We start from the raw sequence: 288358 nt of genomic DNA, 5'->3' as shown, positions 1-288358 counted from the left end.
AATTGATTTTTCAATCATGCTTGCTGTTTCAAGAGGGCGTCACATGTTCTAATGACCTCATCCCTCTTGTAGTGATGTGAGTTATTTCACACCGGGCCATTTTAAACTAAGAGGAGTAAGGTGGGTGTGTGGGTGTGGGTGGAGGTGGAGGTAGGTGGGGGGGGTTGGGGTGGAGGGTGGAGGCGGGGGGGGTTAGTGCTGCCGCTAAGTAGGGCTCAAAGCGGTGAGGGGTGGTAAAGAGGAGAGGTGGGGTGGGCTAAGGGAATGGTTAACAGGGTCATTTAGATTGGATGGGAGATCGATACTGAGAGGTAGAGAGGAGGTGCATCTCTGTCACTGTGATGTGTGGCTTCTGTGTGATTGTTCTGCAGATTACGTACAAGGGAGGGGAAAAAGAAAAGGGAAGTGCTGTCTGTCTTCCCTCGCTCTCTCTGCGTGCGTGCATGCGTGCGTGCGTGTGTGTGTGCTGTGAACAATCATGTCACCGTCCTCCAGTGATTTAAAACACATTTCATGTTTTTTGTTTGATATTCCATCCCCGCAGAGGAGGAAATGAAATGCAATGTGCAGTGAATGTTAAGCTTATCGGTTTTTCTTTAAAGATTTATCTCTTCTTTTTTTGGGGGGGGGGGGGTGAAAAAAGTCAGTGACACTGAGATGATTACATGTGACCAATCTACTCATTCATCTAAAGGAGATACGATGATAAGATGCTAATTAAATCATGCTTTTGGAAAGTGCATATGTCATTAGACGTGACAAGTCGGCAGAGGAGCCGTCTCCTGACTGCGGGGGGGTCGCCGGTCCAAAGCCTGAGTTAGACAGAGTGGGAAAAATGCTCCTTCTGCGCTGTAAACTCTGCAGTGGCGCTCCTTGAGCAAAATATTTGAACCTCCCAAGCTCTGACAGAAGTGTACAAGAAAAAAAGAGTGGTTAAATGTGTAACAGATCTGCAGTGTGCAGCAGTAGGAACTCTCAGGTGTGAATGTGTGCGAGCATGTTAAGCAGGCAATAAGAGTGTCTGGAAATCTTGGGAGTCTCTGATTTTGTGCTCACGTATTTATTAACACATTTTCTCATCAACATGTTTGTGTGTTTGTGTGTGTGTGTGTGTGTGTGTGTCTGTGTGTGTGCGTGACTTCTTGTTGAACGTAGCAGTTTGTGCTCCGGTGATGCCTGCAGCCTTTCCTGCAGTGTCCTGCGGCCTTCTGGCAAACATGCAAGGCCTGGAGGTAAAGCTGTTCACACAACATCAGCAGAAGGGGGAAAAAAGAAGATAACATGAGAAGATCATACCAGCAGGAACATTTTTCATGACGTAAAAAAGCTCAAATTTAGCCCGTTAGTGAAAAGCACCAGTGCTGATTAGCAATCTTAAAATAGCATCATAAAAAGACTTTAAGAGTAAAACTTGAAAAAGGTTTTATGTCATTTCTGCCACTAGGGGTCTCTAAATCAGAACAAAACAAAAGACGTAAGTAGCGTGGGATCATGGTATTTGTCATGTGTTTCACATCAACTTTTCTACAGTGTTTGTCATTTCATGTTTCAGACTGTCCTCATCAGAGAAACGACCGTATAGGTAAGAGATGAAAGCAGCTTATTACGAGTGATATTTTCCTTACGTTTGTTGTCCAACAGTGACCTCTAGTGGTTGTAATTATTACTACAGCTCCAAAGGAAGAAGTAAGGAGATGCAGGTTAAAGAGCAAAACTGTCTGAATATTGAGAAGGCCGGGGTTGGACGGTTGGATTAAACAAGAGGACTTTCACTCACTAGACCACTGTTCATGTCCAGTGAGAAACCAGAAGCCAGCGGTGAGAGATTTTAACAAAATAACATAGTGAAGTTACGTCACGTACGTAAGTTACATACATAAACATAGTTATGTTATGATGTGTTCTGTATTATGTCACGTGGCTATCGTGGATGTAACTGTGAAATTATTATTTGATGAATATGATTGGTGTCTAATAAGCCCATGAGGGCTGGGCACCAACCATGGTGTATGACACTTAAATAAACCAATCAATCAATCAAAAAAAAAAAAAATTATGTAACGTAGGTGCGTTTGTAAGAAGTTAACTTAGTGATTTTAACCCAACCTACAATGTTTTCCTGAACCTGACCAAGTAGATTTATTGCCTTAACCTTATGGTGAATTTGCGTATACGTAGCGCAACTGCGACAATATGACGAAAGTCCAGCACACCTGTCGCTGCTATGCTGCAATGGGCATGTTGCCCCGGGAACAGTGATGCATGTTGTTTTTGGAGTCTCTGGCATTCGACATATCAAGTTGTTTTGATATGAGGACCTGTTGCATGTTCACAGGAGCTGACCCTCTGTTGGGAAGTGGAGGCGTTGGTGGCGGTGTTAGCTAGCCCAGATGGCTGCCGGGCTAGATTACTGTTCTAGACAGCATTTAACATTCGTTAGCGTGAAAAGCCGAACCGCTGGATACCACTTGATAATTTCATGCCAAGTTTGCGGCCAAACAACCAGGTAAGCCAAGCCATGATCATTTCCTAAGCCTAAACCTAACCAGACACCACACCACACAAGTAAACCTAAAGAAACATAAAGTTGCAACCTATAGAGATGTTTCAACATACATAAAGTCAAGTCTCTTTACTGCCCACTTAATTTGCACTGGAATTATTTATTTTATACTCTCATCTGTTGGCAGCTACAGCCGAGCAATGAATTACTGTTTGACTATATCCAGCAGCAGTCATTGATTAGCATATAGAAAGAAGATCAGATTGCAATTAGCATCCTTCTTCAATTTAAGCGCCACAGGCGTAATGTTCAGGCTCTGTCCGACTACGAACTCTGAGGCTAGTTTCAATGATCAAAAAGCAAAAAGAAAGAAACAGCAACAGTGATATCATGTAGTACCTCGCTGATCCCTGAAGGAACACTGTGTGTTCTTCGGGCCTCACGGAGGTCAGGGGTCAGGGTCAGCAGCAGAACAGCTTGTAGGGACTCAGTGTGTTGATCAAAGACCCCTCTGCAGGCAGGATGCTTGCTGACACAGCTGCTTAGATCCAGTCTGAAGGACACTCTCTGTAAACACACAGAAAGGAGGAAAACACGACTCGCTCACTGACACTAATGTTTTGGTATTTGTTCTAATTTGTTTGGTGCGGCCTCTGCTTTATCGTAGAAAAAGAGTGTCTCGGAATATTTGTCTGTTCCCGTGAAGGAAAAAAAAAAGAAAAAGAGCTTAAACATTGAATACATTGCCGTCACTCCAAGCGGGATAGAGAAATAAATATATGCCACAGGATGACGTTATTTTCGGGGTGTAATGCCGTCAATTCTTTGCATAACCAGCTAAATTTGTCCGGTTTATCCCCGGGTCACAAAGGAAAATCTAGATTAACTGTGGAACAGCGATGGGCATGTGAACTTATGTGAAATGTGTTTTACTGGATGTGATCATAGAGCATCTCCTCTAACAACAGCCATGTGGCTAAAGGCTTAATCTCTTGGTAGGCCTTGTTATTTTCCTCTCAGCCCCCCCATATCTCTACTAAAGTGGCTCGGCTCTTAAATCAAAATAGAGGGAGGAGGAGGAGGGGGAAGGGGAGGAGGAGTGGGGGTAACAGGAAACGCAGCTCTCATCTCTTACACTCCCATCCCTGTTTTGAGGCCTGGGATGTGACATATTTCTGTTTTTTTTTTGTTTTTTTCTCTCTCATTGTCCTTCTGCCTGTGCTGGGATGTGGGAGGCGGATCAGATATCATTGCCTTGGGCGTTCGCCAGCGCCGCTCGTTCATCACACTGCCCTCCCTCCCTCCGGGGGCTTCTGGGAAGCGATGGACGGAGGGATGTACGGCCAGGGACGACAGGTGTTCATCTTCCAAAAAACACACCAATCAGGTGCTCACATGTTCAGCCCCATCACGATCTAGCCTTGTGTAATTCGATATCTCTTCACGCAGCTCATTAGTAAATCTGGATCCAAATGCTTCCCCATCTCTGTTATTTTTACAATGAAAGTGTGTTCTGGCATTAGTTGACCATTTGTTTTCGTTTTTTGCCGCATTTGTGGCTTTGAATTCCACCATGTTTGTCTGTACATAAACCCAACCCTGTGTTCTGTTATAATGAGGCTGTTTTGGGACTAAACTTTTAGGGACTCCGCAGGGACTCTGGCAAAGTCTCTGTATTGGATATCATTTGCAGCTGAAACTTTGTGACCTGCCCATATCAGTCAAATTTCTGTGGACTGACACAGTATAATTTATTGTCTCGTCAGTTATGTGCAGTCACGTCAAATCATTATCACTTTAAAGGGAAGATTGGCCCCAAATGTCACCTGACAGTCGCCTGCATATTAAGTTGTTCTTTCACTCTCGCTTTTACTCCGAGGTGAAAAATCAACTCAATTATTTCCATGTTTCATCCCAACTCGTCAAATTTTAGTAGCTTGGTCAGTGGCCTTAAGCTTCAAACTATGACGCTTTAACTACCCCGCTTCCTTCAGTTCTGCAGGTGTATGGCTCTGCGGTCAAATTAGCGCCAATACGTTACATGCAACATCTGCTGATACTTTCAAAATAAAGGCTCAGCCATCAAATTAGCAACAACACGTACTATACATGGTCCAGTTTGAGTTTCAAAATAAATTGTGCTGACAAATGGTTCACATTGTATGACATACTATGACTTTTGGACTGTTGTAAACATTGTCAGACAGTCGTGGTTTGATTAGGTTTAGGCAAAAAAAGGATTTAGTTAGATTTAGGTTTAAGCAGTAAAACTACTTTATTAGATTTAGGCAAGAAAATACTATGTGGTTAGGTTTAGAGGAAATAAACTACTTTGCTAGTTTAAGGAAAAATAAACTACTTGGTTAGATTAAGGAGAAAAAAACTACTTTGCTAGTTTTAGGCTAAATAAACCACTTGGTTTTGGGTTAGGCTAAAGAAAACTTGGTTAGGGTTAGGAAAAGAGCATACTGTGGGTTAAAATAACTAATGTAAGTGAGGTTAGTGACATAAAATCACATAACGTATGTGACATAATGTACGTAAAATCAGTTACATGATTTAAATACGTTCACTTACTTTTCATAAGTTGAAACACAAATAACTATTGATTTCACAAACTGAATGCAAACCCTTTTTTCAAGAGGCAAAGTTCTGTGAACGACCGAGCCCACCACCCCAGCTACCCTCTTACTCAGAGTAGATCTTTTTCTATACTACATCACTAGAGGGGCACTTCAAGAAGTGACGCTACAGGGGCATGTACCGTGTCAAACTTTGAGGCGTCGTGCCACTTACCAGGATGCCACTATTTGATGTATTGGCAGTGAGAACGGGCTGATTATTTCATATCCAGATATCAAGGCAACTGTCTCAATAGATAAATAAATGATTAAAGAGAGACAAACACGTCACGGTGAACCAGTCAGTCGCTTTCGACAGCCGTGATTGACAGTTTTCAAAACGGCTCTTCAGACATGTGAGGGAAATCTGGAAGCGTGTGTTTCATACTCGATGAGGTAACACGCTGAAACGTCTGCAAACTCCTTTAGAACATCTCTGAGAAACATGATGGAATGTGATGAACTCGTCTCAAGTTTGACACGGGGTCAAACTCTGTTTAACACACAGAGAAACTGGTGATTTCTTAGCTGACACAACGCGTGAATCGCCCACATGACGCGCTGACAGTGAGTGACACTCGCTCTCTTGCCTCCGACCGGCGGGGCTTTAATGGAAGTGTGCGTGCGCGCCGCGAAAATCTCGATGTTGCAGGGCAGCGGCTCTCCTCACATGTCACTGTCACTCATTTCTCCGGCTTATTTTTACACACCGAGATGACATCAGCGAGGCATCAGGTAATTGCACTGTAATTAATTCATAGTCCAAGTGGTTCCTTAAAAAAGTCTGTTATGAAAAGTACAATGTGAAGTGTTGTGATGGCTGTCACCGCGCCGCGGGCGTACGTGACAGCTCCGAGTGATGTGAACGCTGAGCAGCTGCTGGGAAAGCGAGTAAAACAGCGAAACGGAGCTGTGTTTGTCACGACTTGACGCGTAATTTTGGTATTCGTTTCCCGACTAAACGTGACTTTCTCTGGTCTCTTTCGGAAAAACTCGGTAGCTCAGACTGCCTAAAAACGTCGGCGTCAAGCCGGACTTTTGAGGACAAATAGCGGCGTTTACTGTACGCCCCCTCCCCTCCCCCCACTGCTTTATTTGAGCTTATTTAATTTCTTTCTCAAGGGTGGGAAAACTAGCTGCCTCTTCAAACTTTCAGAGTATGTAATTTGGTGTAAAACAGTAGCACTTTAGGCGTTCTCCACCAGTGAAATTAAATGGGACCCTGCGGGGTTGTGTTGTAGGGTATTAAGTAATGTTTATTGATGTTTATTCTCCGAGGGAGCCGCGCGAAAAAAAAATCACTCTTCAGCTTTGATTAATTTCCCCCCCTTGCTCCACGTAAACGATGAAGCTGAAGCAAAATCGCTCTTTAGCCATGACTAAGAGAGACTACAAGTGGAGCATCTCTCTTTAAAAACCCCTCATGCTGTTTTATGTAAAAAATGGACTGTGACCGTGAGGACTTTTTTTTTTTTTTTTTTTTTTTTTGAAAAATGATGGCTCGAAGCCTGCAGCACGATTCATCACCTATGAATTTGAGCAGCTGCTATGTCTTCTTTTTTTTTTTTTTTTTTGCTGCTGCTGCTGCTCCGTGGATGGAGAGCACATCCAACACGACGGCGGCTTCAGTCAGAAGACGAAAAAAAAAATCCAATCTTGTTTTTGTCATTAAAGCGGAGGGCAAAGATCAAACGAAATGACGCGGTTTTAAAATTGTTTTTCTACGATTACGTTTCCCGATTTGGAATCTTTTGATAGCACGTTATAACAGATTCAGGAATGATTAAGTCACTAGTTAATTAGCCCCCCCCCCCCCCCCAAAAAAAAATATGCAAGTGAACACAACGCACAATTGTGTGTGTTTTTCCACAGGATAATAAAACCGCCTTTTATTCACTTCCTCCAGGTCTCGTATATATATCTGAAGTGGAGCCTCTGTTTGTTTCTTCTCTGAATCACCTTTTCCTAAGTGTTCCTGTGTGTTTCTGCTTGGCTGGCTGCAGGACTGACACCTCTCCCCAGATCCGAGCATGTTCAGTCGCCGTCCTGCTTGCCCCCTGTGCCAGCCTGTCATCTTGCCTAACCCATCACTCTCTCACGGCACAACAAGTCCCCACCTGTCACACACACACACACACACAAACACACACACACACACACACACGCGCACAGAAAGTAACTTCTCCTCTTCACTCAATGATAAAATAAAATGAAAGGCATAAAGAAAAACAACGACAGTGTTGCTATGACAACCTCAGGCTGAAAGCCACACATTTCCATCCCCTTTTTTTTTATCTCCTCTGCTCTTTAACTCGAATCGGTGTTCTGATAAACCTTTGAACTCGCTCGCAACATAAAGGGAATGCGCGGATACAAAGTTAAGAGCTGCTTGTGAGACAAACACACTGTAACCTTGCTGTAAATATATACATACCCACCACTCCATATCGCTCCTTGTTTGCGCTAAAAGGTCCTATTTGATGTAAGCTATAAGCGATGAGAGGCGGTGCTTTACAGTGAATTTAGAGCGGCTGAGAGGCACTGTAAGGCGTGATGCGAAGCACAGTTAAAGCCTCTGAGCCGCTCTAAAATCACTGTGAAGCACTGCATTGAGTGGCTTATTGCTTTTATGAAATGACATTATTCTAATGTTATTCTTCACTTGGATAGTCCATGACAGGGTTAGCCTGATTCATTATTACAGCTTTATTGGGCCTCTTATTAAAAAAATCTGATCTGGATCTCTTCAGTGGCGTGCACCTCCGACGACACTGATGTAATGCAGATTGATGACACATTTTCTGTCACTCACTTAATTCGAATAAAATCATCATCGCTATTTTTATTATTATTATTATCAGACTTTAGAATCAGATGTAAAACCCAATCGCAATCAAAAAATAGGCGAAACGGTTTCTTCATGGTGATTTTCAGTGCGCTGCATAAATCAAGATCATTCAGAGCTGTGGACCGATGTGTCACCACTAAACCAGATACATTTTTTTTTACATTTTCTTTTCACGTTTTAGAAAGACGAACACTGATTAATGATTGGTTGTTAACATTGTACTTTATGCATGTGTCATCGTTCAAAGCTACGACAGGGAACTTCTGTATTTTGTCGATTTTGGAGGCCCCTGTGGACAAAAGTGCTCATGTCTCCAATATTGAAACTTAAACATATAAACAAAATACATAAATTATCATGCATTATGTAAATAGTTCATCCTCTGGCTGATGATCTTGTTCGCTTATGTAGTCCATGTTCATGTCAAGTATTAAATTCAGACTGTTTCAACCAGTTACAGTTCCTTGTAGTGGCTTTAATGTTAATCTGCCTCACTAATGTGAGCAAAATTCAGTTTATAAAGGCATTGAAATTGTATAATAGTAATCTTAATGTGTTTTTCTTATGCTTCCATGTATTATTTAAATTTGTATCGTAATAATGTTCTTTTATATGTTTGAAATATTGGCATAGTTTTGAAACAGCCTGCTCTCGATGACCTTCCCTGTTGTTCATGTCCACATTTTCCCATGTTTGTATTCTTCCCCTCTCCCCTCTTTAGTTTGAGACTCAACAATCAACCGTCATCTTTCTCCAGAATCACTTTTATCACCTTTAAAGAGAGCAGCTTAAGAGCACTGGCACGTTTATAGCACTATATTGATTAATGTGCTCCGTCTTTAAAATAAATAAAGTGACACCTCCATGACATGTGTGTTCGACCACGAGCCTGCTGAGGTTGGAACCCTGCAGCAGATGCTCCCCTCCTAAGTCCCAAACACACCCACACAAAAAAACACAAACACACACACTCACACACAGAAACCGGAAGGCCTTACAATAAGAGACAGCTGTGGTTGCGAGAGGCCAAATCTGCTAATGACCCCCTGTCCCATTCATTAGGGAGCCTCATCAGTGTCTGCATGGCTGCAGTGATTGTCAGGCAGTTTACCTCCTGTCGCTAGCATCTGAAAGCCGCTTACACCTGTGCTCCTGGCTACAGGTGTTTAAATGCTGGGCCGGATTATTTTCCCTCAAAAAAACAAGATGGGAACATTTGTTCCTCTCCTCTGTGTCTTGCATTTGAACATCCAGGTGGGTTTCAACAGCTTTTTTACTTTGAAAGGTTCCATTTTCATTAATTCCATAAAGAAACAGCAGAAAGTGGGATTTTATTTCACGCATAAACATAATTTTACGATTTAGGTAGCTAAATAAGAGCTGACTGATATAGATTAGGAACCAACATTGTTTCTAAAATTGTTGTGATGCCTACGGACCTTGCATTAACACATTGCACCATCTGCAAGTGGATGCTGGAGCACAGCAATGCATGTAGTGCAAATACAGAGGGGACTGACCCTGAACAGACCCTGTCCTCCTATAACCTACACCAGTTCGGTTAAGTAACCTGCGTTACATCACACAACGAAGCAAACTATGTAAACAGCAGCTGAGCAACTAGCAAACACACACACAGTACCCGCTGCGAGTCGAACTGCACCACACCACGCTCAAAGAGAAGCTCAGCTCCAAACTTTATTCATTTTGGACAGGAAGAGAAAAGTGCTAGTTGACACTTTATTTCGAGCAGGAGCGAGTTGCATCAGTCCTCTCGACTCTGACTGAAGTCAGTAAGCGCCATGTTGCCTCATACTGTCCCTTCCCCCCCCTTACCCTCAGCACACTGCATTGTGGGATATCCTGTTGGTTTGTCTTCCTCTGCTGCTTGTCTGGTGGCTGTCTGAGCCGTGTCCATGTTCTGTTCTGCTCCTTCTCTCTCTGCCCCTAAAAGAATGACGGGGCTTTGAAAGGCCTGGCTGTCACGATCCTTCAATAGCAGCCGGCTAATTGCTGACCCTAACAGGCCCAATTAGCACTTACAAGCTTGGCGCAGGGGCCCATGGGAGCCGTCTGCGCAGACATGGGGATGAGACGTGGCCACCGCCACAGCGTCTCAGGCACAAAGAGCAGCCGCACGGCCCCGCTCCTCTTCTTTCTATCTGCCTCTCTCGGCTTTATTACCACTGCTGCCTCTCTCTCCATCTTTCTCCATCTCTTTCCATCTTTCACCCATCCTTTAGTCTCCGCCTGCCCAGCCGGGCTCTTTGCTGAGGCCCCTCAGAGCCCTCCTCAGAGAGATCTCTTGAAGTGCAGAGAATCAGAGGCAGAGGAGCGCTCTGGGAAAGCTGGCTGAGCGAGAAAAAAGGGGGCTCCGACGCTCAAGCTGGTATCACGACAGCAACAAGCGTGTAATCAGCCCCTCTTTTAAAGTGGCTTCTCAAAGAGCACGAGGGCTAATGTGCACAACTTAGACTGATATTTTCGATAAAGCCCCACATTTAGCAACTGGCAAATATATCAGGCTGGCTGTTCCCCCTTTGAGTGTGAAATGTGATAAAGACATACATCTCCCCGCTGATAAGGAAAATGTGGGGAGGAGCTGGAGTGGTTGGCACACAAAAGAGGTCTGTCAAGACATTGGGACTTTGGTGATTTTACAAGCCATAATTCTCCTGCTAAAAAAGAGGAGGAAAAAAAGGAACGGGAAAGAAAAAAAAAAAAAACTGCAGAGAGGAAGATGATTAACGTGGGCCGGACCGCTCGTCCCTCATCTATTCTGTTATCTTCATTATTTGGAAGGCATTAAAAGAGGCCAGGGATGGCAGCTCGGGGAGAGGGGCTCAGGAGGTGGGGGAAGTTCTATGTGCTGGGATACTAATTACAGTGTCCACTAATAGCGCCTCAAGTAAACCAGGCCAATGCATCTTGCTTGATGAGAACATGCATCAACCAGCTTAATTGAGAGTAAAATGAGGCAGGCGTGCCACAGGACCTATTAATCAACATTGATGAATGAAAGTGTAATTAGATGTGGAAATACAAAAAAAAAAAAAAGAGTGGGGGGGGGAGAGGAAAAGCAATCGGTTAACTTAAAGTTAAGGCTACAGTTGTTAACTAACACGTTGCAATATTGTGCACATTAGGCTCTGTCTCTGCTCCGCCTGCGCAACTTTTTATTTTTTTTTTTCCCTTTTTTGTCTTCGCGGAAAAATGTGCAGGTAAGGGCCCGTTTGCTGAGGCATCGTTTTGATTACGTAGATATTGTCCTTCCCCGCGCATTAACGGTGAGTATCGCTGCACCTGCAGTACAGACTGCACCTGCTGCAGAATGCACACTCCGGTCCTAATTAGTTTATTCGAAGCACCTCCATCAACCACAGCGCCGGATGCGTCTCCTCCATCCAGGCCGCGGTGATCGGCGCTAATCCGGTCCACTCCCCGTTTCGCCGCCGCTGCTCCTTCCAGGACTGGATTAAGCAGGTGTGACACCAGACTTCGTCGACACTCTCCGCATAAATAACGCTCGTCTGCCGCAGCCCTACTCCGGGCTAACAACCATCATCGTTTTTAACGTGATCATGTCAACACTTTCAAGGGTTACTTAATGTCATGAGACTTGGGATCGGCGCGTGATGTAGCGTGACATATTCAGCCTTAATCTGTGTTTATTGTTCATCATATTTATCTTGTGTTGCAGCGTTTTCGCTCCCTGACATTGACATTCATTGCCGGTCCTGCGCAGCCCCATGAGCTATGTGAATAAACACAGCAAACACAACACCCTTGAAACGCCATAATCCCTTTTGTTTTGGTGGAGGCTCTTTTCGCTGTGTATGCAAGTGGGAAAGCCTCTCAGTCTCTTTCTCTCTCTCTCTCTACACACACACACACACACACACACACACACGTGCATACACATGGAGACATACAAACAAACTCACAGGCACGGATTGCGCGCACACTCGCACACACTCCCCTCTCCGTGCTCACTTTCCCTTTCAAAAGCTCTTATCTATTTATAGACTTTGATATGTAAACCTATGAAATCTTACCTCAGGCGAGACAATCAGGCCTGTTCTTCTTCAATCCGCCGGAATCAAAAGACAGAAAGGGGAACAAAAAAAACAGATGAGAAAAGCGAAACACAAAAGAGACACAATGTGAGAAGAGAGCGGCAGAGGCCCGCTTCTACTATGGAGTTGATAATTACAGCCAAAGACAAGGCAGATTAGGACGACGGGTTTTTTTTTTTTCGCCAAATGCTTTCCTGAAGAGGAGACTGACAGAGGAGGCGACGCGTTTTATTTTTGAACCAAACGCTCACATCGCCTCCCATCGCTTTGCATTAAAAAGAGCAGGGACGGCGCTGGTGGAGGAGGAAAGGAGGGCCCGGCCATCTGTCATGGGACGGTGCACCCGATATCTGAGGCGCGCCGTAATGAAGTGGACATTGGGGGGAAATAAATGCGGCAGATTTACCAAATTTGGTGTGCGGCGAATCTAACGCGGCATAGCAGCACGGGGCGTGAGAGGTCAGCTCCATTTTCTCCCCGCGCCCACTGACATCATCTAAAATGGCCTGGCTGAAATTAGCCTAACCCCCGGAATGACATATCTCTCCGCATAAGCCGTGTGGACGCGACGGGCGGCTGAACGTGAAATCCAAATCAACACATTGTTTTTGCGTTGTCAGAAGCAGCCAGGGAATGACCATCACTCTCTGGCTCGGGGATATTTGTTGTCAAAACGGTAGCTCTGCAAACTGTTTGAAATAATCTAATCCAGCGAATCTTGACTCGTTAGGGTCATTATGCAGGCTTGACCTCGTTCTGTAGGGATGGATCTCAGCACAGCGAAGGGGAAGCGCAGGCGGACAGGGGCTGTCTGCAGGAACACGTGGAGCCTCCTCCGTCAATAAGTGTGACGCATGTTGGCTTCAGAGACGGGTGGCTGCCTGGTGGAAGAAGCACGACACCCGTTGACTTCAGAGCCCTTTACGCCCCCGGCGCCAAACAAGACAACACAAATACAGTCAATTTGAGCAAGGGAGAAACACACATCGGAGGGCTTAAGAGCAGTGAACTATTGTTCTGTGGAAAGAGGGGCCCTGCCTCGCCGCGCACAAAATGTCCTGTCGACCAATTATAGATAACACAAGACATTAACATATAGATGCTGCATGTAGCGCTCCGTGCTTATTGATCTGCACCTATACTCGCATGCTCCGATATTCTGATACTCCATGCATGCATTTTGCAATACCGTTTAGTATTGCATATTTAAAAGGCCTTCTAACAAAAATGTTGCATTTTTAGAAAATTACACTAGTGGAAACTTACCACTGAACTTGAGTGCACGTTTTCACTTCTTATGCTTTTGGTATTGAGCATTTTCTTTTTTTGCTAGTTTATATTTTTACACCACATACATTTATTTCACAACTATAATATATTTTCTTCTTTTACCCACAAAACAAATGATCAGTGTTTAAAATAGGCCCCATTTCAAAGATTTAACCCATAAATAAATAATAATCCTGCAACAGAATAATATAACATTGATTGCGGCTGTTCTGCTAAATATATATATATATATATATATATATATATATATATATATATATATAGTATTTTGATGCTAAAGTATATATTGTGGCTGTCTATTTTAGGTTCCAGTGTGTAGGATTTCTGGGATAATGGACAGAAATGTAGTACACTATTCACAATAATCAATGATTCAGAATAACAAGAATTATGTTTCGTTACCTTAGATTAAGCCTTTTATGTTTTTTTGTCATATGAAGGGCGAAAAGGTTTCAATTCCTGTGTGTAAAATTATCCAGATCTCCCATGTCACTTCCACAACGTGCGGGTCACAGAGTGTACGTTGTAGTTTCTTTTTTTCACCAGCAGAGCAATGGTTTAGCCCCCTGCTAACTTTAATAGGAATAAAACAATTTAATGCTAGCACTCTTTCGAGACTTTCCAAATGTTTTTGGATCAAGTGGCTGTTATCCCGGGTTGTGACGCAGCCACTTCTTAAACAATGTAAGCTTATGGGTAAGCTCCGCCATGTTGCACTGACATTTTTCTCAGTATAGACAAACCAAAGGTGGGATCTGCACTTTTTTTTCATATTTTTTTGCGAATGAGGAGAGTGAGACGAGGGGTGTTCAGTTGGTTACAATCTGCTAGAGCTAACTAAATCCTGCATACTGGACCATTAGGTCAAATTTCATAAAATGAGCTTTTACTTTAGTATTTTTATGATAGATAATTTACCTAATCTACTTTCTGGACTAAAATGTAATCTATTCTAATTCCTCATGATACAAAATTCATGCTAAACCAAGCATGAATTTTTTTTTTTGGTTTCCATCACCTTTGTAACTTCATTTTGATAAAACATCTTAATGGCATACAGCATATTAAATGCCAGCAGACAAAATGTGAATCCAATGAAGATGTGAGTTAACGCAGACTTACAGTAGGTACCTCTCCGCCCCAGACTGCTGATAAACTGTTGATTTCCCCATCATCTCCATCACTGTACCCTTCCGTGGCCAATGGAAGAGGCAATCCTCTTTGCTGTCTCCTTGTGTCTCAGAAATAATAAATACACTTTTTTTTAATGGCTGACTTTATGTTGCTTTTGCAGCAGAGCTGTCGCTTGGGTAGTAACACTAAAGATGCAATCACGGCAGTCGGCGGGTGGAAGATGGACGAGTGAGCGGGACAGGTGGACAGGTGAGATAAGGAGGTTTTGTGAGAGGCAGTCAGGCCTGGATTTGTGAGGCTGTCCGCTGCCGGACGCTTAATAGCTGATGGCAAGCTGTGATTGTGATGAACATTTTAAATCTCTGGTCCGGTTTACCTTGACCTTTTTCCTTCTTCTCTTCTGTTGTATCACACTGCTGGTAGCTCATCTGTTGTGGAATATTAGTGTCTGTGTTTCACTGTGGTCGTCACTTGGATCTTAACTGTGAGATTTATGTAATAGCAGGGCTATTTTTACAGAAAAAAAAGTATGACTTATTTTACAATCTGGCCTGTTCCTTTTACAGGAAGTCTCGCTATACTGGAGAGTTTCAGCTGCAGGTTCAGTCCATCAGAACTGATTTTGCCACCTGTCTTTATCGGTATGTAAATACATCTTTTTTATATGTCCAGGGATGAAGATGTCTGACTCTTATACCTCTTTTACACTGGGCACTTTACCCTGACTCCCATTGAAATCTGCCTTTTGTCTTCTATGTGAATGCGCACAATAATGTTAATACTTTTCCATCAATCTCTGCTCAAGCTACACTTGTCCATTGTTCGGTCAGCGCTGAACAAGTTTTAACGTCTTCTGGATGTAGTCCGATGAGGTTTGTGATCTGAACAGTTTTTCCAGCACGTTCATGGTGACAAACAAAGAAAAGAAAGAAAGGAAAACTCGTCCACTGTCCTGTTAAAAAAAAGGAAAAAAAAAAACAGAGCCTCTCCTCCTCAGGAAATATAACCATACAAGCAGCTTATTACAACCCATATTTGCTGTTAGGTGGCGACCTCTAGTGGTAGTAGTTATTATCATAGCTGTAAAGGAGGAAGTGAGGTAGTACAGAAATCCAAACAGGGAGGAGTTTGGGGAGTTCACTGTTCACGTCCAGCATGACAAAAGGTCAACAGTGAGTTCTTTTAACTTACTAATGTAGTGAAGTAACGTCACGTAGCGTAACACATGTTAACATAGGTATGTTTGTAGTAACATGGTGAATTAGTATTTGTCTTGCTAAAACCTGGAAAAAAAGTGGATTTTGGTTGTGGTGTCAAAAACATTGAAATGTAATGTGTAGCAGGTATATCAGTTTCTGCTTTTCTAAACTATCAATTATCTCACGACCACTCAGATCCATCACGCTACCCACTGAGGGGTCCCAATCCTCCGGTTGGGAACCAGTGACCTGGATAACCGATGTGGTTTCAACAGTCCTCATGATGACTATTTCTTCAAAAGAAACCAGTGCCAATGAGTCAGCAACAATCTGTAAACAGCAGTGAAATAAGCCAGCTTCCCTCCCGTCAATCACCGAATTAATCAATCAGTCCACAATCCAGTACATGAAAGCTTTTACATTTCCCGTGATAAATGCCTGCTGTCAATTTCCTCGGAAAAAAAAAATCTCCAGTGCAGAGGAGGTTTTCTGTTTTACATTTATGGAAGTATCATCTGTGGTTTGTAATAGAGGAGGACAGACCAGAAACAGAGGAGGAGCTGGGTTAGAAAGCAGCTACAGCAGCTGTGGCTGATCAGATAATGGAACGAGCTCCACCAACAAAAACACAAACTTTGTCCACAGAAAATCCCAGAAAGAAGACATCACAGCGTTGGACCCGGGCCACGCTGCTTGACTGAAGTGATCTCTTTGAAGTGCAGCGAATAATATATTACATTATCTCATAAATGATGATTGGAAACAAACAACCGGAAACAACACAAATCTTACACAGTGTTTAGCCGCATGTAAAACAACTGCCACAAGTGGTGCACGTAAGTGGTTTAAAGCCAATCTTAAAAATGCATAACGAGTCCGTACATTTGCTCTCCGCACCACTCAGCCGCTCGCTGTTTAGCCTCTCCGAGAGTGATCGATGCTCTCTGGCCCGCTCTGTGATGAGAGAGTCGTCCTTTTGTTTTCCATCGCTGGCGGATTTGAGCGAAGTTTGATGGATGTGGGTGGACTTGTCACACGTGGGTGTTATCTCTTTGTTGTGTGAAATGGAGACAAAAGAAGAGGAGTGGATGAGAAGACTGTGATTTTTATCTCTGAAGTGCAAAAATGTTTCTCGGCGCAACACGGGAGGGAGTGGGAGAGAGATTAGAGCTGTTGAGGAACAAAAATAGATTGATCAGATAGCACGATAAGAATAACGAAGGCCTTTGTTTGTTAATTCTCATTGCGTTTTTTTTTTTTTTTTTTCCTTCTATGTTGTGTTTAACATCTCCCTGATCCTCCCCCTTTTGTTTTACCTTACATCCTGCCATTTCATGAGTGGTAAATATGGAAACGTCTGTATTTACACCTTGTAGTAATTAGGCTCCTTGCCTCCATAGATTAAAAAATAACCTAATTAGGAATATTATTGTTTTGCTTGGCTCCACACCTGCGCTGCAGCCTGCATGTGTGTCTGAGTCTGTATGGGTGGTTTGTGTGTGTCCTGGCCTCCAGGGTGGCGGTCCGTCTGCCTGGTGTGTGCTCCCAGCTCCAGGGCCTCCGTGACTCACTAAGGGGAGTCAGACGAGGCCTCCCAGGCTGTCGGGGCCGAGCAGGGAACACGCCCCGGATTTACCTGCACTTAATCCCCATAGAGAGATCAGGTCTCTGTTCTTTCGAAAACTCCTCCCTCGTGTGGACGCAAACACCTGCGATCCATTTACTTCTGAGAACCAATGTTCTTAAAGAGGCCCCGCGGGAGCCCAAAAACATGTGTGGGGGGAGAAACTGTTTGTTTGTGTTTGTCTATATTTATAATAAAAGAACGGGCTGGGCCATATGTGCGTGCACATGACGGTACATTTCAGCAGCAGAGAAAGAGAGACTTGACGAATCGCAGCAGACAGATCAAATTACTTTCATGACTTTACTCTATCATCCTGAATTTGCCTGCGCGAGTCTTCTTCTCTCCTCGAACCGTGTAACCTTTTACTCAAATCTGACAGATGTGCAAGTAATGATGCCTTCTACAAGCGAGGCCTCGCAGTCTGCAGACCCGCGTCTCCAAAGGCGCTAACACTACCTCAGGGCTCTGATAGAGATGATTTCAATTCTTCTCAGCCGCTTAATGATGGATGAACCTGCAGCTGCAGGAACATTTGACAAGCCGCTGTCAGCTGTGACAACCGGGACTGAGTGAATGAAGGAAGGAAGGTAGGAAGGAGCAGACGCACACTTGTGCCGACAGACCACGGATGATGGCAGATGGAGTGAAGGGGGGATTGTAAAAAAGATCGCCGTTCAATCTGCGGCATTGACAATATGGTGTCAGCCCCTCGCTGGGGAGATGTGACAGGCTGGCAGGTGGGCTGTTGCTGCCTGTGTCACTGACTGGGAGATCAGGGCCGACATGCAGAGACTCCCGCAACCCAGACTCCAGGTTCTGAGGCTTATGATTTCAGCAGAGGCCGCGGTGACACATGAACCCACAGTGGCACACACACGCTTGCGCACGCACACACTCTGCGGGTGTAAAGTTACATCGCCTATCGCTAATTACCGCCACAGAGCCGGCATTCGGAGCCGGGGCTCCAAATTACACGGCTCAACCACAACAAGGGCGATGTGCCCAGGAGTCATTTGTCAGACTAATTATTTGTCTTGGGCTTGTAATTGCAGTGAGAACAGGTACTCAGGTAATTGTGTGGTAAGCTGCAATGTTAAGTGATGCTTTCCCTCCATTTTCAGGCGAGATGAAAGGAGCAAAGACTGCAGCAGCTGAAATACGTTGTTCAATCCGGCCTCCCAGTCAGACGTCGAGTCTAAAAATATATGCCACAGATGAGTCTCAGCCTTTTGGAGTGGAGGAGAGGGGCACCTTGATGTTAGGATCATCAGCATGGGTAATGGCTCTTTCCATTAGACTGGCCACTTCCTGAATATATGTAAATAATCAAGTCCCTGGTGTATGCTGCATAATAAGTTCATTAATCACAATGCACAGTCAATGAAGGTAGAATACTGTGGCTGTACAAAGGAGAATAGTTAAAATCAGTCCGAGTCTCATATCTGTGAGGAATAGTTGTGGTAATTCAAAGGAGCACATTTCCACTTTGTGCAGTATTGTGCAGCTGCGTACAAATATAAACACACAGGCCACTGTCATTTGCGATGATGTTTGGCTCACTAGCACTGTCACCTATCATCATAATTATGACTGCGCACTCTGTTATTCTTATTTTTAAATGTGTATCCCATGATTCCTCACAGGGGTTACGCAGGGCCGACTGGACATGATGTCAGGTTGAATATTATAATGAGCCAAAAATAAATAACTCATCGAGAAGTATAAACAGAGGAATTTTTGTATTTGCCCTGAATCCAATAGCGGCCCTCCCGCTGTCTGTGAGACTTGTCTGATCTGGACAATGGTCACCCGAGTCCTCCGTGTCTCCTCCTGACGAGCAAATCAGTCTCACCACGCGACCGTCTCCGGCCATCTTGTAATGCTGCTCCTGTGCAAAACATCGCCCAGGGGCCTCCTCGTTCTTTTGTGTCAGGGAACACGCAAGCTCCTGAAGAGGATCCATAACTATCAGCGACAGCCGGGGCCGAGCGCGGCCGGCCTCGTGCAGGAAAGGCCACTTCTACATGAAAAGGTAGAGACGTAGCGGAGTCCTCTACCTTCCCTTACCTTGCTCTAATGCGGTGCGTGGCCCGGTCATGTCTTTTTCATGTGCGCTGGGGCAAGAAATGCCGGCTCTATCATTAGTATCAACAGGCGCGCCGACAGTCCCTCCTGATAAACAAAATGTTCTCTCTCATGAACAGAATGTGTTTGGGTGTCCGTCAGTATTCAGACACCACCTTTAGCTTCCACTCCAGGATTAAGTGTTTTTGCAGCTCAACACAGTCACCGTCTGTGTAATGTGCATGATCAGTGTGTCTGTGGAGGATGAGAATAAGGAGTAGGCGTGTGTTTTTTTCTCTTTCTTTCTCCTTTTCTCTCTCTCCTTCTCTCTTTCTTTCCCTCCACACGGAGGAGACACCACGGTGCCATCTGCTTTGCATTTGTTTAACAAAGATTTATTGTGCAGCAAGACACTAATCCAAAACACACACACACACTCACACAGACACACACACTCTCTCTCACACACGCACACATCTCGCCTTCTTCTCGTCACAGGCCGCGAAAGGGAAAAAAAAAAGTGAGGGATGTGGGATTGGAAACGCTTGGCGCTCTCTTTGTCAACTCTCACTCTGACGAGAGGAGAGAGAGCCGGCTGGCACACAGAGGTAGGAATGCCAATTATGGCCTCCTCTGCCTCCATGTGGCACACACCAACACGCCGATTTGGAGCTACAATTATAAACTTGTCATACACGTGTTTATGGTGAGGTGGAAGCATAAAAGTGCACGACTTTGAGCAAAAGAATATAAAAGATGCAATCAAAGCGGGGAAGAAATGGCTCGTCTGAAGCGCCGCGGTGACAGGATCCGTTTTGTAATGTGGCGCAGAAGGTGTTACACACTTCAGCATCAAACGGGTTTCAGTAGGCACGGATTATCTTCTCCTCATAAAGGCAAAACAGGTCAAAGTGGCTCGCAGGAACAGCTCTTATCATGTCAGCTTGGGAGGCAGGGCGATGTAGCTTGGCGTGTAACTCCTCTCCGTCCTGTCCGGGTGAACCCTCGCATCCGCTGACTCCCCCTGCCCTCTTTGTCACCTGTTTGCCAGGTAGAGAAGCAGGGTCCCGGAGGGCAGAGGCTGTACGCCCCTTCTGCTGGAAAAGGCCAACGCTGAGGGTTGGTAGGGCCCCTCAGAGACGACAGAGGGGTTAGAGGGCCCCTAGGATGAGGTGGTGTAGAGCCTGTCGAGCCTCTTCTGAAACACTCGCCAGCATGTTACCCCACTCCACGAAAGGGCCGGGGGTCCCCATCTGCCAACTGGTACTACCAGGGCGTTCATCATTTAGGGGCTAAACACCGAGAGGCACAGCCATACACACAACGGAGCCGCATATGAGCATGTGTTCTTATGTATATGAGCTTGTACAATCAAACAAACACACCCACTTACAAAAGTACACACACACACACACGCGTGCACGCGTTCAGTCAGGATGTATCCCTGAACCCCTATCCTGTGCCAGTGTTCAGTGCTGAGCCCTCCAACCTCGGGGTGAAGCCCCTGCCAGTTCACCTGCCAGGGCTGGACAAGCAGAGCACTTAGCGCCCCAGAAAGGCCACCCTCACCCCCACCCATCCACACCCACTGTGTTACTCAGGGTCAAGGAGGCTTCACCCACGCTCCCGTTCCCTCTCTGCCAAGCATCGCCCGGTGTCACCCGCGCACCAGCTCGACAGCCCACGTTCTTTAAGCTGCTCGGTTTTTAAACTGCTACATTTGTGAGAGGTTACTTCCTGCAGCTTCCCATCTCATCCGCAGTGTTCTACTCTTTTGCAGTGGATTTTTATGTTGCACAGCGGCACAATAGATACATCAACGTCTTTAGATTTTCGTTTCAAGTCAACATCCTGAAGTCATTAAAATCTTAGAGGATCAAAACGCAACAAGCACAAGAAAAATATTGTGGCTTTATGTTTTGGTTACTATGTGTGTGTTTTACTGTATTCAAAAAAAAAAAGTAATCAAATTTATCTGTTTGTGTGGTAATCCGAGCCAGAATTCATCACGTTAACGGCGGTATTTATTTCCTCGAGAAAGAATTCCTCCACTTCTCCCTCTGCGCTAAATTAGCCTGTTGTTGCTGTGCACTGCATGCTGTGCAGCACCGCATTGCTGAGGAGAAGAAGGCCCGCCGCTGAAAAGAAGAGACATGAATGGGGACCAGGACCGAGATGAAAAGACAGATATCCACCCTGGGAATGCAAGCAAACAAGAGGATGTGGCCAGTTTTTCTCATGACCCCTTTATTTGAAAAAAAAAAAGGAAAAAAAAAAAGTGAAGTGAAGAAACACACTCTGTTTTTCTTCTCGTCTCGGTAATAGCTGCAGCTTTGTGGATTTCATTTCCCATCAAAATTGCAATCAATCACTTTGAGCAAGCAGGATGGTTTCATGAGGAATTTGACCTGGTTAATTGGCGCTGTGTATTACAAGGCAGTTACACAAAACTGAGACTGACGAGTGCTGTTGTAAGGCAACTTGCGTATGGTGTACTTGTGTGTATTATTGTGCTAAATCATGAAGAGTAAATGGATAAGTCGGATAAATATGTTCTCATGTAGAATTCATACACTCTGTAGGGGGATGTTTTGACTTGAAACATTTATTTTACTTGACAAACTCTTACTCTGTGTGTTTTGCTTTGTCTGACTGTGTTCCCTCTTTTTCCTAGAAGGCTTTGCATTTTCTTCCCTCCTTTTTACATCCTGTGCTTTTACAATGTCCCGTTCATTGTAATCAAGCGCAGAGCGAATCTACTCATTTTTTTTTTTTTTTACATTTTAAAGCTCATTTTTATACGTATCTGCATTTTACTGTTAATTTTTAGCACTTAAACATTTAGGGAAATATGCATACTTGTTTTTTGTAGAGAGTTTGATAAGAAAATTGATACCGTTCTCAAGTCGGTGTTGTCACTATGAAGATGACGCTGAGTGTTTGCTGCATAATAAGCAGCATACACTTTAGCTTAACTGGAAACAATGGTAGTCGGTGCTATCATCACAGTGGGTTGGCCAGGCCACCAGAAGATACGCAAGGAAGTTGCTGTGCCCAGAAAAACAAAACAACAACATAATTTTTCAACCCGTTCTGACATCCCACATGTCAAATACAGCTTGGTCAGCGGCCCTAGGCTTAGTTCTCTCCATAGTGTCACTACTTGAATAGTATTTTTAACCCATTCTTTGTTTTTAAGTATGTAAGTATGATCTTTATCAAACCCTTACCAAGTCCTGACATAAATAACATCACTACAATAAACATAATTATGTAAACTGTTTGTCAGCATGCTTTACTTTGAAAGTCCAGCCAGATGTTGTATACTTTATGTTGTTGATAACCTAACCATGGACCTTTTATTTTGAAAGTCTAATGTTGCAAATGATTAATTTTTACACTTTCATTTTTTCTACAAATCACAGTATGTAGATAAAGGTGATATAGACTACTTGGTTAACTAGTGAGTTTTAAATGTGCTGGTAGGTGGATGTTGTTACTTTCTTGGTTTCCAGTCTTTACGCTAAAAGAAGCTAACCAGCCGCTCGCCGTAGCTTCATATTTATGGTACAAAAATGAAATGAGTATTGATTCTCTCATCTAACTCTTGGCAACAAAGAAATCAAGTATGTACTTGCCAAAATGCCAAAGCAAAACTTCTGTGTAGCTTGCGATGCTTAAATGAAGCCCATTATTGTGACCATGTTAGCTAGCATGGAGAATTTTGTGAATTTTGTAACATAGTGTGAAACAGGCACAGAGAGCCTTTACGCGGGAGAGAACTTGTTCATTCAGGGACCTTTTGCTGGTGCCTTGCTGAAAGAAGAAAGAGTACTAGGAGATATCCTTGCCCCCCATACAAAACATCAGTGGCTTTGATTCACTACACAAAAGAAATACCATTAACATCGAAAAAAACATAAAAACACAAGTTTGGTGAGAGTCTTGGAGTAGTATCAGATTTGCGAGGCCAACCTGGATGGATAAAAAAGCAAATGTAAAAGAGTGAATGCATCCAAAACAAATCTCAAGTCTCCATCAAAAATGTGAACCTTTCATCTCTTACTTATGCAGTTGGGTCAGGTACCATGTGTAGACTTGTTAGCTTCAGTGTGGGATTGCCGTCGGGAAGTAACTGTTGTTGTGGCAGGTGGTGCTGCACTGATGCACCACAACTGTCTTCCAGAGGATAAGATGTCAAATAGGTGCTTGTCTGGCTGGAGAGGGCCCAGCAGCCATCTTTTCTTTGTCCTTCTCTTTTATCTGCCATCCTACAGTTCTTTGATGGAGTGTGGGCAGCACACCAACCTCTCAACTCCTCAACAGACATCCTGCAGTGTTGACGAAAGGCAGATGCGTTATAGTTGATGTAGTTAGACCACACGCAGCAGTGACATGTTGACATGTTAGCCGAAGTAGACGTAGGAAGAACATCCTGTGTTGGGTCTTGTTAATTACATTGGAGATGTTTGCATCCTATTTAATGGTGTTGCAGATGGAAGTCCCCCAGGAACTTGAATGACTCCACTGTGCTCACAGTAGCTCCATTTGGGCCTGTGGGTTCTTGTGGATGTCAGTCCTCACCTCCACCATCTGGATGGTATTAAGCTTAAGATTGCTGATTGCACAACAACATGGCATTCTGGCCCCCGCCGTGTGTGTTTAGGCTTACTAATTTAGAATCATTATGAAACTGAAGGAGCTTGAATGAGAAGATGAAAGGGACAGCACTGACTACTTTTGTGCAAGATTACCCTTGACTTAAACCAAGGGTTTTTTTGTTCTGCTTCAATGAAAGTTAAAAATGTCATGGCCCTTTTCCATGGATCGCACACCAGTTGAATGATTGACAATTCTGTTGTTTACCCTGTCTTACGTCCTGGTGGCAGCATGGATCTCTTCATTTCTGGATAAAATCTCTCAGTGAACGTCTATACACTACCTGTACTCAATTTTGAAAAAGAATGAGCTGCATCCACCCCTAGGGAATGCTTCTTGTGTCTGTGATCTCTCCATTGACATTGGAAACTGTGGTGTCCCCTGGTCGGATTGCAAGAAACCTGGGTGTGACCTTCAACCACCAGCTGTCCTGTGCTGCCAACATCGTTGCAACAGCATGTGCCGATTTATTCGCAACAACATCCGGCAGATACGGCCATTCCTCACCTAGAAGGTTCCCTTCCAGGCTCATTTCACCTCGCGCCTAGAGGACATCTTGCATCTTGCTCCTGGCTGGTATGTCTGCATGTGCCAACCTTTGTGGCTCATCCAGAATGAAGCAGCTTGACTGGTCTTACCCACATTCTTTCCCTCTCTCTTCACTGCAACTTCTCCAAACCCTGCCCTTGATACTGGTGGCTGTTCGAATCAGCGTCAAGCCACTCGTACTTACCAATTGTCCGTCAAATGTCTCAGGCCCATGCTATGTTCAGGGCATGGTCAAGCCATGCAGCCCAACCCATCCCCTCAGCTCTTCTACTACCAAACAGCCTGCTACTACCTCTCTACGAAGAGTGCTTAACTACTTTGGATCAAAATCAGGATTTTTCGCTGTCCTGGCTCCATAATGGTGGAACAAATTCCTGATTCATATCAAGACAGCAGAAACTCTACACATGATTCAGGGCAGATTTAAAACTCTGTTCAGAATGTCTTAACCAATGATTACCACAAATATGTGAGGTAATGCAATTGGCAGGTGAGTACACCTTTGTCTCTCAGTAGATGCTGAGCTACCTCTCAAATTACATGTTGAGGAACTCATGAAATAACAAATGTCAAACTTTCTGTACAGCGACAAAGCATTTTTTTCAGATGGGCAACAATAATTCAGTCTAAAATCTTTCCCATCCTGGATAATAGTCATCATTTATATAAAAGCTGCTCCGGATTATGAAATTAAAAACACAGCTTGGTGAAGAGGGCTTTAAATGTCCACTAGTAGCAATGTTTCTGTATTTATATGCAGATTTTGAAGTACCATATTGAAAAGTTTGATGGAAGCAAAACTTCAAACGCTTCTTCAAAAAGATTTAATGAATAGAAAAGAAAAAGCTCTGACATGGCAAACATTAAACTTACATAGCTGTTATTGAGAGAAGAAACAATTTTCGCTGTAGGATTTTTCCCAGATATTCCCGTATCGGCAAAAACATGGCTAAATGTGCGGGCTGATGAGGGCACCGAATTATTTCTCTAGGACGGCCAAGGTGATTTCTTTTGTTTCTGTTGTTTCTTCTTCGAGTAAAATTGGCGGTTGGCAAACAATTGGTATTGTTTCTGGTTCTTGACGTCTACTTTGCCTCCTCTGTTTGTTACAACATGCATAATGTAGCCTTAACCGCCAACTTCTGATGAATCTGTCTTTTGGGTATTGTAGTTTATTTGCTCCAAATCATTTGATGGATACAAGCGGAATTCACTTGTTTTTCTTTATGTGAAATTATAAATATGGTAGTATGGTGACTGTTCCTGGAGCTACGAAGGTTACATCAGGGTGATATCTGTAGATATTGAAGGTTAACTTGACCTTCTCTACCAATCTGGGGACTTTGCAGTTCACAGTGAGCACCCTATCCCCAATCATTCAGTCTGAAACATTCAAATTAGGGTTGCGTCTTTGTAAAAGATCTTTCACTGAGAAAACAAACAGGATCCAAAGTGGAAAGCTTCCCGTTTCCATTGCTTTGGCATACAGTGGGTTTCTTTTATCACTATTGTCTACAGGATTGTTGTTTTACAATAATTTATGTTTAAAAACTTTAAACTGTGAAACTAAATGAAACACCAATTAAAAAGCTATCATACAAAAGCATACAGAAAAAAAAAAATATGAAGACAAACGCTGAGAGAAGGTGCTATTCTCTTTGGTCCACTGTCACAATAGACTTTGCTACTAAACTGCTTTGAATTTGCCAGCAAAAACATTATCCCTCTGTCTTTCTTTTACATGCCGTTTTTCTAACACAATCCAAGCCCCAGGGACAACTGAAATTGCACCAGCCTCATTTACATGACACGTATTGGTAAATCCTGAACAAAAAAACTGCCTGTTTTATTTGTTCGGAAAGTAATCCCCCTCCTGTCTGTGTGGTAACTCTGTTTTTTAACACTTAGAGGACATATTGCATTTCGGGGTGAATCAAAATATTGTTAAGTCTCCTCTTTGTACAACATCAGGATATCTGGAAAATGCATGCTAACGTTGGCTGGGTGTTAGAGACGCACAGGGGAACTCTCATTACATCTCTCCCCTCATCCATCTCACCTGAAACAATCTTTCATAAGTACACACATGGTCATATATGCTACACACACACACACACACACACACACACACACACTCCTCAGAGCTAATTAAAACAACAGCAATATGGTATAGAGGAGAGAACGGGTCCAAAGGGAGACGGCCTGCAAAACATGCAGTTTCACCCACATTGTTGTTCATCATATTCACATCCATTGTTCCCACACTGCTCCTTCCTCTCGTTGTCTGCGCCCGCAAGTTCTCCATCTTCTGTTCCGAGATTAACTTTCCAATCCTTTTCCCGTCTCTCCCTTCGGCTCTCCCCCTCCGCTAATTTACCCTCCAACCCGCTGCTTTTGCCGTGTACAATTACAAAGGGGAGTGCTAGTTAATGCGCACTAATAATGTTCAAGCTGAGAAGGTTTGTCGGTAATAATTACTTCCTGCAGAATGAGTTATAGCAGTCACAAGATGTGTATAAGTACCTACTGTTGCTCTGCCTAATTTTCAATTTCCAATGCAATGTGATTGTCTCCTGGTGAAGTAAATCATTTTGTTTTGCGTGTGGAATCTGCCACAGGTGACAATGAGGAGAGGGAAAACAAAAACATTATTGCAGGTATGTGTCATCTCAGATTTACGCTAGAATTTAAATCGGCCGTTGAATTCCACATTCGTAATGACTCTTACTTAATCACGTTGTTTCGAGTTTTACAACAATTACTGAGTCGTCGAGTCTCATCACAGGTACACAAGTAAAAAATACCCTTAAAAAGGGAAAGAAAGGGGGGGGGTGAAGGCTCGTCCCTTCAAAGTGGATCAAATTCCAATCTTAGATTGCCTCCTTGGATAATGTGGAAATATTAGAGAAGCCTTGATCTAAAATGGAGCATGGAAATGAAGTGGCAGAGGGAGCCCTGAGGACAGGCAGCAGACACAGCGCTGGGCCAGCCATACATACCTCTGGGAGGCTGCAAGCACAGCCTGCCTCTCCTATGTAAATGTCCCATTCCACACATTAGTCATACTGCCTTCACCGTGCACTAAAGTGTGCCTCGCCCATCAAACCCTGCCTGCCTCCATGAAGATCCCTCGAATGTTCCACAGATAAAACCCCAGAGGCCCATCCTACCCCTCTGCCACCCCCACCTTCAGGACCACAGAGCGGCTGATTGGTTAGATACCCCAGGTAAATGGTGGAAACTCTAATGGGACGCTTGAATGCTGATGTCAGGGTTTTTTCTGATATGGGCAAATTGATAATATCTGTGATCAAAATACCTCTACATGAGGACGCTTGTCTTTTGGCTCCCATCTAAATTTACTTAAAATGTTTTTATCATAAAGTTTCCCATAAAAAAAATCACCGACTGTATGAAACAGTGTCATAAAAAGTGACAGATATATGAGCGAACAGCAGATTGGGAAATCAGGAATCAAAATGTACCCTTGAACCTCTCTCTATTGATCACCATAACTATTGACTTTCCTGTGAGTGCTGATTCACAGTCACAGTGCCTTAAATTACAAGTTATGGACCAACTGAGCCAGGAGCAACACACCAGTCCCATTACCCTCCCGAAGCCTTATGTGCTCCACCTTATGGCTCTCAGCCCTGGCCCTTCCCACACCATAAGTCCCGGCGTCTCCCTGCTCTGTTTCTATTGTTGACTGCCGAGGTCTAAGCCAAACTGGCTAATTTATTCCACGATTAATTGGTCTCGGGCTGTATGGCTGATTAAAACCTGTAATCGCTTACAGGGGGAAAGAAGGAGACGGGGGTTGGGGGTACTGCTGCTAACCAAATGACTCTATTAGACTGTCCGGCCAGATCTCGGAGATGAGGTGAGGCTTTCAATCTTTATTTTTTCATCTGTTGATAGACGGCAAATGTTATACTGTTATTGGCTGTTCATTGTGGGCAGGGATACCAGAAAATGTCTTGTACTGCATGAGCAGGGGGAGGAGAGTTACTGACCACTCTGTAACAGTGATTACTGTTGGATAGTGTTGGAATAAATAACTCTTATTTTAATACAAATATATTACTTACAGCAGCTTTAATGTTTTTGGATGTTTTCTTGAATAGTAGGTCGGAGCGCACTCCTTCCTAGCTTAATGTATCAACTGTGGACTGACTGATGAATTAACCGAAATAATTCGACACACATGCTTGGATACAACTCAAACAGGTAATTTTTTTTTACCGCACAACTCAAAATCAATGCTTGCATATTAATGCTAACAACTTTTTTCAGATGCTATGTCATTGTTGTGTTTACAGATTGTTTCTGCTGCCCCCAAGTGGCCAAAAATGTCTTAACGCAGCTTTAAAATTTGTGAATTCATGATTTACATGACATTACATACATACATGTACATGATAATGTACATGTATGTCAAAGTTTCCCGTGAAAGTCATCAGTCATGATGCAGGATAATGGGATTACAGATTGACGATAATTACTACTCTCACTGACTCTCGGACCTCAAGTAGCTTAGTCTGAGTTGTCTTGCCCATTTTGAAGCTCTGAGCCGGTTGGCCCTCTGACCTCAGCTTGATCGGTGTCTTTCTGTCCAGGGAGAAAGAAGAAGAGTCGAGTCAAATATCACAGAGAGAAATGTGTTGGCGGCATGATAGAGGTCTTTCTTTATCGTCATTAACATGGCCACTTTAATCACGCTTCCTCTGAGAAACACAGCAGGCATTCAAACGTCAGACCCCTCAACAGGATGCGGTTGGTCGATCCCTCCCGAGGTCACTGACAGCCATGCGCCTTGCTTACCATCTCCTCCTTAATGGTCAGGTTGCTGGTTGTGTTGGGCAGACAGAAGTAAGGTGATTCAGCCTGATTGCTATTCTAATCAGGCTTTATATATGCTGGACTCTTGGCTCCGAACCTCCCAACCAAGTTAATGTCATTAAATAAATAATGAAAGATATGTATTATCTATCACTCCATCCAACATGGGATCATCTATGTATTATGCATTACCTTCTCTAATTTATTCATTAAGACAAAACGAAAGTCTTGTTAGCCTCATTTCTTAGACATGAGCCCAAGCCATGCTCCACCTCGCGCTGATACACCCCTATTTATACACAGCCACACAGGACTACAAGGCTGTTTGCAGCGTGAGCGACAAGTCCACCGGTGATTAATGGAAATATGTGAATAAAAAAAAGCGGTAATTAATTTATTTGGCGACGCTCTTTTTTTAATTTAAGGCACGGTTGTATTTTTTACAGTCAGGAAAGACGAGCACGAGGAATAACAAAGGCTAGTTAACTGTAACATTGGCAGGTTTGGAGAAGCACTTTTTTAATTTTTAAAATGTACTTAATGAGTGAATATATATTTACTGCTAAGCATTCAGAACCTATAATGTTATACATGCATACATATTCATGTTATTGGTGTTATGTTGTATTCTTCACACCCTTTGAGAGTTGTTGTGCAGCTGAGGTAGGTAGTTAAGGTTGCGTACAGGGTCAGTCTGCAGCCCACCTGATACTGGATCTTTGATATGTTGGCCCATATTCTGATATACACAGAATACACATAAGCACACATTTTTTCTACAATAATCTCTCAAATGATATTTTGTAAAATGCAATTAAATTTGGTTATTAAAAACTTAAAATGACACGTTTAATGTTTAGCATCATGTTCAATTAGAAAATATATATGTTTATCCGCACATATCGAACAACACAGTCCGATACAGATATATCTGTGATAGGCCAGTATCGTTAGTATATCGCTAGTGGAAAGTAACTGCATTCATTTATGTAATTATTGTATATCAGTGCATCATTTTGAGGTATTTGTACTTTGAGCATGTTGATTCTGCAGTAACAATCCAATTCTTTATGTTGTATGTTTTAGGTCTATAACGGCCTAAAAGAGCACTTTTTTATCTTTAATGCACATTTATTGCTGATATTTGGATACTCTAAAAGACAAATTTTTTACAGATTTTTTACTTATGAGGTTTTTACTTGAGGCTATAATAGATAACGCCTCAGCCTTAAATGTCTTTAAAATGACATCTGTCAATGTTGAGTTGTGTTCTCATCTCAACCCAGAGAAACCTGTAATTTCATTCATGGTAATGGTGCGTTTTATCCGGTCACCTGTTGCTATAACTTCCAGGGAAACACTAGATGATGTGAGATGTCTCAGAGTGAGGAAGGAAGCTGGCGAACGTGAGATATGGCCACCTGTCAAATTTGTAAAATGGGGCAGCATATCACCAGCGTAACCGCTAACAACTGCTAATAGCCAAAGAATGTTCATACCGCAATGGGCTGCTGCTAGACGGATGGCATGCTAACTTCAGAAGATATCGCAGCAACACAATAAATAGACATCTTATGTCAAAACTTGTATTCCTTCACATTCTGCTGATGATTTTTATAAACATTTTGAATGTTTTTAGCCAAAATTCATGCATAGTGCACCTTTAACAATGAAGACATGATCATGTGCTACCTCAAAACATCACTAACCTCCGTCTTTTGTTGTCATCGTTTTGATTTGCAGAACTGACATGCCGTGCATTAAATTAAAGATCTGAGTTCTTCTTCCACCACTGTTGGATTCAATTCATTCATTATGGTACAGCTAGAAGACAGTGCAGGCGCCGGTGATGCTGGTTGTGTGTGTGTACAACTGTTTCTATAGAAGTGGGAGGCATCGTCTTCCTTTTTTTTCTACATAAGCTGTGTTTGTGCGCGAGCCCCCCACAACCCACACCACCTACACGCACTCCTGTTCCCACACTCCCGCTCCACAGTGCGCAAATGTCAATAAAATCCATCGCAGGTTAATCTCCCACCAATGGAAACATGAACACTTTATCCAAAGCCGCGTATGTTTCACACCCGGGGTCGATTTACTGTATGTCAGGGGCGATATTAGCATTCATATTAGCCGCTCTGCCCATGTATGATATTCGTCATTGCCAGCCCTTTAGCGCACCAACACAGTTCAGGGATGCTTATCTCATGAGCCATAAATTAGGGGATGAATTCCCTCCGAAACATCGAAGGCGAAGGATGGAGGATGGAGTCATTGTGCTTGTGTGGTGTTTTGACACCGTAATGACACATGTTTTACAATCACCCCCGTCCCCTTTTCATTCGGAGGAGTGGACCTGTCCACTCCTGCTGGAGAGAAATGGGCCTCTCGGACATTACCACCTCCTCCCAGGGGACACATAAATGAGCGAGTGGCAATAGGAGGAGACTATCGGAAAAGAAGAAGAAGAAGAAGAAGAAGAAGGAGAAGAAGGTAGAACTGGAGTGTGTCCAAACACCGGAGGAGGGAGGGATTTATATATACACGTGTGTGTGTGTGTGTGTGTGTTTGGGGGGAGTTGATGGGGTGATGCAGAAAGGGGAAGAGAGAGAAAGAGAAAGGGTGTTTGTTTTTAATTGCAACCGGGGCTGCTGCACAAGCACAAAGGTGCATCATTACTTACCTGACAGAGCGCCACAATCACAGGCCCTTCCTAATAAATACTCGTTACTAAAAACTCCAATATAAATAAAGTGAAGGTCACATCTGAGGGAGGCGTGATCTAGTCCAGAGGTAGGTGTCTTACCCATCAACCCAACCTCCCTTCCTTCCTTCCTCCCTCTCTCTCCCTCTCTCTCCTCTCCCGTTACTCCGTCTCCCTTTCTTGCTCTTTCTCTCGCGCGCTCATTACAGGAGAAGCCATGCAGCGCTGGTTAGGAGAACGTGTGATGAGCCTTGGGAGATATATCCACTGGGAGGGGAGAGAGGTAGAGAGAGACTGAAGGGGAAGGGGAATAGATAAAAAAATGCTGACTTGTCTTCAAAGGAGGCAAAAATAATTGAAATGGGGTGTGTGTGTGTGTGTGTGTGTGTGCGCGCGTGGAGGGAGGGGTTGGGTGAGGTGGGGTGAGGTGGCGGGAGTTGGGGGGGTGTGGAGGGGGAGAGATTGAGTGGCTCCATGTTCGAGTTGGTCATTAATTGAGGAGGAATGTGAAACACTGTGTGGTCCTCCGCCGACACCCTCGCTGACACACAAGGAGAGATTGATAGAGGAAACGGCGTGATAAAGATATGAAAGGGGGGGGGGGGAAGAGATAGAGAGAGAAAGAGAGAGAGGGAGGGAGAGAGGAAGTGAACGGCGAAAAACATAATAAAGTGGAGGGAACATTGTTGGGCCCCGGCTGAAACGCGGAGGAGGGAGAGAGAGGAGAGAGTTCAAAGTGTGCCTAGACTGAGTCCTGTCCTCGCCGTGTCCTTCCTCGAGCCCCGAGTCACGCATCGCTCATCTTGTCACATTGAACTCCAGATGCTCCTACCCTGGAGAACGCTCCGGCCGTGGCCATTTTTCTTCATTCTCGCTAACAATTTGGTAATGAAATATTGATTTTTAGTTAGATTCATATTGATGCCATTAGCTTTGCATTGATAAATCACGTTTGGCTGCTTGTCTAGCGTGGCAGAGCAAGAGCCAGGGCGGAGAGATTACAATCAAAGCCACTGATGTGTTAATTTGATGGATATTTCCCCTCCACCACCTCTCTCTCTCTCTCTCTCCCTCTCTCTCTCTCTCTCTCACACACACACACACACACACACCCCTCTCCTTCCTTCTTTCCTTCTTTCTTTATGTTTCACTGCGTTTCATAACATTGTGTTTTTTTTTTTCTCCCCCCTTTTATTACAAAGCACCCCGTGAGGATATTTATGTCCATGTCCATTTCTCCTGAAATAGCCTTTCAGCTGGTCTGCCTGTGGCAACACTGCACAGTCTTAAAGTCATTTTCATCTCTTACGGACAAGACAAGTATATGAGGGACTGTTTCACACCCATCCAGTCAAATGAGGGAAAACAAGAGAGGGCACGACTATTCCTGCGCTTTGGAAGAGACTCACAATTTATGAGAGGCCCCCTTTTTTTTTTTCTCTCCACGCGATAACCGTAATCTACGAGGGGGGAAGAGATATGGATTTTTATTCAGTTTTTTCAATATTTATCGTCAAAAATATTGGCAATATATGTGAAAGCAGGCAAAAGCAGCTCTCAGGGTGCATTTTTTAAAGCCGAGACTCGTTTAAAACGCCTGAGAAACGTTACGGCTCTCTTAAGCGCCTCACATGCTAGGTTGGGAGGATATAACATTTGAGAAACATTAGAATCATTTTCCAGATTAGGGCGGTTTTTAAATGAGTCTCCTGCCGCAGCGTCGCCTTCCAACTGCAATATGTGTCTGCACACAGTCATCTTAATGAAAGGAAATGATGGCATTCACTTTAATGACGTGGAGTTCAAGGACTGCTTATTGTTCCAGAGAAAAGCCATCTTTTTTCACGGTAATATGAGTCTTTCTTTTCCTTTTCTTTTTTTTTTTTTTCTTTCTTTCTTTTTTTCTTTTTTCTCACAGCGCAATTTCATTTTGAGAAACAGACACCGAAGGTTAAATGTGCTATATAGGTTGTCAAAATATGAGAAAGGATTCGCAACGTGAAACAGATATATTGATAACGTCCCCCCTCGCGCAGTTATCATTGTTTTGATAATGCTTCATCTCAATTTTTTTTTTTTTTTTATCTTTCTGGGCGATTATGCAAAACAGAATATAGTCCTAATTATCGCAGACACACGAGCAGCTCTGTTTCACTCTAGTTATGAAGCAATCTCACCGCCGATGATCAACACGTCTCCCCTTAACATCCAGCGCACATTTCCTCTGCCTTCCCTGCTTTTTAAAAAGAAATGAACCAATGACAATCCAATTTACAGCATGTTTACTGTGTGTGTCATAAAACAGATCCCCGTTTACATTTGTGCTCTAATTTACTGCGCTGCGTGGAGCGAATCTCCCACATGCTACTTCTCCAAATATTTTGGTCTAAATGTGATTTTGTTTGATAGAATGACAATAACTGGTATTAAAGGGAGGCGGATGATTCCCAGACGTCTGGGGTGCTCTGACATTTACTCGAAACACAATTAAACCCCAGAGTTATGGCTTCTTTAGGGTTCCACGCTTTCCCTTTGATCCCGTAGTGCCCCCGTCTCCTGTCGTGGATTATAGGGCCAAACGGGCTATTTGGGGAAAGGCCAGTCGGGTCCAAATGGGGCTGGTGGAGGAACACAGGCACCACTGGCCTCGGGGAGGGCTTCGATATGACTGCAACAAATCTAACAGTTGAACTGGCTGCCCTCCAGTTTGGCTCCAGCCCTTTTGACGCTCAGCGTCAGTCTCTGAAATAATGTTGAAAATAATACAATGTACTCGGAGCTAATGATGACCTACAAGGAGACATTTCTGTTTTGAAACTAAAGTTCTGTTTTGGCTTCGCACAAGTGTCATCCTGTCCGTTATGATGGTCGCCATAATTCGGCCCTGGCCCGATTCCCATCGCTCCAAACTTCCATCAAGTCCAAGATGCTGTCTGCGCTCCTCATTGATTTGGCTTAGAGTCCCCACCTCTCTGGAGAAATACCCCCAGCTCAGGAGGATTTACTATTGATCCCCACTTCCTGCGGGGTGATATACCTTCAGCCGCGCACGCATTTGAGTCCCGGGCTCACCGACAAGGTGTGCGGCGCAGATACACAGAGAATATTATGACAGAGCAGATAGACTGTGAGAGAAAAGTTTCTCCCTGAGAGGCCACTCTGGGAGAGCTGACCCCTCATTCAACTAAGAGTGAGACACCTCAATTTAGATTCCGCATGCGCTGATCGATGAGTCTTTATGTTGCACTGCCCTTTACAGTAGTGTACTACCAAGCTCTTTATTACTTTAATGCCTTTCCAGTGATGTCATCCTGAGGTCATGCTCAGACACTGGGGCTGTCAGTGGCGTTTTTGATTGGCAGAGGCACCGACGGGGCTCAGCCAATGGCGGCGCGCTGTGGCAGCTGGTTGTCATGAGAATGGGTAGGCAGGGGAGGGGCTTCGTTAGCGCCTCAGCCATGCAATGGAATCGATATCGAGCCCCCGAGGCATCGCTGTGCTCCCTCGGCCAGCCGGCAGAGAGGAGAGGGGAAGACAGCAATGCTCACACTCACTCCACAGCTCCAATACTACAGCTCACAGCCGCTAAATGAGTGGGAGAGGGAGGGAGGGAGGGAGGGAGGCGGGAGGGGGGGGTGAGGGGGTCTGAGGAGAGAAGACAGAGCAGTCAAACATTTCAGGGCCCGCCATTCCAGAGTAATGAAGCATAGCAAGAGAATATACCTCTGCAACATTTGATAAAGATGGGCTGACACACCAGTCCAAATAGGTTCCTCTGTACGCCGGCACATGTCTATCCATCACCGCTCCGCATTACAGACAGGAAGAAAGGAGAGGAAGGAGGGGGGGCAGCGGAGGGGAGGGGGGTGCAAATAGACAGCAAAAGGAGAGTAAAAATTGACTGACAGTGGGAGAACAGGTGGGGAGGCAAAGGGTGGATAGAGAGAGGTAGGGCGAGGGAGCCGGCGTATCCTTGGCAGCTGGTGGATCCTATCAAGGCCGATTGGTTGGTGAATGAGGCTCGGGAGGCCCGTGTCCTTGTACCCACCGGTTTGTTTTCCTGCTCTCTCCCTCACTCCGCTCCTGCAGCGAAAGACAATAAAGAAGCAAATGAGTAAACGTTGCACATTTTACGTCCTCATCATCCCTGCACTCTGTCTCTCCATCTGTTACTCCCTCACCAGCGCCGTAAAAAAAAAAAAAAAAAAAAAAAAGAAGACGAGAGGACCAGAAAGGAAAAGAAAGAGATGGGAAAGATGTTGTGTGCCTGCAGTCGTGTGTCGGTAAAACTTTCAGTCGGATTAACCTTTAAACCTTCGAATCCCCGCCATTAGCTCTCGTTGCGGGAGGGCCAAGCATCTCCGCTTTGATCTGCGGCGTGTTTTCTAATACGGGGGGAGCGCAAGAACAGAAGCACTGTTTGTGAAAATGTTGTTTTTTTACGAAATGAAGTCCATGTGTGAGTCTGGCCTTGGTCAGGCAACAGCACAATGTGAAACTTTAATATGGGAGCAGCCAAAATTCACCCAGGGTGGCTCTCTGGTGACTCCTGAGTTCAGTCAGGCTGATCTGAAAGCAAACACACACAGAGACACTCAGTGCGTCTGTTGCTTGCTAGCTGTGCAGTCGGTACATTGGCTGGTTTGGAGTTAATAGACACAGATTGCACAAACGAGTCCAGCAGTCAGACTTGTGTGAAAGGTGCTAATAAGATGGTTAAATGTGACACATACAGCTAATCAGGGCTAAGACAGCCAAGCTAGCAGCTCTGCGAGGCTTTACTGTGGCACAGTGGCGCTTCGAGCTGAATGCTAATGTGAGGACGCTAACATGCTAACAATGACAACGTTAAATCGCTGATGTTTAGCGGGTACAACAGAGTGTTAACACTCTTAGTTCCGTGCGTTAGCTCGCTGACATTTGCTAATCACCACTCAACACAAAGTAGCTGAGGCTGATGCTCATTATTTCTCCAGGTATTTGGTAAACTTGGCAGGATACGCTTCAAGACATGCTTTAGCATCAGAATATTTCAAAACAACCTAAACCTCTATCATATAGGTTTTGTTCATTTGAGTACTTACATTATCCCGAATGGTTCCTTTAGCGGGAACACATAAGTAGGTACGTCAAAAAGTGAGGAAGGGAAGCAAAAAATCAGCAAAAAACGACTAAACGTGACGTAAGTAAAACGTTAATACAATACCTCGTCTGTTAAGATTTAATACAGATATATTTTCGTTAGCATTAGTGGTTGTTTAACAGTGAAGACAGTAGCTCCCAAAATCAATCATCAATCATATCAATTTTATAGTAATAATAGTAGATATGCACTCTAAACCATAAAGGACAACTTCTTTGTGATGCTCGTTAAAATGTCAGACTTACCACCTACACATACATCGTCTGGAGAGCATAAAATGTCTGTACAAAATGTCATGGCAAATCATTCAATACACCACTTTCTCAGCCCGGACCACTGCTGGGGAGCCAACCACTTGACTGACATCGCCGCACAGCTGGCAGGACTAACAGAATGCAAAGAAGTAAGAAAAAAACATGTCTCAACATGTTTGCATGTGTACGGTAAAGGGGAAGAAATGCTGAGGAGGAGTGTGCCTATTTTACTCAAATGGGGTTGACCCCTGACCCCTACAAGGCGGCAACCACAGGGAGCTAAAACATGAACTAAAAGCATCATTATGTAACTTTTTGACCTTGAACACGGGGTGAATGGTGTCTCTGTCTCAGCCACTCATCCCCCCCCCCCCCCCCCCCCCCTACTTGTTTCTGCACTGAAGTAACAGTGAGAGGGTAATATCACAGCGTTACATAAATGTTTACTTCAACATACAAACTTTCCAACACGTAACATTGTTACAATAGGATGAGTTGTGTTTGTGGTTAGCACCTACATTACGTGTGACTAATTGTTACAGACCTGGAATTTGTATTTAGGACGGTGGCGCCAAATCGCACACAATGCCGATTTTGACATAACGTTGCTTTAAACGCTGATAGAACTAATGTCCCAACACTTGAATCTGTGTTAAAACACAAGCTCCATCCTTCCTGCTTTATATTAGACACAGTCCTGCACACAGATCTGTATACAGTATGAGCAAAAAAAAGGAGACGCGAACACTTTCAAGAAACTTCACAAACCCAGATACCATTCCCAGTTTGCCTACTCCTTTATCATTTTCCCACTTACAATGAAAACACACACTTCATAAAGACGCTACATCATTATAAACCTATGAGTTGATTGGCCAATTAGGTAAAATAATTATGACCTGTTGCCTTCAGCCCCACGGGGACCTCCCCTACAGCCCCATGTTTTCGCAGCGGAGACACTCACGGCGAGCACTTAAGGTATAAATCCGATTGAATTGAATAAAGAGGAGGTGAAATCTTAAGGCACCTTTTTATTTTTAGCATCAGCTTGACCTCTTTTTTTTTACTTTTCAAACCAAAATGTGCTGCAGCTCCAGTCACCTACTTGTAGCGCTCTCCTCCGTCACTGCACAGTTATAAATAAAGCTTTTTGAAAGCCAGAAATCTCAACACCTGGCCAAATAATTGTCGAGTCAGTTCGTATTGATCAACAGCCGTAACAAGCCCCGCTGACATATCACGGTTACTTTGTGCTTTTGGACAATAAGAAAAACTTTTTCTTTTTTGCTCCTTTCAGCAGATTCATTCTTTTTCGGGGGGGGGAAGCTGTGCTACTCGGAGCCGTAAACAGCGAGACAGAGAGAAAGAAGAGAGACAAATACAACAAATAAGCCTTGCCATAACACGACGCAACATGGCTGCGCGTCATCCCCCAGGAGGTTGTATACGGAGGCCCGCTGCCTGCTGGCCGGCCAGGTACGCCGCTTTGCTCTCAAGTCTTGGGGTGATTAATGAAATCTTAACGGCAGGCCAGACACAAATATTCATCACCTGGCTGCCCCTATTGTAATGCATGTGGAGAAGCCGGAGCGTGACAGAGGAGAGGGGAGACGAGAGCCGGCCCAGAGACAAAACACAACATGGGGCACAGGGATTATTACCAGGCCCACGGAAGCAACGCTTTTTGTTCTCCTCAACAAAATGGAGGCATGTGATTTATGGACAGCCAGCATCTGTTTGGAGCAAGGGGAGACACAGATTCATGTCTGCTATTATGGGCTGTCCATGTTACCGGGGTGAGAATTTGAAAGAGGGGGTTGTTGGTTGGGTTGGATGTTGGGGGGGGGGGGGGGGGGCTGCAGCCGTTAAGAGCAAGACCTTCTGGGAAAGTACACTGTGTTGATTCCTTGTCGTACCGTGAATCTGTGACATTGCAGCGTGTGGGTGAGGTGTTGTATTACATTGTATATCACAAACAGATGTAGGCCTACCAGCCGCCCGGGGGTGTTTTTGTTTTGTTTTTTTGGAAGGAGTCAAGTGTTTGGTGGGTGGGACCGAGAGCCAGACTCGCACACATGAAAAAGAGAAAAAGTTTGATACACCAGCTGATGGTGTGTTACCACATAGAGCATGAGGGAGGACGGAATCCATTGTATCATCACTCCTCGCTATAAATAAGGGCTTTGTGCGCAAGACTGATATGATCGCTTTTGATTTATGACATGCACGCAAGAACTTCCAGGAATCCCTGAGACTGCGTGCACGCGGGGTTATGTGTGTGTATTTTAGTGTCTCCGAGAGGAGCTGAGGCAGAGGGGACAAAGAGACATACAAAAATACAGAGAGAGGGAACGAAATAGCCGAGCAGCGGAAGTGAGACAGAGTGCAGTCGACAGTGAGGGAGATTGTGTGTCGGTGTGTGCAGTGTAGCATTGACTCCTGCATGCTCCCAGTGATAGATAGTGTCAGGTTAGGCTGCTCAGTGGCAGGTCTCACACTGTCAATGCTATGGCTGTGGGGAGAGCAGGGGCCTGAAATGTTTTAACACCCATCGCTGATCCCTGTCAACATACACACTAACACACATGACATCAGGCGGCGCCGAGCTCGCGCGCGCCGTGTACACGTGTGTGCTCTCATGTGTGCACGGCCCTCGGCGCGTTTTTTTGCGCAAGGGCGCACTCGAGCCCTTTTGTGCGGAGCATCATCGCGTCTCGTCCCCGGAAAAAATAAAAAAAAACTACTTAACATCTCCGAATCACAGCCTTAGAAAACAATTATACCAGCCCTTTTTTTTTTTTTTGTTTTGTAAGGATTTTTTTTGCTTTCTTTTTCTTTTCTTCTTTCTTTTTTTTTACCTCCAGGCAGCAACAGAGAAAGAGAGAAAAAAAAGGCCCTCATTGTTCCATTGTTCACATTGTGTCATTCTTTGCCTTGGAACAGCGATTGTTTGCTGCACAGTTAGGAGCACAATGGTGTTCACATAAAAATGAGCCACTTAGCTCTCGCACTAAATTGCAAATTGCATAGCACTGCAGAGGAGAGTCAGAGGCTTTCCAAATTCGCTTATTCACATTTTCCGCTCCTTACCGGCCCTATAAAACCAGCCGCTTCTGCTGAGGTGGACAGAAAACGGTGACAGCCGCAGCCTACACTCTATCTGTATCCTGTGTTTTGATAGAGTAAGAAAAGAGATATTCAATTATGCGAGGAGAATTGTATTATCACCCGCCATAATCGCTCGGAATCAAAATCGATAGCCTGTTGCAAATAATATCTAACATCAAAATATAGGGATTAACCAACGAGACGCATGCAGACTGTGCAGCGCAGCTCGTGAAGTGCGCAGGGGGGAAGAAGAGGTGTGATGAGTTTGACACATATGCCTCCAGTGGGAAATCCCCCTCCGTTTCCATGAGAGTCCTATGCTAGCTTTTACTGTAAATCTAAGAGAGAGAAAAAAAAAAACACAAGCGTGCGTTTGCTCCCGCTCGCATAGCAAACGGCGGCACGTTGCACCGCTGCAGCTTTAAATCTGAAAAGTGGTCGCGAGGTGCTCCCAGTGACGAGCGACTGGAAAGTATTGTGTCATCTGTAAAGAAGAAGAAAAAAAAATGGTGCAGAGGAGTGGGTGATTTTTCCAGGCGCTGTTAAAAAATAGTTTTGCATGGGTGCCTTTGCTCTCCTGTTAGTAAAACACGTCTCGGAGCCCTCCTGCTGCCGTGACCAAGAATGAAGTACTCTCCTGGGCCAGACAAAATCAATTCCTCACTCGGGCAAATTTCCTCCTTCCCTGCCTTTTTTTTTTTTTTTTTTCAGTCCAGCTATTTGTTTTTAATGCTGGCATAGACTTATGGCCCGGGGAAGGCAGTTATGCCAAACAGTATAAACTACACCTCCTGACAAACATTCGGAACGCCATTGAACTTTCATTCATTTCTGGTGGTGTCAGCCTCAACTTTCCAAGGCTTTGTTATGAAGAAGTAGTGTTGTGGATCCCACACTTCCTCAAAACCGACACACCTTTTTTTTTTCCCTTCCCTTCCAGAACACACATCTGTCTATGTCTGTTCCAAAGCCTGCATTTATCATTGAGATCAGTTGATTTGAATGATCCCCTGGATGAATTACCTAAGCTGCTACATGCACAGCATTTACAAGAGATAGAAGATTTTTCCTGTGGGAAATCAGAGTCACTGACTCAGTACCCAACATCCCCATTAAGTCGAGTATAATCCCATGTTTACCGCCTAACACTTACCCACAAGTACGACTCTTGTGTCATTAATTGATGTTGCTCACTCAATCATGATGTACATGTTTTTTGGCAAGACTGATTCTCACACTTTCCCTGGCCCTTGCTGTAATTCTATAGATTGATTCATGACTCAGAGCTGATTTAAATGTCTTTCCATCAAGTTCTACGCAGGACGCTCCCTATCGCAACGACCCCAAATGCCAATTTATAAGCTATACATTTGAAATATGGACGAGCACGTTGGCGCAAGAGATGGGCCATTGTACTAAGCACAATCCCCCTTTTTGATAACATAAAAAATCCCCTTGTGAGCAATCATCTTTGTGTGTTTGGCCGGAGCCGGTTTCACACGCTTCCTCGGCTCCGCCTCCTCCCTTTCTGCGTCGACCCGGGGGTAATTTCCATGAGAATCAACGTGGCGATTAATCACAGCGTTCCTCCACTCCCAGATGTCATTCAGGGCCTTTTAAAGACATCAGCGCTCCGTGATGTTTATGGGAGGAGAGAGATATGAGCTTGGCAGCCCAGCCCGAAGACCCTTGTGCAATCTCCCTGTGGGACGCTCATACAGTCAGGCAGCTACTACTGTCCTGGATCGTCCCAAGCACCGGAGACAGACGCAATAAAAGCCAGAGCTGACTGACAGCTGTGATTTCTGATTGATCCTGACTGTGAAAGGAGGTCAGGACACACACACACACACACACACACACAGGTTCTGCTGTGCGTTTGTACTTTTCTATTCAACCGTGTGGTTAATTTACTGTACAAACAGTTTAAACTAGACTCACTGGTGTGATTGAGATGCTTTCAGAAATAGATAGATCTGAATTATAGTAATTTAGCAGTTCAGCCTCAGTTGTGGGGAAAAGAATTGTGCTGAATGGAAAAAAAAAAACTTTTTACAGACTTAAGTTCACTCGCTCATCGAAGCCCTCCATCACACCTTTAACTGAACCTTAAGTCGGTGCATTTTAAAAAATTATAATCACAAACTTTAAATACTGGAGGCAACAGAAGGTGTTCCGACTCTCTCGCACACCTCCCAGCGATAAATATTTCAGTTTCATACATGTTGTAATAGCCGATGACGCGTTTGTGCTGAAGGAGACGATGAGCTGCGCTGGGTGAAAAGTTCAGCTCCCCATGAGAAACAAAGTGTTGGTGGGAGCGACTCGACAAAGACAAGGGTCACATAGATTTGACTAATTAACTTAACGTCATCATAAGTCGTTAAGGGGGGAAACATGTGCATGTTGCAATACGCAACAACCCAACAAACAAACCCCCATACATTCATTTTTGATTGATACTGTACGTTATCCTGCAAAACGCGGAGCGATTGAACCCTTCACTTAAAGGTGCATTACGTAGTTTTGGGGAAGAAATTCTAATCGGAATCAAAGGATTTTTCATGGCTAAACAAACTGAACAAACAAACTCATACTGTTTGACCTTGTTTATATTTGGCGGACCCTGCCACCTTTATTAGCTTCAAACAGTGTTCTGGGGACCTTTTTGTCCTCTGAGAACAGCTTGTTTATTCACTTATGGAAACAAAATAAATATTTCCTATAGTTAGTCCAAAGTATTATCGCCCCATTATACTTGTAAATATCAAAATTCTGAGTTTGAATTTCTTCTCGAAAACGACATGGTGCCCCTTTGATAACAATAATTACAAAGTGTTAAGACAATATGCTAAAAATATTTGACGTGGTGGCTCTGTTCTATGCTCTGTGGAAAAAGTTGCCTCTGCCTTACAACCTGCTGCTGGGCCTGCTATTTTCTCCTCATTCAATACAGCGAAGACACGGCTGCCTCCGCAGGAAGTAGAGGCAGGAATGAGGACAACAAAAGCAAGTGAAGGGAAATTCCCTGACATGAACTGAGCTAAAAGGTTAAGAATCCCGAGCTCTAACAGGTCCCCGATAATGAAAGGGAAAGCGCAGGCTCCAAGTGACGTCTGAGTGAAGGTGGTGGGTGGAGGGGTGAGCTCGACTTAAAGAGTCTAGTGAAGTCAAAGACGTGTTAATAAACAGTTATGGAGAGCCCCGGGGGTGGGGGTTGCTCGGGGGGTCGTGAGGATGGAAAGGAAGCGAGAAAAGGGTGAAGGGTTTGGGGAGGGCGAGAGGGGAGAGGGTGCGCTCGATTGGGTGGTGGTGGGGGGTGGGGGTCAGGATCATGGTAGTCAAACCGCTGTTTCCTCCTGGGGAGAAGAAAGGAGTTAATGACACCCTAGAGCTTCCCACCCCCACCCGCCGCTCCTCCCTCTCCTTTATGGAGGGTGAGCGACACACACAGCCCTTTCGGAGGTGAGGAGGCCAGGGAGACAGCCATGCCGTCCCACCGCCCCGCAAGCGGGAGGCTCTAACAAAAAGGAAGGAGGAGGAGGAGGCGCGATAACTGTGATTATTATTACTAAATATAATATAAAACAGTCAGTGCGGGGGCACGGGGGATGGGATCCACCCATCCGCCCACATGCCTCACTGTTGAAAACTCTGTTGAAGATGCGGGGACAGGTTTAAAGACAGCGCCTTTTCAATGCCAGGGCAATGGGGAGGGGTTAATGAGGGGCTTGGTGAAGGAGCTTATGGCAGGGTGAGGGGTGAGGGAGCGGGGAGAGGGGTAGCGGGAAAAAGGGATGCCTGGCTGCCATGGTGTCAGCGGAGGAGACGGCGGAAGCAGACCTGGAGACAAAGCTGAGACGAGGCGACAGTGAGCGCGTTGGCTCCCCCACAAATGAGGGACAATCAGTAACAAACATGTCACTGTGTTTTGAGCTGTAATTGTAGCTTCCCTCCTTTTTGGCCAGGAAGTGTAGTTTTTGAAAAGGTGAGACGCATCATTTCTCCAGGTTTTTTTTTTTTTTTTGTCAAAATGGGACACAGAGGTGTCTGAGGAAATCACATGTGATGGAGAGCGTAACAAAGTGGCTTGGCACGCCGTGCCATTTTGAAAATACCAGAATGCCGTCGATGTGGGATGATGTTTTTTTTTCTTCTCTCCTGTCTGTGATTTATCATTCCCCAAAGTTTTTCATGGAAAGTGGAACAGTGGTGACAAACCAGTGAACAAACAAATAAACTGACACCGAGCCCGTTCTTTGATACGTGGATGAAAGAATGAGTTAACCTGATTTTCCAGTGTCTCTCTCTCCGCGACGACATGACAGCGGCATCCTGACAGCACACAGGAGAGGTGTTGACCAGCGGAAAGTCAAGTTGAGACAACAGCGGTGCGAGTCAAGGTCACGGGGAAATGAGGAGAAAGACAGCAGTTAAGTGCTGATGTGCTGTGGCAGCAGCCCTGAGCGGAGGGGCACTAAGTATGGGACGGTCCAGGCTGGAGTCCCAGGGCTATAAATCCCTCCTCTCCCTGTCCAAAATTCATTAATGGCCACACAAAGTGGCCGGTGAAACCAGATGGAGGGAGAAATGAGAGGGGGAATAGGCGGTGTTGGGTGGGTGGGTGGGTTGAGGGGGGGGACGCAGCGGGTCCTGGGATAGGGGATAACTGGTTCCACTCCAGTGTTGTGTGAAATTATAAAGCGTTACCTGCTTTAATTTTCCAAATACAAATTAAATCCTCAGTAAGCTGACTTTAAATCAATAGTTTCATTTAAGGGGGCCGCGTGATTTAACAAAAATGAAAACTAGCTGGTCTGGTCAATGGAGCCGGGTCATAAATCACAGGGCTTTGGGAGGCAAAAAGCCGATTTGACTTGTATATGGAGCGGTTGGTGGCCAGGGGGGAGCGCAGCGGGGAAATGAACTCACGCTTTATTAGGACTCATATTGACCTGCCTCTCCTCCAGCAGCGACCACCTCCACCCTCGCAGGCCATGTCACGCTGCAAACCCCCCCCCCCCCCACGTCGAAAAAAAAACGAGAGGCGTTCGACTGGAAAACATTTATTCCTAAAGTCATGTGAGCGAATTTTTCTGCTTTTTTTCGCTCCTCAATTCCGGCGACTTTCTGGTTCGAGAGGGAACACAGGAAGAGATGAAAAACAATCCAAACTTTTAAAAAGGGGGGAAAAGGTAAACTTGAATCGAATCTGGAAACAGCAGAAACAACAAATGTATTGTCAAAATACAAGAAGAAGGAGAAGAAAAAAACACGTCTCACCGGTGAGGTTTTTATTTGTACATCAGTTGTGCATGCCAACATCAAACATTTAATGTCAGCATTCTTCAGAGACACAGACGAAAGGAAGAGAGATGCAAGGCTCACATTGTCATCACACAATCAAACAGTCATCCGCTTCTCCAAACAGCTTGCAGCTCAGCTCAGCTGGCACCAGACACTCACATTACAATAAACATTCCCCTCCTAATGTTGTGCTTACACCACGGCATGCTTACACAGACACAATGCACACAGACATAAAAAAAATAATAATAATACTCTGCTTAATAGGTCGGCCTGACAGCTGGAAAATGAAAGTCGGAAGACGCGGCGCACAAGACGGCACGACACGCGAAAGATCGGCACTAGTCGGAGTCGCGCTCGCCGCCGCCACCGCTGCTTCGCCGGAGGACTACTGGGGGGAGGAAGGCCGTGAACATTATGCTTGATTGTGAATGAATGGTTCAGAGCGCCACAATAAATCCATTATCAAGTTGTTATGTCATACTTAAATTCTCCCCCAAAGTGTTCCCATATATCTTGTCAGTGGTTCATTAGCCGTTTGGACAGGTAAAGCTTTCTGAGTTCGGCCCACAGCTGACCCCACATTCTGCCTCTGTGTTCCACTTAAAAATAATGGACATCCCCTGTCCCGCATCCATCAATCACGGGACGAGGATCCCCGGGAAAAATAGTTTCGAGGGTTAGGAATTACAGTTACAGCTACAGGCTTTTCTGACTGGGGATAGATTAGCCGGGCATTAGCAGTGTTTCATTAACCTTGCGTTAAGTGACATCCTCACATGATTAATGGACATTATTAACAAAAGGGAGATTGTATTTCCGCAAAATGAACCTTTTGTGAAATGTCTGCTGCATTGTTAATAGGTTTGTTTATTAATCATTCATAGCAGAGGGCCTTCATTTCTGAGGTAGTGATACATAGAATGGCTACGAAGGAGACTGACAGCAGCGCTGAGCGTTCGTCTGCTGATGCACACCGTTTGCATTTGAAGTCATTTTTAACAGTTTCACCCAAGCATACCCAGTGGTGGAGTGTAACTAAGTACTTAAAGTCCCCCTCCACGCACTTATATGTTTCTCTTCTTGATCCTACAGTTGAATGTTTGAGCTTCTCTGTGCAGAGTGATGTAGGTGCAGAGTTTCACATTCATTCCTGAAATGTATATCTTGTCTTTGCACACGGAAAATCTGATTTCAAGAGGCGGGGCCTATGAGCATGGTTTGTGACATCACAGAGTTCTGAAGCCGATCCCGGTGCAATATTGAGCAAACACAAGTGTGATGATGAAACTTAAAGTGACAAATAGTAGGAGACATAAACTTGCGTTGACATTTTTACATATTCTCTGTTTTTTAATAGGGGACAGGAGGTAGGCGCCATTTTAACAATTTTAATGTGGTTATTCTACTTTTTATTTTCCTGCAAAACCTTGACAGACTCGCACAAGAGAATGCCAGTGATGGGATCTCACTAAGTACATTTTATTAAGCACTGTACTTAAATACAATATCGAGGTACTAGTTCCATTTTCTGGGACCCTATACTCCACTCCACCACATTTTTGGAGGCAAATATTCTACTTTTCACTCACTACATTAATAACTTTAGCTAGTAGTTATTTATCATACTACATACTGCATCAGAGCCAATTCAGTGCAAGTTTGAATTAACTAATTATATCGACAATCAGATAAAAAAAAAAAACACTGACTGAATATCAGATCTGATAATTGGTCAGACCGATAATCGATCGACCCTTAGTGCACAGTACATGCATCCATGCAAATATATGTATAATTTACTTGTACTTTTGATGCTTTAAGTACACTTAATGTGAGATACTTTTAGACTATTACTGAAGTACTATTTGTATAGGTGACTTTTACTTTTACCAAAGTGACACTATATAACACAATACCTTTGTCAGTCTTGGTTTGGGTTTTGGGTACACGATGCTGGACAATTCTTTGGACGATAAAATGTGTTTGTTGAGAGGATCTTTTCATACAATTCCAAAGTATTTGTATTTTTTTCAGCATTTCTAGTATTCTAGCCTCACTATTATTACTAATTTATGTTTATTTATACCCCTTACAGAGGAGGAATATTACTAATAGTACCTCTTTCTCCAATACATTCCTCTGTCATCTAGAGTTATTTCTAAGATGCGTTCTCGCATTTAAAAACGTGTGATAAGCATAATACAATACAATGCATTATTAAAAATGAAACCAGTTGTTCCCAACAGTTTTGGCTTATCACCCCTCACAGAAGGATGTCAGATGTCTGTGAGCTGTTCTCCCAAGAATTCCCAGTTTTTCGCAAAAACAATCAAAGATGCACGGTAACATCTGAAAGTGAATACAGATTTGTGTAGCATAACTTTTTGTTTTTGAGTGTTTCTTTTTTTTTTTTTGTATTTACTTCTATTTACCACAACTACATTATCATCTCGTCTACCAGGAGAATTGTCTTGACCCTTCGGATGCGGCCCGACCTCCATAGGAATCAATGGACTGAACTCGCCAAATGTTTGCAAAGTAGTCAAAACAACTTAACCAAGTTTTTCAGAAGTCACAATCTAATGATGTGAGGGCAATTTGACTGCGAAATAAAAACTTTAACTTTTGATATTTTATCTGTACTTTTATTGGAGTGAAGGATGTGAAGGAATGTTCATTTCACGTCCGCCAGTCACTAATATAACACCGTACTGAATCAATTTCACCTATTACAAAGGCTTTGGCATTTGCTCTTCTGTAAACCAAGCGTGGGGCGCGCAGGATGTGACGCATTTGACATTTCAAATTAAATAAATAGAAAGAAAGAGTGTAAGTGTGAGCGGCGGTACCCACTGTGGCTCAGCAGACAAAGTCAGGAGCACTACCTATAGAAGCATAAACGCTGTCAGAAGCAGAGGAAAGACCCCACAGACGCGCCTTGATTGACAGAGCAGAGGCATCGCGGCGACGTACAGAGACAAACGTGAGCATTTTGAGGATTACCACCGCAACTCTGCTTCCACTTCTGTTGCCTTATGTCACAGCGAGCTGCCTGTCCATGACGTCGGCCAGGAGAGGACGAGAGTTCACACCAGAGACGGCCTGTCCATCACCTCTCATCCTGCCGGGCCCTTCTGAGGGTTGCTGTCCTGCACGGTGAGAGGAGGTGGGTGAGGCTGGAGGTGAGGCCGGGGGGGGGGGGGGAAGGAGGGGCGAGCGAGAAGAGGCGAGGGGGCATGAGGTGCTGCTGTCCAGGCCTCCTGTCCTGCTGTCTGGAAACTCTCCAGGCCACATGGGAGCTCACGGGGCTGTCTGCGCTGTCGGACGACCTGACAAACCGAACCGCCGTCACATCTTCTTGTGTGTGTGTGTGTGTGTGTGTGTGTGTGTTTGTTTGTGGGATGTATGAAGTGCAGGCTTGCTTTGGAGTGCACACCTGTGTTTGTGCGTCCTTGACTGTCATGAGTGTTTGTTATCTGCGCTCCTTCTGGGGTGACATATTGCGCCCTCCCGCAGCTTAGCCTGAAAAATATAGAAAGCGGCATGAAAATGGAATAAAAATGCAAGTCTAGCCGTCAGGTCTGACGGGACAAGCAGCTCAATCACCAACTTGCCAGCTGTCAAATCCCCCAAGCCAGACACAAACACACACTCATGCACACACACACAGTACACACAGGCATAATGCAAGAGGCTGGAGAGCCACTGGAGGCTCTTTGGACCAGCTGAAAAAACAGGCCTCACCCTCTCTTTTTTAAAAGTGTGACTGTGTGAATGTCTGAGCGCGGTGCCGCTGTCACCTCCTTACATGTCTGCATGTTACAAAAAGAAATCAAATCCAGGACACACGATACGTTCCCATGTTTCTTGTAAAACGCAGGACCCTCTCTCACCACCTCCTGCTCAGCCTATGGTGGAGGTCTTGCTCCCCCTCCTCCTCCTCTTCCTCCCCCCCCCCTTCTTCTCCTCCGTCCCACAGCCTGCTGCTGGGCTGGAGGATGACTGACGCTGTCATAACGTCTGGCAGTCAAACAGACCCGCTCCTGACGGGTGGCGGCAAACGCAATGTGACACAGCCAGCAGTATCTGGTTTCTCCTGCACCGACTACATTTCATATGGCTCAGAGGGGCTTAGAGCGGCCATGGGGAGGGTGTCTCTCTCTCTCCCTCTCTCTCAGTGTGTGTGTGTGTGTGTGTGTGTGTGTGTGTGTGTGTGTGTGGCTGTAGGAGGTAATCGAGCAGATGTCAGGAGAGAGTCTGAGAGGGGATGTGTACACTGAGGGACGACTGAAACCTGTCACATTGATTTTCAGTGGTCTCGTAGCATGGGCGTACGTGTGTGTGTGTGTGTAAGTGTGTGTTTGTGGAGTGTGTATTGTGTAGGAGCATGTCCATGTTCAAAGAAGAGGGGGGGGGATGTTAAGTGTTTGTGTGGTAACAGAGCAAATGAGGAACACAGCGTCACAGTGTTAATACCCGGCTGCACGCACGGGCGAAAGAACAGTTGAAAAAACGAATACAAAAACATGAAACGCATTTGATATCTGAGCAATCCATACCGGCAAATCGTAGTATAGGCAGTTCATGAATCATAATCCATTCCGAGGAAGCAAATTTCCCACATGTTCCACATGTTGTAATTTTTTTCGGCGATGATGATAATGTGATGATTCCCAATTAACCCTCCCCCCCCCCAAAAAAAATGGGGACAATCCAATCACTCATGTCTGCCGAAAAAAAAAACAGAAAGAAAGACAGACAGAAAGAAATTGTTTGGTTCAGATTTTAAAACCGTCTCTGCGAGCGCCGGCGTGAGGAAAAAAGAATGATTAAAAGAAATCAGCTACACCCATAAAAAGACAATTTCGCCGGGATTAATGAGCACGCTTCATGACAAATTTGTTTAAAAAGTGATGCATGAACGGGCCCTTTCTCATTCCCCTCTCATTTGTTTCAGGAACCCGAAAATATTAACCTGCACAATACGTCCCACCTGCTTAGTTAGTGCATTTATTTCCAGCGCGAGACGTTTAAAGAACACAAATCATCAGGGCGGCCATTATTTTCCCCTCACGTTGCACTGTAACTCCACATGTTTCTGCAGACAAAAATGAACCGTGGTGGGGTGGTGGGTTGTGGGAGAGGGGTTCTCGCTCAGATGAAATGTCACAGCCATATATCCTCAGGCTCATTTTGGTGTAAAAGAAGAAAAAAAGAAAGGCGTCCGCAGACGGGCCCGTTGAGCTACGCGAGCAGAGGCATGACACCCGTGCACCCCATACCTGGCTCCTTCTTCTCCCTCCTCCTCCTCCTCCTCCTCCTGCATGAATCCTAGAAGATTCCCAGCAGAGGGGACACAGACGCTCTCCAGGTTCTAGGTTAAATACAGACACCACAGCCCGCCACAACGCTCGGCGCCCCGTCTTCTTCCCGCCATACATAGTGTGCCATCTTTTGGCCGCTCGCAGAACTGCTCCCCCCTTTGCTTTTCCCTCGCCTCTCCTCTCCCCTTCTTTGCTTTTTCTCTTTGCAGGGAAAAAGGATCATAAAAATCAGTGAAATAAAGTGAAATGGTTGTCTGGGGATGGATATGTCCCTTGCAACGTGAAGTGGAACTTGAGGAAATCGACGGATCTCCTGCAGCTTTCGCAGAGGACTGTTGCTGCGGGGCCTCTTCTTCTTTTTTTTTTTTTCTCCGAACCCCCTTACAATTTATGCAGGCTCTCCAGCCGTAAAAACACACATTTCTGCCTTCTGATGTCTCACACGCTCGCTCCTGATGAGAGGACTGGATGAATGAATGAGCCGAGAGCTGAAAGTAATTATGGCGGTTAAAAACAATTAGACATAAATATTACAACTTGGTATAAAAAAAATGAAAAAAAAAAAAAAATCACGAGGACTTGTGTACGCACACGTGTGTGTGTGTGTGTGTGTGTGTGAATGGCATGCATGCATACACACAGCAGAAAAAGAAAAGAAAAAAACAGAGAGAGGGAGAGAGATAGAGATATTCACCTTCGAAGGGTCACTCTCCTCTTCCTGGCTCATTAAAAACAGCCCCATTAGCAGTGTTCCTTCAGAGCCTGACTGCCGACAGATATGCGTGTGCGAGTGTGTGAGAGTGCATGTGAGTGTGTGAGGGTGCATGTGTGTGTGTGTGCGTGCGTGTGTGTACACTGGATGGCGAAGACATGCAGCGTTTTGGAGGCCTCTGGGCTGCCGAAGAATACATTAAACAGCAAAGAGCCCCTCTCCTCTTCCTGACTGACTCCTGCTGGGACTACTTAGCATTTCTGGGGTGAAAACTTCTCCAGCAAGGTTGTCAAACACTATATACAAATTACAGCCGAGCTAAATTGCTCCTGTATATAGTTATTTAACTTTTGTGGCGGCCCGCGTGTGTGTGTTTTCCTGAGCGCGCGTGTTTGTCTTGGCCTGATGAAGGCTGTATTCCCTCGGCACACTGACGGGCAATGTCGCCGGGAGGGGGGGGTGAGCGCGCGGATTTGTAAAAATTGCAAAAGCGACGTTCAAAGCTGCAAATCCCACAAGAGTCCAAAACAACTTCAACAATCGTTTGCTCATGAAAATTCGAGCAGTTTTAATGTGTTTTTGGGTCACAGATGGTGAGAGACAGTAAAAATATCTCATTTCTTTGCGCTCGTTGTATCACGATCCGGAGAGGATTAAGATGAAAAATTAAAAATTTAATTAAATGCTAATCACAGTCAGTTCACAGGCAAGTTTGTCCTTGTTGACCCATTAAGTTAATGGCGGAGGTCTGATTGGCAAAGGCCTGATCTCAGATCAGCACTGAACGTCTCCGAGCTACCCTTCTTCATCCGATCTGTCCTGGAGGTGCAATCAGAGGTATTAAGGTGTCTCCGCTCTACAATGTGAGGGCGACTGTGTGACTTTGGATTTTTCAGTGGTAGAAGAAGTACTTCAGTGTTTTGCTCGAGTAAGAGTAGAAATGAAACAATGTGAGGAAAAGTTACAGTCTGCATTCTAAATTAAGACAACTGAAAGTCATATGAGCCGCGATAACTTTAAGTGTCAAACTTGTCATGACGCAGAGAAATGGCCCCCATGAGTGAAGTAATAGTTAATACTAATGTGCCAATGTGTAACAGTCATTTTTACAGCTGTAAATGGTCATGGAGCCACCTTTGATTATTTTAGTTAGCAGTTGAATCCAGTGTTCAAATTAGAGGTGGGACCCCCTTCAGAGGGTCACAGGGTAACTCCTAAACGGTTCTGAAATGATCAACAGGCAGGAAAGACAAAGAAACTCAGAATTACAACGCGAGCTTTGTGTTAATTTGGGATTTTATTCCAATCTTCTGGTCGCTATTAGTGAAATATCGGATATTTTCATGAAAATATTCAAAAATTAACTCACATAAAGGATTGAATGTTAATGATTTTTATTCAGTTATTGTTTTTTTGTTTTTGGAATAACGTCTAATAGTGAATCGTAATACATTACTCTGCATTTTCTCTCATTAGCATTTCAAGTTTGATTTGTGCACTGCAAATTTTAGAAGTTGACTTTAGTTGAAAAGGGTTAACTCAGAGTGACAAAGTACAGTGGAATAATAATTATGAGTTGTTAAAAGTATTTAGCTTGCACAAGTTTATTTTACTTGGTCAATCTGAGTTCTTGATTGTTTTTAAGTCACTGTGTCAGATTTCACAGTGTACAAACAGAGATCAGGCATTAATAAAGTACAACTACAGCCAAAAACTACTGTACACTTGTATCATCTGACTGGTGCTCGTTTCCCTCCTGCTCTTTTTGTGAATGAAAGTCAATTGAACAAAACAGCTTCGGTCAAGTACACTCAGAACTCCGGGACACTTTTACACAAAAACCCGACGTTGTGTCACTTTGTCAAAGTTTAGTTACGACGATTACATTTGATATTGATTATTATTACACCAATTAAATTTTGTTAAAAAATGTCAGCATTTATTGTTATTGTAATTAGCATCATTAATGAGCAGTGAAATGCTTTATAAACCATTTATTAAGTAAAGGTTTATAAACATCAGTCGCAACTTTACACTAGAACATTGCTGAATAAATGGTTTGTAAAGCATTTGTATTGCTTGCTAACAGTGAAGTAACTAGCAATTGATTGTGAATTCACCATTCAATAATGATGCTCATTATGATGTGCTCTGTGTAGTGTAGAGAGTAACTCTCAGGGTTACACTTACTGCACTTTTTAATGGAATTCCAGATTGAAACCCTTCGTCGACACTGCAGGTTAGAGGAGGGATAGCGGGTGGTGAACCGTACAGCAGCGCGGGTGAAACAACAGGGGATGAAATGTCTTCGGTGTCAGGACAGTAACGCCAACGAGTGTGCACGCGTGTGAGTGTGTGCACGTTGGACGTGTCTTGTAAGAGTGATAACGGATCGCCTTCGCCACTCACCAGCACCGGTCATCCATTAAAGCTGAACCAGGATTCAAATACCCGACCCATCAGAGGTGCCAATAACGAGCAGCGCCATAGAAAATTACAGGGGAATTTAAGTATGCTGCCTAATGGCATTGGCACCGACACTTTGCCAATACACATTTAGCGGTGTGGTGGTGCGGCTGGCCCGGGGCGCCGGTGGAGACTGACACATCTCTCTTGAGTCTGTCCAGGCGGGAGATTGGCCTGTCTGTCAGCGGCCAGGTCCCTGCCATTACCCATGATCACCCCCAGCTCCTCTTACCCTTTTAACCCCCCACCCCTGCACTAAAACACCCTCTCTTCTCCCCTTCGTCCACAACAGTCCACCTTGTTTCCCTCCGTTGCAGCCACCTCTGTCCTCCATACTTGTGTTACAGCCGTGTTGTAAACAAAGGAAGGTGTTTAAACTCTGCCCTCCAGTCGATGATCCTAATGAGACAAAACAACCAACTAAATAAAAATCAGATAAACATGAAGAAAGGGATTAATTAATGGGCCTTTTGCCTTTTTGAAGACGCTTCCTCATGAGACTTTAATTGCTCGAACAACATTTAACACCGTTTCTTTGGGTTTACATGTAACGTTTAGATGTTTCAATTCTGGTCGCAAATGACACGGCTAATGGGGCAACATTGAGCTGCTCCCCTGGGTCATTCCAAAGTTGAATGAATCATTTCATGTTAACATGTTAAACAAATACCTGTCTGTTTTTTTTTTGGTAAATATGCTACCTGCCAATGCTAACTGTTTACATCAGTTTGATTCAGTTTATTGAGTTGGTCAAAATGGGGAAAACGTTTGAATAAACGTATGTACATCAACTCAATTACTAATTTTTTTGTTTCAAGTTTTACTTTACATTAGTTACAGTAAACTCAGTAGGCTTTAACATGATGCAAAACCCACACATATTAGTGAGTTTCTCCAAAATGAAAAGAAGTTCAAGCTCACTTCACTATTAATCAGACTTTTGGCCAAGTACGTGTGCCCATACAAGGAATACGACTTTGCTTTTACATTGCTGTCAGTGTCAGTGTATTTCTACATAAAGAGGCATACAGCAATAAACAAGGACGCCGGGTACTGAACAAATAAGTGACAGGTCATACTAAAGCATGCTGCGTGGTTCAGGACTTATTGTATACTAACATGCAAAGAAAGTAGGTCCAAATATAGCATGTTAAAAACACTGTAAAAGTATGCACCATATGTCTTCATAGAAGTCAAATGTTCTGCAAGAAGTAAAGAATAAATAATGGATGCACATGTGTGCATAGTGTGGATGGAATATGTACATTATATGCACATATATGTCTCTGTAGTCTGGTGGGAAGAAAAAAAACATGCACGATACAGAATCAATGCAAAGTCAAAACCAAACAAACCCTGAAAACAAATGTCACAGAAAAATGCTGCTTATCCGCTCAGAGCTGCTCCAGGCCTGTAGGGGGAGTGCTCTCCGCCCGCTGCGAGAACCAGGGCTTTAAAGGGACACAGATCATGTTCCAAAAACAGCAGGACTGTTGCAGCTTACCAGCGACACACGCACACACTTCCGGTCACAGTTTGGTAATGTTTAGGCAAAGAAATAATAATTAGTTAGGTTTAGGGTAATATTGGAGCTCTTGGGTTGCTTCTATAACTTCTGTTGCAAATGGATCTACTTTACTTAAGTGACTTACCCTGAGTTATATACGTAACTTCACCCGGTATAATTACTACAGTCACTAGAGGTCACCGCCTAAAAAAAAAACAAAACATTCAATATAGGTCGTAATGACCTTCTTGAATTTTAGACCTATTGTTCCACAAAATGGTCTGTAATGGATATAAGTGGGTTTTTTTGGTGTTAGAGGCTTATTGACATTCTACGACGGATTCAACTGCTCATCTCATCAGAGCGATGGTCTGAGGGGAGTCATATCACACTAATAGTTTTTACAGTGCATATACAAATTCAGCCCATAAAGGTAAAGGTGATGTAACATGAGTTTATGACGTTAACACTCATCACACCCCTCCATTTGTCCCATTTCACCCTCAAATGTAATTTTTGCCAATAAATCACTCGTTTTGAAACCACCTTCATCGCACGCCCGCCATAGGATCAGTTGACCTCCCCGTAGAAACACATGGGAAAAGCCCGCCGCCCTTGAACAAGGTTGGGGGCCGTCGCTAATTACCAGCGAGGAGGGCGGAAGCCTGGCGGAGGCCGTCGTTTGATAGGAACACAATGCCCATTTTTCCTGCAATAATCTCCCTCCATGTACAGATCTAAGCAAAGCGATGATAATACAAAATGCCAGCATTTCTTCAGAGCCCGTTATCCTCCGTGATTTGGCTTTGCTGGAGGAAAACTATAGAGATTCAGGCGTCTGAGGGGAGAAGAAGAGATGAAGGGTATCGGACAGCATTTGTTTCAACAATTGGGGCTGAGGGTGATAGAGCAGGCGTTGAGCCAGAGAAGAGATGACCCCCCCCACACACACTTTTTCTTAATCTGCCGCGATGCTCGTGTCAATTGGTAAAGAGGGCGTGACCGATAGAATAGATTCCCAACTTAAAGGCTTTATAGCACAGCACCCTTCACCCACCACCCCTCCCTCCCCTGCTTTAAATCTCCTTCCTTGTTGTCTTCTCGCAAAGGAGCAGAAAAAAGTAAAGTGTAAAAAAGGGCGACTGAAAGATTTCTGCCAAAAGTGTAACGTGAAATTTAAGCTGCACGCAGCAGCCACCAGCATTAGCTGGTTAAGTATCAGCAGCAGAGGAGAGGTAATGAATGTAGAAAGGGAGACATATGAAATGTCATTAATGTTAATTCTAATCACTTTTTGGCTATTAAGCACAAATTAGTGAAGGCGATGTTAAATGTCATGGTCTGTCCTGGGATTCATATAAGAGAGGGTGGGGGCCACAGAATAGGTTCTCATTTACATACTTAAGATCCAACTTAATTCTCACAAGGGGTGATGGAAAATGGAGCCGAAGCCGTAAACCGACGCCGATGACACGCAGGCGCGGGCAAAAACACAAACCTTTTCTGGCGGCTGATTCTTCATTGTTCGCGCTCAAGGTTATGTTCTTGAGCTTGTCGTCGAACGTCATTCCCTTGAATAATTCCGCTCAGGCTTTTCCTCCCTCTGGCCTTTTAAGGTTTGCGCTATTTAAGACCAATCATGTCAATGTGGAAAAGGATTAATCCTGCTTAGAAAATATATTACACGACTGGAATGTATGTTAACATCCCCCCCGATTCTGTCTCTGGATATAGACTTTAGTTTGTCGGAGCAGGAGATAGTTGAGGTAAATAATCATGCGGGCGAGATATCAAGAGGAGTTCATTGTCAAGTTCACTTAGATACTAACTGGGGCTTGTTTTCGTGTAGGTACTCTGTATCTGTCACGAGCTCCGATCGTGGAAAAAAATAAATAAAAAAATCAAGGCAGCGAACAATGTGGCAGTTTAGAAGCAAGTCGAGCCAAAGCCCCACAAAAACCATGTCATGTAATTCATTGCGATAGATAGATTAACCTCAGTGCACCGCAGAGGCCTCTGCATTCTTGTCCACATTGTTCTAATGGCAGCCCACGGTCTTTGGGAATATCCTGCTTTTTTCTTTTTTCTTTTTTTTTTTGCTGCTCTCTCTTTCTTTCCTCTGTGGCTACAGTTGACTGTGGGAGAGTAAATAACATTTGATATGCATAAACAGCCCCTTCCTATTCATTACTGTCAGAGCGTTGGAGTGCAGGAGGCGGAGGTCAGCATGTGAAGGTCCTCCTCAGGCAGGAGAAACGCCTGTGGTAGCTGTCACTCCTCCACCACCACCCCACCCCTCCTCTACCACTGCCACAACTCAACCCCCAGCCCTCCCTCCATCACCTCCTCTTCCTCTCCCCCCCCCCTCCCTCACTCCCCTATTAGCACAGGCTCCGGGTCATAACCTTTTCGTGGCATTTTGCGATTCCACAACCCTTTGATTAGTGCAATATTTACATATTCCACAGTGGAGAGGGCGTTCTTGTGTCGCAGACACTTGAAGTGTTGTAAATGCGTTTGGCCTTTTGCCTGGGAAATGCGGAGGAGTCGGACTCTCTGGTGGTAACTGTAGTCAAGGCTGCCGCGCTGATATGCGCCGTAGTGTGTTTTAAGTATATTTACCCCCTCCGCCGCCCACACTGCCGCAGCCGTTGCACATGTACAAGTGCCATTTGGTCTGTGATTTGGCCCTTGTCCTCCTGAGGAAGGCCGTTTAGCAGCCATTAGAGAGGGATAGTGCTCCCTAGTGGCAGATATAGATCATGCCCTCTGACTCGGACGCCACACAGCAGAGCTACAGAGGGGCGCGAGCAAAGAGGAACAGAGGAAGATACTCCAGAGGGATGGCTACAGTTCAGTCTTCCAGGCAGGAATAGAGCAAGAAATAGCAGAGAAACATGAAAGAAAGACACGGTTCAGAGCCGCACTTTACAGTGTTGTGTAGTGGGGGTAAAATGACTCAGGTGGATATTTTCTGTCCAATTATGTCGATGGCTCAAAGGTGCATTCCGAAGTTTTGGGAAAACATTTTTAAGAGAAGCGAAAAGAGAGAAAAGGGGAATCAAAACAGCAATCATGGGGGCCTGCCATTCTTGAAACTAATAAGCTTTCAAATTATGCAGCAACAGGTTTCAAACAACTGGATGTCAGCCAGACAGTTTTACTGACTTATTATTATTCGTTTGTTGATGAAAAGTGTGAGGAGAGAAAATGTATTTGGTGTAAATGGACCAATTTTTAGTCTTGCTAGCGGTGTTAATTGGTCAGTCCACCACTTTGGCCGAGGCTCAAATATTTCTGCTTTCATAAGATCAATTGGCATGACATTGTTAGACATGAAAAAGAAAGAAAGAAAGAAAGAAAGAAACACAGAAAGAAACAAAGAAAGAAAGAAGGAAACTCCCATCGGTTTCGGTTGTACGTCTGGTTGTTTTGTGCTAATTAGCATGAATAGCATGTGAACAAGCAGAGCTAAGATGGTGAACATTGTAGCCACACATTATACGTGCTTAACATCTTCATGTTGGGGTTGCTTCTATGAGCCTGTTAGCATGCTGCTGTTGGTATTTAGCTTAAAGCACTGCTGTGCCTCAGTACAGCTTCACAGAATAGTTAGCATAGCGATAGGCTCTTATTCTAAACCTCACACTGTCTCTAATGTTTCTACAGTAGCCTAGAATGGACAAACACTGGCTCTAGAGAGGGCCTTTAAAAAATGTTTTGGCTTTTTAGCAGGCACCACAGGGGAGGGTCAAATGAGGGGTGTTCAGTTGGTTGCAATCTGAAATCCACTAGATGCGACTAATTCCAACACACTGGAACTTTAAAGAGCCGCTGACCCCGCCGAACTCGCCAAACATTCCTGCCTGCTGACCTGACCTGTGATCCCAAAGCATTAGTATTCAATGAGTTTGGCATGAAACTCAAACATCAACTTTTCATGCAAATTGGACTTTTATTTGAAAAGGTCATGCAAAATGTTGTGCAGCTACACCTAAACACAGGACGGCCCCATTCAAAGGCGAGGTGAAAAGCAGTCATAGAAACTCGGTCGAGACACATCAGTTATTAAAACGGACATAACGGTTCAAATTTTTGCACAGTCTCTCCGTGAGTAACTCTTGCGTGCTGCACTGATTTGAACAACATGAGAAGTGATGAAAGTATCTGCGCAAAGAATAAAGAGAGCGGCGCTGGAGAGTTTAAATGCTGCCTGCTTCCTCACCTCAGTGCTGCGGGAAGTGGGCTCGCTTGTCAGATTCGGTTTTGTTAAGTTGCGAAAATTGTCAGACGTAAGGCCCCTCGGTTCCAGCGTCAAAAGCTGTTCGACAATTAAAAAAAGTGTTTCTTTTGAAGCCCACTGATGAATTTATTGTTCCACGGAAGTATAAATGTTGCGTCAGACGTTCAAACCCTGTTAAGAATACGGTTCTGAGTGAAACACCTCATCAGAATCATTAGAATGGTCACAAAGTTCTGTCTCCAAGACTTGTGTTGACTTGGCAGCCGCACATAGATGAGCTTTAAACATGCATTCAGAAAGGTAAAACACTACAAATTCTCAGTGCAATTGTAAAAAAAAAAATTAAAAAAGTCATCTGTAGACCCCCCGTGGTAACACCTCTGTCAAAGACATCCGAAGAGAACAACAACAGCTTTCCATTGCGGCATAAAGTCGTGAAATAAAAAAAAAAGATATTATACTGTGTTCTCCACCGCACCTATCCATCAAATGTGAGTCAGCCTGACATTCAGCGTATTTTCCACCTCAGTCAGTCATTCAGTCAGTCAGTCAGCTTCTCCGCTGTGTGACAGAAAGAAGAGATGTCAGCGAACAGGTTTTTCAGGGAGCTCAGGGCCGTCACGTCTGCCTTCGCAGTGACTGATGAGGTTGGGAAGAGTGACGGGCAGCTGCAGTCTTTTCTCAGCCCGCGGGCCTGCCTGGCATTAACGTTATGTGCCATGTTCTCAGAGGGAACCTGTCACTCAGCCGTCGCTCAAGCCGACAGACAGATGGTGCACATAGACACGGAACATGAAAGAGACTGGCAAAGTAGCAACGAATCCCTAGGTGGTCCCTCGCAGTTGAAGGGTGAGGGTTTCTCATCACCGTTGCTTGGCAGCTCGACTTCAACCGCACGGCCACACATGGACATCAAGGTGCCAACGGGCCCGGACCGACATCAAAGACGCTATCCATCAAACATGTCACATGCTATGAAAGAGAACAGCTTGCGGTGTGGCTTAGGTCTGATCTGTTTTCACCTCATCTCCATGAATCATGACCACATTCTCTTTCTTCTCCAGGTAATGGAGCCGAATCAGAGCCGCCGACGTCTTACAAAATAGACGCCACCACAAACAGCAGACTGTAATCAAAAAAGGTTAGGGCCGGAGAGTTCTGTCGAGCAGTGTGGGTCGGATCGTTTGCAGCAAATTTGACTGCGAGAGAGAAAAAAGTGTGCGAGATTCTCGTTATGTGAGTGAAGTAGAAGATATGACTTCATCTGTGGTCTGAGAAGAGAAAAGCACTGATGGCAACTATGTTGTTAGGGTGGAAATACTTCCCGGGGAGCCTGTGCAACATAATGAGAGACTAAAACGGCAGATAGGGGAAATATATTAGAGTGAACGGCGCCCAAAGTGCGATCACACCCACCGTTTCATTCATCCCACTGAGCTGATGCGAGTCCGAGCATACTTTATTGTAAAGGAATCCTGGAGACTGGATATGCTCATCATACCAGTTAGATTGAGTGCATGTGACATGCGGGTTTCGTGCAATTGATACACTACAACACACAATGGGACAATGTTAAAGGGGTCGCTCGTGGTGATGATCCGAGAAGTTATCACCTAATCGGCAGCTCCACTCGGCTTTGCAGAGTTTTATAGCACATTTCAGTTGTTGGGCCCATGGTATAATTTTTAAGCAACTATGCTGGCAAAACAGTCCTGACCCGTTGAGGCATGGACAGAAGACCTCTGGGGTTTCCTGAGGTGTCTGGCATGGGGGTATTGGCAGTGGTTCCTTTAGGTCCTGTGGGTTGCTGGATGGGGTCTCTGTGGATTGGACTTGCCCCAGCACACCCCGCAGATCCTGATCGGATTTTGACCTGGGGAATTTGGATGCCAGGTCAATACACTGAGCCCTTTCTCACGTTCCTTGGGCCATTCCTGGATGTTTCTTGTGGTGTGGCAGGGTGGAGGGGAGTTTGCCTGTGACAGTGTTTGGATAGGCGCTACCCTATGAATGCCAGGGCCCAAGGCTGCCCAGTAGAACACTGCATGTTACACACTTCACCTGTTAGCCACTCTAATGTCGTGGCTCACAGTTTACTGAAAATATTTGCCAATATGTTCACCACATCAGCTCAAACGGTGATGAAATGCCAATGCCGTGTTCTTCACTGTTTCAACTGCCCCAAGGAGTCCCAAAGATCAGTTATTCTTCAAGTACCCAAAACATCTTAAAATGATAACTATGTGTGTTGGAATCCAAAAGACAACTAGGCTGCTAGAGGGTAAACAAACTAAGCTTCTGTAACTCTGGTGGATGGTCACCATAGGTTAAGCTGATACTTACTAACCACCTGACTGTGGTTTGTCATACTTGGGCTCACACAGTAATTCATAATTTTGAATTGAAATAGGAAAAGCGCATGTGGTATAAAAAAAAACAAACCTAACTCAGACTATCTGTAACGCCAGATCATATTTAAAGCATCCATCAGTGTTTATACCAGCGCTGCGCAAAGTGCCCGGGGTAACAAAGTTGGCCTAATATAAGGTAACAGTTGGCCCTCCCGGGGATAAAGTTTGGGCACCCGTGGTTTATACTAATTTTGTTATCACCTCCAGATAAGTCAAAAGTTACACAGAGAATGTAAATGAGGTTGTTTTATTGCAGAATGTTCTTCTTTTGTTGAAGTAATTTACGCTGTACTTCCTGTAATTCCTACTAGGTGCCATTATTGTGTCGCCAAGATTAGATTTTGTTTGCACTCCAAACTTTGCATCCAAGCTAGCCATAGGTCAGCATCAGGGTTAAAATCCCAGATGAATTTGAAATCTAAATTATAACGGGGTTCCTGTATACAGTAGCTGTGATCAGGAAGGCAGTAAATGCACTACTGACCGGCCCTGTTCATTATTTAGGAGTCGTATACAGTAGAGTCAGTAACATCTGATGACAGTAGGCGTCCACGGCAAGAAAAGGTCACGTGAGCGACACAAAGTAATCCAAAATACGCTCAGTTTTTTTGATCCCGTCAATAATCAGAGACAGCGTCCCTGCGTGGCTCTTTGAAAATTTCACACCAGCAGTTTGAGTCACAAGCAAAAAGGAACATTTGAAAAACTGTGAATGTGTGAAGCTTTTTCATCTAAACTCGGACGTGTTCAGACGCAGACGCCGAGGAAAAATTTAAAACAAACAGGCAGAAGAGAAAAAAACCACAGATGAAACGGCGCCAACAGGTGCCATTTTGTGTGTCTTTATTGTGGACATGACATTACATCTTTTTGAAATGATGTACAAAAGTGTAACAGAACTGAGAATGGCTCAGACGAGGTAGAGCTTTCACATCGGCTTGCTGGCATGAAAACTACACAGTATAAAAACAAAAACAACCCAGAAAAAAAAAAAAAAAAAATTCAAATTAAACAAACGCTCCTGTCTGCCTCTGTCCTCTTATCCTTTTTGAAGTGATAATAAATACAGATATCAACCAAATACATTTGGAATAATAATGTCTTCTAAGGTAAATTAATCATGAAGTTCAGAACGAGAAAAAAAATAAAAATAATAATAAAAATACGGACACAAATAATACAACTTAAGAGGCATGATAGAAACCCAACCAAAGAGAGAAAAAAAAACACCTGCCAGCCCCTCTGGGAGGGCAGCCGCGACTAGCTACTGAACAAATCCTACAGTTTAGCAAAGAGAAGGACTAAAAACACACTTTTACATCTTTATGAAAAAAAAAAAAAAGCACTGCTGCACCTAGCATTATCAAACTTTCCGTGAGGAAAAAACACAGCCGCCACAGAACAAATCATTTGTCATTTAAAAAAAAAAACCTATGGAATTACGCTAACAGAAAGAAAAAAAAGCCTCTAAACCAAAGCTGACATTGAAGTGTGTTAGCCGGCACCATTAAAAAGACATTCTCAAAGAAACCTTAGCTAGAACTGGACAAAATGAGGACAGTTAAAGCAGTAACCTAGTCTAAGTGCACTAGTAATGCCATTTGGTTTCTACCGCTGTATATAAGGGTTTGGTAAGAGTGGATTACAGATATACACTTTATATTACATACACTCACTCCTGCTTCATAGTTGTTGTTTTTTTTTTTCTAAGTCACACTTCGGAGTACAAATTCATAACTGAGGAATTAATCTTAAAGGGAATTCTGTACAACATTGGTATTAGTACTACACTACCTCGAAGGCTAGAGTATCCGTTTCAAGTATTTTCACTACCCACACCTTCAATATACACGCTCGTGGCATATTAGGCGTATTCAAGCGCACGGTATCGTATGCAAAACTCGACAACCCACTGGCGTATCAACCATTTCATCGTCACGTCAAGAACTACTGAGGTCTCCAAACAGATGGGAAGTACAGTACTCTGAATGCTCCGTAGTCTTTAACCACTTTGGATCCTGATTTTTATGCGCACAAAAGTGTCTCCGCAAAAAAATCCACAGCCGGAGATGCTTTGAACTACCTTTTCCTTTTGTTTTTCTTCTCCCCCCCCACCCCCCCAACGTGGCTTTTTTCAATTGCAGAGAAGACAAAAAAAAAACGAGGCCAGGACACAAAGAAAACATCCCCTCCCAGCACAGAACAGTCCCTGCTTCATACCAGCCAATAAACTTCAATCAGGCTTTCATTGCAAAAAGGAGGTAGGCCGGTGCACAAAGCATCCAGAAGGAGGCCGGAGCACACAGAAGTTAGTCAACCTCTTTATGCAGTATGGAGAGGTTTTGTAACGAATGCACACAAACACGAATGAATGCACGTTCTCTCTCTCACACACACACACACACACACACCTGTGTTAAGGCTGTGACGGCTCTAAGAATTCAATAGGCTCTGAAATGTCTCCATCTCACGTATTCAGGCCTGAACTCTCTGGAAGCCTGACCTCCTGACCTCAGGCTGCTCTCTCTTTCTCTCTCTCTCTCTGACCTCCTCACCCTTCTCTCCCAGAATGCAAATCTTTCACCATCATCGTTCAAAGAATTTAGACTGACAGCATGGGAGTTTGGCTGATTAGTCTGCTTAAATGTTTTTGGAAACAAAAATTAGCTCTGCGTCTCTTATTAGTTTGTTCTCTTATGTTCGGGACGTGCGTGCTGAAATAATGTGGACATTGTTGAAACATATGTCTGTTTCAAACCTGCCAGTTTTAAAGGTTGGGAAATGTCGGCATTTAAGTTTTTCACGGGGCTAGAGCTTGCAAAAAGTTAGCTTAGCTTAGCACAAAGACCGGAAAAATGGGATAACAGCCAGCCTGGCTCTGAATTTCCCGCCAGTTTTAAAGGATCAGTTCAGGGAAATTTGGGTAATTAAGTGTAGTCGCGTTCTTCAAGAGAGTACGATGAGATGATTGATACAGCTCTTGTGTCTGTATGTTAAGCATGAAGCTACAGCTAGCAGCTTGTTAGCTTAGCTAGCCACAAAGTGTGGAAACTGGGGAAAAAACATTAACCTGGCTCCAGACACCACTTCTCAAATGGTCTAATTTGGGTAATCTTTAGAAGCTCAACAGGTTTTAACCTTTTATTTACCTAACCCGGAGATCAGCGACAAATGATCATAATAAATGATGTACTGGCAGCAGTTTCAAGGCTTTCGAAGCATTAGCTAAGTGTGCTATGCAACAATAACAGTGTTACTTGTACTTGTTCGTGAAATTTGCAGAAAGGGGTATTCGCAAATGCATGATACACCGTCCTGATGGCTCTTAAAAGGAGCATTAGCGCCCTGGTACCATGGAAAACCCTGGTTCCGGAAGTCACACCCATAATTTGCACCCCTAATGTGTGCAAGGTATCAAGGGGGCTATATAGGGGTGGATAGAAGACGTTTCTGGTAAAGAATGGTACCAACGTTTTCATCACATACTCAAAACAGTGTTGTCCTTCAGCAATATAAAGTAAGATGCATCTATGCAGGCCAACACCAGCAGTACCATATTCTCTCCTGCAGCTGAAGCTGGAGCCTCCTCTGCTGAGCGAACGCCTCTTCTGTCATTCCCACTGTTTTGGAGTCAGTCTGATTCAAAGTCAGAGGTGTAGGAAACACTCCCTAATGTGAAGGAGTTATGGAGGAAAACTGCCTCCACTCAGTCCCTTCCTCTTAAATGGACAATAATTGAATGGCCATAAAAACGGTACGCTCGTTTATATTGGCTATTAAAAACGTGCACTCTTTTTAATGAGCACTAAAGCAGACACCCCCATTAGCCGTCTCTCTCTCTCTCTCTCTCTCTCTCTCCCTCTCTTTCTCTTTTCAATCCTACCTCTCTCTCTCTCTCTCTCTCTCTCTCTCTCGCCTTCTAATCATCAGCTACACAGCCTCAGAGTGGTCACCGCACCGCTAACATCACACTCAAGAGTGGAGGGAAGTGAGTTTAGCACGCACGCACACACACACAGATGCAAGTCTTCGTCTTCGCGACCCAGAGGAAACAAACTCGCACCCTGTCAGCTGACTGTTGATGAATCGCAGAGCGTCGTCCCTCTCTCATTTCATCTCTGATGATTGGTGTCCTGAGGAATGCACAGCCTCTTATACAATAAAGCTCGAAAATAAAAAAGGGAAAGGGGGGGGGGGGGGCGACTACAGCAGCCATGCAATGCCACAGTCCTTGATTCAAACGCTAGCATTCAATTTCAGTTCATCCGCTTCTTTTCATTAAAAAAAAAAAATAACCTTTTTCTTTTTGCTTTTTTCTCGCACTAACTGCACTAGGCAACTTCACTCGTCGGTACCTCCAAAATGGCAGCAAGAGGCAACTCTTTGAATTTTGAGGGGGGGGGGGCTCCCAGATCATTTAAGGTGATGTAAACTACACGCAATCTGCCAAATGTTTTCGCCGACTCTCGTGATTGAGGAGGCAAGAGAAGCAAAAGAGCGATCGCGGGCGTCTCGCGGCCTCACTGACACCTGCGTTTCACCCGGATCTTCTCTCTATTTACACACAAGACTCTTTTCTACTGCAGCCCCCGTTACGTGATGTTAAAATTGCCTAGCACAGCTGTACTGGCAAAGAAGAAAGAAAAAAAAAACCCCAAAAAACCAACAACAACAAGAGCCTTCAACGTACAGTGTTTTTTTTCATTAAAGGATGATAGGTGGCTCAAAAGGTCGAGCGCGAGTCCTGCTCCCAGTCCTCTTGATTTGAGTTTCTTTCTTTTTTTTTCCAGGTTGTCTGATTTCCCTGACTATTCTGGTCCCGAGTCCAGATCCCGGTCTACTGTTGTTGTTGTTGTTGTTGTTGTTGTTGTTGTTGTTGTTGTTGTTGTTGTTGTGGCGTCGGCGGGTGTTTGGCAGCCAGTGCTCCTCGCTCCTCCTGGCCCAGCAACAAGCCCCTCGTGTCTGGGTACTGGCTGTTGTCAAAAGGCATATGGTGGACACTCTGGACGTGCGTCTTTAGGTTCCCTTTCTGAGAGGCTCGGTATGGGCAGAGCTGGCAGCAGAATGGCCTCTCCCCTGAGGAACACACACACACACACACACACACACACACACACACACAATACACGCGTTAAAGTTGAAAGGTCAGGCATGGGCCAGGCAGAAGGATTATGAGAGGAGAAGACGTTTTTGGAGAGTTTTGATAAAACACAATGAGACACAACGATGTAAACCAGGGACGAGACTCGCTGCGGTGGGAACGGAAAAAAAAAAGGGGGAGAAACAAGCGAACGCGGAGACAAACATAAACCAAGACACATGACGGCATTCAGCAAGAAAAAGGGGAAACATTATGCGGCATTCACGTTCAGTTTTTTACAACTAATTTCATTTAAAAAGCGAACCCTGCCTCTGACCCAGATGGACAAACTTCCCTTCATATTCATGCCATCTGCCATCCGCTGTCTGAACAGTCCTACTTTTGTCTCCATGTATTTCTCTCAATCACCCACACACACACACACACACACACACACAGACGCTCTAACACACCCCACACACACCTTACACTCTCTTCTAATTAGACTGACCTACAATGGCACACACACACACCTCGGCAAAAACGTAAAAAAAAATAATAAATAATAATAAATGAATAAATAACAGACGAATAAGCAACACACACCTGAACAAAACAAATGAGATTGCCATTTAATTGCACCTAATTATCATTTTGATAAATGGAAGAGTATCAAAGCGGGAAAACAAATGACTCCCCGCGCCCCTCCCCGCACCCGTCTCCCTAAAGAAGAAACAAGGAAATATAGCTGTTATCATACATCATCAGAAACACAACGAAGGGAAAGGAAAGGGGGGGCAGAGGAAGAGAGAGAGAGAGAGAGAGAAAGATAAAAACAAAAAAAAGGTATAATTAATCACACACACACAAAAAAATAAAACGTTAAAAAAGGACAAGGCGAAAAAAAAACAAAACAAAAAAAACAGCTGGAGAGACGTGAGAGGAAAAGCGAGGAAAGCTCCACGACACCGTCCTGCGAGGGAACATCGCTGACGGAAACCGGTGCACTACATTATACTAAAGGTTATCGTCACCGTAAAGCAGCGTCAACACTACATCTAATTGGACCCCTCCGCCTGCGCCTGCTCCCATCATTCATAGTGTGCGGTAAATCTGAGTCGGTGCGGGTGCGTGTGTGAGTGTGTGATTAATTAAGATGGAGGCGCGGCGTTGTAGAAGCCAGCTCTCTCCGAATGTCAAAGCGGAGCAGATTTACTCCTCCTGTTCCCTCTGCCTCAACGCTCGTCTCTCTGACTAACTCTGAAAAGACATTAAACAAACTACAGAGGGACGCACCGGCAATCTTTTAAGTTTGTCGTGTTTGTGTGAAAAGCCGTTTACACACCGCCACCCGAACAGGTCATTCTAAACGATCTTTTCTCGTTTGTAACAGCGACAACGTGTAATTATTTTCATTGTTGGTTAACCGGCCATTTGTTTTCAACGTTCATTGATTGATTGATGGATCTATAAAATGTCAGAAATGCCCATCACAATTTCCTAAACCACAGGATGATGTAATCAACTGTGAAGGACCAGCCGTCCAAATCACTAACATATTCAATTTATTCTAATTTACGACAAAGAAAAGCAGTAAATTCTCACATTTTTGGCATTTTTGATTAATTGCTTACTAACCTAATTGATTATGGGTAGTTCATATTTTCCAAAAATAAACAATGAATTAAACAAATGATAAACAAACCAATCTTCGAAACTGTACTCTATTTCTAGCCCAGGTTTTTGCAAACCACTGATACGTTCACATTTGTATGTGTCAAAGGCTACATACCATACTGTACACTGTACTCCACACTACATGTCCAATTACATGTGTATTACCTGACTTTCAAATTGGGTAGGAGGGGATGGTGGTGGAGTTACACCACCATCCCCTCCGCCCTCTCAGCCAATGACCTCAGTTTACATCTATGCTACTTGATTGGCTGACAGGCTGAAGAGCTTTTAATAAGTTATGAATTAGTTACAGGCTGAATCATTTGTTGTGTTACATCAATTTCCACCAGAAAGAAGAGAGTTTAATGCGGAAATGAATCAGATCAGAAAAGTGTGCTGGAAAGCCGGTCAGCCTGTATCACCTTTGAACATAAGCATAATAAACATTTGACGGCATGTATTTAAAAGTGTTCATTCAGTGCGGGTGAAGATAAAAAAAACCCCTGCAATTTGGCACAGCCAAGGGAAATCTGACGATACCAGTGTTGATTGTAAGCGTACAAAAAACCCCAAAAAAAACCAGCATGTGCTCCTGTATTTATCCAATTAGGCGTCGGCTCTCGATTAATATGGAAAGTGCCAACCCTTAAAGTGTAATTAAAACGTGTAAATAAAAGCCTTTTCGACGAGACAACTGTGATGCGTGCACTGGATACACACGCTGACGTCAGGTGTGATCCAGCAGCGTGTGAGGATGCCAGGTGTTAATGCCAGGTGCAGAGGGTGCCACGTGTGACTGTTAACACATGACAACAACCAAAAAAAAACACTCACAAAAAGAATGGGGGTGCAGGACTGACACAGACAGACAGACAAACACACACACACGTGAGGAGAGGTGAGACAACAATACGAAGAAACATGCAGAAGCGATGGGGTGGGGGGGGGGGGCCCAGTGGTTAGCCATCGTGCCACATACTTGTTTGGGAGCTTCAGAAGCGGTGGTGTGAGCGTCAGTACCTCTGTGGAGTCCGTTAAAATCAAACCCAACTGTGGGGGGAGAAGGAGGGGGGGGGGGGGGAGGGGAGGAGGAGGAGGAGGAGGAGGAAGGGAGGAGGAGGAGGAGGGCATTCGGTTAAAAGCTCTACCAGATCCACACAAGCATTTCTTTTTTTTTTCTTTTCTTTTTTTTTTTTTTCTTCCCACCACCACCCGCACACAGTAGCGTTTGCCACAAGCACCCTTTGCTAATAGAGGGGAGCTGGCAGTGATGATGATGGTGATGATGGTGGTGATGATGGTGATGGAACCTGGTGGAGGCAAGTCAGTGATTTAATATGACGCATGTTAATAGAGGCCTCGGGGTGGCTGGCCTTTTCTGCATGTGCACGTCCATGCTGAAGACAACCATCGGTGACAACATTAATTACAGCCTCGGCGAGTGTTTACAGACCCTATGCATGGGTGTGTGAGTGTGTGTTAATACACTGCGCGTGTGTGTGTATTTACAATACGGCTTGGGGGGAAGCTGAGCGCTGCATCACTTACCATTTGGCCTCTGTCACTTAGAATCACTGGCCGTGCCACATATCATTCACACTCTCTATAAAGAAGCTACTTATCTCAGTGTCTACTGCGATCACTGCCGGCCCGGGTGATGGACATGACAGGACAGGAGAGGAGAGGACAGGAGAGGAGAGGAGGGAGGAAGAGAGGGGGGCAAGGGAGAAATAAAGAGGGAGACAAATAAGAGAGAAGGCGGGGTGAAGAGGAGAGGAGAGGAGAAAGGAAAGGAGATGAAAGCAAAAGAATAGAAAGGGGAGGAAGCAAGAAGAGTGGAAAAGACAGAAGTGATCGAGGAGGCTACACGAAAGGACAGAGAACAGGGACAGTAGAAGCTGTAAGGGAAAACAAGAGAGGGAAGGAAAGAGGAAATGGTGAGGGGAGAGGGTGAGAGGAAACGCAAGAGGTAAAGTAAGAAAAAAAAGGTGGATAAGGGAAAACAAGAGGAAGAGCAGGGCAGGAAAAAGTAATATGGGTGCGAAAATAAATAATGAAATGAAAAAGGGCAGGGAGATGAGAGGAAACAGGACAGGGCAGGACAAGAAGGGAAAGGAAAGGAAAGGAAAGGAAAGAGGAAGATGGGAGAAGAGACTAGAGATCGGGGCATGCAAGGACAGAGAATAAGGAGAAACGATGAGAGAAAACAAGAAATGAAAGGAAAGAAAGGGGAAATGGGGGGACGAAGACAGGAAAATAAAGAGGAATAGGAAAAGAGATGAACCAGAAAAGGAAAGGAAAGCAGGGGGAGGAGGAAAATCTAGAGGGAACGGCAGTACGTCTAAATCAAGCTGTTTAGTGGATGGCATCAGGACGCATGCAAATGGATTCATAAGGCTGCCGTGGACAAATGCTGGTCTGCCTCATTAGAATGCGCAATTCCATCTCTCTAATTGACATGTGATTAATAATGTATACAATTTGTCACAGGTCAGTATCTGGAGCAAATCATGTTTCAGTTTAAAAAATAGAGACAGCTGTCCAGCCCAGGGCGGGGACGGACTCACAGACTGGCTGTCACACTCAGCTGAACAAGAAGATCAGTTTTGATTTATTTTGGAGAAAGCCGGAACGTGGCGGACGTATGGAGAGTCAGGCGATGAAATATCGCCGCAAAATGTGAATCCTCGTGCATATATTCTCGATAGCTCATGTGAGGGGTTATCTGGGTGAATGAATTGCTGCGAGCGTGATGGTGTGTGCGCACAGGTGGCACGAGACTGACTGACGGCTGGAGGAGTGGCCAAAAAACTGGGAACACCTCGTGATACATGAATAGAAAGTAGCTAAAAGGCCGTTTTACTTGTAATAACTATTTCCGGACACAGGCCACAATACAATAACTTTTCACTGCTGCTTCTTCTTCATCGTTCACATGTGTATTTCCCTCCTCTTCCCTTTGACTATCAACTTTAAAACTCTGAGGTATTCGGATACTGGCAGCCATATTTAATCGCACAAAAAAACGTACCTAACATTGTGGTATCACTTTACAATGAGGGTACATTAATTACCGTTAGTTAACGCAGTAATAAACAATAACTAATAGTTAATTAATGTGCTTGATTATCATCTTAACTGTAAAATGTTGAATAATGTATAAATTAATACCTCAGTCAACATGAACAGCGACACATTACTTAACAGTTAATTAACAGTTAGTTAATGTGTATTACTGCATTAACTAATGTTAACTAGTGCACCGTTATTGTAAAGTGTTACCAACGCTGTTTTATCAACTTTATACTCGGACTTCTCCTAATTTTGAACATGTGACATGTTTCATAAGTCTTCTGTTGTAACAAGGAGAATAGTAGTGATATAATGTAATGCATAACTAATCTATAAAACAGTATTTCCTTATTTGATCGGATACCAAATCATCACGCTCAATTTCATATTTTGTCAACATAATCAAATTTGCTGGCTCAGTTTGTGGTTAATAGAAGCATTGACACTTTTCTTCATATTGGGACATGATAAGTTCAGAAGAAAAGAACATTTAAAGGGAAAATTGTTAATTTTGTGATTATTGCAGTCATTTTTACACATATAGCAGCAGAGACTGTGGGACCCCAACAACAAGAAAGTAAAGCCAATTACCAGTACACAGGGGTTAAAAAGCTGATAGTCTTCAAGATTATAATTGTTATTTAGTGACTTTAAAAATGACTTTTCATTGGTCGAGCCAGTGGGAGTTACGGCTGTATTTACCTGTATGGGATCTCATATGGGTGCGCAGGTGGCTGGGCTGATTGAAACTCTTCCCGCACTCATGACAGAAATACAGTCCATGCCGCATGAGAGACCTCAGCATCGCTGATCACACACAGGAGAGAGAGACACACACAATTAGCACACACAGCGCTGAAGAGCAAAGCAACAGAACATCACAAGTTTAACGGTGGACAGACAGGGGGACAGTATCATAATTATGGGGTGTGCTGTCAGCAGATACATCTGTGTTAAAGAATAAGTTCATCCACATTCAGCCACAAGCTGACGGACAGTCAGGTGAAGTCTGGCAACATTCTCATAAACAACTGAAGTAGATGGGGACTTGTTCTGAAATGTAAAAAAACACTGTGGGGGGGGGGGGAATGGTACCATACAGCTCATTGAGCATAATCCAAGTCTCCAGAAGCCCAGTGATCCCAACTGGATTAGAAAAAATGTCATTTAAAACCCTTTTAAAGCCAAAATATTCCCTATAGCTGCAGAGCTCAAAGTGTCAGTGCACCCTGTCTGAAGATGGTGCTTGAGCTCTACCATGCGTAAAGAGTGTAAACTACTCTACTCTAGTTCAGTTGTTCAGGAGAATGCTGCAACTCTGTTTTGCTGTAAAGCTCCAGAAATGTTTTGCGGACTAAGAAAACTTTCCATTGACATGGTGGGTGAGTATATAATGACTGGATCTTTATATCGGAGTGAACTTATCCTTTAACGCAGCTCTACCTGCTCACAGTACATCGCATGATTTTGATATTGTACCCCTGCTTTTGAGGGTCATACTTGTTGAAATCATGTTTTACTGCTCAGTAGGTGAGTTGAACCAACTGTTTTCATGTCGATTCCTTGCGCAAACTTTGTACGACTTTCTGGCTGGACCAATTTCTATCATTTATACTGTTTTGTGAAACCGATCTTGAACAGGTGTTAGCTGTTTTTTTTTTTTTATTTCTGAACAACTCTCTTGAGAAAATGCAACTGAAACACGAGCACTTTTGGCATTTCATATACCAAAAGACGGTTCCCGGTTTAAAATATTTCTTGAATGTATTTAGTTACATGTTCAAAGGCCAATGTGTCCTAAAATCTAAGATGCTTTCAAATCCTATGTGAGATTACACATGTGACTTTTTCTGAGAAGAGTGGTGGAAAAGGTGGACATCAGCATCAGTTTATTCCAAGGCAGAAGACATTTCCACGTGGGAGTGTTTGCGGCGATTGAATGAAGACGTAAAGGTCAGTAACGGGCAGAGAGAGAGTAGGAGCGCATAAGCGCAGTGCGTGGCTGGAGCGGTGGAGGTAGGCAGCGTCAGTAGTGGACTCGCGCAGGCATCATTAGTATGTCTAATGTGTCATTATGAGCGGCTAGCTCCAGGGGCTGGACTGCAGCTGTCACACAGCATCATCTCAGCGGCTGACAGCCAGACACACACAGCACACACACACACCGCATAAATTACAGGCAATTAAAACGCCCCGGCTGTGATGTGCCCGCTCCGCTGCCCGTGTGTCACATGTCAGGTGTGTGTGGCTGCATGTGTGTGTGTGTGTTTCAAGAGTTGAACTTATGTGTGTTTGGTCCAAGGGAGGAAAGTGAGGCACAGGCTACATTAACACACACACACACACACACACACACACACACACACACACACACACACACACACACACACACAAACATACACAAGACATGTTCATGTCTTTACACGGCAAAAAGGAGGAACTTGTTGAATCTTGATGACTTCAAAACTCCTAAATCCTGTTAGAAGTTTTTTTTCTTAAATAGTACATCAATTTAGTAATACAACAGCTGGATTAAGTTAAACAGAATGTAATGTACAGTATTATTACACAACATTTCACTAAAGAGCCTGATATGAAAAATTGGAACTTTACATAAAAATCCTGACTCTCGTGATTTGAAAGCCACCTCATTATTCCTGGACAACACATCTTGTGCGCTTTTTTCTAATGCTATAAATATATCATAACAAGAGCATAACTGAGTTAATTGCATGTAAACAAAATTATATTAATTATTTCAAAATGTAATCTTATTGCTAGAGCTAGACCAGTCAATCAGTCAGGTCAGCACTGACAAGTTAACAGTAACTATATAAGTCAAAATGACCAAAATCCAGACTGTCTGATAAACATACATATACAGGGCTCCAGACTTACTTTTACACTTGTTGCACTGGTAAGCCTACAATAGCCTACAGTTTAATTAATTGTCATAACACATTGTGTAAATGATTGTAAACAGGATGAAAGTTGCAAAAAAATGTTCACGTTCAAATCTTCATGTAAACCACGGCACGCGCAGCAAGAAGTCGCTTATAGCCTCAGTTGTTTTAACAAAAGTTACAAAGTGCTGATGCCCCCGAAAAAAACCCTCAATGAACAAATCAAACTCAAAAACTTTTAAAACAGTCTTAAGACTTAAGTGTCTTCCAAAGTGTCTTACTTATATGTGTAGTGCTTGTAGAACTGCTTTGTCTTTTGTTGTTTTGTTTGTTAAAAAATACTTTCTGCATGTTTTTGATCTGACTTACTAAATTTAGGGTGACCAATGACAATGTTAACTCACAACTGCAAGATGTTCAGGCCCATGTGCGACCAAAACAGTTCACGTCGATCTGATCTGACAAAAAAAAAAAAAAAAAAAATCACGATCTTTATCTGTAACTGCCTCAAACACCCAATTCCAGTTGGGTTTTAATTTTCCAATGCTACATGGATTTTTATTGCGAGACCACTTTAAAAACAAAATGAAGGCCCGGCAAAACTGGGCAATTTCACACACACTTAATGAGAGTTCTAAAACTATAATGAGGCCGTATAAGAAAAATGCCACGAGGAAATTAATTGTTAAGGGACATGAAGCCCGACTGTGTCTTGGCAGTAGATGGAATGCATACCGAGTGGCCAAACGAGTGGCCTCTTAGCATAAAGAAACCTGTTGTCATATGCTGAAGTAAACTGGAATGTCATATTACATTTATTTCATTTATTTAATTTAGATCAGACCCATCAGTCACGTTGTAATCATGTTTCTCATGTCCTGGTGTGCGTGTAATGGTGTAGCAGCGAGAGGTAAAAAGCATTTAGAGATGTCTGGATCCGATGACACTTTGACCACTACACACACACACACACACACACACACACATGCACTCCTGTGACCTCTCTTGCTGACAGATAACAGGCCTGGGGGTCTGGGGGTACTTTCGTCGAGGGGGACATTTGGTGCACAAGCCCCCAGTCGACGCATCAACATGACACTGTGGCTGGTACATACCTGGGCAGTGCCCGATAGTTGTGTGTGTGTTTGTGTGTGCGTGTGGCAAATGAGGGAGCGCGGGGGGGTGGGTGTGTTGGAGGGACGTGGCAGGACAAGGAGGACAGGGAGGCGGAGGAGGTGACAGAGAGTGTCTCTGGCAGCCCGACTGCTGGCCTCTGGATACTCTACTTCTACTGTGGGCCGCCAGCCCTTCTCACTGATGCACTAATGAAAGACAAGACAGAGCTGGACGGAGAGCACAGGCAGACACACATATTACAGAGGGAAACGGGAGAAAGACTAAGTTGCTCAAAAAAGGTCACTTTATAGCATGTGACTCAAAGGGCTAAGGCAGAACGTGACGATATGCGCCTGGACGGGTGACAGCGATGTCATGCGTCTGCTCTGGGGCTGTTGTCTTTGACCCCTGGCTCCGTACAGCCCCACTTGACCTTAGAGACACAACCGAAAATGGGCAAATAATGCGGATGTTCGGTAATGACCATTTCCAAAGCAGCTGGTGGGGTAATTATTCTGTCTCATCTCTCTCTTTGCCTCTTATGTTCCCTCTCTCTCTGTTTCGCCTCGCTCCGTTCGCATCTGTGCGAGCCTCTCGTCAGGCGGAGCTGTGACCTAAACAGTTTGTGACAGCTTTCTGGGAGAGTGGAGCTGGAGACCAGGCATGCCTCGCAGACCTGAGAGTAGCAAAGGTTCTCTCACGTCTTTCACAGTAAAAAAAAGAAAAAAGAAAAACACATACACGTACACATGCACACACTCGCCTTTTGCATTTAAAAACATGAGCACATATGGACACACATGCACAGACACACACGCTGCCCCAGATACAGCCTTTTAACATATCGCACAAACACGCAACGCACGCATGCGTGTGCGCCCATTTAATGGATCCCCTCTTCATTATTCAAAACCTTGTCAGAATCATTCAGAATATGTGTCTGTCAATCATTTTCTGCCAGATGGCAAGTTAGCATGAGAGCGAGAGAGAGAGAGAGTCGGTGTATGTTAGGGAGGATAAATATGTCCACCTGACTGAATATGGTTCATAAAACCCTGATTCCATAAAATGTTAGGGCGCTGAATGTGATAATTTGATAACCTTTTTTTTTTTTATACTCAGCTGAAAACTGGACAAACACAACATATTTAATGTTCTACCTCACCTTTGTAAATATTTGTTTATTCCGCATCAATGTCAGCAACTAGTTTTAATCAATTTCGGTTAGAGGCAACAAAGACTGGGAAAGATATCAAATGCTCAAAAAAAAACAAAAAACAGCTGTTTGGACTCGACAGGCAAACAAGTTCATTGATAGGTGATAGTATCATGATTGGGTCTGAAAGGAGCATCCTTCAAAGGGTCAGGAACACTTTCTGTAAACTGTTCATTTGCAAATGTTTGCATTCTCTTGGCATTTATGTTCTCAACTTCTTTGGAATCATGATTTTACGACATGAAAGGGTTAAAATCCAAAAGTTTTACAAGTGCAGTGTGTTTACAGGGGAGTACTACTGCATATGTCAAAAAAAAGGAGTATAAAGTCTTTTTTGGCGCCAGAGGAAGCTGTATGTCCTGTTAAATTGCCTATGGTGATGTCACTTAGTGGCGAAGTTGCATTGCGAGTCAGGTTGACACTAGGTTTAAAAAACAAATGATCAAAATCGATACAACAGAACCAGATAAATCCTTTTCTGCATTCTACACATTCTTCTTCCTTTTTTGTCAACCTGGAGCCTACGTTACCCATGATGCAACATAGCCATTGAGCGACATCACTGGATGCAATGTATCAGATTATTATCAGATGTAAAACTGGTAGTTACCCTTGGATTTGTGTGACCGTGGGTGACTTTTCCCCCGGTTTAATTCAACTCATAACAGCTGAAAACACAATGCTCAGTCACCAGAAAACATTTCTCTTCAACTCCTGACATTTGGCATTTGCTCCAAAGCAAAGACCCTCTGGGCATTTTGTATGTGAGCCGATGAGGGACTTTTCCAAGAAATGGCAATAAAAGATTTAAAGTGCTTGCAGTATGTCAATCAAGGATCGCTCCCTACCTGTGGGATCCAGCATGGCATTGGCAGCACCCCAGCGGTGATAGAGGTTGGCCAGTTCATGGGGGCTGTAGTTTTTGAGGAAGCTGAGGATGTCTGATGGCATCTCCGGCGTCTCTGCGATTGGCTCCTGCTTCGCATCTCCACGGGCCTCTGAAGGCAAAGAAGAAGAGGAGGGAGGGGAATTCAGGAGAGTGCCTCCATGTGCCTGGGAGGCTCCGTAGTTGAGTCCTGCTGCGGAGCTGTGGGTGATGGCGCTGGGCCTCGAAGCGTTAGCCCGGCTCTGGCTGTGGGAGTTGGGGAGCGGCTGATGAGGGGAACCCCGAGCTCGGCTGTACTCTGCGAGGCCGTGTTTGCTGGACAGCATGAAGCCCAAGCCCTCTTGAGGCATCATGTAGCGGTCAGCGATCCGGGATGCTGTAGCAGAGCTGGGGCTTGGGGCTGAGGAACGTGAGAGGGCACTGCTCTTCTCCAAGGAGCTGGAGGAAGAGCCTCCCCGGGGGTAAATATCTGCTTTGGGTCTGAAGCGGGGCTGCTGACTCTGGTCCTCCACGGGCCTGACGCTGCTGCTGCTGCTGCTGCTGCTGGCGCTGCTGCTGGCGCCGCTGCTGGTGCTGCTGCTGCTCGGCCGGACAGGGACTCTCCCAGCTTGGTTGCCTGAGGTTGATGAAGAGCCCCTGGAGAACGACGACGAGGGAGTAGAGGAGGATGATGATGGTATGGCTGCATGGCTAGCTGGCTTGCTCTTCTTAATAACCTCGCTGGGGTAGGTCGGGGGCCGGGTGCGTTGAGCCCGCATCAGTGGAGGCAGCGGTGGACACTCCTTTCCCTCCAGAACCGGCGGGGGACCAGTGCGTCTCCTCGAGGATAACAAGCTGTCCCTGGAGCTCTTGGAGCTGTTCTTCAGGGCCCATTTAGGAGCAAGATTGGAGCTACTGCTGTTGATGCGGTGAGCCACAGTCTGGTGCATCCAGAGCACCTCTGGGTAGCGGGTGGAGTGAGAGCAAAAGGAGCACTTGTGGCTGGGGAGGCTCTTCTTGTCCAGGCTGAAGGAGGTTACACCCCTGCAGCCCTCAGATCTAACGCACAGATCAACAGGGGCCATGCTTGGATCGAGTGGGGAGGAGCAAGCCGAACGGTAAGCAGGAGGGGACGCAGAGCTGTTCAACCCTTGGAGAAGGGCTTTCTTCAGCTTGGGATAACCACTGGGGGTGCCTCTGTCTGCGCTGGAGCTGGGGCTGGGGCTGGGAATGGGACTGTGTCTATCCTCGGGGGCGGCCGGGTGTTGGACACGTACATGAGTCAAATAGGCCTTCAGCTCTGCGGTGACAAAGTCGCAAAGGCTGCAGATGTAGGGTTTGTCATCTGTGGGGAAAAGAAACGACAATATAAAGGTCAATCGCTGCCGAGAAATCATGTAGATGACACTCTTCTCTACTACCAGCTGTGAGTCTGAGCTCATTACACCTGTTCCAGATTCACATTGTTCCATCCTGATGTAGTTCTGGTGAACGGCCACCAGGCTGCAGTGTTGGGCAGCGTTTCCCACATCTCCTCTTTACATTTTACAAGCAAACGTGTCCTTTAGTACAATTATTACTTCTAATATCAAGACAAATTTAAACAATACGTGAAGGCATCATATCAGATACGGTTTCATGGAGTTGATATTTGTCCACTGGGACCCTATAATTGATAGGATTTCTCTGAAGGTTATGATGTTCAGATGTTAGATGTTTAGATGTTAAAATGATGCCAGAAGAGGTTTTGATTCATCTTTATGATAATTGTTGGGATGTGTTACAGTCCATATGATGTAAAGAAAAATGTGTTACATCACAAATTACCACAGAGATGAATGTGTAATTTACCTATACGTAAGGCTGTATATAAGTTACCTGTAAGTATAGTTGAGTATATTTAAACAAGAATACTTTTGATACCTAAGTACGTTTATCATCAGATACTTTAAGACTTAACGTGGTATGTTTTTGTAAGGCTTCTGTGCTGTGACTGCACTGAAGGCACATCTGTTAACCGTACTAAGTCAACGTTGCCGATTCCCGAAGTGCAGCTCTATAAATTCCCCACAAGGTGGCGCTCGTGACCTGTCTTTCTCTTGAAGTGAATTCCACTAATGTCACTGGAAAACACATCTTCAGTGTTCAATGTCAGGAATGTAGAAAATAAGAATACAAATTAAAATCGTAATTATGGTAGTAGCAGTAGCTGATTAAAGGCATCAAAAAGGGAAAATCCCATTACTGGAATTCATAAACCACATTAGACTCGCATGCAGTACATACACACGCTGAGGTCCAGCACATTACTTTCAGTAAGAAGCACATTATGGTTCTCTCCGCTACCCCCTCCTCTTTTTCACAATAACACCAGTAACCTGCCATCTGTTTTTCATTTGGCTTCCTGTTGGCAACACTGGCCAACACACACAGCTCAGACTCTGCCAGGGTGAAGCTTTGGGGCTGGGCAGTTCAGCAGAGAAGGTGGAAAGAATGATGTATCTTCTTTATTGGTATTTCATTAATCAATTATATGCCAGTTAGGGTCAAATGAAATGAAGAAAGTACTTGAATACCGCGACTGTCGGTAGCTTTTCATGCAGAATATTCTTATTCCCCTAAAATCGAAGGCGATTAAGACAAATGATGCCATTGCACTGACTGACTGTCACTGCAGCAAATCACGTTCTGTAAAGGAAGGCGGAGTAAACAAGATGCAAAATGTATCCTTGAAACTAACACGGCCACTATCTAAACTATCCATGAAGCCAGGCCACTGAAAACCTACAAAAGCAACCTCAATTTCACACTTGCATTGAGCTGTTGAAAAGAATGCACAGACGTCAGCTCTCACCAGGAGCGAAACTGGACTGAAAAATGCAGAGTGCGAAGCTTTAATACCAGCTGTGTGAATGTTTTTTTTATTCGTACCTATGCTTGCACAATAAAGACCACAAAGGAAAAAGCTACCAATCCCTAACTACCTACACTATATATACATTATACACCTGCCATGTTAGCATGCGCACGTAGGCTGTCACCTCTCATTTGCATTCCCAAAAAGTAGCTAAACGGCTGTAAAGGACATCGGTGTTTGCGACTAGGCTGTCCTCTGAGTGTCTCTTTCCCCACTGCCTGCATCCCTCTCCATCAGGAGGTGACTCTATAAATAACCAATCCCTCAGACATCAGGCAGCCTGGCTGGCTCAATGGTAAGAGGAGTGGATGAGAGACAGTGGGAGTGTCACAGGAGGCAACCATAGAGATTAGGAAAGAGTCAGAGGGGACCGAGAGGAAAGCTACAGAGCAAACGGATGGGTTGATGGATGGATTTAAGCCGTATGGTAAATGCTGAATCTGTAAAACAATTTGTTTTTTTAATTGGCTTTGTCAAAAATTGTAATAACATCCATCAAATATTATTGATCTTATCTATTTCAGGTTTTATATTAGGTGTATTACATACACTTGCATATAATGCATGCATAAAAGCTAAAAAGATCTCGCGTCCTGATTGCAATTCCTGAAACCAGACACCAGGATGCAAATGTTTTGGGAGAGGGTGAATACTATACAGTGCATTTAATACTCTAAAGGAAGGTAACGACACCTTAAACTGCTGGAGTACGGCCCTGTTAGGATGTTTCATAACCAACAATTACCTCTTATACAATAACAAACATGAGTGAGGAGTGAGAGGAAACATGCAGACAGATTTTCATGAGAAGGACATGAAAAGGAGAGCAAAGAACATATTCACACACAGATAAGGGGGGTGAGGGGAATTTCCTGAGACAGGAAGACCTGAAATAGCGCACAGCTCGATCAGGCCTGAAGAAATGTTGCAGCTATTTTTGAATGTCTGTACTAACAGGGAGGGATGAGAGCAATCACTACAATTCTTAGCTATCCACCATCCTAACCTGTACACATGAGTGTTTTCAGGGAGTTTGAATGGTTGAAAGACAAAGGCCAGAGAGCTGTGGAGCAGGAATCCTTCCCTTTACCATATTTCACTCATGATTATGGGTGTTTTGACCCTCGCATGGGTAGTTTTCCTTTTTTTTTTTTTTTTCTTTTTTTGCTCTGCAGTGTTTATTGGTTGTGGAGGTGAAAAAATGATAGGCATTCCAAAAATGCCCTCTCCTCTGCTGACATGCCACTGAAAAGAACAACGTTTCACTTAACGTTAGCTTTATTGCTCTGTGATACAAATTAAATGCACTCTTGTAAACAGAATTTTCAACGGCCATTAAAGTTTATTGACTATAGTTGATAGTATGTTTGTGCAACACTCCATAAAAGAGCTGCAGGCTGATGTAATTTTGCCATTTTTCCACATGGGGGCTCCAGCTCCCGCTCCAAAGAGCCTGATGAGCTGAGGAGCTGCACCTACACAAAGCACATTTCATCAACAGATGTTTACTACAGAGTGACACAGTCAGAGGCCTTCGAGTGGGTGGCTTGAAAAGGGCTACAGTCATTTCTGCCGCTAAAAATCCTTTAGAGTGTGTCTCTACTGGTGAACTTATGTGAATACTGTTCATTTACTTTAATAGCGGTTACATTTTCCTATATGCTGGAAAGTTGAGCCAGTATCGTAAAAATAGACAAGTATGATACTGAGGTGGCAATGGTGGTCACAAGCAACGCCCGAAGCAGTAACAAAGAAACACTCCATTGGTTATATGTCAATTGCATTTCGATCGCCTATTTTGATAATCTATTTATCATTTCTTACTTATATGGCAGTACAGTGAATATACATGGTCGTTGGGCAAAACAACATTTGTGGACCACCATTGTGGTTTTTGATTTTTTTTTGTTTTCACCATTTTCTGAAATTTCATGGATTAAAAATCTAAATCTATTAATCGAGAAAACAGTATACAGATGAATAGATATTTGAAAATAATCATTAGCCGCAGCCTTAATCTTTAGCTCGATGACAAACAATTGTTTGTGGTCTAAGGTTCCAATTTCTCTGATAGCTGATTGTTGAGTCTCATTTCCAACTCGACAAATACTGACACTTTGGCTTAGGCAGGCCCAACCTACCAACCCAAAGCGTCAGTATTTGACGAGCTGGGAATGAGACTCAATAATCAACCATCTTAGAAATTGGACCTTGGACCATAATCACTACAACAATTTTAACCTAATTCATGCTGAATATGCACCAGAAAGTTTCGGGATCACTAAGATTTACTACCAATCAAACTTAAGCTCATTGATTGCTCCTTTAAGTAAGGATGGTCATTTTGAATCAAAGTATAAGAAAAACACCACAAACAAGATGAAATAATTAGAAAAAGGCAGAAGTTTCCGACTTACCTGATATCTCTCCAGAGTTTGCGGTTCCCATCTCTGAGGCCTGGTCTCCAAGGGCTGAGGCTGGTGGAGAGTCTCCATACCCTGGGGTGCTGGGCCGGCTAGGGGAGACTGACTCTGGATCACTGGTCGAGGCCCATCTGTCATCTCTTGAATTTCTCTCCTTGTCTCCCACAGATGCCCTAACTCCATCCTTTCTGTGGACCCGCTGGTGGACGATCATCTGGTGACGACTGCGGAACACCTTCCCGCACTCAAAGCACTCGTTGGACTTGGAGGGAGCTTGCGACTGCGACGATCGCCGCCTGTCCTGGCGAGACGAAGGCCGGTACTCTGAGTCACTGAGGCTCTCTGGTGTCCGGTCCCCTGAAGAAGCCTGGCTTCCCAAACCTGAGCTGCTGCGTCGCCCTGAGCTGCGTTTTTCTTGACCTTGCAGAACATAACGGCTGCTCTCCTTCTCGAAAACCACAGCTGCTTCAGCAAGGGCCTCCTCCCCCATACTTCCTCCCCCATAGGAGGCCTTGTAACTTGGCTCCACTGGCTCAACAACCCTTCCTTTAGTAGCTAATTGCCAGGCCTGGTAGCTGCAAACTGGATCTAGCTCTGGGATTCTTTGCCCTAGCATCTTCTTCTCGGTCTCCTCCTCTTCGTCCAGCGTCTTTTCCCCAACAGGTTGGAGGTTTAAGTAGTCAAGGTAACGTCTCTTAGCAGCAGGTGAGTCCTCGTCATCACAGAGTCTAGATTGGTTTTGGGATTTCCTGCCAAAGCTGACGCTGTGGACTTTTTCATGGGCCCTCAGGCTGTCTCTGTTGTGGAACAGGTTCCCACATTTGGAACACATTTGATAGGTGGATGTAGGAGTGCAAGTGACAGTCTCAGGATCCTGGGCGACATCATTGATGGTGGCTGGTTGCTCAGCTGACTCTGCTTTTGATCTGGACCTGGATTTGGTGTTGTGTGTTTTCATGTGCGATTTCAGAAACCAAGCTTCGCGGAACCGTCGTCCACAGATACGACAGCAGTGGTCCAAGATCCCTGCGTGTTTCTTCATGTGTGACTTCAGGAACCAGGCCTGGGTAAAGACTTGGCCACAGGTCTCACATGGGAAGGTCCCATCACTCAACTGGGGTTGGGGGGCTTCAGCTTCGGTGACAGCCTCTTCCTTAACAGTGGTGTCATCCTCTGTGTCTGCAGTTATGTGGACCTTTTCAATGTGGCTGAGGAGCTGGTCCTCTCGCAAAGCCTCGTAACCACACAGACGGCAACAGTAAGGCCTCTGGTCAGTAAACGACTTCTCTCTCTTCATGCTCCTCCCAGGCACTTTCCTCCGACTCTCCTCACCACTGTCCCCATTGATCACCCGGTTACAGGCTGAGCTGCTCTTGGTTGGACTTGTTCCTCCATCGAGACCCTCCGAAACACTCATCTCCTCCTCCTCTGCCCCACCCTCTTCATCATCATTGGAGTGATGGCTAGAGAGAGTGCCAAGTTTGTGGCTGCGAATGTGAACTTTGAGGTTGCCCTTCTGAGATGCCCTGTGGTCACAATAGGGGCATTTGTATGGGCGTGCACCTGTGTGGCGTCTCATATGCTGCGAGAAAGAGCTGAAGAATGGGAAGCTGCGTCCACAGATGTTGCAGTCAAATGCCCCGGGGATTTTATCATCCTCACCCTCAACCTCATTTCCAGGGCTGACCTCGTCTCCAATTAGCTTTTCTTTCTGACCTACCGCCTGGGTCTCCATCATCTCCACACCGTCTCTAGGATTCATTGCACGAACAGGACTACCCGGTCTATCTGGCCTTTCGCAAGCTCAATAAAACTTGAAACTACTGCTATCTGCAGTTGCACATCTAGGGAAGTCTAGTGGGCCTTTGTTGGTCAGTTAAAATGCTATCTGTCTTCAATCATCCAGAGATCAAGCTGCTTACACAGCAGCTCATTTAGCACTCTCCAGTTACTGGGCGCAACACCATCTATCCATCTTCATCTAGCACTGTCAGTGAATAAGTGGCTCAAACTATCTGCCTGCCACTGGCACTGTAGAAAGCAATGTATGTTGCTTTAGCATTTATTTAGACACACGTAGTAAAATGTAAGCTCATTCAGGCTGAGTTTTAAGAGACTCTTGTCAAAAATGATGTGGAGGTTTACACTCAATTCCACGTCACCATAGCCTCAGTGGACAAAAGTTCAGAGTGGTCTTCTCATCAGGGTAGCTAATCTACCACACTTCTTGTCTTCATTTTACTGGCTTCTCTCCATTGTCCTCCGTTTTTTAAGCACATTAGCAGCTTCCAGGTCATATAGCGTTGGTGTCGGCCTCCATGCACTGCACACCACTCACCTGAGAATGAAGGACAGACAGGAAGTGGGGACGAGGGTGAGAAAAGAGAAAATACAAAAGGAACACGTAAGCATTTCAAAGGCACCCTTAGTTTTCAGAGACACTTGCTGTTAGCAGACACAGATAAGCCAGCTACAGAGGGTATTGTAGTAAGTGTAGGCCCATGTCATAAGGTAGCTCTGGACAATGTTTGTGTAGTAGCTGACACACAAGCAAATAGGGATAACTTCTCTGAGGTTGAATTGACCCACATCACTAAAAAATCAAGTGCAGGTGGGTTGTCATCATGTATACGGTCCATTATGTGTCTGTAGCACCACCATGTTCGTGTATGCATGTGTTGTGGTTGTGCATGAGTCGCGCAGGGCTCGGGGGGCTCTGACGCCACACTGGCTGAGTCGACACTTTACACAATCAGGGTGGGTGGTGGGAGGGGGTGGCTGGTGCCTGTGTTCACATCAGCAAGATCAGCAGTGCCACCATATTCCCTCCCCGTACGGGCCTCACGCACCCGCCTCAACTGACACTATCACATGACAGGGATCTTAAGTACACAACAGGAAGTGGCTCTTCAGACAGTTTGCTTTGCTCTATTTCTCAAACTGGAGTTGAACGGGGTCAGGGATAGAGTCAAACAGAAAGAGAAAGAGAGAGAGGGTGACAGCAAAAGAAAGATATTGACTTTCAAACAGTGTTGGCTAATTTCATACTGCAAGAAAAGGTTTCATAAATTGCACCTTTGACATATTTTGTGCTTGATTGCTGCTGTTTTGAAAATCTTAAAATCCTGCTGTACCGTGTATGCACACATTAAAATCAAAACATTTCTTTTATGACCTATTATTATATCCCGCTGAAAAGTCCAAATCTTTCAAGAATCACATCTTTATTCTTTTCTCCCCCAGTGAGCTCATTGATAACTGCATGAAAGGAGACCCCCGTCTGCTATAACTTTGTTGATCAAACTGACACAGTTTTTACTGGGGTATTAATTTCAGCAGATGCTGGAGCCTGCAAGTGTGGACTATATGAAATGTGACTGACAGCATTATTACAGGCTATTATATAAAGTGCCAGAGCCCATAAGCTGAGTTACTGCCAGCCTCTAATTATAAGTGGATAATTGATCATAATCACAAGAGGATAAGGTGGTGGAGGAGGGAAGTTAGCACAAGAACAATCATATGTCTTAAACTCTCGCCCTGAAAATGACTACCCTGCGCCAGAGCCACCTATCTATCTGCGATGATTTATGCTATTGAAATCAGTGCGGCCTCAATGGTTCCCCGTGCTTCTTTCTGGAGTGCTTACTAAGCTACAGCTTCCAGCTAACAAGCACATCACTGTTCCAGACAAAAGTGCAGCTGTGGCTGACATTATTTTGACACCAAATGTACTTTCCAGTCTATGATGTACAAGGCTTTATCAGTGTTGATCTAAAAAAAAAAATGGATCTCTATTCCTCCTTGCGTTTGATAACTCTTTCAGATTTTTTGCCATACAAGATGTGTAGATGGCAGTGACTGAAATATCTCTAAAACTACTGCATGGATTGCCTAAAGATTTTCTACATACGTTCATGTTCCCCAGTGGATTAATTCTGATAACTTTGGTGATCTTCTGACTTTTGATCTAGTGTCATAAGCAACTAAAAGTTAAGTATCTCAACATATACTTGTTGGATTGCAGAGAATTGTGTGGAGACCCGAACAGGTCCCACAGGATGACACCAAAAGCGATGCCTGGTTTATCCTCTAGCACCACTCTGAGGTTTACATTTTTCCAGTTTTAAGGGAAATATCTCTACATCTACTACATGGGTTGCCATAACATTTTCTACATACATTCTTGTTCCCCAATGGATGAACATTTATGTTGATCCCTAGATTTTTTTATTGTTGCCAGCAAGAGGCTCTAGGTTTTCATTGATTCTGTGACATTTCTTAACATCTACTTAATGGATTGGCACATAATTTGACAGGGAGATTCATAGGTCCCACAGAATGAAGCCTAAAGACTTCGGTGATGCTTGACTTATCCTGTGGTGCCTCTTCAAGGGTTCACATTTGTGGTTTTAAGTGGTTTTCTTCTCAAAACTTCAATTTGTTGCATATTTTGAAGAGCCCACTATCAGCCATGCACTGGTAACAAGCACAAGTGCTTAGTAGATTAGCTTCACTCGCCAGCCACAAAAACAACGGTAATCAACTACGTGGCTAGTCAAAAATTAACATTCACTTGTCATCTTGCCTGTGTACTAAAAGTTAATTTTGCACCCTGGTCTCCATTTGAAAGAATAAAGATAAAGGGAAGTAGTCATAAACTTGATAAAGCAATACAAAAAGGACCAACAAAGCTTCAGTCCATCCATCCTAGGTAGTTTTCCCCTCCATCTGTTCCATCTGCTCCCTGTCTCCACATCCTAATGTTACTCATTAATACAGTTCCTACAGTTCTGGCGCTAAAAACAGAGGATAATAATCTTATTTCCTATTAAATGGCCTTGCTGATTGGGGGTCAGGGGGGCTGGGGAGGGGTTGGGGCTATTCAACAGTAAGCCTGTCATCCACCAGACCGTCGCATGTGCAAATTGAAATGTAATAAGATTATCCCCCAGAAGGGAAACAATGCAGGCTCCTTGCCATTGAAGCACGGGGGGGGGGGGGGGGAGACGACAAATTGGCTTAAGGAGGGAGAAAACTGTCCAGGAGAGACCAGACGAGATTACTGATCATCGAAGTCATCAAAAAACAGAGAAGGGGCATCAAAGCACTGTTAAAGGCCAATGTGGTCATAAAAGGATGCGGTGTCATCCTGAAGCTATTGCAGGAAACAGTCCACTATGTAAGTCCTGACTGTCATTGACATCCTCCAGTTAATTAACCTCTCTTTCCAACACAAACACACACACACACACACACAAGGATTAATCAGACTGGAGATAGTGAGTAGCTATAACTGGAACTGAAATTGGTGTTTAATTTCTTAGTTTGATGTGTTTAAGTATTGTTTTCGAATTGTTTTTCGAATTGTTTTTCCCACAAAGAAAGTCTCACCCTAGCTGGGAACGTCATTAGTCTGACATTAGACATGCCACTTTAGCTCCCCTACCATGAGTCACTGGGAGTGAGTATAGGCCTACGCTCAGCTGATAATGACTGCAGTGTCAAACAAAAACCAACTGTTCTCTTTTTTTTGCCTCCTTCCCTGCACACTCAACCTCTGCTGTTCTGCTTTCTGAACGCTGAACCATAGAGGTTAAGGTCCGGCAAGAGGAGGAAATCCACTCGTATTTTCCCATCCGTTCGCAACCTCCTCAGAGCAGCCTGGCTATTTCTGTTCCCCGAGACTCCTGAGGTTCGCATCTGGAGAGAATCTCGAAACAAACAGTGTCAAACTGTGCACACAAGCCAGCTGAGAACCTGCTTACAGCTGCAAGGCTTTCTGTTTTATGTTTGTTTTCACACATTAGTACTCACAAAACGAGTTTCACTTAAATGCGACCTCTAATGCTTATTTCCTTTTTCCCTTTCTTTCGGTGTTTAATATATTTGTGCATGTAAAATATCTTAAAGGCTAAAAAGGCAGAAATCTATAACTACACATTATACTCCTCTCTCCCACATGAAAACACCGCTCCTGAAACGCCTCATCAGTAGTCCCGCGTTTAATCCCGAGAATTTGTGACATCACGCTGTGTCACCATGTCGCACATTTGCATAAATAATTCCTAAAAGCTAGTTTGGCAAACAAGAACTGATTCTATGCTGCGGATGGCGGTGCTGGCTCGGGTATGTGTGAGCTGACCAATCAGAGCTGACTGAGTATTTGGGAGAGGGGGGCCTTAAAGAGACAGGAGCTAAAATAGAGTGTTTCAGACAGAGGGAGAAAACTAATGTGTTTTTTAGCATTACAGCAGGTAAAACTATTCTAGCAGTAACCCAAACTAAAATGATGACCCTGAAAATGAACATACTATGTCTCCCTTAAAAATGTAATCTTAAATTTAATAACAATACTACCAAGATTCAATGAGTAGGCCAGGTCTGAAGAAACATTTGTTGTTTATCAGAGTTTTTTCTTACTTTTTTAATACAGCAACTCAATAGTAAAAGAAAAGAGTCCAGTTCTTAACAAAGTGTGATTTCATCTTTGCCAGTCATCACTGCAATCAGCTCAGTTGCTCCCTCTAGAGGCCACAAATCCAGCTTGCAGAACACATTTGGTACTATAAAATGCAAAAGAGTAGTCAAATTTTGTTACAAAGTTGAACTACTGCAGTCTGCTATTTAAAGGGCATAGCATTCAAGCAAGGAGTCACATCAACACAAAGGTTAAGCAGGAGGTGCTGAGCCTCACTGTGTTCCCCCTCTGTGATAGAAAACACTGTCACCCAGCCAGGAAGCACCTTCATCATAGCAATCATCTCAGAGGCAGCCATGACACAAATCTCCTGCACCCAAGGGTGCAGAGATTGGCTTTCATAACACACTGACTCACTCACACTGTCACCTTATCACTGATATAATGACTGTAGGTCGTCTTGGTGCGGGACATCCTTCAGCCGTGATGGGGTATGTTTCCCCTCCCACACGGCAGCACAGAGACAAGCATTTGAGTTTTGGAAAAAAAATACACAGTGGGGGGAAAATAAAGAGTGGACCTCTTGTTTAAATGCATACACACACACGCAGGGGGAACTGAGGAATCAAGAAGCAAAACAGAGGGGGCTTTTAATGTTGTCCACACACATCTTTTCAAAGTCTATATGTGGACACTGTGTGCTTTTAACACTGTTTCATACAGGCAGCATTGAGAGCTTAACGACCCATACAGAGAACTGCTCTCACACACACACACACACACACACAAAGACACACACACACACACTGCTTCACGGAGCATAGCATACAGAGAGCACTTTACAAAAAAACCTCGCTATCCTCTGTACAGTTGCTCATAAAGTGGAGACATTCAGTGCTCAGAGCGGGACAGAGGGGATGGTATGGAGTCTTAAACACACACACACACACACACACACACACACACACACACAAAAACACACACACAAACACACGCACAGTGCAGAGGCAGTGTATTCTCAGACCAATCAATAATCCATTATGAACAAACTGCTCTTCACCTCACACCCCGCTCTAAACCGGCAGACAAAGAGGTCTGCTGCGAGCTCCATGATGAAGAGAGGGAGAAGGGGGCGAAGCACAGCTGGATGCACACCCACACACACACCTACAGGCTGTTTGCTAAACACACACACACACACACACACGCTGGAGCTTATGGACTTTTTTTTAAGGTGACAAACGTGTCAGCTGTGGAACAAAAAAAGGAAAAAGGTTTGTGCAAACTTTGTGGTTGCTGGAGAAGGTTCTGCTTCAACTGCTGTTACTTACTGATGATTCAGTTACATCCCATAGATCAAGTACAAGAAGTCAGTTTGCAGCTGAGAGTGGGAAAAAAAGTTCTTCTCTTCTTTTAAGTGCATAAGTAATACAGTAAATATATATTCATGTACACTAAATACATTAAAATACTCTATTTCCTCAGAACTTTACTGTGTTCATGACTCCTGCATTGTCATTACTAAACTGTTAAAACATGTGTGCTTGTTCCAGGTTTCAGTTCTGTACATTACTTGCATATGACCACATCTGGCCATGCATGCACCGGTGATTGGTGCGATGGGACCAGAGAGACTGAATGCAGATGGACGTGCTGCAGCTCAGCATTTTAAGTCAGATTTGGTCCAGTTTAATAGTGAGTGCTTCCTGATTTAAGTGTATTCTGACACTCGACTGTGTCCAAAAGTGACTCACTGACAGCTCATCAAGTTGGAGTTTTGGCGCATGTTTGACCGACTGATCAAGTTTAGCTCATTGGTTCTCATTTTAGTTTTTTAAGCATACACTCACAACACGACTGAGACATCCCAATCGTGAAGATATTCATCGTAGCTTGACTGAGGTCTGGTAGTTCAACCCGAGCTGGATTGGTGAGACTCCTGTCGACTCCAATCGGACTCCCATTTAGGTCTGATCTAGGACCAATTTCGCCTCAATCTACAATCAATTTGGATGCACTTTGGGCTGAGTTGTGTTATAGTCTCGCTCTAGTTTCCCTCTAGTCGGGGTCTGTCTCTGGTCTGTCAGAGCGGGTCATGCTCATAAGCAAGAAGAGCAGTGGGGGGCTCTGTGGCATTGTTGGGGTCTCCAATTCCCATCCTATCCCTAGTTCCATCCCTGCCCCCCCATCTCTTAAACCCAGCCAGAACAATAGAGGGGGTCCACGCTGTCTGTCCCTTCTGAAACCCCCCCCCCCCCCTTCTGATAAATAGGCTGAGAGGCGATCCTGCCTGCCTACTCTATTTGCGTGAGAAGAGCTTTTGGATGAAAAAGACTCAACTGTGTGTGTGTGTGTGTGTGTGTGTGTGTGTGTGTGTGTAGGAAGTGGCGAAGTGGCAGGTGTTTGGGTCAATACTGTCATGTCACATTTCAGTGACCGGTCCATGCTAGTGGGATTACCGGACGGGTCAGGAGGAGAAGGGGCCTGTTCTCAGCCCTGTAGAGTACACTACACACTATGGATTATAATATGGAGTTAGTGATGGAAATATATATTCATATTCAGATTGGTTGGTTTTCAGTTTGACTGGTTTGCACGTGTAAAGTGACTTTTGTGCATTTTCTTGACATCCCTTTTTTTTTCTTTTTTGACTAATGAGTCTACTTGAGTAAAAAAAAAAAAAAAAACACAATCTGTGACCATTTCCAGAACCAATTAGTAATAAATTGGGACTGCTCACATTTTCCCTTTTTTGTTTTGTTTGTCTCTTAAGAAGAATGATCAACACGGAGCGATACCTGCTGCTATAATTTAGCTCTCGTTTAAAGCTAACGAGAGCTGCCTGCTCTCACGGGCCCCGACCATCTCCTCCAGCTTCCTCTGGGAATCAGTGTGCCTCTGTGTACGTGTGTGTGTGTGTGTGTGAGTGTGAGTGTGATTGTGAGTGTGAGTGTGAGTGTGTGTGTGTGTGCGAGCGGGCTTCCCTCCCCCCCTACTTCTCAAACTCGGCCTGTTTTTCTCACACCGCTCGTTAACCCCTGGGTGCTCCTGCCCATAGAGCCCACCCCTCCTCTTCTCATCCCTCCTGCACCACAGCAGCATTCCTCACACACACATACACACACTGAGATCTAGTGTCACCGTGCAGCGCAGACTAAACTATCATTACATGATCTAAACTCCCTCGGAGTTCACAGACGACATATATATGCTTACTGCAAAAGCTTCTATTGAGCACGTTTTCTGGTTTTAATCATTCATTGAAGTCCCCGAACCAAACTTTACCCTGATCTAGACCTTAACCTCACCGTGACATGTTAGTTTGGATCCAACCTAACCCTTTAAAGGTGCAAAAAGTAGATCTGAGGAAGAAACTGATTTACTTTATAATATATATGTTAACACAAACAGTGGTCTGGGGACCTTATTTCCCGCGACGACGGCTTGTTTATATGAAAATATATCAAATACCTATTTGTGGGTTTTCATTATGAACTTATTGATATTGTAAACATCTACTTTCTGAGTTTGAAGAAACTTCATAGCACACCTTTCAAACATCAAAGTCACACAATGATACAAACAAGCTAATCGATCAAGGCAGCTGTGGATTGACATCTTCTGTGTTCTACGGGACATAATTACCGTTTTTTTTTCAATGGAGTCTGGTGGCTTTTAAGAGCCTAATTTAACAGCTGCTTCTGGCTAAACCAAAAAAGGAAATTACTCTTTAAAAAGCGTCTATCTCTGTAGGAATCCTTTTCATAATACTGCCAGACAATTAGAGGAACAATCTAAGCCTGTCAGTGGCAGAAAAAAAACAAACACTTCTCGATGGGCGCAGTTGCCCCCAAGGATTACAATGCAGCCCGATTCTGATCTCCTGCACCAGGAATTATTTTGTACCTATTACTCATTTAAACACCAAAATAAGCAAAAATTGAACCCAGGTTTAAAAATATTGGAATCAACCTTTATTCCTGAAACACTCAAGTGGATGTAAGGATGATCAGAATGTGCTTATGTAACAGGTTCTTGCTCATTTCCCTGACAAGGGTTGACATTTAAGCACACTCAAACATGCACAAAAAAGTCATTTAGAAAGTTACAACTGTGCATGATCAAAGCTCAGGTGCTCCACTATCTTCTGCCTAGATCTGTGGAAATGGCTGTTGCCTTCTGCTTGTTCTCTTACTGGAACTAAAGGCACGGAGGGGCCGGAGCAGAACCAGAACATGAGGAGAGGTAAAAACCGGCCCTACAGCAACCTGTTGGTGTCACAGTTGCGAAAGCAGAAGAGGCACTCGTGGTAATAGTTTTCGATTTAAATCTAAATTGAAACTCCTCCATCCCTTTCTCGCTGCGTGCCCGGTTGTCTGCTCTTCTCACACCTCTCCCTGCCTTCTCCCTCCTCTTCCTCGGCGCTCCTCCATCCGTCTCCGCAGCCCCGGACAACCTCTGCAACTGAACCCAAATCAGTCTCTCTGAAGTGTAATTAGACCGCCGACCTCAAAGCCGGCCACCAGTCTTTCACACTGTCACACTTTCTGATACAACCCTTTCATTCTGCTGCTCGCTGTGGCAAGATGGTCCGCGCACGCACATCGTTCACGCGTGCAAACGCCGCGATGGAATGGATCTGGTGTTGCAGTATCACCTGCCAACGCGCTCTTTTCAGCGAGACGGAGCAAATCATTTCAGTCTAATCGTACCGTTTTTTGTGCAAACGGGCATCTCTGCACGCAAAACGACAGCCAAGAGTTTCATTTTGGAATTTGGCTGCCGCACAAAATGAGCATTAATAAGCGAGAGCTGATAAAATCTACCGCAGACAGTCGTCATTTCACACAGCAACACTGATCCGAGATGCCTGAGTCCAATGCTCACTCACTGCACCAGCTGGCTACCAGAAGGAATGAAGACAATCTCAACCTTTGCATCGGTTTCACGGAAAACTGAAGTGACAGTCACTCCGAGAGCACTGATATGAGAAATCACCTTCACTACATTTCTGCTGTCTGATACTTAGCCTAAGAGCTGTACCGCTGGCATGATCTCCCATGCAAGTAGCATGCAATTCAACCCAGCACTCAGAATGTGTCGGCATGGATCCGTTCTTATCGGCCAATCACCCATCATCCCATTAATAGCTAAATCGACTTGGCGTGCACGCTTTTAGGGAATAAAAGTCTAACCCGAGGTGTTGCATTGTATTGCATTAGCTTTTTTTTCTCTGTGCATGAATACATACAGCGCGTCTATTTAAATTTTCTTTGACTACTCATTTACTTCGTTCCCTGATATTTGCTGTGTGTTTTCAACCTTGAGGCGAAATCTGAAGAACACATCCTGAAAGAGTTGTCAAGGGGAGATATGAGAACATAACAGGGCAACAGATCTGCTTTTGACTCTTCCTTACCGCCTGCACACACACACACACACACACACACACACACACACACAAAAACACACAAACGCACACAAACTGGCAGGCAGGATGGGAGGGTTTCCACAGAAATCTCCTGATGGCTCTACTACAGAGAGAATGTGTGGGCTCCAACAGGCAGTTGTTGTTGTTGCGAGGTGGTTCACACACGGCTCTGAAGTACAAACACACACGCCAACAAAAAAAATAGAAAAAAAAGAAAAGAAATAGAAAGAAAAAACACATCGACATTATAAAGAAGGACAACTCCAAACAAAGTAACCTGTGGGTAAAATCAAATTCCATCCCCTGGAAAAAGTGTTATTGTGCACAGCAAGGTGTAGAGTGTTGAACCCTCTCGGTGTGTTCGTGTGTGTGTGTGTGTGTGTGTGTGTGTGTGTGTGTGAATGTGTGACAGCAGAGAGAGAGAGTGAGAGAGTGCATTATAGATTCACTCTAAATCCCTGAAGGATTATTATAGAAACATTATGGTAAAATTATTATGACAAGCGTAGAACATGATATGCTGAAGTTTGTAACAGATATGCTACGAAGTGTTAACAACAATGTTGGTAGTATTATAGTGATAATAATGTTGGCCAATATGAGGAAAATCATATCAAAATTGAGATGGTATAAACATGTGTAAATTATAAGGGATGAAACTTAACCAACGAGCAAAATCTGTCAGTTTTTCGAGACACATTGCATTGAATAATTACACTAACGTTGGCTCCATTCCATCAAGCACGCACATAACCAGTGGCCTTGTGCAGCTGGCTCATCTAAATAGAATTCAGCCATAATTTATAAATGCCAGGTGTGCTTGCCACCCTTTAACAGGTCAAAACACCTGCCATGAAAAGGATCTATTGGCTGTTTGGGGCAAATAATCATCAAGAGATCAAATTTGCGTGAATGTCGTGAGGCAAAAAATTGCATTACTTTCTGTCAAGCCACACCTTAAGACATCGTGTATAATGTTAGCCCTTAATTAAAACTACAGGAGATTTAAAAAATACATATTGTAAGGCCACCATAACTACACTTTGGTGTATCAGTGCACAAGTTCTACATTTTAGGAACGATGCTAATCCACTTTTTTGCAGGATTTGTATGAGAAGATATGCCTGTATGGTAAATTTGAGGCTACTGCTGGTAACGAATTTGGTTAGCTTAGCAAAAAGACATAGGAAATAGAGGGGTTTGGCTAGCTTTGCTCTATAAAAGTGGCCTCAAAGCAAAAAGGTTAATTCTTGAAAAAAAAGTTTCTACAACCTGGTTTAAAAAGAAAAAGAAACATGAGACTTAACATGTTAACTACGGAGTATGGTAGGTGGATTTTGTTACCTCTCGACAGAGCCAGGCTAGCTGCTTCCAGCCTCTATGCTAAGCTAAGCTAACAGGCTGCTTATTTACTGTGCAGATATGTGAGGGGTGTCGCTCTTTTCATCTGCCTTTCAGCAAGAAAGCTACGTTCACTTCCCAAAATGTCAAACTATTACATTAAAAGAGACTTATAACTAACTAACTTCAAGACATACTTCAAGTCCCCGTGGGATTTTTGCAGGCATATGAAAGCGATACAACTGGAAATAAAAAAAATACCACGCGGTTCAAGAAGGTCACCATAAACTCGTTATTGACCATCAAGAGTCCCGAAAGGAATATTCTAGGAGTGTTTTTGTTTGTATGTGTGTGCGTGCTGAAACATCTGCCCAAGACTTCATTGCCAAAAATAATAATAAAAAAAAATAGAAGCACCACACAGGAACCGGGGCTGCTAGATGAGAATAACAACCGCTGTTCGTCTTCTATACAGGGCACGGAGTTTTTCTATGGAGCACGCTGAAGCTACATGACACATTTCTTTCATACGCAGGCTGACAGGCATTACCCTGAGTGAGAGCTTATGCGGCTACGCGGCCGTGATGGATGGCTGTATAAAAAGAGCCGGAGAGCCCATCTGGGTCACGTCTTATCAGGCTGACTGATTCACATTGATGAAATCATGCCGGCTTGTTAACCCACCCAGTGGAAAAAACTCTAAACTAATACCGGGGGAAAAAAAAAAAAAAAACAAGGCCGAGGAGAGAGAGCGAGGGAGATGCATGTCAAGGAGAGCAAGGAAAAGGCAGAGCAAATAATGAGAGAGGGAGGGCAGCAGAGGGACGGTAAGTGGTAAATAGTGATGTAAAGTCACGGCGGGAGATAGATTGGGATAATAAGAGCTGACTGAGAAGGAGAGAGAGAGAGAGGTGGATGTGAGAGATCGAAGGCAGGACAGGGAGCATGGAAGAGAGAGAGAGAGAGAGAGAGAGAGAGAGAGAGAGACGCAGGCCGGGGGCTGCACACTGCTGATAATGTCCATCATACAGGAGGACTTTTGAGGACTATTGATTACCGCTGTCTGATGACAAGATGGCAACAACAAACAAATGTGTCTTTATGGTTATTAGCTTGGTCTGGTGTTTTCTCAGTACCGACTTTCCTTAAGGAGGGATGATTGAAAAAAGTCAATACCAGACTACACGGCCTGTTATGACAGATATTCTCTGCAGTGTAACCACAGGAAATTGGCCAGGATCCACTCCCTCTCTCTCTCTCTCTCTCTCTCTCTCTCTCAACAGTCGTCCAGTCGTCCTACAGAGACAATCTGCTAGTATAGTTAAACTCTAACCCCCTCAGCCCCCAGTCAACCCAAGCTGTACAGTGCAAAAGTAGGTTTGTGTGCAGAGGTATGCACAGCACATGTGTGTACTCTGGGCCTGTGGGTGGCTGTGTGTGGGAAACGGTGAGACGATTTGACTTATTTTTTCCTCTGTTTTGACAGATGTTTTGGTTTAAAGACATTAAAAGTCAAAGAAATCTCGCACTGAAGAGCTGGAAGTTTTAACAAGTGAAAAAAAGAAAAAGAAAAGAAAAACGCTAATTGTCAGTGAAAATGACTGCGTCAGAGGTTTGACTGGAAAAGCGATTTCAAGAAAAACGACTTTGGTTGCGATGTGAAACACACCTACATAGATGGCATAAAGTTCAAAATAGGAAAATATTGGTAAGCGAATAACATACAGGACAAATGGCTGACTATTATGTTTCGAGGGGTTTCAATGCAACAAAATAAGTGGCAGAAACTCTGTTGCGTAGCTGAAGCAGCCCATTTCTCTGCTTCACTCTCCTCTCTGGCGCAGGTGGGTTAAAATAAACCAGATCGCAGCATCCTGTCGGTAAACAAGCAGCATTCCTCAACCCGCCTGTTTGCAATAAATGCACTGGCACAACCTGATCTGCACCGGTTGCTGTGTTTAGACAGTAGTGGATTTACTAGATCGACATCTGGAAGCACGCAGCACCCACAGTGGCACGACTGTCAGGCTGACAACCTGCCTGGCAACGAGCTGCGTATCGTCAGTTGGGATAATAACAGTGACAGATTGCTATCAAGGGAAAACTTTGAAGTAACTTGATAAAAATTTCCGAACTTCCTGAATGTATATTTCAAATGAAGGAAACTGTTTTTCATTGGCTTTCTTTATACATTTATGACTGGCCAATTTTATGATTTTACTTCCTGAAAATAATTTAGTGCCACTGCACTGTTAGCGGTTTTGAGTGGTAAGCTTTAACAACTGTGAAATTAATTGCCATTCAATTTGTTGTCCCCCTCCGGATTAACTGTAATAACTCTGAAGATCCCTACGCTTTTCATTTAGCCACTTTCTTACCCAATTAGGCAACATGTCTGTATATCCAAAAATTCTGTGCTAATTAGCGATCATTAGAACGCTACTTAACAAATATGATGAACGTAATAAAGATATCGGCTATTATCGGCATCATACCTTATTGCGAGTGAGCACGCTAGCAAGCTCATATTAGCATCCGGCTTTTCGGCAGGGCCGTGCCTCGTTGCAGCGTTGCGGCGCATTAGCATGTAGCATGGCTGCAAAGCTCTTACAAAAAAGCTACTTCAACAGTAAGTAAAATAACAACAAAAACACAAGGTGTTTTTAGCTTGGAATAAGTATAAAAGAATTCTGCATACAGAACAAGTGAAATCTGTCTTAAACAGTTGACGTTTATCTCACTGAAATGTTCTGATCATTGATGTATTCTTTACCAGAAAATTAGACAAATGTACTTGTTTTTGTTTTTAGAGATTTTGAATGCGTGCAGTTTTTTTTCCTCTCCATCAGCTCTTACGGTGTGTAATGTCACAACATTAACCTATTGTGTGTTTTGTCCATCAATCAATCTTGTGCGAGGCTCAAAATGCAAACCATCATCTAGCCAGGGATTCCATACACGGTCCTCATTATGACATGTACAATACAGTACCAAGCCTGTGGCGGCTCTGTGTTTGTCACCGTTAGACACGAATAATCAATCGCTAATGGGACTGACCCTGATATTGAGGACAACTGTAGTGTAAAAAAGGCTGGCTGGCAGCCTCAGTCTGTAAGTCTATATGTGACACAAAGGCATCTATAGTCCCTCAACACAGGAAACAGAGTTGTGCGAGAAGTTAATACCCACAAATCAGGCCAGCTCTGGAAATATAAAATAGGCTGTCATTAAAAGTAGCAGTCGCAGTTGTTAACGCACAAGCATAACCCAGGCTGCATCATTCACAAGAGGCTTTTGCATTTGGACAGGAATTAAAGTGCGGGGTGAAATTAAAGATAATTGTAGTTAAGAGCGTCATTCCTTTTTCAAAACTGTGCAAAACATCCGAGAAACATCAGCTCCACTCCGCACACAACACCACTTTATGATGAACTATTAAATCAGCGCCGGTGACTGAGGAGAAAGCAAATGTTGCATCAAGCAGTCGTGTTTTGCGCCGCTCCCCCCGGAGAGATCAGACGCCTCTAATGGGAGTTACCTGCACCAGCCAGGCAGCAAAACAGCCATTAAGCCAGCCGACCAGCCAACTGGCCACCGCTACAAACCGGCGGGCCTGTTACACAAGGAATAAGCGACCGCAGATTATACACACACACACACACACACAGTCATTCTCTCCACATCGCACCAGTGGACAGCTTTACACAACACACACCGTGCCGAGCCCAGACTCAAAGACCACGAGATGGGTTACTAAAAATGGAGACAACTCATTCCTAGTGACACAGACATAAAGAGATGGAGTCTTCCGGTTCACTCGTTTGATTTTAGTATGAATCTAAGATAAGCCAGTCAAACAGTGCTGCGGATATGAAAGAAGGAAAACACTGATTGTACTTGATAGAGTGATGATAAAAAAAAAAATAAAAAAATGGTTTGAGATTATCAGCAGCAATGAGTGTGAGCTGAACTCGTGCCAAACGGTGCACACATGAGATTGATCGGAACAACAAGATGATAATGGCGCTTTAATGCAGATCAGACAGGGCCCACTCAATGTTATGTATCTGATACTGTTGATATCATGCAAGTCAGTTGATTACTGATGTTAGCACTAATCAAAGCCTACAGAGCTCACTCGGAGGCATTCTGAGCTGCTCCCACATTAGTAGCAGCAGAAGAGGTGGTTTCATGATGTTGTATGAAACGCTGTCTCTCGGGGATTTTCCACACTAACTGTCTGGAATTACTCAAAAATGTTTTAACATGCAAAATGGCGCTTTTTAAAAGATACTGATTGCTTGGCACCAAATTCTCTGCTGCTTCAACTAAAGACTTGGCAGTAGCCGCTCACCAAAGTCCCAATACATACTAGTATGTATCAGATCTATCTGGGACAACGATGCCTGTGGAGCCAGCTGTCCAGGTATTTAAACCTCAGCATAGCGACTGCTTGTGGGGCTCCAGCCTCAAACCTAGGCTGTGAAAATCGATATGCATTAACAAGAACTCATATCAGAGTACGTACAGCAGCCAGCTGTGGGGGTTGGGAAGTAACTGATTACATGTAACTGGGAGTATGTAAACATTTTTTAAAAATGGCAAATTTAATCAATGAGAGGTGTGTTACAGTTTTTTGTTAAAGGGATAGTTCCGTTTTTTTTTAAGTGGGGTCATATAAAGTACATATCTATAGTCGGTCTGTTTCCTACCGTAATCACCGATCAGCGCAGCCTCAGTTTGGAGAAGTAGAGAGCCGCTCCAGCCCAGACGCTCAGCTTTGTACTGCAGTGAACGGGGTCCAGCAAAAAAGCGAAATTAACCACCTAAAACAAGGCTCACCTAAATTTTTCAGAATCAGTTCAAGTGTACGTTGTATAGGTAAAATTCACACCGCTTTACATCGCCGTCAGACCGCGCTTTCTTTTAGCACTACATTTTCTCAACCACAGAACCCCCGTATCCCTACGCATGAGCGCTAATGCGGAAGGATATGGAGAGTTAAGTTTCGTCTATATCGAAAGTAAACCTTTCATCCAGCAGCTGGGCCTCGCGCTGTATTCCGCCGCTCGCAGATCAGCTGTTGCCCAGTTACGCTAGTGCATAGGGATACGGAGGTTCTGTGGTTGAGAAAATGTTGTGCCTAAAGAAAGCGCGGTCTGACGGCGATGTAAAGCGGTGTGAATTTTACCTATACAAAGTACACTTGAACTGATGTAAAAAAAATTACGTGAGCCTTGTTTTAGGTGGCTAATTTCGCTTTTTTGCTGGACCCCGTTCACTGCAGTACAAAGCGGAGCGTCTGGGCTGGAGCGGCTCTCTACTTCTCCAAACTGAGGCTGTGCTGATCGATGATTACGGTAGGAAACAGATCGACTGTAGATATGTACTTTATATGACCCCACTTCAAAAAACACGAACTATCCCTTTAATGGTAATATAATTTTACAGAATGTAAATGGAGGTTTAAAATGCATTTTTTTTGGCATTGAAAATGTTTTGAGATCATTAAAGGTGCAGTACGTAAGAACTGGCCACCTGTCAAATTCATACTCAATACAAACAGGGGGCAGCATATCACCAGAGTAACCGCTAACTGCTGCTAACTGTAGCTGCTGTTAACTAGTTAGCTCAGTTAGCGGTGCAGCTAGCAGTCTGAACCGTGAACTCAGAACACTGGGAGAGTGTTGGTGTTTACACCGTTTCGGTAGATACTTCAGTAGATATCCCTGCAAACCATACATAAATTACATCATGTCAAAACCGTTATTTCTTCACAGTCTGTTGGTAATTTTACAACATTTACAAATGTTGCCAACAAAAAAATGTACATGTTGCACCGTACAGAAACATTTTAAAAGTTCAAATGTTATGGCTGCGATACTTTTTTTACATTTAAGTGTCACTATTTTCGATGTTTGATTCTGAAGTTATCCAAAAGTAAAAATACAGGATTACATTTTTTAGAAATCCAATCATTACACATTACACAGAGTAACTTGTATTCAGTAACTGACAAGAGTTCAAAGTAATCTGACTCAGTTATGTGAAATGGCCACATTAAAAGTTGGTGCACCCACAGCATCTGCACTTTGCAAAGCACATCTCAGATTAAGATTTAGCGCAAAGCAACACATTTATTGGCATAAAAAAGCAGGAATGTTTTTTGAAGCACCCATCCTCTTGTGCTCTGCCTCTCTGCTTGAGACTAAGTGTGAGATTATGACTCCACAAATGGGTCAGATTGGTCTATGTGATTTATCGGGGCTTTGAGTTTTTAGGGAAGACAGTCTTTTGTGGCCAGACTATTAATTGGGTGATTTTGTGGGGTTGGTCAGGTATAATCTGATGGGATTAGCGGCTACGCTCTTTAAATAGAGTTCTACGGCCGGGGATTAGATGATCACAGCCAGTCGACCTCAAGAGCAACAGATTTTCATCTCTATGGTTTTAGTTTAAAGGGAAAAAACAGAAGCAGTCACTGGGATGTGATGATGCAGTAGCTCATGGTTCTTTATATAGATGTTTGTGCCTGCGTGCACGACTCAAAACCTCACGGAATATTGAAATGAAAGTCTGAAGATTAAAGTGAGATATCTCAATCATTTGTTTCCAGTCCTGAGCTGATAATACTGGAAAAAAAGCTCCAGTCTTGGGATGTGCTTAGCTGGGGATGGTGCGTTTTGAGGCTGGGGGTGGAGGAGGAGGGCACTACCAGGGGCCCCTACCTTCCCTCCCCTCAACCATCCCTCCTCACATCTGGATACAATGTGGGAAACAGGGGCACTGAGGCCAGGGGGATAGCTAAAGGGAGGGCGTGAGTGTGCTGGGGGATTCTTTACAGAACATCAAGAGCCAGTGGAAAAAAGGTGGTGGTGCTGCTGGTGGTAGATGTGGGGCTGTGGGGTTATGTGTGTTGTGGTGGTGGGATGGTGGGGAGGGCAGGAGTACTAAAAAGCTCCCTGTCTTTGGTCTCTTCTTCCCTGTGTAGTTGACTGCAAGGCCCCCGAGCAATAGACAGACAGCGAGGCAGCTGGGAACCGAGGTAGCAAAACGGCAGCCCAGGAAACACAATGTGGGAGCTGAAACCCAGACGAGGTAGAAAATCTGCTGTTTCTGCTCTTAAATATCCTGGATATAATAAGTCACCGCTCCGTGTTTAGACTGCCACGTACACTTTTTAAAACGCGGTTATCGAGTTCCACTTTTAATGTGAAACCCAGGAGTCAAAGAAACCCCAAACGCCAAAAACCCACAGATTTACAGTAAGATTGAAAAAATAAATGAATAAATAAAATTGATGCAGCAGAACCAGAGATATCATCTTTTTTGATTCCTCGTAGTCCTGTTTCTTGGCCAACACTGGCGCCAAAATCGCCCGCAATCACGGTTTCTTCAGGGTTTCCAAAAAAACGTCAAACAAAAAAAAAGGATGTAATTTCAGCCAGTAGCGGTCTCTCAATCAAAACAAAACAAAGGACGTAAGCAGCGCGGGACCGTGGGCGATGTTGTCTTCGTCGTTTGGCAACCGCCGCTGCCGATGGAAATCTGTCTACATGACTTGGGCAGAAGCGTTCACAGATGAGGTAAAAATGTGTTCACGTTAGGCTGAATCATGTCGGCCGGAGGTTTCGGGCGTTTTAAGCTAGACGCGCACGGTAGCCTCGAGCCGGCGGCCTCAAGCGATGATGAGGAGTGAGCTGCTCCCTCATTTCAGACGCGAACTCTTCGCCCCCCCGTCCGGCGTCAAGTTGTGTCACTTGAGGCAATTTAACAGACTCTGGGGTTTATACAGCTTGTTTTCACACATGCAGTAGCCGTCCTCGAGACTTGTCAACAGACTCCGACGTGTAAAATCTGCACACTTTCCCTTTAATATTATGTAATACATCCGTCTTGGGGGGGGGGTAAAAAAAAGAAAATCTCTGCGATCTGATTTCCCGACACGAACAAAGCCCCGGCTACAACAAGGGCCTCGCTTGAGTGAATAATGTTATGAACATCACTCACAGTCATAACAACGCTGAAGTGATTGAGAGGCGAGTGTTTACGCTTTTTATATCTGTGAGAGGTCTTTTCTTCGCCACTTCTCGCGTGCATATGACAGAGGTGAAGGGGGGATGAAAGGAGTGAAAAAAGGGGAGGAAGAGGAGGCGTCTGCTCGTTGCCCCTCTTTTCCTCGCGGTGCCTGCGACCTGCGCTCGCGTCCGACTCACGTTCGTCCCGCACGCATGCTTGGAGATGAACTCCACCTCTGATCCACATGTGGATTTGGGGTGAGCTCATTAGCCCCTGGGCGACCCTCCTCCCCCTCTTCCCCCCTCCTCACCTCTGTCCTCGGTGACCCTAAAGCCCGCTTCACACTGCCTAAGCTCCTCTATGCTACTCCCAGTAGCCTGTTTCCTAAAGCCCCCTCAATCCCCTTGATTGCAAAGTTAAAGGTGCACTACGTAGTTTTAATAAGAAGAGTTTAAATGTTCATAGACTGATCTTTGGTATGTCTAAACAAACTAAATAAACAACCTTCGATTTTCATACTGTTTTCCTTTGTTTATATTTGGCGGACCCTGCCACCTTTTCCAGCCTTGAACAGTGTTCTAGCACCTTCATTTCCTCTTTGAACAGCTTGTTTATTTACTTGTGGAAAATGTTATATTTCTGAGTTTGTATTAATACCTCATTAATCTTGTAAATACTTGCATTCAGTTTGAATGTCTTCTCCAAAACGACACGGTGCCCGTTTAAGTATAAAAACAAAGGTAGTAAGACCAGTGCTATCATCACAAGCATTGCCCTAATTTGGATTTCCTTGCACTAATGTGTTCACTTGCCATTCACTCTTTTGACTCCTTTAGAGGCAGCCGACAGGAGTGGTCCAACTGCCCTCTGTATTTCCATATGAGTGGGTCTGCCCTGCCCGAGCAGGATTTCTTTTCTTTCCCACAGCAAGAGAACAAAAACAACAGTGACATGCAGGCACGTCAATAACAGCCTCGTACAGAAAACCCTGCTCATTTGAAAAGCAATGAAATCGCTTTTTTACATTGCGAGTATGAGTTTGCTGTAATGACTGCTGCCTTTGTATGATCCCATAATTGTGAAAAGGAATCGTATTGTTCTCCTCTATAACGATCAGAAAAACAAACATTGACAGGATGAAGTCAAAACTTCCGTCCATCCATCCGTCCGTCCCTCTCCCACACACACACACACACTCACTCAAACGCATCGCGGCAAGGTTAGGCTGACATCAGCGACTAACGATCAGTTCCTCTGTGCGCTGAATGATTAGCTGCAGTAGCCTGGAGACATTTCCAGCTTGTTTCCCTGAGTTGGTCAGACATGCGACATCACTGGCCTTCAATCTGCACTAACTACATCCACTCTCTGCCATTCTTTGTCCCCAAAAAAAAAAAAAAAAAAGAGCAAAGAGACTTTTACAGACTAATAGATAATGAAAACGATGCAGTGAATGTGGGGCAGCTATGAGCGATGGGAAAGCAGAGAACAGCCTTATGAGTTGGAAGTTTTAAAGTTGTTTTCATACTTAAATAGAGCAGCAACGGTGGTTCCTCGAGGGCGATTAGTGAGTGAGTGTGTGTGTGTGTGTGTGTGTGTTTGTGTGTCTGTTTAAAGAGGCGGAGCAGGTAGCAGTTACATATTTGCATCAAAGTGAAACCAAAGCAACAAAGAATGGTTGCAAAACACCTTTTAAAGTTTTCTCCCGTGTACAGTTTGCGACTGTCGTATTTCTGCTTCTGAGAAACGACTTGGCAAACAAATCCTGGATTATTCTGTTCGTTCGAGCTCCTCTGGGCGACGCTCTCTTCGCTCAACTTCTTCTTCTCTTTGTTTCTAAAAAAAACGCTGCGAACAAAGACAGCACTTCCTGTACATTAGAGGAGCCAGAAGACCCTCCATTCTCTAGAATCTAAGACTGACTTTTTTCAGGGTGTGTTTATTAACTGGAACAGAATGGTGCATGCTAAAAAGGAGCCTCTCCTGCTTTAGGAAACAGTCCACCCAACCCCCACCCACCCGTAATGCCCTCTGGGCTGCTGTGAGTTTGGATTAAGTTTGGGTGCCACGTCCCCTCCCTGCCGAGCCTGGCCGTCACCCCTGCAAAACACCGGCCTGTGTGGCCCATCAAATCTGAAGAAGGCCATTAGGAAGGCCACAGTCTTGCAGGGAGATAAACAGATTAGATGGACCGGGTGGAAAGAATGCAGAGGCAAGGGGAAAAAAAAAGCTTTTTTATAAATGATGTTACAGTTCTTTATGCGTCTTTAACCGATCTATATTACGAGTCCATGGTTTGTTGCTTTATTTGACAAACGACGATGCGGGAGGTTCTTTGTGTGACGCTGGTCGAAAGACTTCTTTATACTGACACATCCATTTTGTAAAAGTGAGAAGAAAAGAACAGATCTGATAGTATCCTTTAATAAATCCCATTTTAATGCAGTCAAACAAAGGTGCGAGTGGGTGCGCATGTGTGCACGTGCATGTGTGTCTGTGCGTGTGTGTTTAAAGCAGCGGATCGATAATGGTAGTCTACTACAGTGACATCTGGGCTGGACAAAGAGTGCAGCTCCTTCCCCCGGCAGCTCTCCCCTTCTCTCCCCCCTTCTCTCTCTTTCTCTCTCCCTCCCAATCCCTGATCACAGCCACGTGGTTCTCTGGGCTATTTCTCCCGGCTAAGCTTATTTCTCTTCTTTAATCCCGCAGCAATCACGGCAACAATGCCAAAGCGTCAGTTCGCGGGCACGGGGCAGAAATCTATTAACTATGATCATCATGTCAGCTAAACCTGATAAGCGCCGCTAATGAATCCGGCACATTCAGCTCGGGCCGCTCAGCGCTCGTGAGTGTTATTTCATCGGATCATCAATAATGTGTAAGATGGAAAATCAACATGAGCGACGGTGATGGATAGCGCAGCTTGTAAAAAAAGGGCTTCTGTCTGAACCCGAAGAGGCGAGATTCCCCTCTTCTTTATGTAAAAACCGGCAGAAACATCCGATTCAACTCGCTGGTGAAATCTAGTCACTGACAAGGAGCTCTTAAAGCAGCTTGCATCACTGCAGGCCCGGCCGCAGCCAGTGTCCTCAGTTGGTACAAACGGAGCGGCGCTGATAAATCGGGTCAATAGCCAACCCTGATTATCAGATTACCAGCCACTCAGTGTGGTCCACCTCTGATTGAAGCGATGGCTTCAGCCTCTGCACAGTTGATGAAATTATCATTTATTACTGCAGCTTGTAGTAGTCACAGTCTAACCAGGCAAACTGTCAGCATGGTTATTTGCTGAATGGGAAAAAGATGTTCAAACAGCAATACACCCACAATACACGACACACATCTAGATATTGTGTGTTCTCAAATGCACAAACGCTACACTGTACATTTTTTTTTTTTCAAAGTTGACTTTAAGAAATGGTTTGTTAAACTTAAGTAAAAAAAAAAACGAGCTAAAGACAACTTCGATCTTTTAGTTTACCTTACCTGGTAACTTTAAGATAACTGGCTTCCTCCTTGACAAAGTCACTTTGTCAGAGTTTTACAGAGTAGGACCGTGCAACAAAATCAAATACCGCAATCTTTCTGACCAAACAACTCGATACTGACACTGTGACAAAATTGCTCGGATGACTAAATGTACTTTCACAAAGTGATCATCATCGATGTGGATAATTACTCAGTTGACAAAAATACGTCACTTTGCTGTAATGCAGCCTTCAACACCAGGAAACGACACACTTACGGTGAAATCCAACATCTAAGTCGATATGTATAGTCTCATATCACGATACAGATATCATATGGACACACACACCGACACACACGCACGTGTGAGATGAAGACGACCTAGGAAAACTTCAGCACAAAGACTAAAAGGTATGGCACAATTGCAGTTGTTTAATATAGCTTAAACAAGCTGTTCTCGGAGGAAAACATGGTCCGAAGAACACCGGTCGAAGCCAGAAAGGTGGCAGGGTCCGCCACATATAAACAAAGTAAAACAGTATGAAATTGCGTTGCCCTTTAAAATCAGTTTATTCAGTCATTAAAATGAAAAGAGTTTGTTCAGGCATTTAAAATCAGTCAGTGAAGATCTTTCTCTTCCTGCCCATCTCTACATGCTGCACCTTTGAGCTAGTTTTTATGTTAAACCACTTGATAAATACCTGACAACTTTACCTCACACTGGATAAAAATACACCGCCCTAACTTTAGCTCTCTAATAGCTGCACATTTCAGCGGCTGTAATCATGTTCTCTCGTCACCGAACATATTTAAGAATCGCGCCCGTCACCGGGAGTGATCTCAACGTGCGATGACTCGACATGTTTCCCGTGATCACCGCACGCCAGGTGCACGCTCCTTCAGTGTCCGCTCTCCTTTGCTCCAAATTGTTTTGTGTTTTATTTTATTATTATTATTTTTTTAATTACAATTGACTGCATTCAGCTTTAAACGTTAAACAACGGCGGTAATAACACTTCCACTGAAGCCTGCTGGAGCATATAATGAACATTTTAAAAAGAAAAAAAGAAAACTTGGAATGCAGCTCAGGCTAATTAGTGTGGGTTGTTTCCACGCCCACATTCAGCTGTTGTTACTTTGGTTAATGACAGGAGCAGTGTGAATAATGCCGTTATCCTCCTAACAGAAACCCCTGACGCAGGCAGAGTGCGCCGAAACATCAGCATGGAGCCGCGTTAAATAACTGCAGTCGACAAAATGTGTCACGTTTTTTTTCACTTTGTCGACGTGACTTGATTCACTTTCTCCTCATTTGTTCTAAAACATCGATTGTTTATGGGGGGGGGGGGGGTTTCCTTCTCAATCAAAGCACTTTGTTCTGGTCGCTCTATGATTCGGTGTGTGTCCGCGTCGCGTGGCTTTTCACTGGGAAGTTCTGGAGTCCTCGGTTGTCTCAGAGGGGTTTCCCACCAGAGCGACAATGACCTTCTATTGAAAAGCGCAATCTTTCTCATGATCGCTGCGTTTGATGATTTGCAATCTCAATGCAAAGTTTCAACTACCGGCCCTTTCAGTCAAAGAAATATCAGTATGCGCAACAGTTGAGCCCTACGCAACCCCGCCACCGTTGCCCCCCCCTCCTCAGTACCTAAAATGGCCCTGTGCCTAAATCCCCCACCCTCCCCCTGCCGGCTCTCACCCCTCTCCTATCTTAATCCTCCTGATTACTACATCATTTTCTTCAGGCCTAATTTGAACAGCTATCAGGCCTCACACTTTACAACCTGGACAGTGCCGCTTGGCTTAACGGAGACCCTATTGATCCACGGGGTGGGGATGACGGAGGTGTGACCCAAATAAAGGGATTAACTACCCACCTAAGTTTTTTAAGACGATGAGCAACCGACAATGTTTTTCGGACACATCCGCATGCGGGAAATGTGTAGTAGTAAGACAGTAGCAGGCAATGCAAATTCCTTCCAAGAGAGCAGTGCGTTTCCCATGGAGGGGCTCATTTATAATTTAATCCAGGAGCTCGGTGTTTCTAGGCTAACAACAGAGAGATTGCCCTTTCAGAGTGGAAACCCCCACCATGCAGGAGGGAATCAATGCCGTCACCACAGAACAGACACTAGACCTCATACTGAAATGATGCGAGCGTCCGGACCACCAGCAAAGAGAGCAGCGCCTTCTTTTTTTTTTATTTTCTGTTTCATACCCAACCTAAAAAGGAACGGCTGCTGAAATAGGTTTTTGCACTTGTTTGCTTTCCGTAATCCAGCCTCAATATGCCACGGAGTTATCTAAGCCGGCGCGGGGCGGATACATCTTCACTTTCATGTAGACAGGATTGATACAATCTAAAGCATAACAAGGGAGGACTTGAGAGAAAGAACAGGACGCTCAGGACTTCAGAATAACTGGCTCGGCATGGGGAAACATGCTGTCTTGTGACTTGATGTCTTCACTTTTTCTTCTTCACATTAATTCTAGTTCAAAGCCAACATCAGCTCGAGCCGTTTGGACAGAGATGAAGAAGTGGAGTCAAAGCAGGGGAGCACGCACACTCTACGGAGCAGGTGCACGTGTCGCAGAATGGATTTGATCCCTGACATATTTATGCACGTGTGCGACCCCAGACGTGAATTCCACAAAGGTGCTGGTAACCACCCACAGAGCCCTCGGCCCATGCTAACACTTGTCAGTGTTCCAGTCCAGATGTAGGCTGCTAGCAGCACCTGATAACAAGAGTAAACACCATCTTTGGTTGTAAAAGTGTCCTGCATTATGGCAACAAGATGGACTGAGTTCGTAAACCCAGTGTATCCTTCTCAAACCGGCATTAAGTAATTTTTTTGTTAGCCTCAGTAGTAACAAGCTAACAACACTGACATTATCATCACCTTTTGAGCCGATTTAAAAAACCTGCTGGCAGACTGCGGCTCATTCACACATCCAGCAGTTACGGAGCAACGTAGGCATTCATTTGGGGTCATGCTTCCCACAACCTGACAAATGTCAGTCCAGTATTTGCTCTCTTTTAGCTCTGGTGAGGTCTACATAAAAACCTGATGGAAATATCTGCTGCTAAATGCTCCAGTTTAATTAATCGCTATCTTTGTCTTGAGCTAGTTGCTCAATTGACAGCCAATTGCTCAATACAAAGTAAGCTAGTTGCCACCTTTAGTTATAGGTTTTAGGCAATCCCTGAGCAGGGAGCATTGGATTTCTAGAGCACTGACAGTTAGCGTGTGGGCCAGAAAACCAAAACAATTAGCTTAAATCGCTTTAAATTTCTGCTAAATGCTCCAATTTGTTAGTTGCTGATTTTAATTTAAGCTAGGCCTATATGTTTAATACAAATCCATTACTCCAGACAAAGTCAGATAGTTGCTAATTTTATCTTCAGAGTTTAGACTAGTTCTGAGCAGGAAGTGTGGATTTTTAGAGCGTTTTCGCAGGAATATAACACAACTGGAGTATTGAGAGTGAATCAAAACACTAAAGCTCTGGGCCAGAAAACCAAAACAATTAGCTTAAAACACTTTACAGCTCTGCTAAATGCTCCAGTCTAGGTCTACTTGCTCAAGACACGCCATCGCTCTAGACACAGTGAGCTAGCTGCTAGCTTCAGTACAAGAGTTAAGGCTAGTTCTGAGCGGGATTTTTTTAGAGGTTTTTTGCCGGACCACGATGCTATGAGAGCGAATCAAAACAGAAAAGTTGCGGAAAACAAAGACAATTAGCTAAAAATGTCTAGAAATCTCTGCAGAGCTGTAGGGAAGGGCAAAGCGGGATGACAATTCACTGTGGGTTCGTCTCTTTGAGCAACCCTTTTGTCATTGAATATAGTCATTTGACACATTCATAATAATTATGTTTTGATTATAGCCCCCTTCAGTATTAACCACTGAGTAGGGCAGCTTAATCCAATTCAATCAGCAAAAAAACAGTTAAACACAAAGGTCTGCCCCTTGAACAAACATTGATATTTCTAAGCAAAACTCTTATGACAGAGTCTTTATAGTATCGAACCCCCCACTCAGTTGGTGAAGGTAAATGACTATGTCCGTGGTGAAAAGGCACAAGGCAGTAATGAGTAATGAAAACAGCCGAGTTAGTGCTGCCATTCAGTAAAGGGCCTGCTGCTGTGGAATGTGAGGCACCATTCATTCACATGGGTTAAAAATGCATTTCTGCCACCACAAAGCCCTGCCTTGTCCTCATTGTTTTTCGCCACACCAATAAAACACTTCCACATTCTGGAGGGGACAGGACAAAAAAAATGAAATTGCTAATTTTACTCCCACAGATGCAGGGACAGGAATGGGATGGTGGGGATTCGGGGTGGGGTGGGGTGAAGGGGAGGCAGGAGGGGGGTGAACTTTTTTTTTTTTTTTTGCGAAACAGTCGAGTCTTTGGGACGAGATAAAGAGTCGCGGTGGAGTTGAAAGTTTGATCGCGATAAGCGCAGGGGACGGAAAAGTAAGCACACAGGCGGCTTACAGCAGACAAACACCCCTATTGACAAAAGCCCCGATGTATGCAGCATTTATTCAGCGTATGAAAAGAGGCACAATGGTGGAAGGCAGTCGGATACCAAAAGAGAGAGAAAAAAAAAGCTTCACTCGAGTCATGTGTGAGCACTTGAGGGATCGGTTTGTGAATATGAGGCATCTGCGACCGGCTCATCCCCCCCCGCCAAAAAAATCAAAAACACACCAAAAAAATCCCATTCTCCTCCGCAGACGGTCATACTTCAGCCACGCTGGCTCGATTCAGCATGAATCACATCTGTAATAGTCCGCTGATAGCCCCAGTGTGTCTCATTTTAAACGCAGCTCATGTTCCCCTTTTGACAGCGCTCAACAAGTGATCCCAGACGTGACAGTGTTCAGACACTGACATGACATAAGCGGCTAAGAAATAGAAAAAAAAAAACACTCACTCCCACACTGAAATCTTCAGGTTTGCGGGTTTCCCTTCAACACACACATGAACAAACAGGCATGACATAAAGTCTGCCGTCCCTGTCATTACACGGAGGACAATTAAAGTGCTCGGGGAAAAGCAATTCTTTACATTTGTCGCCGAAGCTCCGATGACTGAATGTGTTTACCTGAAAGAAACAACAAATCTATTCCTGGGTTGGAGAACAGGTGGCGCTCTTAAGGACTATTCCTTATCTTAACAGTCAATTTGGGGGAAGTCAGATCATCTATCGTTGCTGCGCCGCGGTGCCGGGGCAACGCATCCAGCGGCGCAACCGCACAGCGCGAGCTGCAGGCTGTGGAAGAAATGTTTAACATAATGTCTGAAATCTGACATGGAGGGGGAGACAATGTAATCCTGTCTGCAAAACAACACTGCGTCTCCTCCTCCCTCCCTCACCCCTCCCTCTCTTTTTGTATGTGTGTATGTGTGTGTGTGTGTGTGTGTGTGTGAGACCTGACACGGGCGGGGAGGGAGGGGGGGGGTATCTTTAAACAACTAGGGAGAAAAAGCGGTACACCACAGAAAGTCGATATCGGAGGAGGGGAGGGAGGGTGGTGGTGGTGCTGTCAAGAGGAAAAGACTCACAGCTGATGATGCCATGCATGTGAGGGAAAACAATAATAAAACACAAAGTGCGCGTCAACAAACACACTATAACGCACCACACACGAGTGACAACAGGGATATTAGAGCGTGTGTGTGCTTGTGTGTGTGTGTGTGTGTGTGTCAGCAGGTGACTATGCAAAGTCAAAATTACACCAGATGAGACAACACCTAGGTTTTTTTTTCCTTTTTTTTCCCTTCATCATTTGTATTCCCAAAACTATAAACATGGAAATGAGGCAGTGCCTCTCTCTCTCTCTCTCTCTGTGTGTGTGTGTGTGTGTGTGTGTGTGTGTACTGCAAACTATGTGCTTTTTACATAACTATCTCCTCTGATAACTACTCCAGCCTGCCCCTGAGGGAGCATGCCTATGACAATCCAATTATACTCCCATAAAAGGTAACTTGAATGTTTAATAGCAGCCATTGTTTACCTTTATGGCTTTTTTTTCTCCTTTCTTTCTCTCCTTCCTATTATCACCTGTGTCTCTGCTTACAATTCTCGCACGGAGGCTGCTGATAACTTCCCAGCTCTCTTACGCAACTTGTCACATCACTACAGATTACGATTCGAGAACTTATTTCGCCTGTTGGTCGCACAGCAGCAGCAGCAGCCTCCCCTAAACGCACCATGGGATCACGGTGGCTCTCTCTCTCTCTCGCTTATCAGCCAGGCATTCCTCAAAATGACCCCCCCGTCTCTGCTGCGGCACATGTACTACTTCAGCTGCCCGTTTTTTTCTTTTTCTTTAATCGGTCCTCTCTTCACTCTTAAAGGAAACGAAGGGGGTGCAAAAAGGAGTCTGTAATAGCCAAAGATTTCACTACTGGCAGCAGCAGCAGCAGTCGGACGAACGCACCCTCAACGCAACACAACAAACAATAACAGTGATATTCAGCTCACTTCCTTACCAGTTAAAACACCGAAGATGAAGAGCAGAAGAAGAAGAAGAAGAAGACCGGTGCAGCTCTCTCCCTCTCCCCCCCCCAAACCCCCCCCCCCCCCCAAAACAAAACAAATGTAAAGAGTCCAGGTCCAGCAGCAGAGATGAGAGGAGGACGCGCTCTGTAGCGATATCTTCCAGCGCGGCGGCTGACTATCGCGACCCGAGCCTCACCTCTGCACACTTAGTATTATCTCTGGCGAATATTTCTCTCTCCTTGTGTTGTGGAGCAGAGTACAGGTTCCTCTCTCTCTCTCTCTCTCTCTCTCTCTCTCTCTCTCTCTCCCTCTCTCTACTCGTCTCTTGTCGTTTCACTGGTGCTGCCTTCATGTGGTGTCGGAAATGCCGCGACTCAAGAGGTAAACTTGGGCAAACTTGGGCATTCCAAAGTGAATTTTGAGGCGGTAAATACCACCAGGTAGCTCACTGATGCAGCTTCCATTCCATTTTTATATGTCTTTATCTTTTTTTTTTTTTTTTTGGTACTATGTGTGTGTTCATTTATAAGGGGTCCAAGATGTGGAGCGTTGACTTGTGGGATACACCCATTAGCTGTGTTGATGTTTGGCTCATTTAAGGAACTGGTACTTCATGTTGATAACAGCGTTATCAACATTGTGCGATTACTCAACAGGTTGATAAGTCGATTGAAATAAAATGGATCAGCAATATGTTTATGATGGCTGATTCATTTGTTTTTTAACATTCGTTGATTTCAGTTTCTCTACGAGTTGTCATATATAGTACAACCATTGGTTTTGGACTGCTCATTTGACAGGACAAGAAACTAGTTTTTAACTAATATATTTTTTATCATATTCATTTGTCACCATACAAAGTTTTAAAGAGTTCACAACGAGCCGCTCGATGTATGGCCCAGGTCTGAATGTCCTGATTTTAAAACCTGGCCAAAGTGAAATTGAACTTGAACAGCCCTTGACTAATACAACATAACCTTCAGTAACAGCCCTAGTTGTTTGCTTCGACCTTAATTCATGTCACTAATAGCCTGCCGCAAACAAGCAACGCATGATCACATATGTCCTACTTGCATGACATGATTTGTTGGTGAAGTCTGATCAACTTCCACTTCAATTTCCCGTAATTCACTCATCTATAAGGACTTTCACTGGGACCCGAAAACAACCAAAACTCATAGACGGTCTTGTGATCAAACACATGAGATCATCTGACATCCCCCAGAGTTCCAGCTGTCTCTCCCACGTCCAAAATGATAAGGGATTTTTTTTTTTGATCACAATCCCGGAAATGACGGAGACTTTGGGAGCACTTGAACGCACCGTGAATGGAAAAAAAAACCCCGTGTGTGTGTGTGTGTGTGTGTGTGCGAAACACCGAGGACAAGATCGAGGGCGAAAAAAAAAGAAAAAAAAAAGGAGAAGCAGAAAAGTTTGTCCCCGCGGTGTTGTCCCTGTCACTGAAAGTCCGCACACGCATGCGCGCACACACATGTCACCGTGTCTTTTGTCTCATTTACGTCTCCATCGCTTCCTATCAGCGGGATCAGCTGGTATGTTCGTGTGTGTGTGTGTGTGTGTGTGTGTGTGTGTTTAGTCTAAAGTGTCCAGACAAGAGAAGAGGCGACAGTGAGCGGTTGTCCCCAGCGTCACATACATGTGCAATCGGCTCCGTGCGTAAAAAAAAAAAAAAAAAAAAGACAGGCAGCGTTATCAGCTTTACTGCTACCCACATGTGCCCGCATCCAGGGGGCACGTCCACCTGTGTGTGTGTGTGTGTGTACACGTCAGGAGTAACCAGGAGAGCACGTCATTAATTCGTACTGTCTGAGCCCCCCCCCCCCCCCCCCCCCCCCCCACCACCACCACCACCACCCCTGCAGCTTTTTAGTGCCATTGTGTCCCTTTACCATAACAGCGAGCTCACATCCTGTAGGTGCATCGTTATTTGAGAGGGGGGGGGGAGAGAGAGAGTTAATATGCACGGACCCCCCCCCCCCCCCCCCAACACACACACACACACACACACACACACTAGAAACACGCCACCCCTCCTCCCTCGCCACATGTTTCCGCCCCCCCCCCCTCCTCAAAAACACACACACACAGATGAGTTGTGAGAAGAGCTCTGAAGTGGCGCAGAGATTGAAAGCAGAAGAAAAAGGCGACGCAGCAGAGGTGCTCCAGCGGTTTCACATCCTCATGTCGCTGACAAGAAAAGAGCTGCTGCTGCCTGGCCGGCACCTGTGCCTTGCTCAGTGGCAGTTGTGCCCGTGTCCATTATGTAGGACACGATTTCCTAATATGGATACCCCCCCCCCCCCCTCCACACACACACACACACACACACACCCCTCCCTAAAGTCCACCTCCACCCCTGTGCGTCTTGTCCTCCGTGTGAATAAAACAGTCTTTCAAACAAAATCAGAGAGAAAAAGAGGAGAAAGTGTGCCTCCATCACCCAAATGCTTCCTGCTCTGAGCTGTCTTTAAAAAAAACACAACAACCAAAAAAAAAAAAATATTTTTTTAAATACAAATATTCAAGCGCTTTTATTGCTGCTACAAATCTGTGTGTTTGATGCTGCTGTGATTCAAGTGTGTTAAAAGAAAATGAGTCAAGGAAGAGATGAGTGTGTATGGTGGACTGGTGGAAAGTTCGCTTAACCTCAGGGATGTTGTGGGAGGACATGACTCCGGTGATTCTCAGCATATTCCTACAATTCTGTATCCGAATAACCGACTTTTTGGGCAGCTCTTTTTTTAAAAAATCATTTTTATTTATTCAATTAAAAAAAACAACAACAAAAAAAACCTGACATTACCCATGATGACTCGCAAGTATCACACAACTGCTGCAAGTTGTCGCCGTCTGTGAAAAGTGGACATTATACATTCTCTCCCTCACTTCGGGCTCTGGTTCCTTTGCGGCGATCACCGACCGCATCTGTATATATCATTATGTTTAAATCCACCACTTCACCCCTTGCCTGTAACCTAATTATAAAATTAAGATCAAGACAATCGCGTTCCACCTACAGCCCCCCGGTCAGAGCACACGGGCTGCCCCGGGACGCTCCACATGCTGAGTCAAAGAGAGGGAAAAATGAGAGATCTGCGTACCTGCGTGATCCAAAAGAATAATCCAGGGTGACTTCAAGAAGCGCAGGCAATCCTAAAGGTGAAAGCATGCTCTTTGCAGTGTGTGCTGAAGTGCATGATTGAGTAGGGCGAGTCCATTCCGTCCCGCGGGGGTGCGCAGGGATCCCTCTCCGGGAATCTTTGCGTGTCCTCGATCGGTTTGGGTTTTTTTTTTTAATCAAACATACACAGCCAGGTGTCGGATTGTTAACGCGGCGACAGCCACCATTAAAATGTCACCTCGACGGCTGTGTGTGTGTTCCGACAGTTTCCACACACCCCTCCCACGCGGGCGAATGGACCCTCCCGCATTAAATGGAACTATCTGCTATTGTCTCATCAGCGAAAAGTTGTTGATACTGCTAAGGACTCACAAAAAGAAACAAAAAAAGTGCCCGGAGAGTGTGAGAATGTCAGTGCTGTCCTGTAATTCGGAGCAGTGTGGAGATTTAGAATGATGTCAGAGGAAAGCACAGGGACACACTGATAGATATGATGTCAGTTAACTCTTTGCCAGCGGACTGTCATTGTGTTAAATGGCCAGAGAGTCATCCTGCTTGATCCACCCTGCTGCAACACCCGGACAGCTGTTGGTGAAGACAAAAATTATTATGTGGGAATGAGGAGAAAGCTTACCACACTGTAATAAAGAGAGGTCTACGAAAGTTTGTTGCGACCTTTACAATCATCGTTCTAACAAGATGTTTCCACGCTATGAAAAGATATTTACACTTTATCACAAAATACAAATGTATCACATTATATTAATAAACATTTGTTACTATAACTATATACTACTTAGCGAGTTACAATGTGATATGTGATTGTTTTAAACGTGTTCCTTGATTTTAGGTTCCCAACTTTACACCTGGCCAGGTACTACAGATAAGAAACAAATAGCCTATTGGCTAAATCTAGCATGTTTACACTACAACATAATAGTATGTACTGGCCCTGAGAAATAAACTGGATAAATATTTTAACAAAAGGGAAAAGACAATGTCATGATGTAATATGTTTTATGTTATACAATAAATGGCTTACTGTTAAAACAAGAAATGTTTTGTGAATGTTCAATACTGTGAAAATATATTGTAATCGTGTAAAGCATCTCATAAGAATTATCTCCACACGTCATATGATGACACTGATCCATTTTTCTTTTTCTGGTGTGGCAGCATGAGGCTGCCGTAGAACTCCAAGAAAAACACGACAGGATGAAACTCGGAATAACTTGATTCCCTGGTGAAGGCATGTGCCAACCCCAATTTTTGTGAGTCATGTGGAAAATTCCGGAAAGAAATGAAACTGCAAGCAAACCTGTAACATTTGTCCTACTTTCACTGGCAGAGATTCCCCCTGTCTTTGTTTTTGTTTTATGTCAACAAGATTTTAAATAACACTGAATAAGATATTTCATGTTCTGTCTTCTCCATCTTTATTATTACTATTGTTTTCTTGTCATCTGGAGGCTGTTCCAACATGTGACTGTGGTCTAATTATTTTGCTTTCAGTCAAGCAGGTTCTAAATCCTGTTCCAAACGCACTTCACAATGACAAAGAAAATAACACAGCATCGGTCTAAGGTCGAGCTATGCTCAAAAATCCACGACATAATGACTTATATCTACAAAGCAGTTACAGCAACACGCGTCTTGCTGCCGGCTGTAGCTCTAATATTACATCACTTACACCAGAAATACAGAAATTAGTGGATTAACTGGACTGTTTCGCACGAGCCAAGTAAACGGCAGACAAGAGGTTTACAATTAACTTCCTCGCAAAACTGGAAAATCTAGACGAGCATAAATGTGAAGCGGCGTGGAAAATGTCAGGACAATAGTGTTATTCAGTCCCAATCAATCAGTGTGTTTGGTGAGGGCTCCTCGCCCACAGCAGCACATATCACTCCCAAAACTTGGTGCATCTTTCCAAGACCGTGCAAACTGCTGTTTGAATGTACTTCAGATCATCGCTCGCTGAAGTCATTTGTAATAACTGTCACTTCACGGTGTGGCTGTGGGTGTTGTGCAGAGGTCAGGCTTGTTTGCTCAGCATGAGTGCAGTGAGAGGGAGCCATGTTGCTGACTGCTGATGTACCAGCGAGTTAAGACGCACAGACATCTTATCAGCCGCGAGCCCTCGAATTGTAACGGAAGGCACAGTGCAGCTCCGCGGGGGCTCGCTGAGCATGCGCACGCACACACGCGCGCACACACAGGCGGATGAGTAGCGTAAGATGTGTCGCTAAATACATGCACACACAGATGAACATGTAAGGGGCTGTTAAGTAAGTCATCGTGTCCCCGGTGAAATATGATCAGATGAAACACACACATTAAAAGACACTGATAGCCCCCTCCTGCACACACACACACACACACAAACACACACACACACGCATCTACTAAAATGCAGTGATGCATTCTTGAAATGTGAGCTACTGGCACACACAAAAAAACACACACCCACACCCATGCAAGTGGACTTCCTTACACACATGTACACCAACACACACACACACACACACACACACACACACACACACACACACACACACACACACACTAACATATATGCAACATGGCTCCCCTAACACATAAAGGGTTAGAAAAAATGCGAAAAATTTGATACTCCCAAAGGGTGCGCACACATTGTCACTGCTGACGCTCGTTATTTCACGCTTGGAAAAAAAAAAAAAAAAAAAAAAATCTCCTCACACCCATGAATGTAATGAGGAGCACACATGCATGCACATAAGTGATACATGGTTATAACACAATGAACAAAGCCTCCCTGCTCTCTCTCTCTCTCTCTCTCTCTCTCTCTCCCTGTAGTGTGTGAGTCACTGTTCAGATACTTCCTGTTATAAGAGAGCAGTCTTTAAAACAGCCTCCTCTCTCTCCATTCCTGCTTTCCAAGTCAGAGGGAATGTCAGGCCAAACACACACCAAGGTGTCCCCCCCCCCCCACCACCACCACCACCCCCCTCCTCCTCCACCGGCCCCCCCTCCACTCTCTCTCTCCCTTCTCCTCTCTCTGAACCAGAGAAGCTTCCCTGTCGAACGCCCTTCAGTGTGCTTGCAGGTCACCCACTCAGCATTTTAAAACATACCTCGGTGAACCCTCACCTTTAAAAAAAAAACAAAGGGGTTTTGAAAATCTTCCCACCGTACCCATTGGTGCGCGCAGACAACTACGCAAGCTTGCATTTGCACACCATCGCACGCGCAGCTGCTCGTGCATGCGAGGCAGACACAAACTCACACCTCGGGGCGGCTCTTATAATAGCTGCCCGTGATATCCCACATAACGATGTGCGCCGTTCGAGGCACCATCAATTCACATTACTGTATATGGTGTCCGTGCGTGTTCCGGTGACCTACAGGTTAAGCCACACTTAATAAATTAGGAAAATTAGCTGATATGAAACTGCTGTTTTGTTTTGCAGTGGAGATTAAAACAAAAAAAAAAAAATGCCACATCATCATTAAAAATCATCATTAACCAAAAATCAATGAATACAAGGTGTTTCTTGCTTGTAATCAGGACAAAAAACCAATGGGACAACTGAAAATTGTATACAAACAACTGGCATTTATCTGACGGAAATGGCACTTTGTAGGTAACATGTCTTATATTATGTCTAATGAGATATTTGTTACTAGAAATTAGGCAAATGCCCTTGTACGACTTTTAGTTTCTGCACTGTGCAGGGCTCCAGACTTGCTTTTTACACTGGCCGCACTGGTGCGCCTAGGCTTTTCATTTAGGGGCACCGACACATCATTTCTGTGCGCCTAATAATAGCTTAAGTCCTAAAACAATTTCTTGTAAACAGGAGGAAAGCTGCAGACGCATGTTTTTCTTCAATGAAATCACAGTACACGCAACAAGAAAAAGCAATAACCTCAACTGTACGAGGTGCTTGACAAACTCAAATAAACAAATCACTCGAAAAGTTTCAACTCAGTGTCAGTGCTATAATATTTTCCCATGTCTGACTTGGATACTGGCTATAACTTGTGGAATTATTTATGGATTTGCTTTGTTTTTTGGTGTTTGTTTTTACCTGACCTGCTAAATAATATATCAGCCAACCAACGAAAATGGGAACAAAAAAGTTGTACCATGGAGCCCTGTTGTGAGCACACCAACATAGCCATAAAGTAGTCCATTATCCATATTAATATTTGAGTAATATCTCTTTTTTCTTCCTTTTTTTTACACTGACTTCACCTTTGCTCATGCTGTGATCCACTTCTCTCAACTGGCTGAATAAACTCCCCCCCCCCCCCAAGTCTTAAAATGGCACTACGGTGTTTCGCTACTTGGATACGCGGCTGCACACAAGCCTTCTCCAGTGACTGACACCTTCAGCCCCCCTGTGCGCAATTAGCTTGTAGTGCATTAGCGGCCGCATGCTAATTGTCAGCTGGCAAAGGAGTGCAAGGAGAACCCTCAAGGAGATACCTCGGGGAGGGCTGTGGAGTTGGAGGGAGGGTGTGTGTGTTTGTGTGTGCATGCATTTGTTTGCCTTACCAGCCCATGAGCAAATACAGTATCTGGGAGCAGCGGGAGGAAGCCCACGTCTTGCCGTACAACGTGAAATATTCATGGAATATCGCGTTACCTCTTTTGAATAAGGCAAATAAGGGCCTTTTTTGGAGTGCGGTGCCACACCTCTCTGAGAATTCAAGCCCGAGTCGAACGTGCTTTTGAAATCTTCCCCTGGTGTTAGCTTTTGTGCACATGTTGTGTGAAATGTCTCTTTCTGTCTCTCCAGGTGACGTTTCAATAGGGACAAAGGTTTCCAGAATGACTGTGTATGCTTTAGTGTTAAGGGGTACTGGTTTTCTTTTACAGGAAGAACTGCTGCTCCCTCACTCTCACTCTCACTCTCACTCTCACTCTCACTCTCTCTCTCGCTCGCTCGCTGTCTTCTCTCTATCTTGTTGACTCAATCTGAAACAGCTTTTGGATCACATCTATTTCCTGGTTACACTCCTCCCTCTTTAAAAAATTTCACATCTCTCTCTCTCTCACTCTCTCCTCTCTCTCACTCTCTATTCCTCCTCTCCTCTTTTGACCACCTTTTCCTTTTCCATCTTATCAAATTCCATAGGGTGGGGAGGGGGGAAGTGAGGGCGGATCCACCCACATGAGTAATCGTTCGTGCTATTTTAGCGGCGTTGCTCTCAGCTGGGCTGCAAAACATCCACCTGCGAAAAAGAAAAAGAAGAAGAAGAAGAAGAAAAAAAAAAAAAAAAAGAGCTCCCAAACACAACACAAATCTTGTTGCGTCACCGGATCAACATAAAGTCAGAGAGACACTAAAAATGGCAATACATCACGGCACAAACATCGTTAAATCATGCTTATAATAGCTAATTCGCCAGCAGCAGGGAGGATAAAGATTAAGGTAAATGGCTGACTCCTGCTGTTGTTAGTTCTGGGTGTGTACCTTGTGTATGTGTGTGTGTGTGTGAGGCGGGGAGGGGCTGTTGAAAAGTCCTCTCAGTACAAAGGGAAGGTGACTGATTGAGAAGTCCCAGGTTGTGTTCTGTTGCTAATATAGTTATGTGGTGTAATCGTGCAGTAATAACATCATAATCCCATCTGGAATGAGAAACTGTGGCCTGTGTGCTACAGTGATTGAGGCCATTTCCTGTGCGTGTGTGTGAGAGAGAGCGAGGGAGAGTGAGAGTGTGTGTCTTTGTGTGTGTGTGTGTGTGTGTGTGTGTGTGTGTGTGCGTGCGTGTGTGTGTGTCTGTCTGTGGCAGTGCATTTTAAGCAGCGGTGACTGCAGGAGGCAGCCTGATGGATACAGGATCATACTGCAGCGCTTACATTGTCTTCGGTCCTCCTCCTCCTCCACCTCCTCCTCCTCCTCGTCCTCCTTCACCCTCCCCTACTGTCTAGCTGCCTCTCAGCAGAATTATCACTCTAAAAACACACACACACACACACACCGGCCCTGAACACACACAGATGCCGAAGCAAGTGCAGCCACATGCAAGCATATGCGCATTCTCTGCATGAAAAACATGACACGCGCCAAAAAAAAAAAGTGCAGCGTGTGATTGCTCCAGAACTAATGTCCCAAGAGTGCGCACAGGCAAACACACACTCAGAAGGGAGCTACATATTCCCCTCAGCAAAACTACTGTCCTCTCCTCCCCTCCTTTTACTCGCATACAGTACAAGCGCTTCACACACACACACACACACACACAAATACACACACACACACACACACACACACACACACACTCCCCACCTCATTCAAAGGCAGCCATGCGTGTTCTGAGACAAGGTGCTGTGGGAGCAGGCAATAAGACAAAAACAGCCACCGGGGATACGCCGAGAATATCACAGCATGGGATTTCATCATTTAATCTCGTGTCATTCTACGAGTGTGTTGCAGTGCTCTAACAAGGATCCCATGTCTGACTTTTTACAAAAGGCAAACAGGAAGTCGGGCAGGGAGCCTGTTGTCGTACCTCGCCACGCGCGCACGCATGGTTTGTTTTACCGGTGACAGCGTCCCTGCTTCACGCAGAGGGAGAGGAAGTACCTGCTCCTGTTGTAGCCCCTTTAATTCAAACACACACCGCCTCTGTCTGTCCTCAGGTTCAAAAGGAGATGGGGGGGTTGGCCATATGTGTGTGTGCGTGTGTGTGTGTGTGTGTGTGTGTAAGCACAGTGGGGGGGGGGGGGGGGGGGGGGGGGGGGCAGGAAAAGGTGCTTACAGCTTGCGTATGCTGTATAATTGCTGGCCTGCTTGTGTATCAACCTCGTTCTATACGTTGGCACACACTGCAATTTGAAGCCACCCGCCATTGTGCTCTACATTGTGTCAGCCATCGGCTTTGTAACCAACGCTGCCTTGCAGTCATGCATATGCGGTGTCCAATGCTGCTATCTTAAAAAAAACCAAAAAACCTTTTACTGCCTTCTCAGTGTATCACTTCCACTTTTGGTAACAGGTAAAACGAGCCTGCCAGCATTTCTTTATGCTTACACAGGATGCATGTGCGATTACTTTCCTTTTGTTTCTCTTTTATATATACTGTAGTGTGTGTTGGGATCAAGAAACATTAGAATTAGACGTGAGGTTAATAAATGCTCAATCTGATGTGTTGTGTACGAAGGTGTTAAAGGTGCACTGTGTTGTTTTGGGGAAGAAAGAACCAGAAGCGAGAAAAAAAACCTAAAAAAAAACAAACTAAAACTGACTTATTTCTCATGCATAAACAAACTAAATGAACAAAGTGTCAAACTAACATTTAAGGACAATGCAATTTCATGCATTGACTTATATTTGCCACCATTCTAGCTTCGGACAGTGTCCTGATGACCTTATTTTCCTCTAAGTATTCACTTTTCGAAAAGAAGAAATATTTCTGAGGTTTGTATCATAACCTTGCTCATATTGTGAATATCAAAATTCTGAGCTTAAATCTCTCCTCCAAAACTACGTAGTGCCCCTTTAAACTGCAGCTGAGTAGTTATGACGACTCCTCTTTGTTAATCGAGCCCAGTTGCTAGAAACACCCCCCCAATGATACCTGGTGTTGAAAGCTGTCATATCACCGCCGTGTTCGCCTGCGTGATGATGTTGTAATTAACACGCTGCCCCGGACGTGTTGCCTGTTTGACATTGTGTCTGACATTGAATCTGGCGGTAGACAACCGCTCAGAGGCATGTGATGAGTACGCCGGCTGGAGAGGCTGGTCTAGACTCCGGGCGACACACCATATGATATTGATTATCTTTTGTTTGGCTATCTCTGCAGCTCCTTGCCCTGAAGGACTTAACTAACATTATTGTCTGGCATGAGGCTCTATTACGCCAATTTAGCGAGCTCTCCGAGCGCCGCTGCCGAATGCGCTGCTGTTGAAATGCGTCGAGGTGAGATCCCATAACGAGGCGGCGGAGCATTACACTCTGTTCACTCGCGGGTTTCAGCTAAGTTTTGAGGAGAAATAATCCAAATTGATTGAGTGAAATATCAAGTGTGCCTCCTTAGTATCATGAAAACAAAAGGGTATTTGAACAGGAGATCTACGGTCAGTAATATGAATACAGAAGAGCCTTTTAGATTATAAAGATACAAATAAATGACTTCTTCTTAAACTTAACCATGCGTTGGTAATCTCTGTAGGTCAGCCGGTTTGGCAGATAACTAATAAGTAGACAAGGCAGTGAAAAGCATGTACTTTTATTGCTTCTCCTCCACTAGTATTGTTCAGTAGTCAGTATTTAGATAAGTCTTGCGGTTCTGCACTGTTTTATTTGGGCAACCGCTACAAAGTGCAACACTTGATAGTGATAAAAATAAGCACATTTTTGTTAAGTGCACATAAAAGCCGTCTGTGTGTCTGCATGTAGCTGCCTTGCTTTATATTCTTTCACTTCCCGGCCTCATCATCTCAGAATACAGTGCAAAAGTTCAACCGGGCCCATGCGCAAATCTGTTGATTCAACACAGCGGTCAATAAATGAGTGATATTCTTTATGTGTGAGTGCGTGTTTGTGTGTGTGTTTGAGATGATGACAGAGAAGGAAGTGTTACTGAGAGCAGTTGTTGTTTTTTTCATTTTTTTTCAGGTGACCCATTATGTGTGCAAGTCTCTGTATTCAGTTCACCAAAAAACATATTTTGAAGTTGTTGTGAAATTTTACACTTTTTTTTTTTTTTTAAAGGAGACCTTTTATGCTTTTTTTTCCCTTTCCTTAAGTGTTTTATATACTTCCTTGCGCATGTAAAAAGCCTTGAAAGTTCAAAAGCTCAAAGTCCACACTAACTGAACCTCCTCTCCAGAAACGCCTTGTCAGTGGCCCCGCCTTTGATTCCGTGACTTTGTGACATCACACTACATCAGTGTCAATCATTTGCATAATTTGATTCTAGTTTGTCACATAAGAATAAAATTAGCGCAAATGCTCTGTTGTTGTTAGCTGTGTTGGCTCAGGCATTTTAGAGCTAACTAGTCACAGCAGACTAGGTTTTTCGGAAGGGCTGGCCTTAAAGAGACAGGAACTAGAACAGACAGGCGGAGGGGGAATACAGTGCTGCACCACTGGAGAGTATGAGAAAACTGACGTGTTGTTTTAAGCATTAGAGGATGTAAAACTACTGTCGTGGTAACCTATTATACAATAATGAACCTGTAAATGAGCTTAATAAGTCTCCTTTTAAGAGTAGTTCCTTTCTGTTGTCACAAGTGGATTTCATTGTTTGATTGAATAAATCCAGCCAAAGCCTTAAAGTAAGCTTTGTTTAACCCCAAGACACAAAAGACAAAATTACTTTACTCTTATATACTCTATTTACCTCTTTAACAACTATTTAGCGTTTAAATTACAATTGAGGCTCTGTAACATTTTATGGCTGCATTAAACAATGTGATGAGTTCTAAGTTTTGAATATGTGAAACTACTGCAGCATCTGCTTTTCTGGTTAACATACTGTGCATTAAATAAAGATACAGTAGGGTCGAGTGAAGAAGAGCATGTGTCCCATTAAGGGCAGGATGTATTTTTTTGTTGACATTTCAAAAGCACCTGAAAAAAAGGCTTTTGAGCAAACACACTGACATGAGTAAATTTAGGTGACTCCCAGTGTCACCACTTTCCGGTTTAACGCGCGGCACTATTGAGAGCCCATGAAACATGATTAGAGCTGGAGGAGCTATAGAGTTCAGGCCCCGCATTAACTGCTTTGCAGACACTTACAAAATCTGAAATAGTACTATATCTAAAACCTGCTTACACACCCACTCACCGAACCCTCGTCTCAAACACTCTCGCTCTCTCACCATCATACCCACCCCCACACACGCTCCCTCCCAGTCAGCACTGCAAAGTTGAAATTGATATTGCCACTACAACTTGTAAGTACGACTGATGATACTGCTATCAGTACTGTTGAAACTGACAGCAGTCACACTGGGCAGACTAACTGATTTAAAGAGGTCATCAAAGGAGCTGAGGAGTAAACACTGGTGTCATTGAAACCACACACCTTGTTTGAATCACTGTCTTTCTTGTGTAAAACTCTAGTGTATAGGCACAAACTGAGATAACCTTGATTACATCACTGTGACATCATCAGGGTTATTCAGGCTTGGCACAAATTGACTAGCGCTAGTTAAGTAACTGTTACGAGTAAACTGATCTTTGTGTGTAAAACGCTGATTTTTAAAAATGTGTGAAGTGATCGCAATTGTGTTATATCCTTAAAGCTCTTAAAGCTGCTTAAATTTAGTGAAGTGTTAAATATCTCTAGATTCCAACTGTAATCACTGTCACCCACTCATGCGGCAAAAGAGAAAATACATTTTCTGGCGTCCCTGCCCTCTTTATCCAATCAGGACAGAGAGCTCCATAAAGAGGAGGTCCTGCCTGCCCGTGAGCAGGCAGAGAGTAGGAGGGAGGGGGATTGTTAACTGCAAAACGGACAGGAAGTCAGCTAAAATGACAACAATGTTTACAGCAGCTTTAAGATCAACTGTCTGCTGGTAATCATTGCACATTCTGGTTCAAAGTCAGTGAATGACATCAAAGACTGAACGGAATATAAAAAGAAAAGACAGAGATTTTTCATTATCAGTCAAATCCCCTGCTACCAAACTGGGTCCTGACTCACCAGGTTGATAAGTATCTGTGGCACAAATTTCCCCCACTGTTGCTGCTAGTCAGCCCTTGTTCCGTGGCTTTTAGGTTGACTGAGCACACTGAATCACAGGCAGAGCCTGTCAGTGAGAGAAATCACTCACTCATTCAAAACAGAAAAAGACACTTGTCTCTTTACTATTCATGATTTCACCCATGTAGCGAGGCTCCTCCTTAATTTCACCTCCACCTCTTTGCCAGTGCCTTTTGCAGCTTGTGGCTATATTAGAAAAAAGGGGTGTGAAAACACTTGGTTATCATGGTTTGTATATCTTCCTGTTTCCCTTTGTGAATAAAGATTGCCACCGCCTTGTGTTACAGAGAGATATCTCCTCCCATGCACACATGGAACGCACAAGATAGTTGTTTTTTCTGCTGTAGTGCTCGCGGTGTGTGTTCAAGTGCAGCTTTTTTGACTGAGACACAGGCATTGTTTGTCCTCCGAGGGGTTACCTTAAAAGGAATATCCTCATTCATCCCACTCGCCACTAACAAGGGAGCAAACCAAGTAAAAGCCTGTTTCATGTGTGACGCGGGGCCGAGCGTTTAGAGGCTGTCATTCAAGACTGCAGCAGGTGATTTCAGTCATCAGCTCCTCCGTGGCTGAGGGTTAGCTGCTGGTTGGACACCTGCACGCATGGCCGCGCTGCCTTACTGTTTCCACACTCCGGTGTTCAGCATCCTCGGGTGTGAGGAGCTGAGCATTGTGAACTACTATACAAATAAACATGTTGTGAGAAGCGACAACGTGCCTGTCACGTGGACAATTGCCCCAAAGTTCAACTGTGAAACCTGACAAATAGTTGTTTTGCACAAAACACACGCAGACGTCTTGAGTTGCACTCCACTTATCTTGATCTTGCTAATTATATCCGAGGTGCGTGCGTTGGTGTGTGTGTGCCTGTGTACGCAACAGTGTGTTTGACTTTCCTACTTATGCCACAGACAGCTGTTGTTTGTATTGCCCCGAGTGCTCAAACCCACTTTGTAATTAGCTCTATCTGTGTTTTACTTTACTGAAGTGATGGGTGCGTGTGTGTGAGTGTTTGACGGTGGTGGTGCGGCTCCGCGATTTCCACCCTACCCCCCAATCCCTTCCCTTCGTCCACACACACAAGCACACACACACAAGCACACACACAGCCCCAGTCAGCAACAATAGGTCCGACACAGAAGCCATGTTCAAAACAGCTGACGTTGAAAAGTGTTCGTTTGTGACCTCATTCCAAAAGCAGTGAGCGCGTACGGAGCGCACGTTCGCACGGCATCACACCAAAACAGTATTTATCAAAGTCTACCTGTTTACACACACAGAAACCTGTTGAATAGAGCAGGAAGCTCGCCGACAAATCTCCTTAAACCAACGCTAGAGTCAATAAAGTCACGTCAATTGAACTCCATTTGAGTGTTTTGATTCGTTAAGAAGATTTGAATAGGAAAGTTAAAGTTGTAAAACACAGGCCTCGTATAGGAAGGTGAGGGAGGAAATCATGGCAAGGCATGCATTTTTTTTTTTTTTTTTAAGTGAGCGGGGGGATGGGTGGCTTTTTTAGATTGTCCCTCCTCCCTCTTCCTCTGTCTTTTTTCCTCTTCCCTCTCATCTTTGTTCAAGGGCTGCCTGGCTAAAACGAGCCGCCCCTGCATGCCGAGAACAAACTCATAATAAATGAGTCGAGAGTGGTCGGTAGGGATAAAAAGACAGAAAGAGAAAAAAAAAGTCGGCAAGACATTGTCACTGACTGTTTACTTGACAAGTTGTGTATTAGTATTGTGTGGTGGTGATGGTGGTAGTAGTGGTAGTGGTGGTGGCGAAAGAGAGTGAAAGAGAATGGGTGTGTGTGTGTGTGTGTGTGTGTGTCTCCGCGCATGGGAACGAGCGAAGTTTTGGTGTCAAAGGAGTGTCAGGAAAGTGAACGTAAATGCATAATTATATGCACTTATTCCACTTTTATTTCACTCCGCTGGAATATTCACACATTTAGCTGAAGATCAACCAGCGGAACCTTTACAGGACTTCATCCTTCATTCTGTTTTTACTTCCTTTCCGGCACGAATGATAAATCACAAAAGGGACTCAGGAAGGCATTAATCGTCACCATCATCTCCCTGTTTTCCTTCGCCATACAACCGGCTCTGGCGTATCTCCTGGTTTTAATGACCGCCGATGACGCACAAACACAATTTCAAACTCCATCTATATGCTGTGGGTAGGCAGGGACACACAAAGCACCCCTCTCTCTCTCTCTCTCCCTCACAAAGCCTGCATGCCTCTCATTTGTAAATCACTTAAAAAGCATGACAAATGTGCATTGGAAAGTTTCAGAGCGTCCCCCCCCCCCCTCTCTTGAGAGAGTCCCTCATTCACACCCGCTTCTCCGTTACACAACTGTATTGTTACTGACTGCACATATAGCTTGGGCGTTAGGCGCATGCTCATTGTCGCCTAATTGCTATCAGTTGGGAGCAGAAACACTGATGGTGATATGCAGTGTGCATTAGTGTTATCTTTGTTTCACTTCGGTTTAAAGCAACGGCGGCAGGTCAGCGCGATGTGGCCGACTGCGTTTATTGTTTTTTCTCGAAGCCGCTCTGAAAGGAGTTTTTTTTTTTTTTTTTTTTTTTTTGCACTTGCGAAACGGTTTGAGAGCGCAGAGAATGTTTCGACTGAAATCCAAAACAAAGGAGTCTTGTCCACAACACTAATCCCACAGGAGCATTTCTGCCGTATACTAGGAATTACTCAGTATTTCAATCATGTGATGGGCCATCAAGCAGAGGGGTTACAGCGCTTTCCTTGTGTGTTTGGGTCTGAATATAGTCTAAGCTGATGGGCAACAGCGAGGAATTAAACATCCTCACAATGGCATTTTTGACAATTTGTGCTGCGGATGAAAAATATTGTATTTCATCTCATTTTTTCCTTTCCTGTCCCCTCAAACATGTGGGGACAGGAAAGGGAGGGGCACCGTCGGGAAGAACAGAGGGGTCACTAATAAAAAAAAAGAATGTAACCGACATTAAGTAGATTACCTCTCGCTGCAATCTCTCCCGAGGCGAACAAATGTCTCAGTCCACAGTGAAAAGTGTGTTCTTCATAGCCGCACCACTCGGCACGATGATCCAGTATCAAGAGATGGAAATGTTCCCATTGAACATTGACAACATTAGTAACAGCAGAATCAAAACAAACCTAAGCTGTTAGGGTAACTTTTTTTTTTTACCTCCTAACTCAGTGGTGGAAAGAAACTTTTCAAGTAAATGCAATTTTGAAGTAGTTATGAGACTTTATACTTCTTCTCCTCCACATTTTAGAGGGAAATATTGTACTTTTCGGCCCTAATAAATCTATTTGTTTAGCCCGACTGACATATCATATCAGTTGGTGATATTATGCCCCCCTCATCCTTATGTCATTTCAAGACCTCTCCAATTTATATAAAAACACTCGTAAAACACTTAAAAGTAAAAGTCATCCTTAGTTTGTAATTCTGAGGCTGTGTAGTTCAGTGAAGGGTCTGGGTACTTCCTCCACCACTGGTGCTCATGGTACATGACTTGCATTGACTGTGGCTTTTTTCAAAAGGTTCAACAGTTTTACTGCTGGGCTGGTAGACAAGACTCATAAATGTAATTATATGATTAAAAATATGTAACAACCACTTTCAGAACAATGCCACTTGTCAACAATGACTGAATGTATTACCGTCCGTCTAGAGACTAGACAGTTATTACAGACACGAGGCTGGATTTTGGTTCCCAGCTTCAGAGACAGCATGCTGGGCGAGTCAACCAGAGAGACAAACTCTTAAAAAAAGCCGATTTACCCTTTAAGGTTTTAGTCATAGATGCTCTTTCATCTCTGTTATGTGTTTCATTGTTACTGAGAAATGAACTTAAGTTCTTTTAAGGTCTTTAATGTCTGCCTACAGCTTATTGTCAGCGGTATTTAAAGTTGCTGCTCTCTCAGGAAGTTACACTGTAAAAATCATGCAGGACTTCAGTGGAATCTGTTCATCTTTTAAATATACAAGTTTTACTTGTTTTAAAACTTACATTGTTGTTGATTTATTAATTACCCTTTTTGTTTTCAGTTTGAAGAAAACATGATTGAAACTTGCCTTGTTTGTCTTCATCAAAATATGAAGTTTGATGAAGGTTATGAGACTGTAAACACAAAATATTTTTTTAAACATAAAGAGTTTGAAAGTACTGTCTGCGTCAAACGGACTGCATTTGAGGAGAAAATTTAGATCACTTTGTAAAGATTAAAAACAATACACTTTTCTTGTCATTGAAACCTAATTATTGTCAGCAATGTTTTTCATTATTGTAAAAACAACCATGACTTATCTCAAAATGCATTAAAGACGCACAGTTTCTTTCACTTTCCTCAACCTATGAAAAAGCAGGGTCTCAGGAGAGTTTAATCTGTCAAACATGCATGCTGGGAAGTCTGCTAACATGCTGATCATGATCTGAAAACAAAAATTATAAACTGTATTTTTGATAAACTTAAAATAAACACAACTCGTATATTTACATTAAGTTAATGAGAAAAGACCAGCTGATTCCAGTTGACTTTTTACAGCGTATTGTAATTTACTGGCAGCAGTTTCACATAATGTCTTTGTGCCAGTGCTTGAACAAAGGAGCTCCACAGGAGCAGCTGCAGCTGTTCTTTGTGTGAAATGAAGAACCGACTCTTCAAACTGTGAGAAGGTTCGAGGAAATCACGTTTGTTTACATGTGTGACAAAACAGCGGTTGATCTGACTTAATATCTTGAGGTTATTGAATGTGCTTTCTCAGTTTGAGTTGATAGTTGTTTGTTGTTTCACAGAAGAGTTACTATTCTCTCTGAATTAAACTAAACTAATTCTTAACGGTTCAACAAGTTAACCTACATTTTCAAGCAGTTTCACTTCCATTTTAAGAGTTGAAACAGTCCCAAATTCTTTACAGTGTATCATTTAGCGTCCAGCCTGCTGCTGTAAATACTTGACATTCTTGACATAGCAACCTTTACTATGGGTTTGCCAAACCCTTTTAATATCTCTGTGTTGGGTCATCTGTTTATGACCATGCAAGTTAATCATGGCTCTTGTAGTTTGTTACATTTTAAGGGATTTACAACCGCTTGAAATAATAACACAATTATCGGTTACCTAACAAACTGGCTGCCAAGCGATTGTTGCCATCCTCACACAGAAACCCCTGACAAAGGACTAACACACAGCCCATGGAGGAATCATGCTATACAGCCATTCACTGCTGCATGAACTCCCCAAGCACATGAGATGTGACGGTTACTCTCATGAGCCATAAAATACTGCCGCTGCTGACACTTCACCTCTTTTTAGTATAATCTCTGTCTTAATGAGACTTTCAAACGCGCGATGCTAATGGTTTGTGTGTAAAACGAGTCAAATTCTCCTCGACATGCAGCTTGCAGGCTGACAGGGAAACGAGGGACTGAGATCGTCTGGTCGGATCTATAAACTGTTTGAAGAGGGGCGGCACCTCTCACGCTATCACACCTGACTATTTAAACCGATGCGGCCATCAGATCTTCACAATCCGCCCATAAATATGCCGCAATGAAAATTTAATGAGGTATACTTTGTCAAAGGATCAATTATTTATCCTCGCACAAGATTTCAACACCTCCATTAAGCGTCTGGTCACTCCCCGCAGGACTGTTATCTACTCCACTTCAGCACAGCTCGCACAGTGAAAGGATTTCACAAGGCATTGAAGTTGCCAGCTCTCGTCCGCACCGCCCTTTATTTTATCCACTTTGGTATCTTTGTACCACAAAAGCGCGCACACATAATACCCATATGCACACCTCTGCAAGGCACCCACCCACCACCGCCACCCTTGTGTCTCTGTATGAGACCCCTGCCTCATCCCTATTGTCATGTTAATTACCTGTTTGCTCTTTTTTGCAGGAGCCCACCATCCATCAAAGCGTCTCCAAGCTTTTCATCTCACACAGCGCATCTCCACCTGTAATTAGGTTTGGGGCGAGGGAGAAGATGGATTTTGCCAGCACCCTGCAGAGGGAAAAGGAGACATTAGGAAGTCTCGGTGGCTGTTCTGGGACCAGCCTTTAATGGTGTCTAATTGATCTGAGCTGTCGTGGGGCCATGGCTTCATGTGGTAGGAAGCTGATTATCCGTATGTGTCATCCTCAGTGCACACGCATTAGCTCAGCGCCCTGGCTTTTACAGTCTGATAAGGTGGGCGCATGCATGTGTGTGCATACAGGTGTGTGTGCAGGCGAATGCAACTACAATCTTTATACACTCTGCATCTGTGTGACTAACAGGAGGGGGTTGGGATCCTGTTTGTGCCTGTGTCTATATGTGAATTGCATTCAGGGCAGTCACAGATTAGTATGCACCGTATTGCCGTGAGTATATGCTGTGGGTATTTTTACAAGTACGTATGCATGTTGAGTATTTATAGTGGCTGAGGGGAGGCTGTGCCGCGGTCAGAATAATTTAACATCCAGATGTGCGGAAGCTTGGGGGAAATCGATACTGACGAAGCAGGTGATGAGCGCACTGTCATAATGCAGTGAGGATGGAGAGGGATTAATATTTAACAGTAATCTGGACCGAGCAGATGGCTGTTGATGAAAACGTTGAGGAGCGCGGGAAGGAGTTTACATCAAAGCCTTGTAACCGCAGTAAACGGTAATAAAATAGGCTGAGATAATAATTAGGAGGAGATGATAATGGCATATTTTGGTAACCTCTTAGGGGCTGGAAGAAGACAAAATGTTGGGGAACAAGGGTGGTCACATTTTTGTGTTGAAGAGGGAGTTAAATAGAGCATATAAACTAAACATTTTTTAATGGCCGGATACATATTTAAAGGTGCAATATGTAAGAACTGGCCACCTTGCAAATTCATACTCCAAACCAATAGGGGGCCGCATATCACCAGGGTAACTGCTAACTGAAGCTGCCATTAGCTAGTTAGCTCAGTTAGCCATGCAGCTAGTGGTCTGGACCGGGAGCTTGGATCAGTGGGTCCCCCATACACACACCTGTTCTTTCCTGTAAATCACTTGGACCTATCAAGTGGGATGCACCATATTGGATTTTTGCCAGTATCCAATATGCCAATATTTACCAACTCGTTTTGGGACATGCTGCACATATTTTTCCAAGTAACTGCAGAAAAACCTCCTGTTGTGGAATCAACATATTATTTGCTTACAATTATCATAATGACCCACTGGCAGATGCGAACATAAAATGCTTTTAAAAATGTATTGATGATATTTAATGGGCAAAATAAGATTAATTAATTAACTGATTGATCATAATTAAAGCGTCATCTTGTCATCCTTTCATATCTGCAGAAATGGTTATTTCAGGTTGATGGCACTGTATATTTTTAAAGCTATTACTGGCCGATTCCAGTGATCTGCTGTGGAGTATTTCCTTGGTCCCCAGTATTACAATGCACCTTGATCTAATGCTTGTTATTGACAGCTTTGATCGCATTGGTAACTGAATTAGAAAGCACTCAGCTATTTAAAAACACAGCTCCATGACGGTCTATAATCATGAATGTATGTATGGAAGGAGCGGATGTGAGGACGATCGTGTACGTGTTTACTTCCTCACGTCATGTACTGTAGGGACGTCCATGCTGCTCCGCTGACCTTCAGCATGAAATGAAAAGTGTCTGATGCCTCTGGTGTGTTTGGAGGGGCTTTTCTCTTTTTCCGAAGATGGACAGCCATGCATTATTGATTACAAAACACTCCTGCAATGCTATTTCATCTCTATAGCAAAGCTGACCAGGAACTGAGGCTTTATTAATTTCTGTTTTTTTATTCCAGATTCAGTTTGTATTATGTGTGCACCTTTGGTGTGTGTGTGTGTGTGATGTTTGCCTGTTTGCCCCCTCTCTCACCTTCTCTTCACTGTAACACCCAGTGGGAGGCTAAACGGCAGATATGCAGAAACAACTCCCTTATCTCCACATCCCTCTGCACGGTGCGCTGACAGAGAATTGCGCAAGACAAAAGACAAAAGGTAGGCAGAGACAAACCGACGTGGAACAATGGGAGGGTGAAATGCAACCTAACGGTTCTAACACCGACTCTGTCACACCTAACGGCAGATATTTGACTTTATTTTTAACCTTTGTGTTAGAGCAGTTATTAAAACACACATCTGTGCATGCGTGACATCTTCACACCTCTCTCTGCCTACATTTTGTATGTCCTAAGCTCTGCTCATTGTCTCCCTGATTTCTTTGTCTCACTATGCTCCACTTATGTTATTTTGCACAACCTGCAATGCTGTCAACAACATCTCATTGTTATTCCTATTAATTCTAGCAATGTATTAAAGCGTGTCAATTACCGACTGCGAGATGTTAAATATTCATTTGCTCACTTCTTATTTATATTCTAAATTCTTTCCAGTCTCCACTTCTGTAGCCGCAACATTTTTCTATTCAACCAAACAGTAAAGGTTTGTTGAGTTTGATGCGTATTATAGCTTCAATTATTGCGATGAAATATACAAAATCCTCTGCATGGTCAAAAGCAGGAGACCCAGCAGACCGGAGAGTGTTGCTGAGTGTGGCCTTACCTCCCTGGCCCCCCCGTCGAGGATGGTCACAGGGGAGGACGCCCATGGCGACCACGGCTGTCAGATGCTGTTGCCATGATGCCAGAGAATGATTGGTTTCATGGATCGGGACGGTGCTCTCTGACAGCGCGGGGGGGGGGACTCTGCCACACCTGGGAGAAGAAACGCTGGCAGGATGTGAAATGTTAGTGAACAAGGTCATTGCGAGGGTCACTGTAAGACCCTGTCAACCCCCCCCCCCCCCCCCCCCCCCCCCCTTGTTCGTCATCGAGGAATTCACAGCCGGGCCTCGTGCTACTTATGAAAAATATCGTGTCTGAATTTATCCTTTGTTTGGAGTCTGACTTGGGCTTTGTCTGCCTCTGCGTGAAGTGGATCTGCAGACAACAATGTCCTGGTTTGAAAAAAAAGGGGGAAGAGCCAAAACAGCAAGGACACCTTTTAGTCAATGGCGTGCCTCTTCCCCGTCTCCTTAAATTGCAACTGAAGCTTCCGATTGCTAAGAAATCGAAGAATAAATCTTTAATCGTGCGGGAGTTTTTTTCACCAGATACCTCACCTGCAAAGTGCTGCAAACAAGCACCGCATTTTCAAGTCTGACTCATGTCTAGCCGGCTCTGTGGAAATGCCAGTAGCATTGATGTCAGTGCTGTTGGTGAGGCTTGTTAGCATGAATGACAAGGCTCGGGATGTGACTCAACATCAGCAGCTCCCTCACACACTCACCACGTTTTTGTTTTGTTTTTTCCTCGCAAAATGAGTTTAGCATGTCTCCTATAGGGGTGGGCTTCCTGACAATCCCACTCCCCGAGCCCGTGACAATTTTAATGATTGATTGCTCCACTCTTGACTGCGGTGAGAGGGAAGAGAGAGGACCACAGAGACAAAAAAAAAAGAAAAAGAAGGAGAAGAGGGAGGAAAGAGGGGCGTGGACAATCCCACAAGGTCAGAGTGATGTCCAGTCTTTTGTTTTCAGTGGTGAGATCAGTGGCCTGTGCAGCCGCGAGGGGACAGGCAGAGTAACCGGCGGCCTGGCAGGAACAGATGTTCTTACACAATGAACACGCACTTGGTTGGTTGCTTATTCACTAAAAGTCAAGGGGCTGACTTCCTCTTTTCAGAAACAAAAGAAAGACAGAGCAGAGAGCCGTGGCTTTCCACCTGTAGGCCTGTATCAGGGAAAAATGTTGCTGAGGTAATCAGGCTCTGATGCAGTATGATTTACGTCCTGCTAAAGATACGTCCATACAACAGATGGCCGTCTATTTATGGGCATGATAACATGGTAAAGTTGCACATAAACCTAGTGTGTGTGTTTGTGTGCTTGTGGGTATGTGTATGTGGCATTTTTCAAGATCCTTGAGCAGTCAAGCACCCGTTTTTTTTTTTTGAAAAGAGTCAATGACGGCACTCTTTTCTTTGCTCAGACAAGTTGATTACTGCTTCCGGCTCTTTTTACATTTGAGTCCAAATTGGACATAAAGTGTGTACAGGAGGAATTTTTCTTGATATTTGAGCAACACAAAAGCATAATAACAAAAGCCATCACTCATAAATGGTAAATAGAAAATTCAACAAATTCTTTATTATGTTTCAGGTGTCCGTACTTGACTTCAGTGTTTACTTTTCGTTTTCTTTCACTCCCTACATTTTAATATAAATATATGTGCTTTCTAATCCTTGCATATTCAAAATACGCTTGTCACTTAAGTTTTAATGCGCGTGAGGGGAATTATCAATTATTTAACAGGCTTTACCAATACAAAATGAAGGTACAGAATGTCCTTGGAGTTAGACTCAACATGCACTTATTTTTGTGGTATGTTTACAAACAGCTCAGACAAATCCTACTGATTCTACCTTTAGGTTTAATAGTTTTTTATTTACATTAATATGAGGTGTGTTTCAGTCCCCTTTGCACAGAAATAGCCAGTAGAAAAGGCCTCCAGAGGAACACTTTTTGCTTTTATACTTTGAGTGCATTTCAGAGCCTGGACTTTTCAACATATGTACTGTATGTGCGTACATTTGCAACCTCTGACTTTAGGTCATAATAACTTCACTGTCAACAAACCATGAAATGCTTTATAAACTACTTACCATCAGTGTTTATTGAAAACAACTGCAGCTGATGTTGATGATACTTTGTAAATGCTTAATAAATACTGTGTAATTTATCTATAAACATTATTTGGATGGACATTATAAAGATGCAACTGGTGTTTATAAACCTTTACAGCCACTTCATAAATGGTTTGTTAAGCATTAACGTTTGGGTGTTTGTTAACAGTGAAAATAACCATTAGCTAAGCTTTAACTACAAATCCATTTACCATTTATGATTGATGGTTATTATATTATGTGTTACGTATATTTCTCACTATTCTAACCATTACACTACACTACACTACATTATGTATACACTTCATGCAACTATAAAACAATACTACGTAAACACCTGTTTAGTGAGTAGTATCAAATGTGCTCTGAATGAAGGACTCTGTGTCAATTATCAGATAGTTCACCAAGAAACTGTATCAGCAGTTTCAGTTGTAGAATAACGTGAAATGGAAAGCTGTTTTTCCAATGTACCTGAGTATAAATTGATAACAGTACAAACAGTAACCAGTGGATCCATTAGATGGAATATAAAGGTCTCAACAAATGTCAATTTATGGTAATGCGCCAGGACTAAATGATAATTCAGGTCTCTCTTGAACATGCAGACACTGTAGTTAGTCTGAAAAGCATTAGGCTACAACTTAGAGTAGACTAATAATGGAATAAAGACCAGGACCCTTCCGTTATCTGCTACACTTCCTGTTGTTCTGTTTTTAAGTGTTCTTCTAATGAGACATTTTCCTTACTTTTCTATTTCTAACATCTAAAAGCTCATCATATCATGCAAGTGTCATGACCACATGGGACCTGTGCAATCCATGGACCTATACCTAAAATAGTTCACACAGCGTTGGACATCCATACTCTGTCGTTATTCCTTTATTTGAACATGCAGCCATGCTCTTCATAATGCGCTGTATTCCATATATAGAGTTCCTATTTGTGTCACTGGAAAACATAAATTCTTTTGACTTCCTGTCATTGTGCATGCATGAAAGAGATGTTAGCGATACCAGCATCCGATTACAAACAAGGGGACCAGCATTTAAAAAGGAGAGGGTTGGATTGCTTCACATGTATTCACCGCATAGTTAGCACATTCAGACCGTAAAGAGGTCTGAGTAAAAAAAAGCAGCCTTTCAGGAAGTTGAGATCAGTGAGCGCAGTCCTAAACAGACAGCACAGTCAGCTTGTCTCCGGGATTATTGGCCAGAAATGACCAAAGCCATTCATAACTCATTGCCTCCCTCTGCTGGTGTTAGTGGACAATAAAGTCATTTTACGACATGCCTCAAACCCTCCTGAAAAATCGATATGATTTTATCCGTGTCCATGACACTCTATTGTGTGCACAAAACACATCAGGCTTTATGATATTTTTACGTCTGATACTCCGAAGTGACTTCGTTTTTTTTGGGGGGGGTTTGGTATCAATAATTATCCATCTCTATATGTATTATGTGTCATTGGAAATCAATCTGAGTTTCATATACTTTTTGGTGTATTCTCAACTTCAGGACCACCTGAACCTTTCATTAGTTTTGCTCTCTGGGAATACAGTAGTGTGCTTATTATATTCAGAAAAGTTACCTTCTCCCCTCATGAAAAAATTACTTTATCATTCTCATGCTTGTGACATTTGTCTTTAATCCAGTTCCCTGACTGTGTATGTGTGCGTATGTGCATATATTTCTATCTTTGCGTGGAAGATATTTAGCTCTAAACCATATTTGTGTTAACGTTTTAGCCAGTCTTCACAGCTCCAAAGGGCTTTTTGAGGGTTAAGACTTGGTTATAGGGTTAGGGTTACAACTAGGCTTATTTAGCTCTGAGGGTTGAATTAGGTTGGACTAGGGAGGGGGGTGGGTTTCTGGGTAAAGACAATATCTGTAGGATCAACCCATCCTTTAATATCCTAATATCCATCCTAATATGTCTATCTTTCCTGGTGATTGCTGTTTTGGAGTGAGACTTTTACTGTGGGCTACTTAATACTTAAGAAAAAGAAAAATGTTTTCATTAAAAATATCTATCTATTTTTGACAGTTAATGTATGGTTGTATGTTGGTAATAGAACTAAAATAAGATATGGACCGATTTTGAGCCCCTAGTTAAACATAAATATATTCAGAAATATGCACAGCATAAATTCGACATATGGTACACAGCAAGGGTAATAACGCAGTACCCAGCTGTAGGGCCTTATTATGTTAATTATTAGAAAATAAATTAGTGTTGCATTTCGCCAAAAGATTTACTGTAAGTCATATTACAACAAAACAAAAAACAATAGCGTCTTGTGGGCCCCTGAGGGTCTGCCAACAATATAGTTAACTAACAGTTCAGGCTACAGCTACAATCTCTATCCATGAGAGCTGGGCAATATATATCATTATAGTGATATGAGACTATCGTGATATGGCATTACTGTTATCTTTTCCTTGTTTTGAAGGTTGCATTACAGTAAAGTGATGTGGTTTTTCTGGAATTACCAGACTGTTCTACCTGTTTTAATGATTGCCTTTACATTTAAAATATAATCACAATACCAATATCATGGCTTTTGGTCAAACATATTGTGATATTTGCTTTAGCCACCCATTCCTAGCACTTATGAAGTGCTTTTCAGGAGATTTTAAAATATCAAATATTCAGTATGTTGTGTACCATGATTTATTGGATCTGAAATATCCCTATATCTTTTCAAGGCCACATTGCTAGAACTGCTCTACCATAAATTCTGCCTTTACAGAGATGATGATGCTGTTTTGTGTCAACAAAAAATACAAAAATATATTATCATCTTGTGAAAGTCATGGCAGAGTTGTACTGCATTAAACTGCATGGTCCGTGAGTGTACAGTATTTCTGGTACACATTGTTTTTAAATATATGAATACTTATATATAACTTATTTCTAACTTTCAGCCTATTTTGAAGGTATCTACAATGAATGCAAGCCACATCATTTGCAAACAACTAAACTGGCACTTTCTCTAAATAGCTTAAATTAATATTTCATAAATTAATTTTCATAGTTATGGTAAGAATAATGTCCGCTCACTCATTCCCTTCTCAGTAAACCGTCGAAGTTGCTGTCTTGCTGTGTACCTGGAGGTGCTCGTACCGCGGAGCAGACTCTAGATGTCTCCCTACTCCGTGCAGTTGTGTGTCTCCACGGGTACGATGCTGCTGTCCACAGATGACCGAGTAGCCATTTTGAAAAGCAAACCGTTCACAGCACACCCACCCGGAGTACTGGAACTATGCCGCGGGGCCGGCCTCGCAAACTGAGAGTTAAAAGCAACGACGACACAGGTAACAAGTACCAAAATGCAACGAATAAAAAATACAGATCAAGGGCTATCCAAATAACCTGCTATTGTATGGGCAAACATCTCTGCATCTCTTATAATAACACTTCAATGTAGTGTATATAGTCCCCGGATATAGTATTGCGGGTGGGCTTTGCTTTGTGCGGCGAAGGAGTGATTGAGGCGGAATGATATTAATAACATCTCGGTGCCTCTTCTTATTGGCTTCCAGTCTAAATTGGTGTCCGTGAGGGGAAGAACCGCGGTGCTGTGCATGCTGTTAGTCAATGTGCAGCTTTTACACTTATTATTTGTTTATTCATAATTCGCCGTTAGCTTGTTGTTGCTAACTAGCGCGCGTCGCTACCGCTAGCTTCGAGGCTAACACGCCAAAATGTTAGCCATTGTTATTTTTATCCGCTGAGGCACTGTAGCGAGGCTTGCCCAGCCGCTGATGGATCAGTTGTGTGTGGTCAGAACTAGAAGCTGCAGGTCACATTCACACATCGACACGAGCTAACTTAGTGTTAATATGTGTTGTCGGAAAGTGCTCAGTTCGCTAGCATTTCTGGTGTCATCGTCGGATTACAATATTTAGGTTAGCTTAGTGGCGATGACACGTTAGTCGGAGAGCTAACGTGCGTTAACACATGTTTCGGCTGCTGGGTGAACTAAACGTGTTGACAACAGACTCCAAACACGCACTGTCGTCACGATGAGATGTAAAAGATTGGGAGAAATCCATACACATCAGCCACATACTTGGCATCTTGGTAATGCCAGTGGCTGTGACAGCCAAGATTGGTGTGTGGAACCAAACTGTTGAGCATCAGTGTCAAAAGTTGCATCATGAACACCCAAGCAGGTTCACAGACAGATATCAGGTGATAGAAGTGATCTTTTCTTTGCAAAAGACTTCAAATGCACAAATGAGGTACATCTTTAAAAACTCATCACAATTTCCAAAAGCCCAGGTGACGTCTTTGAATTAGTCTTCTTATGACTAACCAACAGTCCAACCCCAAAAGACCTCTAATTTACCACCAAATAAACACAGCATATCCTTAGGTTTACAATCTGGAACCAACATAAGATTGACACTTTTGCCTAAAAACAGTAAATCAGTTATCAAAATGGTCCAAAAATGTTTTTTTTTTTTTTCAATCTAGTGATCAGTGAATAGTTGGAGCTCAAGCATGCACACAGACCTTAAAGCTTCTACTTGTAAGAAACGTTGTCAAAAAACTGTCGCTTTGGGATTGTAGGATGGGTTGGCTGCTTCCCAAAGTGTCACTTTTTGAAGATTTGGAACTGAGACTCAAATTTTTTTAATTTATTTTTTACAAAAAGCGCCTTCAAAAGTGTTGTTGAGCATGAACTAATGCATGATTAAAATGGTAACACGTTGCTATTTCAGTGGGTCTGATAAGTTACAATTATTGTTTCCGTCCTGACAGGAAATTAACATTTGAGGGACATCACTGTATTTGAAGAATTTTTGACATTCAAATTTAAAAGTACTGAATGCATAAAAAAATACAAGAGGCTCTATTTAGAGTGACTGAAGCCCCTGGCTCAAGTACCTAAAGCTGAACTTCAGAACACAGAATTCGTATTTGTTCCACATCATAGTGTGTACATGTCCCTTCAATGCTACACCATCAAAATCTACCTGTGAGTGCACAGATATATTGGACTTGTTGACTGCTATTGGCCTATCTGCAAATAAGCTGTTCACAGATGGCAGTGGCCGATGTTTATCTGATGTGACGTATCCATTTTGCACTGGCACACTGATGAGCCACTGGCTTGTGACATCCCTTTATATGGCTGTATTAATACTGAAAAATTAGATGGGTGGCTAGCCATAAAAGGTGTTTGAAGCAGTTTTCACAAAAAGTATGTATGTAAGTATTGTATGAAAGAATGTTTAATTAAAGGTTGTTTGATAAATGTGTATGATCTAATTTGTATTTCTAAAGATAGTGTAATGAAGGACTGAATGACTAAAAAATGATGAGTTATTTTTTCATAATGAATACTTCTTTGCTTCATTGGCACAAAAATGGAATAAATAAAAAAAATCGACAACAAAAATCAGTAGTTGCTATTGGCCAAATTGCTATTTTAAACATCAATATCAATATTTACATTTTAGGTCATTTAGCAGATGCATTTGTCCAAAGTGACTTACAGTAATTAATAGATACATTCATACACTGATGGCGGTGGCTGCCATGCAAGGTGCTGACCAGCACATCAGGAGCAGTTTGGGGTTCAGTATCTTGCCCAAGGACACTTCAACATGCAGACCAGGGGAATTGAACCAGCGACCTTCTGGTAACAAGAGAAGAGAGGTGGTTATATGATTGGGTCTATTTAAAAATATCGTTTATTCTTTTAGACTGTTTTCTGAACTATAAGGCCACTAAGCACAGCATCTGTTCAACTGAATATCTACTTCACTTCATCTGTTCAGCAGCATGTGCCTTGAAGCATTCCAATATTGAAGTGTTCTCTCTTGCATTTAATCAGATGCGGATCCCAGTGACACTAAAGGGGAAAGTGATGGAGAGCTCAAGGACAAGAAGTGCACAATATGCTCCCACATCTTCACCACTGAGAGCCAGCTGCAGAAGCATCTCCGTGAACATGAGGTCAACGATAAGGTTGGTACGGCACCTAATTCTAAGTGTCAGCAATCACTGTTATTTATCCATACACAGTGAGAACAGCACGCTCACTCTATCATCAGCACTTTTTGTATTTGTATTCTTTTTACAGTTTCATACCGTCAGATTTTGGTTCTGGCTAGTATAACCACATCCAGCTGTGGCCGGTCACTGGTAGCTGCCTAGATGAATAACGCTATTATTGGCATATAAACAGCTCAGCTGGAGCAGTTGAAATTTAAAGGGGAACTCTGGTAGTTATAAACCTGGGGCATACAGCCCCCGGGCCCTGTGTTCACATCTGGCCTTTGGAGTCAGCCGGTAGCCACAACAAGGCTGCAAGATCCTTTTTATAACCATAAAGTCTTACAAGGAGAGGTCTCACTCCGACATCTCACAAGGTGAGTTGTTATAGTTGTTTCCTGCTATGGATTGTTGAAATCAGCTAAATATTCAGCCATGACTTTGAATATAAATTCTTGCTGTCGGTTCCTCTATGTGAATTCATTTCGGAGCAAGACTTTTACTTGAACAGGACTCTTTAATGAAAAGGCCCATCTCTGTCGAAACATTTCTGTAATGCTGTCTGGCACATTATGTCAGCACTGCTGTGTGTGTGTGGTTGTGTGGGTGTGTGTGTGTGTGTCAGTCAACTCGCTATCGGAGAGAGTCTAACTGGAACGGGTTTATTGATGCTGCAGTAAGTGAGCATTGAAACAGTTTTAGATATATATTGATATTTTTGACTAAAGGCTTGATAGCATTTCCAGTACCAATGAGGGAGAATTTTCAGGATTTCCAATTTTTCATGTTGAAAAGGCTCAAATGTGTCCAGCTGGGCAGAAAGTTCAAGGAGACGCTGTCACACGATGTGAGGCCAAGCAGCGCAGTATATCCCAGAGCAGAGCGATTTAATGGAGGTATAAAGCCTTTAATGGAGCAGTAACCTCCATCTGTGAGGTAGTTGACCTGTTGTTGATTACCTCCACAAAGCACAACAAAAGCACTTTGTAGGAGAAGAGAAAACTCTCCAGCTGACATCCCACTCGAATTTAGTGCAGGTGGAGAGCATAGCTCACCTGCTGTTGTGGATGATAACATATTAGCTACAGGTTGGATTTGGGCCAAGCTTGTAGCTTACCATCCGAGCTGGAGGTGTCCTGGATTATTCAGCTTCAACGAGTTTTTACAATGTGAAAATCTGCAGCTGTATGTAGATCCCATTGTTTGTTTGGCAGACACGGCACAGGTCTAAACTTAGTCTGCCAACCAATCAGGTGCCAGAGGCTTCCAAAGCATCTGATTGGTGTTCCTACCAGCAGCCTGGTCGACTCTTTATTTTCTTTAAACAGAACACACTGAAGGTGTGAATCAGCAGTTTCAATATAATGATTCCTTGGACAATGAGCTGATATTTGCCAGTAGTCACAAAGTCTGCCCTGATATGATTTTGACACAACAATTGTTTTGCCGATCCCCATTTTTAGCTTAAGCATATGACATTTTACTTTGTTAGCCTAGCAGCTTGCTGACTCTTCCTCTTCTCATAGCTGAACAAGTTATGTATGTATTAGTCATACTTTTCTGTGCTCACTGTTGATTTAATTCCCTGGATCACCCAACAGAACACCACAATTCAATTTCATCCTACACGCAAGCATGCACATTTCAGCCTGACATTGTCAGAACAGAGCAGCTGATATTGCCGGTGCAAGAGCAGCAAGTCAGCTGACTGCTCAGTGGAATGTCTTGTTTGTCTGTTGACCAAAATCCAAACCATGAAATGGGACTTTAGAGGCACAGAGTTTTTTGTCACCAATGTTTTCAGTTAACAGGGTGTTTGTTTGTTATTAATGTCTAAAGATGAGCACAGCGAAATGACTGCATAAACTGCAGGTCTAAATTTGGCCCTGATGCTCAGCAGTGCGAGACGTTTCTTTTGCTGCGTTTGAAAGTCAACGGAGCGCATGAGCACAACTTGTTCTCAGCCCCTGAACTTTGATCAGTGGCAACTGTTGTTGAACTGCATTGGTTCAGTCTGGCTCCTTGGGGAATTTAAAAAAATCAATGTGCTAGATTTTTGGTAGCTATTAAAGTGTTTAGTTGATAATTCAAAGTACAGTTTGTGTGAATGGCTGCTTCAGTGAATTTGTTGTGAGTAAATCCAGGGAAAAATGCATACAGCTACTTCTGTGCCTTTGCATTGCAGGTCTGTTTTGTGCTGTGGTCATCAGAAGTCTAAGTGAAATTGTGCTATAAGAAGAACTAAAGTTGCTTAACCAAACTCCCTGTCAGCGGTGCCTGGTAACGTTCTTAAATAGCGCAGTAGATGTCACACCCCCCTAACCTTCTCGTAGATGTCGAATCACAGCCGCAGTTTCCTCTGTCGACGTGATCACTGGCCAATAATTAGTAAATGGGCTTCAGTGGCTACTTGTTTTGTTGAATTTCCACTTGCATATCTATGGTCCTACTTGGGAACATCCAAAAATAAATGTTGCTCAAACATTTGAATGTTCACAGTTGGAATCCAGTGAGTCACCTGATGAGTCAGAGGCTTCTGCTTCCTGCTTGTTTTGTATGATTTATGTGGTAACTTATTCTTTGTCCAAAATACAACAGATGTTTTTAAAATTTTTTTATTATTGTTATTTATGAATCATATTTGTAATCAATAATGCATGATTGTAAAAGTACATATACAGAACAACTGTGCATTGATTTCTGTTGAGTAATGAAGGTTTTTGTAGTTAGTAGTTAATGTGTGATTATTTCTTTAATGTGGCCCTGATTGTCAGTTGCTTATAGCATTAGCATTAGCATATAACATTCGTTATCGTTACCCACTCCTCTTCAGATCAGTCTACACTCACTGTGTTTCTCTGTCTCACTAACCCTCTCTCATTCCCTTTCTCATACACAAACAGCCACTTTAAACACGTCAGCTCAAAACCATTTCCAGTTTTTACCCCTACCGATCGTTTTTCAAGTGCCCCCTTAGTGGTGGAAATATCCCCCTAGTAAATGGGACAGCCCATCAAGATGCTTTTTTTTCGTAATCAGTAGCCATTTGTGGCATTTATTTCGACTGATTTGCAAATGGGCACTTTTTCAATATGCTGTCTTCAGCTGTGGTGATTTCACTTGCATTAATGTGGAAAGTTAGGCTATCAATCACTTCATCAACTATAAAGGAACACTGCTTCATTGCCTAGACACTAATGGGGCTTTATTGTATAGGCTATCATCAGCAAACCATGCACCTACCCGGCCAGTCTGCAGTGCTATTAGAGGAGCTATACCAAGTGCAACAACTTCCTTGTTAGAATTAAGCTACATTTCGGGTGATGTATGCCATCAGAGGGTAAGGAAGTCAGCATTGAAATATGTCAAAATGCGAGACTGTCATGCGCAAATCAGCAACTATTTGCTATTTAACTTAGCTAGCTAGTTAGCTACCAATAGGGTTAGGGTCCAATAGCCCTTGGTTTAAAGTGTGCTTCTGAAAAACCTCAGTTTGGAGGACTTTGTAACCCTAACACTTCACCCTTCTCCTATCCCATCAAGAATCAGGGCATGCCGAAGGGGTTGGGTGTCCCATCGAGAGGTAGGGGCTTAGTGGTAGGGGCGTGGTTGTATTGAGATTGGGCCATAATCACAGACATCTTAACTTCTTTCATATTTCTGCCTTGGTCTCCTCTGTTGACCATCTCTTTTAGCCTGAGAGGACTACGTGCATACACCATTTGCAGCTGCTCCTGTCATTATGGGCCATTTCACTGTCAGGGCCACTACTTTCACTTTCGTAGGCATTCTCTCCAGGCTGAAGAGCAGTAGCCTCGGGGTCCGCCACTCTAAATAAGCGTCAGCGGTGCCACTGTTGCTCTCGGCCTTTGGCGCATTTACAATAGTGCTCTGATAATTAAGTCAGTCAACTCCCCCAACAGAAACATAATTTAATATTTGGGCCATCTCTGCCTCATGGGAAATCATTTATATGTTGTCTGGTAATTTTCTGTACTTATATATCACGGTTAGCACATGGTTATCTGAGTCAGTAAAGGTAGCACGTCAATCATCTTTAAGAATTAAGAGCAACAAGCACTGGATTACAAAGTCTGAGCTCATTTACACTTAAATCATTCACTACTTCCTTTAACTTGTCCTCTCTTGTCTGCAGCCACATCGATGTGACCAGTGCTCGCAGACGTTTAACGTGGAGTTCAACCTCACGCTCCACAGATCCACGCACACGACCTCAGACTTCACCTGCCCGGTTTGCAATAAGAGGTTCTCCCGCATCGCCAGTCTCAAATCACATATCATGCTGCACGAGAAGGAAGAGGTTAGTCAGCTGATCAATCAGACATAAAACCATTACTTATTTGCATTTACTACTCATTAGGAAGAACTTAATTCCTCTGTTTTGTCTCCCTGCTACCATAAATCGCAGAATCTAATCTGCTCAGAGTGCGGAGATGAGTTTATCCTTCAGAGCCAGCTCTCAATGCACTTGGAGGAGCATCGCAAAGAGCTTTCTGGCATCAAGGTCTACACCTGCAAGACTTGCGACAAGGAGTTCAAGACGTCTGCACACCTCAAGGAGCACATGAAGAGTCACGCCAAGATGAGGTCAAGCATGATGTTTTATTTCATTTGATCAAGTCAGGAAGACGTTAAAAGGATAATAAAGAGCTACTTAAAGCAACCTTGTGGATATAATTCTAAACCATTTATAGGGTAGAGAATACAGTGTGTGTGAGTCACTAAGACAGACATCTGCCGACGTCGGGCTATTCAGACTGATTAACACTTTCAAATAAAGGTGTTATTGTGAAATTCTTTTTGGTGTGTGAGCAGTCCTGCAGGGCAGAGTAAGAGCAGGTTTGACTGCAGATTTCACAGAATGATACTGAAGGTTAAAGTTATTTCTGCTCATTTTTGTGTATTTCATGTGGTATCTGATATTTCTAACAGACTTTTATCGACTGCACGAGGACGGTCATGCACAGTCTGCCATGGTATTCAGTAAATAGAAAATTTTAGTTTTGTAGATTTTCAAGCACGCTAATGAATTGTTTGCACATTTTAGGCAGTTTTTTCTTTAGCGCAAGGCCAAAAGCCTATACAAGCACCTGTCTTCACTGCTGTGTGCAGGTTCTCTATAGGCTGATGCTAGTGGAAGCTAAACATTAGAGCCAAGGCCAGAAAAGAGCCTTGAAACAAATACTATCTACAAAAGCTCGGGAAGATTTCGCTAATGCACTTGATTTGAGTTTGTATAAGGGCAAAGTGAGGTGAACAGACAATACCCAAAACAACTGACATGATCACATGCACAGAATTCTGCGATACAAAAACACTGCTATGTGCAACGTGAAACAGCAGATGGATTGTATTGAAAATGAAATGCATTGGACAATCCAGCAGATGTCCCTTCAGCTCAGTTCAAATCCACAAGGAAAAATGCAAAAACTAAAAATTAAAAACTAAAAATGGTGGATTTTGAAAGCACGTCTAATGAGAAATAAATAGGATTTGTGTTATTTTCATACCAATTTTGATAAAATATCATACCAACTGTGAGATGACAGTCAATGACTCTAATGTGTGGTATACTGACAGGGTTGACTAGTTAGGCACAATCTCATCTGAAAATCCCCAAAGCTTCCCCATTAAGTGACAACAAACTTATGCAAAATGAATAAAATGAAACCGTTTCAATTGTGTTATTTGGGCCGAAACGGAATGATTGGGTGAGCTGATTACAGGCCTGTGTCAGAGCATTGGATTTATTGATTGCTGTTGGAATGTTAAGAGAGTTTCTACAAATGTTACAAAAAATGCTTCTGAAATAACTTGGCAACCCTAGTTTTACTTTAGACATCTAATGTTTGAACTACCGTGTTATTGAAAGGTGCTGCTGAAATAAACTTGCCTTTCTTTGCCTAAAACCAATTTGACATTTTTCATCTTTTCACTCTCTCCACAGGCCGCTCAATTCTAGTTCCAGAAACTACAAGAAAAACATTGACCGTAGCGGGTTCACAAACAGCTGCCATCATTGTGGAAAAGCTTTCAAAAAGCCCAGCCAGCTTGTCAGACACATACGAATACACACAGGTGAGTGGCAAAACACACAGAAGGAGGTGGAATGTTCCGGTTTTATACTGTACATCTAATGCCGATGTAACGATGTGGACAGTGTTGTTTTTCAAGCGGGTGTTTCCGACACTGTGGGCGGGCACTGGCGCCCAGTTGTAATTTGCGGGAGCTCTGTAGCCTGCCGTTTCACAGCCGCAGGTTTGCGAGCGCAGCTGGAGACTCGGGGTGTGTGGGCAGTGGTGGCACAAACAAGACAGTTGGCAGTTTTGCACATTTGTCTTGAACAAAAAAAATATAAAATCAACTTCCTCTGAAGTGATATCCTCGATGTGATAACACCACAAACTCGTGAAAAATTGGCTGCATTTACCCTCCAGCTCTGAAGTGTACAACTCAGCGCAGTTCGTCACCCTCCTACCATACAGATGTTGTGAGGGTAGAATTTGTATGTGCTGTTTAAATTCCAGAATTCTTGTCTGTGTGTGTGTGTGTTTGTGTTTGTGTGTGTGTGTGTGTGTTTGTGTGCACAGGTAATGTAGCCAGCAGCTTCCACCCACATGCTGTTTACACGGCTCCCACATGTTAATTTATTTGTTTGGTTGGTTAGTTGGCTGGGTGACTAACGGTGGATGGAGTTGATTCCTCTGTGCTTCGAATCTCAAACAGCTCTTAGGCTGATGTCGCTTTGGGAGACTACGCACACAGAAACACACACAGGTCACGTCTTATTCGCACTCTCCCTCTGATGCACAGAAGAGTGGATGTATATGCCTTGACATAATACCAGGAAGGAGTGGCTTATGTTGGTGCCATGCTGACAACATTGCTTAGTCATGCTGGTACAAAAGAAGGTACATCAATACTGCAGGATAAGTGCTGTACAAACAGACTTGCTGGATTAACTGGGATGTCGTGTTCTTTTGTCTAAATGTATAAATTGGTGAAAAATGAAAAACAAATTAAATGTGATGCGTGTATAATAAGATTTGCAGTATCTTAATGAATTGTCAGATTTAATTGAAATGGTAGGGAAAAAAAGCATTGTCTTTTAAAGTAAATGCTTCTGTTTGAAGAAAAAGTCAATTTTTGATCAAAATATCCATCAAATGATGCTGAATCGAGCAGAGCAATATCTTAAAGAAACCTCCAGTTTTTCCACTTGCACTAAACTATTTGCTTTTTATGTTGAAGTTGTGCTATTTCTAGCATCCTCATTGCAGCTGCGTGATCTTTGTTTTGTGCTCCTTCGCATTAGGTGAAAGGCCCTACAAGTGCTCACATTGCGGCAAGGCTTTCAACCAGAAGGTGGTGCTGCAGACTCACATGGTGAGACACACTGGAGAGAAACCTCACCTCTGCATGTTCTGCCCAGCTTCTTTCTCCCAGAAGGGGAACCTGCACTCCCACGTTCAGAGAGTTCACTCTGAGGTAAGAGCACGTCGCTACAGGTGTGAAAGTGAAATACGCGAACACTCCTGTTTACTACCTCAAATATTGTATAGAAAATATCTCTTTGTGGTGTGATGCCATCTGTGATTAGGCAGTTATGTTTTACGGCAGTAAACGGCAACCAGTGCTTTTATAATAGTTTAAAAGTTTTTTGTTTCTGCAGGTTTTAATAGACGCGCTTCCCGTCAGTGTTCATGCAGTTTAGAGGGTTGGAAATAGAGGAAGTGACCTTAAGACACCTCTCTAGATTGCACATCATAAATTATCATAAATGTCTAAAATAGAAAGAGAAGTTAAACGCATATAACACCGTAAGGATCCTCACAAGATCCTATTAGAATATAGCAACAATTTGAAATAAATCTTACTGTTTGATCAACAACATCAGAGATTATGCTGACTCTGTCGGCTTTTAATTCTTGTAGCTTTAACAGCATGTTTTGTTAAGCAAGTGAACCTTTCTCCTAAAAGATTGAGAATTTATTTTGTTATGAATGCAGTTTTATTTCTTTTGTGAATCTCCATCATACCCATTCAAATCCTCAAACAAGGTGGAATAATTAGAAAGTTAGCTGAAGCGACGACAATGCTTACAGCAGCTTTAATTTACTGACACAAAAAGGAATAGGAAGCTCTCTATATAAATAGTCACTGATTAACCCTTAAAGTTGTCAAATAGTGGATTACTTGCAGGGAATTTATCTAATCTTTTGCACCCATTAACAGTGATCAATTCTCATCAAAAAGGTCTTAAATCCAACCAAAGGGTTGATTAACTTTAGGGGGACCTACCTGGGGTTAGTTGAAATAGCAGAGTCCTCGACTGGCTCTAAGAAGCTGTTTACAAATGAGTTGCGATCTAATTGGACTGAACCTCGAGCACGATTGTCTGAGCAGGAGATACTGTTTGATGGAAGTAACAATGCAGCTGCTTTTTTCCAGTCATGGACAAAGTCTTTCCTTCCCTAATTATCAGAAATTCTCTTTATTGAACATGGCGTAATGTGGAAAATGATTGTTGAAACTAATCTACGTCCACAATCTATTAATAGAAGGCTTCTCAGAAGCTCTAAATAGCCTACTACTATAATGTTATGATGTCATTTATGACTGCATTATGCTTGTGTCTCAGATGGAAGATAAGTCTACAACAATGCGCAGTGTCAACTAATTGCCGAGTGGATTATTCTGTGAAACCACTAATAGATAAAGACCTAGACATGTTTGATTTTGCATGGATTTCAGTTTTCTGACACAGCCCTCCCCACTTATCTTGGTTTGGGACTATCAGTTACGAATGCGGTGGCTATTGCTTCCCCAGTGACTGTGGAGCAACCAGGAGTTCAGTGTCTTGCCCAGTGACACTTGGACACTGGACAGGAGAAGTTTGGATTTGAGGCACCAAACATGCGATCAGTCAACAACACGCTCTGCCTCCTGCATGACTGAGCTCAGTGAGTGAATGCCTGCAGTTAAAGTGACTTGTGCTTTTTAAATTTACATTTTTAAATGTCAAACTAGTGTTTGCTGTTCAGTAGCAAGGATGCTCCCTGTATTCAAACACAAAACTAAGTGGCATTAAGAGAACGAAGTCCGGTAAATGGTTTCAATTATGGACTCAGACACGCTGCTGTTCATCACACAGAGAAAATATCAAAAACTTTAACTCAACTGTTCCTGCTGTTTTGTACATTTTGGTAACTCAGTGATCTTTTTTTATTCTGGTTGTTGACCAAGATTTTTCACTCTCGGTTTGTATACCCCCATCACTCAAAAACAAAATTACCAGCCCTCCTGCTCATATTTTGTTGCATTCGCTGCAGCAGGACACCTTTCAATATTGTTTGTCAGTTGGACTTGGAATGAGGTGAAATTGCAGCTCTTTGTTCGTCATCAGGTTCCTCTCTTTTGTGAGCACTTCACAGCAGACAATTTTAAAGAGAACTCCTGATTTATCCACCTTCATTTAGCCTGGACTCTGGTCTCTAGCTGCGCTTTGTCTCCTAGGTCATTTCCTCTCAGTGCCAAACTGGTTGACAGGTCAAAAGACTGTTCTGACATCAAAGTCCTCCCCAGGTTCCCTTATGGCCATGTTGACAGATACTGACTTCTCCTCCGTGGGGTTGTCCTTTTGTAAGGTTTGTGAATAAAACCAATCAATGGTGGGAGTGAAAGATGTAAAAGTAGCTCCGAGTTGATGACTGCATCCAATAATGCTGCCAAAGTCTGGACTGGGTCAGCTTTCTGGCAGCCTGATTGTTAAGAGACACAATAGTCTCCATCACAGTGGGTCCCCCTCAGTGCATATTCCACAGCCCTCAGTGGTGATGCATTTTATCAAAAAGGTAACAAAGCCTTCAAGTATTAAAGATGCTTTGTGCTTACACACCAAGCTCCTAACTCATTTGGTTGGTAAGCCAGTGCCAGATGAGAAATTAATTTCCCTGGGTTTTAGACTATAGTTTCGAACTTTTGCGAAAATCGGAAAATGCTGTCATGGTAGTCCAAAGTTGCTGCTTAAATAATATTGATAATTTACTGAATATTTGGAAAACTAATAGCTTTCCCATCAGCCTCATTTGTACTGTGTAGTCAGTCCAAAATAGCAAATGTTAGCATGCTAACATTGCACTAAGATGAACAAGTTAAAAGTTAAAACTCATAAAACATCTTTGTGTTAGCTTATCAGCTTCAATGGGATTAGCGTTTAGCTCAAAAATACAATGTGCTTATGCACAGCCAAAGACAGCTGCTAGCATTGTTTTAGTTTTGTATGTAAAGATTGGTGACTTCTCATTATTCTGTAGTGGGGAGGATTTCAGGCTGTTGGATTAACCTGTCCCAAGTAATTTCAAATGATGTAGTACTTCCTTGTTGTGGTTGTATTTTTCCCACATACATTGAAACAACACACACAGATCTTTACATTATTGAGGTAAAAAATGCCACAAGAACGAAGGGGTGGCTGCTATCTTGGCAGCTTCTGTAGATTCACACAATCTGAAAGCCAGGATAAAGTATTTACCAAGAATTCTACTGAAGGGAGTTAGCTAAGAATAACAAAGAGATTTGGCCTCATTGGGACATTCAGGGGAGAACTTGGTAATCATATTTGACCCCAGGTGGAATAACTAATTTAGTCTGTATTGTGTTAGCAGGTAAAACTAATATCCTTCAATATTGGATGGCAACAATATTGTGGTACATCCACATTTGATTTAAGAATGTAATCTAAGCTACAGGAAACGATACGAAAACACAGGGGTCTCTTGATATAAATAGGCAGCGGTTTCCACTCTTGCAAAACCTATAACAACTAGAGAAACCAGTGGCAACCAGGCCTTATGATGTACTTCACTAATACTTTCTGTCTATCACACATAGAGTCTCTTCACTGCAGTCTTTAATCTTGCAGGCCATTTGAGTTGCTTGTGAATCCTTCTGATATATTTCTGCCAAATGTGTGGGGCTTTTTTGTAAGTAGGCAGTGCAAAAAAGTGAACAACATACATCTGAACTGTCACAGGTAATGGGCAGTAAATAGAAATCCAAATAGAGAGTTCACATGCTGTCCATTACATTGCTCAAAGAGGCACTCTGCATTAACACCACATAACATCCATTAGGCAGTGTGCACCTGGATGGAGACTATATGCAAAATGCAGCAGAGTACACATCAAACTGCTGACCTACAATCCGTGGTTGAGATTCCACCTCAGAGGAATATATAAAGCCTAGAATTGTCCTGTCTTGTCAAGCTTTAACCATTCATCACACACCATAGAAGAGTCTTTCATTAAGATATGCAAATTTGCATTACATGTTTAATTATCCACACATACTGTGTGGAATTGACAAAAAGATTCAAGCTACTGACTTAATATATCTTCATAAGATGCACAGAAAACAGGATCAACTGTGCAAACATATCTTTACCCCTGTTTGTTTTTGTTTTTGTTTATTCATTGAATGTGAATGAAAAACCTCACAGTTAATTCATTCTGATGAGCAGTCAGGTTTTTTTAATGCCTTTTAGAGGGTTATATTGGTCAGATGACACTTCTTTCACATACAAAAAAATATGATTGAACAAATTGAAATTGTGGATTTTTTCCCCCCTTCACTTGCTCACATGATTGTGTATTCCCTGCTAAAAGCTTTTGATGGGGCCGGTTGATTAAATTATTGCTGGAAAGCCAAACAGCAGGACCATTTGAATAATGCATCTAATTTTCACAAGTGTTCTTCAGCTGTCCTGTTCCATGTGGAGTCTGTCCTTATGATTGCATGACTTTGTTATTGAATTATGGTCAGGCGCTATTCACAATAGATGTCATAAGCAGATGCATATTCAGGAGCCAGGCGGAAATAATTGAGCTATTGTTACTAGGCTGGTGTATGGAGTCTACAGGAAACTACAGTCCTCAATATTGAAGCCCCACTTAGGTAAACATGTTGCATTTGAATTTGACTACATTAAAAGTTGAAAATAACCAAGCCTAGCAGAACCTGATGTTCAGATGATTAGAGTTAGAGTGTGCAGTTGTGTATTTATGTATCTAGTATTACCAATTGTAATCTTTGAGGTTTATACCAGTGTTGGGGAGTAAATATGAAAAGGTCACCAAAAACAGAAACGTCTTTCACCCTAACCAAGGGTGTGGGTTTGGAGTTTAAGATTTAAGTTTCAAAAAACAAAAGTCATGAGAAGCTGTCAGCAATGACACTTAAACTGATTTTGTTTGATTTTGGTCAGTAGACTTCAATAGACACTTTGGCCAACTTTTGGTCCTTCAAATTTAACTGATACTTCAAATGCTTAAAGGGATCAATCTTCAAATACTCCCAAACAGTTAACATTTTAAAGGAGACATAGTTTGCTAATTTTCAGGTTCGTAATTTCTGTTTGGGTTACTACTAGAATAGGTTTACATGCTTTATTACCCTCAAAAAATGCATCAGTTTTCTTATACCCCTCCCATGCAGCAGCACTGTATTCCTCCTCTGTGTGAGATGTTCTGTTTTAGCTTCAGTTTCTTTAAGACTTTCCTCCTGAATATCCACACTGCTCTGGTTAGTCAGCTAACACAAACCTGAGCCAGCATCACTCACTGTGTCTCTGGTCGGTTCTTTCCTGTTTTTCAGTTTCCAGTTGTTCCAGTAGTTTATATCTGCCATGAATATAGTCATCAATTATGCAAATGTATGACATGGTGACGCAGTGTGATGTCAAGAAGTAATGGTATTTAAGCCAGGATGACTGATTAGGCATTTTAGACACTTCAGGTGCAGGGTTTTCTTTGGGAGATGGGAGCTCCCATTGGCACTGACTTTGTAAGCTTTTTTATTTTCAAGATATCTACATGAAAGGAACCTATAAACCACACTGTAGGACATTTTTAAAAATGTCTCCTTTAAGCCTATTTGACCAGCTTTGCACTTGAATAAAGCATTAGCACTAACAAGACAGATGGCTTGAAATTTTTATTTATGTTTCAAAAGTTTGAAAAGGAAACTTCGACCACCTTTCTACTAACTTAATGTGTGACTCCACTAATCTTGATGCCTTAATTTTTCTGAAGAAAAATAATGAATTTATCCCCAGTTCTCCCTCTCTGCATCAACCACCAAATATATTACAGCCTCACTCAGAACTTGACCTCTGAGGTCTTCTCCCTCCCTATATGAACAATTTCCAATAGTCTTCTACCTTTTCTTTCTCCTAGACCTGATTTCTGCCCTGTTTTTTTGTCACTGTCGCCAGCTCTGTCTTCACTCTCTTCACCACCCCCTATACATGACATCCATTTCACCTCTCTCCATTCTTTCCTTGGCTCCCACTTAATGATTACCACTCAGGTGAAAACACACTGTTGGCCCAGAGAGAAAAATGATATTTCTCCTGTGTCCAGCCATATTTCCTATATGTCCTCATCCTTAACCCAGCTGCCACATACCTATCATCGTGACTCGATAACATCTTAGTGGAGCTGTGGCCACACACTGCATCCTTTCTGGTAACTCCGAGGTTCAGCCACCTTTCATCTCAAACTCTCCACTTCCTTTAAGCGATCCCTGTTCACTGAGGTGATTTGACCCTCTCAGAAAAGCAATCAGCTTCCCTAAAGCTTTTACTTCGGTGCACACTCAACAGTCACACTTTGTGGATTTTTTGTTATGGTTCTAACATTTCTCCACTCCTTTTTTTTCCTTATTAAATTTTTTTTTTTTTTTGCTTCACCACCACTGGTGTCATCAGTTCAGACATAATGTTTTCATGTCCATTTGTCCGTCCGTCAATCCAGGATTGATCCAGAACTGATTAGAACTTGGCTGCCAGAGGTCAAGTTCACTGTGACCTCACAAAACCCATTTTGGGCATTGCTCAAGGATTCATACAGTCATTTCCCTTAAAACAGACACTTTGACATTGTGGTATTCTACAGAAAATGTTGTGTTCGTTATTCAGCTCCACAGCTCAGGAACAGCTGCTTTGCTGGTTAGCAGAAGAATACAACTGTGACGTGGTAGTTCTAGTGTAAGTTTTTGATGTCTTCTCAGTGGTTCAGATTTCAAACTATTTTTTACTGCTTCCTTACTTCAGGGTCTTACCGATCCTTGCTCAATTCCTAGGACTCTCCAAACCCAACTTCAGTTGGGCCCACACCTGCTCTGGTTTGCATTTGCCTCCCAGAATTCAACCAACTCAGTCAAGACAGTTTTCTATTCAACATTGCTTGTGTTGATCAAATTGACTGTAATTTACACTAATGAAACTAACATCAAAGACTGACGTACGGTAAAATGATAATTTAAGAAGGATTGTATACGTCAGTGCGTAGATTACCGCAGATGTTTTTTCGCTGTTGAGTGAAACAAATCTACCAGCCATAATGACTGCTGATGGTGGCTGGTTCAAATTATGTGTCCTGCCTATTTTATGTTGTTTACACCATAGCATGATAAATCAAGAGCCAGGTGATATTCACAAGAGAACAGTTCCTAACTCTTACATACTGTACATTATTATAGATAGTAAATTACTATGAGGGGTGTAAGCACTCATAATTCATACCTTTAATTGAATATGCACATTCTTCAGCAGTTTGAGCAAAATGCATTTGACTGGCCAATTTATAAACAATATACAAGGACAGAAGGCAAATTAATTAATGTAACCTTTATTTCTTTGCAAACATCATCAGACATCTATAGAACAATCTTCATGTCATGGCCACTAACCAGCATGCAGTGAAGTTTATCCAGTATTTGCAACTTCAACATGATGGTTTCTGTTCATTTAGTATTTGTCAGGCCGGGGTAAAAAGGGGAAAACTATGGAGATATAGGAGTTGGACCCAAACGCAGATAATCAGAGGACAAGAGGCAGCAGTGAGGGGAACAAAAGGCGAGCTTCAATAAAACTAAAGCTGAAGAAAAAACCCAAAGTAGCAAAATAAAACAGTTCAACAAAGTGCAAAGAAAGAGGCAAAGTACAAATCAAACATGAAAAACTCTAAACCAAAACATACCACAAAGAGACTGGAAACAGGCGGGAACGTGGACAGAGGCAGACAGAGACATGAACGGACGCTGGCAGAGACAATGAACGGACAAGGAGTGCAGGGAATTCACAGACTAAATATACAGACTAATGACCATACAAGGAACAGGTGAGGAGAGAGGAGGGAGGAGCCCAGGTGAGGTGACGAGAGGGAGGAGCACGAGGGCAAAACACTGACAGACAGAGGGAGACAGACTGCAACTAGGAAAATACACAGGAGAACTTAAAGGACACATGACACAAGAGGACATGGAAAATCAAAACATTGAGACACAAGACACACAGCAACATGAATACAGAGACATAAATCCAGAGTCATGACAGTATTTCCCACTTTCTGATGATCATCTTACATTTTTCTCTGAAATGTATATATTTTTAAAAGATGTGAGCTTTGACATACACATACTGTAGAAGCCAGGGATAACATCTTGTACTTGTTTCTGTTCTCTTACAGGTGAAAGGTGTGCCACTGTTTCCATGCATGGACTGCAGCTGTGCATTCAAGAAGCTTGGCAGTCTGAATGCCCACATCAGCAAGATGCACATCTCTGTGATTGAAGTGCCCTCCGGCACTCAGGTAAGACAACAGGACACAGAAAACATGACGCAAAACGTTGTTATGCCTCATCTGCCCAGCATCTTCTTTGAGTCTTTCTGTCTGTGGATTGAAAGAAAGACTCAACATGTCTTACTTGGTTGACTTTTAATTTTCCCCTGTCTGATGAAGCTTTCTTTTTCCTGTGTTAAGTGACAAGCCACTATCTCTCATGCAAAAAGGGAGACAAAAACAATACTATTCACGTGCTTAATCTTAGAAGCAGGGACAGATGCATCATACCATGGGTATTCTTTAGGCCAGTTGCAAATACACAGGAGGCATCTAGTTTCATCTCATTATATTTCATTCAAATTAAAAATAATCACTGAATTCTTTACTCTTAATATATTTCATCCATTGTGACAGATCCTCTGTCTCCCAGTATTTATTTACATTCACTGCTACTTTTTCAGATGTTTACCAGCATTCACATGGAGAAGTTGTTAATTGCTAATCAATTTCTACCCTGCCCTAAATCAAACAATTTTGACCCGGCAGACAGTCTACAATGCAGCATGAAGCCTTTTAATCTTCTCAGTGATGGCCTCTATTGTTTACAACAATGATAACAATCTGACAACATTATTTGGTAATCAGTAGGTGATTAATTAGTAATTATTCATTACAGTGTAGTCATGTTAAAATGCTACATGCCTCGTATCCACAGACGAAATCTACGTGCGGATTTAACCATAGCTACTGTGTGTATTGATTTAATTCTCATTGTTGGCATGATGCATGATACATCAACGTTACTTACTGCCCAGTGCTCTGCTAAGTCAATGTCCCAGAGAGCCCCTAATAAAAACAAGTTCATTCTCAAATTACTGCCTGTCTCCCCGGTACATTGCCCCTCTTCTTCTCCCTCAGGAGACGGAGACGACAGGTCAGGCCCCTGGAGGGTCGGAGGGCGGCGAGGGAGTCACAGACGTCATCCAGCAACTTTTAGAACTGTCTGAACAGGTCAGTGGGGAGACACCTCAGCCCCAGCCACCAGAGCCAGCGATCACCATGGAAACTGCAATCAACCAGGACATCCTGCAGGTGAGCGAAGGATATTCCCCCACTAAATGAATTAGATGATGGATAAAACACAGTGGTATCCACAGTCCCACAGACTGATAGGGATTCACAGTCTTTAAACCTTACTTGACACAGAAATGGATAAAAAGAAAGATATTTTAGCTTAAACTTAGTCAAAAGTCTCTGAAATCATTTTTGTTTTAACCTGAATGATTTGCTTTCCTTTGCTGATTTAGTGGCAGGATTTTTCACAGTGGTGGAAACATGACCCAAACAGAATGATAATGATTTTGGAACCAGGAAGCTTTATAGATAAATACTGCTGGAGAGTTGAATAGAGCATCTGCTCTCCAGCGCAAAACAATGTGATTAATACTGAGCTTTGGACCACAGCTTCCTTTTATTTTTTTGGACAACTTTTATCAACATTTGCCACATTTTCACAAGCCATACTTCAAATTGTTGAATCTATGATAATAACAAGCCCTTAGTGATTAGGCTAATTGTTATTTAATAACTGAGAAAACATAATTTACATGAAGGCTTTTTAAGCTGTGGCGTTTACTCCTCTCTTTCTGTAGCAAGCCCTGGAGAACAGCGGGCTGAGTGTGGTCCAGCCACAGGGTGACGCCACGTCCAGAGAGACACAGAACCAGACCACTGAGGGCGCTGCTGTAGAGAGCAAGAAAGTACAAGGTCCTGACAAACCAGTCAGGGAGAAGAAAAGGAGCATTTTCAAGAAACCTATACAAATGCCAGGTAGGAGTAATATCACAGAATGTAAACTATGATGCAGAAAGGATTATGCAGTTAATCACAAAGAAAACTTCAGATAATAACTTAATTAGTTCAATTGTTCACTAAGTAAATGTAATGTACATAATATCAGCAACTTTAAAAATACATTCTTGTCTTATATGTGTCCATAATATATCTATCCGTTCAGTTGCTGCTGTTCAAAGTAAATAAGGATATCTGTCATTTTAAAACCTACAATAAATTATTTGCAACGGTAGATTAATTTTGTGAAAACACCCTTTAGTCACAGCACGAAGCCATCAGCTGATAGAAACACCACAGCTGCGTCACTCTGCCTTCCTTTCCAGGCTCCATCAGGGAGGAGAACGGCGTCCGCTGGCATGGCTGCCCATACTGCTCCAAGGAGTTCAAGAAACCCAGCGACCTCGTCCGCCACATCCGCATCCACACTCACGAGAAGCCTTTCAAGTGCAAACAGTGCTTCAGAGCTTTTGCTGTCAAGAGCACCCTCACAGCACACATGAAAACGCACACGGGTATCAAGGCCTTTGAGTGTCAGTGCTGTTTGAAGTGCTTCTCCACTTCTGGCAGCATGAAAGTACACATGCGTCTGCATACAGGTGAGAAGCAGGACCATTTCATGAAACGGTTACATTTAAAACCAAAGTAAAATCAACATTTAAACGCACTTATTTCACTTTATTGGCTTATTTCTCATGTCGCATCATGCACATGTTGAACAGGATTCTGTATGCCAACATAATCAGTATTTGCATAAGTTTCAGGTGACGTATATGAACTGCCAACCTAATGTTTTCAGTTTTTACTGGCAGCCTCTACCATTTAGTATTCAGCTATATGTTATTATAAATTATACGACGGATTACTAGAGCTGGACCTGTGTAAATATGCTGCTACAGATAGGGCCCTGATTGGTATTCATGTGTTTGCAATCATTTTGTTTATGCTCTTAGAGTGATTTCCTTAAAGAAATCCTCTCCTGGACATGAAATGTCAGCATTTGTGTAAATAAAAAAAAACTGTGTAACAATTTGATTAATATGTGCATCTGTGCAATGTGCATTAGTGTTGTCTCTCTAATTGCTATGTAATGGCACTGTTTATGTTAGGTGTGTACTTTAGCTCTGGTTATGTGTTAGCTCTGAGATGAGTCTTTTTGATGAATATTCTCTCGGCTGCTATGTGCTCATACACTTTCTTATCTTTGTCACTTTTCCTTGTGCTGTTATTTAGATTTTATAGAAAAAATATATATTGTCCCCTGCTACTTGAAAGGCTTTGTAACCTTTTGTAGAAAAAATTAAATAAAATGATATGAGCTTGCTTTTTGGTTTATGTGTGAGTTTCATATTTTTTTTTATTTAGATAGGCTAAGGGGCAGTCGATTCTGATTTATTTTTTGTATGTTTTTTAGCTTTTGTTTTGCTTCCTTTTACTTTGTTCATTTGTCAGATTCAGTCTAATTCTCTAAATACTAATTCTCCAAAAGTGCAATTTTTTCCCCACTTTACCCAGGTGCCCGTCCTTTCCCCTGCCCTCACTGTGACAAGATCTTTCGCACATCAGGCCACAGGAAAACACACATTGCTTCTCACTTCAAAAGCTTACAGCAGAAGAAGCACAAGTTCCCTCGAAAAACTAACAAGGCCAAAGTGTCCAAGAGTAACCTACCTCTGCCTGACATCCCCCTGCAGGAACCCATCCTCATCACGGACTTTGGTAAGAGCATGTGTTCACAGGCACATATGGGCAATGCTGCATCTGTGTTCACAATTGTATTGTTGGAATGTATCCTTAAGTTGCTTTCTTGTTGACGTTTCTTCGTGTGAGTGTGTTTTTTTTGCACAAATTGAAATGTCTTTTCACATGAAAGTTCACCTGTCGCTTGTTCACATGTTGCTCAACAGGTCTCATACCATCCCAGAACCCTCGCTTGGCTTTCCAACAGTACCTGGAGGTGGTGGGCAATGACCGGCCATACAAGTGCCAGTTCTGTAGCAAGGCCTACAAGAAATCGAGCCATCTGAAACAGCATGTCAGGTAACGCTATATCACCTGTATAACTATTTAAATATTTTTTGATAATCTGCTGATAATTCATACATTGCTGTAGGCATTCACACTATTGTTCTTCTCCTTTATTATTCTGCCTTCGGCGCGTTTTTCATTTGGCTTCTCCTCCTATGAATTTTGAGCTACAGAAACTGTTCAGATATCAAAATATAGAGCATTTTAAGGAAATTATGGCCTCTTCTTTCTTTTTTATATGTTAAACCTTTTGAAGTATTCAGCTTTACTCTACATCTCCACCAATGAATGTGGTTCTGTCCGTTACACATTAGAAGGGATAGTTTTATGTCCAGTCTCTGTTGATATTCACCAACTTCTGTAAAAGTGAAAGAGGTTGCCCCAACACCCTGCTTTTCAAAACCACCCGAGTACTGTCTGCAGTGGTAAAACAAAACAGATCCTGCTGCACTAACTTCGTATGTGTTCCAAGGGAACTTGACTGAAAATACTTTGATGGAAGTGTCCCCGATGCCAATGATTTATATTTCTTTCCCAGAGAATGAACCATACCGCTTCACTGACTATTCACTTATCATTACAGTGTCCCTTTCCGGTGGTATCTAACAGAGAATGGATTCCCCTGTACCACTGGGAGATTAATGAAGTGTTCAAGAGAGCAGAGCAGCAGATCTCCCGACTCTCTAAATGGTTCTTCGAATCTTTCAAATAATTTCAGGGAACTACAGAGAATAGTGTTCAGCTTAGTATGTTTACTTTAGCTTAAGAATTGAGCTCGTCAACAGACGGTCAAAACTCAAAGGGAGAACAGGAGAAGACATATTTTCAAAGCTGATCAATTTGGTGTGTTAGAGTACCACGGGAGGTGAGGTTTTGAAATTGATGAAAGCCAAGAGAGGGTGTGAAAAAAAGAGATGAGTAGTAAACAGGTAGATAGAAGGCAGGAACACCTCCAATTTCCCATCAAACGAAAAATCGTCAAATCAACCTAATAATAAACCTATCCCCATTATTGCCCCATTAACTTTGTTTTAATACCATAAAGTGCCAGTAGTTTGCCTGCATTCAAAAATGCATAAAGAGTCAAACAGAATTAAGAATAATCAGTAGCTTAACACTAAATCGTTTTGATCTGTGTTTGATGTTAACCTGTCTAGCCTTCGAATTGTGACAGACTCTTGTCTTCATTTCAGTATTGCGAGTTAAATCTAAATACGGGTGCTGTCATCCTTGCAGTGACTAGAGACAGTCCCATCCCTCTATTTGTCTTCTTTGGTGGCAGGATCAAACAGGACCAGTAACTGTGACTTCTGACAGCTCCCTTTTAATTCAATGATGAACCTTGGACAGCAACAAACATAAAAAAAAACTCGGAAGGATGTTTCCATTATAAATATGACCACATCACTTCAATTAGAGCTGTCAGCCTCGACTCATATTGGAATCATTTTTGAGACTACAGTTTTATGCCAAAACAACTCAGTTGTGCCATCATTTCATCACCCCAGGTCTCACACAGGAGAAAGGCCCTTCAAGTGTGTGCAGTGCAGCAGAGGTTTTGCCTCCTCAGGAGTCCTCAAGGCTCACATTAGGACCCACTCCGGCCTGAAGGCTTACAAGTGCCTGATGTGCGACACCACGTTCACTACCAGCGGTAGCCTGCGACGCCACATGACAACCCACAGCGACCTCCGACCTTACATGTGCCCCTACTGCCAGAAAACCTTCAAGTCATCACCAAACTGCAGGAAGCACATGAAGACACACAGGTTTGGGCTTTTGTCGTGGTTATTGTATCACACAAGTGGTTTTAAATCTGAAAAACACATAGTTTTAAATCTAAAAACACAAATGTGCTTCAATCATTATTTTAAGGTTGTGCATTTGTTGTTCTGCCATACCAGGTATGAACTGGCACAGCAGCTGCAGCCCCAGTCAACAGACGACCCCTTAGGTGGAGGCACAGTGGCCCACGACATGCAGGTGGAAATAGAGGGAGATTCCCTCCAGCAACCGCCTGCTTCCTCGGCAGACCAGCAAAGCATGCTGGGACTGGGCCAGTCAGAGGTGGTGAATGGAAGTCAGCAAGTGACATTGGACGCACCCCTGACTGACCAACCTCTTGTCCAAGGAGAAGGTAAGCAGGGACAGTGGTGTTGCCAGTGGTTGCACATCATTGATGGGTTAGCAGAAGGACCACAGGGTACAGACTTAAGGATCCTTGATGACAGCATGACTGCATGACATGGCTTAAATGTTTGTTGGAAGGACAATCAAATGTCTGCAGAGAGACACAACGTAACCACAAAGACATGCATGGCATAACAAGTCTTGCTGTAATTTGTTGTAAAAATGACATTATTCTTGAAATCACTTAGTTGTCACTTGAAATTTTAATAAATGGTTCACATTTAAACCTCAGAACACATATTTTTATCCAAGATTTTAGAAAAAACATGATAATGATCCAGTTAAGGCCAATAATGTGCTGTTTTTCAGTTTACTTTTTGTAGCTATTTTATATGGACTCTCCTGAAACACCAAACTGCCTCAGTCTCAAAATGCATGTCCCGAGGTCAAATCCAGCCCCCTTGACCTCAACTATGTATATTTGATAACATTTTAATAGTGTATAGACTGACATTTATGCTGCATGCAAAGGACTTTCATTGTTAACATTTAAAGATGGATATGAGTTCATATTGTTTTTGTCTTGTTCCCCAAAGCAACCCCTGCAGCAGTGAGCTAGACACAGTATAACCCCAATTTGTTTCTCTTTTATTTTTGCATTAATTATCATTATTATGAACCAATTGTCAGTTGTCACAGTTCGCATGACTCGCAATAATGAACCATGTGTAGCTGATGTAATTATTTAGACCTATTATTTCCACACGTGAGATGCTATTTGTGTTGATTGGTGACCTGAAGATTCACAGTGTGTGAACAACAAACATGAAGACAAAAATAATAACAAGACTTTGTCAGTCTTTGTCTTTGTGAGTATCAGACTAACCTTACTGTGCATCTTTTTCTCTATGGGGACAGACTCATATGTGACTACCCAACATGCCTTGCCTCAGAATATGGGGCAGTTTGAGACACCAGCACTCCCTCAGCCTGCCTTCGACCAGCAGGCTCTAACGCAAGGTACAAACACACAACAAACACCAACAGTTTTATCACCATTATAAGTAAGTTAACAATGGAATTTCTCCCTTTAGACTGTCATAAAAATAAATTGATTGAACAAAAACATTAATGGTAGAATAAACTTTCTTTCAGCTTCAGCAGTCTGTCGACTAAGAAAGAAGTTGTTGGTTGTTAGAAAAAGCCAGACTCTACAAGTCCCACCACAAACTGAACAGTTAATTTGTCCATATTACACGTACCATCTGTGAACGTGTCTTACAATCTCTCTCCATTCTCAACCTCTCCATTGTATAAATCTTAATCAAGTGTAGTTCTGTCAAGCATATGGTTGAGTCCCACCAAGTTGCCACGATGCCAACTGACAATTGTTGGCAGCCTTGATGCTGTGGAAGCAGAATATTGGACTTTGGGCAGCGGCTGCAGGGCAGCAAACATCTGTCAGGCAGATCTACCTGTTCTGTTCCATCAGAAGACACTGTAACCTCTCTATCTGTCAAGAACAGACCTGGAATTTCATCATTTTAGGGCAGTATGGCCTGGAGTGTCATTAAATTTTCAAGCGCACAAAAGGTTCATGTGCCTGGGCATGGGGACACAGTATTCCCCTCCAATAAATAATGTAGTTGTGATTGACATAGGTCATGACATTGATTTCTGGGGTTTTATGTCGGAAACTCTGTTGTTTTGTTATTTGTCTCTCAAAACAGCCCTCTCATTAATCTCAGATTGTCATTTGGTAAATTGCCACAGCTCAAAGTACACAGGTGATTGCACTGTGCCTCATTTGAGGTTCACATACAGTAGTGGGTGTGCAGCAAAGGACAGGCACGTAAAATGCCACATGGATAAATAATGAGCATCGCAGATTGCTAAAAATCACAAGAAGGAGCTTTGAACTTTTGGGCTTTCTCCTTTTGCTTTATTCAGCAGTTAATTGTCTTTTGTCCAATTTGAAAAACCTTTGAAGAACCAAGTTGGAAATCTATGGTTATTGGTTGAATACACATTTCTGAATTTAAACTGCATGGAAAACAGCCTTTCAGTTTAATGTAGACTGAATAGTAGAACAGAATTTCAAAGAACAGTTGTATTATTTTCAACCCATAAATTAGATTACTTTTTTGACCGCTCATTTTTTCATTCTCTATAAGTCAAAGGCAGCTGAAGTCAATAGTACAGTATAACACTTACACACATGCCAACATATGTTCCAAGAGTACATTAGTGAAGCTCAGAGCCCACCTGCTCACTAAATAAATAAAAACACAAGAAACAACATCTTTATATAGTTAAAAAAAAAAAAAAAGCAATTGATAAAAAAAGCAGACCATAAGTGATAGACCAATAAAAAGGCAGTAAATATTAAACAAAACCTTTAATATTGACTAAGGTCATTATAAAACTTTACATTTTTTTCCCTTGAAAACTCAATCTGCGCCTCAGGAAACAGGCAGGTATCACACTGGCCACAAAACTCCATAGCAAACATTGAGGGTTTTTACTGACTTGAAGACTTGACTTCCTGAGAATAACCAATGATATTGTTCCTTTTTAAATGCAGTTTTAACATTTTCTGACAGATCAATTTCATAGGCCAAGCTTGCTCTCCTCATCATTTTGCACACTGTTACAATACACAACCAAAAAAAACAACAGTAATTATCTTTTGTTCATACACACTCCATCTGATAACTAGTCACTGTTTAATGTAGCATCAGTGCTACATACTATCATCAGCAAATGACAAATAAATACATTGATAGCAGTTAACAGAGTTAAATGCTCATCACTTTCTTTCAATGCATTTATTAATTACATATGAGCACTTTGAGCAAAATTCCTTGTCTAGTGTTTTTGAGGGGTTTTGGATGGAGTACGCACAGATGGCTTACAATAACAAACTCAGGGCGATACATCATCTATCACATTTCTGCTGCAGGCTGTAATCCCTGAGCCTGTATTTGGTTTTAAAGAATTTCGTGTCAGGTTTCAGCAATATTAGTGATTGATTTGTTTTGCTCAAAGTTCAATCATTGAAAATCTATAAATGGCATCCACCCTTGGTCTGTTACTTTGCAATGTCGTGCAGAATTTGGAAAAAGACAACACACATCGAGATTTCATGAAATTGTGTTACATAGATTTAATTTACATTTGTGCTGACTTGAGATCCACACTTGTTATTAAATGCTGTTGCATCAGGCAATCTTCAGGTTTACTTTTGGTAAGCACTTTTACTCCAAACTCTTCTATTTCTTACAAAACTGCACTTGCACTATAGTATCTCTATGGTGTATGTATAATTACAAAGTTCATTAGTCATAAACTATTGAGTGATTATTCAATAGAAAATCAAACAGCCAATGTATTGTGTTAATTCCTTGAAGAGCCAATATTGCAGTTAGCCGATGATAGTTCCTTTAAATGGGATTATTAACTTTAGAGACTGATTTCTCTCCTTTGACTCCCCTCAGGTTTCACCATCACTGACTCGAGCTACAATCAGCCCCAGTTCTCCACTGTCCAGCAGCTTCAGGATTCCAGCACCCTGGAGTCTCAGGCCCTGTCTTCCAGCTATCATCCGCCAAATCTGCTCCATGTTTCTAGTGCTGAAGTGGTGAGTTACTGGCCTCAAGGAGTGTCTTTATCCACTAGCTACATTCATCCGGCCTTTAAATCTCAGATTTAGATAGCACATTTGAAAAAAACATTGTCCAGACTTGTGGTTCGTAATGATTTTTAAGATTTTTTAAGGCTTTAAGGCTTTATCAACTTCTCATTTAATTAACTTAAGTGAATTAGAACATTTCCCAAGACATATCTGAATTAGACCAAAGGCACTTGATACTTATAATGTATTTGTACGTGTACAGTATGTATTACAGTTTTTCTCGATTGTTAACACACATTTTCTGAAAGCATGCCTCATGCTCTCAGAATTCTACACAAAAATCAATAAACACACACACAATGGGCGAAACCCCTCAATTCTCCTGCAAAATGAAACTTTACATTCAAAACAATGTTTTCAAATGACACACACAAACCATCATATGAATAGACATTTATAAGAACCAGTTGAACACTGATGTGCTCAATGTAAAACACTATAATGAATGGAAAACACTTCTTCTCCATTCATCATAATGACTTAGGCCTTTTTTATATAGCACCAACTGCTATATACGCCTTTGTGGATTTCGGTCGTACACTTTCCATCTCCAGGCAGAAAAAATTGAGGAATGGAGAATATAGAGGGAGATAAACAACTATAAAGCGTTGGTGGACAGTGAACCAGTTATGAACCAGAGCAGCCCAGTGGAAACTTACGTTGTCCCAAATGACGACATACCTAAGCTGCTCTGGTGGAATGAGTGTGTTGTGTAGGGTGTCCAGGTGTTTGCCCATGTGATGAGTCAGTACGCATAGTAGGGCAAATAACTTTAGAATTATGAATGACAGTGTGTTCCTTGTGAAAACAAGAGATTTTCTTTATGAAAATTGTGCCAAATGCAGAGAATTGTGTGTAGTGTTTTGAAAAAAGTGTGTTTTCGAACTGCAATTTGAGTGTAAAGCAGGAATTGTGCTTGTAGTTTAGCAGAATTGGTTCAGGGGGTTGGTGCATGAGTTACATGTTGTGGTCATTGTGTCTCAAGTACCAATTTTTGTATGTAAACAATTGAGAAAAACTGTAAAGTGAGTGTGTTTTTTTGTCTTTTTTTATCCAGACAAATGGACTTCTTCAGCAGAGCAGTCAGGGTGAGCTTCAGCTGACCACTGAAACACAGGACTACCAGGATGACAGCGAGGACAACAGCAAGAGAGCCTACAGGTTTTAATCTGACTTACTTATTTCAACGTGCTCCCACCTCTTCTGATTTTAAATTCCAACCCTTTATCACAGCACCAGTAGTGGTAATTCCAGCTTCAAGTCTTCATCTGCTCTTATTGCTCACCTGTATTTCTCTAAGGTCATTTCTGCTGTCTATGTAATCTATGTTTAGAATAGATCATTTATTCATGTATTTTTGTTTACCCTTTATTTTGACAGGTAATCTTATTAAAATACAAGCTTTCATTTTCATAGAGACCTGGTGAAGATGGGAAATGTGTTACAGACTAACAGCACAGCCAATGGAGAGACAAAATAGAACACAAATCGTGAAAGTGACAAGTGCAAAAGTTCAAAGTAATGGTCAGATTTTAAATTTCATTTGCAAAAGCAAACCCCCACAGACACTCTCTCCAGATTTCATAAAACCAGTTTGAAATCCCAGAGGGGATTCATGCTGGACAGCTTCAGTTCCTGCTGTAGCTGTTCCATGTTGAGTGGGCAGAGAAGGAGGAGGCCAAGATGGTAGTGGTCCAGCATTCGGCTGTGCCATTTAAGGCCCTTCAGTGACTTTTTCATAACTGCTCCTGTTGCCTTGGCTGAGCAATTCGTACTGAAAAGTGAATCTTTGCCTATTCTGCTTCTGTTTGCACTCTGCTCGATGTCCCTCTCAGTTCTCGCCAATCATCATGCTGCTAATACCACATGTCACAGCAAGAATTGTATTAAACAATGAAAAGTAAATGCCAGAGAGTACAATGTTTATCCCATCCATCACAAAAATCTTTTTGTTTGCGCTCTCTGAGTACTTTTGAGAGAAGTTTGGCAAACTCTCGGTAACTCGGGAGTGACTCTTATCCATTCATTTTGGCATTTACACCTGATTGCACTGCAGCACTCAGGCCCTGAGCTGCGGTCGGTAAAGCCCCCATTTTCTGTCCGACAGGCTCTCCAAGTCTGGGCATTATCTTCTACTGGTCCCCTTTTTGCCTTTTCCCTTGGTTCAACATTTTCTGGTCAAAATCTATCTATCTATCTATCTATCTATCTATCTATCTATCTATCCATCCATCCATCCATCCATCATCCATCCATCCATCCATCCATCCATCCATCCATCCATCCATCCATCCATCCATCCATCCATCCATCCATCCATCCATCCATCCATCCATCCATCCATCCATCCAGTCTCTTACTTGGTTGTTGATCAACATGAATTAGAGTGGCATTGCACATCTGAACAGGACCAAATACTGAGACTTGGACCAGTATGCATAAGTACTTAACAAGGTTTACTTTATACTGTGTTTTTTTCTATTAGTTGACCCATAGAAACTCTGTTCTCAAAGGTTCACCAGGGGACAGAGTCATTTTCTTGTTTGTCAGGCTTTTACTTTTTCCCCATTGCAGTGTTTGTATTGTGTTTTTGTGCTTTATGATCTCCAAATAAATGTTTTCCAGGGCACAAAGCAGATAAACATTGAACACTGATAAAATACATTGTTTACTGCATTTACAATGGCAGCCTTTAATAACTTTATCTTTTATCAGCATCTTTAATCCCAAAAACGTATTTTTATATTTTTATATGAATTATTTATGAATTCTTTATACATGAATGTGTCCCGGGGACATGGCTCAAATACCATTTGATTTCCTTTTTGCATCATTGAATTCGACATCGATATGTCTGACCTACCAAACACTTTTTAACACATAGCAAACTTTACTGAAAGGTTGAAACAGTGTGGACAGAGAGGGAAAGCATTCATGTTTTTATGAGTTTATTTTAATTCATTCGGGGGATTTGATGAGAATTAACTAAATAAACCACCACCACATCAGCCTTGTGTTCTACTGCTTTGACAAGAGGCAACCTTGGAGAGGAACATCGAGAAACTATTCTAACATGTGGTATTTTCTTCCCTGACATTGGGTTGATATTTATTCAGGTCTAGTCAAGTCGGATGGTCGAAACTGATGTTTTTTTTAGCCAGCAGAAACGTTTTCAATGAAGCTTTACTGTGAACAGGAATGAAAAACCTGCACCTATAAGCCACAATATTACTTAAAGGATAAGTGAATAACATCTCCTTACAATCACATGTTTTGCTGGGGAACTTTGGGTCCTGGCATTTATATGGATCCAACTTGACGCCAACCACCCACCAGACCATGTTAATTCCCTCCTGGAAACAGGGCAGTAACCCCCCCAACTCTTTAGAAGTGTTGCTCCTGGCTTTCCTTGCCTACTCTGCATTCAAACAGAACCAGTCCTCGGGCAACTTTTGCTTGGAATTGGCATCCATAGTGAACATTTTTTGTTTATTCTTTGATGAATAAGTCACAACAAGCTACACTAGCTCTGCGCTTTTAGTTGGTTCTTGGTCACAATAACCCTGTCCCCCGCACCTGACATGAACAGTTCTTTGTTCTAGACTAGCAACGTCCTGGGGCTGCCCTGGAACTAGTCCTCTGGCAGGGAGCCAGTTCTTTTGCTGTCAAAATGCAAAGAACTGAATCCAGAGTAGGCACTGGTTCTTAACCAGCACATGAATCGCCTCAGTCACTCCATGGACCAGACTTTTTTTCGGCATGTCTCAAGATAATCAATCAGATTGGGATCAGGGGAATACTCTGTTGATGCCTTGTTCGAGTGGCTCCACATGGATACAGGGTCTGAATTTTTTTTTGTGGAAAACATTGCATTTAACAGAATGATCAATTGTGTTCACTTCACCTGTCAGTGGTTTCAGTGTTGTAGCTGATTGGTGTATACACACAGACAAGTTCAGATTAGAATGTATTACTCACTAAGGGGAGACTGAGTCCGGGACACGACAACTGAAGCTTCAACCGAACATATGATAATGTAGTCAATGGTTTACTTTTAAATCCATATTAATTATGTTTTCTACTCAATCGAAAAGTTGCATTTATATTCCCTTACTTCCTGTGCACAGCTTAATTAATAGTATTACAAACATGTCAGTGTGACAAATAACAAACAGAAACTTCATTTCATCTACCAGCTGCTTTGGGGACTGTGGACACTTGGCTGTCAGCAAATGGCTTATCATCTTTGCTGAGTGGTGCTCTAAAAGTGACATTAACTCACATCACATTTGCTCAAATAGTATAAAGGAAACATACTCATAGAGCGAGAAAGTTCAGATTAAAAATGATCTGCAAAGAAGGCGGAAAGCGTGCGCAGAACGTTGCCTCATTCCATTTGACAATGTATTCAACCTTTCATCTCCATTAGATGTAAATCATGCCCATCATCAGACTAATGTGTAAAGTGACTATGCATACTAGTTACCTGTTCAGGTCAAATTTGCCATCTTGGGAGTGGTACAGTAAACGACAACAACAACAACAACGGGCTCTTTCTTTTTCCTTGACAGGTGCAGTTGGTGTAATAAGGGCTTCAAAAAGTCAAGCCACCTGAAGCAGCACGTGCGCTCCCACACTGGGGAGAAACCATTCAGATGTCATCTCTGCGGACGAGCGTTTGTATCAGCCGGAGTGCTGAAGTCCCACCTCAACACGCATACAGGTGAGCTCGCTTTGTACCGGGTGCTGAGAACTCTCCAAATATTGTCCTCATTTGATTCGATTTGAGGGATGAAGCCTTTAACGCTTGCAAAAATTATTTTATATGTAACATTTAAATTGGAATCAGTGTAGTCAGTAAAGCATGACAAAAACTATGACCTCATCTCCTGAAGCAGGTCAGGCATTTCATTCACACAAATTACAAAGTTTTACATGAAACTTGGAGGCACCACTACACCATCACTGTGCAATTCAAGATACATCAAAATGTAGAAATAAGAAAAATACCCATGGTTATATAATATACATACCCATAATGAAAACAAAATTCAAGTTAAGGGTTAAAGTGTAAAAATATCTTAAAAACCTGTTACAAGAAGTCTTTGTTTTTAAGGGATTTAATGAGGACAGGATTGAAAAAAATGTAATTAAAGTTAAACATTAAATATGGACTTTTAGCACTTAGGAAATATGGTAAATGAGAAAAAATACAGAAAGTCAAACAAATACAAACTAGTTTTATATTTTGGGGTTTGGAAGTTGTTAAGTTAACTTTTTTCATTAAAGAGTTTAAAATGTAATCTCTCATCTCTCATCTCTCATCGACAGGAGTGAAACCCTTCAAGTGCAGTGTTTGCGACGCCTCATTTACCACCAACGGCAGCTTGAACCGCCACATGATAATTCACATCAAGTCTTTCAAGTGCTCCATGTGTGACGAGAGCTTCAGGACCAGCCTGCTGTGTAAAAAGCATATGAAGAAGGAGCATGCCGTGGAGCAGCATAGTAAGGATGCAGAGATGCCTGTGGGATGTTTCATTACATGTAAAAGAAAATGAAATGAATGAGGGGAGAGGGTAAAGGTTAATGTACATGCCAAAAATTTCTTTTTGTGTTTTTTGAAAAAATGAACAGAAGGCTTGAAGTTATTTCTGCACTGAAAATCTGATGTAACTTCCCAGCAGAATTCCTGCTGCTGGCGTAAGATTCAAGTTGAAAGTGTTTCATTTCAAACACATCTTCGCCTTAGCTTGAGCTGCCTAGCATGAGGTGCACAGTGGTAACAAGCCCCATGTCTTACAGTTATAGGTCTGGATAGTCAAGACATCGAGGAAGAGGAGGAGGATGAGGATGAAGACGGGGAGCAAAAGAATTCAAAGAGGAGGGGCTTGGAAATCATCACTTTCACTGAGGAGCAGGCGGCCGAGCTGGCGAAGGATCCCGGCGAGGAGGCCTCTGTGTCGGAGCGGATCCTCGCCCAGTCGGCGGCTGAGAGGGATCGAATCAGCGAGATCAAAGACAAGGCCGTGGAACTGGAAACAGAACCCAAGTTTGCCAACTGCTGCAGTTTCTGCCCCAAGAGCTTCAAGAAGCCCAGTGACCTTGTCAGGTAAATATCATATGTATAGTCTGTTAGGTGCAACATGTCTGCAACAAGTTCAGATACAATGAAAACACTCCATGTATCAAACACATTGCTTTACGATTGCTTTAAGAAAAATTCCAGTATTTTGCAACTTATTGCAATAATTGTGGACATTCAGTGTATGTGGGGCTCATGTTAACTTATAATAACAACACCTTCTGATCAGTATTAACGATTATAACTGTAACTTGAGCAGTTAATCCCACAAATACGTGAAAACTAATCTAATGAGCACTGTTGTGTAAAAAGCAGTTGATAAAAATGTCTCATTGCAAAACATCTAATGTGGGTAATGGTATGCAACAAGCAAAAGCACAACACGCTGTTGTCACAATCGTGCCGTTAAACTGCTCCACCTAGGGCAAGCACACCCAGGTGTGCAGAAACTACAACGATTTGCCAGCTTTCCTATTTGGAGATAAAAAAGTGCAAAGCTCACAATTATCTTTTTAGAACATTTTGAAAATGACTGAAAGAATGGGAAAACACTTTGCTTTGGGATACGGATTGTTTATGTGGTAGAAATAAATACACTCTTCAGCAGCTGGTCTATGTTATTGGACCTGTTCCAACCACTTCTATGAACTGAGCTTTGATTTGTTTTTCTCTCCTAAGCAATTCATTGTCACAACATTGAGCCACATGTATTATTTAAATGCTCGTATTTAAAGTCAAAGTGCACGTTCTTGGAAAGCTCGCATAACAGCAACGGGAGCTAAAGGCGTGAGATGGAAGAGTGCTCATGGGTAGTAACAAGTAAACACTGGCAAGGCCGAATGTTGCGTTTCCATTATTTACTCGCTCTCTTTGTTCCAACCATGAATCCCACATTTGTCTTTGTGCTCTGTGTCCATCTGCTTCAATGTCAGGCACATTCGGATCCATACAGGAGAGAGGCCTTACAAGTGTGATGAATGCGGGAAGAGCTTCACAGTGAAATCTACCCTGGACTGTCATGTGAAGACACATACAGGTTGGAGTTTTATTGCAAGAAATTGTTTCTTGATGCTGAGGTTGTAGGTGTTCTAATTTTACTCTACAGTGTTCCTGTAAGTTTTGGAATTTGTCGAACATTGTCATATTTGGTTACGTTTTTGATACAGGCTCTGCAAAGGTCAGAGAACATAATAGAAACATATATTTAGCATTTTGAAAATACACACAAAATGACAATTGAAACCACCCTAATGATTGTATGGTAACTATAAAGTTATTACCAGCAGCTAATAAGCTTAGCTTGGCTTAAAGACTAGAAACAGGATGAAATGGTTAACCTAGCTTGATCCATAGACAACAAAATTAACTTTTTAACACTTCTAAAGCTGACTAATGAACATGTGATGACTTGTTTGTTTAAAGGTACTACAAAGAACTATATACTGGTTATAAAACAGTCTAATTTGTAGTACTGGTGCCTCTATTTAACCTACATAACCAAAAAGAAATGTTAAAAATATGTTTTCTTTCTTTCACTTGTTTTAGAATTAAATTTTACATGCTAGAAAGAAAGAAGAAAGTCTTCATTAGGTGTGGCGGTTGTGCTCATACTGCTTGCGTCTTTAATCTGTATAGAAAACAGTGTAAAAATGAACACGCTGTAGTTTTATGTGGGTTTGCATCAGACTCCAGGAAGATTGAGTCTGGCCCAGAAATTGTGCAGCCACATGTAAAACCACATTTCGTACAGATCAGATAATTAAGATATTGATAAGAGAGCTTCAGAGGTGCTGGTAGATGTCTAATTATACTTTTTAGCTGTTTTCACATTCACAGGGTTTTTGCTGAGAAGATAACCAGCTCCATGTGTATCATGTAGATAGGAGATTTGTATCAATCTTGGCTTTTAGCTCCTGGCAGAAAAGCAATCATCTCCCAAAATGTTTAACTATTTCTTAAATGGGAATATGTTGTATTGTATTCTTGGTAACTATTGTTGTTCAGGAAGAAAAAGTGAAGTAGATAAAATGGGGCTGTCTCAAGACTTGCGTTATTTTGACTGCAAAGAGACAAGTTGTCAAGGTGCAGTCAGCTAAACATGACTGGTGTCTCCTCGTCTTTGCAGGTCAGAAACTGTTCAGCTGTCACATGTGCAACACCTCCTTCTCCACAAAGGGCAGCTTAAAGGTGCACATGCGCCTCCACACCGGCTCCAAGCCTTTCAAATGTCCCTTCTGTGAGCTCCGCTTCAGAACTTCAGGCCACCGCAAAACCCACATCCAGTGCCACCTCCGGCCAAGCAGCGACAGACACAAATCCAAACGGTCTGCGTCGTCCATTGGTCAGGCCAGTCAGGGTCAGGACCCTGGGGCTGGGCAGGCCGTGGCAACGGGCCATGGGCAGCAAACGGCAACTTCGGAGGCTCTTCATTCTGTGGGTCTGCTCCAAATGCCCACCTCTGACCCCAACATTTACCTCCCAGCCAACCAAGTCCTGGCAGGGCAGTTTGATCAGAATCTACTGCAACCGGGGCTGGTGGGACAGGCCATCCTTCCTGCCTCCATGTCAGGTAGGGATTGCGGATGGGTCCACACACACACACACACACACAGAGGAAAATTAGCATATTTAACTTGGAGTGGTGTACTGTAGAGCAGCTCTGCAAGAAGGCAATCAGCAGTCCACCGCGGTCTGCAGGCATCATTTTTGGAGGAGGAAATGACCTGAGACAGTAAAACGCAGGCTGTAAATTCTATCAAAAGACTCACTGTGAGATGGTATGCGTTACCAGCAAACATTTTGTTGACATTTCGCTTTGATTGTACTGTCAGCGTGATGATTAATGCACCAGTGTTTGTGAGTATAACTAAAATGCTGTGGGGTCATCCTTTACAATATCAGCCAGCGCTCAATCTCAAGAAGAAATACATTTTATCACAGTGTCTGATGAGGCTCATGCTGGTAGGCGGAAGGTGCTTTATCACCACAAGCCAGAAAGAAATCTGTTTTTCATGATGGTACAGAAGATCCTTTATAGAGCCTCCAAACATTCACTTACATTGTTTGTACTCAGCTTAGCTGCATTTTGGATTCAGATAAAACACCTAGTTATCACAGAGGGGTATTTCTCTCAAGCCTCTGTAACAGGCTTTCACATTTCAACGGCTGAGCATTGAAGGTTTTGCTGTGAGACTTGTGAAATTTGGATTAAATTGCCCCTCGATTGCGATAACATTGGTAAAGGAAAAGATGGGCTTGACTTGAAAAGAGAATTTTCCGAATTCAAGATTATGGTTTCTATTCACAACTAAGCCTTTGATGAGTTACTGTGACATTCAGTGCAGGTGAGTCGTAGGCTGTGTGTGAAGCTGGTTTTATGGTCAGATCGGCTCTTTTTTTTCATGTTTGGGCTAAAGAAATTCTATCTGCAGTTTCTAATTTTAAACGAACAGAATTAATAAATAAAAATGTATTGGAATAGGTGTATGTTGCTGTGTTAATGCTATTAAGGATTGTACACAGCAGCTGTGATGTCATAATACAGAGCTATGCATATCCTTTCTCCCAAACACTGCCATTTATATAGGTTAAATATGTGGACTGAAGTGTGGCAGCCATGAAATTACTTTTCCCACACGGCTCCTTGAGCATTAAACTATGGGAGGTGGCCAACAATGTTTTCCACTCGCTGCTTTCCTTCTTACTCCCTCTGCTTTCTGCATTTTTGAGAGAAATCCCATAGTTCATTGCAAGCAGATTTCTCCCAAAAGCCTCTCCACTTTCATCACCCAATATTGAATACATTCTCAGATTACCTCTGTTGTCTCTCAGTCTCCAGGAGGTGCTTGATTATGAGACATTCAGTGCCCTTACTCCAGGGGTTTCTTTGCACTGGAAACATGCAGCACATTTTGGTAGCTCAGAAGTGTAGCAGTGGGTGTAATGGACTGTATGTCATGCCTTTACATCTTGCATTTGACATGCGATCTAATGACGTATCTGCCTCAATGGTCCTTTAAGTTTGGTATTACAAAGATATCTTGGATTTATTTATTTATTTTTGAATTATTATCAGAATCATAGTGGTGTGACATTGGTTGGATTCTGTATCATATAAACATGTTTTTCTTACATCTGGAGATCAGGATTTTAGGCCACAGAATCTCCGCAGCACCGCAGTACTAAATTATAATGCTGTTTTGTCACACATTTTACTTTTATCAGAAAATTGCAGCTTAGTGCGGTTTGAATATTGCACTTGGCCATGTTGTTATTTCGATAATCTTTTGATTACTTGTGCAGCCCTCTTGCTAGTCAATTCATTTCTCAACAGCTGACTGAGAAGAAGCATATGTTATTTATAACTTCCAAAATGTTGATGCTGGAAAGCTCTGTACCTCTGCTGCCTTCATGGTTAATTAGTCTTAAAATTAGCAGAAAATGAGTTGCATATTAATAGCAAACTGGGAAAAATATCTAAGTTTGTCTATATGTGTGTGTGCTGCAGCTGCAGGAGACCTGACAGTGTCTCTACCCGATGGACTCACCACCCTGGACGGCATCCACCTGCAGTTGACGCCTGCCAACCTGGTGTGCCCCAACGTCCAGATCTCTGGCATCGACACCAGCAACATCAACAACATCACACTACAGGTTAAAAAACGCCTCACTGTTTAGCTCACCATTCCCAAAATACGTGCACTTAGTTTAAAAGAAAGGTTGTAAAATGGTTGATTGAATGTTCATGTGCGACTTCATGTGTAGAATATGTATAAAGACAGAATTTATAAATCACAAAGGTTTGACAACATTAACAGTCTGACATCTTGCTAAATGATGGTTATGTTGGTCTTTAATTAACCAAATATCTGGTTGCAGTTTGTTTTCATTTGCAAGTGCTAAGTGCTCTTTTAAATGCAGCCCTTTAATAACATGGCTGTATGTCTTCTTATGCCCTCATTGTCATTGTTTAATTGAGCAGAAGACAACTGAATGAGTCAGCTTCATAATTGTTGCTGGGGCGTCCATCATTTCATCCAAACCGTATCACTCAATTACAGATTAGTTTATGCTAAAATGTTTGTTTGTTTGTTTGTTTTATGTAGTTCTTAATAAGATGTGTTGTACTTGCACACTCCATGAACTTACATCTGAAGGAGAATAATCATTCCTTTGAGGACAACATCTTGGCCAGAGAAGACAGATGATTTGAAAGAGGAGTATTAGAATCCATCAGTGTCAAACTGGAACGGCCGTCTTTGAACAGAGGAGCTGGCCTACGATATTACTTATCACCCACCTACAATGCTGTGCTGAGCTCTCTCCCCAGGCAGCCTAACAGCTATTCACACCTGCGCTCACCTAGCCTGAGAAACCCACACGAAGGCCTGTTGGGTCAACAACCCACAAGTGGCCCTAATGACTCTAAAACTCAGAGCTCACACTTGTCCTTAACCACTCTGGAAGAACAATCCCACAGACAGTTTAAAAGCCTGCAACCCCCCCCCCATCAGTTAGTTAGAAGTGGAGAAACCTCTCGGATGAAAGATGAAACGTCTTCAAGAAACTGAAGTCCAGTTGCCTACGATTCAGCACTTAGAAGTAACACTCCATGAACACAACTTCAAGTAGAAAACCATCCTTATTAAATTGACTGGTACTGAGGAGATTTCTTTGTGTCAAAGGGATAAATGTTTTTGTGTGCAAATGTAGGCACTAAATGTACAGTAATGATGTGATTAGGAGGATTTCAACAACCTTATTATGAGCTGTGCTTTTTACTGCAGCTCCATCGTCACACTGACACCCTCTTTGCTAATGGTGGTTCGTGCATGGCATTCTGGAGCTATACAACGGCAGATTGGGTGTTTTTGTCATAATGTGACTAGACGGCGTATATGCAATAAACCAAATGAGCAGTCTGGCGGAGGAGGAATCCTGCACTCCGAGAGAGAACAAGACTCAACTGAGCTCATTATGAGTTTTGTTCAGTCAACTGTAAAAGTGATAAAAGAAACTTTGTTTTTGACGACTCTGGTCTGCTCACTGGTGCTTGAATCAATTAAGTTTGTTTACAGTTAACTGATATTCAAGATGGAAATGTGTTCATATAGTGTTGTTAGTTATATCCATCATCAAAACTCCTGATAAGTAATAACCAAAAGGATGTTTTGTCACGTCTTCATTGTCTTCAGAAACCTTATATACAGCCGTGATTCTAAAAAAGTTGTGACATTTTGACATATAATCAACTGAAAATTGAACACTATGTAGTTCAAGCATTATATTACATATTTCCACCTGAATTCTTGAAATGAATCTGGCATTTCATATTTAAGTTTTCAAGTGTCCCTCGCCTTCTCCACCTCGATATCACCCTTCCTCTTTCGCCTGAAGTCGTACGTTCTCTTGCAGATCGACCCCGCCCTCCTCCAGCAGACATTACAGCAGGGCGGCCTCCTCTCTCAACCCCTGAGCGTCGACACTGGCCTCGTCTCCCACTCTGGCAGCCAGCTCATGTCCACCAACGACCCCACGGTGTCGGCCAATGTCGTCATCCACCCACTTACCAGCCTGGCCCTGCAGCCCTCCACCATCACACCTGCTCAGGTCACAATGGCCGGCCTCTCTGAACAGGACGCCACAGGTGTGTTACGGCCTGAGCTGAGAAAATTGACTTCTGGACATTCTCTGTCATGAGCTGAATAACCGATCCGTGCTGATTCTGATTCTGCAGGTTCTCAGGATCTAAGCCATGTTATGGGCAGCTCTGGGTTGATAGCTGGAGGCACCAGCGGTCAGGAAATCACACTGACCATCAACAACCCCAGCCTGACTCAAGCCCTCGCCTCGGCGTCTTGTTCCGGCGGAGCAGCAGGAAACCCTCAGGAGATCACCCTCACCATATCAGGTATGGAGCCCTTCCATCAAAAAAAAAAAAGAACGTAGCTACATACTCTATACACCTTAATGCAGTGGTCTCAAACTGATCCGACTTATTCGATCAACTGACCCTGATCCAACAAATCAACTGTGTGAAGACAATTCAGTTGATTGAATAAGTCGAGTCAGGTGTGTTCTTGCTTGGTCGGAATGAAAACCTGCAGCCACAGCGGCCCTTTACTGGATCAGTTTGAGTCCACTGCCTTAACGTGTCTTTACGCAGACTGTCAATAACAAAACATGAAATGAAACCCCCCTCAAAGATCTGTTGCACGTTTATCGATTCCTTCTGTTTTTAGCAGGCTGAAAAAAAAGGTGCAATAACAACTCTCAGCCTTTTCTTTCATTTCGAAGCCACATCAAAAAAAAAAGATTAAAAGTCTGAGTGTGTCAGTCTGTCAGAGGGTAAGAGAGTTTCACCGTCTTCACAAACCTTATTATTTTTTTTAAGTCCATCAACTCCAACCCAAAGCCGCCTACCCCTGGGGATGTACTGTAGGTTGTATCAGCAGTGTAGTGGACATTTGCGGCTCTGTGATTTTTTCTGAGCCCCCTCGAGTCAAGATGAATCATTCCCTGCCTACACGACAGAGCAGTACGATGTATTTCCTCTGAGAACGACCTGGACTTTCATTTACTCCGCACTCTGATGGATTTTGTGTTGTGATAATAACCCTAGACGTTCTTTCTCTCTTTCTTTTGGCACTGCACAGACAGTATTCATTCCAAACAAGTTATTGATTCAAAGTCACTACAGTCTCGGCAGGTTAATGTTTTACCTTGTGTGTGTGTGTGTGTGTGTCATCTGGGCAAATCGGTGGTTCCGCAGAGACTTATTGTAGAGGTAGCTAACACAGAAGTTTTGTGTACTTTTGAAGTCTGGTTCGGTCTGTCTGTCTGTGGATTGGTTTTGTCAGCGTGATACCATCACAATTGTGCAAGATACAGTCAAGAAGAAATGTACAGTGATCTAAGCAAAGGGGGTGGAAATAAGGGGGTTGCCCCCCTCTGATGTACGTTGAACCTGTTTTTCCACGTTTGTTTTGATGCAGTTAAAACCTTCACAGGGATGTAGATGAGATCAAATGAAACATTCTAAGATGGTTGTTTGACTATTGATTAGTACTGATGCGTGTCGCAGCAGGTGTGAATCCATGGCAAGATAGTCTCTTGGCTTTCTCTTTAACCAGAGGCAGTGGACAAAAAGTGACCAGAGTTCGCCTATAGTCAGTGCAGATCCCAGTGCAATGGTTCCAATCTCATCATCCCCGGGAGATGTTCAGTACATATTTTAGGTTTCTTCCTCAAATGGGCCAAAATATTCTACATTCTTAACCCACCCTGATTATAGAAAATAACAGCATTTTAAACATGTGAATGAATGTGGTAAATGAATGAATTTTCTTGTATCCTAAACTAAAATGTGCTTTTCCCTACTTCTCCAGGTCAGGATCTGCTCGCCCAGCACAGCAACCCCAATGTTGCTGAGATGAACGGCAGCATCAGGCTGGCGTCACCCCTCGGCAGCCAGCCCACCAGCGCAACCCTCACCATCACCAATGACCACCTCCTACCTCAGAGCCCCGCCAACACTGGAATGACAGGTCAGGACTGGTATAGATGTATCTGTTGTGTCTAGGTGTCTTAAGCAGCTGAAGCAGCTATTGTGTCTCACAGAGGGTAGGACAGGGAACATTCATTTGGTAAGTTTGATTTTTTAATGAAAATTGAACCAAACATTGCTTCCTCTGTAGGGATCTCATTATTGATATAGTTAGCTGGAAGGCTTAAGCAAGATCCAAACTGGCAGGACAGTTTTACTTACACAGTTTGGCAACAAAAGTAGGCTGCATGAGGTGCTGGTGACAGTATGAATAACAGGCTACTAGTGTCACTGCACAAGCTTACATTTTTAACACCTTTTCATCTAAACTGTTTTTCTCTGTCCCTTTCTTTGCAATCACTGCCAGCCATGCAATCGATTTGTGACAGTAAGAAACTACATCTCTCTTCCTTATTTGTTGAAGTGAATTGGGGGTGAATATTACTTGCTTGTACTAGGAGAATCCCACCAATCCCCAGGGGAAATATTGATACAGTTCTATAATTTCGTGACCATTTGCTGTCCTGCAGATAGGCCTCGTAGAAAATCATAGCAACAAAAAAACTAGCCCCTCTCTTTCGATAAACTTAGTTCGATGCAACTTTGCTCCGGCGAGTCTTAAAATCAACAGAAAAGCCATCTTTGACCTGCATCAAGCCATTGTTAGTGACCTGCTCCACTCACTCATAACACCACTTGACGCTGAGGCCACCACTTTAAGCCATTGTTATATCAGCTAAGTGGGAGATATCCAGCTGGCGGTTGGGCAAATATCGTCAGAGTAGCCCACTTGAGCAGGACAAATTGGATTGCCCTCCATTTGATGGAATGAGCACAAATACGAAGTGGGAGGCTCTTGTCTGTACTTCTGTTAGCCATTGCAATCGCTCCCAGCATATACAGAATGAGACACTGTGTAGGCTGACTCTGACCTCTCACGGGTTTAAACAACAAACAGTACCAGGAACACAAAGCCTTGCTTTTCCATCAGATGTGCCAGGTGAAAGGTGAAGAGTAGATACCAAAGCGGCAGTAAACTGTAGCCGCCTCAAATACAAAAGGATACACGGCAGGTGAACGAGTGCATGTAGGTCACATGTTTAGCCAGCGCAAGAGAGAGCATGAATGCCGCTACAGGAGCCGATAGATCCCTGCATAAAACATTGATGGAGATGCTCAAACAGTCTTTCAGTCAATGCCCTTTTCATGAAATGGCATGCCAAAGTGTGTGCTCTCTACTGTGGAGCCATCACAGTGTGTGTTTGTGAAGCTGAAATAGCTCCAGATAAACTTCAATGGTTGGGAAAAGGCCTCCCCTGATCCAGACATCCCACAGAAATTAAAAATTCAATATATCAGATCACATGGCGGTCCAAGAAAGGTTAAGGCCAGCATTCTCCTCCAAGCTTGCAACCTAAATGCTGAAAACGGCAAGTCACCCTAACCTGAAGCTAGTTGCTAACGGTAAAAGCGTAAACAAGCCAGCAGTTATTATACTTTCTTTTGCAGGGATTTAGCCAGTAAAATGCCAGGGCTCTCCACACTGCATCCTGACCTTTGCACTGACAAAAAAGATCTTGATTGGTTTAAAGAAATTCAAATGAGCACTTTTCTCCAGCGCTGGCACAATGCTAATCTGGTCAGGTCTGGCTATGTAAGACTAAGTGAAAAAACTCCAACAGGACTATTCAGCATACTCCATCCTGCTTACTGACGGTTGCTTCACATGTCAAGCTTTCTACCCAAGCTGCTTTCAATGGGGGCAGGTTTACCACTTGAATTGTGTACACATTTTTTAAAAAAGGGTCTTCTATATCAACGTTATATTTTTTCCTTAAAGGGAGGGCAGGCTTCTTATTCTTTTAATAATTATATTATTCGCTAGTGACCATCGAGTTTGTCACATGAAAGGGCTTTCTCTAGCAGATTTTATCGCTTTAACTGACATCAGCTAGTATTAGCAAGTAAGCTAAAACTGATGCAAACTCTGTGAGTTGTTTAAAATCTGCATCTTTGTATAGTGCTTTTTTCTGACTCTTTTTTTAAATGAGAACCAGTCTTGCAGTCTTAAATTATGTGCTGGCCATGTACATACATAAAAATAAATACTGAAAAGGGTACAGGTCCCATGGAAAAAGTTGGCATGTGTTCATTACTTTGGAACAACAGCTAGCAGCCAGCCAGCTCCTTGGAATGCTAAATATGTGACTGTATATAATGGTTTCAAGTGTACCAAGAAGTGGGCAACATGTGCAAAATGAAGCCCGGCACTCTTGGATTATACGTTTTAGCTCAGGAGCATCATCTCATGAAAGAGATTCATTGATCTCTTGTCAGCCCAAAAGCCTACAAAATAACGCACCCTTACCTTCATGTTTTTTATTTAAATCTGATCTGGGATCTCTGTTGCTTTTCATCCATCTTATTTTTCCTCTTTTTCTTTTATCTTTTGGTGTCAGGAAAAGTTTGTATTTGATGGATTGAAATGTGCATATAGTGTACATACGTCTGTCAAGAGCACGTACGTTTGAGTACAAAAACTCTGAGTGAATTGCTAAATCATAATTGTGTGGACTAATCGCGATAAGAAAGTAAAGGGCCTGTGTGCTTTGAAGTGAGCAAATATGATTTGTTAAGTCAAAGGGGCGGCTTCCTGATTGTTCTGTTGACTGGCTCGCTCTTCACCTAGGCGCTTAATCAAATTCCCTGTCTCATCTCTCTCTTCATTACCTTCCTCGCTCAACTCAAGTGGAAAACATTCCCACCGCTTCATCGAGAGCATCTCTGCTTATATTGATTAGACAGAAGCAATCCCGTCAATCTGTATGTAAATATGGCTCAGCCTGTGTGCAGCCGATAAACAGTGCAGGGCCCGTATAGGCCTATTTATGAAAATCAAAAACTGTGTGTTACTCACCGCTCATATAATCGATGTTCCTCCCAGACCAAAACTGATAAATATGTCATTTTCAGTTTTAGTTAGCGAGCAAAAGAGCTGTGGTTGCCGGCTGCTTCTGTCACCTAAACAAATGCAGGTTGACATGTTTTGGTTATCACGACTGTCCGTGCACTGCCACCACTAATCCAAAGTGAAACCTCAAAGCCTGTAACCATAGAAACCGATTCAGTACAGCACCGAAAGATTTTATTCAACAAATTAACATCTAACTTTTGTAATTCGACTATCCTTCATTCTGAGAAGGATTTCATTAATTTCATTGCATTTCATTAGTAAAAGCCTTGAAATGGAGAGTTTTTGGTGTCACATAATGATCTAAATGGTTTCAGATGTTCAAGGAAGAAAAAAGTATTATTTAAACATTGAATTGCGATTCTTTTTGTTCTTATTCTAAATTGAACAAAAAAAAAACATTTACTACTGGCAGTTGAATTAATAAGTACTAAAGACTCCAACTTTCATCACTCGTCACCTTGAGAGTCTATTCAAATTTTTTTGCATTGACTTTCTATGTGATCTTGACACGTGAAGGAATTTGCTTTGCTTTCTATGGAAACACACCACAAGGCAGCTATCAATGCGATTAAATTACAGCAACTCAATAACATTAACGCTGAATTTCATGTCACACTGTTTCCTGTGAACCCCTGATGGGTAAGTAGGCTGTTCCAATTTCTACTGCAAATTAAAACTAATATTTATAGAGGTAATTACATTACCTGTGACTGGCTATTAAAGAATAAATGCTGATCACATCAAATTGCGGCTGACTAAATAAAAACAACGACAAAGAAGTTTCAATGGTCTTAAAGGTGTGCGAGGCCGTTTCCACTAACAATTGGTCCTCGTGTCTGTTATTCAGTCAGTTGTGGCAAGCAACATAATGATACCCGTACAAATAGTTTGTGCACACACTACTGCATTTGTCATAAAAAGACTATCTCTGTTTCTTGTTGATAATGGTATCATAAATCAGTTGAGGAGTTGAGTGTTATAAACTCTCTGCATCACTCTAACCTTGTGGTCTATCTCTCACCTGTCAGTCTCAAGCCTGCCACCCAGCACCACCCTGTCACACACTGCTGTGTCCCAGAGCCTTGTGATGTCCCCAGGAGGTGTGGCCAGCGATAGCAGCGTCACACTGACACTGGCGGACGCTCAGGGTATGCTGGATGGTGTCACTCTAAACCTCAATACACAGGTGAGAAAAAAACACATCAGCAAACACACATTTTACTCACACGCTTCAGAGGCCATCTGTTGGTGTCATGACTGATTTAAGACCCGGCTCGGCTTCAAATGCATTCCTCATTCCTCTGACTCTACAACGTGCCACGAAGCGTGTGTGATGAATCAAACTTGACATCGTGTAGTTTGTCAGCCGCCTGACTAGAGTATCTTTTGCTGTTCAGGGTCAGACATTTCCTGCAGTGCTGAATGACTCTGGTCTATCAGGACAGTCGGGGAGCTCAGGCCAGCAGGTCATACTGGTCAGCCATCACTCCCAGTCTACTAACGGCACGTCTGACAATGGATACAACGTGAGTGTGTTTGTCATTGTCTGTGCAGCGTGATATCTAGGGGTGAACCCGTCAAACAAAAGCTGAAGTTGGTTTCGCATTGATGAATTGAGCACAGGCTCAATCCACTGTGATGGATTACCTGTCTTAACTAATACATTTCTACCAGTTGATATTTATAGTGACATGAAGAGAAATCAGAGGCTGCCTGGGAAATATAAAAAAAAAAAACCATGAATCTCATAAATACACTTTAGACTTTCAGACAAGACCTGCCTCATTCAACTACAGTCATTTTTTTAGCAGCCTATGGTATAAAATGGAAAAATGTGACATTTCTTTCCCAATGCTTGTGTGGGCTTGAGCTTTTGTGAGTAACGATAATGTGTTACTCACTCATCTCCCTGTGTGTGATTTAGATGAATGACGGCGGCCATAAAGGTGGGAAGGATGGCCAGACGGAGGCCGATAGCCGGAACCAGTGTTACTACTGCAGTCAGGTGTTCCAGAACGCCAACACGCTGCGGCGCCACTGCAGACAAGCTCACGGCAAGGACCGCTGTCACGTCTGCAGCCTCTGCAACAAGGCCTTTAAGAGAGCGACACACCTGAAGGTAAAAAAAACTAGAGTAAAAACAGTAGACTGGGACAATTAACGGGTTTAAATTTGAGCTAATAATGGTTTAGATATTAAATTCTGATATTCGTCCAGCCGCTGCTTCCTCTTCACTTACTAAATGCAGATTTTTGCTTTAGATACGATCAAATAAAACTCTCCACGTTTTACGAAAACAATGAATCAACTCTCACTCACACAAATCAAATTTTTCCGTCATCAGTGCCTCTACTTCAAGCTGTAAAATCATAGTTTCAAAGAATCAGAGAGGAAAGAGATAACATTAATTGCGTCGCGCTATTTGAAGCAAAAATAAGGCTCAGTCATCACGAGGCATTTCAGACGCACTCTTCTCAAACTGTCACACTCAACAACAAAACACTTAAACAGAGAGGTGTTTCACAGCCGTCTTAGAGAGAGGAGCACATGGGCCTCTCTTTCCTGACGATCCTCCTCATGTAGTTGACACACTCGAGCATGTAAATACCAGAGCTCTCAAATCAGGAGGAGAGACGAGGAGGAGGAGGGAGGATATGGCTTCATACGCAAGCTCTTCCCCCACAATGTCATATTTCTAAGCGAGGGCTATTGTGCCACAGGCTTTCACTTCGTCTTTCATGAGAGTAACAACACTGAGATTTGGTTGGTGTCACAGCGAGAGTGACGCAGCTTTATCCTCTCCAGGTCCGCAGGGTGCTCATTAGTCCGTCGCCAGAACTCGGATGTTGGTTTTAGAGTTTTAAAAAGGGCCCAGTGGTGAGGAAGATAAGATGAGATCGGTAGCGCTGTTATTTTTCACTTTGTTGGCCTGTGGGTGATGATTTTGACATTTAATTGCAGCCAGACAACCAAAACTAGGGGAATAATCTGCGAAAAAATTGGGGATTTTCAGAATCGGTCCACTGCGATTACATCATGTCCGGCTTTGACTGACTTTCACAATTATCTGGTCACTTAAAATGTCAATTTCCCCGCACACACACGCGCATGCCAAAAAATTAGTTAAAGTTATAATGTGTGAAACTTTTTAAGGTTTAATAAAAACACAAACACCCAAAAGACTTAACTTTATCTCCTTATAAACTTGGTGCAGTTTCAGCATAAGCATTTTTGCCACATTACCAACTTTTTATGCAGTTCTTTTACTTTTTCACTTTCCTGTGCACCCGTCTGCTTTGTGTTGCCAAGTATTTGTCTTGAGTACGGCCTTCATGAATTTTTTAATTCCGACGCATTGCAGTGAGCCAAGATTGTGGTTTTACTGAGTTATTTTCTTACTCAAAAGCCCAAGTTTGCTCACTATAAGACCTTGAATTATATCAGTCTCAAAACTCTTAATATCAGTCAAGTTATTGTATTGTCATTATTCATTGACCTGTTGATAGATGTCCAGATTAATCAAATGTATTTTGTGTACAACATGTCAGAAAACAGTGAAAAATGTAATACCCATCATCATTTTTAAGTGTCCAAAATGATGTTTTGACAGAGTTTCTTTTCAACAGTTTAATACTGAGACATAAAAAGTCATACACAAAAAATAGTTGTCCATCAACTAATCAACTAATCGTTTCAGATTTAGTGGGTTGCATAGCACCACAGTTTACTGCAGCTTTACATTGTCTAAACTGATAATACAGTTAAGTGTCAAGAAATCACTCAGACATTATAAAAGATTAAGTAGGTCAATTATTGGCTTGATTTTCCATTTTCCATATACAGTATTTGGCCTCTAAGCTAAAAATATCATTTTAGTACAAAAAAGCCAGTCATCAAAAATAACGAATGAATAAATATATAGATTGTATAATATCAACTTCAAAGGGATCTAAACCCAAGCAATAGAACATATAATGAACATTATACAAGAAAGGAGACACAGGAAAGTTTCCGCAGGAATCATTGTCACTGTGAGCATATCCTACAGAATTGGTCTGATTTGCATTCCAAACTAAGTGTCAGCTTCAACTCCGTCTGCAGGAACATGAGCGAGTGCACCAGCCGGGCCCGTCACCCAGCTCCCAGAAACCCAGAGTGTTCAACTGCTCCTCCTGCGTGAAGGCCTTCGCCAAGCGCAGCCAGCTGGAGAGGCACAACCGAACACACACAGGTAAGAGGATTATGAAGCAAGTTTTCACAGTGCATAATAACAGAAACCACAACAGTGTGAGTCTAATTAAAATCGTCTCACACAGCTGTGGTGCTTCCGAGTGTTTCATTCTAAGCAATTTAAGCACTTGATTAAGTAGCCATAGGAATAAATTGTAATTAAATTCTAAATGATTTGTGACATTGTTTAAAAACCTAATAAATCTCAATTCATTAGCTGAGTTTTCGTCGGCAACTTTGCAGCAGCTCGTGAACCGACTCTGAATTACTTCAGGAGCGAACTCGCTGGGATTCGTGAGCATGTTGTGGCTGCAGCACGTGATCGGCTGGAATGTGACTGGTGACATCAGCACTTTCGTGACAAGTAACATTATAGAATAATATTCAACATGACAACGTGTATGTCAGAGGTTCCACAGTGAATAACTACAACAACATGGCAAGGATAAAATGCTGAGATTTCTATGAAGCTTCAATGCTGATTAATTCTACAGGTGACATCAAGCAGCTTCCCCTGTGAGATACACAAATGAATCCATTCAAACAGACACAGCTAATAAGAAGCTAATTCTGTGAAAGCCTCATCCTTCTGTGAAATCCTAATCGCAGAGGCATGATAATCAGCCCAGAATGTACATAATGAAACAGCTCTGTCGACCTATTACCATTTAAATAGACTAATTTCAATACTGTTAAGGGAGATTTTGATTGGGCCTTCCCATCCTGATTCATCTCACCACCACAAGTTATTAGTTGTATTTTTTTGTGTTTGTGTGTCCCTGAGCAAGATTTAAAATTGTTACAAGCGACAAACCTTCCATCCCGTCTGTCCCAAGGCTTTACATGATGCTTGTTCTCCAAAGTGTGGATCTATATTTTCCGGTGTTTGCACAGAATGACAGCGCCCAGGCAGGAAAAGGGACTTTTGTTGTGTCGCGATAGATTCCTCGTGTCCCTGCTTTGCCATTTTATTGTATAAAAACATTTCACACAAAATCACACAAAATGTGATTTATAGATTATTATATCAATATGTGATTATTGTTATTAATCACAAGTCCACATGTGTCAAGAACTGGGTCAATCAATTTCCTGAGGAAAGTAAGGCCAGCTGCAGATTGTTAACCAAGTCGATGAACCAAACATTTATCTGGAATAAATACAGCAAGTTGTGTGAGTTTTTGGGGTTGATAAAATGTACGACTTTAAGTCTGATTTCATTCTTTCTCTGTTGCATGCTGCCAGAATACAATAATCGTAACCATGGTTGAATTTATTTGCACTAATTATAACACTGCATATCATAGCAAGTCTGACGGCTTCATAACAATGCACAAAAAACACTAAACGGCAACAAGGCTGAATTATGTATTGTCTCTGTGGTCTGTGTCTTCGTGCAGGCGAGCGTCCCTTCAAGTGTGGTCAGTGCGACAAGGCCTTCAACCAGAAGAGTGCTCTGCAGGTCCACATGGTCAAACACACTGGAAAGAAGCCCTTCAAGTGCGAGGTGTGCAGCATCAGGTTCACCCAGAAGAGCAACATGAAACACCACATGAAGAGATCCCACGGCTACGGTGAGCAGCTGACTTGCATCGCACCGGAACACACGCACAAACTCCACCACCAACACCAGTGGGCGCAGCCAGCTGTTTGTGCAGCTGTGCAACGGAAGACAGTCATCGGCTCTCGGCAGCGTGTTTGTCTACTTCAGCCGCAGGCCACTTCAGTTCAGCTGGTTACACATTCAGACTAAATTATTATATTTTATAGTGTATATTCTTTGGCTGAAGTTGTGGGACTGAGAGAGCTACAGTACTCTGTGCCATTCTGTTTTTTCATCACACCTCTGTCAAGGTTCGAAAATTGGGCCGATACACTGATTGGTCAGAGAGAATCAGAGCAACGAGAGTCATCTCATCGTCTGTGCTCTGATGGAGGATTTTCCACACTCCGATTTTCTCTGTCTTTTTGTCTTTTTACCTGCTGCCTTTTCTCAAACAAAGCTTGTTTTTAAGTAGAGGATAAAAGAGATTTAAGGTCACGACTTGTTCGGAGTTTCAATTAGATGATGTTTTTCAGCGCTGACAGCTCTGCCATTGTTAGACTCCCGCCTGGATTTGTAAGGATCAGCAGATCATTTGTTTTTCATTCCCTGACAACTGTCAGGAGAACAATTCCATTTTCAAATCCTTTAAAAGATAGAGATATTTTCCAGCAACACGTTGACCTCATCCAGGGGACTTTGTGCAGGTTTGGTCTAGGCAGGTTCAAACAATACTCACCAAAACAAAGATTCCAGTCTCACTCAAAAAAAACACCCTTCAAGGATTCAACAATACACAATCAGTCCTGAGTAAACCCTCTTCAAAAAAAAAAAAAAAAATCAATAAAGGATCTCTGATAAATAAAAAAAATCCAATATCTATGACGCTGTCAGAGTTTCTTCCATAATGAGTCGGTGGTTCTTCTAGGTGAACACAGAACAAGCGTGGAACCGTTTTTGATTCAGAAGCAAAACTGTGACACCCCTAACGCAAGCACAGCAGTTTAAAGGTCAGCAGTACATTTCAATCACGCGGTTAATGAGAGTATTTGTTGCAGTGCGTCAGTTAATAAATGCTGCAGCTTCTCAGTACCAAGAAAAGTCTCGTCTGTTGTTTCCCAACTTCTTTAAAAAGTGAAGTGGCTTAGCCTTGAAGCCCCCACACTAACAATAAGAGTAGTGTCCGCAGTGGAAAAGCAAAACAGATCTAGCGTTTAGGTACATCAAGGTACAGGTCTCAAGGGTACTAAACCGAAAGTGTTTGATGGAAGCGTGGCTTCAGTTCATCCTCTCAGGAGACATGCGTCCGATCAATATCAGGTTAGATAATCATTTCTAATGAAGTCCCCTGTGAAGTTTTCTCTGCCTGCGTCCATGGCTCTCATCACACGCAGTCCACAGTCCTTGTACCGTAGAAATCGTGTTTTTCAGGCGCCGCACATGAAAAAGGTGCCCCTGAGCCCTCAGCCTGCTGAGAGGCAGCGTCGGCCATCCCCAGTGGAACGCTTTCGCTACACACCGCCTTTCGCGCTCAAGTTTCTGTGTCTACTGCTCTTCATTCGATGATCCTTCTCATTATCTGTGGAGAACGAGCCTCATGCATACGCTCGGTCACCCTCACACTCACCAATGATGCGTATGCACACACACACACACACACACCCCCCAACCCACCCCGCCCCACCCGTCTGAGATACTGTAGAGCAGGAGAACACATGATGACAGCTCAGTCGACTCTGCTCACTTGAAGCTGTCAGCACAGCTTCCTCTTTGATATCAGCACACGCTCGTCCTGAATGATAAGTCGTGACTTCCGGCTCCCCTTTGGTTTCGCCTCATCCTTCAAAGAGGCACCCGACCTTGGAGCCTGGCAGACAGCGGCTGGATTGAAGATGACCTGAGGAGGAGAACAATGCTGATGGATCTGTTTCATTCAACTTGAAAACCAATTCCATAGAAAACTTCCACTCAGGTCTCCCTGCTGGGCAGGTGGAGGTAATTTAAAAAGTCATGTCTGAAACACTGGCTTTTGTAGCGTCATTAGGAATAAAGCCCGGGCTCCACAAGGTTAGAGCGCGCCAGATTCACCTTTTCAGGCATTTCTATGGTCACACGAATCCTGAAGACCTTTTGGAAATTGGTTGAATTGGTTTATATTTCAGGGAGGATTTTATTTTAGAAATGTTCAGACCTCACAGTAAAAAGCTCCCTGATGTGTTAAAGCTTCATGGTGTGACAGCATACTTATGTGACATTAAAAAGAAAACGCTCACGGCGACGGTAAACACCGTGAGAGTGACACTTTTAGACAATTGGATGACACAGTTAATGTCTTCAGATGATGCAGAGCAAACTGTGTGTGATCACTGTTTATGAGTGTATCATTTTAAAAACTACAAAAGGCGTTTTTTTTTTTTGTTGTTTTTTTTTACTGTTGTTTGCCAGTTTTGGGCCATTTCAGCAGCGTGGCTCATCCATCCTCAGTCCATCCTTCTGTCAGTCCGTCTGCCACCACCCCAGGCTAAGATGGCTCCATTCGATGGGTTGTGATGACATTTTTTAAATACGTTGATGGTCCCCAGATGTTGCATCCTGATGACTTTGGTGAACCCCTTCACTTGTTCTCTCGCGCCACCACGAGGTTTACAACTGTAAAGCAAAGTGTCTAACCAACTACATTTTTCTCTATTTCCACCATCAGGCTAAAAACCAAGCTGTATAACCAAAATGGCATCCCGACAGCTTCAGTTGTACTTATTAGCAAGTGCTATCATGCTAATATTGTACTGTATATGTCTTATGTCCGCATTTTAACATTGTCACTGTGAGCAATTAAGCCCCCCAGCTTTAGCATTTAGCTCAATAGCCCTCACAGAATGCTAAAGTACAGCCTCCACAGAGCTGCTAGCATCACTCTGTCTCGCTGAAGGAGAAAACAAGATGGAGTAGATGCAGAGACACAATCTCAAATTGGTCCGGGGTTACTGTATTTGGACAGCAATCGAAGGCCAAATACAGTTCAATCCATCTTAAGGTGTGCAAAAGCTGCACTCTGTAGGTAGAGCGCCCTGAAAATAGCAGGATCTCAATTTCCACGTATTCCGTCCATGAGGGCATGTTCATGATGTCAGAATGGTGTAAAAAGCCCAAAGGAATCCTTGATAATTCGCCTTGTTTTCTTATTTATGTCTGCCCGTTGGCGCTGTTTGTCGACGACAAAAGGGAGACTCTGTAACAGTCGTTTCGTTTGGGAAAGATGCTAGGGGATTCAAGTCGCGCACTCATCCGCCTGCAACTTAATGAATATGTGTTTGAAGTGTCTCAGATACGGAGAACGAAAATAGAGGGAGATAATTAAATGACTCGCACTGTAAAACTCAATTCAGTGCGTGGCCTGCAGCAGCAGTGGCAGCCGATGGAGAAGAAGAAGAAGAAGAAGCGTGTCTGAACCTCTCAGCTTGTGCCGGAGTGACTTACTGTTGTTTGGTGCTTTATTATTTCAGGTTGGATGTACCGCATAAGATACATGGCTCATATTTTTAACCCACAATGAGCATATTCCACATCTGTCAGGTCAAATAACGTAGTTTGTGCAGTAGACGTGGTTTTTAACAGAGAGAATGTAATATATTGAAGCAAATGTTGGAGGAATGAGGAGGAGAAGATTGCTTTTTGACTAATGGTCTCATTTGCATGACAGCTACTGGCAGACTGAATAGAGAATCAGAGCTGCCGGTGCTCCTCTGTGAATGCGTGTAAATGGGCTTTTCAAAGCGCCCTCATTACCTATGTGAAGAAGGATTTTACTGCATGCAAGTCTCATTTTTCTTTTTCTCTCCTCTTCCTCCTCGCAGGTCAGATCCAAGAAGTGTCCCTGAGCCAAGAAGAAACGGCGGCGCAGGTCGAGGTAACGCCCGAACTCGACCTGGAAGTTGTTCCCGAATCGTCCGGAGACTGGCACAACGTCTTCCACTGACTGCACACCACACCAGTCAAACAGCACTGTACGGTGTACTGAGCGCTGATCAAGTTTTACAACTGAACAGGAAAGCTTTGCCAAACATTTCCTCCTCCTCAAAGGGGTTGTTTGGTTGAAGACATTATGGATTTGGTCCGCGGTACAGTATATCCAGGGCTTTTACCCTCATCGCAGTCCCCTGCTGTTTATCCAAATTAGCAGTGAAGTACGGGGAGTCTGGTTCCCTGTGATTGGCTTAATGATTTGTATCTGTTCTGCTGCTGTCTGATTGTCATCAATATGATGACCTCCGGAGAGGTTTGTCTCAGTAAACACATGCGACCCGGAGAATTCTCCAGTCAGGAGAGGCAGTTGCCTCTCACGCTGACCCCGTAGGAGAGAGAGGAAAGTGTGTTCTGGGAAAAAAAAAGCTCCCCACAGACGAGCGTCTCGTTTCTTCATTACGGGTGTGCTCACAGGGACGTGCGGCGAGCTGCGAGCAACTGTACTGCTGTCACTGCTTCACTAACAGCATGTAACAAAGAAAGCTTTTTTAATTGGTCTGTGTGAAACTTGTCACCTTTTGTTTTCTACTTATTTATACTGTACATATTTCATCTTGAGGTTAAATGTAATTTGCAGTTCGTTACATGTCTGTTTCAGTTGGAACAAAGCTCCCACATAGGCAGCAGTGACCCGTGACAACACTGTTGTGGATTTGATGCTGTACGACCTCTTGACCGATCATGTCAGCGTTGCGTTTCCTCTTGTCGTCATGTCATTTACAACAATTTAGAAGCAGCACCGCCATTTCCTTCACTGTAGCCCATTCTGTAAATAGTGTAGTTAGACGGCGTATATTTTCTGATGATTGCCAGAGGATAAATTAGTTGGAATTTGAGCGTACTGTTTCATTTGTTATGAAGCCAATGTACAGATGATAAGCTGTTTTTTTTTTCTCCTTTTTTTTGCAGCTGTATTTTCTATTGTCCATAATAAATTAAGATTAAAGTAATTTTTCTACTAACTTAAAGTTGCATTTGTTTTGATTGTTTAGAGAACTCATTTTGTCTTGATGATCCAAATTGTTTGTTTTTCCTCTTATAGTGGAACAGCTAAGTGCCTGTGTGTTAAAAAAAAATACCTTTTGACCTCTAGCAGAGCTATGGAACGATGTTTTCATGTGTGTCACAAAAGTGCGCAGACAGCAAAAAACACAGCACTGCTGTCGTTTTTTGCTATTTTTAGTAATTTAATAGAGTGAGCAAAGTTGTGTGTCAGCAAGGCCAGGAAGGGAAACACTGAGCTAAAAGGCATGGAGGGTTTGTAGTATTTTCAAGTATGGTGAGAACAGTAATCACATATGTTCCTATGTTATGAGGAATCTCCACAGGGCGCCTGTAGAGTCAGGAGGTGATGATTAGCTCAGCTTATCTTAGCACAAAGACTGGAATTAAGGGGAAATGTCTAGCTTGGCCTTTCATGCCGTCCTTGTTTATCATCAGTGGAGTCATTTTACTTTGGCTTCCCCAGGTATCTCAGTGGAGCCAGTGTAGCACTTAAAACCTTCCTCAGTTTTTGAAATGACCAATTTTGTCCCCATCACTTTAAAAAAAAAATTCTAATGAGTTAAAACATGCTAGATGCACCATTTTGCTCGCCCCACCGTAATTATCTACTCTGATCTCATCCCCTCATTAAACTGATTGAAATTGCATTTTTTTTTTTTTTTTTTTTCCCATCTAAGCCTCTTCGCCCTCACCAGCTTTCAACATGAAGTGACAGCGACTGTGAGGACGTTCAAGCTAATTGGCCTCAAACGGTGCCATTGAGTATTTTAAAGGGGTTCCCAAATAAACACAGTTTCCTAACTAGCATGATATGGGGCGACCAAGAACAAAGCATTTCCTCTCCAAAACAACAGAGTGCCCCTTAAGGTCACTGTTTGAGGCACAAACAATGTCCCTGCTGGAAAAACCAGCATAGACCTGCAGCAGGGGTATATAATCCTGTTTCATATCTTTATAAACCAACATGCTGTTTCTGATAAGTCTTCAAACTCACAGATCTGTTACTCAGACCTGCCTTGGATCAGGTAACCCGCCTTGTTTATAGTCATTACGGCAAGCCAGGTGTAAGCTAACTGCTCTGATCCACACAGTGGAGTGATATCTGCCGTGTCTCAATTCAGGGTCTGCATCCTTCGAAGGACCTGGCCTTTGCAAATGAAGGCCGCATTTGTGGGCTGCATTTGGAAGGAGCCTTCGAGTTGGGACAGCCTTCGCGCGGCGTTTCGACGTAATTGGCCCTAAAATGCGGCCCCTGAATTGAGACACAGCAAGTGTCTGAACACTCAGCGAGAAAGTAAGTGTACCTCCCAGAATGTCAGATTGATTTCCCTCAGGATCCCCGAGAAGCTGACATTTTCCCTTCTCTCAGCACACATGCCCTTTTTCTACCGTCTTTACAACCCACATGTGTTTTGTAATGAAACGTAAATGTGAAATCGGTTCCTCCTCGTGTCCGCTCAGAGACAATGACATATATGAATGATGAATGGAGATCTTGTGTGTGTGTGTTTCATTCATGTTTTTTTTTTTCAGGGCCACAGTGGGCTTCCACTTGAGCCTGGATCACGCTCCATCCAGCTCCAGTCGTGAGTCGCGGGCTTGAATAGCGATTACCAAATGAGTCATGAGCTCGTCTGTAATGAAAGGAACTGTGTCAAGCCTTGTTTTTTCGCCTGCTTTGATGCAGTGACCTGACCCAGTAACATCACTCCATCCACTTCAGCGTTTTGTTTTTTGTTTTTCTTTATGTCAGAGCGTCCGCCGTCGAAAAACACACACTTCAGGAGGCCGGGAGTAGAGGTGGTTTTATAATTTTTATTCTTTTTATTCTCAGTTAAGTGGCTGGTCATGTTTTTTTTATTTTTTTTTATTACACATACAATAACAATGAGGAGGAATCTTTTACATTCATCCAGAGGATCCATTCAGAAAAAAAAAAAGGAAACACCGCACAGCACTCGGGAGGCTCAAGCACGCACAAACAGTGGGAGGGACGAACGCTAACAGATCACACACGCCTGCTGTCTTGTTTTTTTCTTGCTGTACTTTTGAAGACGGAATGGTTTTTTTTCCCCAAACAGCACAAAGTGGAAGTGCCGAGCTCTTCTTAGACTGACCTTTTGTTTTTTTTGGTTTTGTTTCTTTTCAGAAAAACCTGCACAGAGTTAGTCACAGAGCACCTTTTTGAAATTTCTGTTTGTGTCTTCCAGTTATTGGGGGTGGGGGAGGGGGAGGGGGAGGGGAGGGAACACAGCACGTTGTCGTTGGTAGTCGGGGAGGAAAAGGCACTTGCGGTTGTGAATTTACAGTAGGTGCGTCAGATAAGAAACGGTGACGACGAAGAAAGAGGAGACCTAGACTACACTGAAGCAGAGAGGAGAGGTCCGAATCTGGCGTTAACGCTGCAGATTCAGAGTCTGGCAGTTTATAAGAGGTGGAATCAGCAGCGCACTACGGAGGGGTTTAGTTCTACATATGAAGAGGAAAGTTAGCGAATGACATTATCTGAAAAAAGGAAATAACATGTTAGAAAATGACAAATTTATCTGTTTCTTTTGGTTCAGTGACTATTCTCATAAAAACTGATTTAGAAGGTTTTAGAAATTCAAAAATCGTTTTACCACAAAATCCACAGCCAGCCTTAGGCCCTAATGACGAACATAGATCGACATCACATTCACGACGGGACACTTAACTACAAGCGAAGACACGGGGGGGTTGGATGAAAGTAACCACATGGCTCTCACATCAACGTTAAATCGATCACAAGACACAACTCAAACACGGAAGAGAGGTCTGAGGGCGACGACGAAGACAAGCGCGACAAGACAGAAAACCGCTCTCTGCTAAAACAGAAGCGACCCGGGTCTTTTCGTCCAATCAGCAAGCGGCAATGACGGTCGAGTCAGTCGGACTCGCAACCGGCCGAAAACCTTCTTCTGCTCCGGGCCTGCTCCGCTTTAGCCGCTCCATTTGTTTTTTTTTGTTAGAGATAACCGTCGAAGACGTCCAGAGAAACTCAAGCACATGTAGGGAGAGCCACGGCGGGGGGGTCAGGAGGTCATTCAGGCTGCACATGTGAGCGGCTTCGGGATCAGAATTCAGCAAACAGTTCACACCGATGATGAGGATGACTGCACAGACTCAGTACAAAGCATGCAGGGGAGGGGGCAACAGATTGTGTCGCTATCTACCAGCCAAAAAGGGGGGGGATGGGGCGGTGATGGGGGAGTCGAGGGAGGATTTAGCGTTACATTAGAGTGTTATCAGAGGTGGAGGGGGAGGTGTGTTTAAGGGGTGACGAGATTTCCTCCTTTTCTTCCTCTTTTTTTTTTTCTCCCCACTTTAGTCCCAAGTTCTTGAACGTCTGCCCTCGTGCTGTTGGAAGGGGGTTGTAGAAAGGGACCTCAGCGTTTGGCTGGAGAAGCACTCCTGCTTCCCTGCAACACAGAGCAGACACACGATGAGTACACAGAGGAGGGGCGGCGCTTTACGTTGTTCAGCACTGAAGGACCACTCTGATGCTGCTGCTGGAGTCCGGCCCGGCCCACCAGTCGTTACACTAAAAGTGTGTAAATAATCGGTAATTTGCGTACAGGAACTTTTCACACAGAGATTTCCTTTTCTAACAACACATCCTGTGCGGAAAATAAAAAAACAGAAAGGAAAAGTTCACCCAACAATGAAAATGCAGTTGCTCGTCGACAAAACATTTCTGGAGCTTGTTTTAAAAAAAAGTCACTTCAGTTGATAAGGAAAGTACTGCTGCACTGTTTTGCCGTGAAGCTCCAGAAATGTTTTGTGGACCATGAAGCTTCACCAGCATGACGGCGAACAGACCATGTCTTAATTTGCCTTTCTGCGTGAACTCTTCCATAGGCTGCTGGGGAGAACAGAGAATGTATTTCATCCATTCAAATAAGTTACAAACATCTCTTCTGCCTAATAAGGAGACCAGGGCTGAACGTCGGAAAGTCAGAGCGGCCCTTTAATGTGAGAAATAAGCAGGTTAGTATGTCCGTCGGCGAATTGTCAGGCCTGCAGCGATGTGGAGTTATGGAAGCCGGTACAAATAAGAAACAGAGAAGAGACAAATGAAATATCAGTAATGAAGAAAGAAAAAAAACACTCATATTGAGTCAAAATGATGTGACGCTAATTCAAACTGCTGAGATAATGAGGACAATGTTTGACTTTCCGAGTCAAACTTCAGAGAAAGCCGATTCAGAGTGACAGGGAACCTAATCAAATGTTTGATAAAGTAATTAAGAAATAATCACAAGGTAATTATTCAGACTGATGAGAAATCAGGTCAACATTTCAAGCCGCTGAATCTAATCATTTTTATTTGCTACGTGTATTTTTCCGTATTTTATCTTTCCCGTGCTTTAATTCCTTTTTTGGCAGAACCTACAGAAACACGCTTATGTCAGAGGGAGGTCCTCTTGTGTTTGACCTTAAGCGAAAACAATGGTTTCTTAGGAAAATAGCTTGCATTGTATCTGTTGGCCATCGATAATTACACATCGCTCCACAGATCCTTCAGATGTGTTTTCTTTGTGGGTTTCAGGCATTGCATCCTTCCTGAGGCAAAATCTCCACTTTTTATTTGTTTTTTGTCCCCGGAGCTTCTGATTAGACATCCCAATTCATCGTCACAAAGCCGGCTCCGAGACGGCATTGTACTGTTTCCCCCATCCCACTCTCTCATTCAAATAAAAAAGTAGTAGGAAGAGTAGCTGATCAGAAAGGCACAAAGATTATACAAATGAGACAAATCTTTGAGGATCGCTCACGAAGATAATCCGTTTTGTGAGAAGCTTTTTTACCCCTCATGAAACGACTGCGGGGAACTGAGCTTTTGTTCTAATCTCTTCTTGTAGCTATTTCGGACGGAATTCATTATCTGTCACGAGTGAGCAAAACGCAGTGCGGCATCTGAAAATGAAAGGCAAGTGAATTTTAAAAAGAACGTGTCACACATTAATTAAAAGTTAATGTGGCTTTATTGTTGTTCCCATTTGAGACCGCGGAGCCTGTTCATGAAAGGGAAGCGACAGTGCGGTGGCACTGATCCAACCCTGTTCCATGAAAGACGTGAGGCGAGCATCCCAGAAGTTTAGTCTGTGGGGTTGTTCATCTCTCCGAGATCAGTGACAGTAATTTAGCTACGACAGATGAGGACTAAGCCCCGGGGAAATTTGGATTTAACCAACTCCTCTCAGGTACAGTGAGAGCGGCCGGCTAATTAAAACCTGACACGGAAAGAACTGGCAGAGCAGGAGAACCGCCGCTTCTTTTTTTTATGACGCACGGCGACAAATCAACGAATGAGAAGCTTCTGTGTGAACTGGGAAGTGGAGGAGCTTTGGATGCGCCATCGAACTGAACGTGGAGTGTTGGTGTTTGAATACCTCGGATCACTCAGTCATCAATCAGTTTCTACTCGAGCTTCGGCCTGTTAGAGTTACTTGAGTGCAGATTTTATTTTTTTCTTAAAAAGAACTCTGATGTTTAATTTTCTATCAAAAAATGATTCCAACCAAAATACGCTTTCTGTCCAGCAGTCCGTTACGTCACCGCTGACACGTCCGACTAACTCTGCGCACACTTTGATTAGCTGACAGGATTGTTCTCAGCTTACCTTTACAGTCTTTTGGTGACATTTGCTTGATGACAAACTGTGTTATTTAAACACGCACTGGACATCTTTTTTGCTTTGAGTTGCCGTTATGAAGTCAGTACTGATTGCACGGTGTAATGGATGTAGAAAATGACATCATCTGCATATAGATTGGTTCTCTGTGAACCTCTCTTTCGCTTTGCTACTCCTTGTGCCCTCGCCCGCCTTCTCTTAAATGTAATGGAGCTAGACAGCAATCAGTTTGTGTTGCTTAAAGTGCCAAAAAATGATTTCCAGAAATAATGATCCGGTTACTCAAGGTAATCCATAGACCTTGTTGTGAGCAGCCTCATGTAGGAACTAATTCCTTTTCTACACCTAGAAGGAAGTGTGCATCTATGGAGGGACAACGTCACGTTCTTGGTTTGTGCTCGTGATGCCGCTGGACACAAACATTAATGGCGTCCTCCTCGGCTGAGCTGTGACATTAGCCAGCTTAACTAGCTCAGTCAGCTAGCCTCTCATCCATGAGAAGATGAATCTGCGCAGTGTCACGGATTGGCAGGTGGAGTTTCAGTCCAAAGAAAGTAGTTCTTGCGTGAAACTGCTCACAACGGGGTTTTGGGGATAACCTCGAGTCACCAGGTCATGATTTCTGGAAAGAGACGTATTTGTTTAATTTTCCCAAAATATATTTTTAGGGTGCTTTGAGCTCCGCAAGCCGATTGCCATCTAGTTCCATTTAATTGGTGAGGGGGCTGATGTTGCTACAGCTACTGCCAAAAGTTTCATTAGAACATTACTAAATGGTAGCATTTTCAGCTGCTAATGATCAGTTTTCTATTCTGCCCAAAATGTTTGCGCAGTGAGTCCTCCAAGGGACCTGAGGGACACAGTCGTGCTTGGCAACTGATCGATGAGATTGCGTAACAATGTTATATCACTGTGCTTAAGCGATCGGGAAGCGATCCTGTAAAGCATATGTATGTTAGCTGTAGCCCCAACTGGATCCACCATCTTCAGCATGATTATATCAGCGCTGGCTTAAAGCTCGTAGCATGCACTAAGATCAATCTTGTCTCTAAAAGCCTCTTATTATTCTGCTGCTGCTGCTGCAGTAGTAATGAGATTAGGATGTCTTCCAAGCATATCAAACAAATGCGGAGTGAGTTAAACTCAAGTATCCCTCCAATCGCGTATCGGTTACTCACTCTGCTGCTGATATCATCACTGAGGCAGAAAGGAACAGGGGCAAGAGAGTGGTTAGGTAAGTGTTCCATTTTACTTTGTGATTTTAACTTCCAGGAAAGGGGAAGTGGAGAGAAGCTGCCGGGAAATAACTCGCGTTTGACAAGCGGTTTCTTACCATTTTGAAGATCCTAGTCAGGGTGCCTTCCCCTGCACCGGCCTTCTTGGCTTTACCGGACTGTGACTTCTGGTTGCCCTGGCAGGGGGAGAACAGAAATCAGTGTGTTAAGACTCTCTGAGATATTTGTCAAGGGGGTTCAGACATGGCTGACCTTCCTACAGAGAGCCCCAGATTCCTTTTCAATTTATTGGGGGTGAGCGGAGGGGGCGAGAGTAGAATATAATACTGAAGAACTCCTTCTCCGGGGTGTCTGGGGAGTAAAGCAATTGGCATGCTCAACGAAACTCCAAAATATCGGAGAAGGCTAGGTATTGATTACGGTGCAATCCAATTCTGCCCTACTTCTGTTGTATAACTGTGTTCCACTTCTGGCAAGGTACTTTGTGTGAATTATGCATGAGGTGGAAAAGCTACAAAGCAGCAAAGTTCGACATGAAGAGGAAAAGTTTTCTGGTTGTTTTTTTGTGGAAGCTGGTGCCTGGTACAAAGCATGACAGCCGATGCTAATCACTTCTTGACCATCGCGTCTTAATGACATTCAGTGAGCTGATTAATTCACTGCCTGATGGTGGGTGAAACAAACCAAAGAAATGTAAGTAGCTAATAAGGCTCGAAGTCTTTATCTTTTCATGTGGGAAAAACAGAAACGCTGATGTCTAATCGAGTGTCCATGAAAGTGTACAAAAGTTATTGGTTTTAAGTTTAAATTTCCTTCTAAGAACAGTTAGGGACTGTGTGAAAATGAATGGAGAGGTGATGGGGGCAGAACCCAAACCAGTCGCCAGAATAAATGTTGGGAATGTATGTGTCTATAAACCACAGATTAGTTGAAACTTTATATCTCTTTTAGGTTCAGTTTTCAATTTTATGTTGTGACGACGCTGTGCTTTCTGTCTGATGAGGTATAAGCACAAAACCCACTTGGTTTTGGCTGCAAATCGTCCAGGTTTCTCGTCATAAACTAAATGAATTTGTTGCCACAAACATGGCTAGAAGTTGTGTCATTAAAAATATCATGCTTTTAAATGTTGAAACGCAGTCTCGAACAGTGGTCTCTGGCTTGGCAGCTGCGACAGCACTGCTACCCGCTCCACATTCTGACATGTAATGTGAATGTGGCATGACACACAACAAAATTTACGTGTCGTCTGGTGATTAGGCTAGCTGAACTTTATGTTTCACCGGCAAATTATTCATTTTGTTCCGGAGCCCTCCTGTGAATTTTGTCTATTCGCCCTAATAATACCATATAAAATCCAAACACATAAACTGATCCTGAATACCCACTACTGAGTCAATGTGACTGTGATTGTGGGTATATACATACAAAAAATGATTTGATTTGACTTATCCGAATTTATCATAACTCACATAACTTCCGTGAGAATTTAAATCAGTAACTCAGCTGCCCCCTAGTGTTTTTAGTATGAATCCAACAGGTGACGAATTCTTAGACATTGCACCTTTAACTTAAAATATAAATTCAGGAAGAGAAAATGTCAGACCTCAGTGTCCCTGAGGAGAGTTTTCCTTTATCTGAGTCAACTTTCACCCCCGACAACCCCTCTGCTGCTCCGTGATTCAGAAACAAGCTCAAGCACACTCGCACACACACATGCATGAGGAGCTGCAATGACAGGCTGATAACAGATGAAGCAGAAGGCAGCCTCACCTCTGCCGGCCACAGAGGCATTTTTTGAAATGAAAATGTGATAATGAAGAGCGGAACAATGCCTGTGTTATCGAGAATGTACAATATACGGACATGACCATATGGATAAGTCAGGGGGCTTCGCAAATGGGGCTGATGTGTTTGAAAATGGACTGAGGTCTGAAGGAAATGAGGACATTATCGCTGATGTGTGGACAGATTACAGCGGCTGAGGTGGTAGATGGAGACTGAATGAAATCAGAGTCACAGGCGAAGGTCGTTTTAGGCGATGACCTCACAGGCACCCCCTCAGTTTGATTAGGCATGATACCTGCGGTCTTTTTCAAACCACCTACCAGGCCTATCTTGGCTGCTAGTCCTCTCCACTGGACGTGTAAAGAAACACAGAGACAAGGACAAGACGTAAAAGAGGAGCGGGGACAAGTAGAAATGTGTGTCTTACTCGGCGCAAAAGGCGGGATGGGAAGGAGAGGAGGGTCCGTCCAGGGGGGGAAGGTCGCAGGGTCACGGGGGGGGAGAGGCAGGAGCAGATGAGGAAGAGAGGGAAGGGGAGAGGAGAGAGGCAGATGCTCACACGGGAGAGAGCACAAAGTTAGAGCACACATTTAGAATCATTCAGAAGACATACAGCATATAGAAAAACAACGGATAGAATACGCGACAGAGTAACAAAGCCTGAAATGCACTGTGTTCAGATTATGTGCTGGGTTTGGAGTTGCAGCGAATGGGTTTCAGATGAAATTGCCCGCTGTTATCGTCAATTTTCTGAAGTCCCACCCCCGCATGACGATCATTTGTGCATATTTTCTCTGTTTCTTTCCCTCTTTCTTTCTTTCTTACTTTCTGGTTGTAAACAGGAGCCCTTTCATCTGATCTGATTCAGATGCGACACTGTGATCAAATTTCAGCGTTGCAGCAGGACGTTCAACTGTTATGATGAATATGAAATGAGAGTTTCCAGTGATCTGAACGGTGTCTGCCCTGACGAAAGAATATGATGTTTTCGTTTCTACAACTATGCCGCATTAAGTCTCATATCTCATGCTGGGAGATAGTGTTTAACGATAACACTGAACCCTGACCGTCTCCACTGATTGTTTTTTGGTTATATTTACTGTCAAAAATCAACCATAATAATGGTACTGATGATGTTTTTTGGTTCCATGTGTGAGCGCAAAATTCAATTTGAAGAGGAAGCGATAGATAAAAGGAGACTCACCCTGGATTTAGGAGGGGCAGGGGACACCTGAAGAGGAGTTAATCACAGAGAGGAAAAGAGGTTGGACACAGTGAGACATGAGAACGTGACGGAAGAGGAGAGAGACAAACATGGAGGGGACAGTGGTAGAGACGGGGACGGTGGAAACACTGCAGGGACTATTCCTATTCATAGACACTGCGAGTGCTTCAAATGTTATTCATATTACTCACGATAGTGCGGAAGAAATGGACCACAGCGTTTTCTGCTCCACGCTTACGTGGGGAAGTGGCAGAGGCTTTCTGAGGGCCTGGAGAGAGAGCGCCCCGGAAAGATCCCTGCAGGGGGGAGACAGGAAGGAAAGGAAAGGAAAGGAAAGGAAAGGAAAGGAAAGGAACAATAGACCTACATGTTATTTCCAAAAGTTTAGGATGTAGGTTAAGATGTTGATATACAGTTTCAGGGCGTTTCAAAAGAATATATAATAATATAATATATATTTAAAAAGGGGGACCGGAGGGTGTGTTCCAACTATCGGGGGATCACACTCCTCAGCCTCCCCGGGAAAGTCTATTCTAGGGTACTGGAGAGGAGAATTCGGCCGATAGTCGAACCTCGGATCCAGGAGGAACAATGCGGTTTCCGTCCTGGCCGTGGAACACTGGACCAGCTCTATACCCTCCGCAGGGTGCTCGAGGGTTCATGGGAGTTTGCCCAACCAGTCCACATGTGTTTTGTGGACTTGGAGAAGGCATTCGACCGTGTCCCTCGTGGCATACTGTGGGGGGTGCTCCGGGAGTACGGGGTCGGGGGCCCTCTGTTAAGGGCCGTACGGTCCCTGTACTGCCGGAGCAGGAGCTTGGTTCGCATTGCCGGCAGTAAGTCAGACCTGTTCCCAGTACATGTTGGACTCCGGCAGGGCTGCCCTTTGTCACCGGTTCTGTTCATTACTTTTATGGACAGAATTTCTAGGCGCAGCCACGGGCCGGAGGGGATCTGGTTCGGGAGCCAATGGATCTCATCTCTGCTTTTCGCGGATGATGTGGTCTTGTTGGCTCCTTCGAGCCGGGACCTCCAGCATGTCCTGGGGCGGTTTGCAGCCGAGTGCGAAGCGGCTGGGATGAGAATCAGCACCTCCAAATCCGAGGCCATGGTTCTCGACCGGAAAAAGGTGGCCTGCTCCCTCCAGGTGGGAGGAGAGTTCCTGCCTCAAGTGGAGGAGTTTAAGTATCTTGGGGTCTTGTTCACGAGTGAGGGAAGGATGGAGCGTGAGATTGACAGACGGATCGGTGCAGCGGCCGCAGTAATGCGGTCTTTGTATCGGTCCGTCGTGGTGAAGAGAGAGCTGAGCCGAAAGGCGAAGCTCTCGATTTACCAGTCAATCTACGTTCCGACCCTCACCTATGGCCATGAACTTTGGGTCATGACCGAAAGAATAAGATCCCGGATACAAGCGGCCGAAATGAGTTTCCTCCGCAGGGTGGCAGGGCGCTCCCTTAGAGATAGGGTGAAGAGCTCTGTCACCCGGGAGGAGCTCAGAGTAGAGCCGCTGCTCCTCCACATCGAGAGGAGCCAGCTGAGGTGGCTCGGGCATCTGTTTCGGATGCCCCCGGGACGCCTCCCTCGGGAGGTGTTCCTGGCATGTCCCTCCGGGAGGAGACCCCGAGGAAGACCCAGGACACGCTGGTGTGACTATGTCGCCCAGCTGGCCTGGGAACGCCTTGGGGTCCTCCCGGAAGAGCTGGAGGCAGTATCCGGGGAGAGGGAGGTCTGGGTGTCCCTGCTCAGGCAGCTGCCCCCGCGACCCGGCCCCGGATAAGCGGATGAAAATGGATGGATGGATGGATATTTATAAAGTATAAAAAATATTATGAACAGTTATAATAATAGGTATACAGCTATCTGTTGAGGTAAGGTGATGAAGAAGAGAGTGCTAACAGGCACTTCTTTAGAAAATAACCTCCAATGCAATTACACGAATGAATACTACACACATTTGAGTGGGTTGTCCTGGTGATGTGTGTACTTACCTTTTAAAAAAGGAAAAACAACAATATTACATAAACGATTCACCTTTCAGTGGAACTGTTGACATTTTACAAAACCACTCGTGCCGGGTAAACGGGGTTACTCACCTGTGAAACATCCAGTAATTCATGGACCTTGACCTAACTTTTGAATGGATCTGTAGGTTGCACAACAGCCCTATTATACAGTATATAAAGCAGCCGGGGCGGTTCTTTTCATCAAGACACAGCATCGGATCAGATGATTATCTAACAGGGTAATTACATTATGCTGCTAAGTGCAGATCTTTTACACATGAGAGGGACGAGTTTACTATGTGATACATATGAGGACGCTTTTGGATAGGATAAAGACTGAGTGGTAGTGGGCTACGTGTGGCGGATAACAGTGAGGACAATTATTACGGAACGCTGTGACCTTACCCACTCACTGAAGTTACAAAAGAGAAGAGAATGTTGCTTTCATGGACGCATTTCATGTTGTTTCCTGCTCCGTCTGGGCCTCTACTGGCTGGGAGGCCCTCGGCTCAGGCCTATAATCCCTGTGGCTAGATCCGGGCCAGCCTAGTCTTCAGACATTTGGTCTGTTTGACTGTTTTTCCGGGAGCATGCTTATGTTCCCACAGCCCCAGGTTCCCACATTTCTAAGATTTTTTTCCAAAATTAGGCCCTATATTCCCACATTTCCTTAGGGTTAGGGCAGGGTCAGGGCTAGCCTAACCCTAACCCTTAAATTGAAGGTAAATGTAGGAACATAAGACCTTTTTTGAAAATGTCCTAGAAATGTGGGACCATTGGGCTCTGGGATTGGCCCTTATCCCAAACTGACAAACGCCTTCAGCCATGAGGTGCTTAAAACAAATTAAAATGCGACAAACGAGTGCCTGAGGATGCCAGTATGTTCTTGTCAATCGGCTCGATCTCAACAAAGAAGGGTAATCGTCTCCCAAAGTGCAAATCGATGCGGCCGCGTTCTTCGAAGTTCGACTTCACAAAGAGCAAGTCAGCGCGAGTGCTTAACTGGTCGATGGGCTCTGACTTTTCTAGGTCCCGCTGCATTAGAGAAACTCCGCTATCAACACATACAAACAGCAGAGACACACCGAAGGGGAAAGGTATGATTCCTCTAATAACGGTATGCCATCAGCAACATGCAGCCCACGGGAGAGCAAACTCATTTCCACCCACTCGGTACACTCGGTCTGTTCTGTTAATGTTACCTCATTCATCCCTCTCTCTGACACTGTTAATGTAACTGGAAAACATATGTGTGTTTATATGTGTGCGCGTGTGTGTGTGTGTGTGTGTGTGTGTGAGGGCGCTGTTGTTGACTCACATCCATTATCTCACATCAAAGAAGCTCAAGGCAACTGACAAGGGGGGGAAACTTTCACCGCCACCGCCATTTACGCAATGTGATAGACACGCGGTGCGAGATTAGACGTCACCTCCATCATCTTTCATGGGTTTTTTCTTTTTTTTTTTTTGTGAAAATGGACTGACAGACAATTATATCAACACGGCAGGGGAACACAAAGGGAGAGGACAAAAAAAAAAACGTTGCGCTCAAATGGATATCCAGACAGACAGTCACAGGCTTACATAAAGAGAACTTTGTTTCCATTGAGAAACATTTACAGTGTGTGTAAAAAAAAAAACCTACTCTCTGAATAGATGTAAATCCTGAAGACTTCCTGTCGTCGCTGACCCCCCTAATGATGCCCCCTTGCGTGAGCGTGTGTCTCCCCTTGTGTCCGACTCTGTCCAGTTGTAAATGATGGGAAACGGAGGCAGAAATGAAAGGGAGGGGAGAAAACAGAGCAACCTCGGCCGCCGCTGCCGGGTCTTTGTTCAGGGTAAGGAGCGGAGAGAACAAAAAAAAAAGGGGAGAGATGCGAGAGGAAATAGGAGATCAAATAATGCTGCATGAATTCTGCCGGTACAGTCTCGATTTTTCCCTTTGATGTGAGACGCTCCCACATCTCATTTCCCTTTTTCTGCTTTGTAACATGTTTTCTGCCTTAAGTGCAAGTGTTGAGTGAATATTACTCATATTTAAAGGAGGTGGAAAAAATAACATGTAAATTGGGTGTCCATTAGCTTCTTGGCACGCTGCTAAAGATGATAAAGACTTTTAAAATCTCCAGCGGGGAGGCTGAGGCACTCTGCCCAGCCTCAGTGGTCCTATAATGGGTTTAAGTCGCTAAACTACACAAAGAAAGGGCTCATTTCCATCCCCCTGTAACACACACACACACACACAATTTGTGTGCATTTTGTATAGACTCTACTATTTACTACGCTGTTGTGACCATTCCTTTGGATTTCTGATGTGTTTTCTGGTGCTTGGTGCTGTTTTGTTTTCCTTTTCAGTTTATCCTTTTGACAAGAGACATAAATTGCAGTGGAGAAAAGCAGTAAGTTAACTCTCTGACGTGACAAAAGGGCGTTTAAATGTCTTCTATAGGGTAGTTCAGTATTCTCGGAGATGAGTTTATGAGCCTACCCTCTTTTGCAGAGACTCGGACGAGGTTAGGTGAAGGTTAGCTTAGCTTAGCATAGAACAAAGACCAGACAATGGGGCTAAATAGCTAGCATGGCTCTCTTAACCGTGGTAACCTGAGCTGGATGCTAATGCTAGCTTGGCAAATTGCTTACAATGATGATGCGGGTAGGTAGTATAGTCTAATGTTTAGGGAACGAAATGTTCAGGTAGGCTGCTGTGTTAACGATGTTAGCATGCTAACTTAACATAAAGCACAGCTAACGCTGACAGGGTGCTCATTAGTTTTACAGGTATTTGAACATAAACTTAAGTCCTGGACAAATTAAAGTGATTACATTTCATCCTGTGGTCAACATGGATGTACCAAATCAAATGATGATCCATCCAACAGTTTATGAGACATTTTACTCAAAATTAGAAACACTGTTCTAATAGTCACAGAAATTAGAATTTGTAAACATACATTATGTAGGCCTAGAAAATGTTGTGCCAGTTCAATCCCTACAGCTTGCTAAAAGTAAGGCTACCATGAACACTATAGCTTCAAAATCAAACATTATATCTTGTTTTGTTTTTTTTTTTCAATACTAAATATAAAACTTGCTGATTGGTGAGCGAGGCTAGCTGTTTCCCTGTTCCCTGTCTTTATGTTAAGCTGAGCTAAGCTAAGCAAATTCACCACACACCTAGTAATTGTTTTTTTCAAAAATGTCGAACTATCCCTTTCTATTTCTAAAACCTTAGACAGTTTGCTGAGCAGCTCTCAGACGTTTCTGCTCTCACACATACATAATAGCAGTTGAGGCTGAGGAAAGTGAGACATCTGGATTCAGGACGCGGAATGAGCGCCAACGCATTCTTGCCCACTTCATCCCAAAGTGCAGGTTAATGATCACATCTGTCTACTCTGAGGTTAGAGGTCACAGCCCGATCAGGAACCTGCTTCATTATAAATGATGTTTAATAATTAATCTGGAGCTGAGGGGGAAGATAATCTTCATCATTATCTTCATAGATCAACATCAGAGAAAATACTTTAGCTCCCACTCTCATTTCACACTCAAACTGCGTGGAGATACCCTATTACTTATTACCTAGACGCAGGGATGCCACCCTGCGGCACTGGACGAGAGGAGACGGCACATATCCATCAGTAACTTCTTCTGCAAGTAGCCTGCCTGCCCTTTATTGTTCCACTGTGCATCCTCGCTCGAACAGAGGACCTGCTTTTGTACTTCCGCTCCTTTAGATTCATTAGTAGGAGGAGAGCAGGGCCAATTGATTTGGCTGACAAACACATCAGTTTGTCTGTGCAGTGGAGATACACAAACATGGCAGCTGCAGCTCGCTGTTCCCCTCGGAAGGAAATCCGGTCGTTTGCCTCGCACCAAATAATAAAGGAGGCAAATTGAGCAATTATCCGTGCCGTTGGATAGAACTGATGAGGGAAAAAAACAGGACAACCTAATTTTCCTAGGGACCGCATGTATATTACCAGAGGGGCGTATTTTTCTTTTTTCAGAAGGGTAGTCATTTTTGGGGTTTGCCTTAGTTTTAGCAATCCGATTCACGTATTGTCTGAGAAATTAAGGTTTAAACTGGAGTTCACTCAATGCCACAGGAATGAGTCGTAACACCCCTGAAATAAGTTACCATTAGTGCACTCGATGTCGATGGGGTTTTTGAATGCGCTTCGGTAGATAGCCGAAATAAGGTCTGTTGTTTTAGCATTTTGTTTGACGAGATAAAATGCGTCAGTAAATACCCCACACGTGAATCTTTAAGAGTTTAACACGTCTAAAAGAAGCTGGTTGCTGGAAAGTCTTTACAGGAAACTATTCTAACTTGTGGGCTGATCCATTTATAGTAAAGTCTGAATAGTATAGTGGAGTAGGAAACGTAATGACGGTGACCACCATTGTAGTCCATTTTCTCGCATAGTCTTAGCTTTTGACGTCTGTCGACTGCATTTGGACTTTGAGTATCGTGCGTGGTTTCATTTGTGAAGATGAACAAAACGTCTGAAATGCTTAAACATGAGTTGCATTTCTTTAATTCTTGAAATCAGAGGCTACAGACAGACCTGCTGTTCGTGCTGTTCTGCAGTATCAATCATTTGCAGCTTGTATTTAAATCAACGTATGTCTGTCCAAATTCCTAGAAGGTGTTTTTTTTATTTTTTTATTGTGGAGCTATTTTCTGCGGCAGGGTACCTGACAGTACTTGCTTCTTCGTCCATCTAACCGAGGGACGAAAACATTTCGACACCTTAAATGGAAAATCAAAATGAGCCCGTACCGACTGAATTTCTCAAATGAACCCCGTTGCCTTTTGTTTGTCGAAGTAATCCCGAACATGCTGCTGTTCACGCGAATGTAAGTCTCCAGGCGGGCGTTAAATGACTCAAATGCGGCGACACTTCTTCTCCGATCTGCTCTAAATTAATGAATTCCAATTTGCGCCCGCCTCCGGTAAAAACTAGAACAAATTTGCTTGTGGCAAACTGTGAGCGAAAGACTGAAAGGTGTTTTGTTTTCTCGTCCTGCATTTTCATCTTCAGGCTCAGACAAACAAGTCAAGCCAGTCATCCATTACTCAGTCCTATCACATTGGAGATAAACAGTAGCTGTGCTTTCAATTAAGCCTTCTCTGATAGCTCTTTTTGTTTAGCAGTGCTTTGTGCGATTGCCTGAACTCTCGAATATATTCATCTGTCTTTAAGACTGTAATCTTAAAGGCTGACACTGTAGACAAACCCCAGGACAACTGAATAAATGGTGGAAGTTTTTACAATGCGTTGTTTTTCTTCGTTGCTTAAGGCTAAACAAAAAGAAATTGAAGTAACCATCTGTTAGCAGAGCAGTTAAAACACTTCATCACACTTTTACAACACAAGGAAAAAAAAAACCCAAAAGGCAGACACTAAGCCCGACACGGATTAAAACAAAACAAAGAGAGCGCTGAGGGTGTTGTTAAAGAGTTTTAATCAAGCAATAATCAAAAAAAAAAAAAAAAAAGCTGAGAACAGGATCAGGTTAGGAACAGGTCAACGGTCACAACACTTCACAACAGATACAAACGCTGACAAGTATCCACTGCAAAGTTTTTTTGAAGGCGTTACAAATCAGGGATCGGCACAGATCCACTGCTGGTTCAGACAAACTCTCCGACCGGGTTAAAGACACGTGAACCTGAGGTGAGCAAACGGATGTGAGGGGGGGGGGAGCCGTCGACACCCCCCCTCGTCATCCAAGACACTGGGGTTAGAGTACAGTATCACACAAGTTTTGGTTCGGACTGTGAGCTGTTCTACTAAAGCCTGATTCTTAGGCATATAAAATAATGAATTACATGACTGATTCTGTCGTCACTCAACAAATTAATATGCAAATTAACACTTAAAGATATCCCACATTTCTGCTTGAATAGCTATTGTCCTTTACTGTAATTTGAAATGATCAAAAACGTGTTAGTATTCAAATGCAGATTTCCTGCAGATGTTTCATGTCCTGAGACTTGAGTTCCTCATTTTTGGCTTTATCTCACAACTTATAAAACATCTGATGTGTACCGTCTTAAAGAGAAATTCTGATATTTTTAAAGCAGGACCCTGTATTTAAATGTTTTGGTGTGCACGTGATTAATACTTACCACAAGTTTTGGATTCGGTCCAGTAGATCGCCTCAGCTGGCAGCTGAATTTCTGCAATGTGATCCTTCGGGGCGACTGCGATTGTCAAAGTTACGTCCACTCAGAGTGCTTGTTTTTGCCACCAACAGGTTGAGGTTGTAATTCTAGGTGTCTGTCAACATTACAGAAGCAATAGACCTTTTTTGGTCGGTGATAAGATCCTTTTTGTATCCAGAGACACAAGCATCGCTCATGAAGAAGTCTCGCTCTGAAATCTCACACGAGGGAAGTTGTTTGTGGAAGATGACGTTTGAAAGAGCTGGAGTTTGGAGTTTACCAGCTAGATTTATTTCTAAGTCAGGGCTGACTTAATTAACACATTTTAATGATCTAGATAAAGCAACAACTGTAACGACTTCCCTCACAAGATCTCAGAGCAATACTTTTCCTTTAACAGCAGTGTTTCTGGTTACAAAACGGATCTCTTAATTTACCAAAAAAGGTCCGTCTCCATAAAAATCATTTACAGTATTTTGTCAGACACGTAGAATAACAAGCCCCGGCCTGTTAATGTCAGCAGCAAGCAGCGGCCGTAACTTTGACAGTCACAGTTGCCCCGAAGGATTACATCACAGCTGTTGAGGCTGTTTTGCAGCTGCCAGCTGAGGCAATCTACTGGACCGATTCCAAACCTTTTGGTAAGTATGAAGCATTCACACACTAAAACATGTCAAAATAGGGACCAGGTTTAAGACTTCAGGAATTCCCCTTTAACATTTTCCAGAAAGCCCAGACTCGGGCTCAGATTATGCAAATAAACCAGACAGAGGACATAAAAAGCACAAGGGATCAGTTTGCAAAAAGCTCCACACCTGCCGAATATTAAAACCATTCTCAAACAAGCATGCATACTCAAGATCCAACAGAGAACAGTGACACTTAATACTGCAGCCTTGTAAAGTAAAAGTATGCATTAAGAACATCTGAGAGGAGCACACAGACAGGCAGAGTAGATCAGAAATCAGGCTAAAAAACATCTGTCTTCATGATGAGTTCTGGCTTGAAAAAAGTATGTGTTTGCAGCAGGAAGTTAGTGCAGGTTGATTTTTTTTTTTTTTTTTTTTTTTGCAAGAGGCAACCGAGGTGGGGCGAACCTGTCTGTCATTCACCTGAGGCGTGAACGCTCATCATTAGAAGGCAAACCCTTGGTGAATACATAAATATATATTTCTACAACTTTGTTTGAGTAAACTTGTCATCACTACAGAGAGAAATGTACAATTTTATGACGTAAAGAAAAGTTTGACGAATACTGGAGAAAATTGGTCGCTAGCCTCAATGTTGAATGAAAGCTTCACAAGTTGTTCTGTTGACATTTTTCCCTGAACGTTTCAATATTTTACAAAAGCAAAACAACATCTAATCAGTAGAACAGGGTAAAGAAAAGCTTTGTAGCATACAGTTAAAATAAAATCAGTTTAATCCTAAACACCTTTTCATAATGGACGTAAGGCTTGGGGGAAATGCATATTTTCATGCTTTGGAGTGATTTCTTTGCCATTACCTCGCCGAAGCGCTCTGCTCGACGCTCTGCACCGTTAGCTGGGCAGAGAAAAAAAAGCTTATATAGAATTTATTTGTCCACAGGATTAAATTCCGTGCAGCACAGCTCTCCTTTGAAACCAATATCGACAATGTCCTCAGAGATTACTTGAAATGAGCAAACATGGCTCATGATGGAACATACGGAGCAACAGTTCCATTTCTTCTTCCTGAAAGCACTTATAAGAGGCTTTGGGGTTCAGCGTGTTGCAGTAGTGTTGTCAGGATAACCCAGACTTTGCTGTGAAATCTGTATTTTACACCATGTTCCGGGCTGAAGCTGTTATATTCCATTTAATCCCCACCTCCAGAGGGCATCGCTGAGTGCTTGACCAATGGGCCAACAGAGCCGCAGCCTGGTTCTTAATAGCCGAGGCAGCAGTGCCAAGAAGCCCATCAGCACTGTCTACAGTCACGGACATACTGGTGCCAGGCGTGCAGCAGAAATGGACACTTAACCAAAAAAAACTCATGTTTTTTGTTTTAAGTGGGCCTGATCATGAAGGTTTTTTATACTTAGGTTATCATGACAACACTAGAGTACAAAGTTTTTAATAGCATGGCAGGCTCTAATGCCCCATAATCACTTGCCTGCAAAGATAAGCCTGTTCTTACTTTATAGGATGCAGACGCTTGTATATATTTCCAAACAGGCAGTGATAATACTCCTCCTACTCTAATATTATGTCGTTATATACTAATATACATCTCATATCTCTTTGATCATTTGTAGCATAATGTGATTATTAACTTTGAAAGTGACTTAGCAGACTGCTAGACCGTGCAAACAGTAGTGAAGTTTCTTATCACAGATGTTTAAAGATCCCCCCAGAGAGCAGAGTAACTAATGCAAAATCACGAACCAGTATTACAGCTAAATGACACAGGCATGAACCTAATGTCTCTCGCATCATCATTTAGAGACGTACCTGAACTGAAACTCGGCTGTTCTCAAGTCCAGTTTGACAAATGTTCCGATAAACAAACTGCGTAACGGCGGCAACGAGAGAACACTTCCACCAAATCACGTCTACAACGGATATATTAAATTTAACTGAAGAGAGAGATGCTACTAATGTCAGTACCATTCAAATGAAAGAAAACCAGAATATAGAGATTCATCCTTAAATGATTCAAAATCACAGCCTCTGTGTAATAAAACATTTCAAATAAAACAAACCCCACCCAAAGTCATTATCCAGTCACGATTCATGAGCACAGTTAATGTGAATCATAGGACAGACTTGGGTACACCATTAAAAACAACAGTAAAACCAACACAAATCTATATGACAAATATGTTGCAACAAATTCTTACAAGATCTGTTAAAGAATCAGAAGTAAAAAGTGATTCTGGGAGTGAATCAGCAGAATGAACTGAGATCGACTCTCCCTGCTTCCTCACCTTGCTCTTCCTCTTCTTGTCCCCACCAAAGAAGTTTCCAATCTGATCCAGGAGGCCGGGGGCCTTCTTCCTCCGGCCCAGCCCGAAGGCGGCCTGTGCAGAGCTGCTTGCGGATGCCATGGTTGTGCTAGTTGGTTGGTAGTATGTTTGTATTTGTCAAATGTGGGGTTCTTGTCGCTCTCTTAAATGAGAGACCGATAGAAAGAGGAGGGAAAAGAGAAAAGAGAGGGAGGGAGGAAAAAAAAAAGCAAGCCTATTCTAAGTCCTGTTCGGGGCTCTCCGACCCACACTCTGAAGCCGCTCCGCTGTGTTCCTGGATGGTCTGCAGCTCGTCCGATTCGGAGGGTCGGTCTTTGAAGGTGTTGTCCTCTCGGCCCGGGGCATCTCGGGAGAAGAGGCGGACCAGGTGGGGGCGTGGTGTGGCGGCGTCAGGGTCAGCTGTGCTGGCGGGGGTCCAGGGCTGGTGGGGGCCCTCAGCGCCCGTGGAGTCAGTCACCGCCGGCATCTCCGGGATGCAGCCATTGTTCTGGTTTGCATCTGCCTCACCCAGGCCTGCGCAGAAACAACAAGGGTCATCTATGGGCTTGGGCCTGCATGGCACACAACAAGCCACAGCAGCACAATGGGCCCTTTTGACAGGACCGTGCCCTTCCTGCTGCAGCAGAGACCAGCAGAGCTAAAGCTTCACATTTGAACTTGAATGAACCCTACCTGCTGAACAGGAAACGATAAGAGTGTGAGAGTAAAGATATGAGCAACTGAAAAGTCTCAACTTAATTCCTAATTATTGTTTGGGTCAGTGACACCACCATCTATATTCTAGTTAAATCAGTGTAGTGTCAGGTATTGTCACAATCCCCACCTACATTTAATGAGAAAACAGTGCATTAAAAGTGCTCCCACATCCTCTGTCATTTACTTATTCTACGATACGCTTTTTATTAAGATGTCCATGTATGCAGATTTCTTTTGGCAGGATGGTCATGAAAAATTTTAGTTGTGCTTCAAGAAGGGAGTACATTTGTTGAGGAGAGTTGGGAGAGGAGGCAGAATATTCTGACAGTCCGAGCAGCAAAATAACCTGTAATTTTGTAATGAAGTGTTTAAATGTTTAACCACCGCTACTGTACTTGGCACTTTGTGGGCATAACACATGTAAAAAAAAATAAAATAAATAAAATCCATTATCTTAACCATCAGTTAAAGGGCTTTAAAAGGACTTTCCAACTCCATTTTCATCAAGTTCAAGGACCGGTTTGAGACACGGATCAAGGTTGATTGCTGTAACAACACTCTGAATTTAAGTGAGAGCCAGCAGGCAGATATTAACAAGAGAGAAAGCTTTAAACACTCCTCACTGCGCTCTGTTACAGTGATGGCAGAAAACTACTTGAGACACATATGGTGACAGCAGAATCTGGCCTCTTTACTAACTTTAACTGAAAAAAAACGAAACGATCAAAACATCTTCAGTTTCCATTCTTGCACATTATACTTAAATTCAAGCTCTTTAAATGACCCATGACTATTTATGTCTGTTTTCAAAAACTTTCAAGGCCTTGATTTTATCCCACCTCAATTTCACTTCAAACTTTCAAGCATTTCAATGATCCCTGAGAACTCTGCACAAAAAAAGCAACTTATTAATAACCACCATGACTAAATGATACATTTATAGTCAATCAATAGTTATTTGAGTGTTAACAATGAAATGCTTTATCACCATTTGTGAAGCAAATGTTTATTGTAAAGGTGTTACTAAAACTTTACAACTGCTTAATACATGTTTATAAAGCATTTCATTAACCCTAACCCTAACCAATGTTTTATTGATGTTTAATTAACCATTTCTTAATGATGGTTATCATTAAGTGTCACCGGAGCTTCTTAAAAATGACACTACAATAAACAGAAACCTGTCATTTTAAGGCTGCACCACCTTTGCAACAGCCGTGCAACTATGACAGAACAATGCATGTTTCAGCATATTAGTCCCAATGAGAGAGAAATACAGCTGTGTCTCTAACGTCCACTTTGACAGCTATCCATTAAGTTAGCCAGCTCCCACAGCCGAGGACATCCAGTGCATTCCTGCCCCCCAAAACAATATACACACTGTACTGGCCGAAATGGTGTAGCACTACACCAGAGAATCTGCATGCTAATATTGGCTGAAACAGTGGCCCATTGTCAGAGCTGCATAGTTATTACAGAAAAACAAAGAGCCCAGTGTCACTAAAATAACTCCTATAAGTATGGATTTTCAACCCAATGCACGGTGACACTTATCTGATTTGGGGCCCGGGAGCTACAGTGCGAGGCCGCTGTCTCTGTGTGCGGAGTGAATGCTACTTCTATGCTGAATGACTAGTTCAATTTTATGTGCAAATACTCATAAGAAAAATGCATCTGTAGCAGCAACATCAGCAGAATAATCTCTCATTATTCGGTCCGATGGGCTCTTCGGCTCAATTTCCTTCTTGCAGATTTGCCAGTCATGTCTCACATGCGGGTGAAGAAGCGGCTATATTCACGTTAACCTGGCTGGAAATAATAAGGTAATTTGAGAAATCAGGAAGTACAGTGAAAGTTGCAGATGTCAAATTGTTATTCTGAGCTAAGACTGTGTTCCCTCAGCATCCTCTTCATGGCTACACTCAGGGTGTCTAGTGGGGCAGTGCACGGAACTCTAAAACGCTGGAGTTTCAAACCCACAGTGAACATGGTGGTGGTATCTAAACATGAGCGGTCCTTGGACCACTGCGTTCAGAGTGAAAATCTTTTGTTTGTTCTCCCGAGGATACGTCCGAACATGCTACACTAGGTCTGGTTTTTAAAAATAGTGGTCACAAGAGATTATAGTTGGTCCTTAGGCCAGCAAAGTGTTGGTGCCACTCTGGAAGCAGTTTCCCAACTTCCCTGGCTGTCGAAGCACTGGTCGGAACCAGCTCCTGAACTGCCTAGGTCATAAGGGGGTACTTGAGGACCAAAGACCAAGGAGACCTGACTGTCATGGACCTTCCTCCACATTCGCCTGTGCTCAACCCCAGTGAACTTTTTTGGGGCACTTTTTTGAAGACTGAAATATCCAAGCATTCTGTGACATCACAGGAAGCTTTGTGGAACACAAATAATGCTGGGATAACATGTGTCATCCGGGTTTTCACATAATTTATCCCTGCCAGCCAAAGGAGGACATACCAAATACTTTCCTGATAGTCATGTACGACTTGTAGAGACCAATGTACAGCTTAAAAATAAGCCGAAGCACTTGAGGCCTGTCTTTTACTAAGTCTGTAATAAAGCACGGCTGTAAGAAGGCTTTAACAAAAATGATCTTATAATACCATTGTCCTGCTATCAGGGTCGATTCTTTAAACCCACCACCAGGATAGCTGCACGCTGCACTTAAAAAGCGTAGCTTCAATATGAAAAGGAAAAAAAGGGGGAACATACACAAGATGTTTAATCAGGTTATCATAAAAGAGGAAGAAGCCGAGATTGTGTAAAAAATTCTGAGCGCCTTTCAAATTATCTCGATGGCAAAAATGAAATGATCCGAACAGGTTTGTGCAATCAGTGCGGTGCCCTTAGCTAATTTGTCTCCATGTCCTTGAGTAAGACTAATGGGCTACTTAGCACTGCATTAGGTATTTGTGCAACCTAACATGATGATCCATATATTTACTTCCGCAGTAAAAGGTCTGCATGCTCTCGCCTGAGTGCTGAGGTCTTAGTAGCATCTTATTTAGATGCCCTGGTTACTCCACATTACACACAACTTACTCTTGTGTCTCCGGGGGGGGGGGTTAGATACTCACACTAGGCAATCCGTACCGTGCCCAAGCACGTTTGACCCCCCAAAGTCCAGTTTGTGAGACTAGTGTGAGCACTACATACTGTATAAACTTTCTTGGTCCTGGCACGGTTGGAAGAGGTGTGCTTCGATACGGTAACGGTTGCTCAAGCATGGGTGAGCAATGTGGACAAGAAGTATAATCATACGTATTACGCCGCCTATAATCCCGGAATGCGAGAGGGCTGTCTGTGAGTGAAACGACACAAAATAAGCGATACAAAAATCAGTAAAATTACAGTTATGTTCTCTGTGTTGTTCTCCATTGTGTTGCAAACAATGCAAGTGCAGGCCAGCAGGGGACTGGGGAGGAGGGCAATACTTCAACTGGACCAAGTGTGAGTGTGCCCGAAGTTATAAGACCTGCCTACTTATTAACACAACAGGGTGTTCTGGTCTGCCTTTTTCATAGCACTGAGATCAGGGTTTCTAGGTTCAATTGGGACTCTTCTGATTGTTTTTGCTTTGGACAGTAGCCTGGCTACTTGAGGTAGCCATGTTGCCAATAATGTCTTTTGAACAGCAATTCCATCAGTAATACCACAGGGAAATGCTAGGACAGGGTTGAAAAGTTGACTGTTTATGCTTTATATATTTCTAAAGGTAAGTACTCTTGTGCTTTAACTGAAGTATTTGACAGAACAGCACCACCTTGTAATACTTAGGTATTGTGTAGTAGAGTGTTCATACTTTGACTCAGTTCATGGAGTTGTGTGCTGTCCACCACTGATATGGAGCCTCACCCATAGCAGCACAGCCACATAGGATAACGACAACACGTTCCGGCAAATTTATAACTGCTTTCAGTAAAGAATCTTAACTATAACTCATTGGTCCTTGTAAGCACCAGTAAATATGTTTTATTATAATGTTTGTTCCCTCTCCGGAGAGCCACTACAGCTGTAACACCACAGTGACTAGACTAGATGATGTTTTTCTGTCCCTCATTGGCATTCCCGTGAGTCCTCTTAAATCATTCCGATCATCCATCACCTGCTGATCTCTATTCTAAGCCCAGCGGTGCTATTGTCCGCCACTAGAATACCAATAAAATACAAATTACAGAGATAAAAACATTCTGACGCGGCTGAACTTTAACAGTCTGCCACTGTCCATAATGCTCCAAGACAACACCAACTGCATGTCCACCATGAAAAAGGTTATGTGCTGATGGGTAAATTATTTATCCACAGACTCTCTGGACACTGTTATTGAAGATGCATTAAGTCAGGGTCTTAGCACAAACTGACCATAATATGCGAGATTGGGACCGCTGATCGATGCTGATGACTCAGAGATTACGAGCTGACATTTCTTCCTAATCAGAACTCACTCTGAAGCGTGTACTCTTTAGTGAAAAACACAAATCCTCCCCAGCACATATTTAACTGCCTTATGAGGAAGGGTGGCGGTCGACCGAGTGACTCCAGCAGAATAGTTTTCAAGCCCCTAACATAAGTGACGCAGCAGTTTTATCGTAACTGGTATTTAACCTTGTTTAATTTACTGATCAGTGATTTTGTTGGCTCTCTGCTTTGTCTAGATAGCTTACTTTGTGGGTTGGTGAAGGTAAGATTGTAACTGATGTCCACTATCACCTACAGTCCCAACACAGCATCAGACTTGTTGAAATTCTCTGGACGCCAATAGGGGTGCATTGAGTCAAACACAATGCAATTATCCTATAATTGTCTGCAAACCAAACCTCCGTTATGAAAATATATAGTTTTAAACTGTATAAAACAGCATGATGTCTGTGAATAAAAGGATAACAAGTCAGAGGAAAACATGTCTTTGTGGAAGCTTATCAATGTGCTTTTAAGTTTTGGGCACAATACAAAACACTTCAGAGATTCTACTGAGAACATGACAGTACACAGTCCCGAAAATGTATATGAATTTTTCATGTGGATGAGTATCCTGGTGTACCGCTTCTTGCAAACCAGTAGCCAGTGGAGCTGAAATTAATGTAGTACGACAAGCCCAGTGAGCAGGGTAATGAAGCTGGGAGGATAACATGTTGCTGCTTGTTGAATTGTTCTTTACACTGACTTTCTGTGATATATTCACTGAAAATCCCTACTCATCTTAGAGGCATTTCTTCTGTACAGCCTGAGCCTGCACCATTAAGTTCAGCTCTGATGGTGTTAAGTGTAATAGGATGAACCTGACTAAACGGAGACTCAGGTAGATCCTCTGAAGCCGCCTAGTTTCAGTGGCTGGGTCACTGACAGCTGTGTGACAGCTCAGTGTGCTGACTTTTTAATTAGGGCTGAAGTTCAATGTCGAAATTTAAGTCAGCCGCACACTGCTGTGTTTCCTTCATTGACTTCATCTTCCCTGCTCACCGCCATGAGTCAAGCAATCAATCAACCCAAGCAGAGCTTTGTAACACCCTCAGCAGGACACCTAACCAATTTTTGAGTAATTGTGACCGCGTGTGCCTCTCAGAGTGCCAACTTAAGACTAATCCTGTAGCCAATGTTTTCAAGTGTTTTGAATTCACCGTACAGCTGTAAAAACTCTCAGTTTGACAACACGTGTGTGTTTCCATAGAACAAGGGGGGAATGAGCTGTTCACCTACAAACTGGATTTGTTTAGATTGCACAGTTACTTTCATTGTCAGTTAATCTGTCGCTTATTGTCTTGATTAATTAGTTGCTGTGTCTATAATGTCAGATACCCCAGTCTCCAGGATAAAATGTTGGCAGTTAACATTTCTGCACACCAAGGATACATTCAAATGTGTATGTTATGTTTTCCATAACCAGTTATACTGCCCTGTGTTGAGCTGAGCCACGCCCGAGTTGGGTCTTCTCCGGAATTGGGTCAAAGTGTGTCTGCCCTGCCTCCGAGAGGGTTGCTGTGTGGTGGCTGTATTGGGACTGCAACCAACCTGTGATGGCATCCCTTCTTCCCCCTAAACTAACCTGTTTTGCGATACTCAACTCCCGTCTGTGATGAAACCTGAGAGACAGGAGTTTTTAAAAGTCTGTGTGTTCAGCTCCTAATGTTTAGTACTTTCAGAAGTCCGCTGTATTTTAGTGTTTCCTTGTGTTCGGTTTCTGCTTTTTTGGGAATCATCTTAACAAACTGTTGATGTAAATCCGTCATTGCCTGATTTTGCTGCTTCATAATAAAAGCTTTTAATCATTTAACAGGAGACTTTTATTGTGAGGAATTTTAAGGGGCTATTCTCTGAGAAGCACAATGATGTCACAACAGAAAATAGAAAACCCACATAAAGGTGCAGCATAAAAAAAATTTATCCACATATCTGTGGTTTGGAGAAACCTACTTTGTCAACATTGATTGTGAGGTTTGGGTTGTGTCAGAAAATGGGGATACATTTCGATCAGTGTTTCCCAAAGCACAAGGTGGTGTTCTCAAATGTGTTGCTCTGTCCAAAACACAAACAGATTCAGTTTGTTGTCATACAGGAGAAAAGAAACCAGAATATGTTTCAGTTTAAGAAGCTGGAATCGGAGAATTTGGACTTGTTTACTTACAAAATTACCAATTAATCAATTATCAAAATAGATGGTGATTAATTGAATAGTTGATAACTAATCGATTAAATGTTGCTGTTCTTGTTTTCTACACTGTTGGCTGAGATTCTGCTGAACAGCGGTGAAGGTGGCAGTGGGGCCACTACACAAAAAATGATGCTGCATGTTTGTTTCTCCCTCCTGTGTAGACCAGCACTATATCATGTTATGCAAAAGAAGCACAACTTGTAAACAACACTAAGGGCCAATTATCCTGCAGTAGTCTGACGCACAACACTGCAGAGAGAAAGCAGCGAGCGTGTTGCCTTCACTGTGCTTCATAAATACTGGATTTATTCATGCGTTGAAATCTTGAGATAATAACAGCTTCTCACTGGTTTAGCCGATGTGTCCTTGAGCCACAAGGGAAGAAGAGAGTAAGGTCAGAACCGGCTGTCAAATATGTCCCTCTGTACGCCTGACTTTATCAGCAGATACTGGCCTCATTTAGAATATGTTCTCAGCTCCACATTATCACAGTGAGAGGGTGACCAGATGATAGTCTGTTACTTCATCATGGTCAATTCACCATGACAACTCCACGGTGTCCCTATGACAACTAAAGCGTCAAGATGGCCTGATAATTCTGCTGAAATTATAGAGGACAATTGATGTGATCTGCTGCCAGGAGACTCGGATTACTTTCCCCTCCACAATTACCATCAGCGCCTCTGTCTCCTGCACCACTTCGGTTAGACAGTAAGGTGAAAGAAACAAAAGCAGCCTGATCTGTTCGGTGGAGAAGTTCAGCGCCCTGCAAGAGGGGAGAGATCAGCATCTAAAGGGAAGAGGTATGCAGGGAGTGGGCCTCAATCTCCTCATTTTTCCTCCTCTTCCTCGTTGTGAAGAGGATGTGTGGCCTTGCATCTGGGACAACAACAAGGACTGTGGTGGGACCGAGGCACGGGAAGCATTCCACTGAAAAAACACCCATCGCTATGTGGAGCCGGACCAAACCTCCCACCCGGAGGCGAAAATCCTTCTGCCGCTGCATTCATGGTGGATCTGAAGCACCCACAATCCTGGAGAAAAAAGCCCCTCTCTGTCTCTGAAACCCCATCTGGCATTCAGGACGTTGTCCTCCGGAGATTTTTCTGGACGAGATAAGGGCTGCCGCAGGGCCGCTCCCTACTTATAACCCCAGGCCACGTTCATGACCTTTGACCTTCCCTTCGAGAGGTGGTTTCAAATAGGAAAGATGTGTTTTGAAAGACTGATGCCGCACAAAACAAGATTCGGCTCAACAGCTTTTTTTTGGCACATCAAAGTAAAAAGTACTTTAAATCTGCCAACTTGTAAGCAAGGAGTGAGGCTTTTGCCACATTGGGCTGGCTCGCCTGCTATGAGTGTTTTAAGCTCCATTATATACCCAGCAGTGTCAGAGCTACTGTATTTATCCAAGCAGCGGTGAGGCGATGGTCACAGAGCTAGCAGATATAATGGAAGCCATGCCCTGTGATCACCAACAGCTCCCTATATCAGTTTGTTTACTGCTATTTTCTCTCTTCTCTCTCTCTTTTTGTACACCTCTTTCTAAACCACTTCTTTTTTTTTTTTGCAGGAGTGGATCAATAGAGCCATTTGATGTGCTGATATTTCTGACATTTGCAGATGAATTCTCTGCAATATTTAGAAAATGTCCTCATTATTTGTCCCTCTGTCACTGTTGTTAAAATCCGATCCACCAGTTTCTATGGTCATGCCTAACGGCAACACGTCCTCATCCTGTTGTGGGGCTGCAACCAATCTGTCAATGATTTCCACTCAGTGCAATTCCAGAAAATATTCAAAAAGGTCCTCATATACTCAGCCTAATGTGGCATCTTCAAATGGCTCGCTTTGTCCTACAAAAAATCCACTGTTATGTTATACAACGTTATAAATCTGACAAAGGCAGCTGCATCTGCTGTTTGGACCCATCACATGTTAATATTTCTGCTTCACAATTCACTTAAAAAATTAATTGATCATGCAAATTGATACATTGTTTTAATGTGTCATCAGTGAAACAACATAATTTCAGAACTACACTGGCCTCAACACCAGGGGTGAGACACAGCATTCTGTCTTGTCGCTTCATCTTGCAGATCGTTGTAAACGCACAAGGGAAAAATAGCAAAAAAAGCATTTTACTCCAGAACAGTTGAGGACATTTTTGCATTGGAAGAATGGCATGGACATGGACAAGCTGCATGTGCGTGTTTGTTAGAGAGGCACTAAGCTATGTTCTTTTTTTTTGCACATTGTTTCATGCGAGTTGTCAAATTCTGTGCAATTCTGTTCCTGTTATTTTATATCTTTCTTCTTTGGTTACACAAGAATCCCACACATACACTTCTCTTGGGTGGACTTCCCAGGTACAATAACATTTGAACAATTATTACTTTTAATTTTTTTAGTTGGTCTGAGAAAACGCTGCCATTCACATTTGATTAACAAGTGGACATTCTATGCTCGGTCTACTCGTCCCATCTACTGTCAATCGCACATGCTCTGCAGTGTGAGAAGGAGTGATGCTCCCTGGCAGGGCCCCCAATAGTTTTGCCTTTGCTCAGGACAAGATAATCTCCAAAGCCCACCCCCCACAGAATATTATCTTAAGGGTTAGACTGACCTTTTGGGCCAGGGGCAACTGACCTGGTGTTCCCCACCTGTGGACAGCCCTGTTCTCTGGTATTACATCCCTCCTGTAAACACTTACTTATGCCGCTGTTTCGCACCAGCTTGTAAGGGCACCTGGTTATTGTCATTCAGTACCATGTTGGTTTCAATACTTTTAATAAATTAACAACAGTGTCCTCTACATGTGGCTCACTGGCAGTTGTGAAAATGGAATCGGGGTGAAAAAAATACTTTTTCTGTCGGTGACTTTATGAATTACTCTGCTGATTAAGAAAGTCAACAAGAAGAAAGAGAGGTAAGTCCAGTGTGTGTGCATTATGTTGGATAATTAAAGTGACACTATGTAGTCAAATGTCTGAAAAAGATAGATGATTTTCGAGTCTCTGATGCTTTGGATATGTGGCCTGGGATAGATACAACAACCCCCCATGAATGACTGAATCAGAGTCAGTTCAGTCTGGTGTATTAATACAGCACTATACAGTATCTCTGTCATGACAGACATGTTTGTAGAGGATGAGGTTTTCACTGGCAGCCGCTATGAATGAGTGTCTCGAGTGGGACAGTGGGACAGCACAGAAGCAGAACAGAGCTCAATATGGGTTGATGCCATCAGCGTAGTGCTTGGGGACGTTTTCTCACCCGTGAAGACATAAGAGGCCAAAACACATTTATACATACACACACTTCAGCAGGGCAATGGACATGACTAATGTCCTGAAGTCGTGAGCCAGCTGGGCGCTTTGACTGAGACATTACACTTTGATTTCTTCTGCGTGACCACTGGCACAGGAAAGTTATCACCCCGAGAGCCCCAAGTCCCAACACAGTCGGACACATTCTGCTCTGCCGGGCACCTAACACCTCGAAAACTTCCAAATAATATACCAAAACGAAGACGGCAAACACTGTATGTGTAAGCTTGCATCGGCGTGGGTGGAGGATGGATTGAGGTGGATCCAGTGTTCCAGAAATGCAGGCAATCTGATCACAAGCAGACAGCTTTATCACAGGTGCACCTAGAAAGCACCGAGGAGACGTGGATCCTATCAACATTTGTCATTACATTGTCACATCTGGATTAAATCCAGTGATTTAAGACACTACCAATATCAATGCATCTCCATTTGCCAGATCATGAATCTGATTGCATAAGCCTTCCTTGTCACCAATGAAATACAAATCTTGGTAGGCCCAAATTCACAGCTTTCTGGTCTGCTGAAAACACAGAGAAAGGACAAAAGTAAATGTGGTAATTGAGAGCCGATTGCTCGGGCAACATTTCAGGATTGTAAAGGCTGAATGCGTGTGTACATATGTGTGCGTAGTGAAGAATGAATGAAAACACATCCACAATTGCACTGAATGACCAGTTGGTCAACTGTGCATGAAAACCTGTCTTGCACAGACGAATGCTCAGACAATGATTTTCTTTTATTTGGACCCAAGATGAGCTACCAAATAAACACAGCTGTGTTAGGTGACCCTGAATGTGGATCTTTCTCTGTTTGATTTTATCTGTTAGATGACTATGACAGATGCCAAATGTGAGCAGTGAAGCAAAATCTGATGACAAACAGTCAATTGAGACACAATCTGTCGCCAGGTGTTGACTGAAATCCGTCTCAGCCGGATGCAGACACAATCTGGAGATTTACGGATATAACAAACGGTGTCTGAACACGTCCACGGACACTTGTCGCTCTTCCACAGCTATGCTCCCACTTAAAGTTCTTTTTGTTGTTTTCCTCTGAGAGGAAAGGACTCCAGTTCATCTTGTCTGACATATGGGATGCACTAGCCAGGGTAGTACTTTTGTACTCTCTCGGTTACCCATCATCCCCTCCCCTTGGACCCAGCTGCTAACACACATTCACACTCAGTGATTGTCCTGCCAGATGGTCGAGGCAAGATGACGTGGTCTCCTGAACTCATGGCAACACTGAGGCACAATCTCTTACAACATGGCACACAAACACACAGACGCAGAACGCACACATACATGGTGAGCGTTTTCACAAAATTAATTAGGAAACACTTGCAGGCTCAAACACGCCTTTATGAATGGGAATGCATCGGGTGGTTGATAAGAAAAAAATATGCATGCAGCACATGTTCAAGCTCCTGACATGAACTAATCCGAGGAACTAAGGAAAAGAACCTAAAAGAAAGTGAAAGAGATCAGGGGCGAGAAAGCGAGGTGAGAGGGGACAGAAAGGGAGAATCTGAACAATGGTGTCAAACCAAAGAACACTGGTCCAGTGATGGAAGCTGCCCTTTAACAATCAGAGCTTTTGAGGGGGAAGGAGAGGAGGTGCTTCATGTTGGCAGTGCCAGGGCCCGTACCAGCTAGTGTCAGCCTCGGCCACAGAGACAAATGACTGAGCCACTGCACTTTTATATGTGTACCACTGAGAAATGCACAGCAGAGGTACAAACTCATACATATTCTTACTACTTTGCTGCATGCACAGTCAGCAGTGCAATCTCAGTGACAATACAGTACACACAGTTACCATTTTAGTGTTGATGCTAGAAATGAACAATGGATTTCAACTATACAGTATACAATAGTATAAATAATATCTTTAATTTATTATTTTGACAGTCTACACTGTTACTTATACTAATTTGAAAGTTTTCATATTTGAATTTTGATATTTTAGTTCTACAACTAACACCTGTCAATTTCATGATTACATTTTATTGCCATTGAAGGCTAACTCATTGCTGACTAGATAAATATGAACTATAAAACAAAACAATGTACTGTGCATAAATATTGGCATCTTGTATCATCTACAAGATTGTTGTTTAAACCCACAAAAACCATCAGATAACTCAGTTATTCTGAGCTTTATGCAGCCATTTTCTCCTGACGTCGTGGTCGGGGTAGGAAGCTCAGAGGCCGGGATAATGTTATGTTGATGTGTTTCAGGTTGCAAGTTTTATAATCGTAGGGATTCTGACAAATTCTTATCAATTCACCGCTTTCTGATTGATCAACAACTGAAATAATGATGACTGGCGAGAGACCAGACCATATTTCAAAAGTAAAACCACGTTTGACAACCCATTAGCTAAAGTTAGCATTCAACCACTTCCTAGTTAATGTTTCCAGGCTTAAATAAATATGTCCAAGTTGTGTGTTCAAATATAAGAACACATATACATGTTTACTTTAGCTAGGAAGAGGATGAATGCTAATATTATCTGTAGTCTAACGTTAGCTAATGGGTTATCAAATATGTTCCCTTACCTTACCTTGAAATACGGCCTGATGTTCCTCAATGTTTTCACTTTTTAATTGTCTTATAGAAGGCGATCAACCAGGAAGTGGTGAAATGATAAGGTTAATAAAACAGCAGTATGACATTCAACCCTCACTAGCTTGAACAGTTTTGCAATTAGCTGGTAAACATTATGGAAGATTTAGCTGCCAATGAGCCAGATATTTCCCTAAATAATGCTAAAAGGGAGAGGGAATGTCTGACTTGAATTCAACAGGTGGATGGAAACAGGACTGCAAATAAATACTAATGTTGCTCTGTATCTGCTGGATGTGTAGATAAGCGTGTCTTCTAACAGGTTTGCTGCATAAAGTTTTAAAATGTGATCAAAAGGCTACATCCATGGAGAAATGCACACAGCCTATATTCAGAAACTGTGCCTTCCAACAAGACATCAGTTTGGTGGACGTTGCCTGCTCAGGCCTGTGAGAGCCAGACCAATCAGAGCAGACTGGGCTTTTCGGGAGGAGTGTCTTAAAGAGTCGGGGGCAGTCAGACAGAAGATGATTGGAGGTGCTGCATCAATGAACTGTTTGTGTGCATTAATGCACACAAACATTTTATGGTACAACCAAAATAAAAGAATAAAATCATTGTAATGAGCGTAATCTGAGACCTTTACAGACAACAAGATAATCTATGGGACTATTGTCTGGGGAAAAAGACCCATAATAGAGTACCCCCACCACTCTTTTATCTACTAACAGAAATTACATTCACAACAATGAAGCCAACAGAATAGGGAAAAAATTACTATTATTTCTGAAGAAAGCAGAGGGAGTTTTGTGGGCAAGATGAAGGGGATATCAGTACATACAAAACCCTGCTGTGTACATCACACACACATGGCATTAACTCCATCACCCAGCTATTCATCCTTGGAAACTAAACAAGACATTATACATTCAGAAGACTTCTCAGGGGGAAATCTAATTTACAAAGAGCATGTTCATTACAGGGGGGATCTGTGCACTCAGAAGCTTCACTACAGAGTTAGTAACGAGCGAACAGAGAGGTGGGGAGTCTCAGATCCTCCTCTGCTCTGGTCAGCAGTGAGGCAGAACACTCTGACTTACCCCACCAGCCTTGAACGGAATCAATGCAATCTGAAACAGCCTGCTCCACCCCTTAAGATTTCAAGAGCAGCCAGTAGGTCCCTAAAGCAATTACAGGGGAAGCACATGGTGTAGGAAATAAGTGATACCTGTCTCACACCAATATCATTCAATTTCCTTGACAGAAGCTCAAGTGTGAGCTTGGAATAAATCTGACATTAACTGATCTACAGTCTCTAACACAACGCTGTGTCCATAGGTTTGCCTTTCGGTTTTTCCATCAGATGCTGTATCTAATTATCTTTGCTGTTTTTGGTACTCGTTGCGGTGTCGAACTGTGTTCAGAAAATGTTGAAAATGTTGATAAAACACTACAATTAGACGATGCCAATGGGTGCTGTAGACGTACATCAAATGCTCCTAAACAAATTTTATAATACAGATTTCCAAATGCTTTTTTGAATCGATCCAAGGTACTACCCATCGAAAGAATGGTATCTTATTTGGATAAATGTACTGCTGGTTAAGGTTTTAAATTCAAAATACTTAAGATTCTCATTCATCGAAGTCAATACTCAATACCATTATGAGCGCCACTGGATGTATCAACATTCTGTAATTGTCTCATACTTGTCCTTGCAGCTGGCGGAGTCCGCCTTTCCTGAGCAGAATTCAAATGAGGTTTCAGAGGAAATGTTACAAGTGGTAGTGTAGTGGATGAGATATGGAGAACAGTTAATGCATGTGTACATTTCACACACTGCAGAGGACAGCATTCGATCATGAGTTCAGTATAACTATCATTTGTGAATGTCTTTTAGTTTTCTTCATTTCACATTTTGTTTGGGTGAGCTCTTACATATTACCTTGCAAGCCAGCTGGATTTGCTAGATCACATCATCATATGATCAGCCAACAATCAGCGTCCTTTGAGGAAATACCAGAAGCTACAGATGCGATTTAGATGTGACGATCAGTGAGAGAAGCAACTGTTCTTCTCAAAACAACAATGCTGGATCCTTGAGAGGTTAGCATAGACGACGCTAGCATCAGTTACATCAGAACTGGAGAGTTTATTTACATGAAAGAAAAACAAAAAACTGCACTATAGGCTTTTCTCAATGGAAAAGATCATTTCGGTCTTCTCTCGACCGGTTTCACTGAGAGTTTGATTTCCCATTTAGCCTGTGATAGACGGTGACAGACGTATGATTCGTCCAATTACCATCGAGGTATTTTTTTGAAAGTGCCTCCCTGTTTTTTGGTTTCTAGCCGCTCTTTCCAGATGGATTTGTGAAACAAACCATCTGGCGCATCAGATTGGTAAATGGACACATGAGCTATTCTTTCTCTGCTGCATTAGTCTCTGAAGACGTCTCTGTGGACTCAAGTCATTGATGTGTGAACTCTGGGACTCTGTTATCAAAATGCACGTGTCATTACAACCACTTGCCAAATCAACAAGATTGAAATCTTTAGGGATGTAACTTTTTTGTTGATCTAACTGAATATGACTTATTAATTTCCCCCTACTCAGTTCCCTTTTATTTATTTACTTTTGTCAATTTTGAATTTTCAGTCGGCAACTGAAGGTTTCAACTGTGCCTTCATCCCGTGACACTGCCAGACATAGACTGGATGTATACTCTCTGTGGCGCACAGATAAGTTACCTGAGTTAAAATTGTTTGAGAAACCTTGTGTATTAGCTCATAAAGAATCTGATATCAATAACATAGCCTTCTGTATAGCATGCATTGCCTAACAATATTGTCTTTTCTCAGACATTGCTTTTATCATTGGGACATTTCCAACGCACAGCGAAACCGGGAATTCTTTTCATTCTGGTAATGATTTTTCTGAATAGAGGAGAAACTCTAAAGCAACAGGGACTGGAAAAGTGAGAAAAGCTTTTGGTATTGATGAGCTTACATAATACGGTGTTAAAATGTTGTAGGACATTTGAAGTATCTTATGAGGCATTAATGTGCCTCTCTTCTGCTTTGGATCAATTATGAGCCCCATTTCTCAATCTTTACAAAATAACAAACTAAGTACCATCAAAGAATTCTGACCATGTTAAATAAATTGGACTATTCTATCATTCACACAAGATCATACATGACCAACACCATTAGTATGATTTCACTCTGTTTACATCATGTCGTCTTTGTATCTTAGGTTGAGCACCAAGAAGACCTTTAAGCCAGACAATATTTCTGTATCAACTTTCCCAGCAGCCTCATTACTCAGACTTTCTCAAACAAAGTCTTCAGCAGAAAACAGAATTAGAGACAATGTCATATGAGGCTAAAGAAGAAAACCCTCTGGGCTCACTAGGGAGTGGTCACTGCTGACTGAATGCAGTGGAGTCTTTATTTGGCCTCCATCTCTTTTCCTTCTCTACCTTGTCCAGAAGTGATACTTAACAGACGGAGGATTTTTAGATATGCACCTCAAATCAAAAACATTTATTTTTCCGTAAGCCAGAGAATATTACAGATTCAAGATGAGACTGACAGAACGGCTGCTTACAAAAATACTAATTTCTAACGTGTGTTATGATTCAGTTCAATGTTAAATATCTTATTTTCTGTGCCCTCGGCTCAGTGGATGTGATTGTTGCAAACATGCTCTGTGCTTTGTCTACAAGTGGTTCTTCACAGTTCCACTTTTAAAGCAACATTATATAGGCATTTTGTGCAGTTTGTGTGGGTGCTTACTACAAATAAAACTCATCATGTCATAACAATGTTGTGTGTTTGAAACTTTTCTGTCAAATTAAACATGTATGTAACGCTGTGATCCAACCATCTCACTGAAGTTGTATAGTGCAGAAACAAGTGATGGGGTGGTGGATTGGCTGAGACAGAGACACCATTCACCCTGTTACAAGACACTGTACCATCACATGCTTTTGAGGTTGTTATCTTAAGGTCAAAAAGTTGCATATTGTTGCTTTCAGAAATAAACTTGTTATCTGCTACTGTGTTGCCTCAGCTCATCTCATACTCAGTTCTCTGACTTTGAAGTCTTTTTTTTTTTAGCAGCCTACGCTTTGAGAACAGCCTGACCTACAGTGTGAGAGCTTAGGTAACCCATATTGATTCATGTCATCTAAGTCATCTTGATGAGTGTGGGCGTAGGAAGATACTGGAGCACAAAAACAAACTAATTAGAAAAGCAAAAGCCAATCTTTTAAAGCCAATGGCTCCAGAGAAAGTGCCTGAGCCCTCTTTATGTCCCTGTTTGCACCTGAGGCCTTACAACTTCCTGAACAGATGGTGGCATCTGCTCTTGGATGTTTTTGCAAGTTATAACCCCTTATCTACATTTCACAAAGGTTTTACATTCCTGCCAACCATTTTCTAAGGCATCCTCTGACATCTGAAGCTTCATTGAACAATAAGTGATGGCTAGGTGAAATGCAGTGTTACAAAGCACTGTTTTATTATGGATCATGTTCCTTTTTCATAAACCATCAGAGGGTTTGGGTGAGGTAAGAAAATGTATGTTCTTATGCTGTGTGACACACAGGTAGCTGCTGTTCCTAGGTAGCTGCTGTGTAGGATTATGCAGCACCTCATTCTAAGCATTACCTCCGGCAATGCATGCACTCTTGTGCATTTGATGTTAAACAGGTGTTCAAAACATTATTCCAAAAAAGCCTCTTGTGACTTTTTAGTTCTGTTGAGTATATCTGTCAAGTTATAATTAATCTATTTAACTTAATGCAATTCAATTCAAACAAGTAGGGGCAGCATAAAACCAGGGTAACTGCTAACTGCTCCTAACTTTAACCATCATTCGCTAATCACTGTGCAGCTAGCAGTTGAATTGGCTGACTCTGCCTGGACTGGAGGCTTGGAGTTTTTTTTGTGTTTTTTACTATCAGACTACCACCTCTTGTGGTATCATGTGGCTGGGTGATAGCTGATTAGCATGCTAACTTGAATAAATACCTTTGGAGCTGAATATAAAAGCACAAAACTGTCATTTCTTGCCATTCTTGAAGACTTTTTTGAATGTTTTTAACTAAAATGAATACATATTGCACCTTTAATCACACCTTTTCTCTTGATTTTAAGGTTTTGACCTAAAATGGCTGCTCAGGCAGCCATGGCCAAGCCCAGCACACATTTTTAGATTTACAACTGCTGTTCATTTATTCTCAGTTCACCCTGTGATGATGAAGAAACAGAGTTTCCCAGACAGAGTCAGGATGGAACAGGCAGATAGAGGGGGTCTGTTTTTGCTGAGCGGGGGCTGCTGCGGACTGGGCCAGGTAATGGAGCCATAATGGGCTTTTAACAGCCGCACAGCTGATGGTGGTGTTTGCCCTTCAGTGGAAAAGCAGTGCAAACAGGAAGTGCTGCATGGAGACATCCCCAGACACTGGACAGGCCGGGATGAGTCATGACGCCTGCTGATGACAACCCCGCCAAAACAGGCTCCAATAAAGCACAGCTAACCTTGCCATCATAAACCACTCAAGCTCTGCCAATTTGGTGGAAATTCCTTTTATTTTCTCTGGCCCTGCACCCTGAATCAACTTAATGGGGCTAAATTAGTTCAGCCTTGGTGCACAGGTAAGAGGGAGGTTTTAAAATGTATCCCAACAGCAATGTTCCCTCTGTAAGAGTTAGAACTGATAAGAAAATGGGACTTTTACACACTATCAGAAAGCAGCACTGACCTAGCAAAGAACGGTTAAACATTGAGCATCAACGTGTAAACTATACTAGAGGAGCTTTCTGACAAATAACTAATAACTGATCAGAAACACTATGACCGAGCTTTGATTTCCACTTTACCTCAAACACACCTTCATTACACCAAAGTGCTCTTTAAGTTCAGCTTCTAAGCTTTTAGTAACCTTCTCACACAGGATTAATCAATTTAAAATCAAGCTAATAGTTTCTCTTTGTGGTGTAGGCTCGGCTCAATGATGTTCACTTTTAAGCAAAGTCCTTAGAAAACCTGTGTAAACTCTGAAGACACTGCAGTCAGATCACGTTCTAGTCTCCTGCTCCCACTTTAAAAAAGATCGGCACTTACACCTCCCTCGCAATCAATTCATGTTCTCCCCATGAGCCGCCAGAAACATTGGTGTGAGGAAGCTGAGATCGACCAAAGGAAGGGTGGCAGAAAATGATATGGGTGATTCAAAGGTGAGGCCATTACATCACTGAAGCACTGGTTACTAACACCCTGTTTTTTAAATTGCAATCTGTACGTCGATACATTATTATAATAACGATCCTTGCCTTAGCTTTTACACCTGGTATTTAAATGCATTCTTGTGATCCTCATTGATAATTGATCCTTGTTCTACAGAGTTTAATCTGCACAGGAGTTATATGAGGTAGCAGGAAATCAGCCCAAGACTCCTTTTAAAAAATTTATGAAATTATGTCTAGGACAAATTCCTTATAATCAGGAAATGCAATACATTCCCTTTTCTCTTTTTTGTATAAAAATAAAAAAAATAAAAAATACAATGTACGTGTGTGTAGGCCACTCTGTGACTAAATAAACTGCATGCCAGCAGATCAGTTACGAAGATGACTGCAACGCCCGCCATTGCATAATTTCTTTACGTATATCATTAATCTCTCACTCATATTGTTTTCAGTTTTTAGAGTTTTGATAATTAATGGCCTTTTGGCGCTTTCATAGTAGCTGTATAATCGGTAATAAGAGGTGTGTTCGACCAACTTAGTCAATGTAATGCGATCAATGTAAGTTTGTCTACAGATGCGAGCATATTGTACAGATTGCGTTCACACCTACCTCAAATTTGAACATGCAAGTCTGACATCCGAGATTGTACATGAGGTGTCCCTCATGGCTAAAAGTAACGGAAGTGTTTGTTGTGCGGGCGGCTTCTTTGAAGTATCGCTTGCATCAGTGGCGGATTCTCTAAGTCTGCCCCACGCTGATCAATGACAAATGTCAAACACATGGGAGATTAATTAGCTTCAGGAGAAGGGGCATATCGAGTAGCCAAAAGATCAATCTGATGAAGCCTGCTGATCATAAAGCAGCAGTGGGAACAGTGAATAGTCACACAGTGGTGGCTATCTGTTAAGTTTTGCTCTACACAAGAAGGCCCTGATGTCATACTAGCACAAGCTGCCATGACATGACATCGATGTAGATACAAACACATTTGATCAGGCACGTACACACTGCAGCTAGGCCGGGAAATAGTTTTTGCAAAATATGAGCTCAATATTGACCTTTCTTTGACAATCAGTTGGTGAGTGCATCCATCCTCTGTGGGCCCTCTCTTTCACTCTCATACTACCTGCTCACCTGTTTACCAGTGTTCTGTTTCCCTCCTGTGCTCCTTCCCAGCCTGATTTCACCTCACATCTATCTCACATCACCTTTGTTAGCACTGTCCCGAATCTCTCCACCTGCACCTCACCCCTTTGTGAGTTTAGGTTGTATTTAAGCTGGATTTTCTGTTGCTTCGACTTTGTATTGTGGCATTTAAGATTCCATACTTTGGGCTCTCTTTATAATGTTTTCTAGTTCACATGGCTATTAAAAGATGCTGCATATCGGTACATAATAGAGATGCACCGATCCATTTTTTTCCGATCCAATCCCGATACCGATACCTGGGCTGAGCGTATCGGCCAATACCCGATACCGATCCGACACCGTTGTTGAATTAATAATAAACTGTATACCTTCCACCATGTGAAAGGGACTAAAGGCACCAGACTTTCCTAACCACGACAAAATAATCAAACAGTTACCGAACATTGTAAACATGTGTAACATTAATAATAATAATAATAATAATAATAATAATAATAATACATTTAATTTATATAGCACCTGTCAGGGTACCCAAGGACACATGTAACAAAGTGGAACAAACAAAACAAAGAATGAATGGAGCGCCTGTCAGTCAGCATGGAGGGAACACTAGCACTGAAGTCAGTAGCACCGTCCGTGTACAAACTAGCGTCTGGAGGCTCCGTGCACACAGCGGGGGCGACGCAGAAGACCAAGAGATCCAATCCAAGCGACGAAGCCTGGGGTGAAGTGACAGCAGAGGTCCAGGTGCTCCTGTGCTGAACACCTGAAGACCACGCCAGCAACGGCAAAGTAGCGACCATCCAGCATCGCTGCGAGCCGGGGGAGACCGCAGCAGCAGAAGAGGAGACAAAGCAGCCTGGCGGTGAATAACCCTGAGGTTGCGGTGGAGGGAGGACCAACGGAGCAACGATGGACAGCCCACATAGTATTGAGTACGTCGGTTTGAAAGTTAGCGTTGCTAGGCTAACAGCTGATCGGTGAGGCTAACAACTGATGGCGGGGCTACTAGCTAATCAGCGGAGAAATGTGACGTGAGTAAGTGTAATGTCCTGCAAACAGGAATACAAAATAAAACATAGCAGCTGAACCTGAGAATAAACTAATAAAGAGTTGATCAAACAACAACTTGTGCTCTTCCAGCATGCGACACACTAACGCTGACGAATGACGTAGGATGTGCTGTGACGGAGAAAAAACAAAAAAAACAAAAAAAACTGGATCGGCCGCTGGATCTGTTCATTTTATCGATCCCCAATCCAGCTGTTTTGTCAATATTGGGGCCGATATCCGATCTTAATATCGGATCGGTGCACCCCTAGTACATAATATCGGATACCAGTACAGTCAATCCATAAATGTATTGGCATCAGAAGTTTTACCACTTGTGTTGGTCCAAGCACTCAAAATACAAGCACTGTACTTGTGCTGTAAATACTTTTGTCAGTAAACACTGCCAAATCTTCACTTTTCTTGCACTTCACCTCAGCTCACCCGGAAAACAATCAACACTGACACAGCGGGAAGACATCAGGCTGCATTTGTCTTTCATTCCCTATCTCTTCTATCTTCTTCTTCTTTTGCTCTTCTGAGACAAATGTGGTCAGCATCTTGAGGGCTCCAATCTCTTGCAAAAGGAATGACCAACTTTCCCTCTCCAAAATGTATACCACAAAGTCCCAAGAGCCAGGTACAAGAAGCAAACACACTTTTGGCTGAGTGTGTCATTGATGTTTGGCTTCGGGTTGTTTGGTCACAACACATATTGTATGCGAGTGAAAAAATAATTTCCTTCACCCTAGGAGGTGTCCTTGGCTGCTTCTTCAATCATCAAAGTTGACAAGAGCCAACAGGAAGCCTCAGAGACACTGATGGTTTCATTCACAGATACAAAGCAAAGACACTGGGGATGCTGATGTCATGGTCATGTAAACTTTGATTGAACCCTTCTGTTGTATTATTGCATACAGCTTGATCTATTATGTATGCAGTACGCTGAAGTTACAGTATAGTTCATCCCAGGAGAAAATCCAATCCAATTTGCCATTGTTTAGAAATAAATCAGAACTGGTCCTCATTAAAAAAAAAAAGAACAATTCTGCAAGTTTGCACCAGCAAATACATTTTTCCTCTGGCCTCAAGATAGAAGTCTAGCACTGGTACCAATCAACTTGGTGCCAAGTGGCACATGCCCTTCTTGTGGCACCAAACTCTGCCCTCATCTGCTGAGCTGCAGTATTACAAAGACTCTTATTAACCCCCGTGCACTGAACTCATCACAGTGAAGGTGACTGAGGGACAACTTCTCTCAGAGCAAAACTGCGAGAAATTTTGGGGTTCCTTGAACAAACCCAGCAGCATTAATCAGTGGTAACTGCTTACTTTTCACCAGCCAGATTGCTCACATCAAATACTTGTCACTGCACATGGTTATTAGATTCTGAGCCATTGTTTTGAAGCAGAGGCTTTTCACTACTGCATAAACAATAAGAGATATTGAGTCAAGATAGCGGAGATGAACAAGATGTGCGGATTTACATCTGTAACATGAAGTTCCACTGATTTCTTGATCAAGCATTTCAGTGCTTTCTGAGTCATCAGCAGGAACTTTCCAGAAAATCTTCATTTTATTCAGTGATAAAATCATAGTTAAGATATCTCCAGAGAGTAACTTTTTTTAAAAAGTGCAATATGTACAAATTGGTTACCTCTCAAAATCATACTCCAAACAAATAGGGGTTAGCATATCATCAGAGTCACCACTAATTGCTGCCAACTGTAGTTGCAATTAGCAAGTTAGTTCAGTTAGCCACGGAGGTAGCGGTTCGTGTTTACAATGCTAGCACAGGGGCTTTGGACTGCTGGGAGAAAAATGTTTTTACAGGCCCAGGGCAGGGGGGACTCAGCGAAATATGCAAGCAAGAGGAACTACTAATTATGTACTAGAACCATGGCTGAACAAGCAGGCAACAGAACTGGGCTCTGCTACCAAGGCCAAAAGAGGCTAGTCTGATGACAGGGAATGATGTACAGAGGTGATTTACAGCAGCTCCAACCTGACTTCCCAGAAAAACAACGACAGGGTGAGTTCAGGCTGGGACAGAGGAGTGGCGTGGTTAAGGACAGGTATAATCAGCTTGGCATTACTTTGCGATTCCACTGGATGCATGTCTGCTGCATTTCGGCTCCAGTCTGGTTTTTTATCCTCCATCCGCCATCCGCCATCCGCTGTTTCAGCAACTCTCACCAGCTGCATTTTGAGCCCTCTGCGGACTTTGCTAAATTCGACTGAATTGCTGTGTTGTGCATCGACCAAAAATAGAAGTCCTGCGTATCTGCCCCGGAGGGCTCTGGACTGCCGGAGCTGGGACGGGGCAGATACAAAGCACAGCAACCCGGTGGAAGTTAACACATAGACTAGAGTGGAACCTCTCAGCTCCGCTGCTGTGGCGGAGCAGTGATGGAGCAGAGCTGGACCGGCGGGGACATGTATCTGGGGGAATCGAGGGGTTAGCATAATGAGCATTCACCTCTAGGGCCAGAACTAAACTTGGACTGTTGCCACTTGAGGTACAAAATGGTATTACCCAAAGGATGGACTGAGGCTAGCTTGTTAGCATGTTAACTTCAGTAGATATCTGTGCAACAAAATGCATAGATGTCTTTCAAAAACTGTGAAACTGTTACAAAAATGTCTTTTGATGATTTTTTTTTCTTTTTTTTTTTATAAATTTAAAACAAAAATCCATACATATTGCACCTTCAAACAATCAACAGTCATAGACTTACAGTTAGATCTGACCATTTGCAATTTACATTCTTGTGATTGCATATTTATATTGGTTCTGCACTAATGCTCCTCTGATATAAGCCTAAATTTGCTGCCATTTTAGTCCTATAAGCCACAAACTGTTTCACAGGAGAAATAGCTCTGTATACTGATAACTGGAAACATCAGTTACATTGTTTTTTTTTTTTTAACATGATTACTCTCATTACCAACTCACTTTTATTTTTGATTTAAACAGCTTAAAGTATAAAAACTAAATGTTGCTTAAATGTGTCAGCTAGCTTTTAAACAGGCCTGACCAACACTGGGAGTTTACAGTCATGTCAATACACAATGTAAATTAAAAAAATTCAAGTTGTAGTTTGACCCCCTTACCAAAGACTTCATCCTGAGATTCAGGCTCTGCTGCTGCTCCTGTTGTCTGGGCTGCTTTGAGTTCAGGTGACGAAGCCTTAAATGGGAACACAAAAACAGATTGAAGAGATGAGGTGCTGAGGTGCTATGGCAACAGAGCAAAGACAGACACCAACAATAAGAGAGAGAGAGAGAGAAAGAGAAAGAATAGCTAAGAGAAAGCTATGGATTTTGGGATTTATAATTACAGCAGAATTATATTCAGAACCACATTATTATTGGAATACATTGAAATTCACAGATTTAATGCCCTGTTGAAAAAATCAACAGTATTTGTATTGTATTGTATTTTTCTGGATTTTAAAAGAACATTTGTTTTATTTTATTAATTAGTAGGGATTGATGTGCAAAATCACTAATTTATAGCTGTTTTTAATGTTTATTGTGTGTTCATTGCCCTCCTATTGATATTTATGGGCACATTACTACTTTTAAATACTTTACAAGTCAGAGAAATTATGTTTATTTTTTTGTTTTATGTCATTATATATCCTCATGTGAGTGTCTAAATTGTGTACATGCAAATAATCTGCATTTTATAGCATTATTTTCATTTTCTTTCTAATGATAAATGTGCTTTTGAGAGATTATTTATGTATTTTTTGGAAATTGTGTGTTTTAATGGCTCAAAGGATGGTAATGTGTCAACACATGTCAAGAAGTGCAAATGCAATTCAAATCAGATGACTGCTGACAATAATGGGACTAACTTGTATCTTCTGAAAGCTCAGACAAAGAGCTGTGAATGTCTCTTTTGGGATCTGATTTAATACGGATCTTAACACATGTCCAGTGATTAAATCAAAAAGTTGTGCACCATGATCAAATCAAATCAAATCGATTTTATTTATATAGCCCAAACCACAATCACATTGCCTCAATGGGCTTTACAGTCTGTATAGTGAATAACATCCTCTGTCCTTAGACCCTCGATTCGAGTGAGGAAAAACTTCACATGTTGATGGAAAAAAAAACCTTTCCACAGGGTAAAAAAAAAAAAAAACAATGGAAGAAACCTCAGGAAGAGCCACAGAGGAGGGATCCCTCTTCCAGGACGGACAGACATGCAATAGATGTCACGTGTACAGAAAAGAGCAACAAATCACAGTTTACAAGTTACATTAACAGAAAGTCTGAAACAAGTTATATGATCACATCTGGTTGAAATCCCAGTAGTTTGACAACAACAAAAAGCATTTCTAACAAGCCACTCTCTTTTAAAATGTACTTCTGAACTGTGATTAAAGCACGACATCTCAACTTATGCTGCTGTCAATACAGCTGAGGGGAAGCTAATAAGGAGAAAACAAAGATTAATTAAATCATTTGGTGTTATAATGCAACTATAAGCACCTGTATTATCAGGCTTTTCAGATATGCAAGTTTTTATTATGTTGCAACTCCCTCTCGCCCCCAGTCTGACTCAGGCGTTTTTAATGACTAAATTCACAACGTCAACATTATGCAAGCTGAATTGTTAAATCTGCCTGAACCAGGCATGTCTAAGTCAATGAGTCAGACAAAAAATAACCTCCCTAGCACTTGGAACAAAATCTAACACGTCCCTATGTCATGTTCATTTCTATAGCTAGTAACAGTAAGTAACACTGGATTCTGTTGCATTCTACTTGTTTCTATTTAGTGGCTCCAAATGAACTAAATATCAGGATCTGCAAATCCTCAAAGTTTTTAAGTCCTCTTACTGATTACCTCCTCCTCCCAGATCACAATATACACTCATGTCCCCGGTTTCCGTTTCCGAGTGGGTTCGCCAACATGTGAGATCAACACAGGCATTCAAAAACTGTGGGAACACTGCTCACCATGAAATGAGCATACATAAGTGTGTCTGTGACATACTCTTGTGAGCTGAGAGAAGGTGGACAAGTGTGGTGAGCGAGCACTTACCAACGCAAATCACAGAAAAGGTCAACAAAGTGCGACGCTTTTGGAAATGTCCTTTGTCCGTTCAATCACATAAACAAATTTTGTAAATCTGGCTTGATGTGAAGTGATTGAGGTGAACAGGTTCAATACTGGATTCAGATTTAACCACACAGAAAAAAATGCAAATGAATCCAAACTGATAGTCCTACTGTAGACAAAGTCCTAGTGTAGATAAAGCATACAAAGAAATCTTTTGACTTAAAAATGCCCTTCAAAGACACCTCCAGAGGTTTCTTAAAAGGCCTATTTTTTCATATGATGGGGCGTACAACACAACCTGTTCCGCCAAAGTTAGAAAAGTGTTGGATATTTCATCCATTATTTCCAACGAGATAGAGAAAGCAAGGCAGAGTAAGAGGACAAATAGCACTACATTTGTATTCACTGATAATGCTTACATTATCTCTTCATTTTCACAGTCTGGTGCATTTTTTTCCATCATTATAGCACTCACTATTCAACCTTTGTGGGATATTGTCCTCGCACACCCACACATATAGACACAGCTGTCTTTTCTCTCCCTTCAGTCTTGCACAAAAATCGGATTAATGTGTGTTGAAAAAATACAATTTCTGGTTTAACAAATATCAACAGTATTTTGCTCCTTCATTATTAATTTGATTATATTAGAGGCACTTTCAAATACAGTCTTTGCCCCGGAAACCCGTTTGTAACCTGGATGACACAAAATGTGACTTGTGCACCCTGATTTGGTAATTTCCAGTGTCATACAGCTTTAAATTTACAACCAGTTAATTTATTACAAATGTAAATAATAGTTGTCCTAGAATCCAACACTGTGGAACACCTTTGTAAACACTCATGAAGCTGGGCTGAAAGGTATCAGTCACAACAGCTTGTGTTCTACTGAGATAATTTCCTAACCAAATAACAAGATTTTATATTGACACCAAACATTCCAGGCATTTCAAAATAATTTGAAGTTTGACAGTATTGAAAGCCTGAGATATATCAATGAAAGCCTGTTTATCTTGCAACATCTTTTAAGACTTATTGGCTGCTGTTTTGGTTAGAAATGGACTGATAAGATTGTAAAATGGAGTGTTGAGATAAAACAATTTCTTAAAGAAGTCGTTTAAAGGGATAGTTAGGTTTTTTGAAGTGGGGTCATATGAAGCACATATCTATAGTCGGTCTGTTTCCTACCGTAATCACCGATCAGCGCAGCCTCAGTTTGGAGAAGTAGAGAGCCGCTCCAGCCCAGAGGCTCAGCTTTGTACTGCAGTGAACGGGGTCCAGCAAAAAAGCGAAATTAACCACCTAAAACAAGGCTCGCCTAAAAATTTTTAAATCAGTTCAAGTGTACGTTGTATAGGTAAAATTCACACCGCTTAACATCGCCGTCAGACCGCGCTTTCTTTTGGCACTACATTTTCTCAACCGCAGAACTCTGTTATCCCTACCCATGAGCGCTAATGCAGAAGGATATGGAGAGTTAAGTTTAGTTTTTATCGAAAGTAAATCTCTCGTCCAGCAGCTGGGCCTCGCGCTGTATTCTGCCGCTGGCAGATCAGCTGTTGCCCAGTTACGCTAATGCATAGGGATACGGAGGTTCTGCGGTTGAGAAAATGTAGTGCCAAAACAAAGCGCGGTCTGACGGCGATGTAAAGCGGTGTGAATTTTACCTATACAACGTACACTTGAACTGATGTAAAAAAATTGAGGTGAGCCTTGTTTTAGGTGGTTAATTTCGCTATTTCTCTGGACCCGTTCACTGCAGTACAAAGCTGAGTGTCTGGGCTGGAGCGGCTCTCTACTTCTCCAAACTGAGGCTGCGCTGATCGGTGATTACGGTAGGAAACGACTATAGATATGTACTTCATATGACCCCACTTCAAAAAACCCTAACTATCCCTTTAACAGTTTCTCTGCATTAGCTAGACATTATAGTTTGGAAATTTGTGCCGATATTATTTCAGTGTGGAAATATTTGGCACTTTTAGGCATGTATATCACAAAACTGATAGCTGATGTTTTTGTTAATGTTAGCAAACTCAAATATGTGATAGCTTAGGTGCAAAATAAATTAAGATTTTACTGTTAAACATTCTCTATGTATTTTACAAGTAACTGACGCCAGCTAGCTGTTACTTTACTTTAGATATTGAGCAGTACTTTATGGTTTATTTTTACGCGACGGTGGTCAATACTTTCTCAGTAACAGTTAGCAGTCAGTGCATAAGATAGGCTAACAACTCCTCTTGCTTCAGAACATTTATTACCGTGTAGCTTGCGGTTAATAGTCTTTAGCCAGGCATTAAGCAAAGTTTACCTGGCATAGTGTCATTTAAGAACGCATATTTTGGTGTTTGCAATGCATAACCAACCCACCACCATCTTTACGATTGTCATTCTGTAGCATTTAGCAGAATGTAGGCTACAGTCTCTCACACACATTAGGTGAGGTGTCGGATGTGCAGTGGGACAGAAAATGGCTCTTGATAATGTGAAGTCTGAAGAACTCTTTTAGTGTTACTACTACAGCTAGCTTAGTTACTGCTGAATGTGACAGAAGCTACATGATAAAATGAACTGGCGTTTTGATTGCATTAATGTCAGGATGCAAAGGCATAGGCGATATCTGCCAGGGAAATAGAAAAACGTTTTGTAGAAGACAAAATGCTCTTGTAACCATATTTAAGTTGTATTCATTTTAATGGTAAAATAATGTTTAAGATTCAGAAATGTTGTCTTGTGTAAGGTGTATCATTTTGCTCTTATTCCTGTAGGTAAGATATAAATATAAAATGTCATTATGGATAATATAAAGTAAACAATATTGTTGAATTGTGTGCAATATTGCAACTCATTCTATTAAGCTTTTTATATTATATTAGATAAGAATTATCAAATAGTTGATAAATAGGTAATAAAAGGGGAGAGCTCCTTGGCTGCATGCTTTCAGTTTTAAATGTTTATAATTTTTTGCGGTATAAGATTGTTTATTTTAATATTTTGTCTCTTTCTATACTGATCATTTTTATTCATATTTCTAAATTAATGCAGGGTCAATGCTGAGAAACAAGGAGGAGCACGTGGCCAAGAGGAAGATACACTAGATAGATAGATAGATAGATAGATAGATAGATAGATAGATAGATAGAATTACTTTAATGATCCCAGACTGGGAAATTATTTAATTACTACTACTACGCAGTTCAGGCACACATCAACCCCAGCCGGCCAGCAGGTCTGTAGACTCCACAACAGTACCAAGCCCTCATCAACCACCGTCAACCAGCAGTTTAGGGACAGATACACAGCAGAGAACCACCACCTCTGAAAGCACAAGTCCTGTCATTGAGAATCCAGCAGCAGGTAACAGTGTAGAGACCTGTGTGACCTGTTCTGTGTACTGTGTTTACAAAGTTGACTTTCCTTTTTCATTTTATTGTTCTTAGGTGCTACATCGTGATGCTGCTATTGTGTTATTGGTATTGAGTTATTTGTTTGGTAATAAAAAGTTAAACTGGCAAAAACAAATCGTAAAGGAACCAAAATGGCTAGCAGCGGCACTGATGCTCATCACAGCCATACATTTACCTGTATTATAATTCCCCACATGTATTTGATAGTGCTGTCGAGGATTGCCGTGAAGGAATTTGCCTAAGGGGCTTATTAGAAGACAAGTTTTATTTGAACTACATTTTTTTATACAAAAGAAAACTATTTTATATAGTCCATCTGCAGTCTCATACAGCCTCAGAAATTACCATTAGCTTGTACCAACACTAATTATTACAATAATCTCCTCCACTGTGTCTGGCCCTAATAATTAACACATGGGGAGATGGGAGAATATGAAAGAGAAAAAAAAAGTAGTTGGCCAATTTTCCCTGCACGGAGCCGAGCAACACTGAGCAGCTGTCTGCGTGACTTCACACCTACTCGCTGCTGGTGGTTTATTAAATATAGCAGTGGATCAGCAGAGCTTCCAAAGAGGTTGGTGCTGGAGCATAGAAGCATCACCTGAACCTGGAGCATGTGAGGGACATCGGACCTGCCAACGATGCATGTATTCCCGAGAGCCCTCTGCTATTCTCTGCTCTCACCTGGTGACCTTTCGGCTTGCCAAAAGCTGCCATTTTCCATGTATTTCCCAACTGTCTGGAAGCTGTTCCTAGCTGCTATCACAGTAGTTTTACATTTGCCGTACATATCAGTCCCCCACCCTGAAAACTCCTTCTCTGGTGATATTAAAAGTATAAACATGTTGTTTTATAATGGGAACATGTAAGCTAACCATCCAAACCTTTGATTGTGGACTGGACTGTAGACGAACACTTCCTCCCACCTAACAAAAATGACGCTAGAATATTCCATACACAATTTAACTGCAGCCAGCCACCAGGAGGAGATAAAGATTGCTTTGGCTTCACTTTAGGGGAGCTGTAATGTCATCCATCTTTATGTACAGTCAATGAGCTTAATAGGTTTTGAACAACAAAATAGTCTGTTCTTGTTTTCTTTTTCGTAAAACGTTCAGACAAACTGACTGGTACTACCAGATTTTGGGTCAGTGTTTTTGTGTATCATGTGTATAGCCTTTAAGGGCATATCTGAATGTCTTTTACACAATTCTTATAAAAAAAATTAGATGAGCCATTTGGACCACCTTTTCAACCAACCTTAAGGAGCTTACATTAGCTTATTTAGCTGGCCAACATTTATCTAACGTTATCTGAAATCAAAAAACACTCATAAAACAAAAACAAATAAATAAAAATTTTGAGCACTAGATTTTGCACATTTATCAGTGTGTATATGCAGTTAGAGAATGGGAAGCTTGTGAAGTGCGTGAAGTGAAGGAGCAATAACTAAGGGGGGCTGAGCTTAGCAACCATTACAAACATTAAAAAACCAACAAAAAAACTCACTAACCCTCATCTCTTAAGATGTTTCAGACTCTTTAAAAGACACTGAGGCTAATGTGAGTGAGCTTGTTTGCTTGTTTGATGGGCATCCCAGACTGGCACACTCAGCCTCGACTGTTGCTTCTATAGCACCCCTCAGGCCTCTCATCTCCATTCAGTATTAGGGTACTGGTTCAGTGTGCCTAAGTACTCCTTACATTTAAGTACTGAGATGGGAAGAAGAATGCAGCCCTTTGAGCACCTTTAAGAGCTTGGCTGATTTGAGACTTTCAAAGAAATCCAACTTCCTCCTCCTATCTGCAGTTCGGTGATAGCCATCCTCTACAGTGTTTCATCCTGTCTTCAGAGATGAAGACAGATGGAGCATGTATTTCATCTCACCTTCCCACAAAAATAAAAAGCACTCGACACAGTGCAGTCTCTGCAGCTCTGCCTCCAAAATGCCAATTCTGACTGTAGTACTGTTCACGAAATGTCAAAGGGATAATCAAATATAGTTAACAATCATCTGAAATTTAGAGCTATTAGGGAGTAATTTCATTACCCAATGCCTGTGAATGTGTAACTTGATTTTTATCTTTACATGAAGAAAAAACTGCTCTTCTACCAAACCCAGTGTCTGAGTTTTCCTCTGTGGTTAAAAGAAAAGATCAGGGCCCATATTCACAAAGAATCTTAAGGCTAAAAGTAGCTCCTATCAGGCGAATTTAGGAGCAACTCCTAAAATTAATGGGCGTGTCAGTCGTAACTTTAGGACTCCTAATTTTTGAAAATAAGAGTTATTCACAAAACATTTTAAGCCTAAAAGTAGCCCCTAAGTCTGGGAGACCTTAGAAGTAGTCCAGAGGACTCCTAACTCGCTAAGACCTGGTCACAGCCAAATGTTTTGGAGACGCTAAATGACAGGGAATTATTAAAACGATGTCAGATGGACCGTGAAGGGACTGAAGTTGTGGTTGAGTTGGTGAGGGACGCAATAACGTTCCCAACCAACCGAAACAATCCAATAACGCCAGAGTTAAAATACACACCGGTATTTGGCTACGGGGAAAATACAGCTCTTCGCACGGGACTAGCATTACCTGGGGACCTCAAGTGATTTAGAATTTATCCCACTACGTCCGTATTTCGTGCGGCGCATTCGCACAGGATAAGCAAAGTCTGTGTTTTACTGACATTATCATCCGGGTCGATCGCACCGAAGCCCCTGCTGGAGCAGCACAACTGTTATATATGGATATTTTTAATATAATAACTGGTGAGCCTGTTGAAAGATGGAAAAATGTTCCTTACCGCATGCTGCCATGCATGTAATCCATCTAATCATCTTTCGAAATTTCGCTCTTCTGATGAGCCTCCTGAATTTGCACCCAAAATGCTGTCAAAACTTTCATTTATAATTCCCAACGCAGCCTCCATAATTCTCGACCGGGAAAAAGGTGGAAAACACAAAAAACCTTAAGAAAAACAAAAAACGATCCCAAATCACAGAGATGCCGATTCGCACGGGACTGATATTATCACATGACCTCTGTGTTTGGTGAAATATGATAGGTAATTTGCGGTGGAATTTTTACTTTACAAATTATGGACATGGCAGATTCACACGGGATTAAGATCACAGACGACCTCCGCAATTATTAGAAATTACTGGAGGTCCCCACGCTATACTAGTCCCGTGTGAATAGGGCTTTTGTCAATCGGAAAAAGTTGCATTCCATCAATACACAAATTGTCTTTGATGCATGTTACAATATACTGGACATTGTTGCGAAATGGCCCGGATCAACACATGATTCCCGAATTTTAATGGAGAGTGGTTTGACGCAGCTTTTCGAGCAAATGCCGCTTTTATTGGCAATACACGTTTTTCATCGGAATCTTCTAATTTGTAGTTTTTGTCTGAAGCGTTTTTGTTGTGTGGGGGGGGCACTTAATTCTCATCATAAACACATTTCTTTATCCAATATCTTTCCATAGGCTTTGTCATGGGCTTGCAGGCAACTTCCTTATTTTCACTTCATGCATTGCGTAGCCTAAATGACTTTTCAATGGGCTGCCCTGTCACTCAACAGCCAATCACCGTTGTCACCGCTTCTAAGTGCGTCCTTATAAAATGACGTCATCCATAGCAACAGAGAGTTACTTCTAGTTTAGGAGTTCACTGTTTTCATAACTAAAAGTAGGTCTCAGCGGGTTTGTGAATTACTTTTAAGAAACGACTCCTACATAAAAACTTTTAGTCCGATTTAGGAGTACTCCTAACGTTAAGATAAAAGTCTTTGTGAATACGGGCCCAGGTATCCTGAGACGAATTCTGATCAGACTGGTGATGGGAAAAGTAAAGTTATGATTCTGATGTTGACAGATCTCACACAGAGGAACACATATGGCAGGAACAAGCCTGCTGGGCTGGTCACAACACACAGAGCGCTCTAATTGGGTACAATGGTACAGCTGAGGGTTTCTGACGGCTGGTGGACAGACTAACTGAGCCTCAAGCTCCCTCATCTGGAGACTTCAGTCTTCACTTCAGTCATTAATGTTCATTACAATCCAGCACGTGGCAAATTTAAAAGGATTTTACAAAGCATCATGTCATTGTGAAGTTACAATGTTAAAAAATATCTTGAATGTACCTGGTTGAACCACTGATAAAGCCTCTTTACACCAAGGACAGCCTGCTAAACCTGTCAAATCGAGAGCCACTTTTCAACAAGGACAACAAATTGAGCTTTTTTGTACTTTTGAATTGCATTTGCTGCAACCATGTAGTGAGAGTCTTAGTGCACCCACCTTTTTATAAAACCATCTAATTCTCCTTCAGTTAGTCATTTCCTTTATTTCATAACATCAATTTCATATTACCTGATTATTGTTATGTCATAAGTTCCTACATTTCTCCAAATGACTTGCAACACCATCTGAGAATGTGAACTGTTATAACTCTATGTCGAGGGAGCACTGTTCAAAGCCGTTTTTCCTGGCAAGTAGAAACAAGTGACAATTATGCCCCCTACTTTTTGCTGCGATGGAATTCTCACTGATTTCTGTGCACTGACTCTGCATGAGGTCTTTAAACCACGACCCCTATGCTCACTGCTGACGTGTGATGCAGATAAAAAGCTGATCCCCCGTGTAGATGGGCAGGAATTATCCCAACATGATGCATCACATCAGTTCATGGTTCAGCAGTAATTTACACCAACAACATAATGGAGTCAGATAGGCGTGGTTGCAAATTAAGGTTATTTTAAACATCGGTTTTGTATTTTGGTTGCATTTTTTTGCCTTCATTTGGAGTCAACTCCTTAGATCATACAAAATGCAAGAGACAATGGCGGAATTTGTAGAAATCAGACAAGGAGACTGAGTCACTGTCTACCTTTGATTTAGTTGTTGAAGAATTAGTAGGCTTTGCATGCAGTGATGACTAAATCTGGCAAGATCTGAGCATACTACACTCTGTGCCTCTGTCTGTAATTCAGTGTTAATGACACGCCCTCCAGAGACACATTTAACAGAGAGGAGGAGCACAGCTATTTAGGTGTTATTCTGCAGGACTCCTGACAAACTTTTCCACTAGTAGCACTGGTGCTGCATTTTTTAGGAGACCAGCACAAACTTAAGGAGCAACACTTGAATCATAATGCAACGGAACACATTACTGCAGTCACGTATTAAATTCTATCTTAAGCTTTTTACCGATAAAACCTAAAAACAATGTCCAAATGTATTTCTTAAAAGTGAAGTAGTGCTTAAAAAAAAACGTCATTTTCCATGACAGTACCACAGCATGCCCAAAACACAGATATTATACGAACCGTCAATTAATAACAACAATTTACATCCTTGTTTAAATAGTGTTAAATTGTGTTTTACCCTCTCTTACTGGGATACAAGCTAAGGAGTGAATTCTAATCCATTTATTATCATATGTGTTAGCCCAGTGTCTTCCTGAATCCATGCTACAGACATTAGGCTTGCAGAGGTCGCACGTTTTACTGCTGTGGACATTGACACTTGTGATGAGAGCTCTTGAAGATAAGATACATCTGGCAACAAGAGGTTGTTCCAAAATAGGGGGGGTTGGAAGAGTATTAACTTCAATGTTTAAATGCAGAGAGAGAAAGAGAGAGAGGCATTGCTCAAGTGTGCAACATGATGCAAAAACTCTCTAAGCTCAGTGTTACTCCACAATTCTCCGGTTTATCAGTCAAGTGTATAAACAGCAGGTGGGATTCACTGTGGCGGACAAACAGTGTGAGTTTACTCATGTGAACTAAAGTCTGACTGATATGCAGTTTTTGGAGCTGATGCTGATACTGATATTAAGGAGTAAAAAATGTCAATATCTATACATATTAGCAGATATACCCATCCCTCAAATGAGGTTATTAAAAACTTGTGAAAAAAATATGTAATGGGGCAGGATTTTCAACTACCCCTCTCCCCAAAAAATGGCTAAACGAAAGGTGGACTTTGAGAACAGGGGTTTTCAAGGCAGGTGGGAGGCAGAGTATATGTTCACGGATGTAAAGAGCAAAGCTGTGTGTCTTCTGTGCGGAGACAGTGTAGCTCTAATGAAAGATTACAACGTAAGAGGACACTTTGAAACAAGGCATCATGACGGATACAAGCATCTGGACACGAAACAATTGCTCCAGAAGTTAGGAGAGTTAAAAAGAAGTCTGGTGTCAAAGCAGGCCGTGTTCACAAAAGCCAAATCACAAAGCGAGGCTGCTGTTAACGCCAGATCAATTGTGGCAGCAGAGGTTGCAAAATCAGGGGGCGAATTTGTCAAAAACTTCATGATGAAAAAAAAGAAAGCATTTTTAAATGATTTTGGTTTGCCTTGGGATAACCTTGTTGGACTAACAACTGATGGAGCGCCTGCGATGTGCAGTCACGAGAATGGCTTGGTGGGACGGATCTGGGAGAAGATGAAGGAGGAACACCTGACAGGTGAGCTGACAGCTTATCACTGTATCATAATGCGCTCAACCTGCAGCTTCAGCTTCAAGCTGTGCCTGTGGGAGACGCAGATTCTGCAAGAAAACTTGAGCCATTTTCTGTGCTGCCAAACCATGAAAGAGCAGGTCTATACCGCCGTTTTCCCAAGTACGCAGTGTGCTGAAAAACTCGATTTTGCAGCCCAAAAAAGCAGGTTTGAACTGCTCAGTAATCCATCTGACGTGGAAAGCGCACCATCAAACCTGCAAATGGAGCTGACTGAGCTCCAATGTTGTGACATACTTAAGGCAAAATATGAGTCTGTGGGCGCTGCAGAGTTTCCATGTTTCATCCCTGACACAATGCCCCATCTGCGCACCCAAGCTGCTCAAACGCTCTCTATGTTTGGCAGCACATTCCTGTGTGAACATCTGTTCTCTTTGATGCAGATAAACAAAACATCACACAGGAGTCGTTTTATCTGACCTCAACCATTGATGAACTTGTATCTAAGATGAGACACCAAGTATCTGGCTCAGACTAGTGAGCATCACAGAACAGCAAACTGAGCTTTAACTCATTTTCAGTTTTTAATGCAATTTCATTTTTGCATTTTTTGCCTTGCTACTACAGGATATTTGATTTTTCGTTGAGGGAAATTATTTGTTTGGCGGTTGTTTGCCTGTAGAAAAATGTTTTAATTTGAATTTACTTGGGAAAAAACTGCAAATAGAGCAATAAAAAATAAATGCAACTGATTTTATATTTTCTTTGTTTTTATTTCACTTATTTAATGATTCATGTTGTTTGTCTGTTAATTTCAGATTCAATATGTGCAATAAGGTAATTTCAATAGGTTTTCAATAAACATTTTACCAGTCCGGCCCTCGACTTTTTTTAAATTTGGCCTGCTGTGTATTTGAGTTCGACACCCCTGCTGTATAGCCACGGAATAAAAATTTTACTGTCAGGAGATCTAGTTCTGTCAAAATCATGTGACGTGCACTGATATATTTGCATTCGGAAACATGTAAGCAGACTACCTTGCAAAGACTACTACCAGACTACCTGCAAAAACACAACATTGGAGGAGCAAGGAGTGTGTTGTTATCCCATAATACCATCTTGGATTTATGTCCCTAAAACATCAGTGGTTTGAACATTTTCTTAATAAAACATTTTGTCAGAGCTGCTATTGAGGTTTGACAAAGGAGGCAGGGGTATATTTCAACCTTCCTGAAAGTCTAAGACATTGGTAGAGGGATCACGACTCAGACAACAGCATCTAAACACAACCTGCCTTCCTCTGTCACGCTCTGTTCCTGCTTGCCTGTCACTATGACAACAGGCTGTTTTTTGCCAGACCTTTAAATTGACTTTAATGTCACAATTATCGAGCCAAAGAGAAAGGCAAAAACAGATGGTAGACCTAGAGAGGTATGCAACATAATTATAAAGCTAAGTAAATAAAAAAGGCAAGCTTGAGTGCGGCTTGCTGCTCTAACACCTCTCCTGGCAGCTTCACATTTGACAAATCTCTCCACTTCTCTTTCCCCTGCTTTTCTCTGTCAAGCGTGTGCTTTGCCAGCAAAGGTAACAAATCATCTGTGAGCTGAGCAATCGGCCTCCCTGCTGGTTTCGGGCTCCCCTCTTCCCGAGGACGCCGCCAACATGATCACTCCCTCCCACTGCATGCGCCAACCAGGTAGTCAGCCGCAAGCCAGACCACACAAGCAGAACACAGGTCGTTTCTCTGCTTCCCAAACGCTGACACTGAGGAGTGGTCTTATCGTTAACATCTATTTTTTTTTTTCTCACCGTCTGGGGTTAGGACTGCTCACAACAAGCTAGGGACCTCTTCACATCCGATTGCAGCCTCAGCCATAATGGCCCAAACATATTATATTTGCTGTAATTTTGAAAAGGCTGCGAGAAAAATGAACTTGAGCGAGGCCAGGGTTAATTAGATGATGCCATTAAATTACATTACCGTCCCAGTTTAAGCCTGATCTCCCTGCACACTCAGGCACGAACGAACAGCGTCTAGTTTGTAATTTCTGCACTCAGAGTCAAAAAAAAGAAAATCTTCAGATACATACTTTCTCTGTATAATTACAGCACTATTAGAGGCAGAAGTTTTCTGTCAAGCACTGGCCCCGGGGTGCAGCAGAGCACCTTGCTTCCTGGCCAATTAAAAAAGCCTATTGAGAGTGCTTGATGACTTTGTTTTCAAAAAAAAAGAAAAAAAGAGGGAAATTGTACTTAATTTGCCACTAGACCTTCATGCTTACTTCATATCTGATCATATATTCAGTTTATACCATGGCTCTGAAAGATTAGGTTGTTTTTTTCCCAGCGTTTAGAGTGCAGACTCACTGATCCATCCTGATGCTTTCAAGTGCAATAATTGCTCCTGTTCCCACAGCTCTGCCCACTTGCTGACAGAACCAAGTCCTATGAGAGCAGCCAACACAGTCCATCAGCCTGCATACTGTCTCTCTTTCTGAGAGAAGAAGCAAGAGCACTGGAACACTGATATAATTCACATCGATCATTTCAGTTTGGGCGGATGATGTGCAAAAAAAAGAAAAGGAAAAGCCTGTGACATCTAGATGGACTTTCAAATTGTTGTTGCTGCTAAAATAATGATTTGTTGCAATGTGGATGGTCAATTATCAATGTTAGACAGCTGAACTTTGTGTGTGTAGTCGTAATGATCACCAGGCCAACACTAATGATTAAATGAGATGTGCATGTAGAGGTGAGGGTCGGCTGGGCTTGTGGTTTTGAGGGGTTATTATAGGGCGATGCACAAGAGCTACGGAGGCTCATCACGCTTCAGGTATTGCCACGGCAACAGGGCTCAATTAAGAGTGGGATGCTGGCGGTTGCAGAAAAGCGATTTTTAAATTCAGTCATTCCATCTATGTAGACCTACTTTAAAAAGGTGACTATCAAGATTTAAATCCTTCACTTACCGCACTGTGCAAGATAATCACTTTTCGTGCTTCAGGGGTTCTTTACATATTTCTTTTATTAATTTATTGAGATAAATAAGATTCATACATGTTCTACGAAACAAGGAGTAGGTAGGTTCTTTTAAATATGTTACTTAAACTGCGCCGGTCCTTACTCCAGTTACTCTGGTGGCTTTTAAGACAAAAGTAATGGACGGACATATTCCCTCCAAAAACTTTTAAGCAAAGTCATCCACTGAAAATTTGCAAAGTCATCTCTTCCTCATCCCTCCTCTGCGCTCCACGTCAAAAATCATAATGAGACAGTGTATTACTCATATCGTACTGCTTCTCAGCATACTTGAGCGATGAGTGTTGTCTGTGGGAGTGTGATTTAAACTTAGATATGTCATCCAGGCCATAGTAGTAAGGCAGCGGAGCTTTTCATAAGCACCGGCTGCTGGCCAAACACGCTTCTTGTTCAAGTACATTTGGCTACTTTATTATACTAATTTCTGAAGAAAATTCTTTTGAACAACAGGTTGTAATTTGCTCGGCATGTACATTTAATGACCACTAGACTCCGCTTTATAAGGGCATGAGCATAGTGATTGAAACCGTGGCCTCAGAAAAGCTCCATTTTTGGCAAGCTCCTTCCACTCCTTCCTGAACGCAGTCTGTTTGATATCAGAGCTGCCACAGAGTCAGAAATACAGCCTCTGATTAATCAACAAGACGGGAGCACAGCCTCTGATTGGTAGACAGACTCAGCCCAAGGCACCATGGTATTATAGCTAATATAAACAACAATGACTGTTATCAACATGGAAACATGGATTAAAGTAGACAATCAGTGTTGGCTTCATCATTATGGATTTTTCAGTTATCAAGCCAGCAGTACAGTGATGTATGACAAAGCTTCTGAAAGGGATACAATCCCACTGGCGTCCTTGCGGTTAAACCGCACAACGGTTATTTCCTGTTTTTTCTAGACAAACTAGACAATGCTAATGTTTCCACCAGCCACGCAAAGGTGTGTTTCAGCAGCGAAATTTAGTTTTGATTGAAGTGGACAGCCGAGTCAAGCTGCACAGAGCAAGCAGAATGAGCCAGACAGGAAGTCAGACAAAAGAACGACATTGTGCATCTGGTCAACGTTCAATATAAAATAACCTGTGCAGACTCGGTGTTTAAAGCACAACAATGTTGGATATATTAACAAAAACAAACTTAAAACATACAGGATTAACATTTAATTAAGTAGCCGACTCAGCTATGGTAGAAACCCAAAAATCTTAATGACAAAAAAAACATAATCTGAGGACTTCAACAACATCAGGCAGGCAGGCACGAAACTCTGTTATTACACAACATTGTTCTTCCTAGAACTTCTATAGTGTCCAGTATATCAGAGTGGTTTCTTCAGTCAACTTGGTGGTGAGACAGACTTGCACAGACAGCTCAGCTGGAAAAACTCTGATTCAGCGGTACGGTCTGCAGTTTTTTTTTTTTCAGAAGCAGACGTCCGTCAGGTAAATGAAAAAAAAAAACCTATGTGACATTTAATCCAACATTATCAGAAATTAGACCGCGTACTGTATCGCTGAAGCAGAGCTTTTCCTGCTGAACGATGAGTCTGTCTCACTAACCACATGTAGGCCTATGATGCATTCACTTTCCCAAACATGTTTATTTGTCCTGGGCACATAGAAGCATCGAGGCCTGCAGATATATAGAAGTTGTGTTAAGTGATCAACATCCTAACTTCAGCATAAGCTTATTATGTAAATAGTATAGCTTAAAACCAATACATGCATGGGCTAATTAAGACATGAGACTAAAAATATGTTCCTCCAACAGTGCATTTATGTTTCTATTATAAAAATACATTAACCATCATTGGTAAACCTTACAGTGAAGGTGTCATTAAATAAATAAAAATAAAAAATAAGGTCAAATAATTCTTAATCACCAAAATTTTGATCCGTCAGGAATATCCAAGGTTTTTAATATTAATAGCTATTTATAGACTGTGGGGGCTAAAATACATAAGAAGCCTAATCTTTTTTTTTTTAACAGTAATTCACTAAATGAAAGCTAGGCAAAGTCATTCAAATACGCTCAAAATTATGATCACTGTATATGACGAAATAGTAGCATTAGAATATGCCAGAAGCAATCAAATGTGGCTTTTTACATCCCTCACACAGCCCGAGCTGGCTAACTCCAACCCCGATGGCTTACTAGTTCATAGCTTTGTCGAAGGCCACACACGTAGAGAATGTATAAATATCCCAAATAACTTGGGAGCCTTCAGAGAGAAATACACTACCCGTGAAGAGTCTTGTCTCTCTAACCTTCATGCTGTGGTAACCACTCTGACTGAAAGCCCAGCGAGGCTAATAAATCTGTGACCGAAGGAGCCTGGTATAGCCTGTCTACATCGGAGTCCAAAGTCCTGTTGATAAAGACCAGCGGTCACACTGATAAGGTTAAAAGAAAATTCTCCAACACATGCTTCATTCTCAGATCACTATCGACAAAATGATGACACACACACACTCACACACACACACACACACACACACACACACACACACTAAGATGTTATTATCCCAGATGCACCAAACAAACAATAAAGCACCCACAGTGAGGACTCTTACCTTGCTGTCTGTGGGTAACTCCCTCTTTCCTAGATGCTGGCCCATGCTGCTGACAAAGACTGGAATGAAACAGAGACAATGTGTTTAAACCAGGAGAAGTCTTTAAACAGCATATTATGTGAAGAGCATGTACTCGGCCGTATTTAAGCAAAACGGGCTACCTCTTGAGTCAGTGTGTGAAACTGTAGCATCACACAGAGCGATGAAAACACTGGGGTAACTGTTTGATGGTTGATGATGGGAGAAATTTAGCTTGATATGCATCAAATCAAGGTCAGGATTGTCATTCTTGAAAATATAATATTTTGAATGCATTTAGCCTGAATTATTTTAAAGCAACACAAAGTTGTGCGACATAAACTTCTTTGGCTACAGTTTGTGTCCATTTATAGGGTTCTGAACCTGTTCAGTTCAGTTGGCATGAACTCTGGTGCAGTTGCCACCTGAGTAAAGCTTGCCTGGTCTGGTGTGAAAGCTGTCAACAGAAACCATGTGTCCAAGTCCATTTTAAACAGACGATCCACGTTCACTTCCAAACAATTAGTTTGTGTCGTGAAAGCCAACGCGAAGAAATAATAAAAAACATTTTAAATAGAAGATTCATTTTTTTTATTTTTGCATGATTCAAACACTAAAACACAAATTAATCAATCTGCTGGCCATGAAATGGTCTTGTAATTCATGTTTGTATAACCAATGTATAAAAGAATCAGTTGTTTCTCTCATCAGTAGCATTGAAGTGCTGCATGACCTGCTGTCAGCCACTTTATTTTTTCCATCATGGTTCCTGATGATTAACTGTTGATGCATGACGTTGAATATCCTGTCAGTCTGTATGACTTCATGTTACTGTGAAGATGTACCAGACCAGAAATAAAAATGTGCAACTATGTATCATTTTCTCTCTTCATCTGGACCAAATGAACCAATGTACAGGTGTGAAAACAACAGTAGGATGCTTTTACAACCTGTTAACAGCTTGGACAAAAGTAAACCTGCATCATCCACTCTAAGGAATCACATGGGGGTTATGTTACATGATGTTTTTATATCGGATGGCAGTCTGTGTGATTATAAGGCGGGAACATGACACGCCTCATTTGATGCTCCTACGGCACATTGGGCATCAGATTTGCAGTGCCAACACCACAGAACGAGCAGTGTTTTGGGGAAAATGCTGCGATTTATATGTAATACACATGTTCTTCCATAGTGACCACTAGGACCTCCCCCATCATATACAGACATAAACACATGCAGCCTCTGGGTCAAACCAAACAACTAAATCTCAGTCAAAACAGTCTGACAGTCACAACGGATCATTGTCACTTTTACCCCAGCATTAACTAGCAGGGATCTGTATTCACGATAGTCTGAGTTGGTCATTACTGATGAGAGTTTTTCTGGCAGTGTGTCCTCACAGGGTTCAGTGGTATGCAGCTTGTCAGAGCAGTTAGTCAGACACTATGTGGAAAGTTGAATGTTTAACGTGGTGACTGACAGCAGGTGATGCATCACTTTAGCGCTTCTCAAGGATTTATTATGTTCTTAAGAGCTCCTAACTGGTCATGAGCATATAAGTTTGACTTGGCCCAGATTTTAAAAAATGGTTGGGCCCTGAAGCACGGTGTCAGGAATGTGTGAGCAAGTGAATGTGAAGCAAACTGTAAAACACTTTCGGATAAAAATGTTACATAAACGTGCCGTTTAAGAACAGGACAAACAGGGCATTTCACTTACTGCCAAATACACATCACAGCGTTTAACTCCATTTAACTTCCAGATATAGCAGGGAAAACTCTGATCTGAAGTGCTGACGTGCATACGTGTTACCATGGTTACTTCGATTTTGCATGACTTGTAGGTCATCCGCTGCTTATCTTGACTGGTTCTCACATGATTGCTTCCTGAGCAGTTCACAATCATCAGATGGATTTAATAGTAGATTAACTTTACCCTTAAACATCATATCTACTTCAAGTCCTGCTCCTAGTCTGCAGCAAGTCGGCACTGAAACAGACCGAGACTCTCCTTTTTAGATTGTGTCCGTCTGGTTGTTTTGTCTGCACTGGATTTTGACTGACAGCTTTCACACCATCCCAAACAAATTCAACCAAACAGACCAACGCACCAGAGTTTGTGTAAATCAACCAAGCTGTTCAGGATGCTCTGAACATGTCTGAGCCCACACTCCCTCCCTGTCTGTACCTGCTGTTGTCTCCCATGCCTTCATCCATTCATTACATAAATACTTATGCAGATGGTTTGTTTTGCCTGGCGGCGCTACCGCTGCTGTAAAACGTAGCCTGCCAGTGATTAGAAGCTGCTTCATTAGTGTTATCATCTTTGATTATGATTATGATGAACCCTTTTTTTTAACCATGCCATTATTTTGTGGTGGAGTTCCGCAAATAAGTCTCAAGCTCACAGTTATGCTGCTGTGCCATCTGACTAAAGGAATGACGGATAAGGGAAAAAGAAACAACAGGAGTGCTACTTCATCGTATCAAATGCTGCTCAATTACAGATGAGAATGATTTAAAAAGATATTATAAACATTCATCATCATAAATAAGGTCAGTGGTTCTAAAACCTTTTCACATTGAGGAACCTTAAACTGACACAAATTAGACCACAGATGCCAATTTTATAAGATTTTGACCCCCCGAAAATTATTTTATTTTTTTATTTTATTACAGAAAGTGCATGGAAGCCATCACCAGACATACTATTGTGTATCTCTGATGGATTATAGTGGCAATTAACTATGACCATTTCTGCTGGGGAACCCCCACAAGGATCCCACTTTGAGAGCCACTGTCTTATGTAAGGGCCACATACAGGGTAGGGTTAGTCTGTAGCCTACTTCATGCAGCCTGTTCAAGGGTTGAGAATGTTGCTCTGTTATTCCGCCTTGTATCACAGAACAGAGGGCGCTGTTGTTCCGGCTTAAGCTGGCAGCAGAGGCAGTAACAGAGTTGCATCGATGGCTGGGTGAAAAGAGTTAAAACAGCAGGATGGGACACATGCAGTTACTCGTGCTGTTGTGTCAAGCCACGCCTGTTTCGCTTCCAGAATGCACGCCATCCAAAAAAATACATACTGGGGTGGCATATGCCACCATTGCAATGTTTCCTGGCTCACTTTAACAATTACTATGCTTTTGATAGCACTAAACATCTAAATTGTTATTCTCACTGGACTGATATTACCAGGGGGCCTCATGTGATTTAGAGATTACCACCCTACAAAAGGGGTTTGTGCAGGGCATTTGAAGAGGATAAGCGATTTCTTTATTATCCTTAAATTTACCGACATGGATATGATGCCTTAGCATGAACGTGAAAATCGATGTTCCAGAAGCAAACCGTCTGCTCCTCGGCACCTGCATTATTAATATAGTTCACAGTTGTTTTTCTTAATTTCAGCATGTGGTAGACGCATAGATGCACATTTGCTGCTTATTCAGTTCAAGTAACAGACACTTTATGGCTGTATTTGAATGGTCTAACCGATATCGCCATGTTGGTGTTGTCCCTGGAACAGCACAGCTGATGTTGTTCCAGTACTGTCACTCCAACTTAAGGAAACAGCATTGGAAACCACAACTGGAGCATGTCTTTTTGGTTGAGTGGGCTTCTTGTAGGTCTCTCACTCAGGAGATCAGGGATAAAATCTTGCATGGGCTAGATTATTATTATGTTCACTGTAACTGTATACTGTTGCTATTTTTACACTACGTTCACTTACTATTATCCGTGTCTTTAGAGTTTTCTATTGCTGTTTGGTTAGGTTTAGCTAACAAATATACCTGGTAAAGTTTAAGAAAACTTAAAATATACTCTTTCATAACATTTAACATGCGTCTGAAAGGATAACTATTTCCATGTGTGTATAATACCCCGCACGTCATTTTCCCCCAAGTTGCTTAACTATCAGTTTCAAAGATGCTCCTGGAGCAACATTAATTATGATATTCTCTGAACAGCACCAACACAGCATTTTATGAGATTGTGCTTACTTTGTCTTAATGTGACAACCTTTTGTTGCTCATTTTTAAATGTCGATCTAGCTGATGTCACAGCACGACTGTAGACTGCTGCTCAACATAGAATGAGCTATGATCACATTTCTTAATTGTTCAGTTATCTGACAAACAGAAAACAGTTGAGATAATATTAGCCCTGTGTGAACTGGCATCTCTGTGATTTGGGGTTGTCTTTAATTGAACATGACCTCTGTGTTGGGTGAAATGTGGCAGGTAATTTGCAGTGGAATCTTGACATATTATAGACATGGCAGAAATTAAGATTACAGACGTCCTCTGCAGTTATTACAAATTACTAAAGGTCCTAAACAGGGTGAAAATGGCTTTTGTGTGCTGCAGCAACAACAGCGAATAGGTGTACTGCCAAATGCCTGGAAAGCACCAACATGTCCTGAATGGTAAACTCGCGGTAAGGGAAGGCGAGTACGGTCAGGAAGGCTCAGCTCTCTTCATACGGAAGAAGTGAGAAATATCTGTAAAGTAACAATAGATCTCATGTGAATGATTGCAAAGCTCACAAACAACATAAACCTAACCAGAAATGTTTATACTCATGTAAGTGCAAGAAATAAAAGTTTATAACTGAAGAAAATTGGTGTCATTTAATCATATACTTAAAGTTGCAAGAGGAAAATGTGTAAAACTAAGTGCTTTTTTCAACAGAAGTGCTGAATATTGCATGAATCCAGATCACAGCTTGCACCCACCACTCAAAGAAAGATTTTTTTTTCCTCTGGAGGCACATTCTCCTTTACTTCTGAATAATCACAGCAAGCATTTTTTTTTTTTTTACTTTTCTGAGAGTACTGCAGCCATCAAAAACAGGCTTTTATCATCTTTGGAGCCTTGTCCATTTCCTTTTCTGGCTTTTCTTCACTTTAGAAACAATACTTGAATACAACACGGCTGCGTCTGCTTTGCTATACCACAGTTTGTGCTCAAAAATGCTGGCACAGGCGACACTATGAATGGATGCAGGGAAATCTCCATATGAAAGCCAACAATGTACAAAAATGATCTTAATTAATACAAGAATTCAGTATGTGTCAGCATCATTATTCAAATGTTAAACACACCGAGTACTTCACATTCCCTCTGCACAGGTCAATCAGTCCAACTGATCGAAAAATATGCAAATACAGCCTTTGATCAATCACGATACATTTTTTTTATAAATTCATGACTAAATCATGACTGCAAACTCATGATCACAAAGAGAAACACACTCACACACTCACACAGTGATGATGTAACACCGTATTTACCTTATGCAACAGTCAAAATAGGTTAATTAAATCTAACACAGAGCATCCCCTGTGCCCAGATTGAATAAATTGAGAGGCTATTACATCCATTGTCCTCTGAAGAGGGAGCAATGTGTTGCAAGTGTGATTAAAATGCAATCAGATTGAAAAGTTTTTAAAAGATTTGTATATCCAAGGAAAACGGCTCAGGGTTCACAACTCTGCACCCGAAGGAAGAGAATTTGCAACAAATTATGCAACTCTGTTAAAAAACGATTAGAAATTCTCCCAAGCGCTAAGAGGAAATGACAAAAATCTACAAACAAGAGTGAGTTTCTCTTCTGAAAAATTGGTCTCATTATAAAATGATTAGATTCTGCACAATTTATCAAAATATAATTAAAATATGGCCAAGTGTGATGTCAGGAGAAGCTGCAATTTTAAGTAAAAGTTAAAGATGTGTGACAAAACAGCATTTTAATGAAAAAGTGTAAATCTATAGAGAGACCCTGCCTTATAGATCTTGTTCTCTAGATGTAAGAAAACATGCTTGTTTGGCACAGACCCCAAAAAATGTCAAACCTTTTATCAGTATAAATGAAATCTCTAATACAAAAATTCTAACTAATTGTCAATCATATTGTTCAGCACTTAACATGATGTTCTGATGCCTCTTTAGGGACATTCGCAGCCCATTCATTGCTATGTGCTTGTTTTATCAGGTGTGTCTGCAGTGCACTGAGATAAAAATATCTCAGCTGTTCAGAATACAGTAGCAAGTCTTTTCAGGACGTCACAGTTGAAAGGAGAGCACAACTGAAGATGGTAGAGTGGATGATTATAGGAATACCAGAACCTGTACACCGATCAGCCAAAACATTAAAACCAGACAGGTGAAGTGATGAACACTGACTATCTTGTTATATCTCGTATACAATGTTCTCCTGAGGTAACTCTGGGTCCTGGCAGAATGCCATTTGACACGCTCCACCCATCCAAAAACTGACGTACACCACGTAAACAACCTCCTAGCACAGCACTACCCAATGGCAGTGCCCGCCTAGTAGGACAATGTGCCTTGCCACACCACAAAAACTGCTCAGAACTGACCCAAGGAACGTGACGAAGAGCCCAAGACATTGATCAGATCCACAATTTCCACAGAACTAGATCTGACAAGCACATGTGGGTTGTGCTAGAACAAATCTAATCGATGGAAATTACACATCGGATCAAAATTTAAATTCATTTGGTCATGATTCTTGCCACCAAAACATTTTTAAATGCAGCCTTGAGTCTTATTTTAGCTCTTTTTATCTGGCTTTTTAGCAGCTAAATTTTCCACTATGATCACTAGCTAGTTCACTCTGGCTGCTTGCTGGTGTTGGGTATATGTATCATAGAATGGGTGAGGCTTTGACAGTGAATAAAACCAGTAAAATTGCTGGGAGGGATGACAGTGAATAATACTGTAAGTACAGAGTAAATGTCTGGCAACTGTCCAGTTTAACTTGCTATCCAGATATCCATGCTTATGCCAAAACTCCCAGCTAACTGACAGAACCTGCTAACAGCTGCTCAGTCAAGCAGGGCAGCTGTGTCAGAATGTGGAGAGCACCGCTACAGTTATGGTGGTAATGTTGGGGACATGTTGTGCTTTCCAAAACAAACACTTTGAACTCCACAGCCACAGTCAACATTTTATTGTCGTAAATTCAATTCACAAGGGGAAGTGAGATGTTTACTGATCCCCTGGGCCGGCAAATCTGGTATGACAGTATTGTTGTATCCTGGGACATCTGCTTCACATGAGTTATTGTTTCCAGCTGCTGGACCAAATACAGTGCTTGAATCACTCCTATCATGCGGGATATGGTAAATATCGTAAAGACCAATAACATTGAGCTTTGCTCGGAGATCAATGCAACAGCTATTTGTTGCTAAGAATGTATTTAGATTATCTATTAACCACGTGTCATATCATAGAATGAAGTCTGGAAATCATGCAGGAGTGCGCAGAAAAACTGAAAGAGGCTAAACACCTCATTGATCAGAAGGGAACTGCACTAGAGGCAGTAACTCTCATATTACACATCTGATCCAGTGGATATGAAAGAATATTGATTAGTGAAACTTTAAATAAGCTTATTCTTTTGCAAAGTTGAGCTTACACCAACAACTGAATCAGGAAGTCTTTAATCAAAAGCGACCAGATCTACACAAACCTGTCAAGCATCAAATAAAGCCAACACAGTTAGACTGAAAAAGGGTATTAAGAATAAGACTGGTTACAGCTTTGATTCTTGACAGTAAGCCCTTTCTGATCCTGTCAGCGTATTACATGGATAAAAAAGAGGCTGTGTGTGTGTGTGTGTGTGTGTGTGTGTGTGTGTGTGTGTGTGTGTGTGTGTGTGTGAATACTGTATGTGTGTGTCCGAGTGTCTTTACATTTCAAATTTGAAGGGTGAGGTAACATTTGAAATGTTATTAAAATTCTTTCACATCCCTGAAAATATTAGACATCGAACTTAGAAAAGAAGACAGACCCCACAGTAGTGCTGGGCGGTATGACCAAAAATGTGTATCACGGTATTTTTCAGAATTCTAACGGTTTCACGGTATATGACGGTATGTTTTTTTATGTATAATCAGGTGTTCACAGCATTTTCTACTGGTTGAGAGAGGAATTACTAGCTCCTTTTAGATAGAAAAGGCGACACATTTGCTGCAACGTAAAGGCTGCACTCTGCCGCCCTGTCTATCTAAAAGGGAGGTTTAATATTCCTTCTTTCCCAAAAAGCCGCCACTCAGGTAGGCATAAACATGTGATGTGACGTGAAGCACGAAGTTGGGCGTGAACAGTGACGTGCGGCATAGCGTAGCGTTCCATACGTTTTGTAATCAAATACACCAGTATGGCAGTATATAAAAAATTCATATCATAACAAAAATATACACCGGTATTCGGTGTGAACCGGTATACCGCCCAGCACTACCCCACAGAGCAGTTATACCTAACGTAGCCAGAACTATAAAGAACAGCATCCTGGCTTTTAGTGCGGTTTTCCACATAGAAGTGGCTTTTTATAGCACACTTTTATATAACACACGTATCTGCTCTAAGCCAAAACTCCACTCTACCTCCATGATACAACCAGCCATGAGATTTGCCACACAAGCTTGTGACTTTTTAAAAATAAATTGGCATCTCCAAACAAATTGTTTTTGAAAGGCTTTAAGCTGCTTAGCTGCTGAGCGAAACATTGATACCAAAAAAACCTCACAACTTCCTTTAAATTTCATTTCTGAACTCAAGAGAAGCAGCTGAATTATTTCTGAGTGTGCTGGTGGTGGAGCCACAACACACACGGAGAGCACAAACTAAAAATATGCAACAAAGGGATACAATCATGTTGCCTGTGGCTTGCGCGTTCAGTTTAGCATAAAACTGATATGGACTCCAATGTTTGTTGGACATGGGGAGACGTCGCAGGCATTCTGTGAAACTGAATGTGAGGCCTCACAGCCAGTTTCAGTATTACACAATCAAAGCTGCGATCCTGCGAGGACTTGCAAGAAAAGACTGTTGCATAATAGCTTGTGTGTGTGTGTGTGTGTGTGTGTGAGAGAGAGAGAGGCACAGAGGGGGGTTGATACAAGGCCAGCAATTACAACTCAGCAGCAGTACTATATATGTATGTATCAAAAATAACCATTTTTCCTTTATACTTTATATATTTTACCTGTAATTTAGAAAAGTGTAGGAAGGTATTGTGAGGCAGTGCGAGAGAAAGCAGCATTCAACTGCCCGTTTCGATTTTAACCCCATGTAAATTGGTGTTAATTGGCAGGTATGTCTGAGCACATCTGTGCAAACAGTCCTGTTTGCATTTCAGATAAATTATTAGGATGGAACAAGCTCTTATAATAATGTGGACGAATGCAAGCTAGCACCTGGAAGAATCCATTACCACTCAAAGCAGACTCTGCAGTACGTATGAGCAATTATCTGTGTGTCTGAGCTGGAATTACCTGAGGCCGTTTCACATCCACATCATATGCTATAGTTTTTTCATGACTTCAACACAGATTAGGAGGGGGTTCATCGGCTAGGAAAAAAACCCGCCAGCTGTCATCTAAGTAAACCTCCGCTGTGTGTCTTCCGTTTGCAGCCCTATATTGTCGCCTTTGTAACTATTTCAGGTATCAATTTTACACTTGAACAGTAGAACAGAGATCATCAAAAACAGTTTTTTTTTTGTAGAAACAGAGATATATTGAAGATTGCCAAACAGCTAGAGGAATCGTACTGAAAATCTTCTGCCTCCTGGGAATTTGGTTCAGGTAACTTTTCGGCAAATGGTAAAAAGACAATCCCTTTTTTCATCAGTCTGAACAGATGAGCTGCCGCTGTTTTTTTATACTGTCTATAGGCCTGTGAAGATGAACGGGATATTACCTTGCTGCAACATAAATCTCAACGTCAAGATCACATGAGCTTTTTTATAACGCTGCCAAAGGAAAGAATGGATTACTCTGCAACAAGTGCTGCAATAAAACCCCTGGGAACAGTCAGAACAATACCTTACTTGCTTTATCAACCTGCAGTGAGCACATTTCTGCTTTCATTTTGGAGAACAATTACGACAGTGCTGAGGATTTCACACCACAGGGAATGTGCTGTCTGAGTGATACTTCCTCAAGCAAAGGGGTCAGCGGGCATGAAACCGACTTTTTCAAGACTATGACTCACAGAAACCTGCGAAGAGCCTAGTAAACATTGTGGTGTGCTGTCTTTTATGGCATGTTCACATTCTCACTCTACAGTACAACATTTTCCCACAAAGGCAAAAAGAAAAAAAACAAATAATCTTTTGGGAATGTGAACGTCATGGTGGTGATATTTTGTTCTTTTGGGATTTAAGGGTTTTGAGGGTCAGTGCCTCCACTTAGACGGGGGTCACCAGAGTGTCATACACAGAGGACAAGAAGCAGAAAAAGCAGTGTGGATAGTCAAAGTTGTATATTATCATTGTAGATTTATACATCCTGTCTGGTGATCAACCTAAACATTTACTGTTATTATTATGAAGATCAAATATAAGCAAGTGTCATGTGGTTTAGGGTAGTCTACATGGCTACTTTCTAGATCTGTTACAGCAAACTGCAGCCACAAGACTTGTCCTTCCAAAAGTGCAAGAAGGATCTAAGAGTGGAAGTTTCCTGCTCTCTAGACTGAAGTCATGCCGATCCGAGAGAGACTTGCTTCTGAAAACTATATGTGCAGACATGTGTAATAACCCCTGCATGTATATATGATCAGATAAGGAGCCTACATGGCGCTGCACAACTTGCTGACAAACTAATTTCTCACTCTACCACTGTAGCAATAAGTGGCTGGAACACGTGTGCGTCTGTCTGCCGTTGCCTGGTTCCTTTGTTTCGATTTAAGTTTGCTCTTGTGCACGCGAGACAACAGCTTCTTTTAACCCTCTGGCCGGCCCTCGGCGACTGCACCGCGGTCGACTCAAGCGGGAGTCAATTACGTCATAAAAACAGGCCGTGTGTGTATGTGTGTTTAGGGAACTAGAGGATGCACAAGAGAGCGTGATGGTGAGATGAGAAATAGTGATGGTGTGTTACATACTGTAGCTATCAGTGAAAACACTTTACTCTGGACAAGAGATCTAAGGTCAGAGGACAACATCTGTCCCCAAGAGAAAGCATCTGCTTGTACAGTGATGAGTTTAAGCTGCAGGAAGCCTGACATCCAGCCTGCTGGTTTTAAGTAAGGGTGGGGCGATGCCTTTGGAAGTGGCGTATGATGATGTCCGCAGTGAAACAATGCAACAGAAGATAACATCTCACTATCAGGTCATGGCCTCTCTTTGACGGCAACCTCCAACTATCTCACCCAGCCTAGAAAACTCTAGCTCCTGTCACAACCGAAAGGAGCAGTCAGATCAACTGTCACATCCCATCCGGGCACATCCTGGTACTGGATCTAAAAGTGTCTTTTGTCTCTGCACCACATGTCCATGACTTAGTTGTGTTCAGCCTCTGAAACTTGAAACAAAGTAAGCAGGCTAGCTATACTGATGAAGCTAAGCTAAGAAAACACAGGCACAAATAAAAACTGCATGATTTAGAGACTTCAGAAAAGAAACAACACTGCCACCAATGTCACTTGTCGTCTTGGGTTCACCTAACTGGCAAGGTTTCATAAGAAAATAATAAACAGGACAGGGAGACATAGTGCATTGACCAGCAACAATCTTTTTTTTATTTTCTCGCCAACTTGTCGCAAACGGCTAACAAATCCTGCCTTACAGCAATTCTGAGGGAGACACTACTGTTTTTGCACTGTCTCTACAATTTCATTGCCCATCAGTCCAACTCTAGATCAAGTCTTGTCACTTCCCTTCTCTTTCCTCCTCTTTCAGCCTTGACTCATTTGTAAGGTAGGCAGAGCTAGTTCACGTCACGTTTGAAAAAATCTAGGAAGACGTGGAAGAGCAGTACTTGGTAAGTAAAGTTTGGAGGATGGTATCTTTTTATCCAAACCAAAAACAAGAGAAACAAAATCATTAGGGATTAATGTTATGATCTTTATCTGCTTTAACATCATGTATTATTGTTAGCATGTCCAGCTATAGCTTATAGCCTTAAACGTTGACTAACTAGCTCACTATCGAGCTTTGCTTCCGAGGCCAAAGAACACGTCATTTACTAAATTCATACACTTGTGGGATTACAGCTTACATTCAAAAGCAGCCGGGTCACAACTTGCAAACCCACTGTCAAGTATTTCCCCTCTGTGGGAAAATAGGAACCTGTTGAGTAAGGAAAAGATGGGGACAGAAAGGCTCAGCAGGGATTCAGACCAATAAACAGTTGGCATGTTCCTGAGATATCAAAAGATGAAGGAATATGTTTCAGGGAGCACTGGTTGAGGAACAGTTTTGTGAGTTTAAACACTTATCAAACAACTTTCACATTCAACATTGGAGTGTGTTACAGTAAATGTTTAGCCAGTTCACACAGACAACCCTGCGTTGGTTTGCCAAAGCCCCATATGTTACCACCAACAGACTAGCCCAGGGGTCGGCAACCCGCGGCTCTAGAGCCGCATGCGGCTCTTTAGCGCCCCCCTGGTGGCTCCCTGGAGCCTCTTCAAAAATGTATGAAAATGGATGGGGGGGGATATATTTTTTGTTTTAATATGGTTTCTGTAGGAGGACAAACATTCTTAACGTTTTCCAATGCTGTAAAAATGTGCATAATAAATATTAAATTTCAACATTTCTGTCAACGAAGATTTGCGTCATAGCCTGCCACACACGTTTCAGCGCGGCGCCGTGCCAGGCAGGCGGCTGTTGTAAACAAACCGGCGGGTGTGTCAAGGGCCATGGATCCCAAAGGGAAAAAGAGAAAGATAGCTGATGAGAACAGAGGATTCAAGGAATAATGGACCAAATCATTTGCTTTCATTGCCAATGCGGAAGGATTGCCTGCATGTTTGCTTTGTAATGAGAAGTTGTCGAACAACAAAAAGAGTAATTTGGAAAGACATTTCCAGGGAAGGCATGCTAAATTTGCAGCCGACTACCCAGTTGGGAGTGAGAGAAAAAGTGCGATTGCATTACTTCTGGAGAAATTAGAGGAGCGCAAAGGTAGATTTAAGAAGTGGATTGCATCTCCAAACTCCACTACTGCTGCAAGTTTTGTTGCAACCCGAGAGATAATTAAGCGTGGAAAACCGTTCACGGATGGTGATTACATGAAGGATTCATTCATCAAAATATCAGAGCACCTATTTTCAGACTTCAAAAACAAAACCGAGATAATCCAGAAAATTAAAGACATGCCTCTCTTCGCAAAGACACTGAAAGATAGGGCCATTAAAATGGCAGGCGACATCACCAATTGGCAAATCAAGGACATTAATTCAGCTCCAGCGTACTCAATCGCCTGTGATGAGTCGTGTGATGTGATCGATATCGAACAGACAGCGCTGTTATGCAGGTATGTGAACTCTGATGGGCCGCAAGAAGAAATTATCGAATTAATACCACTGAAAGGCCAAACACGGGGGGAGGACATCTGATTTCTTTACTGTATTTCTATAATTTCATCAATGCAACAAAACATTATACATTAATATTGTAATGGAAGTTAAACTTAAAGCACCAAATATCGTGCAGCAGAGTAGTCACGTGGTGTGTCATTCTCTCCAGGATGCGCTGCAGGGAAAATAAACATTTAATCATGAATGCTAATTATGTATTTGTAGCCTACTTAGTCATTTTGATAGTAGGCTAATATAGCTAATATACACTTGCAGCCTGTGTTGCCATCATATAAGGCTTATATAAGGCTTTTAAATTTTTGCGGCTTCAGACAGATTTGTTTTTTGTTTTTTTGGTCCAATATGGCTCTTTGAACATTTTGGGTTGCCGACCCCTGGACTAGCCCCATACAAGTGAATGTAAGGGCTGCATTTTCTTACACAGGGGAAGCTTTTATGAAATAAGTCAGCTGGACACATCACACAGTTAGCCAGTCACTGCTTTTTCAGCCAACTCATGGAGCTAACATTAACATTAGCTTAATTAGCCAGCTATATTGAATGGCATCCACCAGCAACTGCGGTCATTTTCGCTGGCAAAGAAATTGCAGGCCAGAAATAAAAAGCCTTCTTTAGTCTACTTGTGTTTAAAATCAAGGACCCATTGCTTTAAGGATTACGAAGAATTATGTGATGCAAGAGAACAGAAAGCTTGTCATGAGTAGCCAACGCTGACGTTTTTTGACAGGCATTATGTTTAGCGCTTAGTTTTTAGGAAGAATCTGCAGCCAATCAGAAGAATACTTTTCTGGTTAGACTTGCTTCAAACTCTCAACTTATCACTGCCATTTTTCCGTAATCAACCACGACACCTCCTAGATAGCAATGACAGTCTGGTTTGTGCTCAACACTGTGGATACGTGAGGACAGTTGTATGTGGGACCAGGCTAGAGGAGAAGTAGGAGTTTTGTCAGCTCAGTGACCAGTCAGCCGTGACTGTCTGGCTGAACTACAGTAGCTCAATGTTTGCCTGTGGGCTCCAGCTGCCTGTCTGACACACCATGACTTTCTTAGCTTCCTCCACTCTCAACATGAGCTAACTGCTCTCAGGGTTTGGCAATTCAACCAAATGAAATATCAGACTTTGACACTTCTTCTCTTTCTTGTACACGCACTCAAGTGTTGAATTGCAGAAAACAGCTGTTACTCTGCAGAACATCTTGAAATTTCCGAGAAGACTGCTGCGGAACTATTTTCTCCAAAGATCACATATTGCTCTGAGGGAATATTAGACTCTCGCGGGAAAACAATACTCCCAGAGGTCCAATGTTGGGCATAGTTATCGCTTTGTTAATTTGAGAGTATATTTGTATTGGTTTGTTATGCATGGACACCTCCTGTCACTCCCTGGGGTGTCCTGATGATATAGCCTCGAGCCTAAAGCATCAGCTCAAAGCTCCTCGCTTTGGATACACAAACGCTGCCGCCTGGGGTTTCGCTATCTAATAACCCAAGTTCTCCACTTGAATCTGGAGTCAAAATATTCCAACTCCACCATCTGTTGCGATCAGTATGAGGAGCTGAAGCACTGCAAGCCGTGAAGACACTGGGGACGACGGGACGCGCTGTCATCGCGGCACCCCAGGTTGACGAGTGGCACCACGCCTCGGGCAAAACTTACGCAACGCTTGTTAGCAGGTAATGTGACTCAACCTGTCACACATAAACAAGCGCAGACGGGAGGGGAAGTGAGACAGGCCAGGAAGTTTGTGAGTCTGTGAAGACGGAAGTCGACTAACCTCAGTGCATCACCTGCTGAACGCAGATAGACGCTTGCAGTCACACACCCATTTACTGAGCAGGATGGAAGACTTCTAATAAGTGTTGGCAAGAAGAACACAAAACTTTTTCACGTCACTTCATGCTAAACTTACACTCAAGGCCTGCTAGTATGAGCTTGTCCTGTTCACGAAGGACGGAGGAATGCAAGTGACGCACGTGACGGCTGAGCAAACCTCTTGGCATTTTTCTCTCCTGGCTGAGCTGGGGCAAATTCTATGAAACGCAAAAGAATGCAATCCTCTGGCGTTCCCAGCTCAGGTACCCGCAGACAAACAGAAGCTTTTGCCTCAAGTTATGTGAAGGTTAAGCTACAACTGCTGGCATCCTGCTATGCATTTGTCAGTACAAGCTTTTCTGTTTAGTTAGTTATCCTCGACAAGTAAGACATTTCTAACAGTGCGGCTCAGGTCTCTCTGTCAAAAATGAATCAGGAGAACAATCATGTTATCTGACAATATGTTGCAGCGACACAACGATATCCAAGTCACGTGAAGCAACTGATACGCATGATCTGCTCCGGGTTCCGTCTTTATCGACTAAACGAAAATGAGAAAGGTGAGGATTAAAGCTGCGTGTAGCTTCTATCAAACAGTGCCAGAGGTGAGCGTTCCCTGTCCAGAGCACATTCAGGGCTGCCGGCTTTAGCAAATCAGTGCAGTTCAGACATAAGCAGCCACTCATGTGTGAGTACTTTATTTATAGCCCGTGCATAGCAGTGACAGTAAGTGAGCATGTCACTGCTTTGAGACCCGCTTACTCATTTTTATTTATTTTTTTTTCACAAGAAACTAACAATGTTAAAAGGAGAAGCCATATCTTGTCATATGGTCGTATGCTGCAGCTGCTGTAACATCTTGGCAGCTCTGATCATTGACAGACCATCAGTGCTGTGGCGAACAGTTGTTGTGTTCTGTTTGGGCAATACAACCAGTATGTGTCCTGTTTTCATGTAAAGTCTAGTAACAAGTGGAGCTTGCTACAGACCAGTCCTTACTTGGGATGCAGAGTGACGTAATACTTGATTGCAAACAGGCTTTACAGTGTATGTTTTAGCTCCCTAAAAGCACAGCTGATCAGCCTATCCACTGGCCAAGACAAAAAAAAAAGTATTATTACTATAGGTTTCAAACCTAAAACATATTCTAAATTCTACTAAAATGATTTGCAGTTCCAGGATAAAGCTGATGCAGTTGGATGTAAAGTGTATTTCACATGGCAACAGGTTTGTGTCTATTTACATAGGCCTAATCATGTGGTCACAGTTGAGAGCATTTTTCTAAGCCACAGAAGTGCTTGGAATTAGTAATACATTTTTACAAACAACATATAACCGAATGAATGCCAACAGTACTGCTTTTCATATCGACTTGTAGTACATGTGCAAAACGCCATTTAAAATCTTCCAATTTAAAGGTTACATACTTGGGCACCCATTGCCATGTCTTGTGCACCATTAAGTTATACATGATATTAATCGCTACGGCCCTTTAATTAATTCGGCATATATATTCTAAATCTAACAACGCGCACACTGAATTGAGTTTAAGCAAAATAACCTCTTTCCCGTTTGTTCCTGCCGTCCACAGCCACCCAAGCACATCCACGTTTCCGGTAGTAACCAATGTGAAGCAATTACAAACCTCTGAATTATACAAGATTCGACTCCTGCCCGGCGTGATATATGCATGCCGAATTGAAGATATCTATCAAGTGATTGACATCAGGCCCGGTGTCTTGATCAACACGGTGTTTCGGATTAGCAACGGGCAAAGACGCGTTTAATTGCTTGATGTGTTTACGGGGATTGGCTCGAGGAGATCGCAGCAAGGGAGGGTGGTGGTTGTAGACGCGGTGGTGCTGGCGGCAACGGCGGGGGGGGGGCGGGGGGCGACGCTGTCAAAGCACATGACAAAGCGGCGACCCTGTCTGGGGACAGTGATGCTTAATAAACAAACACCTGCTACAGTAAGGTTAGGTACGGCTAGGTTGACTTCGGCGAGCACGAAAAAGACATTCGGGGAGTGATTTCCCTTGCAGCTTTCGAAACGTCTGTGAGGCACAGTAAACAAGTCGACGTGGATAACATGTACTATCGCTACGGCGCGTACTACCTACATATCGACGAGTGGAACTGTCTTTAACACTGGCTTTTTCTCGCCTTGTACTGTGTTGTTGTGTGTTGACAGCTGGACCGTGCACATACCCTTCTCCGGTTTGTCTGTGTCAAATGCATCCACAGCTGAGCCTCGTACTGGATGTGACCGACTGTCAGTCTTCTTTCAGCGGTGGTCGTCGACAACATCAACAATAACGCCTATTTTCCCCTGTATGGTTCGCCCGGCGCAGTAATCACGAAGTGGCTCCGTGAACACAAAAAATAAATAAAAAAATAAACAACTCAAAAGAAAAGGGTAAAAAAACAAAAACAAAAAAAAAACGTGTCTCGGTGCTTCCTGATTTAGGTACAGTGGTGATGGTGTTGTTTGTAAGGGGTGGGGCGGTATGCAGCTTTTTAGTCCGCCAAGAAAATGTGGGGTAAAAAGCACGTTGGCGCACGTCTGTGCATGATTAGTAGCTCGCGGCTCTCCACAGGGAGGGTTGAATCGGCGCGCGCGAAGCAGAAGCGTGATTTTTTTTTTTTTTTTCAAATAAGATCTCACGCGCATAGAAAAACGAGTCGAACACGTCCGGGATGCACAAATCTGCTGCTTTACGGTGATCGTGAGTGTCAGTGCCTTGCTCAAGGGCGCGGCCGAGGGAGAGCTGGGTGGCATCAACCGCAAACTGTAGTAGCTATAATACAGCCCCGTGCTGATACTGCGAGGCTCTTTCAACAGTCAAACTGTTGACAGGAGGATGTTTGATTGGATGTACTTTTTACATGCTGCATCCACGCTATGAGAAGCCGCCAAGGCCAAAATAGGACACCGCTGTCCCTACTGAAGCCTGCATCCACCCTATAGAATATTAATATTTAACTATGCTGCACTGCACATGTCTGCACTTATCTACACTGTATACATACCCAGCTGTTTATTATGTAATTAATGTACTATATACACTTTATATTTACATGTAAGGCTACCTGCAGTTGTATTCATTTCATTTCACTGTTCATGTATCTTAGCATATTCACAGCCTATGAATCCTAAACTCTCTATTAAAAGACTACATCTCAACATATGTACATTACTCTGCACTTTTTTTGTATTCATGGAGAGTTAAAATGTGTCAATTAATAACCCACGTTGGAATTACAAAGCATTTACTTGTCTCAAAAAAGGTTGTTTGGTTGCTAACAGGTGGTTAAATAGGACTACTGAATAGGGCAACCCACAGTTTGATTAATTTATAGTAAAGTGTGCTCTATAGCTACTGTAGTAAGATCCTCAGTAGTGGTGACATCGAAGCCAAGTAACTGCAGTGTAGTTTCTTTATAGCCTACAGCAACATTAGCTTTTTATTTGTGTCAACTTCATTTACGCTTCAAAAGTGCTGTTTATCTGGGAAGATTATCTTGCGGAACAAAATGTGCAAGTATCACACACTTGGGTTGGGTTTTTTATTAAAGGAGAACTTCGGTCGATTTAAACATGCAGCTTCATTGCTCAAGCTACCCTTGACTTACCAGTACCGAAGACGCAAACAAATTTGGTCCAGCCATTACAGAGCTCCGTGAACGGAGATGTAGCATTGAACGCTAACAGCATGGGGTCAGAACTTTACACTGTGTTTTAAGCGTCTTGACATGCTCCACATCTCACACCAAAAGTTATGCAACATCAGCAGACACCTTAGCACACAGCACTGTAGCGTGTATGACTCAAAATGAATAAAAAAGTATTTAAAACAGTGTGTTTGTGCAAGCAGCCACACACCTGTTTGTTGACATCCGTGCCTTCCGGTAGCTAGACCAAACTAGCATATCCATCGAGTGTGCACTTAACAGGCTTAACAGGCTATTGTAAGGCTCATGGCTCATGACAGGCTGTAACATGGACATGTACATTATGAACAGAAACACGAAAATGCTGGAATACGTTTCCGTCTCCGCCAGTGAGGGAGTAAGTGCACGCTCGACGGATTGACTAGTTTGGTCTAGCTACCGGAAGACGCCGATGTCAACAAACAGGTAAGTAGCTCCTTGCACAAACACACTGTTTTAACTACTTTTTTATTCATTTTGAGTCACACACGCTACAGTGCTGTGTGCTAAGGTGTCTGCTGATGTTGCATAACTTTTGGTGTGAGATGTGGAGCATGTTAAGATGCTTAAAACACAGTGTAAAGTTCTGACCCCATGCTGTTAGCGTTCAATGCTAAGTCTCCGTTCACGGAGCTCTGTAATGGCTGTACCAAATTTGTTCGCGTCTTCGGTGCTGGCAAGTCAAGGGTAGCTTGAGCAATGAAGCTGCATGTTTAAATCGACCGAAGTTCTCCTTTAAATATTTTTGGCAATAATCCGAAATCCAATTAAAAAATCCTACAGACTTTTTGCTGAGGGAACCAGGGCAATGCTAGCTTTCAGGTTTGCATACAAAAGTACATCTTCCATACAGCACTCTTTAAATCCTTTTGTGGCAGTAGAAGACGCACTGTCGGTAATGTAAGCGCCAGGTTTTCAAAAGGAAGAAGAATGCATGGAATAAGAAAGGCGATAACTCCGAATCTGTTGTATTATTTTGATCTTTTTTTATATGAGTGGTATACTAGACCAGAGGACAGCTTTTTTAAAATCCAGTGCCCACGTTAGCCACAATGCAACTAGCCACTGAGTAACCTCACTGGAGGCAAATTATTAGATAACATGCTGCTTTCTCTGGAGCCATAAAAAGGCTTCATACTACCCAAGACCTGTAAAATACACAAATGTGTAAAACTAGTGCAGTTACTCTTTAAAGTTAATCTCATTTCAGTGACAAGTAGTGCACTTTTAACTCCACTTCATAGAAAGAAGTTCACAGCTTTGGTTAGGTACTTTGCAGATTCGTATTTAACATAACCATTTCATAAAATATATGCACCGGTGAAACAATATAAATAGTCAAGCAGTATATTAGTCATTAACATTATCTGCTCCTTGATGACCGAAAAACTGAAAACACTGCTTACATGTTGATGCGTACATGGATGGTTTACTGAACATATGCCTGTTAGAATGATGATTACAACATAAAGAAATGTATACATACACTGTGTGTATACATATGTACTTTTGAGCAGAAAAGAAAAAGGAATCACTTGACCAAATGATCAATTATTAATTTTTGTGCATGTGCAGGTACACATTTCTCCATATTTGTACATGTCTGTGCCCAGTGGCTGATCGTGTCATAATCCATGTATGAATGCATCAGTTGTCATAATGCAGCATTATAATAATATAAAGCTGACAACAGTATTTAACTTAAGCAACAATGCCAGTTCACTTGTAATGGAGTAGTTTAATATCGTAAAAGGATGTGAGTCCTTTTTTGTTGGCACTGCAACTAGTGCAGCCCACAGTTTAAATAAATGTTCTGCTGCCGACTTCAAAATTACATCTACTGGAATCAATATTGTCTGTTCTGAAATAGTCAACTAAAAAAGAAGAGATCTGATGTCCCCCCTGGGGGAAAGAGGTAATATCTCAGGAATTAAATATAGATTTATGATGATGTCAGCAAATATTGGCCAAAAGTGCTCTTAGTAGAAATGCACTTTGTACCATAAGAGGTATAACTTGGACAACAGTGATTTAAGGTCAAGAGGGGCTCTCTAAGGAAGAAATAGCAGCTTGTTATTGTTGTTTTAGCTTTTCTACACTTTAAATAAATGTCCCACTGGCCTTCCAATGATTTCTTCATAATTTCTTTGCTTTATTTTAGCCCGAGAAAAAGTACTCCAGAGTGATATTATCATAAATAGTTTCCACACCCTTCTCCGGTACTGAATGGCACACAAAGCTATCTCAGAGTGTGTGTGAGCCAAAGAATGAAATTTACCGGGGCTGTTTGCTGATAAAAGAAAACTCAGTCGTATCAGATCACCAAAGTTCTCACTTTAATCCTTTCAGAGTGCCAAAGGAAAAATACTAAAGCATCTTCGACAGTATAGTCTAACTAAGAGCAGGCTTTGGAGATGAAACTTCAGGTGACCTGGATTCCCTTTTTAAAATAAAATGTTGTTTTTTTGTTCACCATCATCTTAATGGAGATCTGTATGGATAAAAAATCAAATCCCTCAGGCCAACAATCTACTAACGTGACAGGATGTCACCCAGGACGCGTGTCCGTCTTGTTCGCCATCGATCCATCTCCTTATCCAACAAAGGTCAAGTGTGGCCATTAGACAAGCATTGCATTCAGTCACATGTCATATACAAGGGATGTCAACAGCATTACTGTAGACCTACAGCAAATACTATCTGTGGAGAACTTATGTGAAAAGAGTTACTTGATACTTATGCTTCATTCTTTGTATAGTTCATGGCTGTGAGGAGTGGGGGATGGAGTGGAGTCATTGTAGAGGGGTGACGATGAAGACGACAGGTTTGAGGGGAGAGCGGGGCCAGACTCATAATGCCAAAAAAAAGTCATTAAGAGTATTTGCCCAGTCAAACAGTCCTGGGCTCTGCTGTCTTGCTCTCTCCCTCCACCTTTTCCATGACCAGATATTTTCTTCATACCTGTCCGGACATCCCTGGTGTTGTTCTGCTCCAGCTGCTGCTTCAGTTTCCTCTTGTAGCTGTTTTTCCCCTTCCTTATTTCCTGCCTGATCTCCTTCTGGACTCTGCTCAGTTCATCTTTGTCCCCTGATCTGAAAACCCTCTTCTTTTCATCCAGTAGGGTTTTGATCCCAGCGTTCCCCCAGAGTTGTTGTCGGGAAAACACCGTACCCTCCTAGAAGACATAGCGTTCTGCACACAGAAATGTATGTCGTCTGTCATGCAGTCTGTCAGGCTGTTGATGTCCACCCCGTGTGGGCTGCAGAGTGCTTCTCAGTCTGTGGTATCAAAGCAGTCTCTCAGCCTTTTTCTGGCCCCTTAGTCTAAACCTTCATTGACTTTTTCTGAGGCAGATTTGTATTCACCACAGGTATGTAGTCAGGTAGCAGATGGACCAGGTTGTGATCTGAGCGACCAAGCGGGGGGAGGGGGGAGGATGTGTATGCTTCCTTCAAGTTTGCATACAGTAGATCTAAGATTTTATTGACCCTGGTGTGGCATTTCACATACTGGGTGAATGAACTGAGAGTAGAGGACAGGGGAGCAGGGTTAAAGTCACCGGAGATGAGGAGGAGGGAGGGGTGCTGAGTCTGTAGTCGAGAAACAACAGTGTGGAGGAGCTCACAGGCTGCAGCGGCATCAGACGAGGGAGGGATGTAAACAGTTGTTATGATTGCACGTGAAAACATAAATGTATGAGTATCATGTGTTTTCCACAGAGCTTACTTTCTGCAATTATCCACAATCCAGTTGAAAAATCCTACTGGCTTTTTGTTGAGGTAACCGGGTCGATGCTAACTTCCGAGTTAGCCGACGAAAATATGACGTCCATGAAGCACTCAATAGCTTACACCCTCTGTGAGGCTGTTGGAACAGCACTGCTTTGAGCAAAATGCTAACATCAGTATGCTAACACGCTTTCACAATGCTCAGCAGATGTAATGTTCATCATGATCACCGTCATAGTTTAATGTGTTAGCCTGCTAACATTCTGTTATTAGCACTCAACATAAAGCAGAGCTGGCTGATGGGAATGTATTTCATTCCACGGAAATATTCCCAGATCATCTGACCTGATGATGGCGCTAGATTCACCGTCCTGTGGGTGGTTATGCTGTATAAAATGTCCTAAAAATATTGAAAAACCTTCAGAGAAGTTGTGATATGGTAACACAGCTTCAGGGCAGTTTGATATCCATGAGGTAGACTGCTGAATTTCCCCAGTGAGATTTTTTGGAGTCATGGTCCGTCACATGACAATTTATTGAGCCAAAAGCAATCCTGCTTAAAGATGATCAGATTTGATGCTGTAATACGATGATGCAGCGATGACCAGAGAGATCAAATCACCCCTGGTAATATATCCGGGAGGACCGGGTCCAATCCAATCTGACTCCTGATGGCTATTGTTACTGCGGGGTTGGACGGTAGGGGGTGAGGGGTAGTGGTGAGTGGTGGGGCCTGCTGGCACTATCAAGGGACATCAGCCCAAGGCAGAGAAAATGAGTCAACATTGTCAGTCATATAATAATAACCCATTAGTTTAGAACCTGGACCGATCTGGACAGAGATACAGAAACTCGTTGTCATGGAAATATCCAGCAGCCGGTTGATGTAATGGGCCTAAAACAGCATAGATTATCCATCACAGTATCTCAGGGAAAAAGGGAGGTAGTCTGTCGTCTATGTTCTGTATCTGTGTTGAGGGAAACATGTTCTTATTGCTTGGCATGATAAATGAGGTCAAATGACCTTTGCACAAAGCTAGAAATTATGTCCTCGGTTATCCATCGAAAAACAAATCTCCACAAGCATAACAGGGCGTTCCGTTTTCACCAGTTGCAGACGAGGGCAGATGGAGACACATCCTCATGATTTCATGTTTTTATGTATCGCTAGATGTTTTGCTTGATTGCTCGCTGGAAATACGTCCAGGTGTCTTGCTCTCATCTGTATTTGTCAGGAACGTAATTAGACTGATTGAAAGAACTCATGCATGCGGCAGCAAGATGGATTTCCTTTCATCCTTAACTAAAAGGCCCATTTAGATGTAGTTTAACGATCTCCCAGCTTTGTGTGTACAGCGTACCTTCTCTCGTGCTGTTCCCTGGTCTGTTAATATGAGCTGCAGCCTGGAGATGTCCGGACGTAAAGGCCTTACCAGGTGATGATGATCAACATTCAGCAAAGCCCACTTGCATTAGCTGTAATGAGCAAAGAATGGCAACGTACAAGAACCTACAACTTAACTTTAGCAATTCATTTATGATTAGCAGTAAATGGAGTAAACAGACTTTTCATTAAGCAAATGTTACTACAGATGTCTTTATTATCTTAAACTTCACCACCTTCATAAATACTTGAGTGTTGTATAGCAATTAGGCAGGTAATGACTGTTCTAAAACAAATAAGAGCACAGTTAGCTTCATACAGAGGCCCTCAGCATTTCCCAAATGAACACGCTGTGTTCTGGCGTCTGCGTTGCATACCCAGAAGAAGCCCTTTGTAATTGCATTGTTAACTGTGTATTGAATTAATGTGGTTTTGGATCTATACAGAAGTTCTAGCTAGGTCATAATAACCTGGGTAACAGGGTTGTACAACACATGGCCAATGGTGCATTGAGACATAATTAAGGGGAAATAAGGATCTAATGACAAGCAAGTTTGAAGTCCAATCTATGTTCTGAATTAGTTTTAGGCTAAGATTTTATTTCAGTTTCATTCATCGACTCGACTCTTGCGATAGAGAGACAGGGACAATGGGACTACCGCCTGTCTGAGATACAAAGTGGTATTACAGGACAGGGTGGGCTGGGGCTGGCTGGATATCACACTAACGTCACTATATATATTTGCAACAAAAGACATAGACGTCATTGATGTAACCCCAAGGCTGTTATTCCTTCGCATTTTGTTGGTGATGTGAGTTCTTCTTAAAATGTTTAAAACTAAAACTAAAATTCTGGCCATAAATTGCTCCCCTAACTGAAACAGAATTCCGTATGGTGTAAACTTGTCAACAGCTTTTTCCTGTTGCCAAGATGCACCCATCTGCCAACGCCACAAGGAGGGGCACGCATGGCCCTTCTCAGCTCTCTCAAGTATCTTGGCTATGTCATGCTGAAATCCAGCCAACGAGCATATTTCCACAAACTGAGATGCCCCAAGGTCTCACCCCGAGGTCTTCCAAATATTTTCAACACCATGATCCTTTACAGGATTTAACAGTGATTCACCAATTTTATATCTACAAACAAGAATTTTCTCCCCCACCATGTAAGCAGAGCACCATTACAAGCTGTAATACAATATCCAAAATGAACTCCAAGCAAGTAAGCATGACTTTGTAATACTTTTGGAGAAATAGCGTTTAACATTGTCTGGCTGTTATTTGGTGGGGAGGGCAATTCATACAGTTTTTAAAAGGGGCTCTATGTTTCAATGTGCATGTATCACTCACTGAACTCATCCAAAGTGATATGGTCATTCAGTCTCGCTATGCTAATGTTATTAGCATTGAGTAATTTGAGGTACATTGTGTCAGATCAGATGAGTCGACAATGCTTACCTTTTTAACTCTTCGGTCTAAACTATCATCATGTATAAGCAAGCTAACGGCAGGTTACACTTCAATTAGCTGTGTACAGTTTGACCTTGCAGTTGCTGGGTGTTAATATTTTGTGTGAACTAATCTCTGAAGAGTTT

At 42.7% G+C, this 288358-nt stretch overlaps 4 protein-coding genes across 12 annotated transcripts; 1 reads left to right on the top strand and 3 right to left on the bottom strand.

The window, feature by feature from the left end:
• Positions 1–63404: 63404 nt before the first annotated feature.
• Positions 63405–142829, bottom strand: LOC115567011 (zinc finger protein 516-like). Of its 5 annotated transcripts, XM_030393129.1 has the most exons (7): positions 142736–142829; positions 137505–137671; positions 134815–134939; positions 83858–86201; positions 78507–79868; positions 73126–73230; positions 63405–67670 (listed from the first exon to the last, which is right to left on the bottom strand). In XM_030393129.1, exons 4-7 carry the CDS (start codon positions 85623–85625, stop codon positions 67432–67434), a joined length of 3474 nt encoding a protein of 1157 aa, XP_030248989.1. In that variant the 5' UTR covers positions 85626–86201; positions 134815–134939; positions 137505–137671; positions 142736–142829; the 3' UTR covers positions 63405–67431. The 5 variants fall into 5 exon arrangements, with proteins under 5 accessions (XP_030248989.1, XP_030248988.1, XP_030248987.1 ...); XM_030393131.1 differs by lacking the exons at positions 134815–134939; positions 137505–137671; positions 142736–142829 and adding exons at positions 70331–70401; positions 115054–115107 and having other exon boundaries at positions 67386–67670; XM_030393128.1 differs by lacking the exons at positions 134815–134939; positions 137505–137671; positions 142736–142829 and adding an exon at positions 118186–118499.
• znf236 (zinc finger protein 236) lies at positions 142782–199346 on the top strand. 2 transcript variants are annotated; one of them, XM_030393125.1, is made up of 33 exons: positions 142782–142942; positions 145474–145607; positions 149791–149955; positions 150064–150242; positions 151603–151733; positions 152971–153143; positions 161186–161308; positions 162200–162373; positions 162934–163111; positions 163459–163731; positions 164648–164851; positions 165040–165172; positions 166669–166929; positions 167065–167297; positions 168209–168310; positions 170788–170930; positions 172042–172145; positions 175556–175707; positions 176316–176492; positions 176790–177096; positions 178002–178105; positions 179195–179638; positions 181577–181722; positions 183484–183715; positions 183806–183979; positions 185457–185615; positions 185982–186002; positions 189617–189774; positions 189986–190114; positions 190513–190707; positions 192690–192819; positions 194219–194392; positions 198216–199346. In XM_030393125.1, exons 1-33 carry the CDS (start codon positions 142891–142893, stop codon positions 198335–198337), a joined length of 5586 nt encoding a protein of 1861 aa, XP_030248985.1. In that variant the 5' UTR covers positions 142782–142890; the 3' UTR covers positions 198338–199346. The 2 variants fall into 2 exon arrangements, with proteins under 2 accessions (XP_030248985.1, XP_030248986.1); XM_030393126.1 differs by lacking the exon at positions 185982–186002 and having other exon boundaries at positions 142783–142942.
• Positions 199347–201184: 1838 nt separating this feature from the next.
• On the bottom strand, positions 201185–220760 carry LOC115567665 (myelin basic protein-like). 4 transcript variants are annotated; one of them, XM_030394475.1, is made up of 7 exons: positions 220422–220573; positions 209485–209589; positions 209273–209299; positions 208389–208418; positions 206379–206456; positions 206224–206242; positions 201185–202829 (listed from the first exon to the last, which is right to left on the bottom strand). In XM_030394475.1, exons 1-6 carry the CDS (start codon positions 220539–220541, stop codon positions 206240–206242), a joined length of 363 nt encoding a protein of 120 aa, XP_030250335.1. In that variant the 5' UTR covers positions 220542–220573; the 3' UTR covers positions 201185–202829; positions 206224–206239. The 4 variants fall into 4 exon arrangements, with proteins under 4 accessions (XP_030250335.1, XP_030250337.1, XP_030250334.1 ...); XM_030394477.1 differs by lacking the exon at positions 208389–208418 and having other exon boundaries at positions 206379–206447; positions 220422–220760; XM_030394474.1 differs by lacking the exon at positions 206224–206242.
• Positions 201185–280406, bottom strand: LOC115567664 (myelin basic protein). The gene is made up of 9 exons (XM_030394473.1): positions 280149–280406; positions 262744–262802; positions 245290–245365; positions 220422–220973; positions 209485–209589; positions 209273–209299; positions 206379–206447; positions 206224–206242; positions 201185–202829 (listed from the first exon to the last, which is right to left on the bottom strand). The coding sequence occupies exons 2-4, from the start codon at positions 262786–262788 to the stop codon at positions 220675–220677; spliced, it is 420 nt and encodes a 139-aa protein (XP_030250333.1). The 5' UTR covers positions 262789–262802; positions 280149–280406; the 3' UTR covers positions 201185–202829; positions 206224–206242; positions 206379–206447; positions 209273–209299; positions 209485–209589; positions 220422–220674.
• Between the last annotated feature and the right edge of the window lie 7952 nt (positions 280407–288358).

This window comes from Sparus aurata, chromosome 17 (genome assembly GCF_900880675.1).
Source record: "Sparus aurata chromosome 17, fSpaAur1.1, whole genome shotgun sequence".
Lineage (NCBI taxonomy): Eukaryota > Metazoa > Chordata > Actinopteri > Spariformes > Sparidae > Sparus > Sparus aurata.
Note: the sequence above shows the minus strand (reverse complement) of the source record. Positions and strands in the feature narration are given on the sequence as shown.

Excerpts from the sequence above, each read along its gene's own strand:
- LOC115567011 (XM_030393129.1), bottom strand. The coding sequence starts at position 85,625 with ATGAATCCTAGAGACGGTGTGGAGATGATGGAGACCCAGGCGGTAGGT. Across the intron at positions 73,231-78,506 it reads TGCCATGCTGGATCCCACAG|CGATGCTGAGGTCTCTCATG; the intron begins GTAGGGAGCGAT and ends GTGTGTGATCAG. Across the intron at positions 67,671-73,125 it reads CCATATGAGATCCCATACAG|GGGAGAGGCCATTCTGCTGC; the intron begins GTAAATACAGCC and ends TGTGTTCCTCAG.
- znf236 (XM_030393125.1), top strand. The coding sequence starts at position 142,891 with ATGCCGCGGGGCCGGCCTCGCAAACTGAGAGTTAAAAGCAACGACGAC. Across the intron at positions 150,243-151,602 it reads AAGAGTCACGCCAAGATGAG|GCCGCTCAATTCTAGTTCCA; the intron begins GTCAAGCATGAT and ends CTCTCTCCACAG. Across the intron at positions 167,298-168,208 it reads ACCTCTTGTCCAAGGAGAAG|ACTCATATGTGACTACCCAA; the intron begins GTAAGCAGGGAC and ends CTATGGGGACAG.
- LOC115567665 (XM_030394474.1), bottom strand. The coding sequence starts at position 220,541 with ATGGCATCCGCAAGCAGCTCTGCACAGGCCGCCTTCGGGCTGGGCCGG. Across the intron at positions 209,590-220,421 it reads ACAAGAAGAGGAAGAGCAAG|GGATCTTTCCGGGGCGCTCT; the intron begins GTGAGGAAGCAG and ends TCCCCCCTGCAG. Across the intron at positions 206,457-208,388 it reads TAGCAGCCAAGATAGGCCTG|GGCAACCAGAAGTCACAGTC; the intron begins GTAGGTGGTTTG and ends TCCCCCTGCCAG.
- LOC115567664 (XM_030394473.1), bottom strand. The coding sequence starts at position 262,788 with ATGGGCCAGCATCTAGGAAAGAGGGAGTTACCCACAGACAGCAAG. Across the intron at positions 245,366-262,743 it reads AGTTACCCACAGACAGCAAG|GCTTCGTCACCTGAACTCAA; the intron begins GTAAGAGTCCTC and ends TTCCCATTTAAG. Across the intron at positions 220,974-245,289 it reads ATCTCAGGATGAAGTCTTTG|GCCTGGGTGAGGCAGATGCA; the intron begins GTAAGGGGGTCA and ends GTTTCTGCGCAG.